Source organism: Brachionichthys hirsutus, chromosome 5 (genome assembly GCF_040956055.1).
Source record: "Brachionichthys hirsutus isolate HB-005 chromosome 5, CSIRO-AGI_Bhir_v1, whole genome shotgun sequence".
Classification (NCBI taxonomy): Eukaryota; Metazoa; Chordata; class Actinopteri; order Lophiiformes; family Brachionichthyidae; genus Brachionichthys; species Brachionichthys hirsutus.
The window spans coordinates 1,877,250-2,091,870 of NC_090901.1; the positions used below are offsets into that span (position 1 = coordinate 1,877,250).

Below are 214,621 nucleotides of genomic sequence, written 5' to 3' on the forward strand. Positions count from 1 at the left end.
CTGCATAGAGGGACATGCTGTTAATCTATCCCAGATTACATAGCAGTAAGAGCTGATAGAAAGAGTTGAGTGTTCCATCCCAATCAGTATAAATAGTGTTTGTTTTAGTAGAGGGGGGATCTATGTCCTTATTTTGCGGTTGTCCCTCAAAGTGTCAATATTTTGGCGTAGGAATTTTTTATTTCTTTAACCAGGTAAATTAATTGAGAATTAATTATCTTTTTACAATAACGACCTGGACCTAAGTTGCATGATTTTAGTGGTGGGAGGAAGCCGGAGAACCCGGAGAGAACCCACACGGACACGGGGAGAACGGGAAAACTCCTCACAGAAGGAGTCACCGCAATTTTAATTTGAACCTGTGACATTCTTGCTGAGAGGCAACGGTGCTATCCACCCAGGTCCTGGCTTTCAATCCACCCAACTTTATATATAAGAATACATTAATGTACTGTATCTTGAATCATTAGTCATTCCTTATAGTTGTCACATATTATAAATGTAATACTTCATTTGTGATGCTGCTGCCAGATAATTATCCTGAAAGTTTTAAAACTTTTACAGGATGCAGATATTTACTGCACAGCAATGGCTAGATTACACACACACGCACACACACGCACACCCTCACTGTTGTAAATTTTTAATACAGGGTTGGATTACCTCTACAGAGATAAATAGATGTCATAGGTTTATACATAGGTTAAAAATGTATTCATTTCACCTTATTTACCCCATTTCCTGAACCTGCTTTCATCTCTATCAGATAGATCCCCCTCAGCCATGTCACCCCCCTTTAACTCCCCTGGAAAACCTTTGAACTTATCTCATGATGAAACATGCACACTCAAGCAAACATTGATAGCTAATGAATAACCAGTTGCTGAAAGTCTTTACTCTTTACTTTTTTTTTTTTTTTTTTTACAAAGGAGCTATTCAGCTCTGTCGAGTGTCTGTCCAAGCCTGGCTAAGATCGGCACAACATGACTCTGTTAAGCCTGCTCATCTGTGTTTGAATGGCCAGGTTTTGTTTCACTAGTCAGGATCCTCTTACCGTGCACGGCAAAAAGAGGCCGTCTACGTTGCACACACAACACCAGATGCAGATGGACAGACAGAGTAGTTTGGTCGCCAGTGCAAACACAACAGTCACACTTTTCCCAGTCTTCAGTCGCGACAGCTGCAAGGAATTCAAGTTCTTTTTAGACTTTCAGAGTAGCTACAGAATCTTTCGCATGATGCTCCCTGATTTTTCATGACAGAATTATTCCGCGCTTTTTCTTGCTGGATTCCTCTATCAGGTAGGACAGCTCAAATTATTCTTCAATAAATATTGATGCTGCTTAATTCTTTCTTCATGCCATATAACTCAAAGGTAGATAGTCAAGTAAATTATCTCATGAGATGTGAGATGAAAAATACACAACGAGTAGAAGTACACTTACATATGTTTAAAAAAAGCTTCAACTTCTTTACCCAGGTAAAATTGTAAAAGTACAGGCTTTGAATTATGCTCAGAGCATAAAAATAGCCCTTTGAAGTACATTTCTAATAGTTGCTTTTTTTGTAAACTAGACTAAAGAGCCTCGTTTCACACGGACACCATGGTGAAATAAATGTAAGGATTTAGAAATTTCAGCTGCTATTTCTGTCTTTCACAGACAATAGTGTATTCAGAACAAATTATATAGAACACACGTAGAAATAAATTCAGCCATTATGTTGGGAAGGCCGATGCTTAATAAAAATAACATACTCTAATAAAATTATATTTCCAGAATGTTGTTCAAATGAAGTTGGGGGGGGGGGGGGGGGGGAGTAAAATGTTAACTGAAAACTCATGTGCTTGAACATCTTTTCGTCCAAATCTGGATGTGATGTTACAATTCAATTACCTTTTTCATAAGAGAAAAACATTATGTGTGTTGGGGTTAGGGATTGCTCACCGGGCATCATTCCTTCATGAATAATGTTTCTTGTCCGTATGCTTGAAAAGTGAGGCGGCCCTAATCATGATAGCCTCCACCTGCCCTGCACCCCTCTTCTCCTTTCAACACCGCTGCCCCCTTGACTCCTCTTCACCCTCCTCAACATCTCCATCTGTTTCAATGAGCTGAAGTGCAGGGCAACAAACAGAGGTTCATCACACAAACACAGAGCTGGGGGCGCACCTACACAGCTGACAAGCTGGAGTCACTCTGTGCCTGTTAGGAGGCTCACTGTCACAGGTATGGCACAATCAGGTATTGCTGCGAGGCCACTGAGAAGAGCCTTTGTGGGACACCGTGACTATTTTGTCACGTGGATAGAGGTCGTCAGTGACAATCAGAGTGTTGGAGATAAACAATATTTCACATACGAAAACAGGCATTATCACCTTACGCTCTTATCTCGCTCTCACCCTTTCCCAGAGCACATTTCCCTCCTGAATCAGAGTGTTTGCTGTACATGCATGAGAGTGTTTGTGCTTGTATTCACCTTGGATTAGCAGTGAATGTCCCTGAGCTTTATTCTGGTGTTTCCATTTGGCAGTGTGCAGTTTGCACTGATAAGAGTTACTGGGGTAGATGACTACATGCTTAAACTCCGTGCTAATGATTAATGAGTCAACCTTGTTGTGCTTAAAAAACACAGATTTACATGTACCTTTTGCTTTAGATTGTATTAAACTTGGGTATAACTTATTATTTATTGATTTATTGTGATTTAAATGAATGCCTCATACTCTAGTGTGTTGTATTCAAGGAGAAAGCATGGTAAAGAATATGAGAACCCCAGCAGTGCGGTTTGCCAGCTGCATCGTCCGGATAGTTAATCAGAGGCATCTGTTACTGTCAGAATCCGCTTTTAAATTGGTTTCAAATTCTGAGTGAGAAAGACATCTGTTTTAACTTGACGAGTCTTATCGATGCTAAGGAATATTAAAACACCAATCTTATCCTTCTTACCCTTATGTGTTCATAAACTCCAGGTTATGACTGTTTGTAAAACACACGTTACCTTTTACTACATGCAGGGAGTGTAAACTGGCTTGTCAGAGCTGTTTCAGTGATGCCTGCCGCAGCTGGAAGCAATGCAGATTGCTCTCTGCAACAGTAGCGCGTCAACCACAAAGACGTTTGAGTTAGTTTCCACGAAAAAGGTGTAACGTTTTTGTTTGCTTTGTTTGTTTCGTTTGAAACTTGACCACAAATCATTGGTGATTTTTCAGGCAAGATCACGGTCTGGAGACTTTTTCACCTCTCAAGCCCAAAGAGAATAGTTACACTGCCTTTTGACCAGTTGAAAGCCAACCTGGCAAGGCAAATTGATACATTCTGGTTTAGCTGCTGACTGGTTTTTGTACCTGCTGTCATATTGAAAGGGGTCATTCCAGTCATTTCTGTTCTCACTGAAAGGTTACGGCTGCTAGCAGTGTAGTCATGATGGTGAAGAAAAACCTATATACATATATATATGATCATTTATCACATTTATATCATCATTCAAACATTGCACAGTGCTGCAGCCCCCCTGCCAACCACAGACCCTCTCTGTACCCCTATGTTCTGCCACTGGAATAAAACAGAGGACTCTGTGATTGGCCTAGGGAATAGCAGTCAGGTCAGCCATTGAGGTCCTTGAAGCAAAATGATTGAGGATACCAGCATAACAGAGGCAGATGTTCCTTTGACTCCCTGTCAGAAATAGGGAGAAATGGTAATGGCATTTTTCCTCAAGCACTGAGGACATGTATAGAGAGAAATACTAATGAATATGTTTTTCCCTGGTACCTCACATGCCTGCAGACACCTTGTTAATGCAGCATGTCTGGAGGCAACTACACAAATAAATTGTCGAGCAATTAATTGGATATGTGAAATTAGCAGGCTCTATGATGACAAATTAAAAGGTTTTACAAGGGTATCCCTGCTGTGAGTGTAAGTGTGTCAGCTAAAGTTTCTTATGCGTATTAAAGTCATGGTCCAGCATTTCTGTTAGCACATTTATTTGCTATCTTTTCTTACAGGTGGAGATGGATATATTAATTTAGCATAAATCCTGGAAATTTTTGCCTAGTTTGGCAATAAGGTAAAAATATACGCCTAGAAGAGTTTCTAACATTAATCACTTTTCCACCCATCCATGAAAATGACAGCTACAGTATGAGCATTTATCCTTTGCAGCGTTGCTGAGGGATGAGAGGCGAGGTGCACAATGGAGGGGTCATTTTTTCATCACAGGGCCAGCACACAGAGAAAAATAATAATGCACACTCACACAATCTGGACTGGATTCAAAACCAGAACCTTTATCAAAGCACCAAATGTAAGCGTTGTAAAAAAAAAAATCAACATTTAAAAAAAGACCAAGTTTATGTGCCAGATTATCTCTCATCCCAAAGTAAGGAAAAACTGTTTACAGTCTCGATACTAATAAGCGAAGTCCATTCTGGCTTCAAATGGACAATAAAGATGACAAAGTGGTAATCCTTATTTCCAATAAAGAAAAACTAGATCATTTTCCAACATTCCAAACAATTCCTTCAAAGCGATTTACATGAGTAAAGGCACAATGCTGCATGGTTGCACCTCTGCAGCTCTGCATTTGAACAAAGGAGGATGTCTTTGCAACTTGTGCCACCTCCCCAACAATCTGTCATTGTTCATGATGGAAGAGTAATTAGCTGTTAAAGTCATGTCCTCTGAGAATCCTTTCATGATTAGGGCAGTTATCAAGGCCCACTGAGTGCAGATTGTGCAAACCAGCTAGTGCACACACACACTTCACATTGTATTCACACACGTATACTGTACTTAACAGTGGTCTAGCTATCAGTACAGTAATTAACACAAACTACTATGGAGCAGCCAGTTTTAAATCTGTCATTCAAAGGTGTTTAAAACTCCTAAATAGAATGCCAAACACACCGGCAATTACGTAACCTCCGCCTTGGTGAAGATAATAAATGGGTGATATTTCAGGTAATTCATTCATCTGGAAATATAAAATTTAAGACTCAATAAAGTGATCGATGGTTGCATCTACATTTGTGATTTTGCGTGTTGTTTTGAAGGGACATACGTGTCATACTTAAACATTTGGAGGAGCATGTCAGAGCCTTTCGGCTGCATTTGGAGGTGTTTAATGTCTCTGCTCGCTTCAACCCTCCTGCTGATCAAATCATCACAGTGTCGACTTTGCCACCGGCTTTGCTGTGTCTCATTTTCACTGTCTCACAATCTCTTTCTCTGACTTTATGTGCCTGGCCTCTTTCCCTCATCCTCGGGGAATGATTAAACATCTAACATTAGTCCTGACCTTAAAAACAGGTCAAGTAAACTCATTGCTTTACATGTTTTATGTTCTCAGTCTAATCTGTCTCATGTGTCTGTTCCCTCTCTGCCTCCTTTTTGAGGCAACGCCCTCAGGTTGCTCTGGTCGAGGTCGATGTGTCATATTTAATAGCATTTTAAGCAAGTTTTTCCATAGAAGTGCTGGTAGAGCAGAAGTTTGCTCACACCCAACGATTGTTCATGAAAATCGATAGAACAAGAAGTTTAATAAAGGCATGGATTATGTTGTAATTAACTACCGGTACTTCACATGTACCGGTACATGTACATCATCATAAGAGAACATCGACTATGATTAAATGTCTGCTCCTGGATAACCAACACTAACAGTAATTGTTATGTTCCTATTCAGAGGACCCTTGTGTGATTTATATCATGTGGTGGAGCACGTACACAGGAATGACTAATATTGTGCTTTAAGAACAAATTATGCTACTTCGCTGAGGGTTTCCCAACACATTAGAGAATGATCATTATGCCTTGAAAAGTTTTTACGAGCAAAATCGAACTAAAATAATCCAGAATGCATATCAATATTATTTCATTTCGGGGAATATAAATGAGTGATTTCACTTCACTTTTCATGGGTAGTGAGTCCTTCGAAGCAACAACAATATCAAGTGACCTCTGTGGGGCCAGAAGGTCACCCTTCACAGGACACGCTACATGAATCATTAACCTGGTGTCCACAGCCAGTCGAAAAGCAAATTAAGCCTTATGAGTCCACCAGTTCTGTGCTAGGCTGTTCAAGATCGTGTGAAAATTAACAACGGCTTTTTTGTGCGCATGTTTTAGCATTAAATGGGCTCAGTTGTAAATGCAATTCATCCACTCACATGAAGGTTTTGGGATGCTGCATCTCCTCCCAATGTCTACAGGACAAAATCTAAAGAAACACAAATATAAATCAGTAAGATAATGCATCACAAACATGTATTTCCTTGCTCTGCTGGCAAAATGACAGCCTGCAGAAGCCCTTTAGCATTTGGAAAGCAGGTGAAGTGAGGCTATTCTCTAATTGCTTGCTTCAGGTTTCCATGGAATACAACAGCCTGCACCATGTCATTGTTATTGTCAGTGGCTTGGCATTAGTTTCTTGTGTTTCGATGTAATGTGATTGGACAATTCTCGATTCCATCTTTCATGTTCAAAATCTCAATTAATGAAGTCCTTGATGTCATTAGTCCCACGTTGTGCTGGGACTAATGACTGACTCTTCGATTGTGCTAGCCTGGTAGGATACAGGAGCTTAATTTGTCTCTATGTACCGTAAGTTGCAAAATGAATCATCAATGTGAAACGCTGTGTGTACAGTTCAAAAAGAATCGTTTCCGAAATGAACACTGTTCTCTTGCTTTGTCATAAACTTGATTTATAGGATGAGCTCTCTGTCAAAGCTTTATACAATGCTCTTCACCTATGCACACACACACCTGATATCTAACCACTTTTGTTTTTAACAGTTAACTTTTTATCCATCCATTGGGCTCTTATTAGCAGCCCCGAGCACTGAGTAGTGGTTAACTCAATTAAGTGGCTCTGTTATAATCAGCTAGAACGGCAGGCTGAGCGATCCTGAAGCTGATGGAGGGCTAATTGCAGTTAGAACCTGCTGTTTACATGCAAAAAGAACTCTCTGTTCTCTATGTGTTTGGGCTCTGACATCAAAAGTCACAGTTGGGCATCCATTGAGGAGCTGGAATTTCCACAAGTCATGCACAAATATGCACGTTAAATCGAACCATATGAGAGGACATAAAACAATACTTTTTTTTAGCAGTATCAATGATTTTGATGATTGATGTGTCTTTCTACATCATTGCACTCCTGATTGAATGATTGTGTTTTAATTTAAAACAATAGGATTTCACCTAATTAACGGTGCTAAAAGTGATTCGTGGGGGTTTGTCTGAAATATTTCGCTCTGCAGTCAGAAAAATAAGTTTCATCTTTTCAGCAGTACCTCTTCTTCTCTGCTCTGTGCCTCAGTAGCACATTCACTCTGATCACGATTCAGCTGCTGGCCAAAAGCAATAAAAATATAAAAACTCCTTACTGCACTACTGGCCCTCCTGTTGGATTTATTTTTCAAGAAGGCGTCTGCAAAACATTCTAGAAATACATGCAGCCTGTGTAAGTCTGTTTTTTTGTGCGCACGTTCATGTACTGTATGAATCAGTAATGCTTAGTGCTGCGTCACAGGACAATAAGACCTCTCTCATCTGACGTAGTTAGGGGTGTTGGCCATTACGCACATATGGAATTCCCTTCAATCCAGTTTTAGTCTTTTTTCAACAGTGGCTATTTAATAATTTGTATATTTATTATTTCTTTCTGCATTGATTCTGGATTCACTGAACATTTTCACATATAGAGACTCAGCCAATGCCAACACACACTTCCTAATTTGATTAATCTGTTTCTGTCACGTCTCTCAGATTAATATTTCTTAATCAGATCTAGGTTCAAGTTGTGACCTCATTGTCTGTCTCTGTTTGAACCTAAGTGGCCATTGGACAGACATTGCTTCAGGGATCTCATGGCAATTCATCTCTTAGCAAAGGTCCAGACGTCCCTTTAGAGGCAGAGCATCTCTTTCTCCTCCCAACACTCAGTGGCTCACTGCCACCAAACTCAGTCAACAGCTTTCTAAGGCCATAGAAGAAGCGGAGAAGGAGGAGTAATTAGTGTTCAGCATGATGCTTTGTTGGGATCCTTTGCATGTTTGTCTGTTTTTCAGAGAGAGAATAGGAGAACGAATGAAGTATAGAGGAGGGACAGATGGAATGGACAGGGACAGAGAGAGGGCGCTCATCCTGTCTGAGTCACCGCACACAAACAGAAATCCAGGAAAACAGATTGCCTGTAAGGACGGTTTCAGACCTCATTAACAAAGTGGCTTCCCATGGTGTAAAGGTTATAAAAGAACATTCTGGTGCATTTTGCAGTGGTATAAGAAATACATGTGCCGGTAATGAATAAGGTACAAAAAATATTGCTTCGAAAGAGGATGCATAGAGATAGGATCCTCTTGTCTGCATGTAAGTCTATCTACCTAATGGCCATGCGGTTTGTTTTCGAAACAGAGGGCCCCCTTTTGCTGTGCTCATAGGTCAGTGCTTGCTGCCTCTCTTATTGAGTGTGTTCCTCAACTGAATGTACTGTACAGCATTTATCACGAAGTGACAGCACTGGGTAGTAAGGTCAGAGAACTCCGGCCAAGCACTGCAGGCCACTGAAAACTCACTGCTCTTTAATACATTCTTAAGGCCTTTACTGGGATTAATTATACTTGGCAAAATGTGAGAGTTGCAGGAATCCTTCGTGGTTTTAATGGCACGGAAATATGTAAATTTTTAAAGTAAGAATTCCCACGAAAATGACCAACCTCCACTTTCACAAGGAATTCCTCGGCTGAATATGTTCATCAGTATTTTGCTGCACGAGCCCATTTCATTTATTTATCTGACACTGTTATTGACTTCCCTATCTATGCTTCGGAAGACTTTGAAAAATACCCTTGGCAGAGTTAAATATCTGAAAACAAAAACAAAAACAAACTTGAAAAATATTGAAGTTCAGCTAATTCGAAATTGATTCAACTAGTGTTGGACAGTTAGACAACAAATGGTCTCAGCTACATCCTGTTTGATCTGTCACTCTTTGTGTGAGTCCTCTGCAAATATCAAGCAACGACATTCCTCGGCAAGTCTTTCACCCTGCTTATCACCTGGGATCTGTGTGCGTGTGCATGTGTGTGTCTTTGCGGTTGCATGCGTGTCTTGGTTGAGATTGCTGAAGAGCTGCTGCTTTGTTTGCATGTTCTGGTGAAGCTTAGGAAGTGTCACTCAAAGTCTAGAGAGAATATTGAGACTTGCTACTGTGTGTGTCTGTGTGTGTGTGTGGTGTGTGAGTGTTTGTTTTCATGGATACGCAATCATCTGGTGCCATGTGTGAAAGCGATTAAATGTATCCCGCAAAAATCTTGGTTGTCTGTCTAATCTACCCCATAGTGATGCCTCAAAGTTTGACGATGTTGAGGATAATCAGCAATTATTAGTACTGTGGAGATGAGGGGACACACAGACACACACACACACACACATGCAATTCTGGCGAGAGAGAGAGAGAGAGAGAGTGAGCTAGCGAGAGAGCCCTGTCACACCGGTGCTTGGTGGTGCATTTGTTGAGCCAAAGCTATGCTCCAGTGGAAGCTGTAACCACCTCCAAAAGGGTTTAACTCAAAACATAATTGTATTAATACATAATTAACTCCATCAGTCTTCATTCTTATTCAAAAATTACATTCAGGTAGGACTCAGAAGGTGTTGCACTCATAGATCTGTGTATGCCTGGGGAGCACTCTTGTCATTTACATATTGCCCTTTAAGCTCATGATTTGTTTCTAAGATATGCATGAAGAATAATTGGACTTTAGAATCAAAAAAGAGCGATGAGATTCATCACCTTAGATTCAAGTCAAAGTAAATGATTATGTTCACTGAGTTTTGAGTTGCTCATTTCAGAGAAGGTAAATGACATTAGACATAACAGACTTTGGGAGGTTCAGTGAATGAAATTGTTAAAAATAGTTATATTTTATTGGTTGGTATTGAAATTACTTTTGGTAACTTTCCAAAATCCCAAATGGATTACTCTATTATATATATTTTTCTAAACCAACAACTTCTTTATTGAGCATCCTTCACTAATTGCTAACTGTATTTCCATGTCTCTACAGTGATAGACAGGAGGCTGTCCATCAAATGTGTGGCAGAAATTGCTCCAGGTTGTTGTTATGGAGGATTGTCTTTCCGTTTGATTAGTGTTCCTGTGTTCTACATGACTGAGCAATGAGCCACACAGCAGTTATCTATCTCTCTGCAGCACACACACACACACACACACACACACACACACACACACACACACACAAAGTCCAATCTATGTACGCCACCAGCTGTTCGCATCCATCAACTCTGAGAAACTCCACAGTGCAACTGAGACAAGGTGAACAAAAAATAAACTTATTTTGTGTTAATTAATTCAACTGATTGACACAGGAATATAAACTCAACTGAGAGATGAGACTAAGAGTGACTGTTCAACAGGTACTTTTAAACCAAGCTTTAATAAATGGTTTACCTGACCCATGTGGCCCCTTAGCCGCGGTTTCAGAGTGGGCACTTTGTCTAGTTTTGCCCTTCATTTATCAGGCTGTTCATTCACCCAGGACTACACCCTCTCTCATCTAGCAGGTGGAATGTAGGGATAGCTGATGATGGATTAACAGAGGGCGAGACTAGGGTTTGTTTCCCTCCCCAAACCTCACACTTCTTCTCCTGCCCTCATTCCCTTGCACTCCTCCCTCCAACTTATCCTAGTTTTATCCACATAACCACATCCCCATGCAAAAGATAACCCTTTAACTTTCTATTGCCTGTTTTATTTTTCCTCTTCTTCACAAACAATTTATCAACATCTCCCTGTCCGGCGCATCTATTTCTCTTTATCTCTACTCCTCTCCATTTCTCAATTGCATGCTGGTCCCTCTTTGTGCCATTCTCCATTCATTAATTTGTCCTTCCTGTTTGTCTCTGTTGCAGATGTGTGTGGAATATAAACTTCACACAGAGAGGATTTCATGTGAGATTGTGTTTCCTGTTTTACTGGCATGGCTCGTTATTCTCCATGAGTTTATTTCTATTGAGCCTGACAAGTGCAGATCAATATCTTCAGTATAGGCACTCATCATCAACTGCATTGGTCTCAATATATACTGCTTACCAACCAAATGCAGTGATCATGCTTCATTAACATAACGTTAACAGCTCATAACGTTTTCTCCTTCATCTTCTTCACAAAATTAGCGTCTCTTCATCACACGTATGTGACAGTAATAAAATTATTATATTGGTGATCCTGCGATGAACTGGCGACCCGTCCAGGGTGTACCCCACCCTGTAGCCAACTGTGATAGGCTCCAGCATGACCTGGATTTCAGATGAACGGCTGAAGACGAAACGACTACAACTGTCTCATCTTCAAAGAGATGAATGATTGAATGTAATACTGGTCATGCAATTTTTAAATGTTTTGATTTTGTTTGTTTTCTGCTTCATTTCATGGCCAAGTCAGACACAGAATATTAACCCTACACAGAACGCATCAGTGCATATCAAGGCCAAACTGGTTGGCAGAAAACAGAGACCATTTCAAGGAGGAAGTCAGAGACGAAAGGAACAATATTATTTCAACTCACTGTAAAAGGCTTCAAACAGCAAACAGGTGCTTTGTGAAGAAGATCAAGGGAATTGCGCTCCTGCACTGAAACTGACCCTTACATTTAAACTGCATTTGTCAAATTAGAAGAGTAATAAAAGAAAAACATGCTAAATGATGTTAATCTGTTTGTTTTCTTACTCTATATCGATGGCCAAAACGCAAAACCTCCTTCACTGTGAATTTACAAATTATCTCCTTATCATTTCTTATCTTGTGAGGGTTTTTTGCTAAAGCCTTTAATCTCCTCCTCATCAGGCTCCTCTGCTCTGCAACGTAAAAATGGCTTTTCCACTGTTTGCTGTACATCAGATCAGAAACGATTTAGAGAGAGAGAGAGAGAGCCTTGGAGAAGAGAGGATAGTCAGAGGATGTGGACTGAAGGCCAGGAGAGGGCAACTCCTGCCAAGGCGACACAGGGGAATGTTTGTATCGGTGTTGGTTTTACTGACCCGATGTCTCTGAGCAGGAACAGTTTGCCACATTACAGATCAATTGTTTAGGGTCTTCTGCCAAGGCTAACACTGGGCCCACACATACATCTGTCTCCATATACTGACCCACCGTCAGCCAGGCACCCAACGTCCTCTCTCTGCTGCCTTATGGAGCCAGCTGAGCACTAAAGGCGTGATGAGCCAATATATGACACTCAGAGCATTTCAATCACAGTGAGCCATTTGAGAGGGCATGTGGGCCTTGTCATTATCTAGCATTTAAACTGTATCATATTCTCTCATAGCCCATCTCATTACAGACACAAGGTGAGTCATAATAATAGACAGAATCAAGCCATTCTTTATTCGTGACCCTCCAATAACCCTACAATATAATCTTAAATTATATTCTTTGTGTGTCAATTGGGATGCTTCGTTTTGCTGGTGTTGTCAAAGATACCATTAGCATGCAAATTTGTCACTAATGTGTTATAATTGTAGTTCACAAGGAGAACAAAGTAAGAGGTTACTGCAAAAAATGCTCTTGAAGTATAATTATGAGCTGATCCTCACTCCTTACTAATTTCTGTGAGTACTATTCCAAATGACTAGTCTGAGAGGTCGTTGTGTGAGTTACCATAATGGTTGGTTGCTGTTACCATTTTGCTGTTTTTGAAATGCCTTTTAAAAGATAAGAAAACACAAAGCCAGACACAGGTGACCCCGATGATTTGCTGTTTTGGCACCAAATAAAACGTAAAAACTACATTATCTGTTCTTCCTGTTAAACACGAAACACAGACTCTCAAACACCCACGTAGCCCAACACTAATACACACTCTATGATGATTTGCAATTTCACAAGTGTCAGAGCTGATTTTTCAGTCGAACCTGAATGACTTTCAACCCCTTTCCTTACTTTTTGCCACTTTTGTTAGAACCAACCTTTTAAGGAGGTATCAATTTGACATTTACACAACTGTCAGAATGTTAGTTTCCTAAAGAGTCAGAAAACTGTCTTTTTAATCTGCATCATAAGATTCATAGGCGTGCTCATATGAATTTTAGGTTTGCTTGAACACTCCTAAAAAGCATCTAAAATCGCTCATCTGCCCGATGACTACCGGTACCTCTAATACTTTTTTTGGTGAAGCTGTTTGCACACAGACCTCCTTAATAAGTTAACGTGCTATTCTGCTTGCTGGCTCTAACTGGCAGCCTGATAGAGGAGGGCTGTAATTGATGTCATTAGTTAGACCTGTGATTTCTGTGCCATGAGAAGAGAAGCGTGGGAAGAGATTGTGTAATAAGAAAACCAAATGTTACATTAATTCAAAATACATTCAGCGTGGATCTACTTTAATCTTAAATTAATCTTGCCCACCACTTGACCATCATAAATGAATTTGTTTGTATAAAAAAATTGTATGTCGAATGGAAAAATAATTTTCCTACACAAGATTAATAGAGGAAACATACTTTCTTTCTGTTGAGTTTAAACTTGATTAATCATTAAGCGGTTTAACAAAAGCAGAGACTGTAAATGACATCTTATTTAAAGCACATTGCCCATGAACTGACAATTCCTGCATTAGGTCACATCATTGGACTACTGCACGGAATACGTTGAGAATTCTATTAAATTCAGATGTTATGTCCTTCTGTGTTTTGACAGCCTAGATGAGTAAGAGCACTGAAGTACAACCCGGGCAGGCAGTCTTTCCATCTATGTCTAATTTAATGAAATGCCTTATCATTCCTCAGTTTCTGAGCTTTCCTCTGTTTTAAATGTCTCATTTGGCATTCTCTCTGCGTGCAGCCCTCGTTATCATATTCCCATGGAGCACACTGACATTTGACAAGACTCAGCATTGCAGGTCAACTGCATCTCACATCAGAGGTCTCTCTTTCTTTGCCTCGCTGTTCCTGTCTCGTTGACCTCAAATTGGTAATGGACCTCAGGGATTATGGGAGGCTGTCACTTAAAGAGACGGTTTATTCTTTATAAAGTTTGTTCTTACCTGTCATATTTATTAATCTAAATATTTTTATGTAAGTAGCTTAACGTTTGGATTTATTGGCTGCACAGATGTCTGCCTTTTTTTATTTTTATTTGAATTTGATCACTGTGTATTAGTGATGATGGAGAGATGAGAGCGTTGAAGACTTTTCTCAATTGCGCTGCTGCTGTGATGTAATCAGAACCTGCCTATGCAGCCATACTGATTTTTGCAGTAAGTACATTGTACTGTATTTTCATCATGATGGATTGTTTTCATGTTCTTTTCCTCTAAGATTTTTGGCTTTTGGCCTTCTTGCTGGACTTTTCCTTTCTTTTTTTTTTAACCATTTCAACTAAAGTGAGGTGATACAGTTAGAAAGAAATGATAGCATGTTTGGAAAGCTCACCACTGACATCTGTTCCTGAAACATGGATACACGAGCAGGGCACAGTAAGGGATTGGCAATAACACCAGGGGAGCCAAGCACCAGCTACTGGTTGATGGGGCAGTCACCAGAGACTGCAAGGCCACGGGCACCAACCTAATTTTGTCAGATTTGTTTGGTGCTATGCAGGACTTTAACAGAATTTAAGGCTGGTGTAATCCTGATATCCCCTACGGGCCAGCACCGACCTGCACCGACCCTCATAAACACATACTACGTTGAGGCATTTGCTCATCTTGTAAACATCCTTTTTCTGATCTCTCATTAATTCAGCCCAGAGGACGGCAAAAAGAGAGAGCGCGATGGAAAGAGAGGGATGGTTAAAATAACTGTCGGCATAGAGGCAGCTCTTTGCTTTCATTTACCACTATGCTGATGGAAACAGAGCTTCACTCAAAGGGTGCTGAAGTGATTCCAGCAGGACCTGCCTCATGCTTCCATGCGGTGCAGAGGCAGGTTATAGGCCGGTAGCTTGATGGTATTGTTCCCTTCTGGGGGCCCTTCATGATGAAGACTGTCTTGGCTTAGCAACTCTGGGTGGGTTCCCAACTTTAAAAGCCTATTCATTTGTGATGCTAGATGTTCATGGAGTGCAGCGTGAGTCATTTTGGGCCCTGGACCTGTCCAGCTCTTCATTTTGGACACTCTTGTCTGGATATCTGATGTTATGATGACTACTGGGTCTTGTTCTGGGATGCTGCTATGCTCTGATATATATAAAAGCCAGACTATGAATCCTCAATAACATACTAACTTGCATATTCATATTTTGGGGTATACAGGGTCATAAAAAACAAACTAAATGGTGTGTGTGTGTGTAAGTGGAATAAAGTTAGAAATTGGAGGAGGGAGATATGCAGATGTAGAGTGCACAGGATGTGTGTGGGGAAACAAGGGACTATTGGGTAATGATGCTGGGCATGCTCCAAAAAACATCAATGATTTGGATCAAAAAAGAAAGTGCAGATGCTTTTGCGTCATCCCGTACAGCCTTACTGTGGATGCTTGGTGGACAACTTGACAGTTAATTTAGCACACAAATCACTGCTCAGAAATGGACCACATTAAAACAGTGTGAAAAAGCCTTTCCTGCACACCGGATACGATCAAAAATAGCAAACTGTCTGCGATGTACTCCCTTTCTGTTCATTTAATATTTTGCGATAAAAAAAAGGCCTTTACATTACATCCATTTTTAAACACAATAATCAAAGGTTGCCTCACCACCAATAGATAGAAATCTATCCATCTATAATGTATCTGTCTATTAAGATGATGTGTGTTTACATTGATTATGTATGCCCTCTGCTGATTGTAGCTAATTAGGCACTAGTGTTGGATAAAGTAAGAACTAGATTAGGAATTAGGATCATATGAAGTCAGAAAAATAAATACAAAACTGGGAACTATTTAGGCTCCTATATGACAATGAGCAAACCATATGCACCTCAGATACTGCACGCAGAATAGAGTGAAGGACTCTGTCAAATATATCTGGATCAAGTGTCTCTGCATTTGTGACACAAAAGAGTTCTGTGTCTGTCACACACATTCACACAACTGCTCTTGTTAGATTGTCCCTGAAATGCCCAGATGTTTGGATTGTAAATGTCTGGCTCAGTGACTGCGGCAACAAAATAGCGAGGTCGGGTTTATTATGCAGTTCTGGGATGTTCCTTACTCTTTCATGCAGTATTCGCTACAATCCTCCCTTGTTGTAATTTTTTTCTGCCCTTTTCCCATGGTGGGTGTGCTTTGTGAATCAGAAAAAGGCACTGGACGCAGCAGCTCTTAATCCACTACATATGAGAAAGAGGGAATCATTTTCAGTGTTGGCTATTAAGCTGAAGGACCACAATTCCACGTGCAGGAAAATACACACACATAAACATTTACAGGTGAACACAAGCACAGTATTATTTTATTAATATTAATATTTTGCTGTTGCTTGTCACAATGAAGTTATTTTTAGCCATGCATATTATTCCCACCATCATGAACTATCCAGCACACTGGACCCATTGCTACTACTGCCATTGCAATGAAATAGGCAATACATGAGCTAGCGTGCATGCATGTGCACAAGTTTGTGCAAGTCTTTGTGTGAGGTTGCAGCATTTTCACAGTATTTCTATGGTTTAAATGGTCTCAAAGGCTTTGTGACTCTGCTAAAGTAAAAGCAAAACATTAATAGTTCTTGGTTTGGTACTCTGTGACTTGTGGTGACCTGTAGTTCTGAGAATGACTTTTTTCACACCCATTGCCCAGTGCTCAGTGCAGTCATGTTTGATAGACTTCTTTCTCTGTAGCTGCGCTCCTACTGCTGCATGATAATTACTGCACTCGGCGGAGAGTCCCGACACTTTGACAACAGATAAATTTGGGTGTGGGTAGGGGATAAATAAAAAAAAAAAAACAGAGATGTGGGGTAAGGGTGGGTTTTGTGAGGAGGAATAACATACTTTAATATAATTGACAGAGTTGTTTTTATGTGTATTTTTTTAGATCTACATGCGATCATTTTAATGATATTCTTTACTCCATCTGTGCACTATAGTTTTACCATCTCCCCTGATTCCTTATCTTTAGTACATAAATACCACATCTTGTTTGTATAGCCATGAAGAGGTCTTACGTTAGCCACTATCCTGTTTTTTCATGCACCAATCAACAAGGCATTGTACAGTATAATTCACTTCCTCTTTCTACCTCCTCTTGACGTCAGTGACATCTATTTGTATGCAAATTAATTGTTTTACACCAGGCGACTTATTGAAATACGAGAGACTTTGCAGGGTTTCAGGCATGTGAGGTTATGAATGTGAAGTTGATTGTATTCATCACTCTAGCTGCACATCTTTTAGGAAGGCATTTACCGCCATTAAATCTGGAATCAGGATGAGTTTAAGGAGGTGACACACAGATAGCAACATTTTGGGCATGACGACACAACAAAATAATGAAATTAAACAGAGATTCATCATTATAAGGCTAATCCAGTGTTTTGACCAGCAGTTATTTTAGTAAATTATTCTTGAGCTAAACTGAGTTTTTATGGATATAATCAATGCCATTACCTAAACACTTGAAAAGCCTCTCACTCTTATTTTGAATATAACTTCTTTTGTAACAAAATACATTCAAAGCTTTTACTGTATACTTAACAAACATTGTGACATAGTTTAATAATGAAATATATAGTTCCTTAATTGTCTCACTGCTGTGATGAATTGGAGCTGAAATCATTTCCTCCCAACCTTGTTCTGTTTAACACTGAAGATGACAGCGAACAGCGGACTAAGGTGCTGTGACAAGGCATGAATTAATCAAGTATACTGCAGCAAAAACGTCTCACTAATGAGTGTTTTTCCATTCATATACAGTTCTGCATCCATAAATATTAAGTTCAGAGTTGTGGAGAAAAAGACAATGTATGAATTCTCAGTAGATTGTCCAGCATTCCAAGGGTTAAATTCTGCTCATTAGGCAGCACCACTGTCAAAACTGTGAGTTAACTGATTTTGCTAAAGGATACTTTGTCACCGCTGAATTAAAGTAGGTTGTGGGCGCACTTTCTAAATGTAACAGACTATTTTGGTATCACATTTGATCATGTTGTTGAAGTCAGTTTGCTACTATCTGGGCCAGTCGGTGTTTAGTCTCAGGGTCGTACAGTGTTTGGCACTGAATGACTCATGAATCCTTTGATCAAGCTGCTGCCTTTCATTGTTAAAATAAGTAAGAGACAATGTAAAACTTTTGTGCTACAAATTGTGACCACTGAACTAGAGTAACATGAACCGAATAAATCGTTTTGCTCCTTCAGAAGTTGAAGCACCTATTGATCCCAGTAAGCAACAAAAGCTCAAGTCACAAAAGCTGCCACGATGCCTGTCAAGCTTTGCGGCTCCAGGCCTTGACCGGCGAGAGGCCTCAGGTGTGAACCACCACCCGCTTTATGTAAGGAGATGGAGCTGGTGAAAAGGGAGGGGAGAGGAAAACCCACACACACCTACAAGTGTTTCTTTGCATGTTGCCTATGATCAGCAGTCCATGTCTGATGTGGCAATTTGTGGATTGGATTGCAAGTTGAATACTAAATGCTTCCTCCAGTCGACATGCACGGATCAATGGTAGCAAATGAATGGATAAGTAGCCGTTTCTATTCTGTCCAAAATGGATTAGACAGTTTGATATTTATGTACCAGTGAATGGGGCCTTCCCTGCAGATGGTTTCTCCATTTTCCCTACACTCAATAAGAAAAATAAAAGTTTTCCACTGGTCTCAGTTTTATTTTTCATAGAAGAGAGAGCATCTAAACACACAGTAAGACAATGCTGTGGGGTATTAGGGCAGCAATGGAGTAAACAGTGTGAGAACCACTGTTACCTGAGGCAAATATTAAAGTGTTTTAACCCTTTAATATGAGGATTCCTGCTTCAGTATTCCAGCACCTGTCTTAAATGCATCAGCTACACACTACGCTCTCAATGTACCATGGTTTAATTCACTGTTTGTCAGAATGTACCCGAGTTGGATTACAGTATATCTACATAAACATAATAGGCTGTCAAACCGACCAGGACCTGATGATTCAGAATCAACCACAAGCATTTTTTCATTCCCAAGTGGACAAAAGCGCTACCAACACCTGTGTCTTAGAACAGAGCTTGGTACGGTGACATCCTTGACCTCCTCAGTGTCCCCTTCCTGCATTTTAAGAAGTGTGGTGTTTTGTGGAAAGGTAATGCAGTGCATGGTATGAAACAGGTCTTAATTGGCTGGCAGGCTTTATGAAGTTCTCTCTGGGGAGCGCCATTGATTATTAATAGGCAGGCTGCATCAAAGAGCCAACTGCTGCTCCAGTAACAACCCAGGGATCAAGATAAAATGTGCGTCTACAGCTTTCTGTTACAGAGAGAGGATGTATAAACAGACAGACACTAAAAGAATGGCTTGCATGAGAACACGAATCCGCAAGCTTGGAAGGGAATAATCCATTTGGATGCTATGTGGGAATCAGCTTTTGTACAAGCCATTTCCCCCCCATAAAACAATTTGACACATGCACATGCACATGCACGTACACACACTCATGTTGGCTGCTTTTGAAACATTTCTGTTTTGTTTTTTTCTGCATTTCATTTTGTATTTGAATACAACTGTTGGGTAAAAGAATGTGGCATCACAAACCAGTGTATAAAATGTCACAGTATTTCCAGTGATGCATAGCACAAACAAAACACGCTCTGTAAAAGCGTGTTGTCAACTGTGGTCTTTGCAATATGTGCGAGAAACAGCCATGCAAAAGGTTCCCCCTCCCCTTTGGAATATTTCTGTCTGTCAGATTTGTAGTTGTGAAAAGCTGGTGTGCAGATCCTGCCAAGCAAGCTTTCTCTTCTGCCAACAAAATCGTATCCAGCAAATATTGATGTTATGACTCACGAGTGGCATAACATTATGATTATTCACTGTAGTTTTTATGTATGTCAACTCGTGTGTGTGTGTGTGTAGGTGTGTGTGTGTATGGAAAAACAAAAAGAAGAGCACACCTGCATGCTGCATCAGACCATGCAAACTGGCAAGAGATAGTGGCTTTGGGATGCAGCTACTGTAGCATATTGATTCCAAAAGCTTTTAGCGCATGGATCATTTTCCACACGAGCTTCTGGATGGTTCACACAATGTTTTGTTTACTTTAAGCAGCTAAATCACCTTTTCTTTTAACAGCACTCTCATTTAAACAAGGATCTGTTCTCAAAGAGGAACCATTTACCTGCCTCCTGTCTCCAGATTTAAGTAGATCACACAGTAATTGTGACATGGATCCCTCATGTTACTGATAATCCCACACTACAGTTCTCTTCGCTAATGGCCCATTGCTGACTCAGCTCAAACCAGGTTACTCTTCAAAAAGACATGCAGAGTTCAAACTCCCCAGCTGTTGGAAGATAGCCCTCGTACTTCTTAATGTCCCACAAGAAATTAAAAGAGAAGACAAGGAATAAAAATCAATACAATTTGCATTTAAATTCTTTCAATCTCAATATCTCATTCCGACCCAGTGACGCCACATTTTGTATGAAGATTGCTTCTTGAAACTATGATGGGGTGGTCATCTGGAAAATCTATCCATCTTACTTATCTTTATTTAATGGAAAAAAAATGGTTGTAAACTGTTCAGAAAGTCAAGTCAGCACATTTCATGTGAGAGCAGAAAATGACGTGGAACTGCAGAAGACCGTCGCCAACGGGTTAACAACCCTCGTCTCCCTTTTGTCTGATGCTTCAAAGCTTCACCAATAGTTTACCTGCAGCTCTATAAATGAATGAAAATGTTTTATGTGACAGATAGCTTAAGCGTGTGTGCGAGTGAATAAATGTAGCCCCGGGTTGTTTCAGTTTGTGTCTCCCTACGTTTCCTTTACCAGGTGTAGAGAAGCGTGAAGCAGTCTGTGATGGGCTGTGTTATCACATTTACTCCCAGCCATGCGCTGTGTGGTTGGCTTGCCAAAGCTGACTGCATGCAACATCCTCGTCCCTCTTTCACCCTTTTGCCAACTCTCCAACCTTCCCTTTTCTGATGATACTCTGCCACACTCCCCTTTTCTTCCACACCTCCTTCCTCTCTGCTTTTTCTTGGCCCACTGACTGTCTCACTCACACCCTGAACCTCCCTGTTTCATGCTACCTCATCCGTTTATCTTCTGTCCTCAGCGCCAGCTTTTTTTTTTCTTCTTCTTTCCCCGCATAGATGCCTTGAGCGGAGAACAGGAAGGGCTGGCCGATAGCGGCAGTGGATTTCAGTCGTGCTTGTGAATGTCTTCATGTACAGGTTGACGGCAGGACATTTTTAATGATTAGTACATGTTTCTTATACACACTAGATCCATGCACAGACTGCTCTGTATAATAAATTATTCACTTTGTTTTTACTAGGTTGGAGCACAAGGGATGGGGTGAGATGGGATAGGATGAAAGAAATCTGAGCTGATGAGAAAAGAGGCAGTAGCTGTTAGCTGATGCATGGAAGCCTGGCTCCTTATAATTCTAGTCCACTCTCATAATGCTCTGAAGCATTTAGAGTTCGACATCGACTCTGGACTGCAGTGTTATCCTATATGCACAGTTGCAGCTCCAAAATGTAGCTCTGTTGCTCCAAACTCGCTATGTGATCACACTATGCTCTACATATTATCATCAGTGCAGGTGAATAAGAAAGGATAGTATTGAATTATTATCCAGCCCTTGGTATGCCAATGCAATTTTCTTAGGGGCAGACTCAAGGTCCCTTATTTCATTAAGCGGTTAAATCAGTGCCAAGTACCGATCATTTATTCGGTTTATGCTGTGCCTAGTAGAACAGCTCAGAATTAAGCATTACATTCAGTGCCTCATACAGTGCACCACTCTAAACGGCTCCAAACATTGTCAGTGTTAAGGTCAGATTTAACACATTATGCATAACTCCTATCACTCGTTTGGTTTCCTAGATCTATCGAGTAATGAAAAATGAAATTAAAAGTGACAATGATTGTTTTGTCAGAGTAGGCGTCCAAAATCTTGAACCATTCAATATTTTGGAAAAGGAAATCCTTGAGATACACACTGTAATTAAAAAAATATATATTTTACATGATAATAACTTACGCAGCAATTGCCCTTTACTTTCCCAAAAATCAATTCAATGCTGTGCAATGTTTATTCAGGCTTAATAAAATGTGTATATCAGCTCCAATTCCCTGTCATTTTCTTTTAATTTGCCCACATTGATAACATGTTCCTTGTATTGTAGAGCTCTTCAAGTGCTGTTGCTCACACATTTTATTCATGTATGATGCAATTAGGAGAAAATCCTTCTATGGCCCTGCCCAAGCTCTACGGGAATATTTACGGTAGTTTGTAATGGAGCGGCATCACAGGTACCAGAACTTTGTCGCTCTAATTGTGTGATGTTGTTGTTGTTTTTTATCTATTAGTTTGTGTCCGTAGGACATTGTGATCTGCAGTGAGAGCAGGAAGAGGAGAATTTAGAGTGGAGGTCTGCTCTAGAAAAGAGAGGAAGAAAGGTGAGCAGGAGTAAAACAGAGCATGTGTGTACATGAAAGGTCCCAGGGGGAACAGCGAAGTTACAAGGAATAGACGTAAAGAAGGTGGAGGACTTCAGGTACCTCGGGTCAACAGTGCAGTGATGGAGAGAATGTGGAAAGGAGGTGAAGAATCGTGTGCAGGCAGGCTGGAACGGGTGGAGGAAAGTATCAGGTGTGCTCTGTGATAGGAGAGTGGGATTACATGCTGTAGTGTCCAGCAGTGGTAGAGCGCTCACAAGCAAGTCTCACAGTTCACGTTCTGCTCAGTGAATACACATGAAAAATATGATGCTTGAAATTAGTTAGATCAATATTCTCTTCTCTGAAAAATATGTTTCATATTAAAGTGTTTTTACCTTTCCAGGGTAATGTGCTTTTGAGATGACAGGTGAGGATGAATAAAGCCCCATCAGTGCAGGCGCATCAGTGCAGCTAGCATTTCCCAATAAAATAATTGAGAAAACTGCAGACGTGTTTTTTCCTTTTTCACATTTTTTGTAATAACAAATAGTGCAGCAACATTCTTTCAATTCAGCCCAAACTTTCTATATGTCACAGAAGAACTCTGATTTGTTGCCCTCTGCCATTTAGGAAATTGTTTTCTTCTTTTACTTTGTTTCCATGGTTACATGTTAAACATGGGCTCATTATCTAAGTGGGATTTGTTTCAAATGAAATAATTTCTGTAGTGTCATTTGTAATTTTTTCTGTGTGGATGCTGGTGGGTAAACTTGAACAATAAAGACAGAAGCGTGGCACTGACTGCCATAAATGTTTCATGTCACATTCTGCTTCCATGAGAAGGAGCTATGAAACTATTAATTCTCATGCTCAAGCATTTGTTTTACGCACTGCATAGAGGTTGCATGCTGATCCCTTCTGACTTCTGATCCAAATTTCTTTAATCAAATGCTGAGTAATCCTCTCCCTCATTCTGCCTTTTTATTGATTCTCATATATTTAAAGACTAAATGTGCCTCATTCTGCATTGCATTAGGATACTCTTTTCAGAAAATCAAAGATTAGCTCTAAATAATGTTGTCATTTTATGAATGTAATGTCTTATATCCCGTTTTAATTCTGCATCTGCTCAGTTTTATTCTAGAGTTGCCTTGGTTACTTACCTTCTCTTTTTGTTTCTATCCCATTATTCCCTCCCCTTTGCCTATTTCCTCCCTTTCACCCTTCTTCCATGCCTCTCTCTCCCTCTCTTTTTCTCTCCCAGGCGAGTGATACACACTTTAAGCTGTGTGTGAACGAGACCCCTTGGTGTGTGTGTGTGTGTGTGTGTGAGAGAGAGAGAGCTTGTGTGTGAGTCTGGAGAGAGAGAGAGAGACCGACTGAGCCCCGAACACGGAGTATGCCTCTGCGTCCGGCAACCGGCAAACATGAGCCACCCAGCCCTTCACGGCAGGACCAGCAGCAGCAGCATCACACACACACACACTCACACACACTCACACACTCTTACACACACACTGCAAACGGCAGCCAGGGGGCCAGCACTGACAGCAGCAGCTCCCGGGAAGAGGACGGCGGCTTTCCCTTTCCCGTTGATGCTCCGGCTTTCCGTCCTGGTGCAGAACGCAGCCACACCATGGAGGAGCCGACAGGCAACACCGTGGTCATCCGCATTGGAATCCCAGACCTGCAACAGACGGTAAGAGCTCATTCTGCAGACACTGCTGGAGAGAGTAAGAAAGAGGGAATCTGCCTCTCCCCATCCATCTCTATCTCTCCTATATCTGCTTTTTGCATTATTTTCTTAAAACATACTCAGCTTCCTCTCTTTGCCATCCTGTCTTTAGCACACTCTTCTCTTTACCCTTTCTTTTCTTTTGTAGTATACTGTACACAGTGATTACCAGCTTCATTTACTTGCTGGTTTCAGGGGGGGGGGGGGGGGGGTTCCACTCCCCACCACCTATGCCACTGATGTCTTGCTAGTAAATCTAGCCCTCCATTAATTGGGCTTCAACTGACATTGAGGACAAGCCACTTAGGGTGAGACCAAGAGAGCGGGAGGAAAAGAGGAGGGCGAGAGAGGCATCAGGGATGGTGGCACTTAGAAGGTACATTTTAAATCCACAGAAAGGCACAGTAGAAGTGGGGGACCCAGATGGTCACACCTGAACTGTGAAACTTTACCTGACCATCATTCTGTTGTGTGGTTTTTATCCTGACATGATAAGAACTTCAATGCACACCTTTATGCACATTAGTTTGCACCATGATGGAGGATGAGTCTGTGTAGTATTGCTGCACTGACAGAAATACGTCATTAGACTGTAACATCTTCCTTTCATCACTGTATTTATTACCTGTTATTTCACTGTTGTGCTCCTCATCAAATGTGAGGAAAAAACAATGTGTTGTTGTCTGTTTACTCAAGAACACGATCTTGAACATGGATAATTATCTTTAGTAAGAAAATTACATTTTGGAATGGACCGGGATATGGGTGTGGATCAAGGAATTTGTTTTAACTTTTTTTTTAATGTTGCAAGGTTTTTAAAACATTTGTCTGATATGGATAAATTATCTGATAGATTTTGATTAAATATTGTGGAAGGGTTGAGTATATGCCAAGGAAGAATCCAATAAATTTTGGAGTGGGGTGGATTTAGGATTTTTTTTCTTCACTTTTTGCAGAAAAGGATTGTTTTAACCATTTTTATTCGTGTACATTTTATTTAAACTACTTTATTTACTATCAAACTGGGTGGTCAGGACGGCATTGTCCCAAAGCAGGAGCTACTGGATTTTGGAGTGTACATCGGGATAATCATTGATGTTGATAATCATTGACAGACATGTTCTGCCTGCAGGCACACCTGAAGTAATGTGCTCATGTCATTTGAGCTGCTTAATAGAACATGAGTGTTACTATAAGAGAGTCACGTGTAGTTAACACAGGTAGAAACACATAGTGAACTTGGCGATAGAAAGAGACTCAGAGTCTGACAGACACACAGTAGAAGCAAATCACAGATGGTCAGAATGTGAACGTTGGAAGTCTTTAGCAGTCAAAAGTGACTTGTGTGTACTCTGAGTGAGCAGGAGATTACGCTAGAATAGTCTGCCTGAAGTAGGATTATACACCTCCTGCTGTGTTTGTCGCCTGGATCAGGAGAATGAAGCACCAGGCAAGAAGCACCATCCTTTACAGCAGGAAAGAAAGGAGGATTAAAACAGTTCATTGAGTTCATCGTGTTGGGTACAGTTTTTCTTAATGGAAGGCGAGGTCTTAAAGTGAGGAAATGACAAGTGCGTCTAAGTTTAGAATAATGTTTAGATTTACTCAACTCTCCTATAACACATGGTTGGAAATTGGCAATGGGTGCCTGAGCATGACATCTTAAACAGCAGCAGTCTTCTGCTACAGATATGTAGTGTGATGCAGTTGGACACGCTACCTCGGTTGTCCCTCAATCCTTCTCCGGTTTCCTCCTACTTTCAGAAACATGCATTCGTTCCTTCATTCATCTTCGGAGCAGCTTTGTTTCACGCTGCACTATTGACTTTAACACACTCCTCTGGTTGCCCAGATGGGCACAGGTAATTTAAATTGCCTTGACTAAGCCAAATAATTATGTTGCAAAAGTATTACTCAGTGATTGATGAAACTTTGATTAAGTCCTGACTCTTGGCAACAGGAGACAGCAAAGGTGTTTTAGGTTGACACCATTTGTTTAGGTTGGCTGTTGGGAAAAGAAATGCAGCAAATGTTTTTTTTTAATCATGGCTACCTTGTGTCATTCATCATGTCCAACTCCACTATAACTCTATTAATCTATTATCACAGCAAAAAGAGATTGGTTCTCTAAACTACTAATGGGTGTCTCTAAACAGGGGAGAGATGTGCCGTTATAAATAGTCTGCCCCACTACTCTTTATGTGCATTCATCTAATGTTCTCTTCTCCCTGGATAACGAGATAAATTTGAATATTGAGTATGTCAAATAAGCCTTTTCATCACCTTCAGCACACCTGCTCCTTCATCAGTATGGCACAATACAGCCTGGTTTGCTTCTGTACATTGAATTGTTCCACACTATTATTTCCATTTTTGAATCGTATGTGCTGGTACAAGTTTCTTCTTTCTAAAAATGCAAATAAAATCTTAGACTGAGGGTCAAGTTGATTATGATGTAACGAGAAAATATATTTTCTTTTTAGGACATTTCATTTGAACACTAATTAATTCAATTATAAATTAATAGATGTTCACTGAGGATATCCTATTCTCAGCTCTTTAATTGGTGTATTGATCCCCTCTCGTATTTGCTTAATTGAATTATACTGCCTATATTTTCCCTTTCCCTTACACTGTTCACTTTGTCTCTTATTTCTCTCGCTTTGCTTTCCAGAATTTATTTCTCTTTCAGTCTCATCTGAGAGGTTTTTGGGAATACATAGACATAGAAAGGTAGACATTAATATACTTCTTTCAGACTGAACCTTTTTGCAGACGGAGTCCCTAGCACTGCTGTAATATTATCTTTATAACCAATAAGGAGATGACTCAGATTTGAATATTTAATTAATTTTTTATGTAACTGGATGGCAGACATACTTTACCAAGAGATAAGATCATCTAATTGAGTCCTAATTTATGTGGCTTTATAATGAAGTGAAATTGTATGTACAACAAGCCATTATAATAAGCTGAACATGATCCTTGCCAGTGGTATTGCAATACTATACTTCCTAACATGCTGCCATTAGAACATGGAGAATCCCCATCAATTTACATATTCCCAATAAGTTCCAGTGCAATAGGGCTCTGCAGAATTCTCCTTAACAGACAAAGTGATCAAGCTCTACTTTAGCGAAACAGTAGCTCAAAAGAAATCTGTGAATTCAGAATTCCTTTTCTACTTGCTGTCTTGTGATGTCCAATAATTCCAATATAATACAATAATAATAATAAGACTCTGGAATCCAAAATTCTAGAGTCAAATAAGGTTATTAAGTTTATTTCAGTCAGGACAGACAAGTGGATAAAGTAAATATGACAATTTAACACACCAGATGTGATGTGTGATAATAAGCCTGTCAGAAAGACTGGCACTTATACTATTCAGGGAGACTGAGATCAAAGGTATAAGTCCTGAGCAATGGCAAGATATACTTTATATTCCCCTTGGAGTCCATTTACTGATGTTGGTGGTGGCGGCTGATGATTCTGGTGAAACCGCCGAATGTTGAAGTTGGTGTATCTTTAAAGTCTGGGTGAAGATGGGAAGAAGAGCAGCATGACCAAAGGAACTGAACCCAGTGTGCTACTGGATGCATGCGAGGTTTTTGGGAATACATACGATTTCATTGTGTGTGTCAGCAGATGATGATTAATAAAAGCATTTCATTTCATTTCATTTCATTTCATTTCACCAGCTGATGTTGATATATTCATCGTAGTTTGTAGTTACATAAACTTGGTAAAGGGTTATTACAATACAACAAGTCAATATTTACCACGAGTGCGTGTAAACATTAAACATTTCTCTCTCCCTCTCTTTAAGTCTCACCCCCTCCTCCCCTTTCTCCCTGGTGACTGACGTTAACTCCAGAGATTGTTGGCATGTTCGGTATCGCCTGTCAACAGTAATGGAGAAGAGGCCTTTAATTGATGCTTGTTGTGTATGCTGATGTATGTCATTTCCTGTTTCACCATGTGTAAACACAAACAGTGTCTGAGAAAGGACATCATTTAGTAAGGACTTAACTTGTTAAACATTTTAAATATTCAAGCTGAGAGGAAGTCTGTATTTCAACGAACAATTTTACTGCATCTGGACTTGGAAATGCATTTGGTCTGCAATTCTGACTAAGATTTAATATTTCTCCTCTGACCAGTAGGCCTGTGGGTAAAGGTTGGCAATATGTGTCACAACTTCGTGCCACGTGGATGATCATTTAACTCTAGCCCAGAAACACGAGTTGTTTGATATAGTGACATTCAAATGTTCTCTATGCTGCATTAAATATGGATTCAGATTTGTTTGCTTGCTTATTAGGTACACCCAGATATAATTTATGGATCTGTCATGTACTTCGGTAAATGTTTTCAGTCCTTGTATTCAGAATTGCCAGTGTGTATCTAGGAATAAAACATCTACACTATACTTAAATGGAACGCTTTCTTATCCAATGTTATCCCCTCCACCATTTAGGTTTTTGGCCAGAATATTGTAGGATATGGGCAATTGTAAGATTTTAACAATGTTTGGACTAAAATTACACATCGACATCCCTATTGGTTCTACCACACGTCACAGACGTGATCTGGATAAAAATAATGTTATTGATCTGCTGATACAGAAGGTTTGAATTTATGGTTAATTTTGGTGCAATTACATAATGGGGAAGGAGAGCTACCTTGGCAGAGGTTTGTGCTCGCTGTATGCGGTCTAGATTTTCAATTAGAATTTAAAATGTGAGTAGTTTGATATTTTATTCTTTTAATGGAAAGTACAGTGAGAATAGTCTGCAATGTCTGTATAAATTATTTGTAAATAAATAATATGGAGGGCAGCACGGTGACGCAGTGTTTAGCGCTGTTGCCTCACAGCAAGAAGGACACAGGTTTGAAGCCGACTTACGCCCTTTCTGTGAGGAGTTTGCATGTTCTCCCCGTGTCTGCGTGGGCGGCTTGTCTAGTTCTCGCCTGTTGACTGCTGGGATAGATTCCAGCATGACCCGCGACCCGGTAACGGACAAAGCAGTTCAGAAAATGAATGAATAATATGAATGGAACCTGCTGGCCTGAAAAGTGATGTTTAACTTTAACCTCGTATTCTTTCTGATGCCCTGAATGGGATGATCTATCTGGTTTAAAAAATAAGTCAGATTGTGTGTAAGCTAAGTGGGTCACAAGTGTCATGGTTGTGTGTTCACTTCCTGTTTTATTTTAGAGGCAAAGCCATTAATATCATGACTTGTTCTTTTTAACTTCTTCTATTAGTTTCGTGTCATCTGTTTTGCCGCTTTTGGTTCCCCTCCCCTGCCATACTGTCTTTTCATCATCTGTTCATTCGCTCTCTCCCTCTGTGCCAACGTAAACTGTCAGTGTCAGTTTATTGCTGCATTTTTCTCGTGTCTTCCCTTTTTAAGTTTTCCCCCTAAATTTTTCCCTCTACTGTGAGGGTCTGATTATTTTCACCTGGCTCCAATTGTCTCTTTGCTTCCGTGCCACCTGTTTGTCATTGTCTTGTCACTGATCACTGTCAATCTGATCTGTTGTTGATGATCATCGCCTCTTCCAGACATTGTTCGCAGTAATTCCCAGTGTTGTTTGTTTCCCTGGATTCTTGACTTCCCTGGTTATGGATTATTAAATCACTGACTAGCACCTCCCGTGTCTCTCTTTTCTGCATTTGGGTCCTCGTCTCAAAACTGCCTTGAAACGTAACAAACATTGATGATTGAGAGGGATTACTTAATTCTGAATCTTTACTTCCTTGAATGAAAATGTTACTTTCAAAGAAGAGTAAATTCAAGTGAAACTACGTTACACAGCCAGTCAGAAATGATGGACAGGATATCAGAAGGACAAAGTTGGACACTATCACAATGATGGTGAAGAAAGGCAGATTCACAATATCAAGAAAAACAAAATGCAAAGTTTAAGGTAAAATAGATTTTTGATTCAATTGATCAAATGCATACATTGCAAAAGGATCTATCCAAAAATAAGTCTAATATTTGGAGAGTAGATTAATCATAAATTAATAATAAGTAATGATGAATGAGAAGAAGAGAAGAGAAAATTAGTAAGTTGATGTGATACAAATGGGAAAATGTTTCATGACTTACATGCATGTATGAAAGTTATTTGCGTGGTCGAATGACATTTTGCAAACTGTCTGGTCTCAGAATACTGCAGGCTTACTATCGCTTGATATATATATATATGCTTTTAAAAGCTTAACCAACATGAGAATTTCAACAAGTATCAAGTTTTAGTCAGCAAGTTTCCTTGGCAACCATCTGAGGTGTGCTGCTCTTCAGTACCCCTTCAGTGTAACTGGCTTATTTTATGTAAATGTAAGGAAACGGAAGCAAAACTGGTTGAGAAAAACTGAGAATGAACCTGTTCTCTCAAAAAACTACCTCCTTATCTCTTTAAAAACATGTTGTTGCTTGTTTGTGATAGGGTTTTTGAGATGGTCCTCTATGAGGTTTTGAGACAAAAGCAGTTCAGTTAGTCTACAGCTGATCTGGTGGCATAAGTCTTCTGTTTATCTTATACATGTTATCTCCCAGTATACAAGGGAAGCACCAGTATTAGCTATATTAGTTGTGTGCTGTGCTGTGCTATCCCTTCAGGGCATTGATTAGGGCCCTTAGCTCTTCCCACATCCAGTAGGAGCCCAGCACTGTTAATTAGTGCATATGTCATCTGGGCAGCGACAGCCAGAGGTCTTGGGAGATTGAGACCGGGCTGTGTGAGAGTCATTACACTCCATCATTTCAGCACTTTCTTTTCTTTTCACTGCACTTCACCACTACAGTAAATGCTCCTGCTCTCCAGTCGATATATCACTTCTTGCTAAAAGGCGACAACAGTGCCCTGTCTCTTTCTATTGTGAAGGGATGCCATCTGTGCCTTTCGAGATACGACAGTCATGTGCTGCTCCATGCATCATCCCTGCTTCCATAATCATGAATAAACACATACAAAAAAATCCATCTTAATTAGCAAGGCACTTTTGGTTAATGTTCTGAATGCAGATGTGGAATGATATAATGTGTTTGCGTGCTTGTTAACACTTAGTTGACCTGTTTGCACTTAATTTGAATTTAAGTTCACACATGCTTATATATTTGACTTCTCTATTGAGGAAAACTGATCAATCCATATTTCGCTATGTGAGACTAAATATTAAAATAAAGTATTTGTGAGTCAAAACAAAATCTAAGATACTAAATGTGTTCACTCATGTGGGTGCTGTACTATAGGTCTGTTATATATAGAGTCCAGCAAGTCAATTTAATTTGCAGATTTTACCTCAGAGAGGTTGTTGGACGTGGTGATGTGGATCGTTTCCGGGTTGGATGATTTATTAATTTCTTTTTATATTTTTGGTTGTCTGATACTTGTTTACCCAACATTGGTTGTAAAACAAAAAGCATTACAATTATATGAACACATATCTTGAAATTTAGACCATGGATGTTATCACCACACTTGATACGATCATGATACGTAGATGACTGTCTGCGTAAAGAAAAATGACTCCCTGCTCAGCGATTATCTAAACATGTTCTCCAACCTCTGACTAAGACAACTCCAGAGTATGAGTAGTGGTTATGTGCTGGGTTACGGATGCTTTGATGGAAACCTTGATCAAGCACAGAGTTGACCCTTGCTTGCAGCTTTTCATTTGTGGCACACAACATAACGTTCTGTGTGCTCTTGTCAACAGATTTTACAATCACTGGACGCATAAATCAAGACAAACACCTGTAAACCTGCTTGGATGTACTCTTAAGAGCCCACTGATCCATGTGTGGCTTAGATCTTCTAATAATGCTCACTGGAAAACACACAGCTTTTCATCTTCCTTGATGCTGCTTCTGTCCAATATCACACCACGCTCCATAAGCATGACCTACAGTTCGTCTTTCATCTCCTGCCTCAAGCCTTTGCTCTCCTGTTCAATCATCCTTCACTTATGTCTTTGATATAAACAGACAAATGATTGAGGTTTAACCTTTGTTAGAAGAGTGTGAAGACAAGCGGGCGACTTGGAAGAATGTTACGCGTGACTTTTATGTGGAGGGACTGATAAAGACGAGAGGCAAGGCCACACTGGCTGCACGAGAAAACGAACGGAAGCACAACAGCTCATGCATTTATCACGAAAATTGTAAAATGGTTTGCTGCTGTATCATTCTTCTTCTCTTACCTGCATGCTCCCTATCTCATGTTCTTTAATCTTCTCCCAAATCATTGTCACATTACATATTTAATAACACACCTGTGGGGTTGCTTGGGGTTATTAGCTGGTTTTGAATGTTTCACCATCAACCCTACCCCAGACCAGGGTGTAAATGTATTGAGACGACAACTTATGGTGAGTAGATATTGGTGTAATACTTGTTTAATAGTTATTGCAAGTGCATAATATAAAGTTTATTGGTAAGATTATAGTCCCCTTTTTTAATTTAATTAGCCCCCGGTCCGCGAGAAAATTGCCCGCCATGAAACCGGTCCGTGGCAGGAAAAAGGTTGGAGACCAACGCTCTATCCCATCAGTAACTCCATTTGAGTGCACATCGTTAGCCTAATAGCATAATTGCCTATTTCTTAGGCAATGCCTATTGAGGTTAACAATATGAGAAAATGCACTTAACTGAGGAGGGGAGCACTGCTGATCACCCCTGTCTGTGTGATAGTTCTTCATATATTTCACCTACAGTATATGCAGCCACCAGCGCTATGGTCGAGTCATGTTATCCCTCTGCTTCAGAGCAAATGTGATGTGAGTGGGTGAAATGACACAACTTTACTTCAGCAAATTGCTTTACCTGCAGCGATCCACGAGCAACAGACATTGAGAGACCCTATTAAAAGAGAGGGTGCCAACAATGGTGCACGAGGCACAGCAGTTTAGTTAACATCAAGCTTGTTGCTGATTGGAGGCATTTGAAATGTTAAGTAAACAAATCAGATAAGTAACTTAATTTGAATGAATTTACATTTAAAAGAGTCAATGTATAGATGCAATTAGAAAGACCAGATTGAATAGATTATATATTGAGTTGTATATTGATTAGCCATCTATCTTTTGTGCACCTAAAAGTGAGTGTTGTGTCATGGTTATGTGGGCTTTTTGCAGGGCCGTGAGAGATGCATTTTATTAATAGCTGAATCTGATTTTATTCAGACTTTCAAGTCTGGAGTTAACCAGAAAGTGACTGTACAGATGATAAGAGGACTTGTTGTCTGTATGAACACCCAGCATGTTTGAATGGGCAAACTGTTGATAAGATGGCAACTATTTATTAGGATTGGGTACATCGAGTACAACAGCACCTCAGTTTTTATAATTTACTCACCCTTGAATTACTTGAGGTGGATACCGTTCTCAACAAAAATGGTCCCATTACTACTTTAAAGAGAGGCAACAGGGGCTAATTGCCCTACTCAGCACTATAATCCCCCCCCCCCCCCCCAAAAAAAAGGACCTCACCTTCATCTGGACGTGTACCCCACAGGCTCCACCGATGAAAGGAGGCTATCACAATCCCATGAAAGGAACGTGACAAGATGAACAAAATATTTTATATCATTTAAATATTTTATCATGAAAAATAAGTATCCTAAGCATTTGATCACATCTACTACTTCCATTTGTATCAGTGGAATCTTGATTCCATATCCATTTTTCTTAACCGAGTCTCTAAAAACCATTCTTTCATTATCTCATCTTTTGACATGAGGACTTTTTAGGTGCAATGAAGGTCAATGAGAATGAAGCTCAAAACCATACTAGAGATATACTTATTATTTTTAAACCCAGAATTCTATCTTTTAGTAATAGTGAGACTTCTACATGCTTTTAAGTCTTTGCAGCTACAGCTACTATCGTTTAGCTTGTTCATGTTGCAGTTACAGCTTCCTGCACACACACACACACACACATTACTTGCGCCTGAGCATTTGGCCGTTACGATAGTTTGCTGTATTGTTTTGAGACGGTAGGATTTCTCAACAGTTGTGTGTCAGAAGCGTATTGATGCTGAACAGGATAAAGTTGAGATTCCAAATCAATATTGTTGTCAGCGTTGATTGATTTATTGCTTGGGCTTTGCACACAGCCTCTCTCTCCCTCCCACCCCTCTCTGCCCTCTATTCCTCAGGGTGTGCAGTGTGTTAACAAAAGGGAAGTGCTTGGCCTTGCAATAGTCAGTCCTTGGACAGTCTGGGACTGGAACAGTGTAGCAATTTATTTAATCTCTTAATTATGACAAGATAAGTAAATATTCTAGTAAATATGACCCACTATGTGACTAGTTATAATGTAACTTTAGTCTTGAACAGAAATTAAAGATATATCTTAGAGGAGGATTTCAGTCTGCGTATTATGTAGGAAGTTGGCTTCACATTTTCCACAGGCATCCATGATTTTGCACCATTTTATTTATGGTTGGAGACAGAGGTACTATGGCTTAAAACACTTAAATTCAGAACAGGAGTAATGCACCATTGCATGTAGATATACATTAAACAACTAAAATATGTAGTAATGGAGTGTTTCTGTAAGAGCTGTTGCATATGTTTTGGTTTACAAGTACTGTTTGGATTATCTTTATTAAAAAGTAATGCATAATGGTGAAATGCTGCCTTCCTTATTTTAATTAAAGACTGTGCTTGTCCCCCAGGCACAAAATTAGAAAGTCAACAAATGCATCTGATGAAAAACATGTTGTAAAATATTCTAGCTAATTTCTCAGCACCTAAATCTCATACGAATCAGCAAACTACCACTCTGAAACAAATGACATGAATTTAACCCATTCCACCCCATTGTTCTCTCCTCTGCAGAAATGTATGAAATTCAACGTAGATGCACCGATCTGGCGGTCAAAGCAGCGGATCCTGTGTAATCTCAACCAGAGCCTGAAGGATGTACTCAACTATGGCCTCTTTCAGCCAGCATACAACGGCAAAGCTGGAAAATTTCTGGATGAGGAGAGACAGCTAAGAGAATACCCCTTCCCGTCCATCGCTCCCGTACCTTACCTGGAGGTATGTGTGAATCTTATGAACGATGCTTTAATGATTGTTTGCAGGAGAGAATAAATGTGTTTGTGTGTATACAATATATCCATCTATGGATGGAAAGGGATGGAGTACTTAATTTGTAACCCTCAACATAATTACTGGGATCGGTGAAACAATTAACTATTGAATTAATCACTGCTATTTTCTTCTGGGATTCTGAATCTATTCTATTCTATCTATTTCTCTGTTCCTGTCATTGGATGGTAACGGTAATGGCAACAAAAATTCTGAAATGAGGGCACCGAACTGTGTATTTTGAGACTATTGTTATATTGTTGCCTTGATAATTACCTAACCTATATCTTTAAGATAAACAATAGGAAATGGAAAAATGATAAATGAGCTATGAAAGTTTTTCAAATCTACCAATATCTTACACACAGACTTGCGTTACAGTGCTGGCAGAGGCTGCAGTGCTCATTAGGTGTGATGCAGTGCTTCCTATTCAAAGAGCCCTACAATATTTCTGTGCTCAGCAATTCCCACATATTACTCACTCAGTATTTTGGGTTCAAGGTCTTGCCTGAGGACTATATGACATATAGCCCAAGGCGAGGATCAAACAACCCACCTTCCTTTTTCTGTTGCACTTGCTACAGCCATGGCTGAATGAATTCTGCTTCTGGGTTGTCTGTATGCCACATTCTTGGTAATCCAAAATACAATGCCTTGAGAACCTATTAGTTTTGATGGTCAAAGCTCAGGTTCCCTGTTTCCTCATGTCTGCCCCCACACACTTGATTGCAATACCTTAGCAGCACAAATGTCCATCAAGCCTGAACTCATTAGATTGCGGTAGTTCAAGGTCAAGATGATTTCATTTCTGAATGGCTGGATGAATCTGTGGCGAGCCGAGACGGTTCACGAGAGAGCGGAACCCAAAATGCAGAGACGTAGACCAGAGGAAAGGTTTTAACGAAACTTTAATGGAATAAATAACAAGACAAAATACAAAACTAAGGAAAGCCGGATGGACAGGCCTCACAAAATACATAAAGAAAAAACACTGCCTAGGAAACTCAAAAGCACTATAGTAAACAAGGGAAACGGCTGGGGTTCAAGATACAAAAAAAACATAAACACACAGCCTAGACAATGTTCAAAAAGCAAAGAATAATGGCAACGTGCTGTGGAAACAAACCAGAAGAGAATACAACAACGCCTGGAGCAACACGGGAGGTCAGAGATGTCCAAGGAACAGGCCCGCATGTGTGCTGGAGAATCAATCATCTGGCCAGGAACAGCGGGTAGAGTCAGCATTTAAAGAGTGGCTGCTGATGATCGGTAAGGGTTTGCAGGTGAGGCTCGTTGGAATCTTGCTGGTTCGTCTTCAGCCGCAGCTGAGAGGCATGCAACAGCAGCTGGATAGAGCTAATCTCTTGTTATCTTGTTTACCTAAACAAGAGCTAAAAGATATATTAAAATACTTACTGAAGAAGTATATTAATGAAATACTATTTTCCATTAGGCTAAATGTATTTTCCACACAGGATATGTTAGATGACAATAAACGGCATGGGAAGCCTAAGTCATATCTCTGTCTAGAATTGGGATACAATTTCAACGCAGGTAATGTCATGGAAGGGTGGAGGCCCTTCTACTTCAGCATAGCAAATACAATTCGGAACATTCGGCACAAAGGCATTTGTTTTGTCATTAGTGGTGACTCAGAATTTCGTGATTTCTGTATAGAGTCATTTATGTTGGAAAACAAGTGTCGCCTCTTTGAGGCACCGTGATCAACACACTGTAATCAGCACTATCAAATGATTACTATTAATATGAACCTGTATGATAAGACTCTCCACCACCACCCAAGAAAGCCTATTTCCCACTGAACATTATTCATTAGAATTAAATATTAATTATTTTGTAGAAAATCTATTTTGCCCTCCCAAAAAACATTGTACAAATTGTTCTTCCATCACAACATACAACATCTGATTAAACTGGACTCACATGGATGTAGATGGCCGGGGGGTGCAGGCATACATCTGTGATGCAGTAATTCTAGTGTCTGTCACAACGTGTCAATCAGGCCTAAGCAAAAGCACGAAGCTCGGTGACAGTGTGTTGTCTGAAGCAGCTGTCATCGCTCATAAATAATTGATTCAGTTGTCCATCATGCTTTTTGGTATGCGAGAAGCAGGCGTAAGACGATATGTTGCTAAACTTGCAGGCAGCAGCAGTAAGAAGTGGGTTTTCTTAATGGCCAGCTTTGTTTTCACTAGTTTTATGATACGTCAAGAGATGGAGAGAGTAATAAAGATTTACTTCCCCCTTCAGCCTCAGTTTGATGCCAGTCTGAGATGCATTGGAAGATACTGTGATTATTATTACCTCCGAAAGTGATACTTGGAGGGGGTTATGTGATAACCTCTTTTGGTTCGCTTACCTTACATACAAGATATCGCTGTTATCAAATGACAAAATTGATAACGAGATTTTCTCTTGTGGATCTTTCAAAGAAAGTTGATCAAATTTTGAGATAGGTTCTGGGTGGAAATGTAGATTCTGACTAACTTCTTCCTCTTCAACAATGTAAGGATTTTTTTTTTACATTGTAAATCTTATTCAATATTTTCCCAGCATCAGGAAAAGTAGTAGTATGCTAATAAAAATGGAAATACAGAAGCTTGAATATCTAATTATATTTTACCATCACTCAGAACTGGATCAGGGAGATTTAGAAATGTGTTTGGCATGCCTTCATGAAAATAGGTTTTTCAGGTTTTTTTGGGTGATACAGAACCTGCAAAGTGGAGACACTTTCGGTTTCCCGATCATTTATTCATAGCTCTTGTTATTACCTTTGCCAAGACTTTAAGAAAAAAGTTAAAGCACTTTATGTGTCAGAAATACAGACTGGATTAGCGACTCAAAACATCTGCTCTGTCGAGGCTTTATCCCATTGCTGAAAGTACATTGTGTCACTAAACAGATGCACACACACACCCATGCACAGAAGAAAAAAGAAAAAATACAAATACGTGGCAGATCCATCCATCCATCTTCTTGCTGCTTTTGTTTTGCGGGTCACGGGAGTTGCTGGAGCCTATTCCAGCTTGCTAAGCGCGAGATACGGGATGCACCTGGGCTCCATCACCCGTGCATTGCGGGGCCACACAGAGACAGACAACTATTCATGCACACTCTCTCATGCACACTACAGACAACAATCCACCTAAAATGCATGTTTTTGGAGGAAACCAGAGAAAACTCACGCAGACACGGGGAGAACATACAAACTCTGCACAGATAGGATTCAAACCTGGTACATTCTTGCTGTGATGCAACAGCACCAACCACTACACCACCGCACCGCCATATGTCGCGAGTCCTGCACAGTAAAAGCTTTGAAAGGTCTTCCACATTGTCTTTGATGTACAGATAACACAAACCTTGCCGCATGATTTTTCAGGGCTAAAATGTAAATTAGTTCATTCATTCTGCTGAGCTGTGTGTCTGTCAGAATTAACAGAACGACACTCGACTCAGTTGAGAGAAAGCTTGCTGAATGTAACTAAGTTTTGTTTAGCATTATGTGTATTTTTAAGCAATCCAGTGTACGCAAAACAAAAGTAAAAATAGCCACTTATGGGCGTTCTTGCTGTGTTCCAGTTCCGCTATAAAAGGCGCGTCTACACTCAGACCTACCTGGAAGAAAAGCAACTGTCCAAGCTCCACACCAAGGTAAGAACAAACAGCCTGCATGCTGTCATCCGGACATCTGAGGAGCTTCTCTTCTGGCTGAACTCAGTGAAGAACACACAATCCGAAATGAAAGCTTTGGTCTCTCAGCTTAGCGAACAGGTCGTGTATACGTCAATGCTATTTGATAATAGATCCTCTGTAACAGCTCAGCTAGATGTGTTTGTTGGTCCATTCATGTGTAAGCTGCCTGCAGCATTGGACATGAAGAGCACTTAGAGCTTCACATGATGAGGGGACTGGCCATTGTGAGTATTGTTTAATTGCTACCCTTTTTAAATACTTGTCCAAGTCGCAAGCATTCCATTAACAAATGAATGTTCTGTACAGTATAGCCACTGTGGTCTTCTGTACACTAATTTTATTTATTGCATTCAAGGGCTTTAAGAGGCGGTCACTTAATCTGAGGAAATAGATGCTTCTCGACCTAGAAATGTACTTAAATGGTGATGTACTGTAATTGCATAAAATTCTCTAAGAACAAAGTTCTCCACTTTGCCAGAGATGCTTGACCAGGGTAAGATTCCTGCCGCATTTTATTTTATTTCCCTGTCTGCCTGAGGAAAATATAAAGTCTTAATCTGTCTTTACCTGCTGAATAGACCAGCAACAGCAACAGCAACAGCAAAGAAGCTGTCTGAACTGAACTGAAGGTCATGCAAGTGGTCGCAAAGACGGATCCAGGGAAGCAGAATAAGAAAAGACTGGCTCATTGGGGCTATTGATAAACCCAGACCAACAGACAGTGTGAATACTAATGAATTGCAATGTTTACAGAAAACTACGATGAGTGAAGTAATGGAAAACAGTTGTGCAAGAGGGTAATAAATCAGGTAATTATCTGAAGCAGAAACTCAGTGGGGACGACATGTAGATGGATGAATCTTGGAAGCTGGCAGGTTTAAAAGTGTGTGTGTGCGTGCGTGATATTCCCGGTTAGATATTTGTCAATAATTCGTCAGAATTGAAAAGAAGAGGCCATAATATGTTCACCCAAGTCCAAGGTTTTGGGAATAGTGTTCCGAATTTACAATTGAAATTAAACTGAAAATTGTCTCTCAAAGAGAATCAGTTTTGGGTTTAATTATATTTTACCCATCTAATTAGTGGGTGCTTTCTACTTTGTACTCCTATTTGAATACTTTTTTTTCTCCCTTCACTCCCGGCTTGCTGCACAGCTTCCTTGTTAGCCCCGCCCAGCCTATTTCATATTTCCTATCTATCTCGTCACATCCGGTTTTCTCTTATTTTATTACCTCATTCCCTTTCTGCCCTGCTCATTTACATCTGCCCACCGTCACCTATTCCCCCTAGCTTGTGTTTTAGTCCGATTTTGAATTCCACCGATAACACAGAGCAGATCATGTTTTTTCAAATAAGCCAGTTTTATTCCACATAGTCTTCACTTGAGTTACTCAAAATAATTTAAGCTCTGCTACTGTGAAAATTGAAAGGTATATGCTTTTCTTTTTTATACTACTGACTCTGCAAACACATAGGCCTACATTCTGTATGTGTTTAAAATGTGGTATCTAATTGCTTATGTGTTGACAGACAGACATATAGATAGATAGATAGATAAACTGAGTTAAAATGCTCCACTCATCGTTTAACACTGCCAGTGACGACAAAAATAGATATACAGCAATGGGTCAGGCTGTCAAATACAGTTTGTTGCAAAATATGAGTTGTAATCTTACCACTGCCAAGAATGCTTAAAATGTAGGTGATAATTTCACACAGTCGGCCATCCATGAAGACGGAAGCTGTCATGATTGGCCAGTAGAAGTGGAAATATTGAAATGTTCACAGTCAATCTCTCCTGCAAAGACGAGGTCACAGAGTTGAAGCTTGAATGTGTGAATGGACAGTAAAATCCATGGTTTGAGCGATGTGATCCAGGACATCATCTACCTGAGAGATGGTGGTGATTTTGTTGGAGGAGCAGACAGAATATATTCCTGTTTTCCTCTGTGTGTAATCTTACGGGCATGCAGCCTTGAACTCAGCTGCACCAGTCACTATCAGAGTTATCAGGGCTAGCATCTGTCATTTTGTATTTAAAAAATAAGCAAAGTTCAGACTTCAGACTCAATTTTGGAACCACAAAAGCCTGTAGTTTGAACTCTAGACTAGCAAATAAGCTGTACTGATAATGGAAAATCTCCTTCTCAAAAATGCTATTAAAATTCTGTAAGTGTTACCTTAACTGCAGTACTTGGGTCATGGGTTATTCAATCAAAGGTTTTTGCAGGTCTATGTAAAGGCAGGGATAATTTCTGGAAAACCAGACATTGGATTGAATTAGGGAATAGCTCTAAAGAAAAACTGTCATAAATTAATGGGAAAATGGTGTTTGCGACTCTTTTTTTCCTGAATTACTTCTGAATTTGCATAATTACTTCCAGAGGTATAGAGGGAAATCCTGTTGTGGGTGATTCTTGCAGCCTCAGCAGTTGTGGTCAAGCATTAGCCTAGTTTGCTGGTATGAAACCCATCCGCCGCAGGCTGAAATTTAGAATGAGGTCATAATTGATAGGATTTCCTCCCTCGCCTTTTTTTTTTTTTTATCCATCCCAATCACACCGCTCCACACTGACCTGCCCTGCTTAACGATGGAGAGTGTTTTCATTGATATAACTTTCATATAATACTTCCAGGGCTAAAAACTCTTCAGAAAGATACAACAGCAAAAGTAACACGCAAGTTGGTAAAGGGACGAACGACAATAATTTTGGGCGAAAGTGTCAACAGGGCAGGGCTTAAATACCAAACATTTCTAATAGATAAATGATTGGCAGGTGTGTCTCCAGGTGTTCAGCCAACGCTCAGCATGTCATGCCCACACTGAAAAACATGGAAAAACAGTGAAAACCTGCTCATTGATGTCCACCATTCTGAAAAATATAAAATAATTCACAGACTTTACACATAATTTATTTTGGATGCCTGCTTGTTTTTCATGGTTCTAAATACAGCCTTATAGCCTTCATCCCATCCTCACCTATAGAGTGACAGAGATGTGAGAATATTTTTGACAGTAAATCTGCGTCTAAGCTCACAGCTTCAAACTTTGACATTGCACATGTTAAGTTGGGGTTTCCACCAAAAACAAGAGTGCCCCAGGAAGCCACTGTGCAGTTCAAACCCTGGATGGATAGAAAGATAGATGTGTTTTAGCGATGCATAATTATGAAAATATGGCCTTGGGCATCAAGTCCATAGATGTGGTTCAAAAGGGGGTGGGTTAGACGAAACTAAAGAGGCTCTCTAGAGTGGTAGAGAGCATTTAGTAATGCCCTATTTGGCAAGGTGGTCACCAAAGCTATAGAACACAGTTAGCAGAACAAGGAAAAAAAATTGTGTGCTCACATCACAGAGAGTCAGTTGATAAATTGCACACCATGTCAAAATGTGAAATGATCTAATTCAGTGGATGGAATATTTGTCTAAATTGATTCCAGCTTACACTGTGCCAAAGTTTGTTGTCTATGTACGGGAAAGCATACTTCACACAAGTCTTCCCCTTAAAATGGATTGCTTAGTAGCGCTATTCCTCATACACTTGGCTTTGTATTGCATAACTTATTTTATTCCCGCATTACTTTGAATTTACAATGAAACTGCTCATAGAATGGATCTCATTGTCGGTGTGTTATTATTCGGAGATGCTAGATCCCACTGAGGATTTGCACAGTGTGTCAGCTTTCCTATCAGTGCATTGCTATTGTAACTGCAGGCACAGTGAATTTGATGTGGAATGTTTGCACAATACACAGAAGCACAATATATGCATGCATACACATACAAAGACGAGACAGAATGAGATGATATTTCAAACAGACAATCCCTTTCACAACATCCCATTGATCAACAATCCCCTAAAAAGAAGAGACATTTAGTACATGCAAAATGAGTTATCTATACAAACTATTTGTTTCTAATCATTATTCTAGTAGCACTACAAGATGATAGAGAATTATCACTGTATCTCCCACTATCACTATGTTAAGCCCCTGTTGGTCTGGAGAAGAGACTCTCTCTCCATCCAGTTACATATTCTATGTAATTGGAGAGGGTCTCCATATAACAGAGAGTTCTGAGTTAGTTGTGGTTGCACAAGCGCCTTCCATTATTTCCATTCCTCCAAATTTTCCTGCCCCATCTTTCCTCTGCTTCCTCTCACTTTTAATAGTTTATCATGCTTCTCGACCCCCAACCACTCTCTTTGTTCTTTTCTCTTTGGGTATAAACTCACTGTATCTAACGCGTTCTCTCCTCCCTCTATTTTCCCTCCCTTTCTTGCGCTCTCTTTCCCCCCACCCTCCCTCACTCCAGCATCCTGCAAAATCAGCCCTTATCTTTCTGTTTCTGCATGTCTGTGCATGCACAGGAGGCAGTGTGTGCATCCATGCTGGGGTGAGGGGTTGTGCAAGTGACCATGTAAGTGTCTCACTTTGAAAAGACGAGAGGCAGTGAAGGAGAGAGAGAGAGAGCGCTCAAGAAGAGAGGAGACGAGGAGGATAGGCACTGGATATGGCCATGTGCATGGTGTTTTGGCATTGGGACTGTAGCTGACCTACACGAGTGCATGTGTGGCAGGGAGAGTGTGTGAAATGGGATCCGCTCTGGGCAGAGGACAAGCAGTCAGAAGAAAGAAAAGAAAAACTAAAGAAACAAGGAAGGCCAGGCTCAATAGTAAGGTACCTCAATTGCTCTCATCATCTGTTTAATTTAAATGTGGCTTTTTCTCTGGAATAAATGTGTATTTTTATTCTGTCTGTCTGTTTTTCATATTTCCTCTATTCAGTTATGAATGAACACTCTCAACACATTTATGTCTATCTTTCTCTCTCTCTCTCTCTCTCTCTCTCTCTCTGTCCCTCCCTCCTGGCTTGTGCTCTGTTGTTATGCTCTACTCCTGCATGTTGGCTGTGTGAATAAATGGTGCAGCCTTGAATGAAACCCTAACAGAATGCTAATGTTTCTCTCCGCACTGGTTCATTTACTCACTGTGGGTTTGCGTCATTGCGTGTGTGTGTGTGTGTGTGTATTCTGTATGAGGCATTCCTATGTAAATATACATGTGGGGCTGCGAGTGTGTGTTAAAATGTGTGTATGTAAAATGTTAGGATCATATAAACTGCCACTCCCGGTTGTTTCTGTGAACCCATGCTGACAGTCTCAGCTCAGCTCACAAACAACTGCCATTACTTTATTAGACCAAATATCTCTTCATTATGTGCGGAATCTATAACGTATAAAATCCATCATTTGGACTTGTCTAATATGTCCTCTTTGATGTTTTGCAACTTCCCAGAGGACATATTCAATTTGTGTTGTACTTTTTTTGTCCCTGTTCATAGAGCTTGGTTTCTAGTTACCCTCCATACATTAGGCTACTGCTAATTATGTTTATTGTCTGATATTGTTATTATGGCTTGTGTATGTTGAGTAAGCGAGAATGACGGCGCAGATGTGAAAGAAGGAATTGATTCTGTTGTATTCAGCATGCTCTGAAACCAGGCCATGCAGAAACTACAGCCCCGGGCTCCTTATAGCATTCTGTACTAAGCTCTATGAGTCTGCCGGTTAAACATGCTAATACTAACTTGCTGAAGTTTTGTCACTGCAGATGAATATAAGGAGGAATATCTCATTCAGGCAGCAAATGCAGGACCCAGGAGCCCAGTTTGAATTTCAATAATCAGTTTCTGGCATCAATAGCATAGAGGACGTCCTCTTTACTATCCCCTCTCCATGTATTATTGCACATAGTGTTCCAATATAGACACTGCTGCCTCCCTTAGCTACTAGGAAGAATGCAAAATTGTACATTGTCAACACAACATCACTAGCTCTTTAGCGGTTTTGAAACCTCCATATACTGTGATCCATTTTAAAAAACAAACAAATTTGCTTATTAATTGCATCTGAAAAAAAATCTGAACATTCTTTTCAACCATCATCCATCCCAATTTTTTTTTTTTACATTTCCTAACCGCTTATTCCGCTATCGGGTCGCGGGCCAAGCTGGAGCCAATCCCAGCAGTCAATGGGCGAGAGGCAGGGGACACCCTGGACAAGCCGCCAGTCCATCGCAGGGCAACACAGAGACAGACAACCAGCCACACACACACTCACACCTACGGGCAATTTAGTGTCACCAATCAGCCTAGGCAGCATGTCTTTGGAGGTGGGAGGAAGCCGGAGAACCCGGAGAGAACCCACGCAGACACGGGGAGAACATGCAAACTCCTCACAGAATGGCCACAAGCCGGAGACGAACCTGCGACCATCTCGCTGTGAGGCAACAGTGCTTACCACTGTGCCACCGAGTGTGTCCATCCAATATAACTGCATCTAATTTTGGTGTTGATGATATTACACTTCATGGTACTAGTTCAGTAGAAGCTGCCATTTCTATGAGGTTTGGAAAGTTAGACTATGTCAGATTTGATAGTTATGTGGCTGCATAGTCAACGTCACTGAAAGAAAAGAGAAAGAATGTAAAGTCACAACAGAGAAGCACAAGCATAAAAGAGCCTACCAAGAATGTAAATGGTTGACTCACACAGGGTTCTTGTTGTTCTACATTATACTTCAATAATATGCTTTAGTACTTAAATACTCAAAATAAGGTGATTTCAACAGAACTGCAAGCGAGTCAGAACATCGTACTGTTACGCAGATTCGTAAGCTAAATCTGACCATTGATTGAAGGACTTGGAAGGACCAAGCAGGAAGATTGTTCTCGTTCTTGTATTGTTCTATTATCCACAATGTACACATTCAGAATTGTTAAAAGAAAACAAAAAACAAAAAATGTCAGATCTGACACCTTACCAGTTCATAAATGTAAAAATACCAGCACATTTGCGTCCTCTGGTGGTGGCAGGGTTAGAAGTTCCGCAGGGTTTGCTGGACTATTGACCAAATAACCAACTAACCAACTAAGGATCAAGGATAGATCCTGCCTCAATGCATTTTCCCACATTGTTCCATTGTTCCATACTTTGTAATGACAGACTTCTAGGTCAGCCAGAATGAATAGAGATAGAAGAGGATGCCAGAGGCATGAAGTACAATCATTTGACTGAATGAAAACACTAGCCACGTATCCCCTGCCTCAGCCTGCAGCTTGTATGCTACCCTCTGCTGTCGCTTGGCCTGTAGACCGCTAGGGTTCTAATGTAAGCGAGTGATTTGTACTTTACTTTCAGATTTATTTTGATGCAAGTTTTACAAGAATGAGCTTCAGTTCACCTTCGGTCAGCGTAGCTGTGTATCAGCCACTGGCTAGTGCACCAGTGAGAACGCACATGACTGGTTCTGATTCAGCTCTTCCTTTCTCTAGACCATTCTGATGACAGCATGCATTCCCCTCATGTTCCCCGACCACCCTGCTCACAAACACTAACACACAAAAGTACGCAGTTGTTCAATAAAGTCAACAAGAGAAGTACGTTGTCATATTTTATCTGAGAGAATGCAATTTAGACTCCATGCTGAGTTTTAGTCATTATTCAGTCCACAATCTCTCAGTATGAAATGCCAGTAGCTGTGAAAATTTTTAATTTAAATCTGATAGGTTCTCATTCATGATGTGAACAAAGGATTTTTAGTGTTGGAGCAGCAAAAGATATATGGCAAGGCAGCTTGTTGGTGCAGTGGGTAGCACTGTTGCCTCACAGTAAGAATGTCCTTGTTTTGATTATACATGGGACTTTTCTGTGTGGAGTTTGCATGTTCTCCCCATGTACGCCTCGGTTTTCTCCGGGATCGCTGGCTTCCTCCCACCTTCAAAAACATTAAACTTGAATTTGACACTCTGAATTGTCTGAAGGAATAAATGTCTGCGTGTAACCGAGTGATAAACCGTCCATTTGTTCAGGGTGAACCTCGCATCTCACCCAATGGCAGCTGGGATAGGCTTAGTGGACTGTATATGGTGTAAAATAGAATCAGCATCCTATGATAGCACATTGTCAATGCAGCTGCTGTTTAACTGCATGCTTCCATGCAGTGCAACTAGTGTGCAGATCGGACACAACAAGGTGACATTAAAGATACCTTAGTTTCCTGGTTGAGATTAAGGCTAGTAAACAATGCAAGATAATTACGGTAGCCATCTTTCCATTGTAGCCAGGAAGGCAGTACAGGAAATGCAGCAGAATCGAATCGGCCAGTGCACTGCACACTTGTCATTGTGTTCATGAATGACAAAGAGGACATGGATTTGCATGCATTGTACTGGTCCTGTCAGAGCGGGCCTACACTGCTCTGCTTGCACAAAGTGGGATAATTAAGAGGAACACTAAATGGTATACAGAGCTAAAGAACATTATTCCAGTGCTTCTGAAAAGGATTACTAAAGCCACCATGCTGCTGCGTTCAGAGAGTGCTGCCAAGATCCGGACCACAGAGGTTAGATACAAAACTCTTAATGAGAGTTCCTCTAAAATAACTCAGTCAATTCAGGTTACCGTGAGAGTGAAATTCAGGTTACCGTGAGAGTGAGTCTGTACAGGTAACGTTTTTTAATTTATTTATTAAATGTTTGATCCAGACATCTAATTTGATGTTTTTTAATCGGTGCATTATTTTGGCATGCTGCTGCTGATATTTTACTATTTCATGTATGAAAGGCAGATTTGAATTGATTTCAATAGGAATTAACTAATAACATTAGATTCATGTTTAATGATTCCTGTTTTCACATGTTCTTTGCTTTTTAGATCAATTACTTTGTCTCATTGCATCACATTGTAAAAGCTCCATCATAGGATAACCAGACTTCACTGGCTGTGAATGCTTTATCAGCAGGTGGCATGTGTCCAGGCAAAGACTGGCTTCAAACTCGAATGCCAGAGGCTTTTTCTATTCATTCTTTCTTGTGGTTTTTGTTCCCCCATTTTTTCCTTTTTTTAAATTACATTTTTTCTGTTGCCCTTTAAAATAATAAATTATCAAAATAAACCAAAAAAATAATAATTTTATTTTTGGGAGTCTTTTTTTTTACTTCAGCACAATTTTCACTTCAGATGTTTTGTAAAATGAAATATTTCCAAATCTAATTTTTTTTAAAGCCTAATGCCGTCACCATATCACATATATTGTATAACGTTCATATCTGATTCTTTATGAACCAGCTGCACGCTGCTGTGTTCTGAAACACTTTTTCCATTCATTCTTTTCTAATAATAATGACTGAGGTTACTTTCGATGTGGTATTTTGAAAAGTAGTGCAATAAAAGGGCTAAGAACTAACATGTCATATGCTATTTGTGTATAAGCAAAGCATGATGTGTGTTGTTTCATGTGTGAAAATGTGTAAAGCTGAGAATGTTCTTACACTTGTGCAGTTCTGGGCTGAGAGTTTGAGTGGCAGGTGTGATTTTTCTCTTTGTGTGTGTGTGTGTGTGTGTGTGTGTGTAAGCAGTTGTAAAAAGCTACAATACTGCTGAAGGCAGCAAGTTGTTTGTAGCATATTTCATTTGCAATGATGAGGACATTGTTTCAGGTGAGCTGTAAAAACTACAAAGCAGCATAGGGAAAAACATTTATGGCCAATGGTGTGCTCGATGCTGTTGCTATAGCAACAACACTCCTGTCACTGGCATTGAAGTTTTTTTTTACTGCACTCATGTATCATGAATAAAATGTGTGTGCTAAATAATGAAACAGTAAGTGCTTTTAACCGCGTGCTTTGTGTGTGTGTGTGTGTGTGTGTGTGTGTGTGTGAGAGAGAGAGAGAGAGAGAGAGCGCGAGAGATGAGCACATGTATGACTCAATGAGTGTAGTAATTTTCATTCTCACTCCTCTTAGTATCGGTCTTCCCTTAAGCTAAAGAGCAGCAACTTATTGCAATTTATTTTTTGCTTTACATTAAAGGTTGAAGATTGCCCTCACAGAAAAAAGAAAACAGTTCCTTGGGATCAAGTTTACAAACTGTTATACAGTGAATTTGTCTTTTTTGTAGCTAAGAGCATTACACTTTAAGCCTGTTAGGCATGGGTATTGGAGATTAGTAAACTCTCCCTCTTTCAGAAGAACACACTGAAGGCTGCAGTCCAGACAGACACAGATGGCGGTAGAACGACTCACAGATATATAGGCTGATAAAAGACACAAAGGAACACTAATCTGGTCTAACAGGCGTGAAGCAGAACATAGCAGCGTTTAAATACGCACATTAAGCCACAAAGAGTAATTATTAGGTACTTTTATTGGATCGTTCAATCCTCCTGCAAGTTTAACAAATTATCTCCCATTAGGGGCCATAAAAAGAAAAAAAGAACGAAAATTACTGTAAATTAAAGGGCAGTACGTCGCTGCTTTTCTTATTTACAGCGCATTCCTGTAAATAATAACATTACATCAAATTGCTGTACTAATATTTGTGCTACAAAATTGCACCACACTTTACAACATTGCATTCCAAGACATTAATACAGAATACTGAGAATCTCCTACACAGACATCCCTGTAGAAATGTCAAGTTTAATTTAGCTTGGACATCTGACACAGTTTGTATTAGATATCCATACAAACATTTACAGATTTGTCAACAATACTTTTTTAAAAGATGTTTTTAAATACATTATCCACACATATACTTTTTCCATAATCATGGTCTGTATTTAAACAATCTTAAGGTTGTTAACAGCCATTTTTCTCTTATGTCATGTCTTTCCACTTCTCACCATTCCTTTCCCTCACGTGACCCCACTTCCTTGTGTTTCCAGCACACTATGTCATCGTGTTGCATTTTTAATGTGAACATGCTTCTAGACCTTTGTATGCTTACAATAAGTCTCACAGTTTATATCTTCCTCAGGTAGGGAACTGAGTGAATAGACTTTATGCTTTCCTTTTATTTTCAATTAATAAATCAATTATTTAACCTGTATTATCTACAGTATAAATTCCATGTCTCGATCTTTGCCTGATTTTCTTTGGACTACTTACAAGTGCAGAGCCTACATTTGTCTCATTTGCCAGAATGTTTCTCAAAAAGCAGTCGTCAAGGCTAAATATTCGAACATTTTTCTGATAAATGAAAAATAAATTTCAAGAAACCCTTATAATCCCACCTGTGACAAATACTTGCGTTTAGCCCATTACTACACAACCCGTAAATTGGTTTCCTATTGTTGTTTATATTTGTTGCATGAGTGAGGAAATTAAAGTAATGCTCCGAATTGGTGTTGTGTCTCTCTGGACTTATGTGTGTCTAATTAATATTCAGCACCTCTGCAGCAGGACGGCTTCTTTTCAAAGCATCTGGGAGGGAGGGGTCAAGGCTTGCCCACATTACTCCATCCAGCCATTACATAAGCCTCTGTCAGCAGAGCACAAACACACAGAAAGCCAGGAACATCCTGTGCCGGATAAGGGTCGTATTGTTTGCTGATGTGACTCTCTAAATTGATCGTTGATAACACAGTTTGCGCATAAAGCAGAGTGCTATTTTATACCACGTAAAAGAGTTGGCCAGTGTTTTTCATAGGGTCACAGATGCTGCCTTCATGTCTTAATGATTATTTTTTGGAGTATGAAAGTACTGTCTATGTACAGAATTTTCTATGTTTGTTTACGAACAGTGTTTTCAAGTCACTAATTTGATCAACAGTTTGAGCTCTTTTGTTCATCCCTGACACTGTTGGGTTTGATTTAGCAGACTATCAATCAGTGTCACAATTGTTTTCCGGTATCGCTGCCAGACAGGCTGAATAGACCCACACAAATATGACAACATGACACTGACACGGTGTACCTGATGAGCTGGAAGTAAACTTCACCAAGAGTCTGTTATTGTTCAGATCAGTAACCATTTTTAAAAGTCTACTTTTTTTTGCTAACTATCTGCGTATACTTTATGGAGTGTTTTAAACTTGTAGCATGGATATCACATTTACACAGGAAATAGGTCTTGATGGAAATGTGGGAATATCATTGAATATTAGCAATGAAGAGCTCTAATGCAGCTGGCACTGATAGTAAGACTATGTTTGACCAGTTGAATCATTACTTCCATGTTTGTTTGAGGCCTCTGCCCAGCTGAATAAACTATGTTATGATGTCTGATGTCTGACCGCCCCCATGAGGAAGCCCAAGTCCCGCCGCTCTGTCGAGGCAGCTGCAACGCCTAAGAGCATGTGTGTAATTCGCGGGGAGGGTATGATCCCTCCTATTAAGCATTGCATTGGTGAGCATTGGAATTACTGCTCATCCATGGCGCTGTGTGCTCGAGCCAGCTGTGATGGGCCCAGGGCTATTGAGCCATGTAAATATAGGGCAGTGAAAGAGTCCTACATACACAAATACATGGATTACACATGAGTTGACATGAACGTTGATATTTATACACCTTTCCTTTTATGAATTTGGCAAAAATACTTTATAAAAGAAGGAGAAAAGAACAGCCACAGAACAAACTGAAGAAAGATTTCAAAAAGAGTTGTATTCCATTTTTTATTTCTTGCTTTGTAGAGGTGAATAACACCCCCCCCCCCGTTAGTGGTTGTGGTGACAAGAAGGAAATTGAAGTCAACATTTCTATTAGTTTCAGTACCAGAAATATATTACATTCTACATTTGAGATTGGAAATGTCCATTCACAATAGCATAAACGTTTTGCAGCCCGCTTTGAAAAGAACATACAGTAACAAAAATCATACTTTATTGAAAGACTGTCTATGTCACAAAGAGTAGTTGAAGAGTGAATTCTCATCACATTGTGCTGAACATCTGCAGATTATTATGTTGGTGAATTGCCATAGATTCTAGAGTTGATTATTGCTGCTTTTTGTTGTTCTGCTGCACAGAAGATAAAATGCTATTTTTCATGTCTTCCTTCCCTATTCTCTTTCTCTCCTCCTTTCATTGTTTTCCCAGTCTCTTTTTCTTGACCCAGCAACACGGTTATTCCATCCTCATAACAGAAGAGGTGGACAGATCACCAGTCTAACGTTTATCCTATAGGTTTGGATGCACTCCATAAGTCTGTGCACTCCATGCAGTGTCTTTATACTTACACTTAATTCTTACTCTTGCAAATGGTGGAATTGCTATGATAAAGCATAAAAACACAATACATGTGACATGAGATGCAAAATGATCTACCGGTACTTAATTTGTGAAAGTGTTTTCAAGTTGTTGCAGCAGTAAGAGGACTAGCTTTGTCATACGTTTGTGCCAATTGTAGTGGTTTGGTACATCACACAGAGCTGTCTGTGAAAAGAAGTATTTTTGATACCAATTTAGGAGAATTTCTGTTAAAATGTAATGCTTTCACTGAAAATCCAGCTTCGAGGAACAAAGCTGTAAAAGAGAGGATTTAGAGATTAGAGCAGTGAGAGCAGGGAGCAGGTAGAGGGGAAGTGGAGGTCTGCTCTAGAAAAGAGAGGAATGAAGGTGAGCAGGAGTAAAACAGAGCATGTGTGTAAATGAGAAGGTCCCAGGGGGGACAGTGAAGTTACAAGGAATAGATGTAAAGAAGGTGGAGGACTTCAGGTACCTCGGGTCAACAGTGCAGAGTGACGGAGAGAATGTGGAAAGGAGGTGAAGAATCTTGTGCAGGTAGGCTGGAACAAGTGGAGGAAAGTATCATATGTGCTCTGTGATAGGAGAGTGTCAGCGAGGATGAAGGGAAAGGTCTACAAGACAGTGGTGAGGCCAGCCATGATGGACGGCTTAGAGACAGTGGCTCTGAGGAAAATTAGTCTTTGTTGCTGTAAAAGTTGTTAACTCTTGAATCTGATAAACCACCATCATGTCATAGTGATGTGGAAAAAACTTTGTGTGTGCATGTGTGTGTGTGTGTGCGTGTTTTACAAAGAGAGAGAGAAAGATGGCAATACTCTGAATATTTTTATCAAAACCCTCATTAAAGGAGAAAAAACTACGCTTTCTATTGGTCCCCTGTTCCGTAGAAGAGAAAACACACATCATCTTCAGCTGATCAGTGGCAACTGATCCCTCATCTCTTCAAGGCATTATCTCACCACACATTAAAACACGAGCTCAATGATCTTCCCACTCATGTGTACACTGGCTGCCAGAGTTGTCTTTGTATCCCATCACCATAACAACTGCCTCACAGCACATCTACAGAAAGCCAAAGTGTATTTCTCACTCAGTTTGACTTGGAATGATGAGTGTAGCGGATGGCGGCTTCTCGCAGTATGTTGTTGGTGAGGTGTGTGTGTGTGTGTGTGGGTGTGCGTGCGTGTGAACAAGATACAGCCTTGTAGAGGCGAGCAAGCTGCAGATGACTCGGTGGAGGATGTGATGTGAGAGTCAGAGGGATATGTAGCGTGGGACTTCTCAGAGTGAGGTTATTCTGTATGCCGCAAATGGTGAGTGTGAAAACAATCACTTATTTCACGTTAGTGTATACACTGTTATTAGGTTTAATATACTAAATGCGCTGTGCTAACTATGTCATGTAAAGTGTAATGTGCATGAGTGGAGGCTTTCGTACATGTGGATGTTATGTAATGACGAAGGCTGAGAATCCTTGAGAGAATAAGGGATTGAGTTACATATTCAGCTTTAATCCATGTGTTTCTTATTTACCATGGTCAGTATTAAACCATGGACTAAAATACATTTAATAGTCTTTTTTTTTTTTTACTTTACTCTGCATTTCAAAGTTATTAGATGCATCCTGCTCTGTAATTTTAGGGTTCAAATCGTCCAGTATTGATTGTTGCTCCTGATCTTCAGGCAATAGTGCTTGATTATGAGATATTAGTGCTGGCGCCTCACAGCTTCATTTTTCATTATATACTCTGCAGGCTTACACCCATCAGTAGATGTAATGAATATTTCTAATTATAAGTCACAGAGGAAGTGTGTGTGTGTATGTATGTATGTCAGAATTTTGCTGGGCAAAATATATTTGAATTTGTGCAGTGTTTGTTCTTAATGTTAAACATTGATGTTGGAGCCAGTGATGTGGAGCGTGGCTCTTACCAGCCACAGGGTTGCATTTTTTGGCACTAAAATAGACTGTTATTTCAGTGCTACTTGCATGTCCCTGTTTTTTGTCCATCATGTTATACCTGTTATAATTTATATCTACTGCAAAATGTCCATTTGCTTTCCAGGACAGCGCAGAAATAAAGTCTTGAAAACAGAGGGAGAGAGCAGCGACTTTAGCTTTCATCACTGAGCTGCATTATTAAACATCCCCATCCACATGAGTCTTACATTATCCAATCACAGCTGTCTCTTCCTCTACTTTCTCATCTTTCCATTTCCTTGTCTCCCTCCATTAGGCAAACCTGAAGAAGTTTATGGAGTATGTGCAGCAGAGAAACACTGAAAAGGTCTCACGATTCCTTGACAAAGGCCTGGACCCCAACTTCCATGATCCTGACACAGGAGGTGAGGAAGTCTATGCTGAAAGCGTCCCCATCCCTACCATGTCTAGTTTACCAGCTGCCTTGTGCTCTTGTTCTTCTTTCTTTTTCCGTGATTTGTCTTTTCTAAAGAAGTGTGTCTCTCTCGCTGTTTCTTCACCACAAAATGACAAAGGGTGCATTTTCTGAAATAATCTTTTAGTATTCAAGGCAGAGCTGCTTTATTCTCAATGCTAATCTCCTCACCTGAATGCAAATGTTTGTCCCAGCCATAAAATAGATTTTCCTGTTGGCTGGCAGGAATCTGAGGTGAGGACAACATAGGAAAAGCTTGGTTAAATACCAACAGGTAGCAAATACCTGAGCATGCCAGAGTCACAATCAAAGCAACCACAACATTTACCAAACTGCAGAGTATCTGGAAATGTTGTTGGGCAGTTTTGTCATCAGCTATTAACATCTTCAATTGTTGGATGTTTATATATTTGAAATTGCTTACTTGTTATTTGCTGGGAACAGAATGCCCTCTGACACTGGCATCACAGCTGGAGGGATGTGTAGAGCTCATCAAGGTGCTGAAGAGTGGAGGCGCACATCTGGACTTCAGAACAAAAGACGGCATTACTGCCCTACACAAGGCTGTGCGCAGCAAGAACCACACAGCGCTTATAGTGAGTAACACACACACACACTAGACAGCTGATTCATCTCTTTAACTTATTTTGCTACACCAATTCTTTCTCTTGCTAAACCAATTGTCGGCTTGCAAACATTTACCTCTGGGTAAGAAGAGTATGAAGGCAGGTAATCTTAGAGAATGCTTGAGTTGTGAGTCCGAACAATCCCTCTTTGAATGGGCTGGCATATTCACTCGATTGCTTTCCATGTCTGGGTTGAGGAGGCTTGTAGCCCAAATGAAAAGGTTTACATGAGTCATATAATTGATTTCCTGATGAGCTAGATATGTTGAGATCGGAATTGATTATTTCCGCTCGGTCATCATCATTGTCCACATTTTCACTGGGCCTGTAACATAGAAATGCTGCTGCTGCTGTCAGTATAGTAAGTCTGACACGTTATACTTTAAGCTGTTTCCAATAGAAACCTATAAGAGTTTTTTACAGAGAAGGTATTTGTGGTGTTCTCATATGATTTAATATAACCAGTATATACTGTAGGTCTACTGGTCATTTGAACCGTCCCTTTGCATGGCCAGGATATAACATAGACAGGACTCTATATGTTGTCCCCGTGTTGGCGTGGGTTCTATCTGGGTTCTCCGACTTTCAGCCACCACCAAAAACATGCAACTTAAGTGCAATTGTCCGTAGGTGTGAGTGTCTGCATAGATGATTGACTGTCTATGTGTTTCCCTGCGATGAACTGGCAGCTTGTCCAGGGTGTACCCCACCTCTCACCTGTAGACTGCTGGGATAGGCTACAACAATACCTGCGACCCGGAGAATGAATGAATGAATGAATGATTGGACTCCATCTTCCTCTCCCACTAGACGCTGTTGGACTTGGGCGCATCACCTGACTACAAGGACAGTAGGGGGTTGACTCCTCTCTACCACAGCTCTATGGTGGGTGGCGATCCCTACTGCTGTGAGCTGCTGCTGCATGATCATGCACTGGTTGGGTGTGTAGATGAGAATGGCTGGCAGGAGATACACCAGGTAATGCATACGCAACACAAACAAATCAGTGACTAGAGATGTGCAGAATACAAATGCAGGTGCAGCATCAGAGGGCTTGTCTGTAGTCTGAATAAAACGTTTGTGTTTCCCAACATTGTCAACAAGATTTCTCACTCAATTACTGCTGCAGCAACTGTCTAAGCCAGAGACAGCATATTTATATGTATTTTAAACATGTACTTTCTCAACAGTGCCCCCTAACAATTATAATGCCAGCTGTTTTTGCTAGCAACAATATATATATATATCTATATGCACATATAGCAGTTCGAGTGACAGAGAGCTGCTGGAGCTCTGAAGGTTATTTTACTATTTGTTGTTACTGTAAATGTAATAACTATTTTTCAACTAAATATGTAGCAGGACAGACTCATAAAATAAGACAAATACAAATAAACAACAGAACCCCAGCAATAGCCATTTTCTCCCTAATACGGTTCTTTATCTTTGTTCATCGTGATTTTCCTGTCCGTCCGCTGTGTCCTTCTCAGCACTAGTATTGTAGTGATATAGTTTAAATGGTACAATAGCATACCGACGGGGTGATAACCACCAACAATCCCATCATCATTTGTGCACTGATTCGCTGCTGTCGCACTCTCTTTGAAACACAAAAGGGAGAAGACAATGGCTGGCAAGAGTTGCTGTGCTTCGTTGTCAATGACGGGCAGGACAATACCACCGTGCAAAAAGATGGAGATTAGATGAGAAGTTCATGGCTAGCATTTCTGTAAAACAGAGTCTCAAAACCGCACAACTGTTTTCAGAATAATTTAAATTCATAGGTTCACAATGAGATTGAAGTGATAAAAACAAAATGCTCTCTTGCTTCCATAGACTGTTGACATTACAAGTTAAGTGAATAAGACCAAGGAAAATATTTAAATTCTCACCGTTTTATGGGTTTTACATGACATGTTTATTTGCCCTGTGTTTGTATTTTAGTGTAATCTAAATTCTATTTTCTCCAGTGATCACTGCTTCATCTGTATTTTATTGAGTAATTAACTTGATTTAACAAATGCTTCCCATATCTCTTTGCACACCTCTGTGACTTGACAGTGATTTCTTCACTTTAGCGTGCTGTTTTAACACATTGAATTCAAAAACATGTCAGGTTAGGATTATGTTTCAAATGTGGGATTATATCAATGGTCCTTCCTTCATCGTGATTGGTTCAAAAAAGCACAATGTAATAAACAGTTTGTGTGTAGCATTCCAAATATTTCCTTCATTGCTTTCATTATTTTCTTAGAGACACTATGTGGTGTTTTCCTTTGACTTCATATTGAAACAAAGTTTTTGTAAATCTGTTTCAGGCATGCCGCTATGGCCATGTGCAGCACCTGGAACACCTGCTGTTCTACGGCGCTGATATGAGTGGCCAGAATGCATCTGGCAACACCGCACTGCATGTGTGCGCCCTTTACAACCAGGTAACGAATGTTTTAAAAGTCTATGACAAATTAGTTCAAGATTTTAATGTATCATGCTATGTCAGTGTTGTTTTTGGGAGGTGGATTGGTATATCTGTATATGTGCATTATATGCATTATATGCAGTAAACTTATAAAAGGGAAATAAAAACAACCTATGTGAGTATTTAAAGCACTTTCAATAAAGCTGTTACAACTCCAAAACTATGAGTCACATTAACTTACTCTGCTAAGGGAAGAATAATGTTCTCACCGTCAGTGGTGTTGGCTACTAATAATATCAACTGAACTCTTGAGGTTTTTCTTGCGCGATGAAAAATTGTCCATATATCAAATTTCCTTTTGGTTTTTCTATCTTAAGGAGTTGATAAAGGTGATGTAATGTTCAGTTTCCTTAATAAGCTCAGTGGGTGCAATGTTCAAAATGAGTGCTTTGTTTCTAATTATGATATTTAAATTAATTACCATATCTTAATCAAATTAATCCAAGTCAATCCAATCAGAGTTTTAGAAACAGACTTAATTAGAATAGATTTTTAGGCTCATGATGCCGTCCGATAAAAGGCACTAATAAAGAATGAGCAGATATGCTTTTTTCTAAATTTAAAAATGTCACTAAAAATTAGTACTGGTATATGATCTGATATAAATGTGTGTGTGTGTGTGTGTGTGTGTGTGTGTGCGCCATGATTTGCTCTAGAGTCAAGAGTTGCAGGAGAGGAACAGGAAGATGTAAGGAAATGAGGACAGTGAAAGCCTGCATAGCCCCAGGAAAATGATGATTGACGTTGTTAAACTCAGTATGCCTGGTTGTGTCCTGTTCAGTAAGAGGCTGCTCGAAGAGAAGCATGTAACTGGGTGTTCAGGCAGGAAGAGGCTTTCTACTGCTTCACTGGGAGAGAGTAGTTCTCAATTCATGAACATTAAATGGGCACTTTGCTCTCTCTCTCTGTGTCTCTCTCTCTCTCTCTCTCGCTCATGTGAATAAATGAAAATAGTGTGCATACATGAGTGTGTTTGTGTGTTGTAACTGTGTTCTGCTGAGCTCAAGTCATGAGGAACGACCTACTTTAACTGGACTAGAACAACATGGTCTCATGAGGTTGTGTGTGCATGCATGTGGCTCTACGTGTTTGTGTCAAGCAAGAGGCAATATAGTCAAAAAAGGTGCAGATGAATCGTTTAATTTACAGTTACTCCTACAACGTCCTGTAAGTCTGCACTGTTGTAATGACTCTTATGTGCTCCCACTGCTAAGGATGGCTGTTCATCCCACCACTGAAGGCTGAAAAACAAAATCGATCCCAGATATTGTCTCTTAGCAGGGTTTCAGCAGGCTCGTAACAGGCCTGGCCCAGATGAGTATATACCATTACAGAGCAAAATTGCTTGGTAGAATTAACCATGGAATTAGCAGTCTAATGGAAAAGATTAATCTCTTGCATTCAAGAAAAATCACACAAGGTCAACATTTGCAGTGGAACATTCCAGAACGCAGTGGGCTTCTAGTCCCAAAAGCCCCATTCGGAGAGTGTTTTCATTGCAGGCCTGATGTTCTACCCTGATATTCCATTTGAACTCAATCAACATATGATGGGGTGTTGGTTTGTGCCACTTCTGCAACACCTGCTGAGGTAGTAACAGAGACAGAGCAGGTGTCTTTATGTTCACAGGTGCACCAGCATTGGGTGTAACATTGTTAGTGGAGTTGACAATCAGTGGCATCAGGAAATCCGTTATTTGAAGAAAAAACAACAGCACTGCTGTTAACAAAAGAGAAACATGTGCAAGTTTGAGCCAGGATGGCCTTTCATTACTTCATACTCCTGTACATCAGTTTAATTAATCCTATGATCCATACAAATTTAGTTTTTTAGTTGGCTTTGGAGATAACCATATGCATCACAACACAATGCAACACTAGGTTTTCTTACGGGCCTGCCTTGTTTGTGTGTGTGTCTGTCTTGTTGTTGAAGGTGATAAATTTAACCACAATTCAATGTAAAAGTCTTACCAATTACATGTGTCTGTTTTGTCATTCAGGACAGCTGTGCGCGAGTTCTTTTGTTCCGAGGCGCCAATAAAGAAATAAAGAACTACAACAGCCAAACGGCCTTTCAGGTGAGGCTGATAAAGAGGGTGAGAGGTGCTGCATGCGACTCAGTGTATTATGCGTTTCACATGTGGCCCATAAGAGCAGAAAGGTTTGAATGACTTCCCTTGCTCAGACTATTGCAGTTACATTGAAATTGTTGGCTGTTGACTTTTATATATTTTGACTAAAAATGTGAAACATGGGTTTGGACTAAATGTTCTTATTTTTTGTGAGTCCCATTGAATAAGTTCAACACTCAATCTTTTTTTTTCCTGAATCAAATTTGATGTCTTTCCATGTCTAATATTTGCCCTCTCCCCTCCCTGCCCTACCCTCGTTCCCCACCCTCAGGTGGCTATTATAGCAGGTAACTTTGATCTGGCTGAAATCATAAAGGTCCACAAAGCCTCAGACATTGGTAAGTAAATAGCAGTGACAGTATATTAGCAGGCTCCCTCAGTATATTGTTCATATACATATGAATGTAGTGTCTGGGAGACAGAAAGGAGAGGAAGCGCAGGTTTCATATGAAATGAGGGAATAGAGCAATTTCTATTTGGCATGAGAAAACTCTGCCATCTAGTGTGGATGGGGTGCAATTCCCACTTCTTCATTGTGACATTGAGTTGTGTTCATGTATTTGTGCTTCCATCTTTCTCAATGATAGTGTTTTGAGCCACTATAGGTACACTTTAACTAGGGAATATATGAGTCACGCATTGGTTAATTACTGAAGAAAATTTATTTTTCACTTAATTCAATCAAAATATCTGATAAAAAAAAAAAGAAATGTTCAATATTAAACAGGGTTTGATACTGTTGCTGTTCTGCACTCTCGAGTCTGTTAAAGCGATGCACTTAGAATGAATTTCATTGTCCTCAGTGCCTTTTAGGGAGACCCCTTCCTACACCAACCGTCGTCGAGCAATACCCGGTACGCTGCCCTCGCCACGTTCCTTGCTCCGCTCTGCGAGCGACAACAACCTGAATGGGGACCATGATCACATCCGCAGTCAGACACCCAGAGAAAGTCGTGGCCGTCAGGGCCACTCTCCAGTACCTTCACTGCGCAGTTTGCCCACTCTTGGGCAGCAGCACAGCAGCTTTGGAGAGGTGAGGCTGACTTTGCCCACATGTTACACTGCAACAAAGATGCTTGCGTTTTACACATTCTTGTGATACTCAGCTCTTCTTCTTTGTCAGAGCCGTCATGGAGAAATCCCTGACAGTAGTCTTCAGAGTACAGGCAGCTCCAGATCCTCTCATTCCCGGTCGCCCTCCCTACATCACATGCACGAAGACGATAAGCCAGTCCCCAGAAGGTCTCACAGCCATGGCTACCCTCATGGATACGGCCATCGTGGAAGACTCAGGTTTGACGCATTTTTAAAAGCTTTCTAAACAAACAAATCTATTCCTTTCATTTTCAGAATTCATGTCTCACACACTCATGCCATTGTTGATCACTTTAAATAGATCAGCTGTGATCTGCCTTGTGATCACACATTTACTTTGATATTCAAACCAAATGTCATAAAGTGTGATGTGTCACCCCTTAGCCACGTGTTGTTGCATCAACCATTCATTGCTACAGGTAGTAAACATGACACAAAATCAATCAGGAGGAAAATATTCTTCAATTGTTCAGACATCAATCGCAGGCACTTGGTGAAGTTCATCCCGTTTCAAAATGTACTTGAAATCTTCCCAGAAATATAATCTCAGTACAGTGTAAACATGCATCACTGTTGCTGTCACTGTTGTTTGACCTTTGCTCCTGTCAGAATATGGATTGAACTGTGTTTCTGTCACAGATGATAGCCCCAGTTATCTAACAAGCTAGCCCAAAATGCAGCGTAAGTCCTGCTGGGAGGACAGAGGGAAAATGTGTGTGTGTTTATCTTTCGTGTAGGCGTAGACACTTGCACACATCCATGGTCATGGGTCTTTGCACAGGTCAGAGATAGCCAGATGAGAGGCGGCTAATTATGAACGCCATGCGTACCAATTGAGGACTGGCGAGCTTTAAATGTGTGTATACCAATTTGTTTGACAGGAGAAGAGCATGAGAGACAGAACGTGTTGTGAAATTGGAGGTGTGACTGATGTCAGTGGATGAACCATTCAGTTCATAACAGCTTGTCACTTGACTGATGCATAAATTCGCCATCGTAGTTGTGCTGCTGGGCTGCTGGAACAAATGTGCTTCTTTGTACACTGGACCATTAGACAAACTGCACGGTAAACTACGGCTCTGATCACATCTCAGATAACTGGTGGTTTACCGACATTTGGTTTGTTAAAGTTTTTATTACTATAATATGTCAGAGGGAGACAGCCCACTTGCAACTTATAGCTAATGGTATTTCTGGATGCTGCACACTGTTTGGGTGAGAGAGACACATTTCTGAGAGGGGAATTGCATTCCAGACGCACCTCCAGCTGTACTCCCATCTCCCTCTCCGACCCTCTCGACACGTCACTCCAGCAATCAGACGCTCTCTCTGCCTCTTTCATTTGAGCCACATACACACAGTGTTAACCCTAGTTTAACTCACATAACACTCACAGATCACATAGCATGAAACAATAGGGTGTAATGTCGGTGTTCCCTCTTTCTGTCACATGTTGTGTTCCATAATGACAACATATTTAGAACAAAACAAAGTGAAGAAGAGAAAGAAAGAGGCCAGGTTTCCTGTATCTGCTGTGTCATGCCCTACATGGCCTTCTATATTCAGCATAAGAAGTGAAATATATTTTTCATTGGGCTTTACCCATTCACCAAGTATTAAAGTGAGGTATAAGCATAATTGTCTCCAAAAGAGCAGCTGGTCCATATGGCCAGAACCTTCACCTCTCTCGGTTCCATCGCTGACCTTCTGTTTGTGCCGATGGTAACTCTGGAGGCACTGTGGATTCCAAGGGAGTGTGAAATTAGCTTGGCCAGTCAACAGCTCACCTAACAGCAGACACCAGCAAGTTCCTGTGGCACTCGCCATTGTTTCAACTTTGCCGGATAAAAATGAAGCGGTGAAGGGTGAAAAAGGTAGGCCGGGCTTCAGCAGAAACCTCAGGTAGAATTCCGATAGTCCAGGACAGCGTGACTCATTAAGACTAGATCACAGCTGGAAAGAAAAGATCATGAACACAGATTAAAGCATACAACTGGTAAAGAATCTCTCCAACTGCTGTTGGTTATCATACTTGAGATAATTTGATGAATGTATTTATGACTGTAATAAGAGGTTAATGTGATACTTACTCTGATATGCTCTCGCAGTAATATGGTATAAATATGGATTAGCACTCATCAAGATGATATTTGTCAGTGTCAGTGCCTGAAATGGTGATGTTTGTCTCTACAAACCTTTATATGGAGCTCGATTCCGATTGAAGTTGAAATTGATTACACGTGACCTAAATAGCTAATGCTCAAATCTTTGTGAAGCAGAAATCATCCATTTTCAAATAGACTGTTATCTAATGACGTTATTCTGTGCTACCGAGTGAGCAGAGCTCACCACCACCACCTTGATATCATAAACACTTCCACATGAGACAAGAAAGAGCAGAAGATCACATATCCACTCAAGTGCAGTAAAGCAAGGACAGGCAGATTATCATTAAGATGCAGTGTGATGCTGATTACGACTGCGTGTATAATGCGCTCAACTCACCTTTGAGAGCTGGGCCATTTGACCAAAAAGTAATTCAGCTGAGAATGCAGTGCAATCATGTGAGAAAAGGCTACGCTGAAGCTGCTTATTTTGATACCATCTTTCTAAATGGCATTTCATGACATTTCCAGTTGCATCTTCAGAGTCATGCAGATACTTCACAGAGTTTGACTTCTAAACTGAGGCAGCCAGACTCATTATCATCCTGCTCAAATGTTAACCTGTCTTTAGTGGACAAATATTTGATGGCTGTCATGCCCACTTTATTGGATTTAAGAGTTCAGATAAATGCCATTTATCTGGATAAATATCAAGTTTGGTCCATTTTCAGAAATCACTGATAAAGTGGTGAAGGAACATAATGTGAAAGGCTAAACTGAAGCTGAATTGTTTGTTCTTGGTGGTTCTGTGGAACAATCTTACATGTTGTGTAGTACAGGATACTTAACACTTGGGTTTTTTTTAAATCAAGCTTTTGATATATATTTTGATGTTTACCAGTTCAAATGGCAGTGTGTGTCACAAACCTCATTCAGTAGTGGTAGTATTTTTGTTACTGTGGTCATTTCAAAATGTGAAAAATCACAGTTATTAAAGGGTCCAATATGCACTCTCGCACAAAATAAGATGAGATGAGATAAGATATTATATTCCTTTATTTGTTCCGCAAGGGGAAATTCCAAAAATATCTTCTGGATCTAATCCAGTATAAGGTCAGGAACAAATATTCAATTTTAAGATTGAAAACCCCATTTAATGATTAAAAAGAACAATTTCTAACCTTTAGATGATGATCCGGATCACCATGTGGATGGTGTAAATCAAATTACGAGGGGAATGAGCTGCCTGGCGGAGGTTTGCGTTCTCCGAGTGCTTTTCTAGTTGTAGTTTTTTATATGTGGCCATTCAAACATCTTTCCCATGTTAAAGTGCAGAGATAAGTTTTATAGGGATCTTGAGAGACACAAACAGTGTATTAAAGATAAGAAGAGAGCAGAAAATATCTCCACCCCTCTTGTCAAACATGGATAACATGTGCATCATCACCTCATCTGCAGGGGGCATCACTGCTAAAGCTGTGTGCATGACCTCATAGTAGATGTGGAGCATTGGAAAGGTGTGAACACAGATATGAGTCAATGAAGTAAGTACCGCTTAAGGGACCAGATGCTTTGGCTGCCTGTGTCACTTTGTGTGCCACTCAAGCCCCTGCTTCCTGAGCCCGCCCTCCTCTTTGCTTTGTGCACAGATGATTTCCAGTGCCGGAGCTTAGACATTAACATGCGGCAGCCACCCAGGCCCCACAGTCCCTGTGGTAATTGGAAAGCCGTCAGCAAGCCGTTGTTTCGATGGAGAACGCGACAAGGGAAGAATGTGTGAGAAAAAAGAGACCAAAAAAAGCATGAAAGAATTGAAAAAAAGACTCTGAAAAAGTGAGGGAAGGAAGGGGAAAGGGCATGTGAGGCTGCAATCAGGTGCATAAAAAAATGAAAGCTGTTACAATGTGCTAGGGGAGAAATGGCAAACGATGGACAGATTTTAAAAGCTGGACGGAGAGGTGTGAAAGGGTAGATTTTTAATCTTTTAATACAATGTGGCAAATAATAGGATTAAAGCGCTCATAATGAATTACCTCGTTATCTAATCAATTACACATCATATAATGGAGGTAATGTAAATTGTTATATGTATATGTCATGAATTTATTTTATCGCATGCATTCAGGGTTCACGCCAAAATAAGCAGCAGAATAATGCTGAATGCAACTTACACAGCGGTCGCAAAGTGATGAATAAAGACCATGCGGAGCTTATCCAGTGCTGTAAGAGAATTCACCACAAGGAGAGAGAGAGAGAGAATGTGATGCGAAGAAATGTACAGAAGAGAAATAAGACGATGACATGGAAGTAAGAGAAGGAGCCAAAGGACGGGATTTAAGGCAATGGAAAACAGGGAGGAGCAACAATTAAACCAAATGGGCTGGAGCTTTCCCCCCCGCCCCACTGCACACACACACAGAGACAGTCACACACCGGCACGGACACAAACACACGCATACTGACGCATGCACATTCATAGGCAGACGGGCAGAAGGACATCAATCGTGCTCTGGGACTGTGTGTGTCAGCGATGTGTTAGCGACAGGCTGGTGGTAGCGTATGCCATGCTAGCAGCGGTGCAATGCCAGCAGGAGTGGAGGGGGTTGTCTGTGTGTGAGCCTGTGCACACGGCTAGGATGCACACAGACGGCTTGGAGTGTGCGTGTGAGCGAGCCATCAAAGGGGAGGGGAGCCATGAAGCGCAGAAGAAGCAGCATCAGTAGCAGCAGCGTTGCCACAATGTGCATGAGTGTGTGTGAGTGAATGAGCGTGTGTGTGTGTGAGGGGTGGCGGGGAGGGGAGAGGCAGACACGGTAGGACTCCTGGGACAAGAAGCCGGAGTCGGGGAGCAGACCCAACCTCGTTCCTCCACAGCAGGAGAACCAGGACCCAAGGACGAGGCAGGATTATTATCCCAGGCGGGTGCAGCTGAAACCGGGGACACACGGGGGGACCACTGTCCTTCTCTGGAGCCCGCTGCTGGAACCCTAACTCAGGATGTGCTCGACTCTGGAAGGGGGGCGTCCAGACAGATCTGACAGAGGAGGAAAGAGTGTAGTGCATCGTACTGTCAAACATGTCGGCATGTACCTCGGGTAGGATGCGGGAGAGAGGGAAGAGATAGAACGAGAGGATACTGTGTGTGCTATCAAGGAAAGAAGAGAGGGAAGCTGTAAAGGAGGAGGGGGTGGAGTGTTTGGGAGGAGGGTACGCTACTCTCCTCTCATGCCTCTCCCATGGAACACTGACTATTGATGAGTGGCAGGCTCTGGGACTCAATGAATCATTCCCTCTCCACCGTAACGCCCAAGGGGGGTCACCCGGTCGCTGTCCCGCTGACGACCATGTCTGTGACCACAGGCTTCAGTTACCAGCTCCCTGGACTCACAACAGTAACATATGTGTTTGTTTACAGTCCCGGCTCAGTGCAGAGAGATCCGAGCCCCCCTCATCACACCCCTCCAATGCTGACAGGCCCCCGCGGGCCCAAACGTAAACTCTACAGTGCTGTCCCAGGACGCACCTTTATCGTGGTCAAGCCCTACGCGCCACAGGGGGAGGGGGAGATCCAGCTGAACCGAGGCGAGCGAGTCAAAGGTAGGTTGGCTTCTTTTATCTGTTTGCTACAACTTGTGGCATTCTGTACTTGATGGAAATGTTCTATCGACGCTGCTGATGTTTTGGATCTCCTCTAAACTTCATGGCTACATGTGCATTTCATAACTTTTTTCCTGCATAATATAAAAACCCTATACCTTCATATGCTGTCATGCTTTACACACATGGAAACAACGGCGTTATTCCTCTGTCTTTTCGACAGCACAGACAATCAGGAGGTCACTGAAGGCGGGAGTCATTTCGGTGCTTGCTTCTGCTATGCATTGCGAATAATCATTTCATTCACTTCAATGCGATTTTTTTTTCTGTTTTACACAGAGTGGCTTCGCTTTCATGTGTTTGTGTATTTTTGTCTCCATCCATGCTTCACTCAAGACTATGACTGTAATGACGTAGAAGGTAAACTCCATAATATTCTTCTCGCTCTGTATCTCTTCCATATCCTTCGGTGTGTCGACCCTGCACCCACGGTGTAGTGTTTAGTTCCTGCTCCTGTTTGAATCCTCTTGATGTATATTTAAGGAGAAAGCATGCGAATTCAAACAGGTCCCCTGTGAATTTGGTTGTTGGTCTGCAGACACAATTTGTGACCTAGTGGTTTCCCCTTAACATCCAAATGTTTCTCTCCCTCCTCTTATCACCTGTCCACAGATACCCACCTCCACATTGACCCACACTACCTCCTGCCACTTCACATAACAGCACCGTGGATCAAACCCACATTAGGTTAATGGAGCCAGTTCCTTCTCGTCCTTAGAAAGGTCAGGGGGGGGAACAGCAACACTCATGCTGAGACCTCTCATGTTCCCTTCTGATCTGGCACAGGAAGTGCAGATTAAGGGTCAATGTGGGCCTCTGTTACATCACACTCCGTTTCCAGAAACGTTCAGTGGCAAACAACACACAATCATTCTAGACTGATACCCCCCCCCTCTAGTTTTCTGTCCTTTACCTTTTTAAACATGAAGAGATGTTTCCTGTGGGCTTCCTCCTGTATCCTTTGATGCATCTTTTTCCTGGTGATAGGTGTGTATTACAGCTTTAACCCTAACCATAGTACTTAAACAGATGATAAACTAAACAGTTCTGGCTGAGCAATTCCAACGGTTTATTTTCTGTCAGTGCAGCAAAATCCATAACCTTTCCACAAATGTGAACACAGGGTTTTGCCATTCTTTCATGTTCGCCACAAAGGAAACAAGCTTACAATCTCATGGCTGCCAGCAGCATGGCCAAGCCAGAATAACCATCTGGCTCTGTTATGCACCGGTAACCACCATGACCATTACTGCGTCTGTACTCCTGGAATGTATACTGACGACTGCATCACTGATGATGGCAACTCGTTGATGAGCAGCAAGTTCAGATTCAAGCTAAAAGGTTTCATAGGGAACCGGTTTATGAAAAGTCACCATGATTGTGTTGCTTTACTCAGACGTGCCTCAATCCAAAATAAGTCATGTGCCTTTTCCCTTCACTGATTTAATCTGATCTATTCATACGGATGTGCATCTTTTGAAAGGACACTTACCGGTACTATTACCATTGTGACTAAACTGTGCCGTCATTACACGGTCAATCGTAAGGACCCATCCACAGTCACACACGAAAACATTGACACGCGTGTAAACACCGGTTCAAACACACAGGTGTAAAGGTGACACATAGGGACACAAAAACACTTTCAATGGCACAGATGTGTGTATCAACATGCCCCCCCACCCCCCAGTGGGAGCATTAACAGCACATTCAGGACATTCTTCACCTAAACAAGGTGACGCATTTAAGAGCAAGCTTCGGTAACAATGCATTACATCTCGCATTCACCAGCACACACCACATACACCTTTCCCAAACGCCATTATAAATCTTGCAGACAGCCATGAAAATGAAACCAGCACAAGTAATGTTGAGATTAGACATTCACAAACATGATTAATGGGGTTTGGCCGCACCCAATGTGTGCAGAATATTAACACTGCTATGGGCATTGGAGTATAGTTGGACCAGTTAAATCATGGATGATTCCAGTACACCTTTGTGCAGGTTCAGAAAGCTTACTGGCTCAATGATTGTGTTTGACACTTGTCACCTTGACTGACTGTTAAGGCATCTGCTTCTCTTCCTGTTAGCCATTATCAGCTTCGGATGACTTAATTAGACGAGTCTGACTGGCAGTTGTTTGATCTTGACTGTGTAATGTTTCTTTGTATGACTGTTTCTCAGTATGAGGTATGTATGGGCACCTTGCCATTTACATCGTGAAATATGTGCGGATTGTGCATGTGGTTAAGTGTATATCTTTTTCTTTTGTGTGTGTGTGTGTGTGTATTCACACTTAAAAATTAATTTCTCACAATTAAGGTAAATAGCATCCTTCGTTTATTCATCCACCATGTGTACAAACATCCAAGGCACATATTTCCACCTCCCTTTACTGCCCATATTCCATGCCCAAACTGTAGGGTGCACCCAACCCAACGATTTTCACACACACCCTTTCAATAAAATTAAAACTCATGCTTTCCTAACATTTATGTGACTTAATGCCAACTAGAAACACAAAAAAACAGCACCAACAGAGTTAACTATATGAACGTCAACATCCATATGCACAATGTATAGCACAAGAAAAAGTCAAGGCTGAACTGTGCGACTCAAAATGTAAGCAACAGGCATTTTCTGCCCCCACAGTGATCCATATGTTGCAGCTGTGGATGAGAAAATGTTCTTGTAAAGGTCTTGTCCTTACCAGATAATATGACATCTAACAAGTTCTAACACATTTTGAAAAGCCTTGTGTCTTCATCTCTTTTTGTTTAGCTCTTTCTTCAAATGCAGACAGAAGCTTCCTGTAATGGAAATCAATCAAACCAGAATGGATTCAGTTTCCCTCAAGATTACCCCCTGTTATTAATGTTCTCAAATTCATCCCCATGGCGACTATCAAACTCAATTCCCTACAACGATCACATGCTACATCAGTTCTAACCAACATTTTTGTCATGTAATAATATGTAGCAGAGGCTGAAGCGTGGGCACCGGCCATCTCATTACAGTTTGTTCATCAAACATCATCACTTATGTGATGTCAATCAAATGATCAGGGGTGTGATTAATAACTCCACAACAAACAATCTATCACTGATCTGTTTAAAATCAACAGATCAATGGTTTGTCTACAGCTAATGGATAGCTGGCACACGCTAAAGAAGGACTCAAGTTTTGTATTTGTTCTTTTCTGGCTTGTGCATGCATCTGGCCATGATTTACTTATGCTTGCATATTAACAGAAATGTGTTTGAAATGGTTTGATCCTATTTGTTAGGCAGGCTTTTATGTGACAAACAAAGAAGGGGAGCCAAGATGAACTATCAGGGCTACTATTACAATGCCAGTTCTATTTTTATCTCCAGCTAAGGGCTGATGGAGAAGGAAAGAATGGGAAGTGAGAAAGAAAGTAGAGCAATGCAATATCGCTCCCCTGAAGCCTGGAACGGAGGGAGAAGATGAAAAGAGACAAGAGAAGGAATCCCGTCCTCAGAATTCGCTTCTCTCCTCTCTTCCTCCTCCTTCCACTACAGTTCACTGAACTTCTGCTCAGCCTTTTCTTTCTGAGGCCCTTTCCCTTTTGCCCACTACTCCTTTTGTTTGCTGTCATTCACAGAAAACCCATTTCTCATTGTCTTTATATATACCGTATATAAATCCTGTCCGCCATCCTCTCTCAGAGGACTCAAGTTTTTATTGGCGCTCTACTTCATTCAGATGTGGTTTTACTCTTGGGTCCTGTTTCTAATTTCTCAAATCACCTGCGCTTTCCCTTTAAAATCACATGTATCCCGTTCTCCTTCCAGAATGTTTGCATGTATTCTCTTGCTTTTATATTAGATGAAATAATGAACATCCCTCCTGCACTACTGTACACAGCCCTGCTATGTGTGAGTGTATCTCAGCCTACATAGGTGTGTGTGTGTGTGTGTTGTGTTTCATGAAGATGAAACTTGGCTCTCTCTATTACACTGAGTTGAACTGAGGTTTAATAAAGAGTGTAGGGATCCAAATCTAATAACAACTCCACTCTGGTTAATGGAATTCTTTGCACACCTTCATACACACACGTGTAAGCTGATATACAGTATGTGCTTTATATTCAGGGATGATTGACTCAGCATGTTCTGTATAATCTCAATCCTTATAAAATTCAAACATATTTATACGCATCAACCTCGTCTTTGAAACTGTCGAATGTTTGCGCTTCCCAACCCTCTTGAGCTGAAATTGACTGTCACTGAAGAGAAACAGAGCAAATGGACATGCGGAGCACTGGGAATGGAATGAACAGCAGGGAGCAGCAACGGAATAGTAAAAATTAAGGTAGCCTGTGTTTTGTCACACAGCTCCTCTTTTGAACCATTTAAATGTCTGTGTAAACTCATTAACAACAGCACAACAACATTTACCAATTACCTAACAAACCGCTGCCATCCATTTGATCTGTTTCACTGTGTTTCCATGCTAGTGTGTCTCTAGTATGCATTTGTAAAATTTACTGTCTGTCACTGGAAAGATGAATAATTTATCGCTGCCTAAACACTCAGTTAAAAAGTGGAAAAATGACAACGAATGTATATTAGCGTGGATCACTTAAATGCAAAGCATTATTAGAATGCAGCACCGAGATAGACAAGCTTTTCAGTGGTGCCATGACAAAGCTGTAAGAGAACGACTAATCATGCAAGTATCATATTACTATTCTCTTCATCCTTTAAAAATAAATTCCAATATTTATGTTTGGTTCATGGATAGTGTCGCTGGTGAGCCACAATTTATCTGTGTTGTTTACAGACGATACAATATAAAATCCGGTCCCAGTGGTTTATGGAAATCAAGATGTATTTTGGCTTTGGCAAGTGTTCCATGGCATCCCTATCTGAATAAGTGTGAGTGCATCAGTGGCAGAAAGCCATCAGCCTCTTGCAGCACAGCTGCAGTCTTTGTCTGTTCCTGCAGGAAAAATACAGGAGTCCCAGTATTACCTGTGAGAAATATATCAGTTATTCCAAGCATTCTCCCTTCCTCGCACCCATTCTCTGTAATCTTACATGTGTCTGCCTTTGTTTGTTGACTTGTCATACACTCAAACGCGCAATCAGAGAAGGCAAAAATGAGTGAGTCAGCTCAAAGCAGTGGAGCAAAGCAAAGCAAGAATTAAAATGAGATATGCTACACACATAGTCAAGAAAGGATGCATCGAAGCTTGCAGGCAGAGTATAAATAGCTCTGCATGCTCACTGATGCTATTTTTAAATCAGTTACTGTGACTTACTAGACCAAGGTCAGACATTATAAAGAAACAGGCATGCCCCAGCATGTGTGTACACACACGCATGCACATGCACACACTTTTTTACCAACACAATTCAAAAACATTGATTTGTTTTAAAGAAAATTTAAAATTATTTACTTATTTACTACTTACTTCTTGTAAATAAGATCTGTTCACTGGCAAGCCCATATAATTATTTACACAATCAAGCATACATGTCATTCTCATTGGATGTTCACCTGTAAGATCCTAAAGATTTACCCAAAAGAAAAAGAAACGTGCAGAATAAACTAACTAAACCCTAAAAGGAGCATAAATTCATGACGTTAATAAAAACACATCAAGCTTCAGATTAGAGACGGAATCACCTTTGTGAGAGTCAACCATTGAGACAAACTGATGCTGTTCTAGAGGACAGCAAAAAACTGTCTATAGCCATGTGTGGAATGACGTGTGTGTTCAGGCCTGGGGACATATGCTGTGTCTTTGCTCTCTGGTTATCCTGCAGAAGTGATTATGAATCAGCGTGTGGCAACTCACTTCTTCAGTGCCGGAGTAATGACAGGCCTGACCAGTTGTTGTTGCAGCAGAGGGGAAATGTGGTGCCCAGCTGGAGTGTTGATTGCATTATGGAGTGTAATGCTTTTCAGTTAAGACCCAATAGACCTACTTAGAGAGTTGAACAAAGTTGCGTTTTAATTCATATTTCTTTGTTTTTATTGTTTTGGTATGGACAGAGACTGAATCTAAGTCTCCTTGTTCATCAGGAGCCATTGGGTGCGCATGTGACTGTCTCTCAGCTGATGGTGATCATCCCCATTGAGGTTGAGGTTGAGGCTTCTCTATTCCGTTGGAGAGTCTCTGAAGAGTCAACACCATCAGTTGTCTCTCTGTGTTTTGTGTTTCTGTGTCCGTCTGGGTTGACCGTGTTAGAAATAAGATTTTCTTTTATGTTAGAGGAAATAATATGGTGTCAAAGTGAAATGTTAAAGTCCTTCAACTAATAATATATTGGTTGGCATTTAATACTACTATAATGTCACTTAAGGTGGAATTCAGTTGGCTTCTTCTCGTGTCCCAGCTCACATCACCTCATTTAGCAGCCTGGCTACGGTCTGCAACATCATACCACTGTATCCCAGCAACCAGTTGAGAAGAAGGGCTTGTTCAGGCAAAGCTTCAGTTCCGTCTGGAGAGCTCAGTGGTGTGTGTGTGTGTGTGTGTAATGCATTTTGTAAAAATGAACATGTTGCCTGAGTCCTTCGGGGAAGATCAATATCAACTCTACATTTGTCTGTAATTACCACAGCGGAACGTAAAAGGAATCTCGCTTTGTCCTTCTCGCCCCGTGTTTCTCTTTAACCATTCTTGCTTCATTTCGTAGGCTCGTATGTTTTTTCTCTGACATTTTTCCTTTACATTTGAATATCTCAGACTGCCTCTCTCTATATTTTTTATGTGAAAGTCTTTCACTGAAAGAAAGACATTAAAGCCCATATTTCCTAAGCACCTCTGTACGGTACATTAGGTACAGACCAATATGTTCTGTCTTGTATCATTATTCCTGTGTATTTGTGAAACAAAAATCTTTATCTGTCTCTCTCTCCCATTTCCTTTCCACGCTCCATTATAATCCATGAACCCAGAATATAAAAACCTTAATTCTTTACTTTGCCACGTGGCCCTTTGTCCTTCTGTGTTTTCTTTTCAAGGGTCTGCCAGGTTCACACAATGATGACATCTAGACTTGTTTTATGATAATCTAATATTTGACTAACTGAGTTGCTTACTACCCTTTCTCTGTGTGCCAGTTCTAAGTATAGGGGAAGGAGGATTTTGGGAAGGCACGGTCAAAGGAAGAACTGGCTGGTTCCCAGCAGACTATGTGGAAGAAGTTCAGATGAGGCAGTATGATCCACGATTAGGTAAGGCATCTGCATTACCGCCAATGTTGTTTTGACCCTATCTCTGTCCATGGTGCTGAAAAGGAAAGTCCTTTTTAAATGTTGTCAAAGTTTTTGTTCATGGATTAATATGAAATAAGCAAACAAAAGAACTAAAATGACAGCCAAAATGCATGTTTATCTTATATTAGATAATCTCAAATTAGAAAACTTTATTATTCCACACCCATATGCCACCAAATCATGATAAATATGGACACAAATCATGGATTTAACAATGTTTTTTCTCAAAATGCTTGAATTAGTTTTTATAATTATTACATAAATGAATTGTAATTACCCTAAAACTAAAAAATATGAATATGGTACATGAATCGATCAATATTCTTTTTGCCACTTATGTGAAGCAGTGGAAACATCCTCAGCCAGATAGTTCATGTATTAGCCAGCAACAATTCCCAGCTTATCCTGCAGTGATCCGAATGTGCTAGTCAGATGACACCCCTGAATCAAACAAGCATATCCATTTATCCCCTCCATTTATATATTTCTAGCATATATTCCTGGCCATTTTTCTTAAAATTGATCATATCCTAGTAATTTGAATATTTCTCTTAAATCTTAACATGTTGCTTTAGTAACAAAGAAATATGATGGGTGTAAAAAAAAAAACAGGTATGGAAAGCATTATGAATGTCCAGGAATGTCCAACCAATAATAATAATCATCATCATCATCGTTGTTGACATCATGAAAGAGGACAGCATTAGAACTGTAAATCTGTTTAAAAGGCAATATTTTCAAAATTATTTTGTCTGGATAATTGTCTACATTAAAAAAAATACTGGATGATGAATAATTTAATGATTTAAGTAAATACTTACAGTTGGATTACAGCAGATTATTGGAATCACTGCACACATTATCCCTTGATTTACAGATGACATATTTCCATTGATGTGGACTTGGACACATTAATCTGAGGCATTAATGATATAAATGGTCACTGTCTGAGAAAATGTATTAAATGTAGCAAGTATGAAAACATCTCCCTAACTTGTGTTTGTCTTGCATCTCCTGAGACTGATTTCTTGAGCAATTGTAGCCCTCTCCCTTTTCAAAGGGTTGTTGAGGGATTGGGTTTACTTTTGGACAGACATGAAGCAATGATATAAAGATGGAATCTCAAAATACCCTATTTAAATGTATTGTAAGAAAAAGATAGGGGAATGTGCAAACGAAAGGGTTAGATAAAGGCAGATGGATGGCAGAGCATACGGTAAAGGACAGCACAGTGGAAATGGCGGAACATGTCTTTCAGAGAGGTCGAGAGAAAAAAAACAAGGAGAGGAAAGAAGAAAGATGGGCCTCATATTGGGCCCAACTCACTCGTAAATCCTGGAGACCCCTCTCATATACCTTGTCAAGGACTTGGATAAAAATCCTTTCCAATATCACTTCATCTGTTGATGCTGTTCCTTCGATACATATTGATTATTGCTGCATGGACCATATTTTCTTCTGTGTCCATTGCTTGGTTGGTTTGTCTGGATTATTATGCAACTGCTGATTAAATTATAATTAATTAATTAAATTTGATGTATTCATGAATTTCAAAACCTGCTGAAGCATTTCAAAGGTAACCTCATCCTCAGATTCATCAACAGTGATACAACAACAATGCAGGATAACACAGTAACACAGAGAGAGAGAGAGAGAGAGAGAGATAGTTTATTATCCAAAGGCAATCATTGAGGCGTCACTGACAGTTAGGGAAATACGTCTCAGCCTAGTAAAGCAGGAAAGACAGTTCTGTCTACAATTCAGTAACCCAAATACTGCCGCTTTTCCCCCTTTCTTTTTCTTTTTTCTCTGCCAGTATTACCCATGAGCCGTGACTCTGTGAGTGCTATCCCTCTTTGTCTATCTCCGACTCCATCCCTTTGCTCCCTTCTCTGCCAGCTTTGAAAGAGCTATGGTGGGCATGGGGGAAAGAACGAAACATTGTATGATTGGAAAAATTTGTTTCAGTGTGAGAAGCGAGAGGGGGTGGGAAAAGGCAGCTCGAGACAGAGCGAAGGGGAAAGAGAAAGGAAGGAGGTGACCATGTGGAAAAAGGCTTAGTTTAAACCATCAGTGAATCTCTCAGCTGTGATTTGTCACCACACTTCATTCCCTCTGCCTTGAAGGCCAACTGCTGCCAGCACTTCATATTAAACAAGTGCTGGAGGGGACCGAGAGTGGGAGGAAAGACAAATACTATGTTTAGAGGTTAAGAGGAACGAATAGGAAATAAGAGCGTGTGTGCAATAAATGGAGAATATGAGGTTGAAAAGTCCATGGATTGAAATAATAAATACATCAATAGTTGATACGGTTGTGAAACCCTTCTGATTGTGTACAAATGGCTTATGTATGCTTGGGTATGTACACATGTAATCTGCAATGCTGAATATATGCTCTTGACCTTTATATTTGGTTAATAGTAGATATTTACCCATGTTTATGTTAATGAAGAGAGTAATTATGTGCACTGCTGGTCCCTTTGTAACGATGCAGGGCTAATTGCAGGGGTTACATAATTTTTAGCAATCATACTGTCAATGTTTTGGCAACATTTTGTTTGGATCAGCTCTCCATCTGAAAAACACCCAAACAAACAGCAATATGTTTGTAACATTTCAGATTTGCAGTTTATGTGTCTTAATTTTTCTCTTGGCACCCTGCAGCCTCAGAATCTCTATGCAAATGATCTCACTCTGTGATGGAATAAGGAATGCCTAATCTTTGCAATCGTTTGATATCCATACAAGCATGGAAACTTATAAATTCTCTTTGTATCCGCTCTGTTCACTTGGTCTCCTCACACCGCAGCACAGTTGAATGACTCACAGCCGCATGAATCAGCCCAGTCAGATCCAGCCTGAGCTATTTTTATCCTGCCCATTAAGAAGTTTTGGAGTGTGTCTGCACTCCCCTAGAATGCTTAAACATCAACGTTGCTGCAGCAGCTGAGACTGACATGGACAGAGGCTTGTAAAGGGAAGGCAAAGAGGGATATCGAGATGGTGCAGCGGACTGTCACCAAACGTCTCCTGGTCAAAACGGTTGAAACATCAGCAGATTTCCCCAAACAGTGGTGAATGAGTGGTGAATCTCCCACTCATGTCACATGAATCAGTCATCATCTAGTTCAGTTTCAAGACAGAATTAGCAGAATTATTTTTGGCAAAAATAAAATGTGAAATACATAAAATATTCATTTCAACATGGAAGTCATATATATATCACAATGAGCCACAGTGTCTCCTAATTGAGGCCCTGGTTCTTGTCCTTATTTTGTTGTGAATGACCTCAGCAAATCAGCAATTGTTTTTTTTATGTCTGACTGTTCAGATTGATTCACTCTGTACCTTTAATGTCCTCACAGGACACATACAAACACATAAAAGCATGCCCCTTGCAATCACAAACTACTTCCTGGTAGATTCTGTCATGGTGCAGTAACGTTGTCCACACTAGCCAGATTGCAGACAAATCATGACTTCAGTTATGAACTCTCTGACTTGTAAAATGGGGGAGTCGGTGTGCAAATTCTGGTTTCACAGAGCAGTGCGTGTGCACATGTTCTCCCTCCAGTTATTGTCTGTCTGCTGTGTTGAGTCCGCAGATAGATTAGCATGGCCAACTAGTCCATTTTATTAGAGGGGGGGCTATAAACCACAGGTTGGGTGACATGACTGATATTGAAATTTAGCTGAGTCGGTGTTATGGACTGACAGTTCATGAGGAGTCCTGCAGTAACACATCTCTCGGTGTGTGTGTGTATGTTTGTTTGTTTTGATTAGAGCAATAGCAACTATCTGTATTTTTAATCATTTGTCAGTCGAGTATGTTGAGCCATCTCTCTTCCTCTGAAGATCAGACAGAAAAGGGGAGAGCCGAGCTATAAAGAACTCCTGACTGGGCATGAGTAATTACACGCCTGCCAGGTTGTCCCTGTTTTCTCATCCTCTATATTTCACTTGAGCTCCCGTCATCTCTTTTACAGCAACACTCCCTGATTTCTCCCGTTGAGTTGGAGAATGCAATTTATGAAAAAAAATGATATTAATAATTCTGATCAGTTCAGTTCAAAGATTTGTTATTAACTGACTGTTAGTAACGGTATACAGTTTGTATAAAGCTTGATGGATAAATGGCTTGTCTGCATGAAGTGTCCTGCAGTAACACCGGAAAGAACAAATAAATATGTTTTATTTTGTTCACAAACGCAGAATATAATTTACTTAAAATATTTACACAAATCCTCCTTTAGGCTTAAGCGTTTAGTAGCCTTAATCCAGAAGGCTATTTATAGGTTAAGTTTCATAGAAGCTTGCTGATTCATTCAATCGTTGACATTGAGGATCTAGTCTTTGTCATCCAGGTTGAGATTTACTGCTACCTCTTTCTTATACCTGTTTATTTCAGACTGTGTGCACCAGAGTGCTTGTCTTGACCTTCCTTAGCAGACATGTCGAGATGAGTTGTCACATTGTTTGAAAAGCCAGTTTAGTTGTCTTATTGTCTAAATATGACTAAATTATTCAAAGGTTCCAATTTGGCAGAGCAGAGTTATTTATAGCAGCTGGTCTCAGCCTCCGCCACTTACAAGATAACAACGAGCTCTCTGAAGACACTACAGCAAACCAACGATGAGGACGAGGAAGAGGAGACAGAGAAAGACAGACAGCTGAGGAAGAAAGATGTAGAATGTATGCTGGAGGTCTTTGCTTGAGGCTGAAACAGATTGGGACAATAAAATACAGTCTTCAGTGCTGCTACTCCTTCAGGAAGCCTTCGACTGTCACAATAGAGACCTTGAAAAGGAAAATGAAGTCGAGAATGTTAAATGATAGTGTTGAAGATCCTCTGTAGGTAATGACGAAAGGATGGTCGTACCTGACTCTTCTATCGGTTGGACTGAAAACCGTCTGGCGAAAGATTTAAGGAGGAGGTTAGAGGAAAGAAATGGACTGTTGTCCAGTCATGGTTTCAGATTTGCCTGTGCTGTGTAGCAGAATAGACGGGGTGGTAACGGTCATCAAGGCAGGACCACCACACTCCACATGTCGTGAGCTGTACTGGGGTAAGTTACTCCCTATCCCAACTCTGTGTATTGTTCTCATGCCCGTACTTCTTTAGAGAGCGAACGGATGGTTCTTTAGTCATATCGCATGCAATGTAAATTGTATTTTGTCATATTGCATGACGTTCAATGGTATTTTGTTAGATAACCTGTAGTAAGGAAATCCATCAACTAGTTATTTCCGGGAACAAAGCGGGTCGTACTGGATCAAAACAGGTTTTGATTTACAAGCGAGAGTTTGCGTTTCTCTAAAACGTATAGTTACAGAAGTCACTAGAGACCGATGGAATAAAAGACTGTCAGTTGTCATCGATCAGCCTCTCTCTCTTCCTCTCTCTGCTGTTTAATCTGTTTTCTATCCGTCCTCCCTGTCTTTCTGCTGTAAATGTTTTCAATCTCTTCTTCACCATGCTTCACTCAGTCCTGACACCCTCCACAGCTAATTAACTACCCTACAGTTTTCTTATCATAACTATTTATAAACAGAAAGCATGATTAACAAATTTAGTTTTGCATCATATGTTTATGAAAGATAATGGCATGTGCTCTTACAGTTTAGGTTTTGTCACATTTTATATTGAATATTATCCGTCACCTCCAAAATATTACTCGCAGCTCATTTGAATTCACAATATGAACAGAACAGATTAAAAAAAAAAAGCTATTTCTTTTAGTTTTTTCTTTTGTACTGACTTTTCATTCATTTAACTGGCCTATTGTGAGCATGACTAATTGTTATTCAGGAAGGAGAAAGGAAGGTTTTCCATTCAGGAATCGTTAATAGAAAATCAAGAATAGACAGAAGAAGATGAGGATGAAAAATTAAGGTATGACATCCTTGTCCTCCATGTCTGCCTGCTTGCTGCAGCTCCTCCCCGCTGAATCTAAGGAGTAACAAATCCATTGTAAGTCTACACAAAGGGCTAAATGAATTATTTTCTTTTGCTACAAGGTTTTGGTTGCTTTACTCTCAATAGGTTTCTATGTTTTCATTGTATAGTTTTCTCAAGGTTATTGATAATATTGATAATGACACCTCTCTGTTACTTGGTCCAAAAATGAGATGACATGAAAATGTATAGTGATTGGTTGGTGACACAAACGTTAAGAGCTCTGCAGTAAAAATAAATAAATAAATGACAACCATCCTTAAAATGTAAAACTCTTAAATCCCTGACACTTCCCTTTTTATATCAAATACATTTGTTGTCAGTCGAAATGTGGAATTTCTTGCCTCCTTTGCAACAGGAAATTGCAGAAACTCACTGCAATAGAGACAGTGGCAGCTGAAGAAATGGTTCTCAAATATGTTTACCCATTATTGAAGACCTTTTAAAAAAAAACACACACACACACACACACAGCTTTGTACTTTGACCAATTTCTTCCTTTCTAGGTCTTTTGTGTGACACATTGTATTTCAAAGGTTGCCTTTACTTCAGTGGTGTCTACAGACTAATGAAAATGCCATTCTCTCCAGATCTCCCTTGTTAAGCCACACTGCAAGGCCGCCTCCTAATGCCCACTCACAGACAATCATTCTTCATATTATTCTTGAAGCGAAATTAACGCTACTGCCATATTATTTCCTGTTTCTTTACTTTGGTATATGTATTCTTCCTTGATTTGTATTGTTGTGGCTTGTTCAGCATGTCTATAGCCAAACAACTGCCAGCATGGTTTCAAATGGCAACAACTAGCAATATGTCTGATCGGCTCCAACCCAGATGTTGCAGCTCTGCAGCAGATTTGAAGATGCTTCTCTTTGTTTTATGATGCCAAAAAATGACCTCCACTTATACTGTATGCATTTTGCTATGTCTCCTGATCCTTCCCTGTGTATGAGTGTAATAGATGGAAGTGGAATTTAGGTTATCAGGATGCTATCAGGGCCCTTCCTTTACCTGCTCCGCCTCCCGGGCTATACAAAATAAGACAGCTGTGATAAATGAGACGCATTTCACATACTTGCACTGTAAAACACAGTGTGTGCGCCTCTTTTTTTTTTTTGCAGGTAGCTTTATTTATTTATTTTAACTCACTGGGATTCTTTTTGGCATCACAGACAGCAAAATAAACTGATTTGATTTGTCCGATTTGAGGGAAAGAAAGGTGGCAACACTTGTGTGCTGCTTGCAATGTTTTCATAACATCATGACCTCGGCATCTTACCAACACACCTTTAAACACAGCTACAGGAAACTGGGTGCCAAAAGGAAGATGCCCTCTGGTTGGGGGTACTCAACTATGCCCTCACTCCCGTAGAGGAGGCCTTTATCTCTGCAGGAATAAATGCTGATGTTTTCCTAAATTACAGTTCTGTCAGGATCCCTTTAGTCTAAGAAAATCACAGGGAGGTCCCCAAGAGAGCCTCTCCTTGGCAGTGTTGGGGAGTAGTGAGCAATTAAACATGTAGTTTAAACACATTTTGTAAAATATTTTTCCTTTCCTGTTACATGGCGGTTTATCTCATCCTCCATTCAGAAGAAAAGTACCTCCCAAACCTTGCGCTTTCTCCCCATTTTCTTTCTCTGCTAACTGCCATTACCTGCTGTTTAAATCTCCCAGTTGTCATTCGTGTACATGAAACGTTATCTTTAATGTTACCCCCCATGAATTTAACCCCAATTCAGTTCTACTACCCTCGCGTCTACCTAAGAAGTGGCACAGCAGTTACCACCATGCCACCTTTTTACCATTCATAGGAGGCACAACAAATACAGAACGTTCCTGCCTTGAACAGGCTGTGTAAAATGGACCATTGATTCTATGTTAAGAGCAAGGCATATAAAGCCATCAAAGTAGAATATTTAACACCTTGAATGCACATGGTACTACTTCAGAAAATAGCGCGAACCCTGCAAGATAGCTTTATTTGAGCTGCACTGCCGTGCATGAAATACTCACGTGAAAGACTTAATTATCCTTCATTGCCATGAAACACACCTTGCTAATTTGACAGACTATATAACCTGCAACGCTCTGCCCCTCTGCCTGTCATTCCCGCTGAGCCGTTTGGCACTGCCTGCGCTTTCAGCCCCCCCCAATACCCTGCAAGATATGGCCTATAACCAATATCATGATACTTTTAGGCTTTATCGTCATACAAGATATATAGCTTGATATATCTGATTTCTCCTTTAAATCACTATATAAATGTTAAATTCAACACTTTGATGACACGAGAATAATGATTTCTTTCAAGTTGAATTTGTCTTTCTTTTTGAACACTGCAGAATCGTGACAGGTGTAACACATACATTCTGATTAGATTTTGACCCAATATTTTTACATTTTGTAGCTTTTCAAGTTGATAGAATAATATTGGAGGCAGAAGATTGTTGGTTTCAAAACATTCAATGTGTTTTACAGAGACCCGAGAGGACCGCACAAAGAGACTGTTCAGACACTACACTGTGGGATCATATGACAACTTCACCTCATACAGGTACAGCCTCTTGCTTTTAGCTGGCATGCTAATGGTATGTACAGGATATGGAATCTACAGGGGTGATGAAGTCTGTGTCAGTGTTGGGGAGTCATGGAGCTGCTGCCACCAAATGGCATGAGACTGCTAGTGCACTGAGTTCAAACAGTAAAATGCACATGAAATTGGTCTGTCCTTACAAGGTGCACACACATGTAACCTATAATATATGTTCCACCTGCACACATGTGGATAAACGTTGTGTGTCACTTGGTTATGCCGAGTTAATCTGAACAGGCATTGTTACGACCCACTTTCTCAGTTTTCCATGAAATGTTAGGGTCTTGCATTCTACGTATATTTGGATCAAATGTCACTTTTGGTGCCATAGCTTCAGGTTTGGAGTATTAGCATCACATTTCTTCATACAATGTACAAGGTGAGTATCTGAACGGTAGACTGTAGAACAGAAGAACTGAACTGTAGATTTCATGTAAGCAAACAGATTCCACACAGTCAGTTTGCATATGGTGCTAATGTTAAAGCACATGAGACAAAAACACTACAACATCGTTGTCATGACACCTGGCACAGTGTTCAATGCATAATAATTTCTATACAATTGAACAGATAGCTTTTTATGAAACAAAAACACTTTGACCTCCCTCCTGCAGAAAGGTTTGTTCCAGCAGCAGCAGCAGGGATTCTGAATTGCCTTGGTAAGTCTCATAGAGTGATGTGAAGAGTAGGGTGAACGCTAATGGATATCGCAGCCACCCACTGGGCTACAATTTGAATATTCACCCTCTACATCTGCCTCACCTGTGTAACCGGTTGCCTAACAAAGCTAAAAAGTTAAGAAAAATATAAAAGTTCCGTTTCGATTGAGGTGTTCAGGCTGAAAGACTGAAGCTCGGTCCTCAGTCAAGGTGCGGTGGGAAAATACAAGTACCGGTAATTCACTGACTTCAAATGCTAATGATTGTTTTGTGATACCATTTGCATTTAAAGTGTGTCCCCTTTATAATGCGTTACTTTATGTTTCAAGTTTTATATTTAAATTGCTGTTTAATTGATCAAATAGAGTTGTTTGAGATGTATTTTTCTTTATCCGGTCATAAATGTAAATTAAAGCCATCACAGTTTAACTAATCTTTCCTGGTTTGGATGAGAAAAATGTGTAGTCTAAATGATGCTGATATTTGCTTTGCTACAGAAGCTACTTTACTAACTGCTATGCTTTGGGTTTCGTGTTCAGGCTTTTTACACAGATGCATGGCTTGGCAAGATAAAAAAATTTTTTTTGCATATGTGGAGTAGCATGCATTAACGCCATCTTAAAGCTTCCACTCTTCTACACACAAAGCAGGCGATGTTAAACCTGTATCTAAGTCATCTCTGTCCCGTTCTTTAGGTGAAGCCCTTCATAACTTCTTCAGTTCCAGTCACATCTGAGGGAAAAGCCAAAATATTGATTTGCTGTTATCCCAAAGATATCTCAGACACAAGAACTCTGTTTTTATCTTAAACTACTAGTCTAACCCAAAGGTGTGTGTGCGTGTGCGCGTGTTTCTGTCTGTCCCACTTGTGTATGCCTCTGACCAGCCTTTTTAATTGTCCTGAGCTCCCCCCCCCTCTCTCTGTGATGATGCTGTTGGATTCACGCGTGCTCTCCCTCACCTCTCTACTTCACAGCGACTATATCATAGAGGAGAAAAATGCTGTTTTACAGAAGAAAGAAAATGAGGGGTTTGGCTTTGTCCTGCGGGGAGCCAAAGGTGAGACACGAGCACACACACATTCATGTCCACTACCTGTTTTCAACATTTTATTTGTGAGAAACTGTTTGTTGATCAGAGAGTGCGACTCAGTCTGTATTGCTTCTGTTTGAGTCAACAACACGACCAGTTTCAGTCAACATTACACTCCAATGCACTCAGATGTTGTGTGTGTGTGTGTGTGTGTGTGCGCGCATGTGCATGACGCCCCATTGGTGGCGTCATCCTTGGCTGAGCTGTCGGCAGGCTGTTCCATCTGTTCCCCACACATGCTGTTCAGCTTTAGTGGAGACACTCCTCTCTCCCTTCCTCTTTTATTTCTGTCATCTTTTTTCTGTCTGTCCTTTCATTCCTCTTCACTCTCTTCCACCTCCTTCTCATCCTGCCTGCCTATTATCCTCTCCAAATATTCTTCTTATATACCTATTTCAATTTCATCTGACACCTCCTCTCCACTCATCTCCGTAGCCACACACTGATTTTGGTTGTGCACGTGCCAGCTCTCCCAGCTCGAACTGGTTACCATAGCGACCCCTCTCAGGCACCTTGCCAGGAGCCTGAATGTGCGTTACTGCTCCATCACTCACAACTATGGATCTTGTCCCACCCCACTCTCTTTTACGCACTCTGTCTTTTGCTCCTGAGTAGCCCACCATCAAAGACACACACAAAGACACACACACACACACACACACTGTCGTTCACATAATGGTCCCCTAAGAGGTGTCAGTGCTTTAACTGGATTCATTCCAATATTAAATGGACTTTGGGTGGAGCATATGCATTTATCAAATTGTGCTTGTGTACTGTACATTTGTGTGTGTGTTTGGAGTTATGCATGAAATACCCTTACATGACACTATGCAGCTACAGACTGAATTTAGTGAACAGTCCTTGGTGGTTTTCCTCCTGCACCTCCTCAGCTGAGACACCCATTGAGGAGTTCAGTCCCACCCCAGCTTTCCCTGCCCTTCAGTACCTGGAGTCTGTGGATGTGGAGGGAGTGGCCTGGAGGGCTGGTCTGAGGACAGGAGACTTTCTTATTGAGGTAATCAAGGACAGAACTTCACTTCTTTTTTGCAATTCTGCGAGGTACGATACTGTGATCCATTTGTGGATATAACACACACACATTTTCTACAAATATGAATATTTGCAGATAAATTACTGTATAAAAAATGATGATTACATTTCTAATGATGAATTGGTTGCTAGGAATCAATCAGGATGAAATTGAAGCGTGTGTAAAATCCTTCTCTGATTTAATCTGGTAACTTTTTGACGTGTGCAGGATTGTTGACATGCTCGTTCTACTGTATCTTTGTGTATGCTATTTCAGGTCAATGGAGTGAATGTGGTGAAGGTGGGCCATAAGCAGGTGGTGTCCTTGATCCGCCAAGGGGGAAATAGGCTGCTGATGAAGGTGGTGTCTGTCTCACGCAAACCTGAATCTGACGAGGTTGTGCGCAAGAAAGGTAAAGACCAGATGAATGGCATACACACCTCTCTGCCCTCTCGCCATCATGATTCATATTTCCCAAAATGTAATGCTTATATTTCTAATGTTTTCAAGTCACGAGAAATCAGTTTTCTTCTCTTGAGCACCACATGGCTCAAGGACTAATTCACACATGAATTAGAATAAATATTAATTTAAACAGAATATTTTCCACTTCTTATTATAATTCTTTATTAAAAGTATTCAGGGATATATAAAGCCAGAATTTTATTTCCTACAGGATGTCTCAATTACAATGATTCCCTTTTTTCACCCTAATTAATGTAATGTACAGATTAGGATAATTATGCTTCTATTGTCAAGGAGATTGGTATCGTATTTCCCTGTTGTAGATTCATGTGGTTTCCATGCCAACCACAACTCACAATTATAGAGCTCCCACACAGCCCTACCACTATGACCTCAGGACTGTGTATACTACAACTGTATGCGAGCGCATGTGTGTGTGTGTGTGTGAAGTGGGTGCACCTCTTAAATTACAGATACAGAGACAATGATAAATGGGCTTGACCCAGTTTCATTGGGATAATACCTTATTAGCTAAACCCTGCAAGTGGAGACCTGATGGTCACTCCTCTCTGTTTCTATCAGTCAAGTTGTCTTTATCTCCTTTTACTAGTTAACCCATCTCTCTATTCTTCTTGTATTTTAGTTTCATCACTACTTGGTATGGCTGATGCCTAAATAAGAAGAACGAAGAAGAATAAAATGTAGCATACCTTTGATTAAAATCACATCTTAACCATCTTTTTGGTGCTTTGAATAACAGTAACAACTTTTCAGTGGATTGAGCTCATCTGCCATAGCTTAATAGCATGTTCCCAAAATGTTGTATACCACATTGACGAGCTTTCTGCCAGATGCTTGTGGCTCGTGGTTGTTATTTTTTGTCTTTCGGAATCCCAAGTATTGTACTTGCTTCTTCTATTAAAGCTTGCTGGTCTCTAGACCACAGATATTTGGTAGGTGGTAAAATAATTGACGTACAGTTGACGGAAAAGGCACTGGCTAATGATATTACTGCATTGTGATTCGGATCTAGGCAGACAAGCCAGTGTATCTATTGTTTTTGAGAAATGGGAGAGATCAAGATTCTTCTCTCCTGTTTCTTTCGTCCTGAGCCATGTTCACCCTCAGCCAGCACAGTGCTCCTCCAACGGGACCTGCTCTGCATCATTTGCCACAACTTTGCACAAATGTACAGACACATGCTCACACATACAATCAAACACAAAAACCAGCAAGCAAACACATATCCAAAATGCTTATTCTCTGCACCAAGGCAAGGCATCTCTCCTTCCATTGTTGCCATGGTAACTGCACTGCAAGTTTGAATTAAGCATTATATTACAGCAAAAGCATCTCTCCCTCGCTCTCTTTCTCTCTCTCTCTCTGACTCTGTCTCGCGGTTCTTTTCTCGGATCTCCATCCTCCATCTCCTTCGATCCCTGTTGCTGTATACCAGAATGTGCAGACTTGTGAGGAAATGAAGATGCTTGGTATGGACTTTACCGAGGAGGGCGTATGTACACTGGATCTGCACCTGATAACGACAGCCTGGTGGTTAGCCACCAGGGCATCTGTGGGATTTCAAGATCGACTGCTCTACAGGGGTGCATTGAGTGTTAGCATTGGTTGATACCATGTAGAATGGGCTACAGCTCACTATATTGTTGCCGTAGTATTAGGAAACATGAATTTGCTCCAGCACATACTGTAGCATTGCTTCTGTATGTGATTTTATGCTTTCTCTTCGGCTGCATGCCGTGGTCGTATCATACCAGCTCGTTGCAGAAGATCAAGCAGAATATTCTTTGACATGTGACCATTTCTGTTTGAGATTTTGTTTTTACATGTTTTTGACTGTGTAGATGCATTTAAAGATGGAGTTTGGTTTGAGTGAGATAATAATAACCCAGTTGTCTCAGGGGTGTACTAGAATTGGGAGGCTCCCCAGGGTTTTGAGGTATAAATTCTGCAATGCAACATTTTTCTTAGCTGTTGAATTTACTGCCATTTCTTCGGCTGTTAAGCCACGTGCCATTCTGTCGTGGGTTAGGTTTCTCTGTATCTGGATGTGGTCCCGCACGTGGGAATACATGCTTGTGTGTGTAAGCCAAGCGTGTCTGTGTGTTTGTATCTGATGCACACCTGCAAAAACAGGCAGCATATTAAAAGTAATATGGATTACCTTTTCCTTCTTTTTGCCACACAGTTTTTATTCATAGTCCTTATTGTGGTGGACATGCTCTGCTGCTTGTTATTTAATGAAATGATTTAGAGAGGCAGGGGCATCACAGGGATCTGGACTTGACAGGACTCAACAGATCGGAGTTCTTCCTGCACAAGGACTAACAGACAACAAATTTACAAGCCACCAAACCTAAAGAGAAGAAAACATGAAGAGGCTGACCTCAAATCACAGCCTTCGCAAGGTCCAGACGAAGTATGAGGCATCTTCTTCACCTGAAGTCCAAATCAAATTGAAGACGAGATGGATTGACCATCTGGGGAATGTCAGGAGAGCGCTGAGTCGCAAAGCCAAAGGATTTTCATCCCCCTCAACTTCATCCTCAACACCATGCCTTGTTTTCACAGCTCCCCCGCCACCCAAGAGAGCCCCCAGTACTACCCTGACACTGCGCTCTAAGTCTATGACTGCCGAGTTAGAAGAACTGGGTGAGTGCCAGATACCTGGCAGCCAAACACTTTTCAATCTCCTTCCTTTTCTGTCAGATTTCTACTGTCCCTTTGTCATCCAAACTTAGTTTGTCTCCTAACTTAGAAATAGTCATTTCTGTTGGCTTGTTTTTGCTGTTTTCCCTCCTCTGCTGACGCAATCCTTTCCCCACCAAGCTTCTGCTCGGAGAAGAAGAGGAGGTGAGTCTGGAGCAAGAAACAGACGCCTCTGAACTTAATCTAAATAATTTATCACTGCTGACATTTTACGCAGTATTGATTTAGATCAGAAGAGCAGAACACTTGAAATATGTCTTTCTTTATCTCTCTCCATCTCTTTCCACCCTTAGTAGTCATCACTAGAGGTCTTTAAGAAAGCGTGATCAAGTAGCGCAGTGATTTTGTCAATTTCATAGACAGTGACCTCACATTTTAGATTGTAGCTACATTTTGGAGATGTCTTTTTAATTACACTTTGTATTCACTGTATTATGTTTGCAATTTCAGAAATGATGACGCAACGTCTCCCTGGTCTTGTGTCTCAGTATTTAGTTCTGCCTCATTTCCTTCTCAACAGAGAGATTAGATGAGATGTTGGCATCCCAGGAGTCTATATTGCGTTCTCAGCCTTCTGAGGCAGATTATAGAGCAGCCACTGTCAAGCCACGGCCCACCAGCAGGAGAATAACACCAGCAGAGATCAGTGTGAGCACTCCTACGCATGTGAGACTGTGTTGCCTTACATTAGACTCAGGCCTACACTTAACATACTCAAAGCAGTGAGGCAGGACAACGTTTTGAAACATTGAGCGGATTTTTGCCTGACATTTTCTGTGCAAAAATATTTCATGTTATTCAGAATACAGTTTTACTGAAACTTTGAAAGTGTTAAAACCTTTACTGATGTCGTTCTGTAACAGTCACTGTTTGAGAGGCAAGGAATGAGTCTGCATGGGGGTCTTCACCCAGGCATGGAGAGAGGTCACATTCCTCTACCAAAGGGGATGTCCAGGACCAAGTCTTTTGGTAAAACAATCACCCATCCTGTACATTTTCAAATCAGGTGAATGACAGTGGATCTTGTGTACAGTATGCTTATAGGTAATCTATTCACATGTCAAATTAAAGATACAATAAAGAAGTAAAATTGATTTTCATTGTGCATTGGATCACTTCTTCCACAAAGAATAGCATTGCAAAATACAATAAAAAACTGTGAAGCAAGAACAAATTACAAAACATTACCAAAAGCAAATGTTAAAAATACATATAACTGAGTTACATGTCCAGAATGTGCTGATTTATATAACAGTTGTAGAGAAACTCTTTTGAAAAGCAGATATAGGCGTACTTTCATTCTTTGTATTCTGCATACCGGTACTTACCGGTACTCATTAAATGACTATTGAATTAATTGTTAAATAAGGGGAAAAGTAGTTACATGTTTTATTACAGTATTATTTATCTGCGTTTGAGACACCTGACACATTAAGTGTGTGAGTTAACACATTTACAAATGGATAAATGTATTTTTTGTTGGAGCAGCTGAAGTTCTGTTAACGGCTTGTTAAAAAAAGGTCCTTTTCATGAGCTTCCTCCCTGTCACCAGATGATCTCTTTTCTCCTCTCCCTCATCAGGTGCCACTGAGGAGGATCGGCTGTCTGCTCTTGCAGGTGAGCACAGGTTTCCGCGCAGTTCCTCTATGACAGACAGCCTCCGAGATCACTCACAGCCCCATTCCATCCCTCCACCACCGCAAATGGCTCCTCCTCCTCCTCCTTACTACCTAGACACCGGTCCTCCCCCAGCCTTCTGTCCCCCTCCTCCCCCATCCAGGACCCACAGTCAGGGCCATGAGCCTGGGGGGCGCTCCAGCTTCAAGCCCTCCTCCTTGGATTTGCCTTATGAGGCTGCTCAGCGGCAGGCCACGCACATTGAGAGACAAAAGAAAGCTCGCTCCATGATCATCCTGCAGGACTCTTCTCATCTACCTGTAGAACCTACAGAAATCCCCCGTCCTTCTGCTGCTACTCCACCTGAGAGAATCAAAAGGAAGGGTCGGGTTATTGACAACCCTTATGCTAATGTTGGTCAATTTAGCATTGGTCTGTATGCGCCCACCAAGCCCCAGAGGAAGAAAAGTCCCCTGGTGAAACAACTACAGGTAGTTTACAAAATGGAGTCCGTCTGCTGTACATTTTTGACGTCAATGCCAATAATCCTTTGACTTTAACATGTTTTTGGTCTTACTGCAGGTGGAAGATGCACAAGAAAAAGCTAGTTTGGCCTTAGCAACTGCCCACTCCCGAGAGAGCTCACCCTCAGGACGACACCCCCATACCCATGGGCACACACACACCAGCCGTGCAGACTACTACCAGCAGCAACTGATGGCTGAGCGAGAGCATTTACGTGCCCAGGGAGAGATGATGTTTCATGGTAAGGGCCCTTTTGCTGCTGCAATTGCTGGAGCAGTGAAAGATCGCGAGCGTCGCCTAGAAGAACGGAGGAAATCCACTGTCTTCCTTTCAGTAGGGACCATGGAAGGAGCAGCTACCACAAGTTCTGATGCACCCTCTCTAACTCAGTCTCACTCCATTGATGAACGGTTGCTTTCTAGAGAGCTGGGGCAGCTGCCTCCCCCTGCCTTCCCCTTGGCCCTGAGCCCTTCACCCAGTGGGACCACTTTTATTCATCCACTCACAGGAAAGCCTCTGGACCCCAATTCTCCATTGGCTCTTGCGCTGGCCGCAAGGGAGAGGGCACTGACATCCCAAAGCCAGTCCCCAACGAGCAGCCCAGAGCCTAGGACTAAACAGGAGCGAGTACGCATGGGTGGAATATTTATTGATCCTCAGACCAAAGAGTCTCCACTTGGAGGGGGGGCACCAGCAACTCCGCCTTTCTCACCTAAAAGCGCCAAAGCAGTGGGGCATGGAGTTGGAATCTCCCTGACATCAATATTAGCTCCCCAGCCTACCAAACAGCAGTGGGTCACATCACCTGTATCATTACGACAGGCAATAGAGACCACTGGTGAGGAGAGGAAAGAGGAGAAGAGACTAGAAGACAAAAAGAGTATGCTGATCAGTATTCTGGATACATCACAGCAGAAGACAGCAGGGCTAGTCATGGTACATGCTACCAGTAATGGTCAGGCGGCTGACGTTTGTCCAGAACTAGAACAGAAGCCTGCCCCAAAGTCCACAGAGCCCAGCAAAAGTCCAAGTTCCCAGGCAAAATCCCCCAGTCCTACGCTCCCCCAGCTGCAGGCCCAGCCTCAAACTCCTGCCAGTCCAGCCCAAGAAAAGAGTCTGGCTCAGGGAAGCTCCGAGGAGGACGTGGAGCCTTACACAGTGACCCTGCCACCTGCAATGTTGACCTCTAGTGATGAAGAAACCAGAGAGGAGCTACGACAGATTGGAGTTGTTCCACCTCCAGATGAGTTTTCAAATGGGCTGCTGGCACAGATACAGGTACCAGCAGTGTCCCCAACTAAACCCGAAACCTCTCCCACCACCCCTGCAACACCAACAATCCACACTCACACAACGCCAACAACTCCAACTGTGACCCCTACTCAGCCTCAGCCTCCCCAGCCCCCACCTCCATCCAGTGCAGCAGCTGTCTCAGGGAAGCCCTCTGATCCTCTGGAGCCCCCACCAGTGGGCGAGTCGGGCTCTGCAGCTGACTCGGGCGTGGAGGAGGCTGACACGCGCAGCTCCAGCGACAAAGAGCGAGACCACCATCTTGAGACCACCAGCACTGTCTCCACAGTTTCTAGCATGTCCACATTGTCCTCAGAAAGCGGCGAGCCTGCCGACACACACACCACGCACACCTCCTACGCCGACGGCCAGACTTTTGTGCTCGACAAGCCGCCAGTGCCTCCTAAGCCCAGACTGAAGTCTCATATTGGAGGTAGTAAAGGTCCAGTCACCTTCAGGGACCCTCTGCTGAAGCAGAGCTCTGACAGCGAGCTGCTTTCTCAGCAACAAGCTGCAGCCCTTGCTGCTGCTGCATCTGGGGGTACTGGGCTGCCCTTAGGTGGTTCAGCCTCAGTGACTGGACTAGCCTTCACTAAACCACGCTACCTCTTTCAGCGGAGGTCCAAGCTGTGGGGGGACCCAGTGGAACCTCGTGGGCCAGGGTTGGGGTTTGGTATTGGGAGTTTGGGCAACCTTGGTGGGCTGGGACTGGGGCTGGGTGCAGATGAGGGATCAAAACCATCTGTTATCGGGGAGCTCAGTTCCCGTCTGCAGCAGCTAAATAAAGACACGAGGTCACTGGGAGAGGAACCTCTGGGACCATCACTTGACCCTGGCAGGAAGTCACCTGTGACAGGTGCCAGGTAAGATACAAGCTAGTAAGAGCCCCACAGCTTGAATTTAGCCCTGACTGAGAGAGCACATACTCAATTTAAACAAGTAATGATTTCAACTTTCATTCTTTTGTTCAGATACTTCACAGATACCAAACTAAAGTAACTCCAGTGACAAGTCTCAATATTTTTAATTGCAGACTCTGCTTTTAACTCTCTTCCATTGTTTGTCATAATTTTATATGGCTGTTTATTCCTATATTTGAATACACATTTCTGTTTCTTTCTATAACAAGCCCACTGAAAGAGAGTTTGAAGCAAAAACATTTTCACTTAGTATTTAAGCACGAATAAAATATTGAATAAAAAGAATTACAATTAGAATCTGACAACATTTCTATGGAAAGAGGGATACCTAGAGAGCGAGTAAAATAAGCTAAATTCTTGTACAATCACTGTAATTGTATTTGTATATGAGTACATCAGAGGTCACCAGCAGTGTTAGCGTAAAGTAAACGTTCCTAACAATGACACTATCATTGATGTTGTTTCATTCATTCATAGTCATCGACACAACTGCCTGAAAAGAAAATGATGATAAAAATGTCAGGTGTAGAATACTTAGGTGAGGGTGTGAAAGCCGTCTTGGCAGTCAGATAAAATATATATATATATATATTGTGTGTGTATGTGTGTGTGTGTGTATATATACACTAGACTATATAATATACTTGTTTATGGAGGTTGGGTTTCTCTTTCTCATACCATACATGAAACGTCAATGAAGTTCTTCATCTTATATTGAAATCCCTGCAGATATGAGGAAACCGAAGAGAGTAAACCTTAAGGGTTTCGCAATAGGGTAAACGTTTTTTTTTATTCCTAAGAAACTTAACAAATCTCATTAAAACAAAATAATTATTTGTTTCCTGTTTTTCCTTTTAAATATTTGTTACCTCATTTGCATCACCAAATTTAGGTGCAAACAAAGTAACAGGGTTTGGAGGCATGCCATTTTTGAGGTCTTACCTCATCTGTCACTCACTGTCCCTTCATGATTCCAAACTATAACCCTGTTAGTTGTTACCTCTGCTGCTTTTTCTTGAGCTTTCCCCAAAGTCCATGTTCAAATATTACATAGACATCCTAATAGCCACAGCTCTGCTATAAACAAGACAAGACCAGAACCTGTAGTTTTTTATCCTCCTAATATATGCGATCACATCAAGGATGTATTTTCACAGTATTTGAACATGACTTAAATATATTGGTGTGCCGTGTTAATACCATTCACTCTTGATTTTTGAATTGATGGCAACAGGAAAATGTCCTGACCTTTTCTGAGGTGCCATATGCTCTATTTGTCAAATAGATGGCATCTTGTCCACCTATTCAGGTGTGTTTTCCTCAAGGAAACGATAATCTGCTTCGGCTCAGTTGTATTTTTAGATGCTTAACACCTGGCATTTCAAGTGCTACTCTTGTATTTCCCGATAATTTATTGTGTTTTAATTTGTAAAGAAACTTACAGGAGCAAAGTTGTTCAAATATAATAGTGCCTAAAATGGAATTTCAAAATGTGGCTTTCAAAAGCGATGAATAAACATCCATTCTGTTCACTGTACTCCACTGCAGATTGAAAGAGGCTGAAAGATGTGAAGAGAAGCATGTGTGACTGAGAAGATGTTAGAATAACTTCTCACAACTGAAGCCTAAGTGCCTCACCTTTTTGTCCAGTGTTGTGTTAGTTAATTAGTTACATATTTGGAGAAGTAATGGAAGCACTCAGAGCTGCTTGTTATTGACTGGCTGTTGCCGCTTGACAGGCTTTTGTAACTGTAATTGAACTCTGCGCAGGCGTGACAGCGGAGTTTGATGTCAACAGAAATCTTCTGCTTCACAGCAAAACGACCAGCGTTGAATTAACTCCTAAAGAGGCGTTTTCAAAACTTTTTTCAGAATTTATATAGCTCCACACCTTCTCGAATTACGTGTCTTATTACCGGTATTGTACTAATATTAAATAGTTTTGGTTGAAAAGCTCGATGGTTCTTATTGATCAAGACAATGAGTTACCGCTAATGACAAGTTAACTGTTAACAACATCACGACACTTTGATGGAGAGGGTAGCCACGTGAAAGACAAAAATAACACTCACTCCTCATTGGGCTTGTTGATTTATCTCTGCTATGACACACCATTATTTCTCTTTCCTTCTCTGCCTCTGCATTTGATTCTCCTCACCTGCGTGTCTATATGTTACACAGCGTAGGCATCCCAGTGCCCTTAACTGTAATTCGTCTTGTGCCCACCATCTAATGTGTGCCTCATTTGATCCCTTTAAAAAACACACCTGCTTCCACATCTGTCCACTTTGTTCGAGCACCGTGATCACGCGCTGTATCATAGCTTTGGGTGGTTTAGAAACCTGTGATTTTCATTTGATTTCAGTTGTGCTCTTTGATATTCTGTTTTTCTCTCTTTATGTAATTTGCATAACTTTGTTTTGTTTTTCAGTGCTTGTGTTAAAGTTGGACATGGTCCCTGTCTGTCTTGGTTATCGGACACTGTAGGTCTCTTAATTTACTCTAAAAGAAACAAGTACACAATAAAATATATTTTTGATTTTATTTTACTTGACACACACACATATATATCCCTTACGTGCCAATTGAAAACCACTGCTTGTAATAATAGATACATGAAACATATAAACATAAATGTTTGCTAAGAAGTAAAATATCTCTTTTAGTCCTCATTATTGAAAAACTGCCAAAGAAACCACAAAGGTCGAGGGACATGTGCCTACCTTTTAATTTGTTCATTCACTTATTTGTTTGTTTATTTTTCTGTGTTTGTGAACAGTGATGTGAATAGTGTGCTCATTTCTCTTTCATGTAGCCCACTGGCCAGTCCTTCCAGCGCTGAAGCTGACTCTGCTGTCTTTGTCATGCTCATACAGCAATAACAATGTCAAATGAACGCAAGCACGCACACACACACGAATACACACACGTACTCACAGCCACACTCAATAAGTCTCCTTCTCTCTCTCTCACACACACACACACATATGCGTAATGCATGTCAAAGACAGTATAGTTGGTGGACGCAGTCAGTGAGTCTGGTTTGCAGGCTGCGCCTCATGGAGTGATGCTAACATTCTCTCCCATTGCTCTCTCTCTCTCTGCTCACCTTGCATGCTCCGCCCTGCTGCTCTGGTCTGATTGGTCTAGAACTGACTGTGCATCCAGGATGGCAGGACGACTGTGTAAGTGTGCATGGAGCTCATATCACATATCTCATATCTGTTAGCTCCCTGTAGCCTGACATTTTTTCCAACCTTTGCACTGCCGTGCCGTTGCTTCTATCACACCACTAATCTCACGGATGTCAAAGGTTCAGCGTAAATACAATACAGGGAAAACGTGCATTTAAATCGTTACGTACATGCACTAGTAAAAGAGCAACAACAAACATTCAAACGTCTCTGCTCCTCTTTTCTTCCACCAACTTAGTCTTGGGTAGCCTTAATCAAATTATTTTCATCTTTTTCTCCATTATATCAGTACAGTAATGATTAAAGGACACATTTTCATACTGCTGTAAAAGTGTATATTTCTATTCATTTTTTAAAAGTATTTCAGATGTTAAAAGCTAGATAAAACAGGAATTTTATACTTAAGAGAGGCACCAGAGTAATTTTGGTACGACTAAGTTGGTTGGTTTATTTTTATGTTCCTAAAATGTTGGGAATTATATGATTTCGCTGTTAAACGAAACCCGTTGACCAACAACTTGGCCGACATTTTGGGTGGTCGAAAGATCTTTTAGATTTTCATAAGTATTCTGCTCATCGCAACAATGATTCTTTGCTGCTAAACACATACTTTAACATTTTGGTAAGCCTGTCGTAACTCTGAGTCAGCGTTAAATGAGTAACTCGTTAAGCGAGAACCAGCTGCATATAAAAGACAATACTTTGTGAACCTACGACTGAAGTTTAAAAACATAAAGACCCTTCTGGTTCCTCTATATACGTGTGCTTGTAATAAAGAAGAGTCTTCGTCCTTTTGTGTGTCACGCAGACACATGTGGTTGTGCATGTTTACAGTCTATTTGTCAGATATTTTAAAATTATTTGACTGCATTTGCGGTTAGTGCTTATCTCAAGATTAAAATGTAATGTAAAATGCTAACTCTGTTTGATATATTTTATATATATATATATATATATATATAATATATATATAATATATAATCAGGGAAGTGTAGAGAATACCTCAACAACTCTTGGGTTGAATTAGTGAAAAAGTCTTTCTAGTGATGTTGACATGCTCTGAGTGTATAAAAAGCTCCGACCTGAAATTTCATGATTAAGTAGTAAAAAAAAAATAATTTGTCAAACTTATAGATAATTATTAAAGCCCATAAAGAAGACTCTGCAGCTTGCTGATTTGATGTTGCTATGACAGCGAAATCTTTCGCGTCTAACGGTATTAACCTCCAGTCTACTCTAACCGTAGAAGGTCTTGCAGTGATTCCTTCGTCCTATAACCCAAACCTCTCCTTTTCGTTTCCACTATGTTCAACTTCATTGTTGCTGTTGGCATTCCTGAAACCTTTGCTCTGTCTCTATCTCCACCAGACTTTTCAGCAGCCTAGGCGAGCTCCACACCATTTCTCAGAGAAGTTATGGCACGACATACACCATCCGCCCCGGCAGCCGCTACCCCGTCACTCGACGCGCCCCGAGCCCCGGCTCAGGTTCACCTGATCGGGGTGACCCTCTAGGACGATATACAAGCTTTGGTCTACCAACCTCACCTTCTGCACCGCCACAAACCATCCTTAAGTCCTCTAGCCTCAGCCTACCGCAGGAGCCTAAAGAGGTCCGTTTCGTAATGAGGAGCTCCAGCGCCCGTTCCCGCTCTCGCTCCCCATCGCCATCACCTTCCCATTCCCCTAGGCTGGGCTCACCACTATTAGCTCTCCGGCCCTTCCACCAGAAACCCCTCCACCTCTGGAATAAGTACGATGTCGGAGACTGGCTGGAGAGCATCAATCTGGGGGAGCACAGAGCAGGGTTTCAGGAACATGAGATCGAAGGCTCTCACCTCCCAGCTCTAACCAAGGATGACTTTGCAGAGCTGGGAGTGACAAGAGTTGGACAGCGCATGAACATTGAACGAGCGCTTAAAATGGTGCTAGAGAGCTGACCCCTGCCCTGAAACAGAGCAACGGATGGATAGAAAGATGAAGAATGGGCAGCATATAAAGCCAGTGAAAGAGAAATGATGGAAACCATCCCTCTTTTACTCTGGCTGCTTTTATTTTCTAAATTATGTATGTTTATCCGCAGATCCCTAATAACATTACATCACATCTGCATTAACATTCTGTACTCGGCCCTGCACTGAAGATGCATCCATTCTCCTTCTCTGGGCCCAGAGTGTCTGCCGACCTCCTTCCCTGCATTGATGAGATTGGACATCAAAATGTCTGATCTTCCTTACCGAAGACAAAACCAAAACAAACCATTTGATTAGTGAAAGCTTCATTTATTCCCTCCTCCCCACTCTACCTCTATCCCGTCATCAATTAGGTCTCTGACATTTTTTTGCAGATACAGTAAATGAGGAAGAGGATGCATTTTCCAAACAGAGAGCTCAGTTGCCTTTCAAAATATTTATAAAGAGATCCACATTGAAGAACATAGGACAATGGGCATAGTGCTAACACATCTTTGAGATGGTGTGTCTTCCCGACACCTGCTCTAGTTTTTAAACTGGACTTTCGAGCCTAGAGGCGGAGCTCCACAAAGAGAACTACAGGAGAAGCCCACTCCACCTTGAGACACAGACTGTGCTATCTATTATGTTTGCAGAATCTTTAACCAACACTCGTGGCTTTTTTCATAATCAAGTTTTGGTTTTCCAAAGGGAATATTATATAAGTATTATATGAATAAATATAGCTTTCAGATGAAAATACAATGTTGCAAAGAGGAAATATAATAAATCTGCACTTGTTTTTGGTTTTTAGTATAGAAGGCAGAGAAAAACCTTCAAATCTGTTCCACCAATAGTTATTTAAAATAAGAGTGTATATATATATGGAAATTTAATTTTTGTGATAGGTATACAACTTTAGTATTTTACCCTCTCAAAAATCGTAGCATGGCAACTTACATCAAGAGTCTGTTTGTTTTTATTTTCTGACAGTCTTCCTTCATACTAAAGGGCATCCCATAATGTGAGACCCAAGTTGACACCTATCCCTATTGCTTCATCTGCAGACTTCACTGATGGGGTTCTGACCACTTTCTCTACTATAACACATTGTACAAAGGCTAACTGGTACAAGGGGCTCTTCGTGTTTCTCCTCTTTATTTTCCAGGGATGGAAGTTTGGGCCTCTATTATGGAGAGGGCTGTCATTTCAATGCTACCCATTTAAAGTCTTTACTTTAAGGACAATGTAACTCCACCACAGTCTGAAGATTGCTAGAGGGTTCGTAAATTTTCCATCCATGTGACTGATGAGCATGCTTTCTCGGATCAGGCTCCTCTCTCTTGGGTGTCATTAAACTAAGCGTGTTAAACTAGCACTTAGAGGAGCTGTAGGGATGGAATGACCTCTGTAAGGTCTAAAAGAAAATTACATATTTTACAATCTGGTTGTGTCTTGTCACATTGCTGCCTACCCATATGTCTGCATAAAGAGTAAAACATTAGTGTAAACAGTGGCAGCCAGAAGACCAGGTTGTAAAAAAACAATTTTCCTACATCGTATGAAATTTACTGCTGGTGGTTTCATCCAGTCAGTTTTATTCACGAAGCGAAGTGGTTTGAAAATATCATTAACTAACAGAAGTTCAGGTAATCTAAATTACCACTAAACCTCCGTACATCAGTATGTCAATGTAGTTTTACTTGGTGAGAAGTTACTCTTTTCTTTTTGTTTTTTGTTTAATGCAGTTTGTGAAAGCCGCTGGTAAACAGATCTAAATATCTGTATTTGGGTCGTAGGAAGAGCCTCACTCTGACCTCACTGATTTACTTTACTTCTGACTCCAGCGTATTAATTTTGACTTTTTGTGTTGATTTTCAATTCTTTCCATGTTTCTTTGTTGATTTGTTACCCTCAGACATTGTGGGTACATTTTGTAGCGTGTGGAACATGATACTGACTCATTTGAACTTTAGAGTGACAGAAAAAAGAGGAAAAAACAAATATCCTGTCTATCCTAAACTTACTTACACTTGTAAAAATGAACAAACTACAACTATTAGCTTTTTTTTTAAATGACAAGAAATGTATATATGATAGATTTCATATGGATTTTTGAAAAACAAAACGATATAGATATATAGATATATATATACATATATGAATGTTTGGCATATATGCATAGTTAACCACCTGTGAAAAAGGTGAGCAGATTTTATTCTTTCTATGAACTCTTGAACTTTTCAACTCTGAACTATGAACTAGGGGATTTGCACAAAACATGGTGACAAGGTGCTAACATAAAAGCCACTCAACGTCCAAACACGTGTGCATCTGTATTTCTGACAGAATCTCTGTGTTGTCATTCCTGTTCATCTTGTGTTTGTGGGTTTTGTTTGGCTGGGGGGGGGGGGGGTACTGTGTGCATGAGTGTTACTACTTGTTTTCATTTTTGGTTAATATTTGCTTGCGAAAGAGGCAAGGACAATACTCGGTCAATTTTTAGGGCATATGTCTGTGGAGATAATTCACTATATAGCCTTACTGTATTACCATCAGAGATTCCCAGCAGTGGCTGTGTCACACATGCACGCACGCATGCGCACACACACATACTCACACACAGGTGCACAAACAGTAAAAAAAATAAAACATGCAAACCTATATTAATACTCCATTCCATATTATTGTTCTGCATTCTTGTTTTGCATCTTCAAGTGAACTACCGACAGAGGAGAGAGATCGCCACAGGGATGGAATGAAACCATTGTCACATCTTATAAAGCAACTATAACTCACTTTGTAACTGTTTGAGTACAACTTATGCAGTGTCACTGTTTTGTACAACCATTCCCAGATGGTGTTTGTGCTCCTTATCCTCTACTCTGGCAGCACTCCTTTTTCCTTTTTCAGATCTGCAGTTTCTGAGTTTTGGATATGCTCAACAGGATAATTCAGTGAGGAACAAACAACAAAGGAAAATGTGCCAAAAAAATAGCTACAATCTTAATTGTATATTTGTCTTCACTTTAGGACTTATTTAACATTCTTCAACTGATATACTCAATAATATGGTGCCATCTCCTGGAAATCTTGAGAACTAGAGACATTTGTTAGATCCTGTATTTCCTACTACTGTATTTTCCTGGTGAAATCTAGTTTTATTATTTTTTAAGATGCTATATATATATATGCATCCATTTACCTAAGAACTCTGCATTAGCGTTTGTATTTAAATTTTGAAAAACATTACTCTCACTATTGCTTGATTTTACTGTGATGAAGGTTATTAGGCAGCTTAACCTACTTTTACCATAAAGTAAAACACTGAAGATTTGAATGTGTATAGTCTCACACAGGCTGGCCTGGTTGGAAGAAAAAATACTTTACTAAATACCTGGTCCAGGTATTTGTGAAAGTTTACCACAAATACAGATGCAAAAGGATATGAAGCAAATTGTAAACACATTATTAGGTCAAAATGTTCAGAGGAGGGTTTTCTTTTTTCTTGTTTTCTAATTAACAAAGCACAATCTACATAGTGTAGAGGAAATGATGTAACCTTTTAAAAAACTCACTGGGGTCTGGTAACCCACGGGAACCAGTGCTCTTATCATCAAAGGGTTTTTTTTCATTGTTGGTTTTCTCCTTGTTTGCACTGTGAAGTTTAGAATGGTGGACATATCGCTGCAATGTCTCTGTCTTGTCTCACTAGCTAGCAAATCAATGAATTTTCTCATGGCAACTTCTGAAAGTGTAGAGCATTAAAATCCCAATTCATTTCAATAAATGAAAGCCCACATGCTGAACCAGGGGCTCTACCCACATTATTCATGCAAAAAGAAAGTGAACGCATGAGACAAGATCCGAGATGTTGCTCAGGATAGCTCCACCACAGAGATCTTTGTTAAATTATGTAATAAATTTATAATCAAAGCAAAGACTTCTTCCCGCTTTCTGTGTCTCATTTGTAAGATTATGTTCCTGTATAATTTATTGTAATTTAATGCCACACCAGGACTGGATGGATTCTGTGTACAGCACAATTATCACATAAAAGTATTTGTTAAATTGAGCTTTACTTTCTGGAAGAAAATGTGTTTAAATTGTTAATGGAAGAAGGATGGATGTTTTTGTTTGATGTAAAGTACTTTTGGGGGGTAAGTAATCTATATACAAATAAGCAATAGTATTATAACTATTAGGTCATTATTCATAAATGGTGGTTGCAATCTGCAGCAGGCAAAAGATGACGGCTCAGCACTATTATGTCTCATGCTGGATCACCATGAGTCAGAAAGAGACGCATGATCATTTGATTTCATGGTACATTACATTTTCATTTAAAGGAGATGGAAACAGACTTTTACATTAAAAAATGAAAAGCAAGAAAGAAGCCAACAGATGCAGTAACACCAACTTTAAGAATAGCAGCGAATGCAGATCACAAGCACAAGGTATCTTTTTCTGTGCAGGTTTGTTTCCATGGTTTCACATTTTTTTAACATGACAGGTAGGATACAACAAGCAAACACCCAGTCTCATTGTACGAGTGACAAAATAAATACAACGTAGTAAATAGTAAAATGTATCAGGACAAACAATGGGTCTGTTAATGGTGTCCACTACACAAAAAAATGTCTCTGACACTAAGAGCATGATCTATTCACAGCTTCAACTCCAGAGAAGAATAAATTATCCATAAGATGATAAGAAGGTTTGAAGGCTCTGTTAGCATCCATCAGACCAACTCGGGACTCTCTGCTTCCAATCCATCCTCTTCTGAATTATCTTCTTTCTTCTCCAGGTCAAAATTCTTAGAGAAAGACAAACGATATAAATATACACATGTATTCAGTCCAGAGCTCTAAAAAAAATGCTTTCATCAACATAGAATGGTCAGATTACATATGGAATGAAATTCTACACCATTAAACTGAAGAAAGACATTGGGCTCAGACTACCGGTCCATATATCACTCATGAAACTGAAGAGTTCAACGAGCAGCTGATTTGCTTCATCCCAGGATCATGTCGCTTTGGTAGAACAGTGCTGGGAATCATATTTAACCTTTGAGTTGTACATCAGTGTACCTCTAATTCTTGCATTACTTCATCCATGAAATCACTGGGGTTTTGCTTGTAGTCCACGGCTCTCTTGATCATCTCTCTGAACATCTGTTGGCACGGTTTCATTCAGAACTATCAACACTGACAGTAAATTCAAATTGTCGGGATAAATTATGAGATTATGATGAATTACAGTCTGGATTAATTTGATTCTCTCTTGTAAAAGGGCATAGTAATTATCCCAAACTGAGTACCAACAATTTGAAAGATTAAATACAGATAACTGTAATGATTTTTAAATGGTTGTCGAAATTAACTTGGAGCTAATATTGTAGGAAAATAAGAAAAAAACGCCAAACCTTAACTACATTAGTCCCATCAGCAGCTGACACAAAATAAAATGGGAGTCCTTGCTTCTTTCCAAAGTTAAAGCTTCTCTGCGTCACCTTTGAGTCAGCTGCAGAAATTAAAAGCAAAATGCTCACATCTATAATTCTCAAGACAATCGTTCTGGTCAAACTGTGAACATGAAATGTGCAAGCAAATAAAACAATGTCTCCTCTAGCATTCACATTTAATACAATAATAAAGGTTGAATAATTATTGTGTGGTTGCTTCGGCAGACTCACCATCAATTTTGTTGGCAACTACACAACAGGGTATCTCTGGTCTGTACTCTCTCAGCTCCTTAAACCAGATGGCTAGATTCTTATATGTGACCTTCCTTTGAACATCAAAAACCTAAACCAAAGAAGACATTTAGAAAGGAGTTACACACCTTAAAGCTGAAAGTGTTCCTTCTGACTGCTCCGTTATACCTGTAGAATAACCTTAGCATCTTATATTACATGCTGTAGCATCTAAAGAAACACGCAAGCTGCACATGTGAGATGTGCATGTCATCATTTTATTGTCCTCAGTGAGTGATTTATACGTTTAAGTAAACCAACATTTTGTTTTATCTAGCTAATTGTTTTCAATTCATCTACAAACAAGATACAGCCTGACGTTTTGTTGGAAGACAACTATCTGTAAAAGAATGGTATGTTTTACCATGATGCATGCATGTGCTTTATGGTAGTATGAGGGATGCACGCTCTGAAATCTTTCCTGACCAGCAGTGTCCCAGAAATCTGTGAATCACACACACACACACACAAAATCATGACTTAAGCAAGACAAACCATTTTAAGCAGACTTTAGAGCATCACTCAGCGCAGAACAACACATACCGACCACAACCGTCCTGTTTCCGACGGTTGCTGTGTGTTTGTAGAGAGTCAGCGCGTAGGTTGACAGCTGCTGGGGGCGGCTGCAGAGGGAGTTAAGGTTGGACCTGTTTGACCACATTCATGTGTTGGCTATGATAAGATGAAATTGTGCTAAATAAAAATAAAAATAAAAAAGATTCATGTATAAAGATTATTGTTTTTTGTTTTTTTTAAGGATACTATTCGTCCATGAGAAATCGCTCCATCAGTCTATTGGGGGTGGGAAGAAAAAACAGTGAATGTAAAATAACGTGTTGTTACTAAGGACAACAACTATGTTGAGTATAATTCAGTATATTATTACACAACAAACAGCTACACAGAGGCTGAGAGTATTGCAGCTAATACGTACTTGGATTTACCAACTGCGCTGTCTCCCAGGCAGATGATCTTCACTTGCTCGTCTGATTCGTACTTTTTTTGGTCCAGTTCAGGGATGCTGCTAATGTCACCCGCCATTTTCCCCCTATTTCAACTTTCAATACCTTGACACCAGCTGTTATTATAATCAGCAAAGTCCAAACAAGGTCGATGCGTGCATGGGGGGGAAATAAAGCCACACAGGAGCTAGCATCAGATAGCTCGACTACCTTTCCGGTTACTGAGGCTACAGTCGCGTGATTCGCCTTACCCGCCTCTCATCTAAGGGCGTTTTTCGGGACTCACATCAGAGAAACTGTTGCTAGCCGAAAGCGAGAAGAGTACAAAACCAGTCTTATAACACTCCAGCTTACTCGATTTCCCGCACGCAGCTAGGTACTTAGCATCACCCAGCGTTTCTATGCAACGAAGACGCTCAAAGGACCTCTTCCTCATACCTCATGCTGCCCTTACAGGTGCCGGGCTAAAATACTTTTACGACACGATTTAGTTTCTGTGTGTAAGACTAGTTTTCAGTTTTCATACAGTTCCAAACGATTTTAGACGCCCATGGTCTTTATGAAATGTTTCAGTCTGATGTCAAAACACCACATTACTGAAACAGCCCTTTTTCAAAGTGTGATATATAATAAATTTTGCCCTGACTTTTAACATAGTTGAATTAACTAATCAATCAGAATGATGGTCAGTTAATTTATTAGGAATTGCATTGACACACAGCTCAGGCATGTGCCACCATTTAAACATTTTTATTTTTGATTTAGCATAATTTTATTAAAATACTGGTAGTGGTCGTAGCCTAGACAAAATCATAAGTAGCTATACAATATGGCCTATAACTGTCAATTCAGTTTGATTATCAATATCTTGAATATTTGTTTTTCTTTTCTGGTTTTGTGGTGCTGCTTGTATGTTTGTAGCAATTTTGGGACATTATTCAGTCACATTTACAATGAGGGGTGCAATGTATTCTGAGTGACGCAGTCCAAAGGAGAAGCTTGGAGCTTTTGCCTTTGTGATGGAAACCTAAGCAGAGAAAAATAAGAAAGAATGATCAAAATGCAAAATACGTGGTGAACAAATAAGAAATCATGATGTTTCTTACCAGTTCAGCATGGTGTGCACCAGGTCCCGGCTTCTTTATCGTTGCATCAGGTATAAAGTTGCGCCCTGCCATGCTGAATTGAGGAGGTTTTTGCCTATAAATACAAGGGTCCACAACTTTGTAGGCGGCAGGGCCAGGAGTCTGAAGGTAAGACAAAACATTGACAACAAAAGTAAGCCACAGGATTTCTATATATTTATTCTTTAGATTTTCAGCTAAATTGCAATGATGATTTTGTACAAAACAAAATGCACACTTTCTTCAGGTCCTCGCTGAAGCTTCCATTTTTGCTGCGGCCACAGAGTGAGTAGGTGGGAGCTGCAGGTGTGATCACAGTCTTGGACCCCAGCACAGAGGGCAGAGTGTAGGCGCCTGGACCTGGAGTATAAGCATCAAGTAAGCGTTGTATTCTTTGTGCCATTAATCTGTATTCCACCACTTGAACAAACACTAAATATAATAAATTACCTGGTGTTTGGCTATTTCTGTATTCTTTGCTCCTCCCAGAGAGAGAGAAAGCAGGAGCCGAGTGAAAGGTCCACTTTACCGAATGCTCTGGAGTGTAGTCTCCTGAAACACCACAGGCATGAGAAGATACTGTTATGCGTTGAGCTCAAATGAAATGCCACTGACCATAATGTCAGCTGTCAGTGATGTGCAAATTGCGCTTCAGTTTTAAAGGGTTTTACTGACCAGGTCCAGGGGCCTTAAAAAGCCCTTGTTCCTTTGGACGACTGTGAAGTGAAAATGCAGGCGTGCCGTCTGGGCCTGCTCTGGTGATTTTGGAGGGGATGAGGTATCTCGGTCCAGGGGAACAATCAGAACTTGCCTGGTTATGGCGTATCCCAAAGCTGAACAGCGGTGCTTTGTATTTAGTAGGATCGTGTTTAGAAATGCCTTTAGGAGGGAAAACCATCAGTATCAGTTCTGACAATAACAATAATATGTTGGTGATTTAAAAAAAAATAATGTTAATAAAGATCTAATGGCCTTCTAGTTATACCTATCAGTACAGGCAGCGCATACTTGGGTCCTGGGCTACTGTACATGGCAGCTATTGGCCCTCTCGGCTTGTGGGGCCTCCATGTACCAACACAAGCGTCAGTGCTTGACATAACCCTGGAGGAGAGCGTTACAGAATAGAAGAGAAATGTTGCGGCCAAAAGTCAATTCTACTATCATGACAAATAATGCAAGTAATGCAGATTCAGTCAAACCGATTTCATGTATCTCTGTAGTAAAAAGCTACAAAGATGAGTGAATCTGGATCTATCCATCCATCCATTTTTCTTAGGTTAGGTTCAACTTTATTGTCATTAATACACATGTACAAGTATAAGGTAAAGAAATGCAGTTTAGTATCTAGCCAGAAGTGCAATTATTAGACAGAATTATACATATATTTATAATATATAAATATTATATTTTCAGCATCTGATCTGCCTTGGGGTTCACAGGTCTGCTGCGACCGGCTCAAGGGAGACACTGGCAGTGCTACTCTAGCTCCTGCCAACCACACAACTCGTGCTGCCCCCGAGGCGGCATTACACTTTATTTTTATTTTTATGTTTGTTATAAAAGTCTCATTCCGAGGTCAAAAAAAAAAAAAAGAAGAAAAATCTACACTTTATTGAAAACTTAAATATTATTCAATTAACTTCTACCAATGACATACTCAATTTTATTTTCATTATGTTCCCCAAATTCACACTGGACCATTATAGTTTCACAAATTTCTTGTATTGACAAAAGTGCATTTCTGTAATGTCCCTTGTCTTTGGGAACATTTAAACAATCTGTGCCATTTTCTATGTACTTGTGTATATATATATATATATGGATGGATATATCATACATCCAGAGTAGCCTGCAACCAAACCATAAGACGTCTGCCGAATTAAGACTGACCACTTTGAGCTTTGTTCAGCTCTGAGTTCAATGACTGTCTTAAAGTATATAAAATAATTTTACCTCATCAAAACCTCGATCCTGCTGTGAATAATCCTTTGTGTTGGCTTTTAATCTTGGAACTTTGTTCTCTGAACCTAAGAACAGAGTGTTTAGTGTTTGTCAACTTCACTATGACAACACTGCCATAGAGACAATCATGGTTAATGTCTGTCTTGTACGGACATGCACGTGAACAGATTACCGAATATGAATAAATAAAACTGTATGCATATTTTGTAAATGATTATGAGGTATAAAAGGGTGAAACAGGCTAGAGACCATTACTTATCAGTAAAGATTGTTTTAATGATATTACTGAATTCTAATTTCATTGGACATTGGAGTGGTTCAAGCCAAGGCACACAAATCTGGTCCTAAAACTCAATTTATTGTAATCTCGAGTGCATTCCTTCATTCGTGACTGGTGGTACAGACACTAGTGTGTCAAAGCATAAGAACACAGTCTTGTTAGTGCCAGAACAGTTTGAACGAGAGAGCCATTGAGTGAGGTGAGGGGAGACCGTAGTTCATATTGTCAATGTATTTGTCATTTGAAAACAAAATAGGGAAACTTAATGATAAATCCACATCCAATGTGATATGTGATAATAAAAGTAAAGGTATACGTATGGCCTAATCGGATTGTAACAGTAAGTTCTAGACGGGGACTCCAGGAACAAAACGACCAGACCTTTCTGCACAAATGCGTTTCATAGTGATAAAAACAGATAAGCATAAAGGTGATGCTAATAGCATCAGCCATGGCTCTGTTTTGTTCAGGCGCCATGATAAGTCTTGACAGCGAGCCAATATGCACAGTTACAAGGTCCTGAAACTAAAGCAGCTTTAGGATTAAGGTGTCAGACACTTTCTTATTCATTCTTCCCATTACTCCCTACTGCATTTTACGCTTCTCAGCTGTGCCCATAAGCATGTAAAATTATATCTCTAAAATTATTTTTAAAAAAGATGCTCCATTTCCAATTGATTGGATCAGCTCTTCAGAGTGCAGCATTTGCGCTGCAGGCCCTGGTGAGGTATCTGGAGTTGTGGAAGGTTTCTCTCAAACTTGTCTTCAGGACCGTCATCAAAGTTGCAAGGCTCCCTAATTCCTCTTGGGAGCGCTGCTGATAAAAAATATATATATATATAAAAAAAAAAAAAGAAAGCGTAGTTATTGACCTAAACAGCACAACCTCACATACTCTTTGTCATATTATGAAACTACATTTGTCCTACCCTTGTAAGTGTCCGCATCAGTCGTTGTAACACTAACTCCTCTCTGTGTGGACACAGGCTGGTTACCGTACTCACACAGCTCAGAAGACAATAGATGGTGTCCCTCTGTGGCTACAATGATGTCGCACAGATGAGGAGTTTTTTAAATCTTGCCCAAAGAGGTTCAGAATACTCACAAGTCAGATAACTGATCTCACAGTTGTCTTACCTTCTTGAGCACACTGAGAGACTTTCTGTTGTTTGCACCACAACTCAACCTGACTATGTCGTCTGCACTTAGAACAGGCTCCTGGGCGATGGAAGGAAGCAGAAAAAAAGAATGTGTAGATTGAGATTCATAAGACTGAGATGTACTTTTACTGCCCAGTCCCATCACAATAGGGAATTTCTACTATTAGGCCCTCTTTTTTGGTGCAACTGACCCTTAACTTGTCCAGCCAGGTCCACAGAAGGCAACTGAGAACATTGGGATCTAATTCTGTAACTAGCAGAGCCCAGCCACAGTCGTTCACGTTCAGCTCCTCCTATTTAAACGGAGAGCAGCAGTAGTAGTTCAGTAACTTATCAGCGCAAAAATCAAAGTCGAATGTGAAATGGGTTTGCGTAAGTGTCACCTGCAGCAGAATCGATCTTTGCAGAATGGTCTCTCCTGGAGGACCCTGGTCTGCCATTGCCCTGGCAACAGCACGGGCAACTGAGGTTGAGCCTGGATTATGTGGATTTCTGCACAACTTTATATGACAGAGATCAGAATGTGTAAGAGCACTTGCATCAAAGACTCTCATTACAATCAGAATTCTTCACAATGAGAAACACATTCACCTCCGTGTTCGAGCTATATTTAGGAAATGTCTTTTTAGTTGTGTTCTGAGCTCTCTTAGTACGGCTGTTGCTTGTTTTTATGTTGGATATTGGAATGTTGTGAGATAGATTTTTCTTGCTTCGATAGCCTGGAGAAACTGCGATAAGGCTCGGACTCGTTGATCTCAGATCAGTTCGTATGAGATCCTGCGCACGCCATTGTCTCCCATTTCCAATTACTGGTATAGAGTATGGACTCAGCTCCAGATCCTTCCACACAAAACACATAAAAGTTAGAAAAGATTGTCTAAATATTTTTTAACATTCAGAAATCATCCGCTGAAAATATGAAATTGGACCTCTTGTAGCGCGATCTTGCTAAGATCAGAGTCACTATAGCTGCGTTTTTCCAGTAGCATCCCTCTCTTCCTCTGCAGGACTCCCAGCTGCTCATCCCAGGAGGATACTGACCCCGAGTCCACCCACGAGCCAGTATGGCCCTCCCTCAGCAAGGGCAGGTACTGTTTGGCTACCAAAGTCTCCCTCACAGTCCTGCTCAAGGTCTTCATTGCAGACCTCTTCTCTAGCTCATCGTGGACCTCTGGAGGTGCAGGGAGACCCAGGGCTAGGCAGGACAGGCGCACACACAAGAGGTACACCACCTGATGAGACGGTCAATAGAGGCTGAGACAGGAGGAGGCGCTCAAATGTTCCAACAGTGTAGTCTGTGTTAATGACTGGACCCTGACCTTGGGTGTGTCTCTGAGGGTACGTGCCTCTTGGCCATGCAGCAGTAACACCTGTCGATTTAAATAGTGCTGTAGGGTGAAAGGGGCTCCATGTCTCAGGCTGAGGTCTGGGTATTGGACCAGCTGTGTACTAAGCAAGCGAGCAAAGTCAAACACTTGGCTGATCTGTGCCCGGGTTTGGATAGAGCGAGGTCGCTTAATCCGAACATAGTGAACAGCCTCGCTTGGGCTGATACGCAAAATGTAGATCAAGTAACAAGCTATCAGGACACCTGTGAGGAGAGAAAAAGGGAATACACACTTAACATGAGAGCACTGCATGCATGTATGTATGTATGTATATGCAGTGTGTACATTAACGGTAGAAATCATATGCATACTACATCATACCTGTCCTGCCCAGGCCTGCATGGCAATGCACAGCCACTCTTCCTTCTCTTACTGCAAATGCCAAGACCTTCACCCCATCAATAATACCAACCAGAGAGGATACACCAAAATCTGGCATTCCAAAGTTGTAAAAGTAAACTGCAAATACACAAATACGTGCACACATGAATACCTTTGGTAAAATAACAAGATCAACTGTGTTTTCGGGCCTCTTCATAATTCAGAATGATTTAAACCACAAACGTCTCTCATCAGATTTGTTTAAACCTTGACTGTTAAACCTTTCCATTCAGACACACTTTGTGACGGGTACAGATTTCCAGTTGGATAAAATGTACGAATAAACCTCATTGTAACTTCTTTGTTGTGGATGGTTAATGAATAATAATACATCTCACTGTCATTCTCCATGAAGATCTGTGGAGAGTATGTGAAACCGCTTTCAGCGTCGAGAGGTGGTCCACAGTGAGCATGCTCTCCTGGAAGCTGCATGTTGATAATTGATCGGATGTTCAACCTAGGAAAAAATAAAAAATACAATCATTACGAATATAACTGTTGACATGGATATTGTGTTTCTGTCTTAAGAGGACCATCTCTATTTACATACTTAAAAAGTAATGTGTACATCGTTTATTCATTTTATTTTCCATATGTCACCTACACAGTATATGCATAGGATGTACAATAAGGGGACATAATGTCGTCACACCGTTAAAGATGATCAGAATTTATTCATGTACATTAACATAAAGCAAAGATGCTCAGGAGAACCACAGAACCATTACAGTGATGACCTTCGAAACTGGTCAATGATGCTGTATTTCTCAATTAGATTATTGGATGGCCGTGCCATGGCAATTATGTCATCTGTGACCCTGCAAAAGGAAGAAGTTCATGATCAGTGAACTACTTAAAACAGCCCATACTGAAGAAACATCTACACAAGTGCAGTAATGCGATCTTACCAAGAGGAAAAAAGGCCTCGAATGACCTGCTGGTTTGATTTCCAGCACTCGGGTCCTTCATAGCGACAGTCTTTTCCTCCACAGGCCAGCAGACAGAGGAGCTTGGGAGGAATTGCCTTTACCAGGTTCTCCCGGGCCTGGGTGTACGATGGTCGTGGTACTGGTATGTGCGAGGTCAAGGTTGGAATCATCCTGTACCAGGAGTAAGGCCCATCAGTCAGCCTGCGATATCACACTTCAAATGTGAAGGGTTGTGTCCCGACTGGTAACCCCGAGTCAGCCTCATGCCAGTGAATGTGAAGATACATGCATACCGTGCATGACATTCACTAATGCTGACTTAGCAGCTGCTGCAATTCTATTATTCTTAATGCAGAAAAAAAAGCAAAAATAAAAATAAACTATATCCAAAAAGGACATGAACAATAGCTAAGTATCTAGACTACAGTGGAAACTAATACTCAGTGTAGCAGTACAATGCAATGTAATCAACGGAAAGCAAAATTTACCTTGTTGATTATGTTGGAGGATCCCATTCAAAGCATTTTCAGAGTGAGAATGTGAATGCAAGTGGTTCCTCTCCTCTACTCTGACCCACCCTGCTGCTTACAGATACACACAAACTGTGCTGACCCAGCTTCACTAAGCCTGATTAGCCGTCATAAAGACAATAGAACAAACATAAAGACATTATAGCAAGCCAATTATAGAATGCTTATTCCTTCACCTATAATTAATTACCTGGCAGTAAAATGTATCAATTGGACAATGATTATGCATCGCTGTTGTCATCTCTTTTGTTCAATACTGTGGCATTTCCACTGGTTGTTGACAGCGCTTAGCTCGTGCATATAATCAAAGACTCAAAAACAAGTCTTTCTTTTTACTTTGGCTTTATTCAGAGCTTTTTTCTAAAATATTTTAAGCACAAAAAATGAAATGTAAGAGTGGCAGCTCGAACACTTGCAATCATAGTTTGGAATGCTTACTCAAGTGAAAGGACCAGTATGTATATATTTTAGCTTAGAGGGGTAAATTCAAAGAATATAATAAGCTATTTTCTTTCAGGCAGTAGACGACGTTCAGCATGAACCCACTGCCAAAAGACAAAACAGCAAAAACATGCCACCGAACTGTGTCTGCCAAGACTGGTCCTGAATCAATACCGATACTATTTATCCTTCAGTCTTCTGGTTTTAAGGACTAAATGCTCATTGAATACCTTAAATGTTTAAATCAAATCAATTTTTATTTTGGCCTTTCGAAAGGGGAAAAAAGAGCAACTATTTCTCTAATGTATAACAAAGCTAAAATATTTGTGAACTGAGATTAAAGCAGAAAAACAAACATTTAATTCTCCTGCACCACAACTTGAACAGTGGCACATAAGAGTGGGTGTGGCCCGAGAATGAGACAAATAAATGATTACTGAGATGTTGTGCATCAAAGAACCAGAAGACAAGTTCCTTTTTGGAGCCACGTTTCCTAATAAACACAACATCTGTATCATCCATCATCCATCTCATCCTGGCTGGAGTAACGGCTTTGCTTGAAATACAAGGAATAGCAGCAAAGAGCAAAAAGTCAAGCAAACATCAATGAACAACAAAGTTGTTCTCCCCCCCAAAGCTCTATGGTTACATTGCCCAATTGGCTTTAACTAAATCAGACAATTACAGAAGTGGTTATGCCAGAGGGGGGGGGGTAAAAAAAAAAACCTGCCTGGACAGGAGCCATGGCATTAAAGTGGGTTAAAAAAACGACACCTTGAACATTACTGGAATAAATGGTTACATTACATTTCCTCAAAAGGCCATTTGGTCATCATACATCTCAATGTGTAGATACAACCTTCTGCTGTGTAAGGGTTTTGGGGGAAAGCAACTGGCAAGAATAACGATGAGGTCGAGAGACACTACGATAACAGTAATGAAAACAGAAGAAGAAAATATCACATTAAAATTCCCCAAAATTGATTTTATAGTCCACCAGCTGTGTCCTTTAGTGAACATTCGTGCCGGAAGACCAGAAGTCGATGGATTGAATTTGCCTTCTCTCCGGCCTCGAGCTGTTCAGTATGCCTCTTTCTTCGATCCACCTTTTGACAACTCGTTGCTTAGCCAGTCAAGTCCTTCATACAGCCCCACGCCCTGGGTGGCACAGGCTGACTGGATGTACCACTGTGTGGAGCCAGAGATTAGATGTCAAGACTTAGGCATGCGTCTTAGCATTCTCATTCTTATTGCAGGTGTAGCACAGCATGTTTCTGCTCAGATTACTCACACATCTGCGGTTGTCCTTCAGGCCCAGTCTTTCTGTAAGTTCAGCGACTGGGAGGGCATTAGGAAGGTCCTGTTTGTTGGCAAACACCAGCAAAACCGCATCTTTTAACTCTTCCTCATTTAACTAAAAGGAAGAAGAAAGATTACACCATTAGCTGTAGTATATAAACCTTAGCCAGAGCTACATTCGCACATTGTAAGGAGAGTTTTCACATGTCCAGTTAGGAGTCAAATTCAATAACAGGATTCGTCCTGACAAAACATTAGACAAAGTTAAGGTGCATGACAATAATATGAAATTGAAAAAACGTAGTAAATACATACCATCTTTGTGAGCTCGTCTTTAGACTCTTCCACTCGCTCTCTGTCATTGCTGTCCACTACATAGATGAGACCCTTGTTGACAGCAAACAACAAACAAACATTTGAGCGGCTAGAAATACCCTGTTGTTAGAGCTACACCAATTAGCAATTTATTTGGCTAATTAATAACAACAGTAGACAGAAACAAAAGATAGTCAATTTGTTTTAGAACTATTTTGGATCATTTCAATGAAAAAACATTGTCCTGCATTTCTGCCTCCTGCTTATAAACTGAAAACCTCTGGTTTTTATATTTAAATATGTCACCTTTGACCTTTTTTACACTTTACTGACAGACACACTTGAGGCAGTTTGAAAACTATATCTAAAATTTTAAAGCCTTAAAATGCAGTCTTTAAATTGTTAATAAATAAAATCAGTATATAGTTTGGCTGGTGCGGGTCACCCTTAGGTGAGTGAACCAATTTCATTCATGGTTTAATGAAGCGTCCATTAAAAAGGTGACGATTACATTCATCATTCATACTTTTAACAGCAGAAGAATTGGGAACATATTTTCAAAGACAGCCTCTGTTAAATGACGTGTGTTGCAATGCAAGAGCAAAAGAAACCATGAACAAAATGCGTAGTTACTTTAGGAAGTTGCTTCATCATATTCAACATGCGTCTTGATTAAATGAGTCGACATGTTGCTCTCAGCAGAGCTTTTGTGCTTCGTTGGAATGCTGATGTCGCTCTTCTGTTAACCACAGAGTTAGCTTTGCTGTATAAAACACAAAGCTGTCCCATGGCACTGAAGAAATGTTACTCATACCTGTGTGTTCTGGAAGTAATGCCTCCAGAGGGGCCTGATCTTGTCCTGGCCACCCACATCCCACACGGTGAAATTGATATTTTTATATTCTACGGTCTCCACATTAAAACCTTTAAAGGGGAAAGAGAGAAGATACATCTTTAGCAATGTTGTACAGAAAGTTCAATGACTGTTGAGAAAACAATCAAGAATCGTAATATACTTTAGAGTATCCGTCTGTCGCTTACCAATGGTTGGGATGGTGGTTACAATTTCACCAAGCTTCAATTTGTACAAGATTGTTGTTTTTCCAGCAGCATCCAGCCCAACTGCAAGGAAAAGGATATTTTAAAATCAGCATATATATATATATATATATAAGTAGAGGGAAGAAAACAAAGCTACTGTGTAGAAAATTATAAAAAGTAAATTACTGTAGCAACTTACATTTTCCTTTAGATACAGTGGTGTGAAATAGTGTCCCCACCCCCCCTCCCCGATTCATTCTGTTTTTGCATGTTTGTCACACGCAGCAATCAAATTTAAATACTGGTCAAAGACAAATTCTAATCCAGACCTATCTTCTATTTTTATGTATTTTTACCTGGGATCTTTGGCCGATGAGGAATAAACTTTTGAAAGTGACTGAACCCTGTTTTCATTTTGAGATGGCAACATAAACACAAAATGCAGTTTTTAAATGAAGGTTTTTATCATTAAGTGAGGGGGGGGGGGGGGGGGGGTCCAAACCTACACGGCCCTGTGTGGAAAAAGTGATTGACCAAATGTGAATCCTTCATGCAATGCTATTTTCTCTGTAAAAACTCTAACATTTAATAATCAAATTAACTTAATGGAAACCACATCGCTATTCCAAGATGGAATTAATAATGTAAAGTAACAACACGAGTCCATCACCCTTTATGCTGATTAAATAACAGCAAGCACCCAGACAGGTCTAAAGAGCTCGGATACAGACTAAAGAGCTAGGATACAGATCTAAAGAGCTAGGATACAGATTTAAAGAGCTAGGATACAGACTAAAGAGCTAGGATACAGACTAAAGAGCTAGGATACAGACTAAAGAGCTAGGATACAGACTAAAGAGCTAGGATACAGACTAAAGAGCTAGGATACAGACTAAAGAGCTAGGATACAGACTAAAGAGCTAGGATACAGACTAAAGAGCTAGGATACAGACTAAAGAGCTAGGATACAGATCTAAAGAGCTAGGATACAGATCTAAAGAGCTAGGATACAGACTAAAGAGCTAGGATACAGATCTAAAGAGCTAGGATACAGGTCTAAAGAGCTAGGATACAGGTCTAAAGAGCTAGGATACAGACTAAAGAGCTAGGATACAGATCTAAAGAGCTAGGATACAGATCTAGAGAGCTAGGATACCGATCTAAAGAGCTAGGATACAGATCTAAAGAGCTAGGATACAGATCTAAAGAGCTAGGATACAGATCTAGAGAGCTAGGATACCGATCTAAAGAGCTAGGATACAGATCTAAAGAGCTAGGATACATGATGAAAGACAGCGTTTAGGGCAAAGACAGAATGGCAATAAAAGCGTATTTTCTTCTCAATTGCTGTCAGAAATACAAATAATTTCTACAGAAACGATTGTTAATGGTAACAAAATAAAGTTACAATAATGGAAGTCAATAAACATCAATTTAAGCTATTTTCCAAAGCAGAACGACGACAGCATATTTCAGTGTCCAACTTAACTTAAGAAAAACGAATTATTTGAGCCAACTTCAAGCCAGAAGGCTATTTTTTACGTAGTTTTCCAACAACAACGAATAGCATGGTACTTTTGTCCACCTTCTGGGGCAGAACTTAAAATATTTGAGAAACACACGGGCATTAAATGCTCAAGAACTAGGCTGGCTAGGTAACGAATAACTTTAGCAATGTTAGCTGCAGCTAACCAACGCTGAGGTTAGCCGAAACTTTCACTCACCCATCAAAATCCTCATTCGTTTAGCGCCAAACAAACGGCCTAATAGCCCCGAGATGGTCAGCCCCATGTCGAGCCGAGGATGTTTGAAGCTGCAGGACGGGCAAGCGACACCTTTTGATATAGCTATTCTAATTTTGACACGAGTCCGGCAACGAGTGCCACGTCCGGGCCAACGTGGAAGCAATGACGTCACCAATTTGAATCAACTTTATCAACAACACACGTGTTCTCTTCATCGTGACGTTTTTAATACAATTCTTGTTTTTTTCTACGCAGTTATTTAATGTTTAACTTAAGTAACGCAATTATCCTGTATTTTTACTTAAATAAATAAATAAACATAATAAATAGTAAAATAAACGACCCACTTGGCGGATTATAAAAGGGACGCCCCATTCATGCCGCTAGACGTCTATGTAAGATTTAGAAGAAACGCGTATGCTGATTTTGCTGCAAAACGATTTCTACTATTTGACAAGTGGACACGAAGACTTAGTGTGTGCCTATTACCGTTTGTTTTCAAAGCAAAATTATTTATTATAGAGGTATTAGAGAGACTTATCTATGTCAGCAGTAAGCACGTTGCAGCAGCAATGCAAATAAAAATAGTAGGCCTATATTTCTTATTTTGGAATAAATGCTCTATGGGAGAAAAAAAATCCGAACAGTAAAATGACGACTTGGTCATATTAGTTGAGGTGATGATTCACATTTCTTATTATTCACGAACCAGTCTGGCACAAACTCTCAGCAGGTGGAGTCAAAACAGTAGCATGTGATAAGGTGCAGACTTTTATATAGGTGTGCATTGATAAGAGAACATATTTTCTCAAAGGCCTGTCATGGAGGAAGGGTTTTTAGCCAGTTCCAAAGTGTCTACGTTTTAGAAGAGACTGCTCATTAGATTTTTACCATGAATCCCGATGGTATATTGGGTGGAGAGCAGGTAGGCAGTACACAATACTTTTTCTTGTACGAATAATTTAATTGAAAATTAAGACTTTCATTTTATGAAAATGTATAGGAGACAATAACAGATACATGTCCAATAAAAGCATTGTGAAGCATTGCAAATATGTAGTTACTTTAGGAAGGAATATGTATATAATATAGGAATATGTTACATTTTGTTTGAATTTTTCTTTCAGATTGATGTTCTCACTACTGAGTACTTAGTGTTACTCACACCCAGGTAATATATTTATTAGAAAGCCTGCTTTTAAGTCATGTTTTTTCCACATTGGGAGCAGAAAATATATTGTGGAGTGTTTTAATTTGAGTCATACTGTGAGTCTGTTCTAGAGTATCAGCAGAATAACAATTTTCTTATTTAAAATGTTGTAATTGTTCTATTTCTAATTGAGAGCAATTTCACGGAGTGGGCTCAGTCATCATGGCTTTGCTCAGGCATTTTTTTTTTCATTCATTTGTGGCAGAAAAGCAAAACAATGAAAGAGTGGACAAACCCTAACGCAATTATAATATTATCACTGTCCACCCTCATTTTTTATGGAGTGAGGAGTTATAAATTAACGTGTGTGTCATTTTAGAGCTTTTTATACACATATCACATGTGATGATGCAGGTAATTAACCAGGTAACCCAGTAACCCAGGTAATTGGCTCAGGTTTGGTGCTCAAGAGGTGCCACATTACCTTTAGTTTTCTAATTCATGTTCCTCAGTCATTTTTTTAATGCATTATTCACAAGTTTAATGCTGGCACCATTTTGTAGCAGCATTTAATGTTATTTAATGCCTATTTCTGATTAACTACAGTGTGATCGGAAGTTTTTCTGTCCTGGTGGTTTCCATGGTGAGATGGAGGCATTTAAACAAAGAGGTTAGTTGTTTGATATGAAGTATTTTTGTGCCTGCTTTTGGTCGTCATGTATTTTGTTCCTGTACTGTATGTTGTGATTGTTTCATGTATTATCCCAGGCCATATTCACAGTACAGTCTGAAGCAATTCAGCACAGCCTTGTCTGCAACACATTTGAACATTATGAATGATCACTCTTAATTCATAATATACATTTTTCTTAAAACTTTGAGGTCATGCTTATTATTAAAGGCATTCTAAGTGGAAGTATTGTAATCGACTGTGTGATTAACTCTGCCAGCAGAGATGGGTAAAGGTGCAGTACACCCCGTGTTTATCTGTCTCTCCGTGTACAAGATGTTTCATTTACCTTATGTGGAAAGATATAAAATATATATTCCATGCAGGGAGATATATATTTTCAGCATATCTCAGAAAATAAGTTGTGTTTATCAATTGTAAAAACATCAAGCATGACTTTATGAATATGCATAACTACATAGTGATAATACTGTTGACCCACAGCATGATGTTCACACCTCTTCTTTGTAGAGTTTGCTGTTTCTGCCTATGTTTGCATGGGTTCCCCCTCATACTCCAACACATTCCCAATGGTTGTTGAATTCTAGATGAGTGTCTAGATGAGTGTCATGCTTGTGACCTAACATCAGCCGGCATGGGTTTTACAATGCTTCTCAATTCATTGTAAACCCGGTCAACATCACTACAGTCTACATTTTAGTTTTCTTGTGGATATCACAGTCTTAAAGTGCAGCAAGTAAATCTTTATAAGATTTGTAATTGTTCACAGGTGCACCTCCTGGTGCAGCTTGCACTGGCAGACCTCCTGGCTGCTCTGATCCTGATGTACACCAGCGCTATCAACAAAGTCAACACTGACAACAGTGTAACCATCTGTCAATACAGTCTGCCATTGTCTCTGGTGAGCAACAGTTACTGTCGCAAGAACCTCAAGTCACACAAATGCAATTGAAGATTGTTTTCTGGTGTGGAAATGGGTCAGAGAGAATTTAAATCTTAATCTGGACAGAACTACAAAAGAGAGGAAGTGACTCTTATGTAAGTGAAATGAAGACATCCACTTTACTGCTTTGCTGCTTTTCAGGGGAAGCATCTGTAGGTTTCAAAGTTTACAATCAGACTGGCATTATATTGTTTTATGATATCAATGCAGGATTTTACCTGAGTCACTTGAGACTGAAACTGTGAGATGTTATGTCATTCTTGCAGCATAAACAGTCAAAATCCAGGATTTTACATTGTAATTAGAGAGCAAAGAGGTAAACAGGTTATTACTGTAACATATAGAATGGTCCCAACATTGTTTCATCATAACAAGATGATGTTTCAGGTTCTTATAATTGATTAAGTTTAGGCATTAATACGTTTTCGTAACTCTACTCTGAAGTACATCAAGTGAAATCTAGAGTTTCGCTAGGATTTACACAATATTTTATAATGTTCAGGACACAGCAGATACTGCCTTTCCTTTTAACAAATACAGAAAAGAATGTAATGTAGGAACAAAATCAGCTTTTGCTTTTTCATTCAGTCGAGAATGTGGATTACATGACATTTAAATATAGATATGGAAAATATTTAACCCTTTAAGAGTTCATATTTAGTCTGAGCAAAAAGAAAATCACATCACTTTACATTGTTGAATTGATGGAAATGAAATTAATCGCAACCGCAATGCTAATATGAGCAACAGCCTCTGCTTTTAATATTTGGGCATTTCTGTGTTTAATTTAGTCCCGCAACAAAACTGGCAATATTATGTATTATAATGCGGGCAACGTGAAAAAACATGTTTTCAGGTTTCGCCATTCTTATTTTTCATTCTTCTGATCATGACGCAATGATCCTATATATTTTCTTAAATTGTTTTGCTGCAAAATGCAAGTAACAGATATTGAATGACATTGAAATCAGCCACACGGTATTTAATGTATGCATACACATCTGTGTGTGTTCTGTTCTCTTCCAGACTTTCTATTTAATTTCCTTTCTGCTGGTTGTGGTTTATGCATGGAGGTCAAAGAGAGTAGTCCAAGGTTGGAGAACAAGGCATACAGAAGATGAGGGTATACAGGTGAGGTGTCAGCTGCACTCGTATATCAGAAATAATCAGAGTTAGTGCATCAATTTCTTCACCATATCTGCCTGGTTTACAGAATCCTTGTAGAAACACAACAGTCACTACACCTGTATGTGCCATGGTGTGGTGAGTTGGTTGTACTAGACCACATTTCTAAATACTGTATACTTAATGATTTCATACTAGATGCTTAGTTATTCAATCCTAATCTGTTTTTCAAACATTACAGGTCGATCCCCATCACAATGTACCTAGCATACGTCCTCACCCCATTTATAACAACTACTGTGCTGATTCCAAACGCTGACACAACTCTGAGAGAACGCATCCATAACGAAAGCAAATACTGCACCAGGCGAGCACACGACCTCCGTGATTCATTCCCTCAATGCCAATGTGATGGAAAAAGATGTAAACATGCAGCAGGTCTGTTCCCCTGTGGTTTTGAACTTCAGAATATTTCTTTTGTTTCAGCTGCATCTTGTTCTTGCATATCTGGAGTGATTCCTGCTCTGATGCTGTGAGTTTCAAACTGTTTCAAACTATTGTACAAATGCTTCTGATAGGTTTATTATATACCATAATATAAACCTGTTAACTTCACAAAGTTTTTTTTTTTTTACAGTTTAATTTTACTGTGTGCAGTGAGCATTGTGACGTTTATTTTGGAAGCATTTTAGATGTGACTGTAAAGTGTGTTTGTGCTAAGAGGATTTTGTTTTGTTTTTCCAGGAGATAATCCACGACACTTTAACAAGAGTTTTTCTTTTGATTGTTGTCATACCACTCATGGTGTCCTGCTTTGTACGTATAATAATAAATAAATAAAATGTATTGTTAATTTGATTAAAGTATGGATGTAAAGAAGTTATGCTTTTCTAAAACTATAAATAGTACAAACTCCATTTCCAAAACAGATAGGATAATTAACCCCTCATATGTAATTGGAAAACAACATTTCAAGGCATTTAAACAAATATTAGGAGAGTGTCATGTTTACCACTGTGTTGCATGTCTTCTTTTAACAAAATTACAATGAACATAGTTTCCCAAAAACCTTTTGGAAATGGCGTTGTATATTAACATATAGCTAAACTGACGTCAATCTTAATTTCTGGCTTCAGATTATTTACTATAAGGTCGGTAAATGGCATAAAAGACATGAGCAGGAGGGGCTTTTTCCCGTGGAGGGAGATGGACGTTCAAGAAGAAGAATCAAAAGGGTGTTTTCCACAGCAAGAAATATGATCATGGTCATTTTATTCTGCTGGACACCAGGTACACACACACACACAGACACACACAGACACACACTTTTAAGGCGAATGCAATGGATGCCATTAGTGCTAAATCCGTGACAGTTTGATGTCCTGTGTTTTTTCCTTGTGTAGTGCTTTTGCTGTCGAACCTGATGTTCTGGACAAACATTAAGCAACACACCCTGTTTGGCCTTTATGCCATACAGGTATGTTTCAAGAACAAAACCAAAATTAAATTAAAATCTCCTCCTGTATCTGAGGTAATGTTTTTGTTTTCATCAGGTAGCCAGCGTGTCCCTGCAAGGCTTCCTGAACAGTATGGTTTACGCCTGGAGACGACCGAACTTCACGGAGGTCATTTTTGGGGAGAGTACCCCCCTCGTGGCATATGGCCACCTGGCCTTCTTTGATGAGTCTCTAAGGAGCACGCCTTGATTGCTGGCTCTAGACTTTGAGAAACGTGTATTTGCTGTAGCAACAACCCCCTGACTCTGCAGTGATCTTGGTGATCACGGTTTCAGCTCGTCTTTTTCAGAAGCACGTGTGACTTATAGGACGAAAAATGTCTTCAGTCTCAGGTGGATGTTCTGTGTAATGAAACGTGACGGTGGTGACATAAGAGACGGTTTGCTTCGTCACTCCTGTGTGCAACCACAGCATGTCATTAAAAGTAATGAGTGACTATAAAACTAAGGTCACACTCGAGGCATAGCTGCTATATTATTGTTCTCTCTCACACACACACACACACACACGTTGCTCTATAAACACTAACCTCTCTTGCAGCTATTGTCAGTCTGCTTCATGTTCCTGCTTGTAGGCTGGTTTTTGTCTTACACTGATTGTTTTTTTAATTAGGTACCATCTTATCTTTGCATGTTTTGACTCAGTTAACAATGTAGCACAGTGTTGTCTATTAACATTATTAATGATATGATTGTATATTTATTTGTTTTTCATGCAATGTGTTGATGCCATTGTATTCCATGTTATAATTTGTCTGCAACATTGTTGTATTGTGTCCTGAATACGCTTTCATTTATTTTTTGTGTTTCCTCTTCACTTTGTTCTGTATACTGGGATATGATGAACAACTAACTTTCTTTTATTTCAAGGTGAATTTGTAACAATTTTCTGGGAAAACAGATGAAAGCCTGCACATTTACAGTTATGTTCCTTAAAGTGTTTTGTCCCTGTTAAACCACTTGTTTTCAGAAGAGGCTCGATCACACTCAGACCAATAAATTTAAAGCATGAGTGTCTCTCTCTGAATGGAATTTCTGTTAACATTTGACAGACTGCAGACAAACACATTTCTACTTACCGGTACACAACAAATCACCTGACTCTTTTATGTAACTTTTTTTGTTTTCTGTAGATTTTCCACTGTAGCCGTAAAGCCCCTCACAGTCAAACCTGTTTTCTGTCAGCAAAGCCAGTTTAGCAGACGCAAAGAAGTTATACTCCCTGTTCTACGTCCATCGGTTAAAGTTGAAGGACATGATTGACTCCTTTCCAAAAAGTAAATAAAAGCAACTCACGTAAAGAAAATGTCAAACTCCGCCCATGTCAAAGACATGCATTTATCATGCTTAAAATGTAAAGCTACCTCTTAAAATATTATTTTGTAATGTAGCACAAATGGAAAACATATTTCAATAAAAGTCTTCCTGCATCCAGTAAAAGATATTCAGAATACAGATAATATCTATCTTCACATTCACAACAGACGTAAATTGGATGGTTCTGGGGGGGTCCTGGATCACCCCTCACCAACAGACCCTCACTGAGAAGGAAGTGACTTAAAAAGGACGTTATTGATCACTTTATAATATATTATAACAAAAGCAACTCAAACACATCCACTCGGTCTTCTGACACACATTCAAAAGTTACTGCTGCAGTATTTCCTGTGTAACTTTTCATTTCAGAAGTCCAAGGACGAGGATCTTTGCTGGGCCATTTCAAAGTTCCCTCTTCGACCTCCTGCTCTGCGTGCATGGACATTATACCTTCTGTCTTCCTCCTCCTCTTCATCCTCTTCCATCACTCTATCCTGCCGCCCCAGTGATCTATGCCCCATTCCTTGATGCCCTGGCATTTGGCCTGATTTCACACTGGGCCAGCTCTTCTTCCGCAGACTGCTGTTGAAGTCGCCTACAGGAGGTACGTTGCTCTGGAGTTCCCCTCTGAAAGGAGGAAGCTCCATGGATCCCCTGCCTGCGCCGTGCGCACCTGGACAGGCTTTGACGGAGTTAACAGATGCCTGGGAGCCACAGTGATGTTCATGAATGCAACGTGAGCCCGACGATGACCTTCTGAGTGCTTGCAGGGACTGGAGTTCCTCTGACAAATCCCCGAGGTCCCCACACGCCTCCTGGAGGATCAGGTTGCGACATTCGTCATTTTTAAAGATCACTATGTGAAGCCAATCACCTGTCGAAGCAATCAAACTAACCTTGTCTCTGAGTGTAAAGAGTTCGTAGTGTGGAGGGTCAAACACCTCCTGGAGGTCGCCTCGATGGAAGAGGTTATTTTTACGTACCAGCACCTTCAAATTATAAATGGACACACTGTATCACTTTGCTATTTCTACACCCTTATTATGGAGCATGATACTGGATAATTGAATTCTAATTCGCATTAATTACCTTCTTTCGTGGCTGTTTGACTTGTACTAGGACGGAGAAGATGAGGAGCAGCAGCACAACACCCGTAGACACACAGATAACTGTCCCCTGAGTTTTTGTGATCTGGTGAAAAACACTTGGGGTCTTTGTCTCTGAGTGACGGACATGAAGAAAACAGCAATGAGAGAGAAAACAGACCAACATCTAGGAACAGAAAGGAAAGCAAAGACATGTTTATCAGGAAATCAGATCAACTACGGTGCCAATAAACAGCCCAAAACTTTGAAGAGCTTTTCGCCAGAAAGTCATTAAAGATGCGATTTTTATGGCTAAAGTACAATACCATTATAAATATTGGTACCTGTGTGATACCTGGTACCTGTTCCTTTCATAAATAACTAGAAATGCTGTATTACATGACACTGATCATCGTAATACAGCACAGACTTAAAGAAGTTTTAAAATATATAACGACACAATGATTTTGCACACCTGAATTACCTTTGCAGTTGCTTTCATCCCAGGGAAAGACACAGTTTTGTACTCCATTACACACCAACGAAGTGTTGATGCACATGTTGGTGTGGCAGAAGAATGCTGTTGCTGTACAGGGAGCTGGAACAGAAAGCAGGATTGTCAACACACGGGAAACGAATCTGTTTATTTTTATCATCCAAGTATTTTCTCTTTGCAATGTACATTTTTGATTGCATGATGTCCATGGCTCCTCTATGAAAAATTTAGTCCTGCTCACATTTTAAAGAATATATTTCAGGGAAATCACGTCTGGGGGGAAACCAGTTTACTCCTGTGATATTTCCTCATACACATCGGCAATGTATGATTAAAACACTTTTTTACACTTGAATATGTTACTAAGTAACTTTACTTGAAAAAAGAAAGATACAACTCACGGTCTGCAAAAGTCGTATACAGCATCCGGAAACGGCTGAGACGGCTCGTCTCATCAGCCCACATCCTGATTACTCCCACGCCGGTGTCCAGCATGAGGTCATTAGCTACTGTACTACAAAACTTGGCCTGCAAGAAACCACACGCGCCTTACAGATGTGGATGTGTTGCTTCATTGTGAAATGAGTGTGTGAAATGGAAATAAACAATAAATCCTGCTCTGTAGTGGAAGGAGAGAGAAATTCAGACCTGAGAACAAAATGCAGTGGAGTGTGCAGTAAAGTGGTGTTAATTCTACAGTCCACTGTAATAAACTGCATATTCCAGATATGAATTACATTACCTTCAGGTCCTCAATGGCATTACTGCCATCATAAACCGCTACAAAGTTCTTCTTACATTCATTTGAGTTTTCCATCTGGTATTCCAAGAATCGCAGGTAAATCTGGAATTAAAAGGGATTAACAGGTCCGTTAGTTCATCTTTCATGCAGAATAAATAATTTCTTTGGGATGCATTTCCTTTTTCTAATGCATCTCTGCATCAAATGATCAAACCTAAATCACTTTGAGCCAGCTTGACCACATGACAATCATTTTTGCATTATCCACATATTAGCTTCGCTCCATGCTTTAAGTTACGTCGTGGAAGTTGAAAACAACACTATTATGATGGAGAGAAAATGGAAGAGATTGTCCAGCTCCCACTAATGTGGAAGTTAAACGTATTCTGCTGCTGTGCACTAAAAGGCTATACTCTGTTGTTTGATGGAGCTCGTATAGTCCAGATGCAGTCCACAGCTTGGTCCGACTTCATCGTATCATCTTCGTCCAACTGACTGGAACGGATTAAACCATCAGGCCCCGTCATCTCAAACTGACAATCTGGCCCACAAACCGCAACAAAAGATTATACACAGCGACAGACAAAAGAAAAAGAGGAGACAAACGAGATTAGAAGTGAAGACTAAAAGAACAAAATAATGTTAATATACACAACTAAAGTTATCGGGTAAACATTTTCTCCGATGGCATCTGTGGTGTATTATGGGAGATCTACCTTCCAATACTTCATGACTGCACACATATAACGCTCTCTGACGCACTATAAAACCTGATGCTCACCTGTACACACATCTACGCTCACCTGTCGTCAAAACTTGCGGCAGGTTAGAATGTTATTTCAATTGGTATGAAGTCGGACACACGACAGACACGTTGGTGCACGTATATAATGCACATTTGAGCAGGTTAGCTAACCTGGGATGGGGTTTAAGAGTCCTCCCACATGTAGATGAAACTCCGGGTCTTGAGAGAAAATCACAGAGACAGCGGTGAGATATCACGTGATCAGAGGCATCATCAGACAGACAGAGATAATAGTCAGACACAGACATGTGTCTGACTTATTGAACATTCAGCAAGATGCTATACCAGCTTTAATCACCTGCAGTAAAGCTGTACTGGACCTGGAAGCCAATCCCCTCCAGCTCATCATCACTGAAGAAGCGGACCCACATGAAGCGTCCACTGGAGAGGATGAGGCCAGGAGCGGCCGAACCACAGAAACGATGTATGAGTGGCGAGAAGTTGAAGGGGCCGTCCCGCACCTCAATGTAGTCGAAACGACACTCAAACGAGGCCTCGATGTAGAAGGTCTCATCAAACTGCAGCTCTATCCTCTGGCGGGGCAAGGCTGAAGGAAGCAGAGCACCGAGAGGTGATTCAGGGATACGACGTAGCCAGATAAAGAAAAGTGAAGTTAAAACGTCTTTGATCCTGAACTGGCTTCTCTGTGTGTCGGTATTTCTGCATAGAAGTTAGACCCGGAACAATGAAAGGAAAGGTTGTGTTTGTTTGCTTCATCATCACATATGGGCGCTCGTTTTAACCCGAGACTCTCTTCCATCAGCCTGGGGTGCGTGTTGGTTACCTTCCAGGACATACAGGCACTCCTTGTTGGGAGGGTACATATGTGGGTAGTTTGGAGAACTGAAGCTGCCGCCGTCTGCGTTTCGAACCCAGTTTCCACAGTGACGAAAACGCTGTGGTCGCTTATCGACTTTTCCTGCGCCTCCATCTGCATGAACACAAAAGCCAAGAGATGCATGAAAAAGAATTGCTCTGTTAATGATACCATGTGGAAATGCATGTGCAGGATCTCTAGATCTTCATGTGCAAAAACCTGACTAAACTACACAATATCTGGATTTAATGTAGTCCCTCTGTCAAGCAAATGCAGTTACCTTTAGTCTTTTGTGCCAGAGAAAATCCTTCACTGATGAACAGGAGGAATATCCAGACTGTATAGAAGAAGCCCACAGTGCAGATTTAAACATGCGATCAAGGAATAAAGGAAAGAGAGGGGAAACGAGAGCTTAGTTGGATTTGTGTGTCTCAGCTTGTTGTCTTCTGAATCCTTGAATGCTTTAAACCGAACAGGGGTGGGGATTTCAAAAGGGGAGAATAAAGACATGCTGGGTTCAACATCTGCTTGCTTAACTCTTCCTCCTATTTTTACATCCTCCTAATCCCTCCTTAATGTAACTCAGAGGATGATAATATGGGCTGTTTGGCAATCTGCCATCTACTATGACGCGGCGTAAGGACGGCTCATGGTAAATAAAAAAAAGTCCAAGTCCTTATAAAATCATTTCTGTAAAACGAAAAATTCAAACTGGGCATCCAGACAGCAACCACGAGAAAACTTCAAACGCCTCTGCAGTGGTGCTAATTTTAAGGTACTTTCAGTAAAACGATGATGAATTTAGAAACATGGAAGAATTCATCCTGAATCTCCTCCACGTTTTCTGTGTTTGTGGAGGAGGAAAGGAAGAATCAGCTCAAATCCTCCTGTCCAGGCGTTGAGCCGCGACAAGCTGGCGATCCAAGAGAGGAAACAGATTCCCTCATTTTGAAACATGTGGATTATTATTATTACTATTATTATTACTACTCTCTTGAAAAAACAAAAAGTTCCACTGAGAGCCGATGCATATCAAAGGGGAGCTGTCAGTGATAATTACACCAGAATGATTTGAACAAATCAAAATGTTTAAAACAGGTACTTTTCCTTTACTTTGAATTTCTCCAGGAAACTGATAAAAGCCACTCTATGCAGTCTTGCTGTGAGGAGTAAAGGATTATCATTAATTTGAGCCTATTGCGAGCAATGTCCTAAACTCTGTTTAATAACACAAAATAATCTGACCAAAAAATGACATATCAGATCATCTAAAAGATTAGGAAAGATGACAAACTCTCGCCTCTCTCCCACCATCCTTCAGACACAGAACAAACGTGGATGACGGCACTCACCTACGCGCATCCTCTCCGATGAAGTATGTTTTGCGCAGCTCGATTTCAAACTTGAACAAACTGTGTATCCCTCACATCCCTCTGCCCGTTTAAATCAATGGTCCGGATTAGCACACGTTATTGACAGAAATCACATTTTCATCCTCTTAATCCTGCAGGTCAAACTGAGGGAAGCCTCACGGGCAAAAAAAGAGCAGATGAGCTTCTGCGTCATCATCAAAAACTGTGAGAACAAATGTAAAGGCTGCTCCTGCGGTCTGGACGCGTCCCCCAGTGACACATCGACCGTCTGCTGCTACCAGACTCTTAAGATTGTGTGTGTAGTGTGTGTGTAGTGTGTGTGAAGTGTGTGTAGGGGTGTTGCACGCGTGCTCTTACGTGAGTAGTGATAGTGTAATCCTCTATTGGTCTGTTTATACCTCTGCCAACAAAAATGAGTATGCTCATTTGCATTTGTTTGTTTGTTTGTTTGTAAGACACCTCTAGAGTTAATCAGGCTTCGGAGACATTCTGATTTTTTCTTTGTCTTCAACATTGTGAGAACTATCAGGATATTTAGAAAGAGTTTTGCAACAATCAAAAATAAAACACCAATTAAATGATAAATACTCAGGCGTGGACACGCGATGATGATTATCGGGTTTGATGGTACTAATTGAAGAAAACGTAAAGTGAAAGACTGGAAGCTCTTTTCCAACTGTTTGTGTTTTAGTGCTGGTGGTGTTGGTAGAAGTGTGTGTGTACGTGCATTCTGTCCAGAGGTAAAATACACGTTCACACGTTCACACACACACAGAGCGCATTCCCCTGACATACGGCCCCGAACGGCTTAAAGAGCTGGCTGGCTGCAGAAAAATAAAAAGGGAAGCCAACAGATGGCGGTGGGATGGACATTTTCCTTTGATGTGTTGTTTTCTAATGACAAACCTGTCGTCATGCCGACAGGTAAATCCTCTTCCAGATGATTGCAAAGGCTTTGCTCACAGACACAGTCAGTGTGCCAGGGTGCTGCAGGACAGTCACTGAGACACGCTGATGTGTAAACACGTAAGCAGATTTGTAATTCAACAACAGTTCAATATTTAATGCTTCATTATATGTTTTAAACATTGGTTTACATTTTATTTTTATCATAATGATCTTTTTTTTCTTATCTGCATATTTTGAATTTTTGTGTTTGACATATTACTTTGGATACAAATGGAAATCGGAAAAGAGCAGAGCATCTTTCGTGGAATCTCTTCGGGGTCATATTTTTAAACTCTCTAAAGTCACTACGGAACTAATTTTTTTTCTATATTTAACAACTTAAAAGTGAAATACTCCTCCCAGAGATGCACGGATCATTCGTGTTCTGTGCTTTATTTTTTTTCAAGGGACCTCTGCATTCCGTGTCACCACTGATCACCCACATGTCCGCTGTGTTAAATCCTGCTTCAGTGTACTGACAGCGCAATAGTCTTTTATCCTTTCTTTTTCCTTAAATGGCCAAAGAAAGTTCATTAAAAGAAGCACTGTCTACGCAAAAGTTTGACCTGAAATGTAATCATCCTCATAACTGATGGCTTACATCATAGTCAGCTTAAAGTACAAAGCCTAACTGACCAAAGAGACCCAACCGTTGGGAGCAAGCACAAGCATCCCACCCCTGAACAGATTTAGACATATGGGATATCATGTAGCAGGAGGAGCGGAAGATAAATTCTGCTCTTATCTGTGGTTCATGTGGAAACAGATTAGACCAAAGAAAGAAAAGAAAAGTCATTAGATGAATGTCAGAAACAAGCCACCAATTCTGTGTCATCACGTAATTTATTTCCTGTCCTATTTTTTTTCTTCGTCACATGAAGCGCTGAATTATATTGAATTAAGCGCTGATCTCTCCTATGACCCCTACATAAGAGACAGAAAGAATCAACAGGACATCAACCACATACACAATGAGAGCATTAATGTTGAATCTATTATTCTGTTTGTGTCACTCATTGGGGGAGTTTCTTCCCTGAAGCATTTTCTCTCAATTTAAATGAGGAAAATTGTGACGGTGTCACCACAACTGTTGGGCACCTGAAAGGTGAGGAAGAGGCATTTATAGGGAGTCTGTGGTTAAAGAATGAAACACTATCACCCTATAATGGACACAGTGTCGCTTGGTGTATTTGAATTTGAGGATAGAAAAACAAAGAAAGATTCATTCAATCTAAACATTCTGCTTTTTCAAAATCTTCAAAATCTCCCTGTGCCATATGGCCAATCACAAGAAGCGTTTTTGGGGACAGATGTCCAGTGGCAGTGACCCTTACTCAAAGCGGGGTTAAGCCGAGGAAGACAACTAGAAGATTATTCTGCTGCGCATCAACTGAAGCCAAGACAAGACAGGCCATCGGTTACATTTGGTAAAATCCTTCTCTGAACTTTCCTGATCAGGTCATTTACACACTCGGCCCAAATTGTTGGTGCCCTTCTCTTAATTCTTAACCACAGTTTCAAGTTATTTCAGTGACCTTTGTGGGTTTTCTTGCATTACTGGGGGGTACCAACAATGTGTGTGTCCAATTCTGCCCCAGTTTTCTCAAGTGGTTTGGAACCTTATATCAATCTGCAGTGCAAGAGCTATTCAAAATCATATGATCCAAAATCACATAATCCAAAATGTATATTTTTTAAAAAGCCCAGAAAAGAGTCCCATTCTGTAAAACTGTCAGCCACATTTGACCCACAAATCCTGCAGAAGGTCCAGCAGCGACAAGCTTTACAAACAGAAATCTTCTTAGCATGGCTTGATCTCTTGATGTGGCAGAAAGCCTGGAGGACGATGAATTCAACGCCACTTTTTGCATGCTTAAATCTGAATTTAATGGTGGGTAGTCTCTTGAGAGGCAGCATCTCATTTTCAAGGGAGTCCAATATACGAGACAACGTAAACAGAATGACATAACATGCATAGATTATAAACAAACTGAAAAGTAAAACTCACAAACCCTCACCCGCCTACAACATCTGCAAATTTCCAGTGATGCTACATGAAAAATAAATGTCCATGGATGAGAAAAAGTAGGTCAGCATTGACTTTTGTTCTCAGACGCTCCAGTTGACATGTGTTGTAAATCATAGTAATAATATGCTGGGAGACTTTGAGGATTTTTCTCACTTGATACAAGTTAAGCCTTCTGATTAAGTGTCGTTCCTAAAATGTCCTGACTTTACAGCCTTAGAGAATCGTGTGTTGCATCTGGCTGCTAACATGCTATTTGCCCTAAGATCCCCCCCCCCCCCCTCCCTTTTCACAAATGTTTTAATTTAGTCTAGTATCCAAAGCTGGTTATTGCTGAAGGCCTAAGCACTTGTAGGAAGGGGCTTTAGAGGCATAATTAAAAGGCCTGAGTGAGAGAAGGCAGCTTCAGGCACCAACTAACAGAAAGTGAGAGTCTGACTCAAGGCTGTGTGAACATCAGTGATTGAAAGAGGGTGAGGAAAGGAAAAGAGAGGAGAGGAGAAGAAAAGTGATGTGTGTCATGTGACTAGACTCGCACAGATTATCTACTGGACACCAGAGTAAAGCAGATACAGGGAGACACCATTGCTGCATTGCGTCACACACACACACACACACACACACACACACATAATGGGAGTTAAAAATACCAACCGAGAAACTGAAATGTATGTATTTATGTTACCGCCATTAGACTTTACACCGTCCACATGGTGATTTGGATTTGTTCTTGGTATCTTTATACACCAACCATGAAAAGTAAAAGTGAATCGGAGTTGATGTGTAAATCCGTAATTTGGGATTTTCAATGTTAAAATGTAAGATTTTTTCCTGATCTTATTTTGGATTCGATCCAGAAGACCTTTTGAATGATAGTGTATATTGGAGTTGGACCCTTTTATGACTGTGATTGTTGGTGAATCGAATCGAATGCATATTTTACAAGATATAAATATTAATATATTTTTTAAAAGCTTCAACTGAAAACAGCTTAGTTTTATTCGGACATTGTAAGTAAAGCAGTTCGTGTTTGTACTGTGTAACCGGGTGTACATTTTTATGGCGCACTACGCTCTGTGTCCACTGGGAGGGGCGAAAGAGCACGGCAGTGTGATCACGTGACTTTACCAAACCGGAAGTCTTTTGTGTTTCTCTTCGCGTAGTGACGGTCGTTGTGTTTAGCTTTCATAACAAACATCTCAGGGACCTTTGTAGACCTTTGTAGAGCCCTATATCATTGATATGATATCGAGCAGACATGTCGGAGAAGCCCCGGACGCTGCCGCCATGGATGGTGAACCAGGAAAAAGCGAAGGAGCGTCTCGATAGAAGGAGAAAGCAGAGACGTGCACGGTACTCTTGGGTTTTATGCTTCATTGAAATGTCCATTTCGTGGTTTTGACTAACGTGTACACGCCCGTGTGTATTTTCAGGGCTGCTTTCTACTGTATGAACGAGAAAGAGCTGGTCGAAGCTGCTGTTTCTTATCTCTTCCACGTACCTTGTGAGGGCGCCGTTCTGCTCGCTGACCGAAAGGTGGTGCTGTTTAACTACTATTTTAAACCTTTGAAATTGGCAGTGAAACATAACAAAACACGAATATAGGACTGCGCTGTCCATAAATATGCTAGAATCGCTACTAATAAGAGATTAAAATGTAAAAAAATAAAATAATGCACTTTATACGTGAAAACCACACAACATCAAAGGATTTAAAAATGCAGGATAATTGTGTTCATTGGATAATAGCAATGTCTGTATTTTAAAATTGGTTTTATACTTTTAAACTATCCAGGCAGAACATTGGTGTGTTTCTGAATCCCTTCACTGTACATGGATCACAAAATGGGAATGCACTTCTAGTTGCACGAAGCCCCAGTGTGTGCCTCTCAGATGACTTTAAACAGTGAACTATTTAATCATGTTACACTGTGTTTTTTGTGGACATAAAATAAGAGATATTCACTGAAGTAAAACTCTCACGCAGGCGGTGGGGCTGGGGGAGAATGCTTCCAGTGCGAAGATGACCACCAAGCCGGTGATGATGGAGGAGTCCTCAGATTGCAGTGGCGCTCAGGAGACTGCCTATGTTTCAGAATCAGACTTGGACACCACAGAGATGGGAACGCTGCCGTACACAAAGAGCCTGCAGCTCGAAGGACCCGAGGGTCAGTGTCCGGACGACCGGGGCACGGCCATTGCTTTGAAAGCTGAGAAAAAAGGGCGAACCTCACCGAGCGCTGCAGAACCGGATGATGCCTTACAACTTGTACGGGAAATCTTCTTCACTTGATGAACTAGATTTGAATGCGTTTGTATTTAATGGACAATATTGCCTCAGAAGAGCGTGCCTGTGATGTCACAACAGTGACATCACTTTACTTGCATTACATCTACTGGTAACAGTGATTAGGATTCTTTCCTTTTTTTTATGGCCCAGGATCCACCCTGATGCTAAATTTCACGCATGTGTGATCACTGATCGATTAACGTCAGCTCCAGTTGGAGGCCATGCAAGTATGTTCAAAATGTGTGCATTTTAAAAATGTATAAACATGGGCTTTTATTCTCTTGTGTTTACATTAAAAATGGACGATACATTTTTAATAAAAGTGTGTTTGTAAAACTTTGACCATTGCTTCTTTTTTTTAATTAGATACGCCTTTGTATTCTTCGCTGTTATTTTCTCAAAGCAATTTGAGTAAAATTCATAGCACATTTGTGTGTTTTTAAACTCCTTGTAATTATAACCTGAAAATAAAACAATTGGTTAATTGAGACACACTAATGTGTCATCACATTATATTTATTTTGGTTTATATGAGAAGGAGTGATTTGGAAGTCATTTTAAGTTGTTGTTACATACTCACGCCAGAAGGTGGTGCGGTTACTCTGTAAGACGGTGGAGTGACGTCATCAGACTCATCGTTTCCCTGTGTTTTACATAAACGTTTAATCTGCCCAACAGGCAGAAATACTTTATTGAGCCTCTTGATATTTCCAGAACTACACATTATATTTGTTTTATTTGATTTGGGGGATTTTATTTTTCTTTCTCTGATGTGCGGCAGAAATCCACTAAAGACTAAACTATGGAGCCGCAATGTGAACAATAGCTTTTTGCCTTTGTTCCATGAAGCGCGCTGATCCGGAGCTGGTGTGAACGCAGATCTGCGGCTTGATTAATGATTAAATAGACAAACGCCGGGATGAGTCCGCTCCAGGAAGTAGCGTCGGCAGTCTGCGCTCGCACCGCGGCGCGCATAGATAGTGGACGCGCACGGCGCGCACGGTGCGCGGTTCTATCTGCAGATCCGCCCCGACGCAGTTTGGCGTGCGGACTTCTCCAATTCGAGAGGGCGACGGCGCATCTGCGGCTTTTCTCCTGTTTCCTGTAACAATACGACGTTAAAAAGGTTGGTGACGACAATCTGTCTTTAAGATACACGTTGAACAAGGAATTGTGTTACTTCTGTGCGCGTTGGGTTGTTTTTAAAGTTTGTTGAAGGGGGGGGTCGCTGATAAGTAATAAATTGCGTTTTCACTAATTCGGCGGTAATTAGTTGTAATTAAGTTAAAGTGCGTGAGTTTCGTGCGCTTCCACAGTTCAGACAGCGAATGTCACTTTAATGTGGGACATGGATCTAAATAAAACGGGGGGGGGGGGGGGGGGGTATGCTGTAACATAATTAAGCTTCTGGTCGGTGTTAACGAGGAATGAAGTGGCAAACAATTTCCGTGCGCGTCTGAGCGTGTCCAGGTGTTCTCGGGACGCGCTTATGACGCGCCAACGAGACAAACAATCAAACGTGGCCCCAAGAAAATATTCACCATCTGAATGTGAGGTTTAGGTTTCTATGCAGCCCTGGAGGGGGGGGCCACCACAGAACACCGAGTACCAGAACGAGTTCACGGAGTCCTCATGTTCGACAGTTTCCTTATTTACTTTGTCTTTTTCTTTTTCACTATTCATTAACGTTTGGAAGAACAGAAGCGGCTCCGACTCCACTTTGTCTGTGAGAAGAACGTTCTGAATTATTGAGTTTAAACTAACTTTAAGGACTAAAATGGCTGCTCTTTCTCATTCCGAGCTTCTGTGCAGGTTAAGAATGGGAGCGCAGATAAGTCGGAAGCGAGACATCCCAGCTAACGCGGCTGAAACCGCTGCCGTTGCCGAGGAGCAAACTGTGACGCCGACTCGGGAGGTTGATGTAAAGGAGGGGGCGGCGACGTCGGCCCCCGTCGCCGATGCTGAATCCGAGCCGGCGGTCAGCGAAGGGTCGCCTCCTGAATCTGAATCCCTACCTGCTCCGGAAGCCGAGCCTGTTCCCGAGCCAGTGAACGTCCCGGAACCAGAACCTGCATCAGACCCAGAGCCGGAGGTTGAGCCGGTCCTGGAGGCCGTCTCTGAGTCAGCCCCAGCTGGGGCCCTGAAGGAGCAGACGGACATGCTTGCACAAGAGTCTGTCCCTGAGTCAGCTGTTGCTTCACCCGCCCTGATCGACCTGGGCATCGCTGATGCAGCTCCTCAGCTTGTTAACGCGCCCCCCTCCCCGTCTCCAGGCTGTGCAGGGGGAGTCCCAGTGGTGACAGAGAGCCAGGCCGCTGCTGAGGCTTCAACAACGTCTGAGGAAACGTCAGAATCCGTGGAGCAGTTTGTGCCGGATGTCAGAGAGGAAAATGTTACCAAACTCCTGCAGAACGTAGAGCAGAAAGAAAATGAACTTGTTGCTGATCTCATTTCCGCTGGCGCCCAGACCCCAGATGCCACGCCCATCGCAGAAGTGAACCCCCCCGATGAGCAGATGTGAATCCTCGGAAAAGCATTCTTGAATTAAATGGATATTATTCTGTGTGACAGTCCTTTAAATGAGATCTGAAAGAATCCGAGATGTTTGTTTGTGACACCTACCGGCTTTATAAATGTAAAGTTATTCTCTATTAAAATGATCCAAAACGCAGAGCTATGCCTTGATATTGGTCTCGTCTTCCTCCAGATGAGGGATTTGGGTTCGACTGTTTGTTTGTGTTGGACAACAGAATGTTCCTCTGGAAATTCAGGATTCAAACGAGGACTACGAAAGAAAACCGAAATGCTTTGATGCAACTCCTGCTGAGGGGGAGATAGACGCAGAATAAATAAGAAAGTGGATAAATATCAATGCAACAATAATGAGCTTGGGACGGTAGCGGCGCCACTAAATCATGCGTGCCACTATAACAGGATACAAGCGTCCAAGCAACACTCGGACCTCGCAGTGTTCCGGTAGCCGCTGTGATCGTTTTCATTATCTGTGTTGTGGGAGTCATGGCTTGCATGCACAAATAAAGTCACTCATGCACTCTGGTCACTTTCTTTCTAGCACCAGAGGAAGGAGGTTTTCAGTGTAGCTGTGGCTCAATGCATGAGAAGGATCCTCCTCTCTCGCCTTACCAACGTCTCTATTAGGCAGTCAGTCGATTAGCAGGAGGCCTCTCGTTAAACTCGTCTTCACCGGGGCAGGAGTGTTATTCTAGAATACCTTCAAGTTGCATTAGCTGCTCCCTTTAACTGTGAAAACAGAATCCAGTTTCATCATGGATAATCCTCGAGCCTCACAAACATTTCATCTCGTCGAGCCACACCTAACTCCCGGGCAACGCCTGTGGGCGCAGTAAGCAGTTAATTCCCAGAGTTTTGGCAACACACTGGTAAATCCCCGTGGAGCGGGAGAGGCCGTCTTCACAGTGATCTCTGCTAGTCCTGAGTAAAGGATGCAGCCGGCAGAGCGCTGCGTCGCGGTGCACACAACGGGAAATAGATTACTGTTCAATAATCAAAAATGCTCTTCTGGACTCCTCAATCTTTTCATTGATTTCCTGCTGCGTTATCATCACTCTTGCCAAAACACAAGAAAAACAAAGCAATGGCACCAAAATGTTACCGACTTTGCAGAATGTTGTTCCAGAACTGCTAAAGATATTACTTTAGCACGGATCGCTTCCCAAACTCAGTGGTCCCCATGCTGCTTTCTGATTTTGCCATGAATGACAATGTAGGAAAAACAAACTTCAATTACTTCTTTAAAAGTCCTAGTTTTTTTTCATATGATTCAAACAGGTATGCAACAACATATTATATTACAGACATGCCACGACTTGTGAACACATTGTGGTTTTGCAATTTGATCAGGCAGATGTTGATGTGACAACCAGCGGTGATGATTCAGGAAGAAAACCAGGACTGGATTGGGCACAGCCCGTTCTCTGAGGGTGTGCATCTAATTCACTCAATATCTGTTCATCAAACGCAAAAATAAATACGCTGAATAGAGAAGATGCTGATGAACGTAAGAATCTTAAACACTTCATTATGTAACAACAAACGATTCATCGTAACTCGTAAATAACTTTAAACCACAGTATGGTAAACATGTGAAATAAATCGCTCTTCTTGCTCCGGCTCGGGAACGCCGTCTGCCTGTTATCTACAGACGGCGCCGGATCCCGGGACAAGGATCATGGACAGTCAGCATTCTGGGCTTTACCTTTCTGAAAGGAAGAAAACAATCAATCAAGCAGTATATCTAACTGCAGGTGGACTGTCGGGACTTCACCGAGGGAAACTTTCTCCTCTCACCATTAGCTGCCTGTATTTCTTGGCCAGGTCGACGTTGGTGCGGCCAGGTTTGAAGGGGAATGACCACAAGATGGAGTTCCAGGAGTAACCGTAAGCGTTCACTCCCTTCAGAAGGAAGGACGCCTCCTCGTGACTGAAGTCTTCCCTCTTCTTTCTCTAATAAATAATAGTAAAGGAAAAGGAGAGAGTAAGGATCATAGAGAGCAGGGTGATTATGGGATGGATCACACGTGTAAAGTAGAAATACTGGATACGATCTTCTAGCTGGGCTCACTGTGAAAGCTCTGCCTAACAGAAATGTACAGATTAGAATGGAATGAGCATGCAAAGCATCTTTTTTCAGTTCACATTTCTTATTTAAATTTAAGTACATTAACTGCAGTTATTGTAAGGCATTGGTCTAAACAGGAACCCAATCTGAGACTGTGTTCCTACTTTTCACTGAGCATTTCCTGCTGGTTATCCTTAAATATTTCGCATCACTTCAGTTCTCTGCAGCATATAATTAAGGCTCCAAAAATGTTGGAAACCCTGACAGGCTGTGTGAAATGTTTGACGTGAATTATTCTTGCAGTTCTTACAGTGGAGCAGTGATCGGTGCTGATGTTCAGCTCATCATGTCCACTTTCATTCCCTCCTCCTCTCTCTGAATCTGAAATATATCAAAATTTAATTGTGTGTGTGAGTATGTGCGAAAAAAAGAACACTTTTTCTGCAGTGATGATGTCGCATACACACCGGCCTTGCGTTCCGAGAACTGTGAGTTGGTTTTATTTCCTCTGTGCATGGGAGTCAAAGTAAAACCTATAATTGGTGGAAGAACAAGACAACCAAACGACAAATAGGTATTTCAGTTCTGGTATATTAATAATTGTTAGGTTCATTGTTTTTCATGTGTTACTGGTTTAAAGGCTCCTTCCCTTTAGGACGTCAGCGTTAAACCCAAGTCTTACCATCGTGCTTCTTCCAGCGGCGATCCGGTTGGGAGCTCTTGCTTGTCCCTGCTCCTTTATTTATCGGAGTCAGTGAGACCTCTATCAAATGGAGCACAAATCAGAGGTTTTTATAGCAGCAGTTTAATGTGTCATGCTTAGAATATTAACATTATGAAGTAATCGAAAAGAAAAATGTGTACCATAAAAACTGCTTGAAATACCAGCAAATCTGGAATGTTTACTGCCTGAAAGGTTCCCGCATATTTAAGTCAAGGCAGGATCTAATTTTCCATCGCTAACGTTTTACTGTTTACTGCAAAGACCAAGAACGCTCATAAAATATCAGAAGACTGATGAACAACCTTCAGCTCACCTTCTAAATACCTTTTGTCTGTGAGGAATATGTATTTATACAGTATGTGCATTCATATATTGGCATTCAATTGAGTGATGCAACATCTTGGAAACCAGGTAGGTGGTATCTTACTCACCTTTCCAAGGTACAAGTGGGAAAAAATATATAGTTTTTTTTTAAAACAAAAAGGTCCACAGACAGAAACTGTAAAGGTGGTGACAATTCGGTTTACACAGTATTGAGCAAACCCCGTGGGCGCTGTGAACCTTTTTTTCTTTCAGTTCTTCAAATTCAGCAGTAAAGCAAAAAAATATTCTCATTTTAATTTGGAAAGTTCCAGGATAAAACTGGCAATCGATTATATAATCCTGCTTTACTTTACACTGTTTACAGGAAGCATTCGCACATACGGAATCGGTTCTTGAGACTTGAATTACACCTATAATGACACGGTTTTATTGGACTCTCACCGCTCCAGTTCTTCCAGCCTTTCTGTGGCTTTGCATCTGAGACCGTCTCAGAGTCTGGGTCTGTCCGCACCACAGCGTCGCCGTGGTACTCGCTACCAAACAGAACTTTACAGCGACGAGTCCTGAACCCTTCTGTAGCCTCCAGGAGGACCTCGTGCAAGTCGCAGCTGTGGTGGCAGGAGCGGAGGAAAGATGTAAAAGTGCGACTGGTCACCTCCTCAAATGACAACACACAACCTGTAAGAGCATACATGCAGAGAACTTACTCATGGGGATGTCGTGTTGGCTTTACAATGATCTAACAAAATGCACAACAAATAAAATGATTTCCAAATGATTATAAGTCGCCAAATCACATTGTCCCAAGTGAGCATAAACATAGAGGATGAACAGAAAAACAAAATGTTAAAAACAGGCCTCCATATAGCTGGATAGACCTTGCTATTGTTCAAAAATGTACTTCTTAGCACATGTAAGTTGGACCTACATGATCAAAACATCTACAAAACCCCAAAGAAAAGATTTCAGTTTCCTGTTTGCGTTGTTGTCATGGATACATTTTTAAAACAAACACTAAAAGTGAATATAAAAAAAATTAAATTACAAAGTGACATGGATAGCATTTTACTGTGGAGATCATTGTGTTCTACCTGCACAACGGAAAGGTGAGCGTTCCACTGCTGGGATTTTCCCCATTTTATTCATCTGATGGCTCTGCAACCCTTAACATAGAGAAATATTACTTTAACAGAGAAATATTACTTTAGCATAGAGAAATATTACTTTAACATGGATAAATATTACTTTAACATAGAGAAATGTTACTTTAACATAGAGAAATGTTACTTTAACAGAGAAATATTACTTTAGCATAGAGAAATATTACTTTAACATAAGAGAAATATTACTTTAACATGGATAAATATTACTTTAACATAAGAGAAATATTACTTTAACATGGAGAAATATTACTTTAACATAAGAGAAATATTACTTTAACATGGAGAAATGTATTTATCTGAAAAGTTGCTATTTAAATTGGTTGTTGGCAGCATTGAAGAAGGACTGTAACTCTTACCTTCCTCATCAGCACTTTTATTTGTGTTCGCTAGGCTGTGCCTCACTGCTGTTGGGGGCTTAAATAACTGACTGCATGTAAAACAAAAATAGAAGGAAAAGCTATTATGGAAGATATCATTTCATTAGTTTGTCAGATTCACAAATAATCATCACTGAGGAATTCTGCTTACTTATCATCTGAATGAGGCTCTCTGCCGCCCTCTAGTGACGGATGCTGGGATGACATTAATGCTCCGGCGCCCTTGCACATTGAGCACAACACATCCCCTGTGAGTTCAGCCTTCTTTTTTAAAATCCCGAGCAGAGGGCTCCGCTCGTTTTCATCAGTATTCGTGACCATGTGTCTGACACTTTGAAGCTTCGTGTTAATGCCACCCCCGGCTTCTACACATGCTCTTTCGGTAGAGGCGGATGGGTCTGTGTCTTCTCTCTACAGAAGACCATAAGCCCACATCATTAGTTGCCATGCTACAGGCTGAACATGCTGTGCTCATGTGTGGGAATCTATCTGACCTCTATCTGTCTCTTCTCCAGTTGTTCAATCCTGCGCAGCAGCTCTGCCGCGGAGTTCCTGAAGCTTTCCATGTCCGTCGGGGATTCCATGTTTTTAGCCTTTCCCTGTGTCGATATCAGTCCCGGCAAGCCCAAGGACATGACTTGATAACATGATAAAGTTGTTAATACAGCACAAGATAAAAAATAAAAAGGATCTGGACAGAAATGCTCTTTGCTGTTCTGGCCAACCCTTGAGCGAAGCTTCGACGTGTCAACAGATTTTCTTTAACAGGTTATTCTTGTAATTATGATCTACGGTCTTGAAAACAGTTCAACTTAAAGTATGAAATGCCAGTTATGGTGAAATATATGAAATAATTGCAGAAGTGTTTTGACTCACTGGCTTGTTTGCAAGTCTGCAATAAGAATGCAGCAGCATTCCTGACCTCCTCTTGTGTATCCTCTGTAAGCAGGGTGATGATAAGAGGCAGACCTCCACACTCTATCAACTGGGACTGGTGCTTCTCTATAGACAGATGAAATGAAAATACGCAGTTAAGACACACTCAAACATTAGAAAGTATTCAAGTGCGGTCTTACCGGAGGACTCAGAGCAGTGGCCCAGAGTGAGTAAAACAGACAGCATGTCCTCGGGCTCCAGGTGGGGGCTTCTCAGCAGGGAGAAAAGGTAGGGAACCACCCCATAATGAGCCAGACCAGAAACCAGATAAGCTACAATGAACAGATGGAGAATGGAGCAGCACACGTCATGGTCGTTTAGGTGAACTATTTAAAGGTGCATGTTTATGCGCAGGTGAGAGTGATGCTCACGGTTATCTGTGATGCAAACCGACAGGGTCTTTGATAGAATAATAGAAATCTGGCATGACAGCGAGCTTTTCTCTGCTGCGGATGCTTGCTGAACCAGTGCAAGAGTGAGCGTATCCAGAGCCCCCGAGGCAGAGAAGTTCTCCTGGACACAGGCTGCAAGAACAAAGAAGGAAGGCGCATTAAGTCATTGTGATTTTAATGATAATTGAAATGTATTTAGCTTGAGCTCTTCTTTCTCCTTCACTTACTATTGTTTCCAACTGTCATCGCGATGAAGGAACAAATCGGAGTGAATATCTCAATGCGTGGTAAGGTCATCTGCTGAAGCCAGGTTTTCATTATGGGGAAGACTGCCACACAAATACGCTGACCTTCCTCTAAAAGACAAACGTAAGACACAATTGAGCAAAGAAATCTTACCGAACTTCGATTTGCATTGGATTTGATTTTTCCCTGAGCATCAATGCTGTTCTCATAACCTTTGTTCAATGCAAAAAAACATGCAGATGAAATCACCATTCTGTGGGTTGTTGACACATCCGCAGAGCGCACTAGACACAGACACCCAGAGTTGGTAGGTCTGAGTAGCATTAGCTGCTCTTGAAGTAGCCTCTGGGGAGAGTGGGAAGGTGGTCCTGCAAAAATGTATACTAATGAACTGTGAGTGGGTTTTTAAATATGTTGTTGCCATTCACGTATGATGTGACTAATATACGACTGTATGAGATTAAACTGCATTCAGCAATGAAAATAACCTGAAGAGATCCAGTAGAATATCAAGGCAGCCAGTATTTTGGGCTAAAGTCTGTCCTGACTCTGCAAAAACAAAAACACAGGAACATGAGGGCTACAAAGGTCTTCATTTAAAAAAAAAAAGAAAGTTCATCATGCTATCAAAAAGTTCGCCCATTTCAGTGCCTCTACCACCCAGATATTAAATATATATACATCTTGAAACTAAAATAAATACACTGTATAGTGGCACAATAGCACATGATGGGGATAATTCATTCTGCAGCTGTAATTCATGATCTTACTGTTGTTGGCGACCAACACAGACAGAAAATAGACAGAAACTCTCTTCCGTGACAGCGGGATGTCTTCAGCCATCAGCCAACCGGCGACCTGTGTGAATGTCTCCTTTCTGCACAGGGAATTCTTACAATAAACTGTCAGAATGAAACAAGAGTAATGCATTAGGAATATGAAAAACTGCCATTTTACTTTACAGTGTTTGCACTTGAAAACACTGCATAATAAAACACAATAGTATATTCTGGGAGATATGAGCGAATCTCAAATCAGGACTTTCTGATGAACATACTGCATTTCAAAAGAACTACGCTATGCCTGTCCCTTAGCATTTTTAGATACAGGAAAAAAATGATGTATAATTTTTAAAGTATCAATTATTACATTGTCAGCTATTCTTGTACACGAGGACAATTGCCATCCAAAGTCCTCCATGTAAAGTACACCAAATACTGGACCTCTGAATTGAGATTCGGTGCCTTCTTACCACTGGTCTCTGCTAGTGTGCCGAGTGTGAAGAGAGCAGTCTCCTTAATATCTGAATGGACGATACTGGATATGGAGAGGTTATACAAAAATGCCACGCCCCCCATTTCTCTAAGCAGGTCCACAGCGTCCTCTGAAAGGATAAAAAACAACCTTTGGGTGAATCTGACAGGGGAAAGAACTCATGTGAAAAGGTCATCGAGTGAAAGTCACTGATTTAAATGATCAGACTACATGAAATGAGTTGAAACAACTCAAAGTCTCTGTTGATTTTTACCATTTCTTTCACAAATTGAGTGAATGGTGAGAAGAGCTTGTTTCTGCAATTCGGGACATTTCATCTGAAACTTCAGGCACTCGAGCAGCACACTGAGATCTGTCTGTATCGCTGAAAGCACAATGAGATTACCAGTGTTAATCAGACACATGTTAATCCACCAGACGTGAGATTACCAGTGTTAATCAGACACATGTTAATCCACCAGACGTGAGATTACCGGTGTTAATCAGACACATGTTAATCCACCAGACGTGAGATTACCGGTGTTAATCAGACACATGTTAATCCACCAGACGTGAGATTACCGGTGTTAATCAGACACATGTTAATCCACCAGACGTGAGATTACCGGTGTTAATCAGATTTATGTTAATCCACCAGACGTGGAATAAAAAGGCACTTACTATTACGGCTGATGCTACAAGCCACCGCCTTGTCCATTTTTCTCTTCAAAGCTAATTTAGGATAACAAGAAAACCTTTTCTCCTCGTCGTATATCCAGCCCACGATAATTCTTTAACTTTAATACGTCATATTTTCCAAACTAGCTAAACTAGCTACGGACTTAATAAGCCAAACTATTTTACAAAGTACATTTTTTCACAAAACATTCACATTTTTGATTGAGGAGAAGCTAGTTTATAACAATATCTCACGAAAACAACAAATACGTAGCATAACATAACACAGGTTAGCCAAAATCAACTAGTTATCGATAAAGATTTACGAATTATCAAATATCTACGCTCGCGACGGACGTCAGCACGCAGGGTGTTGTTGCCATGGAAACAGATGGTTACGCGTACACGTCGATCTTTATTAAATAAAGGCTCTGACGTGTTTGCTTTGTTGTTTTGTTTTGCTGTTAGGGAGGCTAATATCAGTGTCGGGATCTATAACCTCCTAAAGTCTAACATTTAGAACTACAACAATGCGTCTGATGGCGACGTCATATATTGACGTACGTAATTGACGTAATTGTGTTGGTGGATCGTCGTTTGTGCGCTGACGCCGGCTCCGTGAAGTTTCACGTGTTTCGGTTTGTATGCATGCAATACCATCAAACTACTTACAGCTAGCTTGTGTAGAATATTGATCAACGTATCTATATGCATTGTTATTGTTGTAAAGCCAGTCGTGTGTGTGTCAGCTGCAGGAAGCACTTAGCCAGCTAACGCTAACTGGTTTAGCTTGTGTCGTGGCTTACTAACGCGTAGCTTGGTGCTGGTTTAGCATTACCTCACGCTGGCTATTGATTATATATTATGTTATCTAGCCCGCCTATCCATGCTGTTATGTGTTTCTGAACCGATACACGCCTTCCTAATGATCTGATCACCCACCGTTCATAGATCTCTCATTGAGCAGCACGTATAATTCCAGATGCCTGGATGTGTGTCCGCCGGTGTTCTCCAGAGAGTCTCAAACTACGCACTGACATGTTCAGTTACTGCTCCATTAAAGGTCTGTGTCTCCCCCCCTTTAAATGTACAGCGTATACTATTCTGATGTTCTCATTCATGCTTTCTGTTCCTGCAGTACCCCCTGTTTGCAGCCCTCTCATCCTGGGCTCGTCTCAGACCAAACCGGTTGGGTTCCGGTAATGAGCATCCAGGGAGAATATCCCGGCGTAGGCGACACCTCTCGACTCGCAAGGATCCAGATTTCCAGCTGAGCCGGGTTCACGTCAACCGTATTCTGCGATCTGATGAGCAGGTAATGCGCACAGCGTCTCTCGAGCCCATGCTGAACATGGAATCACGTCTCCACGCATGTTTGGAGATTATTTTAGTCAGTCCTTCTAAATTTGATGTGAAACACCTTTGCAGCTCTGAGTTTATAACCCCCTGTACATTATGCATGCGGTGTCTGTGTCTCAGACTGTTAGTGTGCCACAGTTTGAGGACGGGGGGCGCACTGCTGTGAGGAGGTTCGAGAGCAACCAGGTGGCCGCTAACGCACCCAATGAAGACCGTCGCAGTTCAGCCACCTGCATGCAGGTACGAAACTGCTCTTCTGTTCTCATTTTTTGAAGCTTTGGTTACATTTGTCCGTATTCCTTCCAGTCAGAGGGCATGCTCTTTGGAGTATTCGATGGCCACGGGGGATGGGCATGTGCACAGGCTGTCAGTGAGCGGCTGCTCTACTACATTGCGGTTGCAATGATGCCAAAGAAGAGTCTAGAGGAGCTTGAGAAATGCACGGAACACAGAAGACCCGCTCCTCCCATTTTGCAGCGGTACAAACACCACACGGACTTTAAGTATCGAGAATCTGAATCGGTCTATATCGACCGGCTCCGAGTTTTCTGGCAAGAATTATTGAGCAATGAGGAACACGCTAACGGCATGAGGTAAGACGCCATTCTTGTCCATATATGCGCGTACATTTTTGCGTAATAATATTCCTTTTCCTTTAGTCCGCTTGACGCTCTGCATTGTGCTTTCACACGGATGGATTCTGACATCTCCTTGGAGGCTCAAATCCTTTTTTCCAATGACCTAATGAAAAGCACAGCCATCGAGGTAGTAAGCGATGCCTTCCTTCTCTGCCTCGCTGTAATCCAGATCACGCTGTTTTGACGGACGGGTCTCGTTGTCTGTCCAGGTCGCGTTTTCTGGTTGCACTGCCTGTGTGGCTCATGTTGGCACAGATGGGATACATGTGGCAAATGCTGGGGACAGCCGAGCGGTACTGGGGGTGCAGGAGGAGGACGGATCATGGAGTGCTCTGCCCCTTTCTCGGGACCACAACTCGCAGAACCCGGCTGAGGTGGAGCGAATCAAGGCCCAGCATCCACCCTCAGAAAGAGACACCGTTGTCGTTGACGACAGGCTGCTTGGGGTGAGGGTTCACCGTCGCCTCACACCGAGAGACGCTGTACAATTAGCTGACTGCTAATTTAATAACAGAGGTCCTGGGTTTTAAGCTTTATTCCTCTGTTAGGTTCTGATGCCACTGCGTGCATTTGGTGACGTCGGATTCAAGTGGAGCTTGGAGTTGCAGGAGAGCATTTTAGCCAATCATGAATCGGGAGTGGATCTGGATTCACTCGACCTGTTCCAGTACACTCCACCTCACTACCTAACGCCACCCTATCTGGATGTGGCACCTGAGATAACCTTTCACAAGTTGAGACCTCAGGACCGCTTTCTGATACTCGGGACTGACGGGCTATGGGATGAACTCGGCAACGAGCAGGCGGTCCAGCTCGTTGGGGAACATCTCGCCGGGATCCAGTTACAGGTTTGTTTGTGAAAGCGTTTCTATTCCTGATTCAGAAATGCTATAATATTATGTTTAAGAGTCCTTTCTTTTCTCCAGGCCCCCCTTTCGCCATCTGAGAGGCAGCTGAGATTGGGTCAGATCCACAAACTGTTGGTGAAACGCCAGGACCGCGCCTTCCCTGCTTCAGACAGCAACTCTGCCACGCACCTCTTGAGACATGCCCTTGGCACCGGGGAGTATGGAGAACTCTGTCAGGACAGGCTGGCCGCTATGCTTGCTTTACCAGACGACCTGGCTAGAATGTACAGGGATGACATCACTGCTACTGTGGTGCATCTGAACTCTGACCTCTGACCTAGCCAGACTTCTGAGCAGTTGGCAGGAGATATTCTCAAACTCAGGACACAGGGAGAGACATCCTGGCATTCGGCTTTGTACACATTATTGAAATGGTTTCTGTATATTTTATGTCCAATATGACTTGAAAAGAAATGGCTTAAATTATTTTGGAATAAATAAATACAATTCAGTGTTATATAATGCTAAATAAAGACCCTGAAACACTGATCTATTAACATATTTGGGTCAAAAGAAAATTCCTCATCCATTCATTTATTTTGCTGCTATACAGGAGCCAGATATACGTGGCTGCTTTATCATAATGGTCATTATGTTGATCTCATGAGTTACATGCATGAGAACAGTGTTCACCTGCTTTGTTGCTGTTCACATCTGTAAAAATGTTTTCCTAGTTCCATTCTTTGACACGTTTCAATTGACGCCCACTCGTCGATGTTTCATATTAAACTACTGAAACGTTATTATTGTGAGTGTTCACATTTGTGTTAATTTAGGAGGCAGCAGAAAAGTGGTCCTTCATATATCTGAAGGTTGGTCCTCCAACCTTTGCTGGTAGCCTCAAACAAGACACTGAATACCAACGTTCTCCCCTTGAGTCAAATGGCTACAGCGAATTTCTGTTACACCCCCCCAAAAAAGTATGACTTACTGATAAAAGGAGATAAAAGAAAGTGAAACATTGGGTCCAACAACTAAAACTGTGGGAATGGGAGTTTAAAGAACAAACAGCAAACACAAGTCATGGGAGGAAACTGATCCTCTGATGTTTTGTAAACACAGCGCTGACCAAAAGGTGAGTCGAGCGCTTTACGCTAAACACTTACCTGCATGTCTGACTGGCTGAGGTCACCTGTAGCTTTCACCAACGACTCACTGACAGCATCAGACTACCTGTAAGAGAAGTAAGGTAAATGTTACCGTAGCTGTAGGACGTTAGAAGAACAAATGTCCACGGAAGATGATAGAAGAGCTGAATAAGGAGGCTCAGTAAATATATCGTTGGCAGATCCAGTCCAGACAGTCGACCCAGTGACGGTGGAGGGAAGCTCGGTTGGTTATCTGCAATGGCAGAGTCCGTGGAGAACAGCAGGACTTTAAGGATGCTCCTTTTGTTGTGCCAGGTTCAGGTAAGTGTCAAGGTTCCACAAAATGAATAACATATTTTCCTGCATGCATATGATTGGACGACATTTGACTAATGTTTGTTCCTCAGTGTCCAGTCTTCAATGCTGCAGCAGATTTTATTCCATGTTGTTTGACTAAAAGCTGGAATAATGACACCCTGAGAAGACAAAATGTTGAGGTAAAATTAGACGTCATTTTGCAATGTTAAACAGTTTATTGACCAGATTGCAATTCTATATCTGACTAGATGTGGTGTGTCCTGATTGAAACAGAACCGGCTCCCCACCTTTGGTTTTCCACATATGTCTGGCAGTTTAAAACGGACGAAGAGGGAGTGGGTTATTCCACCTTTGAACTTTCCAGAAAACGACAGGGGTCCTTATCCCAAAATCATGGTGAAGGTAACGGACGACTAATTGATTTTTAGAGACTACATGTACGTTATTTGTTATGGTTAACGTTGAACAGACAGACAGATGGACAGCAGCATGTGTATTTCTGCTTTAGATTAAGTCAAGCTACGAGAAAAAGGTGCTGATAACCTACAAGATCAGTGGACCCGGAGCCGATCAGCCACCTGAGGGTCTTTTTACTATTGATCGGCGAACCGGGGTGCTGCACGTAAACCAGCCACTGGACAGGGAGAAGACAGCTCAATACATTGTGAGCTAAGTATAATACGCATAAAGTCACTTTCAACTTTAAATCCTGTAAATAGGTTGTCAGTCATGTGTGCATGTGCATGTGGGATGCCCTACAGCTGCAGGCCCATGCACTGAATGAGGACTTTAAGGCTGAGGAGCCCATGGAGCTCGTTATTAACGTCATTGATCAGAATGACAACGCTCCAGAATTCACTCAGAGCACTTTCTCTGGCGAGGTGAACGAGTGTGCTGACATCGGTAAGAGAAAGATTCAGGCAAAGTGACGAGAGGCGACTTCCTGTGGATATCAAGCCCTGTGGGCCCTGGTGTCGTGTTTCCGACAGGTGACATCATCACAAAGATAACAGCAGTGGATGCAGACGATCCAAAGACAAACAATGCTGTGATAAGATACAGGATAAAGGACCAGATGCCTCAAATGCCCCAAAAAGACATGTTTGCTATAAACCCGGTGAGCGGGATGATCAGCGTGACGGCAGACGGACTGGACAGAGAGGTAGCGTCAGCACAAAAACACAGTCCAGTACAAAACGACGTATAGCTCATGTCCTCGTCCTCCTCGTGTCAGACTCAGCCGGAGTACAGACTGATCATTGGAGCTGCTGACATGGAGGGGGAGGGTCTATCAGCCACCGCCACGGTTATTATCAGCATCGCTGACGGCAACGATAACGCTCCACGATTCACAGTCAAATCTGTGAGTTAAAATTCACCAAATACTCCGTAGCAATTTAAAATCATCTTTTCCTTTCGGCTCATCCCGCCAGGGGGCGCCACCGCAAACCGACCTTCTCCACCTCACCCTGTCCTTTAATTCATTCTTAATGAAAATGTTGATATTGTACCCACGTTTCTTGGTACTTTCCCAGATGTCCGTGTCAGTCCCTGAGAATGAGGTCGGCGTTGAGGTCGTAACACTCGAGGCGGTAGACGAGGACGAGTTCGGATCTCCGAATGCCCATGCCAAATACTCAATAATCAAAGGCAACGAGATGGAACATTTTAACATCATTACAGGCGCCAATAAAATGGAAGGAATCCTTAAAACAACCAAGGTTGAGAAACACTTTTACCTTTTACTTTTAATGCATCATATTCAATAATTAAATTCTCCACGACTTCTAAGGAGCTGGACTTTGAAAGCCTCCCCGTCTTTACACTGCTGGTGGTGGTGACAAACGAGATGCCGTTCTCCGGGCCCACGTTGACCTCAACAGCGACCCTCACCGTCTCGGTTGAGGACGAGAACGAACCTCCCGTTATCATTCCAGCCGAGATCCATGCGAGTGTCTGGGAAGGTGTGGCGATGGGGGGTTCTGTTGCTAACGTCCGAGCAGAGGACCCAGACTCAGCCAGGAAGCAGAGCATTAGGTAAACGCACACACGTGCACGCTGTGTTCACGGTATACCATTTACGTTCTGTTTCTCCTGCTTGTAGTTATAGATTACAGAACGACGATGCCAGGTGGCTGAGCATCGATAAAGACACGGGGGCAGTGACAGTTAAACGCAGCATGGACCGGGAATCGCACTACGTCAGAGACGGCACGTACACAGTCCTGGTTTTGGCTTACGACAATGGTGAGTCAACACTTTCAATACTTCCTGCATGTCTGAGCGGTAAGCGTGCCTTTCCTTCTCGCCTCTCTAGATGCCGCCCCAGCCACAGGGACGGGCACTCTGGTTGTGAGTTTGTTAGACGTGAATGACAATTACCCTGCGATCAGGCAGAGGAGAGTCAGTCTGTGCAACAGTCGCCCCTCTCCTGCCCTGCTTGACATAGTGGACCTTGATGGACCCGGCCACGCTGGGCCGTTTACTGTGGAGCTTCAGGGAGAACACAGGATCAACTGGACTATAAACAGCAACTCCACAAGTCAGAGGACAACTTTGCATTTATTGCTATCTAGATTTAACATCTCACAGTGATATGCTAATGAGTGTCCATGACACCCATTCCTGGGCATTGAGCTGTCTTGATTTTACATGCCCCCCCCCCCCCCCCCCGCCCCACCAACCTCCCCTCCTTTGCAGGTGATGTTGCAGCCCTCGCCCCCAAACGAGAGCTGCCACCCGGAGACTACCGTGTGCTGATGCGCATATTTGATGCCGGCATGCTTTACCAGGATAGCACACTGGAAATAGAAGTGTGCAAATGCCAAGGCGCTGTCCTTTCCTGCTTCATTCCATATTCTGCCCCTCGGATTCACACGTCCTCTCTGGCAACCGCTGTCCTGGGAGCAGTGTTATTTTTTGTGTGTGAGTAGCAGGTCTTCTCTTTTAACCTGATGTTATATTTCAGTTCACACGGGCCTGAATATTTCTGTCCACAGCGCTGCTCTTGATGCTGCTGCTTCTGCTGAGGAGGAGGAAGGCTTCAAAGAAGGATGCCCCCCCCCTCCTTCAGGAAATACCCCAAGAAAACATTCTGCGCTGCAATGAGGAGGGAGGAGGAGAAGAGGACGGGGTAAGAGCAGGAGGGCAACGCTAATGAGATGCCTCGACATGTGACCACATCGGAGATGACTTATGGATCTGACAGTGGGCTGGTTCTGCAAATGGATCAAAAGATGGGCAGAAATATTTTGTCAGAATTTATTTAGTGGAAAATGAGCAAGTACTTGAAGGTCTGCTCTCTCTCTCTCTCTGTCTGTCTCTCTCTCTCCATCTCTCTGTCTCTGTCTCTGTCTCTGTCTCGCTCTCTCTCTCCTGAAGGAGTATGACCTGAGCCAGCTCCACAGAGGGCTCGATTGTCGTCCTGAAGTCTTCTGTACTGAAGTGTTCCCGACTGTCCTGAGCCGCCCAAGCTACCGCCTGCATCTCCAAGCCAATGAAGAGATCGGCAAATTTCTCGAGGATGTCGGTGATCTTATCTTATATTTGCAACCAATCTGATAACACTTTAGATAACATCTTGCAACACACAGTGTAATAGTTACTTGCAATGTTGTTTTGGAAGGTGAACAGCACGTTGAACACAATGCTGAAGTTAACGTTTAAATTGAATACTGTTAACAGCGACCTGAATTCACATTTGCATATGTGTAACGTCATACATTGTGACTCCTTGTTAGTGCAAGAGGTACTCAATGGTAATTGCGCTGAATGTTGCTGGGAAGCCTTACCAAATAGTATGTTTACGTTTAATGATTACAGAATGTGTGTAGAAATTTTCCTTTTTCAATTAAATAAATTACAATGTGTTTGTATTTGCCCCCCCCCCCCCCCATAGAACCTGCATACAGCGGACAGCGACCCCACAGCTCCTCCCTATGACTGTCTTCTGGTGTTTGATTACGAGGGCAGTGGCTCAGAGGCAGCTTCTCTCAGTTCTATCAACTCATCAGACTCAGATAAGGAGCTCAACCTTAAGAGCCTGAAGCACTGGGGATCATGTTTCAAGAGGCTGGCCGAGCTGTACGCAGACAGGACAGAGGAGGACGATGACACACAGACGCTGCCTGGAAAAACGGAGTGGGTCTGAGTGACGACTTCTGGAGTCAAAGAAGACTTAAGCGTGCCCACTCTCCAAACGTCAAGCTGTGAACACGTTATTACATCGTAGCAGATACTTTGTTATGCTTCACATCCAATGGTATTTGCAAACTGTATGGATGATGTCATAACTGTTTTTAAATTTAAGTCAACTTTGTTTTCTCTGTTAATTCACGAATAACACAAGAAGTCAAATTCATGGCATATTCAAAGCAACTTTTTTTTTTTTTTTGTCTTTATTTAAGTACGAGAGGATTGCATTTGATTTTGGTGCATTTCATCAAGTATAAAGTTTACTGCACTGACAAGACTATAGTATCTGAGCAAGTATGAGAACAAGAACAATATTGATGTCCTTTGCTGTGTTTTATTTTTACATACATTTACTTTTTGTTTTGATCCTTGAAACAGCCCATCTTTTTTATATATAATTTTGTTGCGATCTATTGCTTTTACTTGTTATACTTTCTGATTATCTTTTGTTCATGTTATTTAATTTTTGACATTTTGAGAGAGTGTTTAAATTTTATCTTCATTAAAAAGAATGTTTTAATTTGTGAACTTGGGGAAGTTTCTGTTATCATAATCACTTTTGGTTCTTGTACCATTTACACATCAGAATGATAACGGCGTGTCTCCATGACCAACAGGCTCACTGAATCACTCGCTCACAAGTGGACTTTAATCCCACATTGTTAAAAAGAACTTTACCCTCCACGATCTTCTGTGTAATGCACTGAGAAATAACAGCAGCAGAGAGAGAAGCCGTTCAAATGTTTCCCATTTCATCTGGCTAGTTTAGATGTTGCGTGGATGAATGAATGAAAACATTACAACTGAGCAAGGTAAGCACGTTGGAAGTGAATGTTTCGGAGATTTTTAACCATTTGTTGAGTTTTCCTTTAAGTTAACCTTTTCTTCCTTATCAGATGGCACAAAACATGTTTCAGGAGGGGCTGTACCATGTGTTTTTCAAAGAGGCGCCATCATCCCGCCCACTGACCCAGATCACCAACAGCGGGGAGCTAATCAATGTTAGGATTCATCGATGGTTTGGGACTGTGATAAACAACAGACTTTTAGTCAGCGGGGTGAGATTCCACTTTCCGAAGTTTGTCCAGAGCCAGTGGTGAACATAGATTTTAATGTCTGCCTCTCCTCAGGTGGTGCAGCTCCTCAGTGCCCTCTCTTGCATACTGACCACAGTCACCTACGCTTGTGTGAGATACAAATGTGCTGCCTCCTTCTTAACCCCGGTGTGGTCAAGCTTATTTGTGAGCACACATCTTCCCCCCACTGATAGACATCCTATCACAGTGAACGATACTTAAGGTACTGGCTCTCATGTCTCTTTATCGTTGCAGTATGTGGCTGCTGGGTGTCTGGCAGTGGAGGTGCAGAGGAAAGCCAATAAATTTAAGGTACATTCTTGTACCATTTGTCAAATTCTCACTCTTGCTTATGTGATTAGCTGCATTATTAACACATTTCATTTCATTAATCTTGCACAGATCATCACCCTGATGGGTTTGAATATCTTTTGTCTGCTGTTTGGCTGTACTGCTCTGCTGACAAACAGCCTCAGGTCCACACAACCTGTCACACTCAGCACAACCCAGCAGGTGATTCCACAGGGTTGTACATTTTCACATTTTCACATTTATTTTATAAAATTAAAACTGTGTAAAGTTCATTCTTTTGGTGTCTTTCAACATTTGATCATTTCATATACTAAATATCTAGAAATAAAAACCGTCTGAGCTATGAGTAAATTGTTCCCCTCCCCCTTTTCTTGTTATACTTTTCCAAACTAGCTTCTTGGTTCACATGTTGCAAAGGGAAGCTCCATACTCTTTACTTTAAAATGTGTTCTGGCATCGTTCTACATCCTTTTCCTCTCCTGGAGAGGGCTGCGTCTCTACAGCGCTCCTCATGCTCAGGCCTACAGTCACGTTTCACAGGTAATTTTGAGTAAGGTGAGATATACTGACCAGTCTGTGTTGATGGAGGAAGAAATGGTTAATACATTTTACAGCCACATTTATTAGAGATAGGATATTTATGAAGTGCAATATTTCTCCTTTATACATTTTGTTGGATTTAATGAGGATTTGTGCATCTTTTATTCTGTTAGGATCTAGATGAAACCAGTGGCCCTCTATTGGAACAAGTGGAATACAACTTGTGAAACACAGAGACATATCTCATATACACAATGTCTTGAAACAATCAGTGATTGCATGATTGGTAAGATTTTGATTTAGGCAGGGAATCGTTTTAGATATTTGGAAATGTCACACAATTCTGAAACGACCATTTCAATCCTATAAATCTTTTTTACATTTAGCATCAAACCTAAAAATGTATCACATCATTTACATTTATATTCAGCTTTTAAAGTCAGCTCATAAATAATACCATTTCTAAATCAGTGAGTAATTTAAGTCGAGAAAGAAAATTTTATGTACGTTTTCACTGCAGCTGCTCAGTGATAAACACTAGATGGAAGCATTTCCACCGATTTCCTCTGTTCCCCTTTGTGACTCATGAATTCCCTTTGTTTGTGAATTTAATAGTTTCCCCCTAACGTGTGTGCGACTGATCCTGGTGTAAAGAATCACAGTTCTTTGTTGTGTGAAGCCATTTGTAACTTTGTTGTCAAAAGGAATGATATAAATAATGTTATTATTATAGGATAAGAAAATTGACTGAATTAAAATTAGGTCCAAATCTTGGCTGCTCATTAAGACTGGGTATTTTGTCCCCTGAACAAGGTAGTGTGTTGGGACAAGAATTAACTGGTGAAATGTGACTGCTTTCTCCATCTTGACAGAAATCTGTGATGCTACTGTTATATGTTTTTTAATTGCTACTGACATTTACATATAATATAGTGAGAATACTGGTTAACCACAGCTGCGGTTTACACCAAATGTCATGCATCTCTAACATTTTCATCTATCAGGCTGTATTTGACCCTCCTATTGATCTCTCTCTCTCTCTATGCATTGGTAATACAATCATTGGAGTCTAGTTTGCAGCCATCCTCTCCCTCTAATTGTTATTATCAAAAAGGAAACCCCCATCCAGACAATGTGACGTACAGATTGCGATGATTACGGAGTGTAAATAAATAAATAAAGCTTGCTTGCTTTTTCTCCTCAATTCTCTCCCTGATTCAGAAATCTGTTCCCGGTAAGATTCCCAACATTTCCTGAAAATGTCACGAGATCCTTCCATAACCTTTTGAGTTATCTAACAGACAGACACAAAACAACAAACCAACGCTGACCCAGAATCCAGGATCTATCTCGGATCATCACCAAGATGTAATCAGCTGATCCGTCCATAACGCTTTGAGTTGTGCTGCTAACGGACAACAGACATACAGATAAACGCTGGCAAAAAAACGTAACCTCCTAAGCGGAGGGGGTTATAATAATAACCCTTTTCCTATATGATTGCTGCATAAGAAATCATCTGAGTTGATGCATCTCAAAGTTAGCCTTTATTTCCTTAAATTTGAACTTGTGTTTTTGTTTTCTCAAGATTACAGAGAGAGCAGATGCAGCGAGGGGTCGGGTGTATCTGAGTATTTACATGATTAATGTCTAATATAAAGCAGGCTCATACACTAATGCTATAGCACACACACACACACGCACACACACACACACACACACACGCATGCAGACATGTGAGAGTGCAAAGAAAAATCACAGGCTAGTTTCTCACGACATGTCTGGCTAACAGCTTCCAGCTGTTGCCTGGTTCAGAGCGTTGCTACGGCAACCAAGTGCAGAGAGTAACACGGGATTCCTTAGCCAACGAACACAGAAAGAGAATGAGAGAAGGAAAGATGCTGAGCTTCTGTGTCCTGACATCTGATTTGCCTGGTTGAAATGGTTTCTCTGCGTGATGGAGCATCCCAGTCTTTTAACAATATGAACATACATGCATAGTACATAAACCAGCTCCAGCTGTTATGTTACATAAAGTCTGAGTAGCCGACCGTCTGACATGGTGGCAGGATAGCAAGTCAGAAACGGAACAATGTTTAATCTCGTGGGCTGCTGGGTGATGGGTAATAGATTTTATCTAAAGGAAACCCTCCTCTGTGTGCAGAGGAGTGGAGTTGGTGACTACATGTGGGGATTCCCTCTGATAAGTGTGGCTGGCCTTTCAGCTGAAAGTGGAGAGACTCGGTGTCGAACCTGTGAACGACTAAAGGTCCAAATAAATGAAGGTTCTGGAATGAAATGCACTCGAGAGAATAAGAATCTTGCATAATCTTGAGAACATTCATCAATAATTTATTTGTCTCAATCTGAAGACCAACTACGGCTTCTCATCTTGAAAATTCATCATCAATTTCCAACAACACAGTTTTGAAAAATGTAAAGTTACTATACAAATTTTTAATAGAAAAAAAAAGAATAAATTAAGTGTGGAATGTAGTTATTTTTTTTTTTTTTTTTGAAATTCCACTTTTTTGTTTTCTACACCTTAAATGTCTTGTTACAGTTTAACAGAACAGATCAAATCAAGTTACATGCTGCACTGTCTGGTAGGGGAAGTGTTCTACTATTAAACTGTCTGTTAAAATAAGATTAATTTGCACATCTGGTATTGAATCTATTGATAACCATGAAGAAATGTTCCGATCCTACATGACAGAGCAGTAAATGGTCATTTTGTAGCACCTGAAAGGGTCGTTACAATGTCGGGGAAAAAAATACAGATTCATATAAAAGAGAACATTGTTAAAAACAATGAATGAACCTTACAGTGCGCCTCCATGCATACAGAAAATGACTGATAAAAAGGTTTAGTTAATTTTCTTTGGACTATTAAAAATGTCATACATCTCTATGGAGCACAGATAATATGGTATGTTTGGAGATACAGAGGGAGGGGATGTCACTTCTTCACAGCAGGCTCAGAGGTCAGTTTTTACCACATACCGTATCAAAATGGGACATTCCATAGGTGAGGACGCACTACGGTGCGAGGCGTGTAAATCAAAAGCGCTCAGATGCTGAATCACTTTGGCTCTGTGGGAAAGATTTTGAGTTCGCAAGCAAGGCCGATCTTGCTGGTGGCAGAGCCGGCTCCAGTCCTGGGAAAAGACTTTTTAAATCTGACCAGGCATGGATGGACAACCAAGCATGCAGGGAGAGGGATACATGATCAGATTACATGTACAGTGATACTTTAGATCCAGGCACACCAGCCACTCGCTGCCACAGGCAAGCAGAACCTCATAACCTCAGGAAAATAATCTGATTAATTCAGATTTTGTGCGAAAAGGAGACAACTATTCTCGACATAACCTTTAATCAGGGGAAGATGGAAGGGGGGGGGTTCAAGGAAAGCTAAAACATGCAAAGTTCTACTGCACTTCCTTCCTTCAATCCCGGGTGTGCTTTTCTAACCCTGTTCTGAATATGGGATTATTCATTCGGGATGTGTGAAAAAACAATTATGCCAATTTTATATATTCTAATAATCTTTAGTTTCATTTCTAGCGATGGCTTCTTTTCTGCCCTGAGAGCAGGGTGCTTGTTGTCGACCTGAAATTCCCTGCCATCCATATGCTAGTGAAGAGAGGAATATCATGTACAGCTTTGTTTCTGGTTCTAGTTTCTGATGCACCTAGTTCATTATCAACTTCTAAAAGGGGGAAATCAGAGCACAGCAGTCGCAGGCCCAGCCCTGGTGGACATTCTTGTGCTTTCAAAATATGTCTGAGATTCCTTTTATTCCTGAATCCAAATGGAACATGCCTCTATTCCACTATGCTGCTTAACACGGTGGCTTCGTAGCTTGTCTCAGTGCTGAACTACAGTACAAAAAGTAAATCACCAATGTGTTTGGCATGATTTCTACCGAGTGCTCTAATCAGCATTGGGTCGTCAGGCTGTCGTTGTTCAGTCAGAATGCTCCCGTCATTCAGGAGAGACAAACGCAAAGGTTGAGCGAAGAGACGGAGCCAAGACCAAAGACTAGTGACAATAAAAACGATTTGCTCAATATCAACCAGTAATGGTGATAGATGTCTCACCTTTGACCTTCAGACAGAAGGGGAATATCTTGGTACTGGTCACAGTGCACCAAATAATCAATGAAGACCTGGAACTATTGTAATGATACCAAAATTAAATAAACATGACTTATGAAGTCACTTAAATACAACACACAGGTTAATGCCAAACCCCATAATGACTTTACTCCAAGGATCACAAAGTGGAAACGATGGCAGAACAGCTGCTTCCTGCCGCTTCCAGCTCCGACCAGCTCATACGCTTGAACAGTGTTTCTTATTGCTACAGTCCTCATTAGATTGAACCATCCTGATATCGTTACTGTGAATTCTCTCTGATCCTGGTGTGACCAGTTAATCCAGTAGTTGTCTTCGGCTGTGGGTCAAACTGACTGGATTTGGATATAAATGCTGAACTCTGCTGGAAAGTATTCTGTTTATAAATATACAGGGATAAATGAAACAAAAACATGTAAAGAAAAGACACCCAACACTTGTGATTTGGGTCTGGGACTGGGTTCTAAACTGGTGGCTCATGTCCAGCAGGTGTCCTCTGATTGGGCAGCAGTGCTCTGGCGTTGGTAAGGTGGGGGCACCCTCGATGAGATATGAAATAGACTCTGGAATGGCCGACGTTGGTTTAGTTCGAGTTGTGTGTTTAACGTGTTTCTGTCTCTGTGCTCTCTCTTCTCATCTCATCTCTCCTTCCTCTAATACCCTTTTGCTTATGTGCTGAGGGCGAGTCAAGAATGGGCTCCGCGGGGTTGAAGGGAACAGTTCGACAGCCAAGGTGGCACTTCTCAGTCCGTCCTGTGAAAGAAGCTCTTGTTGGAGCCCAGCGATTGTGTCCCTGTGGAGCTGAGCTGTGACAGAGGGGCAAAATAAAGGATTGGCATGGGCGTAGGGCAGAAGCTAAGGGGGAGGAGGCTCGTGTCCGCTCCGCCAGTGCGGCTAGGTCTGGATTTTATAGGACCTTAAGGATGAGGTTGTTGGTTGTCGATGTGTAGCAGTGAAGGACAGTGGAGAGGACAATGGGACCTTTCTAGGCCCTACAGGGAGGTCTCAAACCAGGGTTCCAGACTTGGCCTTGTCGTGTCCATACCACTGCACATCTGCGAGCTCTGAACGCAGGGGGCTGCTGAGAAAGTAGCCGTCACCGAAAGACCTGCCGGGGAAGACGGGAGAGCAGGATATGACACTTCAAAGTGAAGGTTTCAAACGTTCATTAAATCCGTTCCTGATTGTTAATAAATGTCTGCCGTTACAACACAAACACGGTTTTCTATTAGTAGACTCCGAACGTGTCAAACCACAAAGCGGCGCGCATGCAGAGATCAGGTACAGCCAGAGAAAGAGAACATGACACGGATACCTCCACCATCAAAGAGCAAGAAATCGTGCGTGCTCCCCATTGTCAGCCCCCCCGTGGCTTACGTAAACACGTTAGCTGATGCTAAGACTATTAGAGGAATGCTCCGACAGCGCTCTCTGAATAATAGTCTGGTTGCGAGTACAAATCTGGCACTGCTGTCACATTATGTTTGGGCTTCAAGGCAGACTTGTCTCTGCTACGCTGCTGTGGTAGCTTCCTTACAGAACACTGTAGCTATGGACCACTGGCAGTACCTCTATGCATCAGAGCTGGGCTGAGGGGGAGACTGACAGGCGTCCTCAGTAGGAGAGCTGTCTGCTGTCCCTCTAAACCAGGAGAGAGGACACACACAGAGAAAGGAGTGTTAGTATAGAAGGAAGGAGACAGAGGAGAGAGAGAGAGAAATGACAAATATTAGGTGGTGAGGGGATCTTCGGCGAAGGGAAAGCCGATCAGAAGGTGCCAGAGATGATGGAAACCGTGGCGACAGCAGGAAGAAAGACGCAGCGAGTGAGATAGTCACACAAATAGCAGACGAGGGTGAAAAGAAATCATTTGATTTTGAGTATGGAAAGCTTCCAGAATAGGACCAGAATCATGTGATTGCGTTAGCGTGCGGTTGGATGAAGGTTGAGAGGAAAACACCGAGTCGCCATCATGCTGCTTGTCCAGAACAAACAGAAACTCAACGCCGAATTCAAATGTTTCATAACCCTGATCTTCGGCTGAGGGTGCGTCTCTTACCCGCTCTGCCAATTGAGGATGTGCTGCGGGCTACAGGGGGGCGTGGGCGTGGCTGTGTGTTCGCTGGACGGCGTCATACTCCTCTGGCTGTGAGGCGACGCAGCTGCAGGGAAAACTGAGTGTTAGTTGTCCGAAATCAGAAAGAACCCATGCAGCATGAGACAGAGGGACGCGTGGAACGAATGCACAGGCGCACACAGAGAACACAGGCGTCCCATCTGTGCTTTAGGTCCCCTCCTATTCTCTACTGAAACGACACAGACAGGGTTTAATGTAAAATGAGGACCCACCTGGCGAACCCTTAACAAGTGCCCCGACTCTACTCCCTCGGCCATGTCCCAGGGTGCCTTGCTGTGATCCCGTCTCAGAAGACGTCGATCCCGAATGCGAGTGACTCCTCTCTTTCAGACTCCCCGAGGATCTCTGATACCAGCACCGCAGCTCTTCAGACACCGCTGCCCTCCCCCCTCCTCCGTCTCCACAACCCTCTCGCCCCAATGACGGAGTCCGTACGATCTGAGAGCGTGACGGTGTGAGTCGTCCACTGCCCTCTCCTCCCTCCTCTCCCCCCCAGGCCTCCTTGTACAGTCCTCCTGCTGTGTAGGAGCTGGAGGTCTTAAACTGGGCCTTCACGCTGTAGTGGCCCTCCTGGTCGCTTTCCAGGCTGCGCACCACCACCGGGTTTGGACTTCCCTCAACGTACAGTGGATACTCCTTGATGCGGTACTGGGAGGACGGCTGGCTCTGGCTGTGGAGGTAGACTCCGTGGTGCCCCCCTCCTACGCCACCTCCACCTGAGCCTCCACCAGAGCCATTCTTAGCTGCGAGGTTTGGCATGGAGCCGGAGTTGGAGGAACCCAGCTGACCTGCAGATCTGGAGAGAGGGAAAAAGACAAGGCATGAACCAATCCCTGCAGACATGTTGGCTTCTCCACACTGCACACGTATATACAGTATGTTGTGAGGAAAGGCGTGATGTGTTTACTTGTGCCTTTGTCTCTGTCTCTGCCTTGCTTTGGAGGGCGAGTCCTCTCCCAGAGTAGAGTAGTTGGCATTGCTGCCAGGGTGCCCCCCAGCGGGGTAGTAGTGCTCTGAGCTGCTTTGGCTGGTGCAGGATGAGCAGTCATCCAGAGGATCGGCACCATTGGACCTGCGTCCCGGGCCCAAGAAGAAGTCAGCGCTGCCCAGCGTGCCCAGGGTGTGCGGGTGCGTGTCGGACTCGGAAGCCAGCAGCTTCCCCTGGGATTCCAGGCTTGAGCTGCGATTCCTAAAGTGCTGAGCGAGACTGTGCAGACGTGTGGGACTGATGTCCACTGACCTGCAACAGGCAGAATCACAGTCACGGTCATTGTGAATTTAATTTGTGTTGTGTTAAGAAGAGCGCTGAACCACGAGACAAGTGGAGGGATAAATAGTGACCTGGTGGAATGTACATAGTGTGGGGTCCGGGTCCTCAGGTCTGGTGTGGATGGCATGCTAGACTGGGAATTCCATTGAGGGAGGCTCCTGATGGGGCTGCTCTGCAGAGAGTTGCTGCCTGTTGCATCTGCACTGCCAGAGCTTGGGAAACGCCTGCGACTTGGCAAAGAGGGGAACAAAATAAGAATATTTTGTGATTGGAAAAAATAACAAAATCGCAAAAAAGATTAGTATTATTTTAAGCGGATGACGATGGATGGATGGATGGACATTTAAAATGAGCCTCTTGTGCAAGTGACCTTTTCTGCATTGTGGTCAGCTTGATTTTAAGGATAGCAGTAACTTGCCAAGACAAAGTCAGAAGTTGTAGTTACACACGCATCACTCCTAATAATTGGCGTTCATTACTTCAAATAAACTCCTTCACACCTTGAGTGAGAGGAACGTTTCTTGACTTTTTCATAGGGTTCATCCAGTGACGATTCGCTCCACATCTTGGGTTTAATGGGTGACTTATCATAGTCGGAGCGCGTGTAATGTAGGTGTCGCAGGCCATCCAGAGACTGAGGTGGAGGCGGCCGACTGTGAGAAGGTGGTCGAGGAGGGAGGCCCTTGTGAGGCGACGCCACTGGAGAGAAGGTAGGGGTGCCTGCAACTTGAGAATCATCTGAAACAGAGTGATCATTGAACAAGTTATAGTAATCAAGATAATAAAATCAACATTATGAGCCAAAACACCTACATGAGAGGAGTAACGTGCTAGAAAGAGACTCACCATCATCTAGGACGAGTGCATCAGACAATGAACTGTCCTCCGAGCCAATATTGGCTTCTATAGGACAAAGAAACAAAGAGGCTAAAGATCATTACATTTTAAAACCTAACATATTTAACATTTTACATCACAACTTTCAGCAATATTGCTGTGTGTGTGTGCACGGATAATATAGTCACCCTCTATGATAAGCGATGCCCTCTGTGTCGGCTTCTTGCCAGAGCGGACCCGGCACTCGTTGATAGAGTTCTCAATTTCCTGCAGCTTCTTCAATGCGTTCAGATAAGAAGTCTTCCTCTGTTTCTTCAGCTTTTTACTGCTGACGTGAGGATCGCTGGCAAGACGCCGGGCTGCCTCCGTAATCTGGGACTGGATGGCGAACTCCCTCTCTAAGCGTTCCAGTTCTTCTTCCTGGAATGAGCACATATAAAAAGTAACACAAGGGAAAAGATAGCTAATGAATCACAGCAAAACGAATAACGCTTCGTTAGGCCTGCGTTCAGACTGTAGCTCGTCCGTCCAAAAACTGCGTGTTTTTGCCCCCAGAGAGACAGTGGTGATGTGTTGACTTAGGTCGACGTCCTCCTGGACAGTTCAGAGGCGTCCATAACCCTTCACGCTCTTACCAGAGAGGCTTCTGTTTCTCTCTCTCTCTCTGTGAGAGTTTAATGTGTTCAGCCTAAATTAAGAAACATCTTTCTGCTTACGAAGCGGTTCTGTGATCTTGCCCCTCTGGATTCCTTTCAAAGCAGACAACCTCAGAAACACACATTGGCACCCGCCAGCACAAATACAGACGTGCACACAATCCTACTATCACGACTTCCTGCAGTGAGAAAGCAGCCAGGCTATTTTTAGAAGCTCTGCTGCTCTGGAAAATCTGCCCATGGCACACACACAAAAAAAAGACAGAAGCGAAGATGCAAATACTTGTAGAAAGTCCAGCATGTCTCAAACTGGCGCACCGTTTACTGTTTACTTTGCTTGCTGAACAAATGTGTTTGAATCTTATTACGTGAACCAAAATACAATATTTGAAATAAACAACTCTTTATCTGCATTGTATAAACAACAGTTATGATCTGTTACAACCACACTGTCCATCAAGCTCTTATCTAATACGCCTTATATCTATAGGCAGTTGTGGACTTATCCATTTCAAACAGAGACTCTTTCACACAGTTTGTTCTGGGACAGACTCTCTGGGATTGATTACATATTTCCGTTTAGCATAAAACTTAAGAAGCATATTTATATTTACCCGTGTCTGTAACACTGCTGACTCAATGTCTGTGTTACAGGAGTGAGTCAAACAGGTGGAACACAGGTGTGACACTTTATAGACGCGTCATGAGTGAGATCTACCACCAACAGGGGGGGGCAGTACAGGATCAACCACATTATAACAGAGATAGTAAAGTACTGTAGGTGAAAAGTCGCACTAGATGCTGCTGTGTGATACTGGGGCTGGATTATTACAATGTTTTGCTCGGTGTAAACAACAACAATAGAGACAAAAGTCTTTGCAGCAGTACCGGTAATATTGTGCGACCTCATTGTGTGATAAAGTGACACTGAAGAGAATGGAAATTGTGAGCCTCACCTCTCCCTTAGGTAGAAGTTTCTGTTCATCTAATTTGAAGGCAGTGCCGATCTTCCTTCTCACTGTGGGCGGTTCCTCTCCTGGATCCAGAGGATATTCCTTGGGAAGCTTTCCTGTAAGTTCCTAGTAAATATAAATCACGTACACAGGAAATGCATTAATTTAAAGAGAACAAGCTAAAAACTACTCTGATTGTTAATGTTTGTTTTTTTTTTATCTCATACCGCCTCTCTGATACAGATGCTCTTGAGTTCCTCTAATCTCTGTTTTAGCGTTTCCTCCAGGGCTTCCTGCCTGGCCCTCAGTGCTGCCAGCATGTCCTTCTTAGCTGTCTGAGAGCTGTCCGATTCCTGAGAGCCTGAAGGGTACAGACATCACACAGCACGAGAGCAGCGGTCAGCGTGTCTTATACTGCTGGAGTTGTATTGTGTATTGAGAGTGCACCTGCATGCCTTGCAGGATGTTTACAGGGAAGTGAATGGAACATTTCGGTAAGGAAACCTCTTCGGTGGGGGGGGGGCTTTGTGTGAGTAGGAGAGGCAGTTTAGGATAAAGTCTGTGATGCAAAATCTCAAAGATGCTGAGATTGTGCCAGTCTTGTTTGTAACATGCCTCGCTGAAAACAACAAATATTCCTTTCCATGGGAAGGAAGGAAGGAAGGAAGGTAGATTCATGTATCCAAACAGAAAAATACTAAGAAAGGTCAAGAAAAATAAACATCCAATCATAAAGATAAGCCATGGAGATCAAAATGAGCTCATCATTTACAGAACATAATGTTCCTCTATCATGAAGTGCGTTCTTGACCCAGTGAGGTGTGTTTTAGACACCTCCACTAAATTTAGGGGAGGCAGGAGAGTGTGGATCTATGTGACATGGAGAGTGGGAGTGGAGTTCTGTACATACAGACGGGCCGTGGGGGAGCCGTGTGCACGTTATGTGAGAACATTCAGCCCAGAATCAGTGGCCTCGTTCCAGAAGCAGCTGTTTCTGCTTCTCCAGTTGTCAGCAGCCACACCACCACCTCACACACACACACACTGGATGTGCACTGACCTGAGGACAGCAGACTGCCACTACTGCCACTTATGATTTTGCCCTTGCTGCCCATGTTGGCCAGTTTGGAGGTCTTCAGTGTTCCAGTTTCTGTAAGATCTATAGCGATCTCACCCAAACTCCGCGCTGCATGAATCTTCGACTGGATGCACGAGGAAGGAAAGGAGAACGCTCGCCTTTAGCAGCATAATGGCAACGCTCCTCCTCTGGGGTGTGAGCGTGTATCTGCAGGGCCTGACTGACCTTGCTCTGCTTGCGGTCCAGGTAGAACTGGTGTTGGCTGATGGCCATAGCCCAGATGGACTTGATGAGGGCCGGACAGGCGTACCACGTGTGCACAGCGATACCGCTGTGACCAAATGTCCTTCTCGTCACCGACGCCCTACAGTTGGAGCGGACACAAAGCCTCCTTATATACACTGAATACAAAATATGGTTACATATACACAACGGCAAAAGTATTCTGATCCAAGTACTCCACCACCACGGCCGGCATCAAACCAACTGGAGAGATGTTCTACAAGCCACACACGTCGCTGCCCGTTGTTTACTCATCCTTATTTAGAGACAGATCTGCAGCCGAGCAGCCGAGCAGCTCGCCCTAATGACAGCTTCCTCGAAAGAAAACACCACTGCTCTCCGCTTCACCCCGTCTGTCTCTGTTTCACCCCCCCTACATCTGTCTGTAGAATAACAGTCCACACATACAGACATGTTAGATAAACACAAGACAGATCACTCCCTCCACAAAACAGCTATCGCACAGCCGTCCAGCCCTCAACTATCAAGCGTTTACCTCGTGCATGTTTGTGAAAGAGCATGCGTCTGCATGGATGTCGCTGCACATGTTAAGTTCTGTGTAAGGCTCTACATAAACACCCCCACTATCCCTGAATCAGATTCCAAATCCCCTTCAGTAGGCTCTGTGGATCTTAGCATATTCATGGCCCTGTGGCAGTTTACAGTAAAAGCTGCTGGATTGTGTCTGCAACAAGCCTCCATCACTTCCAGCAGCTACAGCCGTCAGTCACTGAAGTAGAACCGGTGTGCGATAATGATAATCAACACCATGAGCTGATTCCATCACCTCGAGGGAGGTGGCTCCAGCTTAAACCTGTGCTATAAATTTACCTTCTGGGGTCGTGAACTTCTACTGAAAACTTCTTCTCTCTGAAGTAGAGATTCTCCAACTGACGCCATTGGAACACCTGAGGTTTAGGAGAAAAACACACTCTTCAGGGCCGCTGGCACAAAAACATGCTTCGAGTTAAAGTCCACACAGCCGTCAGCAAAATCCGCTCTTCGCTTCTTTGTATTTGTTATGAGAGAAAATGAAAAGGATAAGGAGAAAGGGGGTGAAAACAAAAAAATAAATCGAAGAAACTGATGAAAAGCAGGAGTTGCAAGATGAATAGAGGAGGGAGGGGAGGGAGAGAAAAGAACCTAGTCTGGAGCTCTCTGATCAGTTCCAGACCGGGAGGTCTCGTCCACAGCGGATCCCTTCAAGGAATGACCTCACTCTGGAGAAAGACAGTGGGAGACGGAGGGGGGGGGGGGGGGGTTCTTTCCTTCCTCTGTTCAGGTTTTCCTTTTCTCTCTCTTCTGTCACCTTTACGAACCATCAGCTGCTCTTAAATTGTACCCCCCCCCCCCACAGCACGTGTGTACATTAAATCCTCCCGGTCGCAAAAGGACAAAACGCTCTGAGTCGGCTGGTGGGTGTTCACCGTCCGCAGGCAAGTGCGTGCGTCTTGGTTGGAGAGAAAGTGTGTAAAGTTAGCGTTCCTCTTCTCCAGTAGCTTGACTAGCGTTGGAGAGGGAGGGGGCGTTTGTGCCTTCCCTCCCCCTGACCCCTCCTCCCTCCCTCAGGGACTGTGCTTCCTGCTCTGGGCTCTGTGGTTGGGAGGTGTGTGTGTGTGTGTGTGTGTGTGTGTGTGTGTAATGAGAGGTCAGGGAAGGAGTGATGAAGGGGGCCCCAGCAACCAGCACCCACGCACACACACACATTAGAAGTCTGTCTGTTTCTTGTTAGAGAAGCAGAGAAGCAGCGTGGGCTATTTCAGAACCCATGTGGGCCAGCATCTGTCAGCTGGACCATGCACATGAATGCATGCATACACACACACACACACACACACAGAGACACACACAAACCTCTGATGTACACTGACCCACCATTTTTAAATGAAGTAAAACCACATTACAGAAAACTGAAGATGAGAAAGGGGAGAACCCAGATCCAGCAGGTTAAGAGAAGAAAAGAGGAGAGACGGACCTAAAGGAGGGACAAGTCACAGCCCAGGAATGTTAACGGCTTGGGAAAACAATGGCCAGACGGATGAGGGAGGGAAGAAGATTGTGAGTAATATAAGGAAAAGGTACATAAACACGCTCATGTACGTATGTATGTACTTCTACTGTTTGTGTTTGCTCGTGTGTACAAGCTCTCGTCAAAACTGCTGGAGTGTTCTCAATGGAGTGTGAAGTGTTAATGTAGCGTGGTGCTAAATATAGCTGGTAGGGTAGATAGTGACTGTGTGTGTGTGTGTGTGTGTGTGTGTGTGTGTTGGCATCATACGGCCACAGCGGTGGCGATGAGAAAGATTTCTCACTGCGTTTAAAAGAGCAGAAAGATGTCCTCTCGCTCTGCAGCAGCAAAGTGCAGTTTGATGTCTGAACTGTGTCTGTCCAAAGAGAACAAATCGGAGCTATTTCAATAGCTCGACCAACAACAGTGAGCAACGGCCACCCTGAGGTTTACAAAGCATTGCTGGTTTGAGTCTGTGCTACTGGCTACTCTATTCATGAAACCTGCCGACAGATTCTTTCTAAGGAACTCATTCCAAGCCAGTCGGTGATCCTGCTCACAGGGTCAGGGTGATGCACGTATGAGTGCATGCTCTGTTAATCCCTTTCCTTTTCCAACCACACACAAGAACAGGATATGACTGATTATTATTCATCAACAGCTGGCTGCTGATGTGCATACAACCCGTGCGGCTCCCGCCTGCACACCCGAGCAGAAGAGAGAAGGTCAGATCTGATCGCGTAAAGAGCTTTCTTTGGTGTCGCAAACCCTGTGGGGATCAGGGGGGAAGAATAGAGTGTAAATAGCACAGGCCAATCCATCTGGAGTGAGGCCAGATATTATTCTTCTGGAGAAGTCCATTGTTTCACCCTTGGGTGGGGCTTTGGAGTACAACCTACCAGTTGTCATGGAAATGCAGCTACACGCTGACTGCACTTCCTGTTGTTTGTGTTTTGGTTTGTGTGTTTTTGAGAGATGTCTGTTATGGAAAAACAAATTATGAAAAGGCTGCATGAGGCTATTTATTCCAAAATGACACACCAACAGAAGCTGATCTGAATCAGCAGGCGTGCACGCTCAGTTCACATCAGCAGAAGTCACAACAAACAACAGAGGCATTGGTACGGTGTGTGGTTCACAAGTACACAACTTTCTGTGCCTACTGGTGGTCTGCCATGGAGGGTGCATTTACAGCCAACAGGGTATCTCATAAAACGACTAACTAATTAAACACACACACACACACACACACACACACAAATAAATTATGGCAAAAGATGGTAAATGGTGAAAACGTTTTAGAATTAGTTTTATACCTGCACCTCACTGAGTACAGTCCTGAGCTAGGGATTGTAAAAGTCATGCATCTTGTTTGAGTTCATGTTCACGGCACAGACAGCAGGTGTAAGATCGGGGGGGGTCATCCCGTAGGTTCTGCAAGCTATGATGAAGTCACACAGATATGAACAGAGCGAGGCTATGAGGAGAAAACAGGAAAGCCGCGGCAGACGGGAAGCATTCAGGAGGATGGTGCGTTCAGTGTCTCAGTATATGCGTTTTTTGGTTCTGTGTGTGTTTATGAGTGTGCACATGGGTGAGCATCTTGGTGGTCAGCCAAAGGAAGGGAAAGCTGTGAACCTCATTAAAACCCTATGAGATAATGCTAACTACCAGCGATCATGGCCATAAACACAACCGAGGTAAGAAAGGTTCTCACACAACCCGCTGGGTGCATCGACTGGGAGGAGAACGCCATATCCTGACTCATTCAAGGGGAAAATGGGCAGCGGTAACCATGGAAACAATCATATAAACAGCAAAATAATAGGCTCTTTCAGTTTTAGATTTTCTAGTTCAAGTTTTAAACTCAAAGAAAAAGATCAAACACTTTGCAGGTGTGGAGAAAAGAAGGCGAATCGTCTCACCTTCCTCGGTTTCACTCTGTCCTGGTGATCATACTGAAAGATGCCTTTATAGCTCAGACCCAACCACCATGGGATCCCCTGCTTGTCCTAAACGACAACACAAACGCATGCATCAGGAAAGGCTTTGCATTCGGGACTGCCTGAGAAAGAAAAACTGTTTACAAATACAAGCATTACACCGTTATATATATCCAAATGCTAAACTGACTGCTTGCATGTTCATGAAGAAAGACGTAGCGTGTAAACTGTACCTTTACAGCGTAGTAATGTACTCCATATGTGGGCAGAGACTCTACGATGCTCATATAACTGCAAGGAGCAGAAGGACAGGTATGTCAAGGTTACAGAGAACACATTCAGTGGACTAAGATACCGATACACACACGTGTACACTTACTTTACAATAGCTTGCCCTCGGGACTGCCCATTGAACTTCTTATAATGCTCTATGACCCGATCTTCACTGTAAGAGAGTAAAATAGAAATGAGCAAAGGACAATAGTTTAGACTAGGAATAGCAAGAAGGTTTTTGCAATACTGTGGTAATTTGCTGGATTACTGACTGGTCTCTTACCAGTAGGCCAGCGATGGGTGCTCCTTTAGCGCTTGGGTGGGCAGAGCAGGCAGCTTTTTTAGGTCACACCTGGTTGCATCGTTACTGAAACGCAGAGATAAAGAGCTCTGCAGTAGGCAGTCTCATTTTAACATGCACGCATGCACACACAAGCAAAGGAGTTGCAGGAAGGATGACACAAACACAAAGAACGTACACAAACAGTGATGGAAGAGACAAAGACAGGGACAGGAAACCACACAAAGAGCCAAAGAGACTTGGCCCCAGATTTAGTTTTTAGACTTTCAGTGCAGGAGGACTCCGTACTCCGCTCTAATCCCATAGTCTCTCTCCAGCCAAGGCCCTAAAGGATTGAGGAAAGTCCTGGGAACATCACAACATATGAGCTAAAGCCCTGGAAGAGATCCCATCCTCCCTGGATCCAGCTGTTCCTTCATCTGTGAATGCAGCTGTGGAATCTGGATTGGCTGATGTCCATTAGGTAAACTCGGCGTGGTTGTGTGTAAAACCTTGACCTTGTACATGTGCTCATCCTCACAATTCTTACCCATTTTGGAAAAAATTCTATCATTCATTCATTTCCATATTTTCAGGAAACTCAGAAATGGGAGGCATGAGTGTGGGAGGAAAACATAAGGAAAAAGAATGAAAGGAATGTCTCCAGAGAGTGTTACATTCCAGCCCTCTGAAGGGATATTGTATTTATTGACTTCTCTCCCTGGTGGGAATCAGGTCGGGGGGGGGGGGGGGATCTGTTATCTGCGCTACAACAAAGGGAAGAGTGGAGGTGGGACGACATGCAGTCCATTTAGGCTGACATCCACAGATGTGCATATGAATAGTAACATGTGGAAGTAGCTGACATGAACCGATGCAGCTAGAAAGTTAGATAAAATGAGATTGCAGTTTAAAGCGGAAGGAAGTAACTCATGTGAAGAAGAAATCGGCACAACAGAAGCAAGGATGTAAAATAATAATAAAGGTTATTGGCGTGTTTACCTGGTGAAATCTCCTTTAGCCTCCTGCGGGGGGGAAACAAAGGAAGGTGTTGAGAGAAGTTTGCATGTTTACATGTTAGTGAATGATGGTCAGTCTTCATACAATGCGTGTTCATGTACAGTCGCGTCTTTAGTATTGGAATCGGGTAGAAACAGGTGTAACGTCTGAAGGCCGACAGAAAAGATACCCATCGCTTCATCTGTACCTGATTTAGGACGTGCACGCACACACACACACATCACCAGACAAACTACTTCACCCACAGCATCATGATGTTGTGACATTACAGTTAAAAAAGACTCTGTCCTATTCCAGGTTTTACTGCCACTGACTGACTGTGTCAAGAATTTAGCCAGAAGTCAGGACTTTTGCTACCAACAAAGATATTTGAGGTTTGTCGGATTCAAAACATCCCAACGTCACCGCAAATTACAAGCAGATGAATGTCTGACTGAGAAAAGCTCAGCTTAGTTACTTAATTACATGACTGAAGCAGGTAATGTGATTTTACTCATCATCGATTAGCACCAAAGGCTGGTTGAGATATTTTGGATAACATCTTCAATCCGTTTATCCGTTTCATTGCAGAGGAACAGCTCACATAAGAAGTGCTGAAGGGCAAAAACAAAACTCGACATGTAACAGTCCCGCCAAGACATAATCACAGATGCACATTTTAGCTTACTTGTAGAATAAAGGAAGCCAATTCAAAGACGACATCACTGTCCACTTCAATAAGCTCCTGTAAGAAGAAGAGAGGACAGAGGTGATGAAAGTCTCCAGCCCTACTGCTAGCAGACAGGGGCTAAAGAGGAATTGAGCAGCTGGGGGGGGGGGGGGGGGGGGGGACACTCAGTTCCAATAATATTAATTTTATTTAAATACTGCCCTCTCGCCTTGTGCCCTTTCACGTCATTGGGCACATGGATGAAGGAAGGCGGAAGTACTTGCATAAATTGTATAAGGTTGCCAATATTCTACTAATAAAATTTATTACAAACAAGACCAATAAAAAGACTCCCACTCAAATGGATGCTTAGAAATCAAGTATAATTGATGTGATTTGGACAATATTGTGCTCACGGGTGATTTAATGTCTCTGTGTGAAAGAAGTTTTTGGTTTCACTGAAGTTGTTCCTTTCAAACAATAAATACCACAGCTTTAAGTTTAGCAACCATATACCCGTACCCAAGGCTTCGGCTACGTGCGCATCGTGGGAGAGGGGATACAGATTAGTGAGCAGAGGGTGAACTATGCTAGGAATGTTTCCTTTACAATCCACCTCTTAATTGGTTTGAAGATCAGATAACCAGGATGAAACAGAAGACGGAATAAACCCACCCTGGCTGTACCACCCACTGTGCTTACAAATCATCATATACTGCGTGTGTTCACCGAAGCAGCACGGAGAGCGCTTCTCACGTTATACACGCAATGGCTGCACAAGTGAAAATAGGTTCAGGTCACTTTATAGCGTGTATTACGGTAGATATTTCTTTTTGACCCTCTGTCACCGACCACTGGAGCTGACGCAGAGCTGAACGGAACATTGGCGTTTCGGTGGTGCTCATCACAATGAATGAACGCATGGCCGACAGGAATTCCATTCACTGTTCCACAGCCTCTCATTGGTCTGAATCAGGGGACAGCTTCTCTCTGACTACATTGTTCAATCCATTTCCAAAAACTAGAGTTTTTTTCAACCCCATGTACAAATGTGAGACACTGTATTTCGTGCATGCGATGCTGTCTGACCCATTTCAAATGTCTGTTAAGAGTAAGACGTTCAAGGCCGGTCATTTCTATTTTAAATTAAAATCATATTTAAAATGACTATAAAGTTCAACACAGATGCCGGCTGTTATGATATAATATATATATAATATAATAGGATTTTATCTGGGATGTTTTTGTCCCATCTTTTTTCCTTCAGGTCTTATATGCCCTCTTCTGGACATGACAAACAACTGCTTGTCCGTACTGAGCTGATAACTGGGGCACGACTGGCACAAACCTCCACTCTAATTGGCATGTCGTTAGTAAATCATCAATTACACTTTACATTTATGTTTGTTAAAAATTTGATTTTTTTTTTATTTAAATGCATAATTCCAATTTCTCCTTTATCAGAAATGTGTCTCAAATAGTGACAGGTGGTGACAAATGTGTAAAATACTTTGCTGTTTGCTGAAACGGGTGCAGCACATAACATGATGGAAAACCCCTGAGGCTACTGGTCTGCTTGCCTTTCTTTAATTAAATTGAAAAGGGGCTAGTAAATTAGCCTCCTTCCAATAAACCAAAGTACTATAGTCAGCATAATTCCCACTTGCCATTTACCAATTGAAAATGTCCTCTTTCTCCCACTCCAGAGGAGAACCCTTGGCTATAAATATATTAAAAATATAATAATATAAAAATATTTATTGAAAAATGTATCCCTACATTAGCTTAAGCCAAATGCATCAGGAATATGCATTATGGAAAGTCAGAAAAGCATTTACCTTGTAGATGATGGACTTGGCGTTAAGGAAAAACAGCTCAATAGTGGCGTTGTCCTTCAGGTAGGATATACTTTCTATGTAGAACCTGAAAACATACGAGGGAAACAGCTTCAATACATTTTAAACAAGACAAAAATTCTCTTCTACGAAGATGATCAGTGAGTTAAATGATTTATCTATTTCTGACAGACATATAATGTCAAGTTCAGGCTGATAATCGATGACGTAGGAATGGTGCAATGACCAATGTGACCAGAGGGGGGCACATCGTGCCAAGGTCTGACCCTGTGCACCGACAACATCTCACTTTCCCACAATTCTCTCTCTCTCACCATGTTGGCTGGCAATTTTCCATGGTTAGATTCTAGATTGTGAATGAGTGCAGATTTGCAGGCAGACTAACACACACACAGAAATGAATGTGCAAACGATTCGATACACACATTGTCTGCTTCTGCATCATCAACAGCGTGTCGAGATTCCTCGTGCACACAGACTACTTACGCACACTCTCGCACTAGCAAGAGAAGCACGGTAACCCACTTCGAGCAGAGCGGCGAGGAGGGATCTAACATAATAATGCAGTCTAAATTTAGATCCAGAATGCACCCAGAGCCAGCGGGGAGGTATAATCACAAGAAGCTACTCGCTGTTAGCATTTCTCCGGTGAAGACAAGCATCAAATAGAACAAATTAAATTGATGCATCCCTGTAAGTGTGTATAATGTGACCTAAGTGCAGGCCTCTATCTGAGCGTGACAAATGTGTGTTGTTGAGTGTGCAGCTATTGTGGAGTGGATTGTGAAAGGATCAGTATCGAAGGGCTTAAATCGCGTTACTGTCAACGTTCTGCGTGAACATTTAATTAAAGTCGCAGTGTTGATGAAAGCAACAAACACTGCGACTTTAATTAAATGTCCGTTTTGCTACTCAGACTGAATCAGCGAGGGGTTAGTATCTGTCTCGGTTTGTGAGCAAACAAAAGGGAAAAAATGACTGAAAATGTAAATTATAAGTAAGTTGGAGAAACTAAGATGTGCTCCTTTAGGACTCCTACAGACCATTGATAGAACCTCTCTGAATAGTGCCAACAGGTTTCATAGGAGAGAATTAGCGTTTCTTCAACCATTGTACAGACTCCAAACAGAACCCAAGTACTTATTTATTAACAAGCATTCAAAGACTGTCCTTTATTAGCATTAACTTCTTATCAATGAAATGTGGTAGTAAAATGCAGATTGACTCATCCCTCCCTGTGGTGCCTTTGCTTTTTGTGTTTTTTTACGTCTTTTACGTGAAAACAAATAACCAAATATTTGTTGTGTGCATATTGTCTCTATCAGCTGTGCTCACGGCCCAAAAAGATTTCTAGGGGAAACAATGCTGATGAAAGTAACATGCTCATTTCAATAATAGATTCAGGCCTGACATTTGGGATGATGGCTGTTCCATTGTCATATGAATTTAAATCTGTGTGCTGTGTATAAAAAACAGGTCGGTCGGCGTGTGTGTGTGTGAGCATGAAAGAGAAGGGGGGTGTAGTCTGTCTGACATTTAAAGAGATTGAGTTTTTAAATTGGACTGAAATGTATGAGAGACACGCGTGTGTGTGTGTTACCTCCAAATGACGTCAAAGTTCACAATATCAAAACCACCCCCGGAGCCACATCCTCAAAAAATCCTCAAACTGGGTCACTTCGCAATCCTCAATTTAACAACACAACTCTAATACTAACACCAATAGATTAACGATCCTCATTTCCTCTTCCAACATCCTCGGGCACATTTTCAGAGAGTTAACACAACATTGTTTGTAACAGGAATGGAGCAACGATTGTGTCTTTTAGCAATGATGGCAAAATGTGTTACTGAAGACAAAACATGAACTAAAGTAAAGTCCAAGGACACAGATGCCCCCTCCAGTGGGGAAGTTCGTCTTGTGTTGATGTGAACAGTACGTTCTCTCTTTCATAGCAGAATGTCGCTTTAGTTCAAATCTAATGCTTAACTCTGGAGCCCGTACAAAGCCTGCGTGGAATTTCACTGAATTCTGTCCTTGATGAAACCTAATTTTGTATGGAAGGATGAGGGTCACCTTAAATGCCCCCTTTGGCACGAGCAAAAATAGCATGTCATGAAACACTTGCACTTGGTAAGATTTTGAAAGTCTTTTTTCCAGTGCATTTCTTTTTTTTTTTAACGAGGTCAGTACTTTTTACAGTATTCCTATCAGACATACAACATGCTTTTGGGAAGCGGTGAAGATGAACATATCTGCATACTAATGAGAAATGTAACTCTGGACAGGGTCTGCTCCGGAGCCTCAGACACGGCCATATATCTTATACTGACACTTCCAAAGCCACAAATGACTGTCCTCTTCTGCACAGCGTGTCTGCAGCCGCCTACAGCTGACGTGCAGTTAGAAAAAAAAACAATTTGTAGGACCGTTGCTGCCCAGCACTGATGAAACCACAGAGATACAGTTCATGGAAGAGTTGGGTCAGGAGATTACTACCCTGTTTAGCATAAGAGTGGCAAATGCACTTTGAACAAATGAGCCACAACAATGTTTGACAAATAGCTTTGGCATAAAAATATACAGTACTGTACTGGCATGAAGAGGAAATGTTACGTCTTTGCTCTCTGTGGAAACGATTTCAGATATATCATATGGAATAAAGAACTTTATAGTCACAGCAGCTATTAGAAGTATTAGAGGGAATATGCATGTAGCCCATACTGATGAGGCATTACGGGCTGCTGATTGGCTATGACGATGGGTGTGATGGGAGTTAAACACCTGGGTCAAAGCCATTTCAGCGGAGCTTGTCATGATTAACCGGGTTAATCTGCTCATATTAATTTATGAATGAATATGCAACCACAAAGGCGTACACAGATGACGCTCTCTCGCTTTCCTCTTCTCTACACCATCTCCAGTTAGAGACAAAGGCCTGCGTAAATTAGGAAAATGAAGAACTTACCTGACACAAAAGTAGAGGACAACGGGGCCAGACTTCTTGGGGAACTCGTGTTCTAATACCCTACGGTCCAACTGCAGCCAGCTAAAATGGCCCCTGGTGGAACAGAACAACCAATAAACGTCCTCATTTTAAGACATTCAAATATAGAATAGAATAGAATAGAATTGGTCTTTATTGGAATTACAATAATTGCAATGAAATTGCAAAGCCCTCCAAACAGTCCAAAGTAAAACAATAAAGTAAAAATAAATAAATAAGATAATAGATAATAAAAAAGGAAAAATATAATACTATAATGCTCTATCCAGCAAGAACATAATCCTTAATCTCAGAGCACTAAACACTTTCTCAATGTGTCCCTATTTTCCTTTTCCTGATTTCTTTCTTTGTCCCCCCCCCCCCCCCACACACACACACACACTTCTCCCCTCCCCTCCCCTCCTGCTTTCTCCAACACAGAGACAAACTGCAGAGACAGCTTATCACCCCAGTAACCCTGCATGGTCTCTGAGCGACCAAGCAACATCTCTCTCAAACGCTCCCTCCCTCGGTCTCTCAATCCGTTTGACCACTGAGCGGTGAACTGAGCTTGCTCTCCCCCAGGCACACACAGCAAATCTACACACCATAGAATTAGCCTGAGGGGAATACAACACAACACTGATATAGCTTTGCTGAAACGGGACCGGCTAAAGTAAGTGTCAAAAGTCGTGTAAATGCCATCGAGCAAAGGACAGGGACAGCCTTGCTTACCAGAATCTGTTCTAAGTTTTCGTTAATAATTCTGTGCTATGGCGCTTTAGTCTTTCTAGGTCAACAAACACCATAAAACTCATTTAAATGCCGGTTTTGCATTTCAAACAGAAGTCATAGCAAGCGTTCTGACGAGCTTTTGCTAGCCCACGAGCAAAGTCTCAGCCTAACAACAAAATACTTTACCACCAGAGATCTCATGGTGACCCATAGGGCTGATGTGATCGTCACATTTTGATAATCTATAGCTCTATAGTAAATAAAATGTCCAATCACTGTTTGAAAAAAGAGGAAGAAAAACCATTTCCAGGCAGTGTCTCATTTATATTTAGGCTTTTGCCTGAAGGCTTCTGCAGCCGCTGCCATTATTATTTGATTGTAACTTACGTTTCGTCTGTGTACGTGATTCCAAAGTACTCCTTCTCCTTGAGGTTGAAGTGAGAAGCGACAAGGTCCAGCAAGTCCTTAGCCATCAGCTTGGGCTGCAGGAACACAGAAATATCATTTCAGAAATAGTATTTCTGTGTATGGCTTTATTTATCGGTGTAATTTGCATGCAAGTGCTGTGGTTTATCGTAATGTACTTTTAATTGGACCGAGTACAAGTGTTAGGGATTTGTGTTAATGCATTCTAGCAGCTACTGATTTGGGGAAAAGGGAAAGAAGCGAGAGAGGAGATAAATGAGCAAGAGAGGGAGAGAGAGAGAGAGAGAGAGAGATGGATGGATTGTGTGGATGCTGCTGACGCTGCAGGGACTCTGCCCTTCCTCTTCATCCCTCTCTTCTTTTCACCTCTTTGACCCACACCTCTAATGCAGAGTCATGGCTCTCTGCTTAACCACAGTATTGCAGCTAGCAGGACTTTGCTAACTCGTCAACAATGTGAAATACTGCCCAAGCTATAATATGATGAAGACCTCACTTCATCATTACTCCTAGCATGCAGAGCATCTCAAAGCCAAGCCGAGGCTGCAGACTGCTGCCACATGCTGCTGGTTTGTGACATCCTGAGTAGCAGCAAAAACCCCACCCTGAGGTTAACCATGGGTGTGCCTCACTGCCTACATTTTCATTACACAGACACACACACACACACACACACATGCATGGAAATCCAACCCAAATTCAGGAGGATCACGTGTTGTGCTTTGCATATACGCAATAAAGGGTGTTGGTAAACAAATGCACGTACTGCTACAAAGCTATGTGTGCCATAGAGTGTATAGCGAAGAGGTTCCTCTGTGGTCCTCTACCATCTACTCAGTGCACAGAAGCTACTGGGAGCTATTTAAAGAGAAGGAGGTGATGTCATGCAGACAGCGAGCAACACACGTACACGCATTTGCACACACGCAACTCCAGTGACCCAGATCTCATTTATGCATGACGCCTACCGAGATCCTGCAACACAAAAAGGCTCAGGAGAGAAGAGAAACAAAAGAGAGACGCTGAGAAGGGGATGCATGGGTCGATTCTGCCTCATATTTCCATGGATCAGATCTACGTGCCAGATCATCTTAAATAGGAGATAAATGTTATTCTATGTCAGTTGCCTTACAATAACTCCTTAATTACAGGTTGAATTATGAAGTAAACTCACAGGATCCAGTGGTAAAAACCCACAAGGGCAACTAAGAGAAATGAGGTCAGCCTTTGCGGGTTGCTGAAATTGGTCTACTTGACCTAACTGTCATCACCACAACGCATAACTTGATTGGCCTGAATTTAAAGTTATTATTATTTGATTCATGCCCAAATGTCTTAAAATGCAAATAAGGTATAAATAAATGTCCCTGAACTGCTCTAGCCAGCTCAGTTTTTGGACCAAAGAATTTTGAAAAGCCTGTGTACAGTCAATCCACTGCAGATGCTATTGGCAAGAACATCACCAATTTCAATTCATTTTTCTGTTGTTAGCATTTTATTAACTGCACTTCGGCGTGGGTGTAAGCAACCTATCATTACTACAAATGCAAGTGCCTTTTGTATTTCATCTACTACTAGCTTGTATATTACAGTAGTATATGGTTATGACAGGATTAAAATATCATGAGCAGTAATTATACTGCTGACCATAATTCTGTACTAATCGATCTGGCTATGACTAAATAAATAAATCTCACTGGACACATTAACTGTCTCTCTCTTTGGACAGAGTTGCTGACAGACCCAGAACACGAGCGCTGCACCCAGTCACTGCGATTCACAAAACAGTTCAGATGTGGAAATTTTAGGTCTGAAAGCAAGTTGTCGTTATAGTATTAGCGGTAATACATGTTTTGGTTCCATCTGAGACACAAGCATTGATGGTCTCTCATTACCACACAGCAGTAAATTGTCATGGCAACAACAGCAATTAAACTACATCCATGCCACCACGGCTAAACACACTTTTATCGGAGAACACTGACTAGTGGAAGCGTCATGCATGCATGCATGCGTCCCTTCATCAAATTGAAAAGATGATGAGGGGACAAATGAGCTCCAGATATTCTGCTGAACAGTAAATTACAGATATGAAAACAAGGATCCTTGTAAGATTAGGGCGAAAGTATTGTCTCAAGATTGGTTTGAATACCAAGCAGACTTTAAACAAATGATAAATGAGTTTGGTTCTTTCAGTGACACCACATTCTCCCATGTACACACAAGCATGGTAGTTGGAGAGGTGCTGAACACTGCCAAGGTGCTCTTGAGCAAAGCGCTGAGCCCCAGAAGTGGCTCCCTGGGTGTCGCTACGCGACTTGTCCTCCACTCGACCATCTCTCCATTAATTTGTGTGTAAATAAAATTGTATGTCAAGTGGAAAAAGAATTTCCCCACATGGGATTCTCTCCTAATATTTCTTTCTCTCCGCCACTACACTATATGTGAGATAGCAGATACATAACAGACGTGTAATAACTAAGGGGAAGATACCATTAGTGATACCGTCAGTGATAAAGCATCCTATCCACACACATACATACACCATCTGTCAGGCAGTGATGGTCTCTGCTAGCTTAGACAACATTACTGCTAATAGACATGTTGACTCCTTCCGTATGTCAACTTCAGTAGGAAATGTTCAGCGGTGTAAAGTTTCGATAACAACATATGGAGTAACATTTGGAGGAACTCGTGATATTGCAACTTGTAAATACAAAGTAGAAAAAGTGGCGACAGCGATGCACACAGCAACGGTCTCTGAAGCCTTTTGGTAAATTGATACCTCAAGATGTTTCACTTGCAGTTTTTTCCCTTTGTGATTTCTATAGACATTTGTTCTATCGAGCTTGAATTGCCGCAACACTGCACTCAACCATATCCAGTTGCGTTGCTGCATTCTGTCCACCTCTGTACTGTAACATGTCATTAAAATGTGACACCGTTGTCACAGAAATGTCCAATTGGCCTCCGTTATGACCTTCGCCGGCGTCTCAGGGGTTGAACACCACAGATCGCCCGTGGAGCCTTCACATCCTTTCTACAGAGCACACAGGGAGAATAAGAGCGCACAAGACCTGCAGAGAACAGGCTGTCTGTCAGTAAGGAAAGGCGAGAGATCAGGTGAGCAGCAAGAAAGTGCAAAGTCACCTACTGCTGGCCAGATTTCCCTTGGTCAGCAGTTAGTCAGTCCCCCCGGGACGCCAGACATGACTTCCCCTTCGCTGTAAGGAAATGAGAGTCTGCAGAGCAAGAGATGAAAGAGTGCGTGTGTGGGGGAGGGGCTTACCTGTACAAGAAGCTCCAGCTTCCTGTCATCCAGGAGATGGACTTGACATCGCCTCCCCTCTGTCATCTGAAAGAGTCAAAAAAAATTGCTTTTTAACATGCTTGTATAGAAACTCCAGAGACAGATGATGATGTTCACTCAACTATTTGTGTGGTGGATACACTACTTTATGACTAATAATAAAAATAAGGTTTTTTATAATATTTGCTTGCCAAATTCAGACAAACAATGAAGCAGGTGCGATAGAGAAACAGCTAACCACAGGAGACATGCCCTAAAAACTCATTTTACTCGACATGTCACATGAAAGACATCCAAGATAGTTTCAGACCCGTCTGAATGTTTGGTACTTGGATGATGAAATGAAAGCAAACGCATTGTTTGTTTGGGTGTTTTCAGCAAATGTGTAGTTTCTCAACAATTTCACTGAAAGAGAAGATTCTGAGGAACACAAACACCTCCTCGCTCCTCCGACAATTCCCCCAAAAATTTAGGAGATGAGGAGGTAGAGCAGGACAAGAAGGTAGTGGTCTGTTTGGGAGGGGTGAGGAAGAGAAAGTGGGAGTGACCGCTACATCTGTGGACAACTCCTTCCAAACACTGCTGCCATAAACATGAATACAAGCATAACCGGTTTGTAGTTCTTTGCCATGGGGCTCATGTTGGACACTGGCATCTGTTGTTATTCAGTCAGGGTGTGTCCACAACATGAGACACTTTCTCACCATTCATGCCAGCTTGCGTCGAAGTGGCAGGAAAGAGCTGAGAGTTTAGCAAAGACCTGAAGATACCAGAAAAAGAGAGGTGGAAGAGTTTGGTCTCAACACTCATCCCTATGTGAACTCTGCTGAATGACTAATGGTATGTGTGTGTGGTGTGTGTGTGTGTGTGTGCATTAGTGTGCCTCCAAGCGACTTTGAAGAGTTCGGTATACCCTCCCACTCTCCATTTATCTCTTGTGGTTAAGACTGGTTGCACCTGTGCACACAATGGCACACACACACACCCACACACGCACACACACACACACACACCTCAACACACACACACACATTTTCCAACACTGGCTCTTGTCTTCATCTGTCACATTCATGTCTTGGGGTCACATTAATGTCCAAAACTACCCATATTTGTACTCGACATGGTGATTCTAATTACTAGTATGACTGCTAAGTAGTAGATCAATGAATAATTATATTTAAATATACATACAATAATACAACAACCCTCAGATGACAAGTGTACCAAACGTTGATGGAACTAAATGTCTATACTTTCTGTACCTTTTCAGATTACAAGTTCATCTCACAACCAAAATGTGAAAAGTTAGGTAACCAAAAAAGAAAACCTGAAGGTTAAAATGAGTCTAACAAATTCCTTTACGATGCAGTTTGTGGAACTGAGTTTCTCTCGGCCATGAAATCAAAGTTAGAAAAGTTTCATTGAGTCGCTTGTCACTAAAGCAGAGTTGAACAAAAGTTGAATATCTCAACTACACATTCTACATGACAACAATGAATGGAAGATATCCCGAACCTCTTTCCCTGCAGCTGTACGTGTTAACAATTTATTATAATGTATCTAGTGACTCTAGAGACACATAAACTCACTTTCTAGTTGCGTCCTGCTGTTGTGATTCATGCCGCATGAAATCCACCAACATTTTTTTTGACCCATTACCTGAGTCCGGTTTCTAAGCGGACTAACGCACATCCCGAGACCCGACTCGCTATAGCAATGAGAAGAGGACATGAAAAATGAACGCTGCGTAAAGAAAGCAGACATTAACACCGTGTCATTTATCCCCGGAGCTGACAGCGGTGCTCGCTCAGCCTCCGGACACGGTGGAGAGAATTTACCTTTCAAACAAAACCGCCCGCGTCGAGGTTCCCACAAAAAAAACAACCCGGCTCCAGGAGAAAGATCAATCCCAAAAGGAAATGCGCCGTGTTATTGTCAGAAAATCGTCAGAAAAGACCCCTTTCCCCGCCCGGCCTAGGGAATGAGGCACATCAGCATCCATTATCAGCGACGCGGCTCGAGGTTTTATTCCGAGCATCCCCTGAACGCCGCATCTCACATCTACGCCATTAAAACGACGGCGCTAATTAACAGACGCAGTGAAGACGCCGGCTTCTCCTCCTCTCCCTCCCGAAGGCGGCGAGCTTCTCTCGCGGTGTCGGTAGACCAGTCCCCCCCCCTTTCGCTACCGGTGTGTGAAACGTGAGAGAGGAGCAGACGAGGGGGGGGGGGGGGGGGCTCTCTGCAGCTCACAGCCATAAGCAACCGCAGTCCCTTATAATAAACACACATCTGTATCTGCATAGCACATCTGTAGTCTAGTCAATCAGAACAATCAGTCCCGGTCACATTCCAGCGGCCGGACTCTATGATCGATTCCTTTGAGGGAAAGTTTCTCTGAAATAATCCGTCCTCGTCCGATTATTGCTTTGACAGCGCCGCTAAACAACCACAAACCCCAGAAGGGTTTTGGAAGCGAGGAAACGAGCGTGCAGAGATTATTAATAAAAACGTAGAATTTATGTTTATGCTATTTCATTGTGTGTTTCGGGCTTGTGTAATCAGAGAGGAAATAATATTTTTGTTCCGTCTACCTCACGTTGTTGGAGGGGGCGGGGCGGGGGGGTAAAGTGGGCGTGGCACCAGAGCAGCGCAAGGTAAATTACCTGAGAAAGACTGAGCTAAATGTTTACCTGCTGTCCGAAAGGTATTTGAATGGCTCAGCAAGTCAAGGCTGACAACTTGTCAAATCCACATATTATGAAACCAATGAGAGGTCAAATACATCCAAACATGCATAGATGTAGTAGTAGTACACATCTGCTATTTTGTCAATATCAGGGAGGGATAAAAAATATTTTTAATCTAAACATGTTTAATGAATTTCCCACTATCGGATCAATAAAGTATTCTGATTTAGAATTAACCTTTAGATAGTCAGAATATGGGCCATCTGAATGCAAATTACATCTAATAAGACTTAACCTTGAATAGTTCAATTGTTACCACAATGGAGCTTTTGTTGAAAGCCCAAAAAATCAGCCTGGTTAGCTGAATGCTGAAGGTCACACGAGAAACAGGGAGTTTTTTTTTTCCTGGATATTTTTGGCTTGTTCCAGACGCCGGAAAGCAGCCTGTCCAACTTAAACATCTCCAGATGACTGTCTCTAATACATACAGCCTTCTTGGAATTCTCCTGTCAAATGCATATCTCCCTTTATTGGAAGCTTCCTTACTTTGCTGTCACAAGGGCCCCGTTGTTTTACCAATGGTAGGGAGAGAGAAGGGCTCTTTGCAGGAAGTGGAAGAACGGGGTAAAACTGACAAAGACAGAGAGGGGAGCAAACAGAATATCAGTAGGAAGATCCTGGACACTTAAACAACAAGACCTAACGAATGATTGATCCTGTGTGTAATAGATGTGAGTGGCTACGGAGAAGCTGAATGGGGGGCGGGGGGAGGAAGGAAGGATGGAAGCAAGGCAGGAAGGAACAATGACAAGCAATTGTGATTGCTGTCCAAAGCTTCTGCACCTTTAACTCCCCCCATACACGATTACCTTCCGATGACCTACTGAGACCCCCGCTATAAAGCACAGGATGAGAAACACTCGCAGGCGTGACGTGTCTGGACCCTGACAGGTCCCTGTTATACAGCCAGTGGACTTCTATTCTGGGCTGAGCTGTGGCTGTAATGAGGTGCCGATCTGGTGTATTTCTCTGGCAGTGGTTCAAAAGGGAAAGATCTGGAAGGGAGAGGTGGCTTTAGCAAGTTTGAGGGCTGAGCAGGGGGAACAGAGCCGATGGTCTGCGCAGGAAAAAGGTGACCTCCATTGGTGGAATGTGATATAAACAGTGCTCAAAGGTTAATTGAAGCAAGATGGAGAATCTCTTTAACCCAGGCTGGGAGACACCGTGGTGGGCACTTCTGGCTGACACACACACACACACACACACTAGGTGCTCTTCGCTCAAGTCTTTGTCCCTCCACTAGTTATGGACTCTAAACAAACACAAAGGTGTCACTTTAAGACTCAGCAGAGTTTCACGCCCGCAGTCCCACGATGATTAATGATGCTGACGTTGTTATTGCTGAAGAGGCATCATGACTCGTCGTCAGTTTAACGGACCGCTATCCGAATATGGTGCAGATCAGATTACACTACAAGGTTCAGCAAAACATACTGTAATTCTCAAAACCCTAGAGTTTGAGCGGAATGATTCATTAGAAACCTGATGGAAAAATAAGAAGAGGGCCAAATCGTCCTCTCTATCCGGTGCTTCGCGTAGATGCAGAGTGAGACAGAGCAGGGAGGGTCACCGAAAGGCAGCCAGGAATGTCTGGAGAAACGACTGACCGGGAGGGATCTGTTTTGTTTGTGCAAGTGTGTATGTGTGTGTCTGCGTGCTCCACCCTTCCCGCCCGTGAGTGACTTTGGAACTGAAATGTGGTTCCAGTTAGGGTGTTTTTAAAATCAGAAACGCACTGGCACTTCAAACAAACCAGAGTTCTTTCTGTGTCCGGCTCCTCTTTGTTCTCATTTTACTACTAAGCTCCTTTCCCTGGTGTTTCCAAAATTGTTCTTATTGTTTTAGTCGACCACACACACACACACACATGCACACACATTTTTACACAATCACAACCTTCATGAAAACTGAAAGATGGAGAATATACAATAAGTGGGTCGAGGGTTTGCACTTTGGAGAGGTAGAGTAACTCCCATTGTGAGTTGTGAGAAAGAACAATTGACAGGATAAAGACTTACCACGAGTTACCATTTTGCATTTGTAAAATAATTTCCCAGGTCTGGCATAAATAACGTATTTAGATTCTATTAGTAAGGCATAATGACAACTTGGTGGAGAAACCAATTATTAAGCACAATGGTCTTGTGTGTTCTTATGCATTACTTTTACATGTGTGGGCGACACAGTGGGTATCGCTGTTGCATCACAGCAACAAGGTTTTAGCTTCACAACTTGTAAACAAGATGATTGCGATCATCTCACCTACAAGATAATAGGTGGATTTGTCATGTGTGATCTCTGGAAACGTGGCCATAAACTTTCACAATTCTTTTTAGATGGCACGAATCGGAGATGATACAATAACTGAAGCAGCACCTGAGGAGGCACGGAGGACAGCGAGATGGGACTTGACAGCCTTAGTGATCATGTGGTTTGATCTGTGAGTATCTTTCCAGATTGTCAATGTGTGTGTGTGTGTGTGTCATTCAGATTCACAGTCAATCACAGGGGAAGGATCTTTTTCCCTTACGCCTACTCTCTGCATTAATAATTTACATAGTGAGACATCACCGTAGAGCTGAATGACCCCATGTTCACCGATACTTCTGAAAGTCCATGGTAAAATCCATGACATATGGTGTGTCCGGTACTGCGCTGCCACTACGCTTGAATGTTTATAGTTTGTGTGTCTGTGTTTGTGTTTGTCTGTAAACCCCTTGAACCTTCAATGAGGTTTTTTCATCCATCCTCCTTCGTCACTCTTCCTTCTTGCGCATCTATTTTCATTCATCATAAATGGCCGCACACACACACACACACACACACACACACACACAGCTCGTGGCTTCAACTCAAGGACGCTGTGTACTAAAGAGTGTTTGAACTGCGGTGGCCTCTATCTGCTGTCCGCAGACTGGACAGAATACTAAATGTAGTAAACATTCAGTATGCAGAATATCAACCAGTCCTATCTGCAAACTCTTTCTGTGTGTGCGTGTGTGTGTTTGTGTGTCAGCCTTAATGTATTCTACTAGACTATTAAACATGTATTCTGATACCAGAACAGCAGGGGAGATGAAGGGGATTTTGGGCCCAAACAGGGCCCAAGTCCTCCATGTTCACTGCTAATTTCACCCTGTGTGTAGATACAGTATAAGACCGTGTCCTTCAATGGCTGAAAACCCTCCAGGCTTATTAGGGAGACACAGTTCAGCATTTTTCAAGGCTCAGCTTGCAGGAGCTTTTATTCACATAGTAAGGCTGAGATAAAACTCTTGCTTCTTTATCTTAGTGGAGTGAACTACAGCCTTCACAAGCACGCACATACAAACGTTTGACCGGTTTCATACCCCTGTGCTCTCCAAGGTAAGATGCAAACAAATGTTGCCATGGCAGCTCTCCAGGAGATCAAGCAAGCACTCTGCCAGACATGTAGGGCATTTAGAGGAGGAGTCACGGTACACAATGCTAGGACACTGTAAAAGGCTTCGGTATAACCCTGTTATAAAGGTAACGTAAAAACAATTTAATTACACAAATGGTATATTGTGATCCCTGGATGGCAAAGGGAAGGGAATCTGACAACTCACAACTTTAGAAAGGCAGACCCTCATTCCTCACCCTTCACTCCATCGCGCCATTATTCCTCCCCTCTGCTCCCCCACAGGCTATACCGGCTCAGGTGACATGAGATGGTTTCTGTGTAGGAAGAGTATGCAGACAGATGTATGGGAGCAAAATACAAAAGCAAAATGCTGCAAAGACAGCGAGGCAAGAAATTCAGAGTCTTAGAAGGGTAAAGCAGACAGTTGGGGTGGAAAGTGGGCCTAAACAAGAGATGAGAGAGAGACGCAGCATAATAAAGAAAACTGAAGCAATGGGAAGATAAGAGGAGATGAAGTAAGCAGGCTGCCGCCTCTCTATCATCGTCCCCTGGACCTAGTTTGAGGTGACAGATAGAGGACTCAAAGTGAGCAGCAGCCCGCTGTCTACCTCCACGGCTCTACAGCTGGGATGCGTCCCTCTCTATAGCTTTGGCTCAATGTTATGCTCCATTACTACACACTTGATTCCTCTGAGCCAGGGTAATGAGAAATTACCCAGATCATCTGCAGGGAGAGCCCTTTGGCAAGTATGTGTGGTCTCTGTGTGTGTAATTTGTCTTGTCCAAAGGGAATCCCATCACTGTAAAGGTTCTGAATGTCTTTCATTTGGTCTTCGTGCCTTGAGTGAAGCCAGAATCTGGAGGTAGGAGGTGGAGTGGCTCTTGTTACCTCCTCCAAGGAGGTTATGTTTTTGCCTGTTTATTTGTCTGGCCGTCTGTCTTTTAGCAAAATAATTCAAAACGTGCTGGATGGATCTGGATGAAATTTTCAGGAAATGCTGGGAATTCTACCAGGAACAGATGACAACATTTTGGTGATAATCCAAAACAGATCCTGGATTCTGGATGACTTTGAATCCTTTGTTAACACTGCAGTCAATGGAGCTTCAAAATTTGTCCCTCAATATCTCGATTGATTATTGACCAATGTTTATGGAATTTGACACATTTAAGTTGGTGTATAAAGATAACAAGAACAATTTATAACCTTTGGATGGTGATCTTTGTATCCAGATCATTCAAAACATTCAACCTCTGCTCGGTAAATGTGGACACCGTGTTAGAGGTCATGATCATCTGATATCTGTACAGTGGATCTAAGAGTCTAAGAGAGGGATTTCCTCAGATATTCACCAGATTACCCCAGTAATCCTCTGGGATTACATTCTATACTGAGGGCCTAACCTCAGAATTTAAAACATCATAAGCCCCTATATCCCGCATCACTAATGCGACACTTAAACCATCACTTCATTCAATAGAAGAGGACCGCCTCCAGAAACCATAAACATGTATACTCTGGACACTCGTGTGAGTGTGCCTCTGGAATCAGACGCACTTAGATTTATAGGGATACCAGCAACATTTATCAGTGAGCGCGCTGAACTGTGGCCTAGTAAAGCCACAGCAAAAATAATGCAGCCATCGTGTTCCATCACGTTTACAATCTGAACAGTCTCCAACATGACAAACTGAAATACTGTTCATATGGCTTTCATAAGGCATCAAAAGGGGCAGACCAATCAATCTGTTGAGCTGATTGATTGGCACCATTAAAATGTTTTGGAAGATAACTGTTTTTGTGGAAATTGGCTCTGATCGCGGCCGATGGTTATCTCTATCCCTATCTCTCTTCTGGACATGTCCAAACCATCGAAGCCTGGTCTCTCTGACCTTATCTCTGAAACATATTTTCTCATTTCTGGTCCTGTCCAACCTGGTCACTCCCAAGGAGAACCTCAGCATCTTCATCTCCGCCACTTCTAGCTCCGCCTCCTGTCTTCTCCCATCACATAGCACGCCTGATACTTTCCTCCACCCGTTCCAGCCTGCCTGCACACGGTTCTCCACTTCCTTTCCCCATTCTCCATCGCTCTGCACTGTTGACTCGAGATACTTGAAGTCATCAACCTTCTTTACATCTGTTCCTTGTAACTTCACTGTTCCACCTGGGACCTTCTCATTTACACACATGTACTCTGTCTTACTCCTGCTCACCTTCATTCCTCTCTTTTCTAGAGCAGACCTCCACTTCTCTAAATTCTCCTCTACCTGCTTCCTGTTCTCACTGTAGATCACAATGTCATCTGCAAACATCATATTCCAAGGGGATTCCTGTCTCCCCTCATCTGTTAGTCTATCCATCACCATGGCAAACAGAAACGGGCTCAGATCTGACTCCTCAGACACACACACACACGCATCTTTTTTCCTTTTTACTTAAGTTCATACATCACCAGGTCTTGCCCCCACATCCTTTTTCTCTTTCACCTACACACATTAAGGCTGACACAGTGGCTACTTGATGAATCTGGGAATGGAGCACTGGAAATGTTTTCCAGACAAGCTATGCAAATATGACCCGCTCCCCAAGGAGACAGTGTAAACAACTTCAACCACCAACATAATCTACAGAGTCGTCTGTGTGTGTGTGTGGGAGAGAGAGACTGTGTGTGCTAGGATTTCAAATGCAAATATGCCTCTAGCTAGCCGCATAACAAATTGGGCAATTACAACAACAATAAATAAATAAACAAAGCACTTCAAAATTTGAGACCATGTACATTCTGGCCCTCAACCCCTCCCACCACCGAACATCGCTCAGTCCGTTCTGGGAAGAAATGCTCTCACGTACAAATCCTGAATTGGCGATGAGAACAAAGATTGCTGCCAGACAAGGTTAGTGATCAAAATTCTTTAGCAGGATGTCACAAGTTAAACTTCACCCTCTATCCAAAAATTACTTGGCTGCAAAATAGGGTGGGGGAGACTGGAGTTGGGAAATCCAGCCAGTTCACATGCCAATTTCTTATTTTGGATATTTGCCTCCTCCTCATGAATCTATTTATTGACATCTGCTTTGATGGTATAACAAATTTCAAAAGAGAGTCTGAGAGATTGAACCAACGAAATGTCCCGATTCAGTGCAACAGCTTTTAGTCACAGGGGCCTGCTCTTCCAAGATATCAGCTTGCGTGAAAACTCCTTGGCTGATAGCCCATAGCTTATCAGACCACAAACAAAAGACATGACACAAATGAAGTGGCTCCAAGACAGATGGAGGATTGTGGAATTTAGTAATGCTGCTGTGTCTCTGCTTCCTATCAAACTGGGCTGGGAAAGGATCTGCAACAGAACTATTCTCACAGGAAACATGACCAGATGAGTCCAGTGGGAATAAAGAGGCCCAGCTTTCAATCCTAATATGATGCAGCAGAGCCCACAAGCTGACAAAAGACTCAGCCGTACGTGACACAATTGAGATTTTAAATATGTATAACTGTTCTCGGTGGAATTGTGCCGGTAGGAAACAGCTTGGATGTAAGTTTACTTTGCATCTCAGAGAACTGGCTTCCTGTCAGCTACTGTTATTAGCAGGCACTGACAGGAAATAAACTTAGCATGTCTGGGATATTAGTCTTGTCAAGTCTGCAGCAGCTACAGCCGAACATCTTAAACACACTGAGGATGCGTGTTCGTAGCAACTTGCCACTTCAAATTCATAACAATGACGTGACGGCTTGTGGTAAGTCTTCCAGACAATGATGATTACAGGTACGCAATACATTCTCGTGATTCAGCGGAAATCCAACCACCTGTTTGCTATAGTATTTACCCCTGCTTATTCCCCGTGCAGGATATCCTGCCTTTGGGACGGGGAGGGGTGGAGGGGCTGGTAGGAGAAAAGAAATCAGAGGGGAAAGCAACATGAGGAATGAGAAACAATTACCCTGAGATTCTGTCTAACACAGCACATCAGAGCAGTGCCCCCATGCGGCCATTTAAAGGGTCATACCGCCAGAGGAAAAGGTGTGACTGGAGGGTGTTGACTCAGTATTACTCAATCTGATACATGACAGTGTGAACGCTTGGCTGTGTTCTCTCATGAAAGCGAAGAACAACACAATTGCATGCGCAAACAATATTTCACCAAAGTTGCAGTCTGCTGGTCTCCACGGCTCAGAACACAACGTTACGCCAAGGTGTAAAATGATCACCTTGATGCATGTGTTACACAGTAGAGCACATTATATGTATCTGGGACGATGTGACTGAACATGCGGGACTCTCAGTACTCTAAAGTTGCAGGTATTTATTCATTCATCTTCTGAACCGCTTTGTCCGTTGCCGGGTCGCACGCCGTGCCGGAGCCCATCCCAGCAGTACAAACAGAGTTGTGTGAAGCTGGGTCTCTCATTAACATTGTTCGGAGGAAGCTGGGTAGGGAGGCGTGTCGTTAGCCTGGGATATACCCAACCTGCACCCTACCACACCGACCTCTCCTTCCCTGCATGAGTAAATCCTCCTCTATTAGGAGCTCCACCTTGGAGCATACCACCTCTATAGGCTAGGGGTATGTCTGTGTGTGAGTGTGTGTGTGCACAAGAACATGCCCGGAGGATGTTTTGAGAAAGTGTTTAAAGATCTCTGTTTGAGATGGATTTCAGAGTGGCCTCTTTCCGATGCCTTTGCATTTCCAAACCAGGAGGGGGTGTTAAGGACGGGTTTTGTCATAGGGAGGTCAGGTATATTATTTCAGCTTCCTCTGATTGTGTTGCCCTCCCTCAGGATGCTTAAACTTAGGAGCCACATAAAAAAAACAACCTTGAAGACAAATGTTAGAAAAACATTCCCGCTTGTCCCCCTTGTGAGAATAATGAGCGAGTTAGAACAAAAAGACAGGAAAAGCCATGCTCTGTGTGTAATTGTGAGTGTGTGTTTACTCTACTGATGTGCCGTGGTTTTTAGACAGCCCGATATGTACTTTATTTTTTGCAGCAGCAGGCCTGGATAATGTTTTTTGGTGTCTGTTGGGTCTGTTCTGGTGGTGCCAGCTGCACACAGTGTCAGTGGGATGTCCAGGGAATACTAATGGCTCCATGAAAGCCCTGAGTTCAGACATGGTGAAGGGTGAAGTGAATACTGATCAAGCATTTTGCTGAATCACAGCTCAATAAATGCATGGCAACAGAGAGACAGCTTATTTGCATAAACCAAATGAAATAACACATTCATTCAAGAAAATAGTCTTATGAAGAAAGCAGCCGTATTTAAAGGAAACCTGAGAGTGACTCACCAGACAGCACATAATACAGTGTATGTGTGTTTTTTGTGCAAGTGAGCCCCTTTTAAATAGCCATAGAAACACTTTAAGGCTTAACAGCTTACTCAATAGTGACCATAGCAACACAACTTCCTATTAAGGCTCTGCATCCTGAGCACCACAACAAAAAGAACATAAAACAAAGCAGCTTTTTCTACATGTTGGACAGCTTCACCGGGGTGTGAAGAGGAGAGGTGTGGGTTTGCAGTGTTTCACAGATTCTTACTCATCTGGACGAACTGGACACAATCTGTATGCCTTTCTAAATCTCCAAAGACTAAAAAGGCATACATGCTCACACCTTTGACGACCAGAAATAGCTTGGGTTCTTTTGAACGCTTTTGAACTGAACAGTGCTGTTATACTGTATGGTCTTCATGGGTCTAACTATGCTGCTGTCTAACAGCCCTGGGATAAATGCCAGAATACCTACAAAAAAGGAGAATGTTTTCGTGTGAGCTTAGTTTTCCCAGGCTGGAGTGTGTCGACTTGACCCAAATCAAGAATATCAAGCTGTTCTGGTGCTGGCACTGACTACATTATCCTTGCATAGAATATGGATATAGAATATTGGGCTTTTGAGACAGGAGTCTACAATAAGACTTTCATTCATTTCATCAAACCTCCACATGCAACCAGAGCTAAGCTTAACGTCTGTATGTGTTTATCCACACCAGTCTGTGATGAACTCTCATAACATTGCTAAAATAGCACATCCTAAACGATCGGCAGTCATCATACATGTGTCATGAACATTTTATCCTTATTATTTGGGTCAATGAGGATTTCTTATACTGTTCATGTCTTCACAGACACTGGGATTTATGAGAGGTGCAAATATTTGTTGTGTTATGGAGGGAGATGGAAGGTTAGCTATGACAGTGAATGTTCCCATGATTCCATGTGTGCGCAATGTTCTGCTAATTCCTGGGAAAGGTCACGCGGGGTCTGTGATGTAAATAGCAAGAACTAGAATGTCAGCTGGCCAGCCGTTACCATAGTAACAAGATGGAGAGTGGAAGACACTATTTTATAAGCGCCCTTGTGAATGACAGCCAAAGAGGGAGATCATGTCTGCGTTATGTTATTTTTTCTAACATTTTTTTAACATTCATTGGCATACTACTGATGCTATGTGTAGTCATCGGCCCCGGTTCAGACACAGGTAGGGAATTCTCACCCACCTCTCTCTTGGTTTCATCCTTCCCTCACATTTCTCTCATCTCCACTGGGGAATTATGGACTAGAGTGTAGGCAAGTCAAAAGGAGTGAGACAAAGCGGGGTGGGGGGGCAATGGCGGGAAATGGGTCACAGACAACATCAATTCAAAAGAACATTCTCAGCCGAAGCATAATGACATTCAAGTTTACAAAAACAGCTGCGATCAAGACAGTGAAAAGTCTGTAGGATAAACGCGCACACACACACACACACACCTATATCAAAGAGATGTAGATTATGAGTGACATACTGTATGTGCACAGAGCCAGTCTGAAATTCCATTCTCATCAGTCTAGTCTAATGTCATTGCATTAGAGGTGTGAGCAGGAGAATCAATAACATCACAAAATGTGGCTCGAGAAAAGGTTGGCAGATTGGAGCTCCTGTGTGTCTCTGAGTCGGGGTGTGCCGCCCGCGAGCTTTGGCTCCTCCGTTCGTACGTGTGCTGAAAATACTGTTTACCAGGCATGTGTGCAAGGGGAGGCCTCCATGACGACACAAAACCTTTGAAGTATCTGGACTTGACCTAGTTTGTGTGTTACATGTGTGAGTGTTACACACGCATGAAGAGTTGTTCACTAGAGCAAGCCGTGCACATCACACACACAATCACTCTCACACACTTTTAAGCTAATCGTTCTCTCCAGTTTGCCCCACAGACAAGTATTAATGAGGATTACTATGTTACTGCAGCACACCCACACTAAAACAATATGGCAGCTGTCACTCTAACCCCTTTCTGCTTCGGCTCGTCTTGTCACACACACACACACACACACACACATTCTATGAATATCCCCTTTCACATGAGTCGCAGACAACGCCTCCGTTCTTAGTGAGTCGTGTTATCTCCGTCTAACAAAGGACACAGATTGTGCTGGAATATTTAAGAAGGAACATCTCGGGGTCTCCACATCCTGTTTTAGGGCAATGGAATTTTTCCCATCAGTCCACACGTGTGTCTTTTCCTATTCATCCATAGAAGGATTCCATGCAGTCATTTCCGAGAAGAGAAATCCGTAGATAATGAAGAAATCATTCTGAGCTCTGCATGGCATAACATGGGAACACACACACGCCTTCTGGGGATGTTTGGCTGGAGGAGTCCACTCTCACCATAGTTACCCTGCTAGCTAACTGTCTCCATAGAGAAAACACATTACCATCAGCTCACTGCCTTCACTGAGTCAACAGGCCATCAGTTCCTTATTGTCTGATCGCCCTGCTCAGATTTACTTTGAACTCATCTGCAGCTGTGCCATAGACTGGATCTGTGGCTTAATTTTGGATGGGGAGTAAACAAAAAAAAACATCATTGCACATAGTGATGAAAGAGACAGGGTAGAGAAGAGGTTGGGAGTCACCCCTGTGCTCCCCCTTTCCCTACTGAAAAACATTCTTTCATCTGGGCTGCCTTGGGGAGGGAAGAGGGGTCCCTTTTCAAACCAAACAGGGTGTGGTGCAAGGAGGGACTTCTGGGGGCTTATGCTGCAGCAATTCTCAGCACTGTTTTGATCCCTTCTCTTCTGTTTTCGTTGTCTCTTTAATTGGACTGACTACAGCTCTCTCAGGCTACAGGCTTGGGGGGGGGGGGGTTGAGATCCCTGGGAATCAATACTTCAGTGAGGCAGAGCAGGGCTTTAGGGGGAAAAGCCTACAAACTGACATTTACCGCTAACAGCTAACAAGGATAAACGGAAATTAAATTGAGAGCTCAAATGGGTTCCAGATAACATTTGCAGCTGTTTTTAAATGAACAATGCCTCTAATGTAATTCAACACCTGACCAACAGGATGAGTTCAGCGCTGACCTTTTTTGACTGGAGCAAACAAGACATTTAAAAGTAATCAGGATCAATCAGTATTCCTGCCTTCCAACACTTGGCTTGGTTGCTTTCAGCGGTAAATTACAGCCATGCTATTGTCCACTTGCCTTCCTATTTCAGCACATGCATTTGTCTAAGGCTCGATGTGTGCCTCCCTCGCTGACAGTGATGCACCCCTCCCAGCGTTTAAACCCTCGCTCCCCTGCAGTGCCCCCCACAACACGTTTCCTTGGAGAGCGACTCAACCTCCCGAACACGCGCACACGCATCGTCTGTCTTTCTCGCACCATCTCTTCTCTGTGCTTGTTTCTTTTTGTTCCCACAGAGAAGATCTGAGCATAATAATCCTGATAGCTGGATAACAAAAGGTGTCAGATAGTCTGCTATCAGTCTGCTCACTCACTCCCACCATTCAAACCTGTTTTGAACTGTAAATGCCTGCTGTGCAGTTTGTCATCTTATTAAACTGTAACTATTCCGCATTTTGCTTTCTCTAAACCCGTCTATTCCATTTTGTTCATGCTGCTTCCACGTCTTTTATGCGATGTCTCTTTTACTTTCACAAAGCTTTTGCAACATAATGACAGATAAGGAATGAGGGCGATGACTAGCAATATATTTTTTTTTATCCATGATAAAGAAGAGTAGGAGGAGAAAATGAGAAACGAGGGTGCCCAAAAGATAGCAAAGGGGGGAGTATTCACATTTTCCTCGTCTTCTATTGTTCTGCTCAGATGTCTCATAGCTGCTGACTGAACAGGAGATCAATTAATTATGACATAAACACACAATCATCAGAAGCTATATAGACATAAGACCGTTCATCTGCATTAGTTATGTGACAGGTCACAGATGGGAAGATGGTCTGTCTTTTCCCACTTAGCGTCAGAGCGGTGGAAAGCAGCCTGGCTGATCCACACTTAAAGTATCTTTCAAATGTGTCAGCAGATGCAGCGTTTCCAGAGAAAAGCATTAAGCCAGTGGGGAGGCACGCCCACCAACCTCTGCATGCTCAATGGCAAACCGTTGCTGAAGGACGTGAAACAATGGACTCCCGAGTGAGTAACTTCTTTCTCTGGGTCTAAACTTGCAGCGATAAATATTTCCACATTGACATTCCATCCTCGGTCAGCTGCTCACAGGAACAGATTTTATTAACGTTACTCTGCAGCTCAAGCTGCTGCATCAAAGACTGGGTGATAATGCAGTAATATAAAGTGACAATTTAGAGCTAACAAGGATGCAGCTGCGTTTAGAAGTGAAGATATTTGCATTCTTTGGTTTAATTTTAGGCCATAACCACGTATTCAGTTAACCTGTATATAAAAATATATTAAACAAATTTACACTCTCACTGAAGACAGAAATAAGTCTGAAATGCTCTTTTACATGTCTTCAACACCCCTTTCTTTGTCTGTGGCTTTGCAGAGTCTTAAACTTAACCATCACGGTGGTGCATATCTGTCTATCCAGTCATTTTCTCCAGCACTATAATATATGCATGTAAATCACAATGAATAGCCGAATCTCCCATCCAGACTGTCTGCACACAGCTGGTTACGCACAGCAGAGGAAGGGAATGCAATCAGGAGAGAGAGGCCTCCCTCCGATCCTGTGTCAGACAATCTGCTTCCCTCAATTAATCAAGATGATGAAAATGACTGTGTGTGTGTGCGTGTGTGCGTGTGTGCGTGTGTGCGTGCGTGTTATGTTCAAAGACACTAGCCAAATTTCCCAGTATCAATTACTTACATTTAAAAAGAACAGTGAATCTTCAGCTTCCTAAAATTAAAAATGAAGCAATGCTGTGGCCGCTGGCAAATTCAGCTAAAAGGTCTACAAAATATTCAATCGGTAAGATGTGTCTTTTGCACACAGAGCCAGTCTGACATTGATTATTTCACCAGCCTCAGCCTAATCATCAGCCATGCGCCAGTTTGTAGACTTCTACGAGAGGATCGAGCCTGTTTCTGCTCGGAGCAGATGTTCTTCAACAACAACATCCCAGAGACTCTCTGATAGGTTAACGATCACCTTATCCTGATGCTTGTCATTACCATTTTCAGCTAATTGGCTGTCCTTAGAGTTTTCACAATGTAAAAAAAAAAGATTGATCTACCTCTTTATTCATATTTACTCAAAATTCACTGATTCTTTCTTTGCGATGATAGCAACTCTTCCACCCAGTTTAAAATTTGGGGGGGGGGGATCCCCTTCATTCTCTGCATGCCGAACCCTTCAACCACCTTAAGAAAAACCTTCAACAGACAAACAAGAAAATGAAGTCCATCACTAAAACTCCTCGCGGGAAAAAGATATGACCCTGAAAGCCCAATAGTGAGATTTTAAAACACAAATAAATTATCTTCCTATTTCAGTACAACTTTTCTGAAAAGTAAAATGATAAGGAATCCGGCGCTTGTATATCTTTCTGGTAAGAAAGTTATAAATATTTGCTTAGAACAGTGTTATGCCGAAGCCTCACTGCATCATTTATGACATCATGCATGAAGTATTTTTCTGTTTGCGTATATTTCTGCATTATCTGTGAATGTGTTCAATCAGAGAGAGAGAGAGAGCTGCAAATGCTCCAATGATTCTCAGGCATGATATTTAAAGGTCATATTCATTCAAAAGGAGCGCCAGCGAAACGTAATTACGCTACATGAAACGGCAAGGCGGATTTTCACGAGAATGTTCCAAGGAGGACTATAAAAAAGCAATTAAGTGATCCGAAAGACTTGTGCATCACAGCACAAACACACTACACTTAAACCTGATTCACATAATGCTGATGTCATTAAATCATTAGCTACACACATGCTTCTTCATGGTGCACAAAAGAGGTAGGTAAATCACCTGGCAGGTTACAGCCTGCCCCAACAACTGATAAAAACGCTACCTTACAGAACACATTCCATGTCTAAGCTCAGCTCAGCTGGAAACTGCTATCTTCTGGCTGCAGCCCACACCCTGCAGATTTACCAGAAATAACAAATACAACCCCCTAGCTTTAGCCCGGGACATGAACTGATCTCTGCTGTGTAGTAACAGAATCAGAATTCAAACCAAGCTGAAAATGTGTGGCTTTGCTTGATACAAGGCAGCGAACTCAGTAATTCAGTCCTAAAGTCAGCTCAACTGTGTTGACGGTGACGTAAAGGCAAGCTGCACTTGGAAACATCTCTCCCACAGTGAGACTTCCCTGTAACCTTGAGAACCGAGGGCATCAGGGGAATAAGATGGACAGAGACAGACTGAGCCCTGAAAAGACGGACAGACTCAGACTGACAGGAAGAGAAACACAAGAGTGGTGTCCGCTGGAGAGATTAAAAGCTTTGCTCTTGACTTGCCTTCCGCCAGTTTAATTCTGATGCTGTGCAGTCCTCTGGATTAGCCAGGAACCTTCTTACATCACGCTCACACACAACAGCGAGGCGTGACAACACAGGAAGACGGAGAGACAAATTCATGGAAGAAGGGAGAAAGGTTGAGTGAGGACTTACCCTCTCCCCACTGTTCCTCCGTAGAGTCCCCACCGGCAGCTTAAGCATCAGCCGGCGGGTTCTCCCTGGCGTCACGGCCCCCTGGACCACCATGGTACGCTCCAGAGTGTGTGTCTCCGTGGGTGTGTGAGCATGAGTATAAGTGTGTGAGATGGGCGTCCTCGCCGTCCTGTCCAGCCTGGCAGCCGGGGTTCACGCAAGCTTGCGTGCGAGTGTGTATCAAGGAAATGAGTGTGTGATGGCAGTGTGTGTGTGTGTGTGTGTGTGTGTGTGCATGGGTATAAGCAATCCCACACAACTCCTACGTTCCTCGCTCTGCTTCTACTTTCCCCTGTAATGAAAAATGTCCCATCCTGCTCCTCTCAGCTGCTGCTTCGCCGAGGTGACCGAGTGTGTGAGAGGGAGAGGGAGAGGGAGAGGGAGAGGCAGTGCGCTTTGTCTCTCCTCTCTCTCCTCTCCAGCCCTTTTAGCTCCCCCCTTCCCTGCCTCACACGCTCGCTTCCTTCAGATAGGAGTTTAACCAGGTCACTGGATTAATGTGACGCTACGACCGTTATTAGCATGCGCGCTTCTGTCACATAATCTTATTATAATTGCTTGGTGTATACGCCCGCCATCCACTTTGAAACGCACCCAAACACGCACACACACACACACACACACAACCCTTACAGCGGATCACGTGGGAGACCTCAAAAGGAATATGGGATGTTTTGCCATCTGTTGGGGAGATTATCTGTGAGATCTCACATCCTTCTTTCTCTGGACTAGGACTAGGACACAAAGGGAGAACAATCAGTCAATCCGAATACTTAATATACATGCAGGTACTTAAACTGTAACCCTGTTTCTGCATGCAGAAGCCTGGCCTGCACTTGCCCGGCAGGATGTTGACCTTTGGCTGCATGACTCCAGTGATCTGCGGCCGCGGGGGGCCGAGTCGGTCCCCTGTATTCACCGCGGTGGTCTTTACGCGTCCATTAAAGCTATTGGACTCATGAGTTACAGCTGCACTCAGTGACTTACTGCCATATTCGGATCATCACTCACCACTGAGCTCTGCACATCAATATGGAACTGTCAGATGATTAAGTTAAGTGGCTCGCCACATACATGCAGGCATGCAGGGATTATTCATGCATGCATGTGCATTTGGTACACACACACACACACAATGAGAGATAAATTGCTGTTGTGAAACAGCAGTGCTGGATTATATCTCAGATTTAGTTTGATAATCACAATTTGAAGGTGAGCTGATGCTGGGTTAAAGGGTATAAAATCAGACGATATGAACAGATAAATAAATTATTTATCTAATACTGTATAGCATTGTTTTCCCCCCCGAGGACCCCCAATAGATTTATTTACATAATTGTTTATGCTACCCTTAATAAAGCACATTGAAACACACACAAAATACACGAAGTACTACAGCCATGCAGCAAATTTACAGGAGCAAATCATCTGCAGTCATAATCCCAAGTACCGGTAACCATTATTTATTCAGGACCCTGGCCCACATCAGTCTGTGAGGGACTGTGGCCTACATTAGCACTATCAGAAGGCTATTTATAAACCGTGTGCGTAGCATTCAGGTCGGCAATTTACTGGAGAAGCACGATATATGATTCATTTGTGTTTTGCTCTGAGTGATGTGTGTGTGTGTGTGTGTGTGTTTGATGTTAATTCAAGTCACATTGACACAAATTAACTGCCACTGCTGATTCAAGAGACGAAAGCATGCCGCTATCATTCAGATCATATGGCACCTTGGGGATGATAATATTCTCCTAATTAAGCAGTTTAGGTATAGTTTGTGTTTATTAAACAGCTCTCTGTTTTTCCTTTAGATTTTTTTATTTTTATTATTATATTCATGTCCAGTGATAATAAAAAAATAAAGCCTTGCCTCCACAGGGGTGCTGAAAAATGTTGATATGCTACTCTTCTAGCTGCATCAGGCTAATGCACAATGACCCATTTAACCAACAACCATACAAAAATAATGTCAAACGGGTACTAAAAACAAATAAAACACAAACCGGCAAACATAATTAGGCCTAAAAACACAGCAAACAGATTCTGACATGCCTCCCTATAAAAGAACGTTTCACAGCAGCTGTCCTCAAACTGAACTAACAGCTATTTATACATGAAAACAAATAAAAAACAGTTGCAGATAATAAAAGAGAAAGAGGGAGAGAGAGAAAAGAGCTCTATTTATACTGTGTGTCTGTGAATCTTGCTTCACAACTGAAATAACAAAGAGTGATACTTGTGACTTGTAGAATGTGGGCATTATTATGCATTAATTTAGCCCAATGAGCCAGCCAGCCAGACTCTGCCCACGGTGGTCTGACTCATCCAGATAGAGCTGATCCAGGCTGTGTTTGTGTGTGTGTGTGGGTGGGTGTGTTTATGGAAATGCCCCCAAGCCGGACCCTCTCCCTCTCCAAAAGCAAAGGAGGGGGTTTGAATGTTTATGTTTGAAGCCTCCACATATTACAAAAGGCAGAATTACAGCGCCATTACACAGAGAGCAGATATAAACAGCCAAACAATACCGCCCTGACAGTGTTATTTGTGTGTTTCACCTCTCCTGTGTGTACGACTGTCGTTTCTCTCTCTCTCTCTCTATCTCTCTCTCTCATGAGGGCAAGATGAGCAGAAAGGCCTCCCACCTTTCATTAGGCCAGAACCAATCATAATGACTTCTCCGCAGGCGGGGAGAAATCATGCCCTCAACAGTGTGTGTGGGAAGGGCCAGGGAGCATTTTAACATGCTTGGAATTAAGGTACCAGATAGGTAGCGAGGTGTGTCAGAAAACGGGGACATTCGTGTCACTCATTGTGAAAACTGGGACATTTTTTTGCAGAGATTTGGTGGAACGCTGTGAACAGGTTTTCCTGTTTAAACCCCATCTGAGGCGACTGCATCTGTGTTTGTGCACTGTGCGTTATATCATTGCACCAGAAGCCTGTATAAGTCGGCATTTTCTTTACCTAAGTTTTTTCTAAATAGAGAATATATCTCTGTCTGGTTGCCGCCCATTATGCACTGATCTATGTCTCAATGAATCGAATATATTGTTAAAATGGGCATATTAGGAGTCTATTAAGAGAGCAGCTATAGACTTGAATGAGGTGCTAAATGTGCACTTTGCTCGACTGAATGGCACACGAGGCTCCTGACTTCTCCCCAGTCTCACATAAAGCTGCTAAACATTTTGACATCATATTACAGACCATGCATAAAATGTAAATGTTGCATGCATTTTCGACTGTATGATAAATAGCTAATAAGTTTATATATGTGCATATACAATGGGATCAGGGTATGATCATTGCCTTGTTGCTATTTATTTGGGTGATTCTGGGGTCAAAGTGAACATTATGGACGTATGACATTGGGGCAGACTGACTGTAAACTATGATTACATGATGAAATAATGAATGATTAATAGTACTGGGTTAAATGAAGTTTAGAGGCAAAATATATCTGTACAGGAGTGAGCTGGAGGGGAGCAGCAGGATGGACTGCAATAGTTGAAGAGGTTCATGTGTTTAAGGGAAAACGAATCTTCACAATCTTGATGCTTGATTCAGACTTTTAATCTATATTCATGACTAACCAATGCAACCAAGCAGATGCACTATAGGCTGGGTCCAGTAAACAGTAGGCTTCACAATATGCTGCATTGCTTTGTTGTCACATGAACCCATTTAGTTTGCCTGGCCTCTCTTACCCCTACCCCTACTAGTTTGCCTACTATCAAATAAAATAAAAGAAAATAACTTTTAGATATGTCGGCGCAGATTCTCAATCATGTGGATCATGTTATGTAGAGTGCAGGCTTCCATCGCCCCAAAGTAAAACCTTTGGTGTTAAGAGGCCTTGTCTCCATCCTCATACTGATCGATGCTACTGTTAATATCAATATGCCCTGACGAGTGTTTGTTGAAACAAAGGAAGGGAGAAAAACATCAAGCACGGGGAATGGAGAGAGAAAACAGGCGAGCAGGAGGTCAGCTCACTGTAATTGAACAATAACAGAGACCAGTCAATGGCTGCATCATCTGAGATACTACAGAGACGAAGACGATTGAGTTGAAAAAGAAAAAGAAGTTTATGCCTCCAGGTCTGCATTGAAGAAGGGATGAGGAGGAGGTAGAGGAATCAGGCATGAATATCCGGGGGTGCACGAGGGGGAGATTCAATTAAACTACACAAGGATTTAATGCATTTTTAATCACGATGCTTTATTTCCTGACGTGACTGGCAGCTTATTTCTGTGACTGCAAGGCAGCCGCTGAAAGAGGCGCTGCCGTCTCTCTTTTGTAGCCACCAGGACAACATCCAATCACCAAAAGTAGATCATGCCACCATTTCTCACGTAAAAGGGCCCTTTCACTGTGTATGTGGCAGCATTGTCACATTATGTAAATAAGACAATGCATGTGGCGGAAATGCCGGAGAAATCTAGCTATAAGGAAAGTTTCCCATTATAATCTTTCTTCTAGTTTCTAACAATACGTTCTATAAAATATTTTTTGTCTGTGGTCACTACTTCTAACTTTTCAATGCCTTTGTAACAGTGGCAGGGTCATGCATCCTGTAACCATGTTGTGTGCCGTGGAGATCAACAATGACTCGGCTTCATCTCCAGCCACATGAGCAATCTCCTAGGCAACACATAGTGACCTCCTTTTCATGTAGTAAAAAGGAGAATTCTTTACAGAATTCTTTTTTTTCCACATCCTCTCGGCTTGTTTGAATCATTTATATGCGCTGCTGTGTTTCCACCCTTGAAAACGACTGCCTATTCAGCTGTTGCGTTAAACCAGTGCTCATCTCAGATTAGGTTCTGGGGCTTCTTCTTTAAAGGAAGATGGAGAACCGATATTTTAATGACCTCGTGCATCGGCCCTTGTCTCTGCTGGCTTAATTTTAGCTAGAATGTTTCCTGACAATCATTTATAATCACCGAACTCTCCCACTTAAGTTGAACATTGGCAAAATGTTTGCACTAGTATCGTATGCCTGACACACGTCTGCTGCTGGAAACCAATTTAATTCACCGTGCCTCGAATTTGATGGTTCACCGACAAACCCTCTTATTAGCTTATGTCTGCATGTCTCAACGTTCATGTGGGTGTGTGCACATGTGCGTTTGGATACACGCATGCGTTGCCATATGCACACTCAGAAAGCAACCGGCCTGGATAGGGCACATGCGATTAGAATATTCCTCATTATGCAAAGTAGCCAGATAACCGTCTGTTTTCCAGGCTCTTCCAGCAATTAAGTAAATAAATAAATAAGTATTCTAATTAGGATACTGGGAGAAAATGTGATGTAGACGAAGGAAGCATTTTACTGACTATCTTTGCCCCCCTCCCCCTCCAATCCACATACCTTGCATGAATAATCCAAAACCTGTTCTGGCTGTAAACACCAATCTCTACTGCTCGACTCGTAAATCATCCATTGGGTGAATTTAAAGGGCCAAATCTTCAAAATATTGGTATCAATCATGCAGCATGTATCTGAGAAATGGAACATAAGATGATGGTGTTTACTGGCTGCATGGTACACCTCAGGAAACGATAGATTACTGTGCCTGTATAAGCAATGCTAAAGGAAAACAGCATATTTAAGACCAAACCCATATAGAAGCAACCAGGGATTTGGATGCGTCTGTAGAGGTTGACTGCATGTGCCGGCAGGTTATTGTATCCATGTGTGTGTGAGGGATGGAACGTTAAGCAGTTTATCATCCACACAGCCCAAATGTTTTGTAAACCACAGGAGCCTCAGTAATCTACCTCTATCCAAGCATCACGAGCAATAGAAACCTGATGATCACATCCATCATACATTCCTTCTCATTCTTTATCCTCTTTCATCCCTCATTTCCTTATTCTCAATCCTTGCTTCCTTTCGCTTGGAGAAACTATGGAGGCTGCAGACCTCAGGCAATACAAGCTAAGTACCGGTACGCAGATGCGATATTTTGGATTCTTCACATGCTGAGTCAAAGCGTAAATTAATAAGAGAGCATCTGCAAAGATCATATGCTGGCTTCCGGTCTCAAATTGCAATTACAGAAAGCAGAGGTCATATAAAGCACAGAGAGGAGAGAGAGAAAAAGACAATTACTGTGATTAAAAAAAGAATGTTGAACAGCAGTAAGAGCAGGCAAACTCACAAAGACATCCATAAGCATGTGCTCCAAGGTCACCTCCACGTCCTCGAGTCTTGCTGCGAGTGTCATCATTCAGCACATTCACAAAAACAATTAAAGAAAAAATCACAGAAAACTCAAACCCAAAGTCTGAACGTATAACCCCTTCCTGTCTAGCGTTAGTAATCAACGTGTGAGTGGAATATTTAAATCAAAGCTGAGACATGGCATCCCGATTCTCAAAATGATTGTGCTACAACAGCACCTAACAGTCCAGCGTAGCTTGTTCACGTTGTCCTTTCATTGTTATTCCAAGACGATGTTCCAAATGTTCTGAAAATGTCCAAATCACAGGAAGAAACAAATTTATCTTCAACTTGGCCTGGAGAACAATCTGGGCTCAAGTTAATGCTCCAATCTTTCCCAATAAAAAGCTTCAAAGGCTTCTCTGTGCCGTCCCTGGCCGCTTTGACTTATGACAGACTGGCGTTTTGCAGTTTTCAGATTTGAGGTATGAGCCATGGGTGAGACACTGACGACTGGCAGAGGGGAGGGCAGTGGGTGGTTCTCACTGTTCTCTGGATGGAAGTAGGAGGAGGAACCATAAGGTTTGATGAAGCTACTATTCTGCGATGAAGTCATATCTCAGTTTTTTATTTCTATTTAAATCACTCGATCTCACATTCTCCAAGTTTTTTGAACATGATATCTTCGCCCCATTTCCCCGTTTCTCCATTTGTGCATTTTTTATCTGCCCTTTCAGGCCTCTATCCACAGTGGCCATCTTTGTGTGGTGGGAGAGCCCGGGGCAGCTGATGCCCAGTTCTGGGTACTTATGGCTGGGGTCATCTTCTCTCACACTGGGCCTCCCTCATCAATGGGCTTTTGTAGGGGCCTCATTACGGTCTGGCCCAGGATGCTGAGGCTCCAACAGAGACAGGAAAAAAGAACAACTGTGATGAAGCCTGGATCTTTGACTGGACACTTATGTAACAGTGACAGGAAAGGATGTTTGGGGTCACAGAGGATGGGGCATGTGAGGTAGAGGGCTGATCAGGAAAGAGAGGGGGCGGGAGGGAAAATATGTGTCCATCACAAGGGGGTGTTTCAGTGAGGGAAGAATTGGGTAGTAGCAAAGAAGGGAAGCGGGGGGGGGGGGGGGGGTGTTGATGCTGTCTCTATGGAGATGAGTTGTTTTTCTGGCAAGAGCCCGAGGAATGCGCCCCTCTACCTCCCCCATCCCCGATTTGGGATTTACTAGTCATGAGGAGAAGAACATAGAAACAAAGTATGTCTGCATGTATTTAAGGGACCAAGTTCCCACATACAGTTAGGGAGACACCATATTGAATTCTCCTACTGTATTTTGTTCAAGGCTGTCCATCGCTTCCGGGGAACTTGTGGAACATCAGCGATGTCATGCCTGACTTTGAAACAGGCTTGAGAGTTCAAATATTTGGCAAACTGTCTTAAGGAGTGCGTGATGATGAAGGATGGTACTACTTACTGTAAAATATACAGTAAGGTGCAGATGAATGCAACAAACCATACAATACAAGTTTTTACAGGGTACATTTGATTATTTTTTTGCCTGCAACTTCTCTCTTCTCCCATCTTGCTTCTCCTGCTCTCTAGGTCTCAGAGCTATCCCCCCCCAGCCATATCTCTGCCTGTTCTAGGCTTCCCTCTTCTTCACACAGACTTGTAATAGCAGTGACTTTTGCCCTGATCAGGTAGTCATCAGAAAACTCCACCCGCCACCCCGCGCACACACACACACACACACACACACACACACACACACACGCACAGTGAGCATGGATTCATCCCTACTTTGTTGCCCTCAGGAGGCGCTCGTCTCCCTCACTTCCCTCCTAATGCTGTGAATATGTAACACCCTGCCATTAATAACTCCGATGCAGACCTCTAAATCTCATCTGCATGCCGCTCATACATTATAAATACCCTTCGGCATGGAGAAAAGAGACGGGATGTGCCCACTAACACTCGCGGCAGGTAGTCTATCCCTACTAGCATTCCTCATTAGTGAGAAGCTTAGCCCCCAACAGCGAGGCAACACAGGACAGCATGTCCAGTCTGGCTCCGCGTCACGGCAAGGGTTAAAACCCAGATTTACACGTGTAATCCAGTTTGGGTGCGATGGCGAGTGAAGATAGTGGAATGAATCTTTGATGCAATGTTTCCAGCAGCGTTCTCAGGGAAAGAAAATATCTCCTCTGCATAATAACCCACCCACAAGCAAATGCATTAAATCCTATCCTCGGTCATGCAATTCTCTCTGAAATGTACTGAAATCATTTTACTGTGTGATTTACACAAAAAGTAGGGTCTGAATTGCAGAGCTGCCGTTTCTGCAAAGATTTACGATGCTCAAAAAACAGCCTATTCTCAAAGGATGTACCGTAGTAGATCCACTGGAGGACGTCATGTCTCACATTTAACCTGATCTTCTTGCAAAAGTTCCATGGCGGTGCATTTATTATAAAGGGTGAGAAAGACTACACAGGTAGGTGGATATATGGATCACAATCATCCCGTAGCTGAGGGTACTTGTTTTGTGCAAAAGCAAAGAACAGATAGAATGTGACAGAGGCATATTTTAGAGCGCGGTTCTGTGAAGCCGCCGGATTGAGTCACGCTTCCACATTTTCTGCCCCAGTAAATTTAGCACACTTTACCCGGTAGGCCCGGCCTACACCATGCACAGAAATAGACACAGATGCACATAAGTGAAGAAGATATGTGAAGAAGATAACGTTTCCTTAAGTCAACCATTAATATAGGTATACGTTTCAACCTGCAGGAGTGCACCAGAGAGGTATGCACGTAAGTCCCTGTAAGCAAAGTACACACACCATTAGGGATCTGATTTGTAACAAAATGAGCATTAAATGTTTGATGATATGGCTACATATTTAATCATTACAGGCCGGATCATGAGGGGAAATGGGTTATACATGATTGTACTCCCAGGGGAAACACTGGAAAAGGCTGAGACACGGGTTAGCACATTGTAATCTCTGTGTGTATGTCCTTCTCGATGGTTTATTACAGCCACCAAAGGTTCTGTTTTTGACGGGTAAATTTGCTGCCATACTAAACAATAGGAGTGAACTGGGCACTACAACCAAATTACGTCACACCCAGAATGCCATTTTTGTCAAAGCGTCCATTGTAATGTTGTCAAATTAAAACTGTTCAAAGTATACGACTGTATTTTAATTTAAATGTTTCATATTTACTAATAGTGAATACATTGCTGAATGTCAGATTATAAGACGGAAGACCCATGAAGTTTTCCTGTTTTTCTCAAACTCTTATCCAAATGCTCTATTCATTCCTCAGACCTCTGTGAGATAATAATTTGTCTCCATGCAGGATGCAGCTGTGCTTATAACCCCTGTAAACCTCGCCACCCCTCCTAACGACATAACTCTCCATCTGCATAGGCACTGAATCATTGCGATCCCTTCGGCATGCACACAACAAACCGACAGGGTCTGAGCACAAACAATCAAACGCATAGTTGAAACGGGCACACCATTCTACACGCACACACATCTGCACAGTCATACATGCATTTCCCTCTTCTTGCTTCTGATGAGCCAACATGTCCTACTCATTCTGCAACCCTCACTAGTCAGGCATGCATTCTCCCAGGGGGGCAGTAAGCTCAGCCAGACTGTGCCAGCTCCACCTCTCGCTGCAGGCGTAGGACTAAGCTGCTTGTCACCCTGCAGATGCGCCTCACACCTCTGACAGGTGCAGTGGCTTTCCCTCTGCCAAAGGAACCAGTGCCAAAAGCTGCTCTAATGACTGAGCTGGATTGCCTTTATGGTGCACAAAGGAGGAGGGCATGATTTCAGGTTATCATCATCATCGCCTGACTTTACTCCAGATCCTGCCTCTCCTCAGTGTGACGGCAAAGACGTAGATGTGCCACTGTGCACTTTGAGCCCGTACAGATTTCCATGTCTAATTTAAGGCTGTGGTCAGCCAAAGAGAAAGTAGCCTGACAGAAGGGGACCAGACTGACCCCCTGGGGCCAGACTGCACTGGAAACCCCCAGTGGATAGGTCAATCACCTCCCTCTCTCCTCTTTCCTTTGTCTTTGTTACAGCTCCTCACCATTGCAGTATTCAGAAAAAATGAAGTGCTGTGCTGTCTCAGCCAAGGTCCTGTCCCGTAGTATTTACCACATATTTACGGTCCGCTCTCTTTCTCATCAGGGGTCAAGAGGAGATGCTGAAGCAGCAGCAGAAAAGATGGGGGGTAAATCCTATGAATTCGTCCCTCCAACAGAAATCAAGGGTAATTGGATGGCTATTTCTTTTATGGCAATACATAATCATCAGTCACATACACCCTTGAACAGATGCTTCACTCCTATTTTTTCTTCTCATTTTCTCTCTCTTAATTTCATTTGTCATCTTTGCCCTTTGTCACCCCCACATTTTGTCCTCCTCAGACAGAAGGACGAGCAGGATGAGGTCATTAATTATACACATAACAGTTCCCTGCAGGTCACCACACACACACGCACATACACACACATCCTGTTCCTTCCCCACCTGGGTCACTCCGGCAGCACTGGTGTCTGTGGGGGGAGCTGTGTGACGGATGAAAAGCGCTGTTGTCCAATAAAGCTTGGTGTTTATTGGAGCCAAATGGACGCTACTCACACACAGCAGCAGCGTATCAGACCGCCGGTCATTAGCGGTAAAGGTCTCGTTTTATTGGCTTCATGTATCAGACAGAACATGGTCGGTGAAACCCGGTTGCTTCTGAAAGCTGAGAATCTCAAGCAATTCCAGGAGTTTTTCTAATCAGTGCTGACCTTCTACTACAATAAACTTTACGTTCCTTAATAAGGAACTACAGAGAGAAGAATGGATGCCACTGAGCACATGAGCCAAGATGGCTTCTCCTCTTTTGTGAATGGGCTTCTCAACTTGACTTTGAGGCTCATTTTTTTTTGGGGGGGGGAGCCTTCGGTCAGACAAGTGGAATACCAAAAAGCTCGCAGCTCTCTCTGGTGGTCAGAGCGTGAACCACAGCACTCTGCACGGTGAAAAGCTCTAATTAGAGATCGGAGGTATATGAAATAGCATTCAGGGGCTAACAACACATGCAAACTGACACGGCACTTTAGGGGACTTAAAACACGGTTTAATAATTCAGTCAAAGACGTCCAATGAATCAAGTCACACCTTGACTTTCATCCATTAGCAACCCTTCCTTTGTTTTATCCATGTCCTGCAGGAGAATAGAGGAGTACCTTACAATATATCTCAAAAACAGGTGTTGAAATTCATTACATAATGATATATTGTGGATTGTATGTTAAATGTGTATTTCACTTAACCACACATCTACATATCTAAATAAAATAAAAACCCAAGTAGGTTTCCCAGTTGCTGTAAATGTAACATCAGGTATTTCGGACAAAGGCATATGTGGCAGAGTACTCGGCAAATAACAACAGCTGTTGTCCCAAACCAGACACATCCACATGCAAACACCTCTAGACATTTATTAATGGCCTGAACCGCAATACCAGATGCTGAAATCTGTTCAGAGTAAAACATACAGAAGAATGTGCGCACGCACCAACACACACTGGGGTGATTTATTATCTGACACGCGTCACATTTAATTGTTCTAACAAGCAGTAATGACAGAACTGAGGCTGTGAGAGGCACAAAGGGTGATGTAAGTATTCCCTAGAGGCCAGGATGGATGAGCATCAATCTGGCAACCTTAATTTCATATTTTGGTTTAACCCAGCATAACAGCAGCTGTTTTACACATGGGCTACCTGCCAATGAATAAACAGTGGGCAGAGATAGAGCACTGGACTGGCAATCAAAGGAAAAAAGCATATATTGTGAAGGGAGGAAATATCAAGTTTGTCACAATGTCTGACTTTTACTGCATGATTATCATGATTATCATGGACAAAAGATAATAAACAATAACGATAGTATCATGTTAAGATATCACATATCAGAACACTTTGGATGATGCATAGTGACGGAAAAATCAGATCTTAAAAGACGAGAGACTGACTACAAATTATGTCATCAATATGGGGCTCAGGTGAAAATGGCAGAATGCAGTGTGGAGAAACTGCTAAACTGCATGTGAGTGGAAGAGATAAGATACTAGCAGGAACTGGAGGGGGGGCTATTCTGTCTGCATAAAATGATCTGTGCTTTATAGATCTACTGATAGGGTGATGTATGATACCTGTTTAATGCAGGGTCGCCCTTTGTTGCAGGGGTGACACAACGAATCCTCAGCTCATTCATCAAAGGTGTGTGTGTGTGTGTGTGTATGTGTGTGTGATTACATTCCTATACAGGAAAGTGTAATTGCCATTCTTTTTCTCTGAAGGCTAAAAGCAGCATAGGGAAATGTCTCATGGGACTATCCATTCTGCGTCAATATACATAATCGGACTGCTTCAAGGCTCTTTAATCTAATCTACCTGGTTTCAGCTCTGACACAAACAGAAATGCACAAACCGGTAACTGAGGTAAGATTCATTTCTCATTACGAAAACTCTGTTTCCCTGTGCCTTGTATGAAAGTCTTCCTTCCCCTCGTTCAGATCCCTGCCTCGGAAATAAACTTAAAAATGCCTGCAGACTAATAGCAGCCAATGAAGTGGAAAATCTGCACACTGTGTTTCCATGGCAACACCTAACATTAAGTGCATCACCGCTCCTGTTGCTGTTCAATTGCTCTATAATTTATTTCATCTTTGGGGCCTCTTCAAGGGGACAAGTGTACATTTGACATGCTTGAAAGCAGGGCATGTCCACACGTACGCACACACACACACACATACACGCACACACACACACACACACACACACACACACACGCACAGACACAAAGAAACGGTATGTGGCCGACATGCAGTGCCAGATCTTCAAACAGAGAGAGTGACGATGTCCGACAGAGAGAAGAAGCTTCAAACAGGAACAATGAAAGGATGAGTCTCTCTGAACAAGACATCCCACTGATCTGACCTTTCTTAGTAAAGGAACAGTTCTGTCTCCCTACGCGCTCTCAAGGCCTAGATCTAAGCCCGAACGGACATGCAATTCTTCTCTGGATAAATTGGGATTTTCATTTTCCTTACCGTTTAAAGATGTCACTCAGAAGTTAACAAATATTATTACATTTTTATTAAAATATTTTTCTTAACTTCACCTCATATCAAAACCACGTAATGAACGAATGAATACATCCCTATTGTAGCCAAAATGCATACATTTTGGACTTTCAATGTAGCCAGCCAATGTCCGCCACATTGAATGCATGTACGTGTGTGTGTGAGAGAGAGAGAGAGAGAGAGAGCGAGCACGTGTCCCATGTCAGAGTGGTTTGCCGAACGCTGTCACACCTTGTACTACAAATCCCCTCACCCCTGCCTTTCGCTCCTAATGATTTTCATCTGAGCAGTCAGCTGGTCGGCTTCAGGAATGGGAATCTGGTCACTTCCTTTTTGACCACTTGTCCTTTTTCCCGTGCCAAACCGACCTTAACCATCCTGACAACTGCCTGCCTGCTATTGAACCAGGTGGAAAGACGGTGGAAGAAAAGAAAGAAGGAATGGGTGAAGTTGGGGGCAAAATAAATGTGGTCCCAGGACTAGTAAGGATTTTGGGGCATCGCGGGAGAATGATGAGCCGGGCTAATGTCTGTTTGTGAAGATTTGCATAACTGGATGTGGAGCTAAAGCTACAACCGGCTAGCAAAAGTGTACTTGGTAACATACGTGTGTGTGTGCGTGCGTGCGTGCGTGCGTTGAAATACATTTTTGGTTGGGGGTCTGTACATATCTGTCCAAGTCTTTGTCCATCAC

At 41.9% G+C, this 214,621-nt stretch overlaps 14 protein-coding genes across 14 annotated transcripts; 7 read left to right on the forward strand and 7 right to left on the reverse strand.

The window, feature by feature from the left end:
* Positions 1 to 23,951: 23,951 nt before the first annotated feature.
* On the forward strand, positions 23,952 to 97,908 carry shank3a (SH3 and multiple ankyrin repeat domains 3a). The gene is made up of 25 exons (XM_068739053.1): positions 23,952 to 24,251; positions 35,148 to 35,351; positions 39,009 to 39,080; positions 54,387 to 54,495; positions 54,990 to 55,141; positions 55,982 to 56,149; positions 57,490 to 57,606; positions 59,650 to 59,727; positions 60,053 to 60,119; positions 60,585 to 60,814; positions 60,905 to 61,074; positions 66,397 to 66,578; positions 66,975 to 66,998; positions 73,740 to 73,853; positions 82,336 to 82,411; positions 84,086 to 84,168; positions 85,092 to 85,216; positions 85,508 to 85,643; positions 88,286 to 88,366; positions 88,544 to 88,567; positions 88,944 to 89,071; positions 89,287 to 89,392; positions 90,005 to 90,531; positions 90,623 to 92,718; positions 97,338 to 97,908. The coding sequence occupies exons 1-25, from the start codon at positions 23,952 to 23,954 to the stop codon at positions 97,906 to 97,908; spliced, it is 5,940 nt and encodes a 1,979-aa protein (XP_068595154.1).
* Positions 97,909 to 102,323: 4,415 nt separating this feature from the next.
* On the reverse strand, positions 102,324 to 104,748 carry rabl2 (RAB, member of RAS oncogene family-like 2). The gene is made up of 8 exons (XM_068739406.1): positions 104,613 to 104,748; positions 104,441 to 104,470; positions 104,222 to 104,301; positions 104,043 to 104,122; positions 103,619 to 103,730; positions 103,349 to 103,446; positions 103,014 to 103,097; positions 102,324 to 102,736 (listed from the first exon to the last, which is right to left on the reverse strand). The coding sequence occupies exons 1-8, from the start codon at positions 104,717 to 104,719 to the stop codon at positions 102,662 to 102,664; spliced, it is 666 nt and encodes a 221-aa protein (XP_068595507.1). The 5' UTR covers positions 104,720 to 104,748; the 3' UTR covers positions 102,324 to 102,661.
* Positions 104,749 to 105,574: 826 nt separating this feature from the next.
* cimap1b (ciliary microtubule associated protein 1B) lies at positions 105,575 to 106,861 on the reverse strand. The gene is made up of 6 exons (XM_068739610.1): positions 106,750 to 106,861; positions 106,440 to 106,643; positions 106,215 to 106,316; positions 106,003 to 106,124; positions 105,747 to 105,887; positions 105,575 to 105,667 (listed from the first exon to the last, which is right to left on the reverse strand). Exons 1-6 carry the CDS (start codon positions 106,859 to 106,861, stop codon positions 105,575 to 105,577), a joined length of 774 nt encoding a protein of 257 aa, XP_068595711.1.
* Positions 106,862 to 108,697: 1,836 nt separating this feature from the next.
* On the reverse strand, positions 108,698 to 112,034 carry zgc:77752 (uncharacterized protein LOC393862 homolog). The gene is made up of 12 exons (XM_068739386.1): positions 111,844 to 112,034; positions 111,673 to 111,753; positions 111,274 to 111,392; positions 110,876 to 111,013; positions 110,486 to 110,757; positions 110,096 to 110,398; positions 109,758 to 110,006; positions 109,550 to 109,666; positions 109,358 to 109,459; positions 109,144 to 109,224; positions 108,936 to 109,046; positions 108,698 to 108,820 (listed from the first exon to the last, which is right to left on the reverse strand). The coding sequence occupies exons 1-12, from the start codon at positions 112,032 to 112,034 to the stop codon at positions 108,698 to 108,700; spliced, it is 1,887 nt and encodes a 628-aa protein (XP_068595487.1).
* A 701-nt stretch (positions 112,035 to 112,735) lies between these two features.
* LOC137893934 (ADP-ribosylation factor 5-like) lies at positions 112,736 to 117,336 on the reverse strand. The gene is made up of 6 exons (XM_068739387.1): positions 117,215 to 117,336; positions 115,491 to 115,571; positions 115,264 to 115,373; positions 114,450 to 114,521; positions 114,127 to 114,249; positions 112,736 to 114,023 (listed from the first exon to the last, which is right to left on the reverse strand). The coding sequence occupies exons 1-6, from the start codon at positions 117,279 to 117,281 to the stop codon at positions 113,916 to 113,918; spliced, it is 561 nt and encodes a 186-aa protein (XP_068595488.1). The 5' UTR covers positions 117,282 to 117,336; the 3' UTR covers positions 112,736 to 113,915.
* A 1,689-nt stretch (positions 117,337 to 119,025) lies between these two features.
* Positions 119,026 to 122,850, forward strand: si:dkey-30c15.2 (uncharacterized protein LOC558938 homolog). The gene is made up of 10 exons (XM_068739908.1): positions 119,026 to 119,055; positions 119,846 to 119,977; positions 121,046 to 121,150; positions 121,233 to 121,282; positions 121,386 to 121,511; positions 121,631 to 121,676; positions 121,889 to 121,960; positions 122,281 to 122,434; positions 122,548 to 122,621; positions 122,698 to 122,850. Exons 1-10 carry the CDS (start codon positions 119,026 to 119,028, stop codon positions 122,848 to 122,850), a joined length of 942 nt encoding a protein of 313 aa, XP_068596009.1.
* Positions 122,851 to 124,342: 1,492 nt separating this feature from the next.
* On the reverse strand, positions 124,343 to 130,211 carry neto2b (neuropilin (NRP) and tolloid (TLL)-like 2b). Its single transcript, XM_068739890.1, has 12 exons — positions 130,202 to 130,211; positions 128,203 to 128,259; positions 127,890 to 128,036; positions 127,404 to 127,652; positions 127,217 to 127,264; positions 126,714 to 126,841; positions 126,301 to 126,402; positions 125,960 to 126,086; positions 125,547 to 125,660; positions 125,067 to 125,197; positions 124,874 to 124,966; positions 124,343 to 124,792 (listed from the first exon to the last, which is right to left on the reverse strand). Exons 1-12 carry the CDS (start codon positions 130,209 to 130,211, stop codon positions 124,343 to 124,345), a joined length of 1,656 nt encoding a protein of 551 aa, XP_068595991.1.
* A 3,223-nt stretch (positions 130,212 to 133,434) lies between these two features.
* Positions 133,435 to 134,860, forward strand: si:ch211-127m7.2 (uncharacterized). The gene is made up of 3 exons (XM_068739823.1): positions 133,435 to 133,622; positions 133,703 to 133,805; positions 134,257 to 134,860. Exons 1-3 carry the CDS (start codon positions 133,528 to 133,530, stop codon positions 134,560 to 134,562), a joined length of 504 nt encoding a protein of 167 aa, XP_068595924.1. The 5' UTR covers positions 133,435 to 133,527; the 3' UTR covers positions 134,563 to 134,860.
* Positions 134,861 to 135,576: 716 nt separating this feature from the next.
* si:dkey-238c7.16 (uncharacterized protein LOC559078 homolog) lies at positions 135,577 to 137,584 on the forward strand. The gene is made up of 2 exons (XM_068739697.1): positions 135,577 to 135,685; positions 136,372 to 137,584. Exon 2 carries the CDS (start codon positions 136,379 to 136,381, stop codon positions 137,078 to 137,080), a length of 702 nt encoding a protein of 233 aa, XP_068595798.1. The 5' UTR covers positions 135,577 to 135,685; positions 136,372 to 136,378; the 3' UTR covers positions 137,081 to 137,584.
* A 1,277-nt stretch (positions 137,585 to 138,861) lies between these two features.
* On the reverse strand, positions 138,862 to 145,299 carry terb1 (telomere repeat binding bouquet formation protein 1). Its single transcript, XM_068739891.1, has 19 exons — positions 145,257 to 145,299; positions 144,850 to 144,960; positions 144,574 to 144,705; positions 144,092 to 144,223; positions 143,810 to 143,870; positions 143,571 to 143,689; positions 143,303 to 143,431; positions 143,055 to 143,207; positions 142,824 to 142,955; positions 142,624 to 142,749; positions 142,242 to 142,384; positions 141,899 to 142,158; positions 141,727 to 141,797; positions 141,299 to 141,370; positions 140,649 to 140,885; positions 139,842 to 139,922; positions 139,627 to 139,692; positions 139,470 to 139,540; positions 138,862 to 139,044 (listed from the first exon to the last, which is right to left on the reverse strand). Exons 1-19 carry the CDS (start codon positions 145,291 to 145,293, stop codon positions 138,862 to 138,864), a joined length of 2,316 nt encoding a protein of 771 aa, XP_068595992.1. The 5' UTR covers positions 145,294 to 145,299.
* Positions 145,300 to 146,235: 936 nt separating this feature from the next.
* On the forward strand, positions 146,236 to 148,866 carry pdp2 (putative pyruvate dehydrogenase phosphatase isoenzyme 2). The gene is made up of 8 exons (XM_068739438.1): positions 146,236 to 146,347; positions 146,408 to 146,568; positions 146,733 to 146,852; positions 146,919 to 147,205; positions 147,272 to 147,377; positions 147,460 to 147,696; positions 147,799 to 148,098; positions 148,177 to 148,866. The coding sequence occupies exons 1-8, from the start codon at positions 146,236 to 146,238 to the stop codon at positions 148,432 to 148,434; spliced, it is 1,581 nt and encodes a 526-aa protein (XP_068595539.1). The 3' UTR covers positions 148,435 to 148,866.
* A 638-nt stretch (positions 148,867 to 149,504) lies between these two features.
* Positions 149,505 to 153,714, forward strand: si:dkey-30c15.12 (uncharacterized protein LOC793186 homolog). Its single transcript, XM_068739329.1, has 15 exons — positions 149,505 to 149,567; positions 149,654 to 149,743; positions 149,838 to 149,966; positions 150,073 to 150,228; positions 150,326 to 150,467; positions 150,554 to 150,726; positions 150,799 to 150,927; positions 151,100 to 151,285; positions 151,357 to 151,601; positions 151,669 to 151,811; positions 151,882 to 152,106; positions 152,265 to 152,489; positions 152,564 to 152,697; positions 152,946 to 153,098; positions 153,463 to 153,714. Exons 1-15 carry the CDS (start codon positions 149,505 to 149,507, stop codon positions 153,712 to 153,714), a joined length of 2,445 nt encoding a protein of 814 aa, XP_068595430.1.
* A 934-nt stretch (positions 153,715 to 154,648) lies between these two features.
* Positions 154,649 to 155,913, forward strand: tmem253 (transmembrane protein 253; the record flags this gene model as incomplete). Its single annotated transcript, XM_068739894.1, has 6 exons — positions 154,649 to 154,816; positions 154,889 to 154,999; positions 155,090 to 155,146; positions 155,237 to 155,347; positions 155,540 to 155,686; positions 155,860 to 155,913. Coding segments are annotated over 6 exons (648 nt in total), but the record flags the coding sequence as incomplete, so codon positions are not given.
* Positions 155,914 to 160,830: 4,917 nt separating this feature from the next.
* Positions 160,831 to 200,630, reverse strand: frmd4a (FERM domain containing 4A). The gene is made up of 24 exons (XM_068739127.1): positions 200,538 to 200,630; positions 182,505 to 182,570; positions 179,177 to 179,271; positions 178,037 to 178,129; positions 175,050 to 175,134; positions 173,230 to 173,286; positions 172,545 to 172,567; positions 171,546 to 171,629; positions 171,369 to 171,434; positions 171,223 to 171,280; positions 170,972 to 171,058; positions 167,870 to 167,946; positions 166,982 to 167,120; positions 166,739 to 166,880; positions 165,906 to 166,039; positions 165,682 to 165,804; positions 164,258 to 164,489; positions 164,079 to 164,135; positions 163,733 to 163,970; positions 163,304 to 163,462; positions 162,870 to 163,202; positions 162,175 to 162,758; positions 161,885 to 161,987; positions 160,831 to 160,933 (listed from the first exon to the last, which is right to left on the reverse strand). Exons 1-24 carry the CDS (start codon positions 200,628 to 200,630, stop codon positions 160,831 to 160,833), a joined length of 3,231 nt encoding a protein of 1,076 aa, XP_068595228.1.
* Between the last annotated feature and the right edge of the window lie 13,991 nt (positions 200,631 to 214,621).

Excerpts from the sequence above, each read along its gene's own strand:
- si:ch211-127m7.2 (XM_068739823.1), top strand. The coding sequence starts at position 133,528 with ATGTCGGAGAAGCCCCGGACGCTGCCGCCATGGATGGTGAACCAGGAA. Across the intron at positions 133,623-133,702 it reads AGAAAGCAGAGACGTGCACG|GGCTGCTTTCTACTGTATGA; the intron begins GTACTCTTGGGT and ends GTGTATTTTCAG. Across the intron at positions 133,806-134,256 it reads TTCTGCTCGCTGACCGAAAG|GCGGTGGGGCTGGGGGAGAA; the intron begins GTGGTGCTGTTT and ends ACTCTCACGCAG.
- si:dkey-30c15.12 (XM_068739329.1), top strand. The coding sequence starts at position 149,505 with ATGGCAGAGTCCGTGGAGAACAGCAGGACTTTAAGGATGCTCCTTTTG. Across the intron at positions 151,812-151,881 it reads GGTTTTGGCTTACGACAATG|ATGCCGCCCCAGCCACAGGG; the intron begins GTGAGTCAACAC and ends TCGCCTCTCTAG. Across the intron at positions 153,099-153,462 it reads TTCTCGAGGATGTCGGTGAT|AACCTGCATACAGCGGACAG; the intron begins CTTATCTTATAT and ends CCCCCCCCATAG.
- si:dkey-238c7.16 (XM_068739697.1), top strand. The coding sequence starts at position 136,379 with ATGGGAGCGCAGATAAGTCGGAAGCGAGACATCCCAGCTAACGCGGCT.
- cimap1b (XM_068739610.1), bottom strand. The coding sequence starts at position 106,861 with ATGTCAAGCACTGACGCTTGTGTTGGTACATGGAGGCCCCACAAGCCG. Across the intron at positions 106,644-106,749 it reads TGCGCTGCCTGTACTGATAG|GCATTTCTAAACACGATCCT; the intron begins GTATAACTAGAA and ends TCCCTCCTAAAG. Across the intron at positions 105,888-106,002 it reads TCAGCGAGGACCTGAAGAAA|ACTCCTGGCCCTGCCGCCTA; the intron begins GTGTGCATTTTG and ends TCTTACCTTCAG.
- rabl2 (XM_068739406.1), bottom strand. The coding sequence starts at position 104,719 with ATGGCGGGTGACATTAGCAGCATCCCTGAACTGGACCAAAAAAAGTAC. Across the intron at positions 104,123-104,221 it reads AAACAGGACGGTTGTGGTCG|ATTTCTGGGACACTGCTGGT; the intron begins GTATGTGTTGTT and ends TGTGATTCACAG. Across the intron at positions 103,447-103,618 it reads AGTTGCCAACAAAATTGATG|CTGACTCAAAGGTGACGCAG; the intron begins GTGAGTCTGCCG and ends TAATTTCTGCAG.
- terb1 (XM_068739891.1), bottom strand. The coding sequence starts at position 145,293 with ATGGACAAGGCGGTGGCTTGTAGCATCAGCCGTAATA. Across the intron at positions 144,706-144,849 it reads CTCAATTTGTGAAAGAAATG|AGGACGCTGTGGACCTGCTT; the intron begins GTAAAAATCAAC and ends TTATCCTTTCAG. Across the intron at positions 142,750-142,823 it reads CCACTGCTCTGAGTCCTCCG|AGAAGCACCAGTCCCAGTTG; the intron begins GTAAGACCGCAC and ends ATCTGTCTATAG.
- neto2b (XM_068739890.1), bottom strand. Across the intron at positions 126,087-126,300 it reads ATGCCATTGAGGACCTGAAG|GCCAAGTTTTGTAGTACAGT; the intron begins GTAATGTAATTC and ends GGTTTCTTGCAG. Across the intron at positions 125,198-125,546 it reads GGATGAAAGCAACTGCAAAG|AGACAAAGACCCCAAGTGTT; the intron begins GTAATTCAGGTG and ends TCCGTCACTCAG.
- shank3a (XM_068739053.1), top strand. The coding sequence starts at position 23,952 with ATGCCTCTGCGTCCGGCAACCGGCAAACATGAGCCACCCAGCCCTTCA. Across the intron at positions 59,728-60,052 it reads ACAGCCAAACGGCCTTTCAG|GTGGCTATTATAGCAGGTAA; the intron begins GTGAGGCTGATA and ends CCCCACCCTCAG. Across the intron at positions 61,075-66,396 it reads GGCCATCGTGGAAGACTCAG|TCCCGGCTCAGTGCAGAGAG; the intron begins GTTTGACGCATT and ends GTTTGTTTACAG.
- frmd4a (XM_068739127.1), bottom strand. The coding sequence starts at position 200,630 with ATGGTGGTCCAGGGGGCCGTGACGCCAGGGAGAACCCGCCGGCTGATG. Across the intron at positions 175,135-178,036 it reads GTCCTCTACTTTTGTGTCAG|GTTCTACATAGAAAGTATAT; the intron begins GTAAGTTCTTCA and ends GTATGTTTTCAG. Across the intron at positions 160,934-161,884 it reads ATCCTCAATTGGCAGAGCGG|GTCTTTCGGTGACGGCTACT; the intron begins GTAAGAGACGCA and ends CTTCCCCGGCAG.
- zgc:77752 (XM_068739386.1), bottom strand. The coding sequence starts at position 112,034 with ATGATTCCAACCTTGACCTCGCACATACCAGTACCACGACCATCGTAC. Across the intron at positions 109,047-109,143 it reads CTCTCAGTGTGCTCAAGAAG|CCACAGAGGGACACCATCTA; the intron begins GTAAGACAACTG and ends ACATCATTGTAG. Across the intron at positions 108,821-108,935 it reads TGATGCGGACACTTACAAGG|CGCTCCCAAGAGGAATTAGG; the intron begins GTAGGACAAATG and ends TTTTATCAGCAG.
- pdp2 (XM_068739438.1), top strand. The coding sequence starts at position 146,236 with ATGCCTGGATGTGTGTCCGCCGGTGTTCTCCAGAGAGTCTCAAACTAC. Across the intron at positions 146,348-146,407 it reads CCCCCCTTTAAATGTACAGC|CCCTCTCATCCTGGGCTCGT; the intron begins GTATACTATTCT and ends CCCTGTTTGCAG. Across the intron at positions 147,697-147,798 it reads TTGACGACAGGCTGCTTGGG|GTTCTGATGCCACTGCGTGC; the intron begins GTGAGGGTTCAC and ends TTCCTCTGTTAG.
- LOC137893934 (XM_068739387.1), bottom strand. The coding sequence starts at position 117,281 with ATGGGGCTGACCATCTCGGGGCTATTAGGCCGTTTGTTTGGCGCTAAA. Across the intron at positions 114,522-115,263 it reads ATTACTTCCAGAACACACAG|GGTCTCATCTATGTAGTGGA; the intron begins GTATGAGTAACA and ends GCTGTCAACAAG. Across the intron at positions 114,250-114,449 it reads AAGACGAGCTCACAAAGATG|TTAAATGAGGAAGAGTTAAA; the intron begins GTATGTATTTAC and ends TCTTCCTTTTAG.
- si:dkey-30c15.2 (XM_068739908.1), top strand. The coding sequence starts at position 119,026 with ATGGTGAGATGGAGGCATTTAAACAAAGAG. Across the intron at positions 122,435-122,547 it reads TTTATTCTGCTGGACACCAG|TGCTTTTGCTGTCGAACCTG; the intron begins GTACACACACAC and ends TTCCTTGTGTAG. Across the intron at positions 122,622-122,697 it reads TTGGCCTTTATGCCATACAG|GTAGCCAGCGTGTCCCTGCA; the intron begins GTATGTTTCAAG and ends TGTTTTCATCAG.